At 33.6% G+C, this 288,358-nt stretch overlaps 1 long non-coding RNA gene and 2 pseudogenes across 3 annotated transcripts; 1 reads left to right on the top strand and 2 right to left on the bottom strand.

The window, feature by feature from the left end:
* Positions 1-654: 654 nt before the first annotated feature.
* Positions 655-1,305, bottom strand: LOC105083663 (heterogeneous nuclear ribonucleoprotein H3 pseudogene; annotated as a pseudogene).
* A 54,377-nt stretch (positions 1,306-55,682) lies between these two features.
* LOC105083648 (protein unc-119 homolog A pseudogene) lies at positions 55,683-56,934 on the bottom strand (annotated as a pseudogene).
* Positions 56,935-81,559: 24,625 nt separating this feature from the next.
* On the top strand, positions 81,560-271,274 carry LOC123613867 (uncharacterized). 3 transcript variants are annotated; one of them, XR_006721299.2, is made up of 6 exons: positions 81,560-81,918; positions 142,780-142,838; positions 249,862-249,985; positions 253,670-253,747; positions 257,923-258,103; positions 270,379-271,274. It is a non-coding gene; the product is annotated as an uncharacterized LOC123613867 (long non-coding RNA). The 3 variants fall into 3 exon arrangements; XR_012511729.1 differs by having other exon boundaries at positions 257,923-258,112; XR_012511730.1 differs by lacking the exon at positions 253,670-253,747 and having other exon boundaries at positions 257,923-258,112; positions 270,379-271,273.
* The last annotated feature ends 17,084 nt before the right edge of the window (positions 271,275-288,358 follow it).

The following is a 288,358-nucleotide window of genomic DNA, read 5'->3' as shown; positions in this document are numbered from 1 at the left end:
ATTAATATATTGCAATGTTATAAAGCCATTAGTTTTCACTTGCCCTCAATTTTTTAAATAAAATTGATTCCTGGAGCAAAGATGTTCTACTGAGACTTGTTTGGGAAATGATAAGCACTTATTTCAGCTGAGCATTATTTTCAAGTGTTTTAAAAAGTACAGGAACTAAAACTGGAGAAATAAAGTAAGAAACCATTCTGTAGACCCATGAATGCAAAAGCAAAGTAATATTGTATTTTGAGAGGATCTATTGCTTTCTTTTTCACATTATTAGAGCTATTAATATCTACCTTGCAGAAGAGTAATGACATAAACTAGGTAAGGGCACCTCTCAGAGTATAGACCATTTAATAGGAAATCAATAAATACTAAGATGTATATTCTTCGCTGCTTTTGCAATAGTTCATTTGAAGTGATGGGGGGCATATCACATACTTATTTTTTAATATAAAATTTTACTTTTAAGTCAAAGTATGCAACAAATAAAACCTACAGAAAACATTTCTTATCACAATCTGTTGCTTTACCAAGTAATATTTTGAAAACACTTTTTTTCAGGCATTCAGTTCCTAAAATACAAAAGAAATTAAATCTGTCAGGAAGCCTAGCAGCCTAGACACTGTGGTCGGAACTTTGTGTATTGGTGGTTATGTGTCAATACATTACACACCATCCACCTCCATTCATGCCGTCTTGTCCGTGGTAACCTCCACCGACTCCACCAGCACCTAAGCCATCAGGAATACCACTTTAAATGGTTCCCCATTCCCATTCTTCCAACAGATTCATAATCTCTCTTTTCATCTGTTCCATCTTTTCTGTAACATTCCATTCTAGAACTTCCCGTTCCAGAACCATCTCCAGGACTAGAATTCAAGAGGAGTTCAATGTATTGATGTTGCATATTATTCTTATCTTCAGACGTGGCAAGCTACCGCATCTTCACATGTCATAAACTCTACATCTGCTTCTCTTGTTGCTCTGCCTTCAGCTTCAATATCACTATGAACTAGTATTGGATTTAGTAGTGAGAAGAAATTAGCAATGTCATTTTCACTTGAAAGAAAACATGATCCTCTCATATGTACAAAATGACCACCATGAAAACCTGAACTTGCATCAGCAGCTCCACCATAGCTGTGACCTCTCATACCTCTTAACATCTTTCAATCTGTCATCAAAGCCATCATTTCCATAGCCAGAGTTATTATAGCCACCATAGTCATCAAAACCTCCATAAGCAGGATATTGGGGAAGGAAAAGGCAGGGCAGATGCCATAGATATAACACATGTATTATTTTCATCATCCACTCCTCACCCCCGGTGCAGTACGATAGCTTTGACGAATATTTGATCGGGAATAAATGACCCTTTTCATCTCACTGGTAACTTTACATAGCCAGAAAAAAGCTGTCGAAATTTCAAAGTGGGAAGTATGAAAATATGGCAGATAGTAAGTAGGACAGTGTTACTTACATACAAGACCTTACAAAACTATAACACAAATATAAAATGGTCTTTGATAGTTATGTAAAAACCTAAAATTGCAATTCTTTACTAGGCAAGAATATATTTGGAGTTCTAAAAGTTAGTGCAGCTATCATATTGCACAGGATTTGAACTCCTGTGCATTGCATAACACTACGTTGTAGAAAACTATATTGAGTCTTGTCTTTCATTTTTATTATATTTTATACTGCTGGGAACATCTAGTTTACTCACATCTAGATTCAAACATTATTTCCTCAATATTTCTTCATTACTTTCTGTGTGTGTATATATATATATATATATATATATATATATATATATATATATATATATAATATATAAATTATTATATTATATTATATATCATTACTGGTTTCTCTTTTAACATTTTTAGAATACTGTCATTTTACTCTCTTCAATTGATTTGCTTTATGTGGCTCCAGATTTTATCTTCAATCCCAAATTATCCTTTTAGAAGAGAGGGTTAAGAATTTGAATGGTTTTCCTTTTTGCCAATTTAGATTCCTAAATGAACAATAGTTTAGAAGTATTCAAGTACTGAAACTTAGAATTCATAAATGTCTCAAAAAAGAAATGTTCTTCACATGAGAAAGCTCTTCCTCTTACCTCTAAAAAATTGTTACTCTCCATATTTTGGAGACCAATATAGAGATGAAGGGTACAGAGCATTTTCTAAAACCGGATTTCTGTGACGTAGTGTGTTGTGTGTGGTGTGTGTGCTTTGTGTGCATACACACATGTACTTATCTGTGCTTCTTCGCGGTGGTAAAGTATTTTCTTTCTCCTTTACGAATAAAAATGTCTTATTCTAAAGAAGATACATAAACTATCAAATGCAATGTGATGTTTTTGTTAAATAATAAGCAACAGAAGCATACAGAAATAAATATTTCTCATGGAGGTAAAATATATACAACTATAAAATCATAAATATACTGGAGAATTATAATATGAATTTGTAAATTGTATGCAAATAGCTTGAAACCAGATCTATAAAGACATAAATAAAGCAACAAGACTGAAAGGTTTATATGTAGGATTGTTTATAGAGTAGCACAAACATTTTTCTTTTTTAATTGGCAATTAATTTTCGGCAGCCATCTAGGTACTTTCATGTCAAATTACTTTTCCTACACTAAACAAGATTAGGCATCCAAGCAGCAAAGCACTTACGTGAAAAGTGAGAAACTGACTGTCAAGTAGATATTTTCCACCTCTAACCAATTAAAATGTTTCTTTTTTGAAGAATGGGTGTTGTAATTTCACATTTTGTATATTTACCTAAGTACATACCTGTATAACATCCCAGTTCACAAGGGCTGAAAAAAATGTGTGTTGATATTTCTGTTGTTTCCTTCATGTAATTTACCTTTAGAATGAAACACAAAAGGATTTTTCTCCCCAGGGAGAGGGGTGCATTTTAAAAGATAGAATTTTCTTACACTACTGCACACAAAAATACATCAATGGTACATGAACATATCTGTTTAAGTATATATATGTGTACGTGCGTAAGTATATATACATATGTGTTTTAAGCAATAATAAAACTTAAAAAAATATTTTTATCAAATGGTGTTTAACCTCTCAGTTCCTTGTAGATTATTATTTTACATTAAAATGTAAAGATGCCTGTATTTAAAGATTAGAACATTGACACATAAGGTAAAAAAGTAATGTATTATTGATAATCTTCAAGTGAATGACATAAAAAGGAAAATATTGATTTTTTGGGAAGATGTCTCATTTTTCTTACTTCACAGAAGACTGATGCAAGTTCATGAGCCTATCAATATTATTTGAATTAATGCATATTCCTTACTATTGATTGCTTTAACAATGATTGTCATAACTGATTTATGGGCACTTATGCCTGTTAAATATTTTAAGAGGTAAATATCAGATTTGTATATAGAAGTAGATTGACTTGAATAAACAACAGGGTTGGATGTTAACATTATGCCTTTTGATTTAATCCATATTATCATACATTATGCAAGATGTATTTTTAAGATAGCAGCAAAAATTCAACTAAAAGTTGGTATTAGATCATATTGCTTACTGGAATTAAGTGCAGAATTGTCTCTAAGAAAAACAAAGTATTTTAAAATTTGAGATAGTAAGTTTCATGTCACTTGGAAATGTGTCTTAACACCTATGAGAAAAATTAAACCAAAATATAAAATTTGAGTATTCTTTTAAATACTTAAAGGGGACTTGTTTCTATTACTTAGAATAGATCAGGTATAGATTACAATTTTTAATTTCAGCTTTCTGTGGTGACTGATACTCATTATTTCCCAAATAATTGGGAGAAAGTGTGATGAAATGGGTGACAAAGGGAAAGCATATGTATCTATATCATTCTATGTTTAGTATTAACTTCTTTGACTTGAGATATGTCATATAACTATAGTTATTTATTATGGAACTTACTTTTTAAAAAGCAAGTTTATTGAGATATTATATATATGCTATAAATTCACTTGGTTTAAGAGTACAATTCGATGATTTTTGTTAAATTGACAGAGTTGTGCAAACATTATCACAATCTAATTTTAGAAGATGTCCATTACTCCCAAAAGATAACTGGTACCCAGTGCCCTTATTCCCTGTTCCCAACTTCAGTCCCAGGCAACCACTAATCTACTTACTACCTCTAAATATTTACTTTTTCTGGACATTTCACATAAATAAAATCATACAAAATGTGATCTTTTGCATCTGCTTCTTTTCTCCATTTAATATACTGTTTTAGTGGTTCATCCACATTGTAGCATGTATCAAAGCTTCATTAATTCTTAATTGTCAAGTACTACTCCATTGTAGAGATAGTCATGATTTTTATACATTTACCAGCTGATGGATGTATGCATTGTTACCACTTGTGGGTTATTTACAAATATTGTTACTCTGATCATTTATATAGAACTGTTCATGTAGATAAATGTTATCATTTCTCTTGCATTAATCTAGGTGTGGGATTATTGGATCACATGGTAAATTTATGCTCAACTTTTTAAGAAACTGTCAACTTTTTTCCAAGTGGTTACAGCATTTTACTCACCTACTGACAATGCATGAAGGTTCCAATTTTGCTACATCTTTGACAATATGGTTTATCTATCCTTTTGATTGCATCTATCCTGGTAGGCGTGAAGTGGTAAATCATTGTGATCTCGATTTGTATAATGTTGTTGTGCATCTTTTCATGAGCTTGTTAACCATGCAAGTCTTTGTTGAGAAATGATTATACAAATCCTTTGCCCAGTTTTAAATTGGATTATCTGTCCTTTTATGTGTTTGGTATTATATCTAAGAAATCATTATCTAATCCAAGGTCATAAGAAGTTATTCTTATGTATTCCACTGAAGGTTTTACAATGTTAGCTTTTACATTTAGACCTATGATCTATTTTGAGTGATTTTATTTCTTTTTTTTTTTTTTTTTTTTGGTGATGGGAGATAGTGTAATAGGGAAGAATAAATTTGACTCCATATTAGATCTGTTCCTTTACCTCTAACCCTGTGCTGTTTCTTGTGCTTGGTCATGCTGGTTCTTCACCCTTTGTAAAAGAATGTTGCCTAGAGCCTGAAATATACAGAATAGCCAATTCTCAAAGCTCTGACTTTTAAGGGTATAATACTTTTCCACTCATGTAGAGATAAAAAGTTGCAGAAGAGAAAATGACATTTGTCTTGTTAGAAATTTAAAGGAACATCTTGACCTGACTTACGTGGACAGCAGCAAGAACAAAGGAGTCTAACATAAAGAAGTTTGCAACAACTAATCACATCCTCTCCCCTTTTTGGTATAAAAGGAGCCTGAATTCTGACTTTGGTAAGATGGTTCTCTAGGACATTAGTCCCCCATCTTCTCGGTCTGCTGGCTTTCTGAATTAAGACATTATTCCTTGCCCCAACACCTTGTCTCCCAATTTATTGGCCTGTTATGTGGTGTGCAGAGCAAGTCTGGACTCAGTAATAGTAGGAACCCAAATTCAATCTTTTGCATGGAGGTATTGTCTCAGCACCATTTGTTGAAAAGACTGTGGTTTTCTCCTTGAATTGCCTTTATTTTCATGTGTACATGTCACGTTTTTCTTTTTTTGCATGTTTTGCGTGTTTTCCTAATTTTTTCTTGAAAATTGCCCCTCAGGGTTGATGTTGCCATTTGTTTAGTTATCACTGATTTGTTTAGTGAGCTGGTGAACTGTGTGAAGTCCATTACCATTGCAATGTACAGTCTCTGACGACCTAGCTCAAGTGGATATCATCTTTTTTACTTGACTTTAGAAATTGTCATGGGTCACCATAGGCCACTTACTGGTTAAAAGATGTGCTTAGGTCCCCTTGGCCTGTTAGATATTTGCCTTTTGCAGTTCAATGCATATATGGTTAATGGCTGCTACCACCATTCAGAGTTTACATGTTTGCACTGCACCTTTCCCCATGCAATGCAGAACTATTAGCATGGATTTTCCCTGAATGATCACTTTTCAGAGCTGACTTGGGCATGCACACAGTCTTCCAGACTGCCTAGGATAATGTGATTTTATTTTTAAACCTGGCTTATTAGTAATTGCTTCTTGTCACAGTCGCTTACTGTTCAGCCCGTGTTCTGTCAGAGGTTGTGCTTAAGTTTCTACTTCCAGTGAGGCTTTTGTCCTTTGCTGTGGATCTGCGTGTGGCCTGAGGAATGTCTTCATTTCTATCTTCGCTCCTGTTCTGATTGCTCCTCAACTGGTTCAACCTGGAGCTTGTGCACCACGTTGCTGTACCCCAGGGTTAAATGCGATCCCAGCAGTTCTTCTGGGACAGCCCTTTCCTCTGTCAGACTTGGGAAAACATCTCAGTTGTTCTGCTACTGGTAAAGCTCTGTGCATCCTTCTAGTGGCTCTCTACCAAGGTCACTGTTGTTTGCAACATCTCCCCTTTCTCCCACAGGCATGAGATTCTTCACATTTTTTTCCAAATAAAATCAATTCCCTCAGGCGGAACTGTGAAGCTTTTTGTCCCTAAAGTGTGTCTTGCCCATTGGGTATAACCTCTGCATAGCTGCACAAGATATGGGACCAGGAATAACGCCCTGGAGTTATTTTCTCCAGGAGTTATAATTTCTCCTGGAGTTATTCCTGTGTTCTATGACAAGCCCCTGAGCATTACCTAGTCTTCTTGGCTTGTCCCTTCTTTGGAACGTCCACCCTAGAAGCAAGGTGTTGTGGGGAGTAAACAGAGCTCAGTATTCTGGTTTTGAGGTGTCTGTGATTTTGCTGAGTGAGTAAGACTGGGTGATGGAAGGGAACCTTGACCCTCTTGGCTATGCTTGCCCAAAATACAGCTTTAGCAACGTGAAGTTGGAGGAAATAAGAAATGCCAATGGCTTGGCCACCTTGTGGTAGCACAGTTGCTTAGATTGGGAACCAGAAAGAGAGGGAGCCCTTTAAGATGAAGCTTTTTGAGTGTGAAGAGGCAATGGGATGTGGTTCAAATGCCACAGACTCTCATTATTATTACTAGAATTTAGTAGATTTTATTGAATGAATGTTTTTCCATTTGCTGTATGCTCACAGGATAATTTACAAAGACTTAAATTAGTTGTTTTCTTAAGATAATTGTATGTAACAATTGTTTTGTTGAGGAGAGAGTCTTTGTGCTTCTTTTTCTGTCATTACAGGAGAAGTCAGCATCTCAAGGAACTTACTTTTTCAGATAAATTTTGTTCCTATTTTCAAAAAGCCGAAATTGTCATTTAGGAGTCTAAACATTTTAAGGACTCAGACATAGTACAAACTTCTGTAAATATTACTAAATAAATTCAAATATTTCTGTTAATATTTTCTGTTTCATCAATACTATCTTGATGATTAAAAATACAAAATAGCAGCCCCTTAGAAACCAATATAACACATAAAATGCTATTATGGCAGTTTTTTTCTTCTAAAAAGTCTTCACTTAATTGTTCTTGATAAAATATCATTTGATATCACCAACACCAAAATCATTGTTAGCATAAATTTTAATTGATAATTTGTAGTCTAATTGCTAATCGCATTCTGCACTAATTTATAATTCTACCTATGTCATAAATATGAATGGATAGTTTCCAATCATATACTATCATGCATTTGTTCAAGGACTTCCTTTAATTACTTCCATTATTCCTGATCCTGTGGTGTAGGTGGGAGAAATCTGGGTAACCCTTCGGATGCTACCACTGTTTTATGTGTCAAAATTGGATTAGATACTATGCATAATGCAAATAACCATGTAATTATTTTGAATTTACAATGTATTTACTATGTAATTGCATAGTAAGTACCATATAATTACAAGATGATTACATGATTATTTCTGCCTTTTACACAGCTTTAAAAGCAAAAGATTTTGTTGCAATTATTATTGGCATTTATAGGTAAGTGTTACATAGTAGGGAGCAAAATATTTATTGTAAAATCAACCAAGCAAGCAACTGTTATTGGCTCTTTTTAGTTACAAAATTATACTTAAAAGTTACTGTAGTGAACCTAAAAATTCTCTAAAAAATAAAATTTATTAATCAAAAGAGTTATTGTACTTGAGGAGTTAGACATGAGAGCAGTCAATTTGATACCTCTAAAATAACTGTTCTGCACACCATTTTGCTGAACTATTATGAACGTGCCTTTTTTTTTTTACTTGAAATTTTGAATTTCATGTTGATTTTTTTAAATATTCCTAGAAAATCTAAATTGACCAATATGAGGAGAAACTCAAGAAGTAAAAGTGAAAATAATGCCTGAAAAAGTCCATATTTGTGATAATAAAATATAATATTATTTTTAAAAATCCTTGACTCATACATTTTATAACATTATAAAACATAAGTATTTTATATTACAGCAGTGCTAATGTTTTAGGACGATTGAGAAAAATAGTACAGGGTTTCTACATACCCAACACACCCAGTTTCCACTATTATTAACATCTCATGTTATTTTGGTTCATTTGTTAAAATTAATGAACTAACAGTGATACAGTATTATCAACTAAAGTCCATAATTTATTCTGGTTACTTTAGTTTTTACTTAATGTTCTTTTTTCTGTTCCAGGGTCTCATTCATGACATTACATTACATTCAGTAGCCATGTCTCCTGAGACTCCTCTTGGCTGTGACAGTTTCTCAGAGTTTCCTTGTTTTTGATGACCTTGACAGGTTGGAGGAGTATTGGTAGGTATTTGTAGAATATCCCTCGATTGGGATGTGTTTAATGTTTTTCTCATGATTAGACTATAATTATGTGTTTTGGGGAGATAGACCTAAGGGGCAGAGTGCTAACACAGTCACATCATGTAAAGAGTACACAATGTAAGTGTGACTTATCATTATTGTGTTAACCTTGAGCACCTGGCTGAGGCTGTGTTTGTCAGAGTTCTCAACTATAAAGTTACTCTTTTTTCCCCCTTTTACACGCTATACTCTTGGAAAAAGTTCACTATGCACATCCTGTAATTAAGCATAGGGAAGTTATTCTCTACCTCCTTGAGGGCAGAGTATCTTCATCAATTATTTGGAATTCTTCTGCATGGTAGATATATCTATTCTCCCCCACTTAGTTATTTATTTAATCATTTATTTGTATCGGTATGGACTCATGCATATTTATTTTATACTTTGGGTTATAATCCAATACTGCTTCACTTTGTTACTCAAATTCTTCCAGTGTTGGCCCTTGGAAGGAAGCTTTTTCAGTTGGCTCCTGTGTCCCTTAGACATTCTGGATATTGTGAAAATTTTGAACAATTATGTATAAGGTTGCTATATGCATTTGTATGCAGATTTTTATGTGGACATTAGTTATCAGATCTATTAGGTAAATATTGAGAAGTGTGATTGTTGGAGTGTATACTAAGACTACAGTTAGTTTTATAAGAAGTTGACAACCTGTCTTCAAAAGTGGCTGTGTTTTACATTGGCACCAGCAATGAATGAGAGTTCTTAGACCACATGATTATCATCCATTGGAATTGCAGTTTTTTGGATTTTAGTCATTGTAATAGATTTACAGAGGTATTCCACTGTTGTCTTAATTTGCAATTATTAATGAGAAGGTATATTGAGCATTTTTTCACATACTTACTTGCCACCTGTATGTCTTCTTTGGTAATGTATCTGTTAGATCAGTTGCCCATTTTTAAATTTGGTTGTTTATGTTCTTAATTGCTGTGACTTAAGAGTTCTTTATGTAATTTTTATACATTCCATTATCAAATATGTGATTTTGGAGTATTTTCTCACAGTCTGTGGTTGTATGTTGTTTTTTCCTAGCAGTCTTTTGCCAAATAGAAGTTTTTAATTTAAATAAATATAAGCGATCAATTTTTTTCACAAACTGTGCTTCTCGTGTTGTGTCTGTATGGTTTGCTAAGTCTGCCATAACAATGTACCACAACCTGAGTGGCTTTAACAACAGATATTTATTGTCTCACAGTTCTAGAGTCTGGAAATCCAAGACCAAGGTGTCAGTAGGGCCATGTTCCCTCAGAAAGTGCTGGGGAAGGATCTGTTCCAGTCTTTTCTCCTTCTTTGGCTTATGGCAGCTTACCTTCAATCTTCTCTTGGAATTCTCCCTGTGTCCAGATTTTCTCTTTATATAAGGACAACAATCATATTGAATAAGGGATCAACTGTACTTTAGTGTGACTTCATCTTAACCTAGCCAATTAAATTTTCCACAAACCTATTTCCAAATAAGTTCATATTCTGAGGTACTGGGGATTAGGACTTTAACATATGAATTTGGGGGGACTCAGTTTAACCCATAACAGCTTCTAAAACTCATCACCAGACTCATGGTCACCTAGACGGTCCCCTACATTTTCCTCCAGAAGTTTGGGAGTGTTGCAAGGAGAACGTCAAGGTGACCATGAGTCTGGTGATGAGTTTCCTTTACATGCTCCTCCAGAAACCACAAGAGTTGCTCCCTCACCTAATTCAGGTCTTTGATCAAATATCACCTTTACAATCAGGCCTTTCTTGACTGCCCTATAGTAGTAACTACCTCTCTTTCCACACTTCTTTCTCCCCTCCCCTACTTTATATGTCTCCAGAGGGCGTAACATTATCTGACATGAAATATATTTTCTTGTTTATTGTCTATAGTACCATAATGTAATATAAGCTGTAAGAAAGAACTTTTTGTTCATTACTGTATGCCTAAAACTTAGGAGAGTACTTGACAATACAAAACAAAAATTCAAAGGATTGGGAATTATCAGCAAGAATAAATAATATAAAAGAAAAATCCACAGAGTCTTATAATTGGATAATAAAAATTAATGGAAATGAAAAGAATATAGAGGAAAAGTAACAAACACAGTAAATACTATGCAATAAATAAATGCATAGACTGTAGAAATAAAGAGGAAATTCTGGAAGCTTGTTATCAGGCAAAATAGGTCATTTACCAGAATGAGAACCAGATTGCCATTTCTTTTAAACTAAAATTTAAAATACATAGACCACAATTGAAAACTGGACAGAAGACCTAAATAGACATTTCTCCAAAGAAGACATACAGATGGACAATAGACACATGACAGGATGCTCAGTATTGCTAATTATTAGAAAAGTACAAATCAAAACTACAGTAAGATATCACCTTACACCAGTCAGAATGGCCGTCATCAAAAAGTCTACAAATAAATGTTGGAGAGGGTGTGGGGAAAATGGAACCTTTTATAATCTTGGTGGGAATATAAATTGTTGCTGCCTCTTGAAGAACAGTATGAAGATTTCTTAAAAAACTAAAAATGGTGTTATCATATGATCCAGCAATCCCACTCTGGTGTATATCCAGAAAAGACAAAAATTCAAAAAATATATGCATCCCAGTGTTCACAAAAGCACTAAATTTACAATCGCTGAGACAAGAAAATAGCCTAAATTTCCATTGACAGATGAATGGATAAAGAAGATGTGGTGTATATTTATATATTTATTACTTAGCCATAAAAAATGAAATAATGCCATTTGCAGCAACATAGACAGACCTATAGATTATCATAATAAATGAAGTAAGTCAGACAGAGAAAGATGAATATGATACCACTCATATGTGGACTCTAAAAGAATGATACAAATGAACTTATTTACAAAACAGAAGCAGACTCACAGACATAGAAAACAAACTTCTGGTTACCAAAGGGGAAAGGAGGAGGGGGAGATAAATTAGGAGCTTGGAATTAATAAATACACACTATTACATATAAAATAGATAAACATCAAAGTCCTACTGTATAGCACAGGAAACTGTATTCAATATCTTGTAACAACCTATAATGGAAAAGAATTTGAAAAAATAACTGAATAACTTTGCCATATGCCTGAAACTAACACAACATTGTAAATTAACTGTAATTCAATTTAAAAAAAATATGGACCAATGTTCCAATGTTTATGGACTTATAATAGAAACACTTGTGTTTCTCGAGAACTGCGTGTGTTTTTTGAGGGATATATAAAGCAGCCAAGGGAGTCCCCAACTTGTGGTGGAAACTGCTAACTTCTTCCGTGGCTCTAAGTTTATTTCTGGGTCCATGATTGCTCTGTCACAATGCACTTCCCCACCACTTGGATTAGCTGAAGCTGTGACTAAGTTCTTGACAGTGAGATGGGAAGAGATGTGAAACGTACTGGGTCTGTGGCCTAAAGTCATTTGGGTGTGTTTTGCTCATCACATTCTGTTCTTTCTTCTGTTGCTACTACCTGGAAAACTCACTGCATTTAGAAGGAAACTGGTCATTGATCAAAAGAAGAAACTTTGCCCCAAAGGATAGCTTAAATGGGCAGATCTAGTACCAGGCAAGATTAAGGAATAAAAACACATATAGTTGTATATCTAGGTGTATTTCTGAAATCTAAGGAGAGAGAAATAAAACTTTTCGTTTTTTAGCCACTGAATTTTGAGAGTCTTTCCCATTGTGAAGTATATCCTTCATCCAAAAGAATACATTACCCTTTTGCCTTTTCTATAAGGTTTACCCAAACAAGTATTTCATGGAAAAAAAGAGTATTTCACTTCTCCATACACCTCTTTAATGTTGTAATGATGAATGAGTTATTTTTTACTGTTTTTTTTCCAGTCATAATATTGATTGTAGAAGAAATGGAAAAATCTATAATTCAGCATGGAATGTTTAGTCAAATAATTTAGCTGAATTGGTTATTAAAAAAAGAAAATAACTAAAAAATCAATAATTTTCAGAATGCCTTTTTTTTTTTTTTTTTGCCCTTGGATACTTTACACGGACTGTTTCCTCAATCTGTCAGTTTGAAATGACTTTCCCTTTTTTTATTTTTGTTATACATATATTTTTCTCATGCTATAAAACTCAATTCAAATATCACTTTCTCCCATAAAATTCTGTGCATACTTAATGATAACTTATGAAGCACCTGATTTTATGATAATCTGTCTAAATGCTACCTTCTCCCTCTAGGCTGTCAAAACCTTGAAGACAAGAAATGTGTCCTGTGCTGTTATTTAATGAAGAAAGACTATTTACAATGATATCGACTATGAGACGGACTTGATCATGTGCTTTAAAAATAAGCCCAAATGGATAAGATAAAGAGTAGATAGAAAATGGAACTTCTTATGTTTGGGTTCAAAATGGCAATTTTACAAGGGCAGGGAAAGAGAGTCCTGACTTAACCACAGTTCATATAAAATGGCTTATGAGATTTGGTTAACTACACAGCATGAGTCAACAATGTAACATGGCTGCCAAAATAAGCAATAAGCACAATGAAAGTGTTCCACTTTGCCAGGCTCAATAAACATTATTCTGCTGTACTGATGGTCTCTAATTAGGATAATTAAGAACTGAAGTGTCAACATTGGCCCATCTACTAATTTCCTGATTGTTCATGGCCTTTAGCCACTCCACATTTTGTTGCTCTGCATTCTACCACTCTGGTCTTTTTACGCTACCTAATAAAGATCTATGACTCACTCTTAGCTGCTCTGGTGTATGTACGAGACAGTTTCCATCAATGTCCATATAGACAATGTGATAAGATATGCAGTCATAAGAACGAACAGGAGATACTAGGAATTTTGCCTTCATAGCAGTTGTATTTTCAGTGGCTTAATACTTTGTGATCCACATTAAATTCAATGTAACAAGTAGAACATATTTATAGACAGGCTACAATGTTGTTTAAACAGGGTTTCATGGAAAAGTAGCTAATGAAAAATCTTGGAAAATGTCCTTAAAGTTACATATTGAAAAGCAAATTAGAGAGATGGCCTACCTGTGGCTCTTAGGCACAGGAAATCTACAGACTTACATATTTCTGAAGTGACAGTGTCTCTAATGTCTAATCACTGTTTAGTCAGATTGCATAATGCCATTCAATTTATAAATTATTTTTCTGTTTTAAAAATATTTCATTATTTTGTTGACATAATCCTTTATGATGATAGAGAATAATTCTTCCAACTTTTTCCTCAAATTGCAGTTAAATGTCTTATCTCAAATCAGGGCAGTGTCTCAAACTCCTGACTGCGGTTCAGTTTGTGCATACTTCTTTCCCCTAAGCCCATACAGTACTTGACATTTCTCTTATCATTAAAAACACAAATCCTTTTTTTGCCCTGATCTGTTTCCTCCATCCAGATGTAAATGTCTCAGATCAAGTTCCTGGGAAGCAAAGACCAAGACAGGGGTCTGAATGCACATAATTTTTCATGGGAGAACTTTTCAAGAAATCTTTAAGGAAGGGAGTAGAATAAGATAAGGAAGGGAAAAGTGACAAGTAAGAATGTGGGTTCAGGTCAAGCCTAGTCTTTGCCTGATCCACTTGGTAGGTAGAGGGAGGTTAAGAGAATGAACTGCTCTGCTACGTCGTTCATATTTGAAGTGAGAGGATCAGCATTTAAGATATCATATCAAGAGGTCACTGGCTATGAGATTTCCTCAGGTTTGGGCAGTTCTGTATAACTTCTGGTGTAAGGATGTTCCAATCAGACAAGGACAATTTTCCAAAGAAGAAGCAACATCTACTACTTGTAGCAGCCAATACTCACAGCAGATCAGAAATGAACCATGACCACAGAGCTAGAAAGGGGATCTGGACAGGGCATCATTCAGGCATAGCTTTCCTAGAATCCTACAGTCAGAATTCCTGAGACAAGACACAAGAGGAGAGTTACTGGGAGAACCACAGCCCACGACTTGAATGCTGCAGTTAGTACCAAGGCTGTAACTAGCACCATTACTTCCTTTTTTACTACCCCTTCCAGATTCCTCTGACTCTTGGATAAAATTTCTCCTGAAATAGAGGATGCCAAGGTAGGATGACTCAGACCCCAAACTTGCAGAATCTCGGTGTCTGGACCTCAGGTTACCAGGCACTAATCAGATGTGGTTGCTGTAATTGCTTATTTATGATTAAAATTGGCCATGTGAACACCACTAGTTGCCCCAGTGGTGATCTGGATATCACATATACTTCTTCCTCCCCTAATTATAAAACAGCAGTCCCACTTTTCGATAATAAATCAGGGCCAGTTATCCCTGCAGACTGTACACTGGCATAAAGAGCCCCAAATGAACCTACATCAGTCCTAGATGTGGTCATGAGCACAAGAATCAAGGGCTGCTGACACACATTATCTAAAGCGTTGAGTTTTCAACAAAATATTGTGAGGCATGCAAAGAAACAGGACTATGTGACACATACATAAGAAATCAATATTAACTATCATTTGTACAAGTTCAGACACTGGACTTCACATAGATGTCAAAGAAGCCATTATAAGATGTTCAAGGAACTAAAAGAAACCATGTTTAAAGAATTAAAGGGAAGTACAACAATGATGCAAAAAAGAATGAATACCAATAAAGAGATAAAACTTGTAGAAAAGAAGCCAGTGGGAATTCTAGTATTGAAAAGAACAAAAGCAAGTGAAAAATTCACCGGAAATATCTAACGTATGCATACATTTTAGTGAAGTCAAGTCAGTTTACAATGTTGTGTGAGTTTCTGGTGTACAGCATAATGCTTCTGTCATACGTGAACATTCACGCATTTGTTTTCATATTCTTTTTTTTTTTTACCATAAGTTACTACAAGATTTTGATTGTTTCATTGATTTCTTTTTCTGATAGTTATATTATTATTATATAGAAAAGTAATAGATTTCTGTACATTAATTTTGTATCTTGCAATCTGACTGAATTTACTGAGTTGTAATATTTTTTGGTGGATGTTTTAAGGTGTTCTACGTATTGTTTTATGTCATCTACAAATAGTCACAGTTTTGCTTCTTTACTTCTAATTTGGATGTCAATTATTATTTTTTCCTTATTGGCTTGCTTGTGGCTAGGACTTCCAATACTATGTTAAATAGAAGTGGTGAGAGTGGGCATTCTTGTCTTGTCCCTGAATTTTGTTGGTATAATTTATTTCAGCTTTAATAAGAGTTTTATCATGAATAGATGTTGAATTTTGTTAAATGCTTTTTCTGTGTCTATTAAATTGATTACATGATTTTTATCCTTTCTTTTGTTAAGGAGGTGTGATTTGTGGATATTGGATCTTCCTTCCATCTATGGACTAAATCCCACTTGATCATGATGTATGATCCTTTTAATGTATTGTTGAATTTGGTTTGCTAACATTTTGTCCAGGATCTTTGCACCTATATTCATCAGAGAAATTGGTCTGTATTTTTATTTTTCAGTAATGTCTTTGTCTGATTTCCACATCAGGGTAATGGCCTCATAGAATGAATTGGGGGGTGTCCCCTCTTCAGTTGTTTGGAATCCTTTGAGAACAGTGGGTATCAGCACTTCTTTGTGTGTTCAATAGAATTCCCCAGTAAAAGCATCCAGTTCTGGATTTTTGTTTGCTGGGAGGTTTCTTGTTTGTTTGTCTGTTTGTTTTACTGGAAGATTTTTGATTATACACTGATTATACTTTGGGGTAACAACTCATTTATTCATTGTTCAGTCTCACTTCAGTATCCCCTTCCATGTCTATTATCCACTATGGTCATAACTGAAATGTATGTTGAGAGACATTCTTCTTTGAGAGCTGTGTAGTGTTGCAGTCATTTCTGTAGACAGCTTCTTGCTAGTGCAAGTTTGAAATCAAACAGTCAAAAAGAGTTAGTGTGAGCATATAGTTTTGTTCATAATACACTTTTTTCAAATACTGAGTAGGTTCTGATCTATTTGCTTCCAGCTAGTTTGATGTGCCAGGAAACACATCCAAAGTTATTTTCTAGATACAATTCTCAAACTTGATTATTTCTTTCCTTCCTCAGTCCCCTACCTCTTTCTTAGATTAAGAGTGGCGAGCTTGAGGCTATCTGAAATAACAGGCTTTGTTGGAAAGACTAAATCCTTAATGTGAGCTTTGCTGCCAGAGATTTTTTTCCTCTTAAAAGTCTTTCTTGGCTTGCTATAGACATGTTTGTGTCCTCTAAAATTCATGTGTTGAAATCCTATCCCCCAATGTTACGGTGTTAAAAGGTGAGACCTTTGAGAGATGATTATGTTATGAGGATAGATTCCCTCATGAATTAGATTAGTACCTTTATAAAAGAGACCCCAGATAGCTCCCTCACTGCTTCTACCTTTTGAGGACACAGCAAGAAGACTGCTATCTATGAACCAGGAGGTGGATTCTCACTAGACCCCAAAACTTCTGCACCTTGGTCTTAGGTTTCCCAACCTCCAGAAATATGAGAAATAAATTTCTATTGTTTATAAGCCACCCAGTCTGTGGTGTTCTGTTATAGCAGTCTGAAGAGCTAAGGGTGTGGCCAGGAAACCATTTGTTAAGATTAGTATGGGTGTGAACCATGGACTTAAATAGCCACCTCAACAGAAGCCAGGTTCCATTCTTCCAGACAAGGGGAAAATGACTCAGAAGGTGATTCAGAGATCCTTGGGGCTTCAGCTTTTGGTTTAAAAAGGGAAGACCACTGTCTTGCTTTCAACAGGCTAGATGACTTCTGCCCTGAGTGAGGCTGCTCAGATTCTGGGTACCCAATTCCTGTCTGCAAAGCTGAAGGAGCAGGACACTTAAGCCATGGGGTTCAGAAAGTGAGACCATCAACCAGTGTGTCCAGAAGGCATGATCTTGACCTGGATGGAAGGGCAGAACATCAAATTAAAGAGGACTATTACTTTTTAAATTGAAGTATGATTGATTTACAATGTTGTGTTAATTTCTGGTGCATAGCAAAGTGATTAATTCTTTTAAATTATAGACTATTATAAGGTATTGAATATTGTTCCCTGTGCCATACAGTAGGACCTTGTTGTTTATCTATTTTACATATGGTAGTTAGTATCTGCAAATCCCAAACTCTCGATTTGTCCTTCCCCATCCCCTGCAAAGAGGATTATTCTGGAGTCTTGAGATCTCACATGGAGTTTGCCTTGTAGTTTGTACTTACTAAGGACCTATTACCCCTTATTACTTTCCTATATCTCCCTTCTGAAATGAGAACATCAGTTCTGTGCTTGTCTGACAATTGTATTTTCAAACATATAACATGTTTGGTTTCATAGGTTTACAGCTGAAGAGCAGTTTGCCTCAGGATGAACCCTACCTTGAGTCTCACCCATATCTGATTTGGATAATATTTGGATGAAACTTTGGATTTTAAGCTTTAGAGTTGATGCTAGAATGAGTTAAGATTTTGGGGGCTATTGAGAAATGATAAATGAGTCTTGTATATGAGAAGAAAATTAATTTAAGGAAGGGATTTGGGGCATAATGCTATACATTAAATATTTGTGTCTTCCCCAAATTCATATGTTAAAAATCCTAGTCCTAGTATAATTATATTAGGAGGTTGGGGACTTCAGGTGATTAGATCATGAGGATGGAGCCAACTATGGGTGGGATTAGTGTCCCTATAAAGGAGACCCCAGAGAGCTCCCTCACTCCTGCCACATAAGGCCACAGTGAGAAGACAACCGTCTATAAGCCAGGAAGCAGCCCTGCCCACCCAAGACACTGAATCTGCTGGCACCTTGGTCTTGGACTTTCCAGCCTCCAGAACTGTAAGAAATGAATTTCTGTTGTCTATAAGACTCCCAGTCTGTGGTATTTTATAATGGTAGCCTGAAAAGACAAAGACACAAATTCATCTTTTACCATTTTAGGATCTAGAAACATTCTTCATTCTTTATCCTGTAAAACTGAAAAATCTGATTTCCATCCTTCCTTTACTGCTTTGTTTCCAAACTAAATAATTCTCACAGAAGATTTCCTTTTCCTTCAAACAACCACTGACCAACCAAACCAATGTGTTCAGATTTTCGTTGCACCATCACCCAACTTCAAGGTACCAATATTTATGACTTAATGCAGGTAGTGCTGCCTGAACTAGCACTAGTAACAAATGAATTCTTAAATGTCAGTGGCTTCATGTGATAAAATTTTCATTTTTGCTTACAATAATTTCACTGCTTGCAGTGGAGAAAACTCCATTCATTCACAGGGACACAGGCGGGCAGAGACTGACAGATTCATCATGTTTGGCAGACATCATGTTAGCCTGGCTCTGCCAGTTTTCTTTCTGAAATGCAAACCTAATCATATCATTTTCCTTCTTGAAATTCTTAGTCTGAATCTCTTATTACATTGAAAATGGAATCCAAGCTCCTTTACGTGTCATACAAAGATTTCTTTGTTGTAAACTCTTCAAACTCTCACACAAACTATATACTCAGGAGTACAGAGCTGCTTAAATGGACCTGCATTTTCAATTTCTTTTCCTTATCATATAATATTCCCTATTTTTGGAATTCTCTTTTCACTAGGCACTGTCATATTCCTCCTGTAGAATCCCAATCAAATATCGCCTTCTCTTGATTGCTTTTACAAAATCCACAACTAAAAGTGTCTAATCAATTCTTCTTTGTGTAGTGTCTTGAAGTTACTTGTGATTTTACGTTTAAAATAATGCATTCTATATGTTTTTATATATTTTTCTATTTTGATAAGTTTTCCTCAATGTTTAGCACAGGCACTAGAGTGAAAGAGGCCAAGGAGATGTTTATTGAAATACTTAGCACTTTCTAAGACACATTATAGCAACAGTTGCTTATTTTGTACTAAACGTTTTAGTATTTTTAAGACACGAATTAAATGTGATTCAGAGTATTTAGGTTTATAAATATAAGTAAATGACCATTTATATTTTATCTTACTTTATGGTAATTTTTCTTAGAATTCAACACCCCTTTCTTGGTTTGTTTTTCTGAATAAAGAGGCTTCTCTGTTTTCTTGTTGTAATTTGTTGTTATTTTCTAATATGTCATAAAATTTAAACCTGTACATGTTATAATAGATATTTGCATATGTAGCATATTTTAACATGATTTTGAAGCACTTTTCTTTTTCTGCATGCTTCAGACAAAAAACTTCAAGTTCAGAATAGGGTTGGATCACTGAGATTTGGTTGTGTTTGAATTGAATTGAATTTCAGAAATACATTAATCTGGCTTCTCCTATGTGTAAAGAACTATGTTAGACTTTTAGGGGCAGGGGTGAACTTGAAGAAGGTACACTATCTACCCCCTGCACTCAGCTGCAGTGAAGAGCATGTTGGATTGGAGCACCAGAAGCCTCCGTCTTTGCTGTTTTCAAAGATGACTTTCTGTGGCTCATGCTTTGAATGTTCCACCTCCAAAATGTTAATTACTTGGGTTTTCTTTAATTATTTAGGTGCCACATCCCAAAGATTTTCCTTTAAAAGACATCTTTCTGAGACTGAGCTTCTTGGTTTTTGTCTTCAAATTAGTGCCTGTAATACCAACAAGACAAACACTGAAAGGACAATGCTGTGGTCCTTGTCTCGGCACTGACATCTGTGTCTGGTGGTATGTGTGAGAGGAAGGTACACTTTGAATTCAAGGGGCCTGACTCTCCTTAGCCGACTGTGTGGTATCTGAGGGAGTGAATCTCTGAACCTCTATTGCATATATCTTGAAAATTCAGTGACCAGTGACTGAGTTTCAATAAACGAGACAATATATAAAAATACTATGCATCTATCTCAACAATGTTAGAGATTTTTGAAAGTTGATAAGTCACTTCGATTCTTTTCTGGAATTAGCATGACTTAGGTGCAAATGGGTAAATGAATGAATATTAAATAACAAAATTCTTGGTCACACACTCTGAGTGAGAAACTGCCCATCAGTAAGTGTTCTTTGATGTGCAATGTATTCGGTCTCAATATGCACAAACATAACATACAAATAAATCAGTTTTTTTAATCCCATTCCTTTCTGTAGGCATTATATAGACACAAATCCAGCTTACTGAATAACATCCTTTATTAGGAGTACAATCATTACTGATTGATCACAGTTCATTCTTTTCCAATATATACAATGTTCCCAATGAAATCTTTCGAAATAACCCATACAAACCAGAGGTCCTTAATGACCCTATTTCCTTTGGATCTGTTTTTAAATATGACATTAAACATGCAAAGGGAAACCAGGTGATTATTAAATCAATTAATCAAAAATCAATTATTTAATGACTACTCTTTGTTCAGGAAAACTAAGATTATTTTTCTGTTATGTATAAATCACAGTGGAATTGGCATTGATAGTACTGAACATTTATGTTCTTCTTCACATTTATCAACATATTTCAACCTTTATCATGCTATTTATTCATCACAGCAACAGACAAGAAATATTTTCTCCTTATGGGTGAGGAAACATATATTTAAGGACTCTAAATGATTTTTTTTAATTATAGGGAGAGTAAATTGTAGTATAAGGAATCATCCTCACATCCTCTGATTCCAAGGCTTCAATATTTAAACAAAACAAAACAAACAAAGGACTTCAAAAGCTAACGCCAGGAAGAGACTGGTACTGTCATTCCCTGAGGCTTCCAAGATGAAGACTAAGACCTGCCAATTCTAACTGTCTCATTTATTCAAAGAGATGGAATAGAAAGCTCAGGAATCTTCGGGGACCCACTCCAAAGGCACCAGATTTGGCACGGGAAACATCCCTAAAGCACAGATTGGAGCAGGAGCAAGGGAAAGGAAGCATTTTCAGTGTACCACTTGTATTTTAAAGTCTTTTTTTAATTATGATTTTATTAAAGTGTTTTCAGTGGCTTCAAGAATCAGGACAAACTCAAGCACCGAGGCCTTTGGGATCGGGGTTATGGCAAGTTGAAGTTTGGCCTATGGACACCAAAGCATCTTCCTGTGTTGTAAAAATAATAAAACCAAGTCAGACGAGGCATTTGAGGATAGTAAATCTAAAGTCTGTAACTCTGCCAAAAGATGCGATAGAAACAGCTACAACTCTCCCAACTCTGCTGTTTGCCTTGCTGTTGCCAAATTCACCAGTGTAATGTCCATTAAAATAACATCTTTGGGAAAATAGCACAGTGTCAATGTTGTCTAGGAGAGTGAGGAAAAAAGGAAAAAGAAAATAGCTCTTGTGACAAACTCTCACTGTGTAGCTATGGGGAATCAAAACTTCTAAAAGAATAAGAAACTCATCGTACGAAGATGGGTAAAAGGAAGAAAACTGTCTCAGATCAAAAGGAGTGTAATCACTGACATTAATCACAGTTCAAAGGGAAAGAATGAAATGGATCGCCATTTTATTGATTCATAATTTTCTTCATTCTGCAAAACAATAATACAGAAACTATTATGCCTTCACGTACGATGAGAATTCTGACTTACGACTTGATAGGCTCAGTTCAGTATCCTCTGACTTTTCAAAATTGGTCACGTAATTATCATATCTTGGTGGAGTCCTGTCTTACCCCTTTAAGCCAATTATTTCCCGGGAAGGCAAGATAAGGAGATTTAGGTTGGTAACTCATAACCTCCCTGGTGACAATTTGCTCCTAGGTCTGCCCTTGTTTTCCTCAGAGCCATTGTCCTCTCTGGTTCCCCAATGACTGAACTCCTGAATTTTTACCCTTCAAATGAGCCCTGCTGTGTGCCTCTGACCTCTTCCTTCTCTACAAAAATATACCTTGCACTTGGACACAGTTTAGGTTTTTGAAATTACTTCTACCCAAATTTTGTTTTTCAAACTGCATTCAAAACATCTCCTATTGTTTACACCATCAGCTGCTCTCCTGTGACCTGATAAGGGCACACTCCCAAAGATTCGGTTTTCTTCTCTGCCATGATCTTCCATAGGGTCCCCCCTCTAGATAAGCCTTACTTCTGATCCCTTATTATTCAGGTGATGGATGGATATATTTTCCTTGCCAGGTGAAATACTACATGTGAGGGTTAATTTTATATGGACCCCAAGATGCCTAGATAGTTCTTCAAAAATTATTCTGGGTGTTTCTGTAAAGGTATCTTGGATGAGACTAACATAAAAAATGATAATAAACATATATATATATATATATATATATCTCCAATAAATGGAATTAATAGGTGAAAAGTTATGAGCATCATTAATTACTTTCCTAAAATTATAATATTGTATGCTCATGTGATTAGAGATCATCACTGACTGATAATGGTTTAACAATGTTTCAACTTTACACTGGTGTGAAGGCAATAGGCATCAAATAAAAACCGTACTTCAAATTTTGAATTTTGATGTTTTCCCAGGCTAGTAATATGCAGTACTATGCTCTCTTGTGATGCTGGGCAGCTGCAGTGAGCTGCTCCCAGCTCTCCCAGTCAGCCATGTAATAATGAGGCTAAAGAACCAATATACTTACAACCATTCTGGACCCATACAGCCATTCTCTTTTTCATTTGAAATTCTCATTTTATTTTTGTACTTTCTTCTTAACATTGTTGACTTGTCTATCTGTGTTCTCTAGTAGCTCTCTGAGTTTTCTTAAAACAATTATTTTGACACTTTTTCCAGCAATTCATAGATCTCCATTTCTTTGGGGTTGGACTGGAAAATTATTGTGTTCCTTTGACGGTGTCACACTTCTTGGATTTTTCATGTTTCTTCTTGTAGCTTTGCTTTAATGCCTGTATATTTAATGTAACAGTCACTTCTTCCAAACTTTACAGCATGGTTTCAGTGGGAAGAGATCTTTATTTACAGGTGAGTGTGAGGCACCAGTTGAGTGGGTTGTGACAGTTCTGGCTCCAGCATGGAGTTTTTGTGCAGCTACAACTCTGTGCAGCTGATGAAGCATCAGTGAAGACAGCAAGGGTCTTTGGCTGCCAAGCCTGAGAATGTCTGCAGCAGTGGCAGAAGCTGGTAGGTCTTCAGTGGCAAAGACTGCTGGAGTCCTCCTGGTGTCTTTTTCTCCCAGAGAAGCAGGCATTGCTAGAGGGGCTCCCTCGTGGAGCTGGGTCCAGCTTGCAGGTGCACTTGCAGTGGCAGTGGTACCAGTGTCTGATGCACAGGCACTCATGGAGTGGCCATGAAGCTGACGTCTGGAGTGTGAATGTCCTTGGAGCAGCCACAGAGCTGAGGTCCAGAATGTGGGCACACACAGAGCTGTGGTTGCTCCAGGGTCCACGAGCATTTGCACTGCAACAGTGGCTCTGGCATCTAGGCATGAGTGCTTACAGATTATGGAGTAAGGAGCCCTGAGGCACGTGCAAGGTTGGAGTGGTAGTGGGTCTGGGTCTTCGATGTCACAGCTGCAGCTTTTTTGGGAGTGATGCACCAATGTCTCCCTCTTTCGGGGCGGGTAGTAATGATGACTATTGATGATTTCAGTAGTGAAAGCTGCTGGTGACCTACACAAATGAGCTGATGGAGTTCACACTGATGAATGCTATAGGGTCCTCTGCTGGGAAAGCTGTGGGGAGTCCACGGCTGCCATCTGCCATGAGGGCTGTTGAGGTCCTCAGAGGTAAAAGCTGCCAGGGTCTTCTATACTTGTGGGAATTACATTCAAGGTTTGGTGGGGATGAGGGAATGAAAAATAACAAATATCAAATTTGAAACAAATATTGAATAAATATGTATTTTTATTTAAATTGATGTGGATTATTTCCTATATTCCATTTTACTTGCACTTTATTTTTACCTGTTAAGTCCTCACTAATACATTTTAGCCAGTTTATTAAATCTTTGTTACCACTGGGAGATCGATTTTGTGAAATTCTTTTGCCTCCATGTTTTGACATTAAGGCATATTTTTGTAGCTTCCAGACTACCTCCTCTTTCCTTACTTCTCAATCTTATTTTAAAATCTTTTATCTTTTTAATTTATTGAACCCTTATTACTTGTATAACCTATGATTAGTAGAGATAATTTTATGAGATTTTTTTAATGGATTTTAGAGGGACATTCCAAATTCCAAGATTTTTCCTGAAGCTCTAACTATTTGGATTTTGATTTCTATTTTGTTTTCCACAGGATATCTTTCTATGACTGAAAACAAAAGAGAGACTTCAAAGGTCAGTGCATTAGGTATCAAGACAGGTGAAACAGATCTATTTTAAGCATTCTGATGCTTCTCAAATTGCCCATCAACTCCCTGCTTTCTTATGGACAGCCAGAAAGGACGAAGTGATCTGTCTTTGTTGTGGAAGCAGTTGTTCACTTTGGTGACAACAAGCACATAATTACACAGCAAACCTTTGTCATAATACTGAACTAGGATTGCTGTGATTTTGTGACTCCTCCAAAGTAGTCAAATAACGAAAGTCTCACACACCACAATCTCTTCTCCAGTGTTTTTTCCTTTAGTAAGATTTCCTGAAAAGTGCATTTTGTAGCTATTTGATGAAATATATGACAAGCAAAATTCAAACACTAAAATATAAAGCTTGTCAATTTCTTCTGTTTTAATGGAAATTTCTAAATATGTATCAACCTAAGCAGACACAACACATTGTCCGTGTACTTAGGTGTTTTATGTAATTTTAGATACAGAAGCCCAATGCTAATTGTTACACTTTATAGGAAACTGCTTATTTATAGTCATGATTGAATAAATCACTAGAAATTATTATATTTGCAAAATAAAATTTGCACTGTGTGACAAACAAAAAGAATGGGAATCAAATGGTATATAGATATAGATACATAATCTAGATTAATATTTTTAATGAGTGTTTAAAATATATTTTTGTTTGCTAACTTTCTCTGGGAATTAGATCTCCATGTTTAAATCTGCAACTTAGGAAGCTGAAATTTCTTCCCATTAGAGATACAGTAATAACTTTGTAATTAGTGAAATCATTGTCACACTGCATAATCAGCTCATTGAACACATACATTATAGTAAGAAAAAATAATAAAAAATCCTTGATAGTAACATAACTGTCCCATTAAAGTCTTGATTAACTTTATAACAATAATGTAGTATCATTTTACTTTTATAAATTAGCAGACAAATTGGAAATATATCAAACAATGCTCCTGTATCTTTACAGAAGGGAGGGATGCTTAATTAAAATAATATAATGCTGGCAACATTAATTTCTTATTGTAGGGATTTAGCAACTCATTCAGAATGTGAGGCCAAAATTATATTTCAGCAGTTTTATGTTAAATGTTTCAAGGAAAGCCATACGGCCCCTGGGCACTGCATGACATACAGTAGTATCAGAAACAATTGATGTGTGTAATGACAATTGCCAGCATCCTTTCCAGATGAGCTGACCCACCCTGATTCCACCCTGCTGCTCCTGTTTGGTCAGCAGGTATCTTTCACCATCTGCTTCTCTCCTAGCAGCTGAATCGTTTCTCTTATTGTGCACCTAGATGGTGAGGCACGTTGAATATGAAATATACCTTGTAGGTCATGGGCGATTCTAAGTGTTTCTGTTTAATTTGGTAAGACTAATTTTAGCTTTGATAGTATTTTCCTTTGGTGGTAGGAAAAGAGATTTTATCCTGAGCAGAATCAGACCAAGGCGTGTAAATTTTTTATAGGGACCATGCATATAATTACAGAGATTGCTACAAATTGCTGTTTGTATTATTAACATCTTTATGACGATTTAATAATTATTCCTTCTCACTAAGTGCTTTACATGATTACTACACTGGCCATGAAAACTAGAGAGCCTCAGAGAGAATATGTAGAGTCAGCCATCTGTATCCACGGGTTCTGCATTCACTAATTCAACCACTGATGGAAAATATTTGGGGAAAAAAAATCCTAAAAATCTCACAAAGCAAAACTTGAATTTGCTGTGCCAGCAACTATTTGCATGTGGTTTACATTGTATTTACAACTATTTGCATATCATTTACATTGTGTTAATTATTATAATTAATCTAGAGATGACTTAAAGTATATGCAAGAATGTATATAGGTTATATGCAATACTACACCATTATATATAAGGGATTGAGAATTCTTGGATTCTGGTATCCATAGGGTGCTTGAAACCAAGGCAACTGCATAGTCTGTTAACTTAAATCTGAACATGATTTTTGCGTTGTTTTTTGTCTTTCTCCCCAAAATATCAAAAATTGCATTAAGATTTCTTTTTTAATCTTGTATTTAAATTCATTAGCATTTTAAATAGAGCTTCAAATGTTAATATCATATCCAGGAGATTCATTTATGCCTCCTTGAAGCAATTCTGTTCCTCTTATTTTGGGAGAATAAGAGTTAAGAAATTAAATTATGCCAGGAGCAAAGCCAAACTGGGATTCTTTTAGGGAAAGATTAGTAGTGGCCCAAGAAAGAGATGGGTGAAGAAATGGCTCATTATGAGAAAAGGAAGAGAGCCCCTGAAATCTGAGCCTAGTCATTATAAGCAATATTTTCCCAAACATTCAGGAATCTGACAAACATTTCTAAAATGTTATTTTCATCATGTTATTATTTATTTGATTATTTAAATGTAATGATAACTCAGAAAAAAATCAAGTGTGCTGGTTTTGAGTTATTCCATTAGCTAATTCTATGATCTTGGATAAATAACTCAGAAATCAAAGTTTTACAGTAGACTCCTAGGTCCTGTGTGATCTGGGCTTTCAGTAATTTTATAAACTTTTTTCTTTTACTCTTCTCTTACTCATTCACATGCTCCAATCACAGTAGCTTCCTTACTGTTTCCTGAACATGCCCAATAAATATACTCCAGCCTCAGCTTTTGCAGTTTCTTCTGCCTAAATCATTTTTACTTCAGGTATATTTGCACTAATGTAACCTTATCAATAATGTTTTCCTTGCCCACTTAATGAAAAATTGTCTATCTGCAAGGACTTTCTCTCTCTGTCTTTCTCCCTCATCCTGCTTCAATTTTCTCCCAAGCTCTTCCCAAGCACCTTGATTGAGTTCATATTTATTTATTTGTTTTCTTATCCTCTTTTCTAGAATTTAAACTGTATGAGACACAGGCTTTGCCTGCTTTGTTTATAGTATAATCTCTGGATCCTAGAACACTGCTTTGCACACAGTAGACATTCAATAAATACTTACATGAAGGAATTAATTCAGTAACCACTTAGCCAATAAGCTTTTGGTACAAGCATTATACCAAAGATGAACTATTGATACAGGGCCAACTAAGACAGATTTGGTACTTGTGAAGATATATTCTTAGATACAAAATATTTGTAATGTGACAAATCTGTACATTTAAAAAAAATCTCTTTACTTGCACATTAATGAAGGGTTGAATTCAATAATCTCCAAGGTTTCTTTCAGTTCAAAAATTCTATAATATTAGTGTTCCAAAGACAGTTGGATTCCAGATCCTTCCTAATCTACCTCCATTTCACTGTTCTCACTTATATCTCTCTAAAGCCTGATTTATTTTTATTTATTTGTTTATAATAAAAGACTATTTTTTTAGAGCAGTTTCAGGCTCACAGCAGAATTGAGTAGAAAATACAGAGAGTTCGCACATAGCCCTCCCTGCCTACACATGTATACTCCTGTACCCTCAACATCTCTCATCAGTGTGGCTTATTTGGTACAATTGATGAACAAAAATGGGCACATTATTATCAACCAAAGTCCATAGTTTAAGCCTGTTTTATAAGCAATGATCTCTACTCATGAAATACGCCCTCAAAACAACCAACTCTGAATTTGTGTAAAAATTATTTCATACACTGAGATCATCCTCTTGCCCATCTCTGTCCATTTGCATCCTGTCTACTTTTGAAAGTGGTCCAAATCCATCTAATCTGTGAAACCTGCCTTTACTAAACCAGCTCATAGTGATTACAATGAGAACTTGCAGATGAATTTAATCAACCTCCTTTACAGTGAACATGCAAATAAACAAAGTCCTAGAGACATCGCTTCTTACTCAAAGGCTCTAGCTAGTTGATGACAAATTTTGTTTGCATCGTTAAGCTCCCTACTTAGAGGTCTTCTGCCTGGACCCGAAGATCATATATGCTTTTGTAGTGCTGTCTCTGTCTATTCAGGCTGCTATGACTTATGAACCATAAAAACGTGTTTCTTACTGTTCGCGGGAATGGGAAGTTCAAGATCAAGTCGCTGGTATATTTGGTGTCTAGGGAGGCCCTGCTTCCTGGTTCATAGATGGACATCTCCAGGCTGTGTCCTCACATGGCAGAAGGGGCAAAAGATCTTCCTGTAGTCTCTTTAGTAAGAGTGCAAATCTCATTCATGGGAGTTCAGCCCTCATGATTTAATCAGTCCCCAAATACCCCACCTCCAAATACCATTACATTGGAGATTAAGTTTTAACATATGAATTTTGGAAGGATATAAACATTCAGTCTATAGCAACTGCTAACTATATAATTATAATGTCAAGTAAACACAAATTAGCTGAAACATAAGCTTTATGTCGGAAGAATCAGGGTTTTTTGACTCATAACTCAGTTTTCAGAACTCTTTTTTTTTTCCCAATATACCTGATACTTTTATAATTTTTTTCCCCTGGGGGGGGAGAGCTTTATTTAATGGGATTTCAATTTACATCACAGATTAGAGTATTGAAATTTCTTCTAGAAAAACATATTTACATACTCTGTTATGGAGAGGGTTATGTTTCATCAATGTTTTTTCTAAACACCAAAGTGAGCACAGTAGAGATATTTAGATTTTTGCATTTTTCACTTAATACTTTTTATAGATCTTTCCACAACAGTTCTAGTTCTTTCTAATATTTGCAGAATATCCCATCATATAAAATGCAATAATTTACATAATTAAGCATCTAGGTATCTCTTGATAGACTCTTTAGATATTTTTATTGTTTTGCCATTCCTAGTAACAGTGTAATGAATAAAAAATAAAACATTTATTTATAAATTTTACACATGCCAACTATATAAGTATAAATAATTTTTCATAAATTTATGGGCCACTTATTCTTTTTTTGTGAACTACAAGTTCTTATCCTTGGTTGATTTTTATATTGATTCAATCATCCTTTCCTTTTAAATTTGTATGGGCTATTTGAAAATTGACGGTATTAGCTCTGTGTCAAGCGTTGTAAATACGTTTTGCAAGTTGTTACTGGTATTCACTTCCTTGAGATTTAAGACAACCCATGAAATAAACCTGTGAAAGCTATTCAAAATTAAGTGTATATTTGGGGTAATTATTCAGCAGACTCTGTCCAAGAAAAAAAAAATGCTCAATCTAATATTTCAGAAGGGAGTGTTAATTTGGCTTATTTTTTAGGAAATAAAATTACTGACATAGCAAAATAATCTCTTGTCTGAGTGCAGCAACATAAATAACAAGTAACAGCTTCTGCAACATAGTTCATATATAATGTAGACATTTTGTAGGTGGCACAGGGAAATTTCCTTCTCATTCTTGGTCATCTCTTCAAAGTAGTTGTTTCTGGTCATATGGACACGTGTTGTGTCTCTTCTATGCCACAAGATCGTTAATGTTTAACTTAATTTAAGGTAAAAGAAAATCGTATCTTGAGAATTAAATATTTAGGAAAGAATAATAGTGATAATTTTAATGACAAAGAAAGTCATTTAGGACATAAAAATATGTACCAAATAGAGGCAGAATCCTCCTTTTTCATCCACGGTGAAAAGTCAGCCTAATCTACATGTCTCTCTTCATTGTTTCTACCACCTACCTGAAACATCTCAGGTCTTATTGAGAGAAATTCAGTTGTATGGTCCCCTTTTCTGGTCATTAATGTGGAAATTTTGAACCCCCTTTTTCTTACATAATTGTTTCACTTCTGACAGACATTTACTCAATTGTTATTTCCATTTTCACACTTTCCGGCTTGTCACGTCAGCTTACAGTTAGCAAACATGGTCTCAGGCTTCCATGTGAGCTCGTCTGATGTGTCTTTTCTTTTAAATCATGGTTATTAGTGGCATAGTGGTTTCTATTTTAATTTCTCTCTACTTTTAGTATAAAATAACTTTTCTTTTCATTTATTTGATGCATATGGAAATACTATTTAAAATGTTCTCTGGAAAGCATTATTTATAAACCGATGTTGCTATAGACACACATATAAAATCTTTTATCTAGAATGCAATAGCACAAATAATACTTGGTAGCTTCTACCAAAAAAAATGGTACGTGAAAAGAAGTAAAATCCTTTCCAAATAGAAATGAAATTCTTTCTCTTTTATATTTGTCTGTAAATCTATCTACCTATTATCTATGTATCTACTTATCTGTACATATGGGTAAAAAATGAAACAATGGGCATGAAGAGTACAGGTGTGTGTGTTTATATATATAGATATACTTGTATGTATGTATATATATTATATATATACACCTATCTATCTCCATATGGATATATCTCTCTATATATATGCATACATAAAGAGAGGGAAGGAGAAATAATTCTACCTCTATTTGATTCATTTTCTACCATCTGAAAATGTTCAAAACACACTATTAAAGAAACTGTGATATTTCAAAATATAGAGTATCTGGAACAAATTTCACAGATTTTTCTATGGAGAATCGGTGAAGTAAAAACACAAAGACAAAAAAACTTTGCTTTACCTACCGCCAAGGTTTCAGCACTTCTCCTGGGGAACTAAGCAGTGAGTGAGAAGTCACACGGTGCCGGTGTTAAGGGGGTGGGCTCCGGATGCCTGGTGACAGGGTTCACTAGCTGGGTCTCATTTGCAGTGACACAACTATTCTATGTCTCTTCATATTCATTTATAAATTATGGCTCATAATAATCTCCATCCTATAGGGTGTTGTAAAGATAGAAAGATTTAATGCATGTAAAGTTCACTGAAGAATATTTGCATGCAGTAAGTAAATGCTCAGTGAATATCTGGTTGTATTATTGCTGTTATTATTGTATCTAAAGCCTGCAAAAAAGATACTTTTTCCACACCTTCCTCATATGCAACCATCCCTTTGCTCTATTTGAAGTTCGGGAGTTAGTTGGCTTTTAGAAGAATGCACTCAAGTCAGAGAGTGAGATGGAGCATGCCAATTAGTATGCTGGCAACTGAAAGCTTGGGCATGATGTTCCCATGAGACTAAAGCCTAGGACACACGGGAGAGGTGGCAATAAGGTGAGAAGGGTAGACTGGTATCAAACCATGACCAGTGGAATTGCCATATTGCAAACATTTACACATCACTGAAGCCCAGCCCTAGGGCCAATTTCTACAATGTTCCCTTTGATAATGATTGCCTTTCTTCCTAAACAGACTCCTGATCACATTACAGATCTTTAAAATTTTCTTTCCCAATTTTTAAGTGAAGAATGTGATAGACATGGCAGAATCTTGCGAGAATTAAATGAAACCAAAGAGGAGAGCTTTGTATAGTCCCTGGCTTACAACAATAGTTATTATTACTATCAATATCATTAAAATCATTTATTTACAATTCACCAGAGGAAATATAAAGAGTCAGAAGTACATACATTTATATAGAGAGAAGGCCAAGGAACAAGGCAAATGAGAATTTTTTTGTAAACTACAATAAGACAAATACTAGATTTGTGCCATTGTCTGGTTGGCACACCTTATGCAGACAAAGATAACTTCAGTAATTTGCTACTGAAAGTTATATCCAGCATCAACCTCTTTCCTGATAAATTTTATTCATAAAAGATTATAAATGTGAAAAATATCCATGCGGGGATAACATAAAGTTCAAAGGCACAGCATCCAAGTGAATAAGATATCACATCAGCATCCTAACCATTTCACAGCCTGAAGACAACGGCAGTGTAGCCAACACAGGGGCCAGCAGTTGCCAAGGAACCAGATGCTATTGCTGGAAAGGAAATTTTCTCAGCTCAACATCTGGGTCTTGTAAATGCAGTCCAGAGAGAATGAGGGCAAGCAGAGCTCTGTAGAGGGGAATACAGTGTCCTTACCTAAAGACCAGTTCTATTACAAGAAGTAATACCTGTAATAGTTTTTTGTTTTTTGTTTTTTCGTTTTTTTTAAATTGACAGACATAAAACCAGACTGGTCCTTGAACTCAATATTCCTCCTTGTCAGTGATCATAACCATGAAGATACTTACCTACTATAAGGGTTATAATGACATATATTACACTTGTGTTTTTGGAGGAAAGTAAAGTTATATATGACCATGTGTTCAGACTTCCTGTGGATGAAGACATTGTTAAGTATAAGCCTCTGCTCTTTGCATGCCTGTATTTGCAGTAAGACAAAGGACTTGCAGGCTTTCACATTCTCATATTTGCTTCTAATGTAAAATAGTCTCCATAGGAAAGAACACTTATCCATTGGAAAACACAGAATAAATCGGAGATGAAATGGACAAGGCAGGAGTTAATATTGACACCACACAGAATAATGTGCTTGTTTGTCTGAAATGATCTTATGATCTTTATTTTTTAGAAGACTATTTCTGTTTGTATAAAGATCAAGTGTACATAAAAATAAATAAATATTTGCAAAATATACCCCTGTATATCAGATAATTATATTTTGCCATACAGGATTTAAATCATAATATTCTATTTATGTGTAAATATATTTATTTATTTATGTGTAAATCTATGAATCTGCAATTGATTATTATACCATGTCCTTCAATGAATAATCTTCACCATATTTTTAAAACATAATTCAGTGTTTGGTAATGAAAGCATAAGATTAAATTTCCTAATAAGCTGTACTTGGCATTTGATTATTTGAAGTTCAGGAAGTTGTGCATTAAAAAATACAATTTAATCCAATAAATCCTAGTTGATGGCCTATTATGTTCAAAGTATTAAGACATTGCTGGAGATGATTCAGACATTAAGAATGGGCTTTTTCTATCCAGGAGTTTAGTGTGTTTTGACATAAATACAAATATATACCACTTATATTTTCCTACCTGTTTTATGAAGAGCATCAGCCCAGTACTAAAAGATAAAAGAAAAATCAGGTTTTTAAATACAAACGTAGATCTGTCTCATTTCATATTAGGTACTCTGCTAAGCAAAAAAAAAAAAAAAAGTGTTTATTTACGTCTAACAAAACAATTTTCTTTTAATGTGCCAACATATTGATAATTTAAAAAATAATAATAATATCTTCTAATGGTTAAATAGTAATTTCAAAGTAAAAGAAATAAAATTAATTATGCTGAATATCATATAGGTATGTATTTTCTAGTTATAAAATCAAATATGTGCTAAGTTTTAGTGCTCCTTTTCTTTTAATTTGGTTGTTTTTCAATTTATGTGATTAGAGAAATAGCATCAGAGAGACCAAGTCTAAGGTCTAAATACTCATTCAAAGTACTCAGTTTCTTAGTCAGGAGATGTACCATTAAATCTAGAAGGCAGTTTTGGAAATATGTGACATTGGTGATAAAGTACACCTGAAAATCTAATATGAATACTAAATTGTAAAAACTGAAAACAAATCCCTTCTCTCCTACTCCCCTCAAATAAATAAGTCTGCTCTTAATTCAGGATTAGAGATTATGTGTATGTGTTTTTGTGTTTTTGTGCGTATTTACACAGTAAATGAAAATGAGGCAGAACTTTTAAAGACACCTGAAAAAGAAGGAAAAAAAGCATTATTAAACATATGGAACATTCCCTGAATAGTTTGTTTTCTGTAAAATCAACAGTTCTACTTGCAAACTCTCTAGGGTTTTCAAAGTTGCTGAAGAGAGCCCAAGTTAGATTACTTGAATCCACAGTCTTGCGGCTACTCATATATTCAGCTCCCTGCTCTTTATTGGATAGGAATTGCTCCAAGTTTTCCAGCTGCATAATCTCTGTGCTTTGCACACAAACCAAGTCTATTAGATGTCCGAAAAGGATAGGACCTGTAACCATGTTTTTTTCTTGGTTATGTCCAAAATAGTGCCCAAGGAATCCTGGAATTCTGCATCAAGCATTGTGTATATTGACATGTACAAAGAATGTTTATTGGATAGACTAATAAAAGAATAAATTTAAAAAAGGAAGAAAGAAATAGCATATGAGAAATTTAAATTATATTGAATGGCCTGCAAAGATAAAGAGTCCAATGAGAAACAGGGCAGTAAAGTGAACAACCTCACTTATTGGCAAAGATGCCATAGCACTGGCCAGAGAATTCACAGTGTGCTAACAGTGAAGGTTGAGTTTCTAGCTGCAGCGCTGGAGTTGAGTGTTTGATAAATCATATGGCTTCTCCAAGCCTCAGTTTCCTCATCAGCTTTTGTAGGTCAGGAACTGCAACCAAGAGCTTAGTGACTGCAAGCGTCAGAAGATTCAATAGTGATTCTATTCATGTAGGACTGAAGCATTATGCCTACACTAGAAATTGACACAACATTGTAAACTGACTATACTTTAATAAAAAAAAAAGTATATGTATAAAAAATAGTGATCCAAAGCCCACCTCTTTATGTAGTGAGCAGTCAAACTGTGGATGTTCATTTAGGAATGCTTGTCATGGGCTCATGGGAGTGATGGCATCCCTGAGCTAGAAGTTTTCTGTTTTCTCTCTCGATTCTTTATAACTATTGTTTCTTTGGGCTGAAAATGCTTCTCCTGCCTCATTAACCTCTTGCCAACACCCATTACTTACTAGTGTCACGTAAACGTTTCCAGGACAAATGTTCCAAATTCATCACTGGTTAAATGACTGAATTCCATGTTTGATGTTGTCTTTTCCTTACTGTTTAGTTATCGTAGATGAGAAATTGCCATTCTAAGTCTCAGGTATAAACAATCTCATGTAAAACAACTAAAAAATTTTAGTACTATAAAAATGATGTATCGTCTATTTAATAAGATATGCAAAATTATTTGAGATCGTATAATGCTTCTCCAGTCACATAAAGGTAATTTGTTATTTGATAACATTAAGCAATGAGTAATTCTAATATAATGTGGAGTTTTCGTAGAGGACTAAACAGTTCTATTTAGGTTTTACTATAACTGATTATGTTCCTGGGAAGATTATTTTGAACTGCCATCTATTTATTTCAAGGCACTAGTAATCCATGTATCATGAAATGAAAATGTTATTCACATAAAACTATTCAGTTTAAATTTGTACGTGTTAGTTTGCATACTTAGATGCTTCAAAAGCTGGTATTCCAGTTCCGTCAGTCTTATTACAAAAATTCTCTTCTGAATAACAGACATAGCAATGTCCTGGGTCTAATGCATTTTAATTTATCAGTTTAATCAAGTGTGGTATGCATGTTGCCAATTTTTTTTGCCTTTAGACAAGAATCTATGGCAATTGATCAGAAAGAATATGCTTTCTGTGTGACTTTGAAACTCCACCGTTCCTGCTGCAGTTGTGTTGCTGCAACGGATGACTTTCACAACAGGAAATCAGGCCAATTTAAAGTCCAGGCACTAAGCAATTTGAGAACCACCAGCTTTATGCAGTAATATAATTATTCCCTCTGAGGCTCTTAATTGTATTCATCACACCATGATTTCTGCACAAATTAAGCATGCATTTACTGCTATATATAACTTGCTTTGCAGTTAACATTCTGGAAACAAATTTCAAGGAGATAGAATTTTGGACTTATTCATCCCCTGAAATCACAAATTCCAAATGTTCCGTATACTTTAAGGTCATGTTTTCTACCGTCTAGCCAACTAAATAAGTGAGATCCGGAACTGCTTAAGAGAGAAGAAATATCAGGAACAGGATTTTCTTTTAACTCATTTTTCATTACCCCGAAAATTTGAAGGGCTTCAAATTTTAAATTTTTCTAATTTTTCTTGCATGCATACTGTTGTTCTGGAAGAAATTCTTGGCTAAATCTAAGTTACATAGAAACTCAGAATCAAAAGTTGAATATATGCTCATTACAAAGTGTTAATTACCCATGAAATAGGTTGCACACATTTAGGACAAAAATAAAATAATCAAAAGTGACCCAATGAACATACACAGATAATTTAAAACTAAATTGTATGTTTTACCTGCTCTATTCCGAAAATGAATTGATATTCACGTTTCTAAAATAAACCAGAAAAACTAAGCTTCCTTCTCATTCTTTCATTTAAAATAAAAGTCATATTCATAAAATCAAAGATTAGAATGGTGATTACCAGAGACTAGGGAATAATTAATTAATAGATATAAAATTTTGATTAAGATAAGTAAGTTCTGGAGATCTGTGGTACAGCATTGTATCTATCTATAGTCAATAATAATGTACTGTACACTTAAAATTTTTAAGAGGCTAAATGTCAGGTTAAGTGTTTAACCACAATAAAGAAAGATACAATTCCTATGTTTACTTTTACATTTTTCTAAATTAATAAATAATTGTGAAAAAAAAAGGTTAGGACCTAATACAACACGGAACGTATAATATTGTGAACATAGGTCTGGCACAAGATAAGTACTTAGGAGTTGGTAACAGTTTCTTCAGAAGGATTCTTATCTTCTATATTTTTTGATCCAACACTTAAATATACGAGGTAGATGGTTCAAAAAATCATCTTTTTGAAAGATTGATTGATTTCTTTCCAGCTGCCATCATCCAGTCAGTTATCTTTAAATCATGGGACTCTGTAAATGCAAGGCAATGTCCCAATTTTAATAAGAGTTCTGAGGGCGGCTGTGACAAATAGTCTTTGTCAGAGGAGGGGCATGAGCCAAAAAGACATGAAAGGATCCAATGGGAAGTGGTGGGGGAAGCAAGGCGGGCAAAGTGATGAGTTGAGATTCCTCCTAACAGCATCCAACTCCAAACCTGTAAGACGTGGTTAAGGATTTTGCAACATAGAAAGTATCTCTGGGTATTTTTCTGAGAGGTTAAAGAATTAGTTTAGAGGAAACTTGGTGACCAGAAAAACACATTTTCTTATGAATGCAGGTGTGAAATACTGGTAAACTAAATGAGGTTATTTGGAAAATAAATGTGAAAAAATAGGCCAGAGAAAGACACAAGAGAACTGAGTGAGTGGTACTGTTTGCTCCTGGGTGCATATAAAATAGAAAAAGTAACCAAATATAAAATACAAATGTCTAATAATCATGTAATTTACTAAAGAAGGGGATATAGAAGGAGGAATAAGTAGTCTATGGACACATTTCATACACATACTTTAGGCAGAAAAATAATGGTACATAATTATTGGACAAAACGTTATTTCCTCCTTCCAATTTTCTTGCCTACATTTAACCAAAGTTTTCTTCCTCTTGTAAATTTGGTCTGCTCAGTGATCCACAGACTCAAAACTTAATACTAAAAATTTTTATGTATTTTCTCTATTATTATCCTCATAAAATGAATTTGTAAATTTAATATTTGCATTAATTAATAGAAGATATCTATGCTGGCATGGAGGAATCAGGTGTCCAAATTGTGAAAGTGACATCAAATAGTGGAAGCTAAATCTTCTCATTTATAACATTCCATTTTTACATTAATGTTTGAAAGTTGATGATTAGAATAATTGATTCCTTGTATATGCACTTAATTGCAGTATTTGCTACCATATTATTGAGCTGAACATTAGATTGGCATTTTGCAAAATCTTTCATTTGCAGATTGTAAGCGTTTAAATTCTGTACTCCCATCTGTCAACTTCAACTGCATCCAGTCTAAATTCTTTTTAAGTGGTGTTAACACAACTTCATTACATAGTGATATATACTGTACAAATGTTAATTATGTATTTGACCTTGTTAATGACATGGCAATGTTACAATTTTGATTTGCTTTTAAAAAACTATAGATAAGACAAATTATGTAAAAGGATATAGAAAAAAATCATTAATGCAATTAGATCCAAACTCATTTAAATACATAAGCATAAAATGTCCCTAACATGTTATTCATTTATCCAGTCTATTAGGAGAAAGCAGTAACATTCACGATACTTTGTTTTTTCTTAACTTTCATGTACTATCGTTCTTATGTGCTAATTAAGAAAAAAACTAATATAATAACATGACATTATTTCAAGGTACATCACAAATAATTTTATGTGTTTTACTAAGTAAAATTCAATCTCACATGTTTTCCCTTTATGTGTGAAATGACAGTAAGCACAATACTTTGAAATTATTATCAGAGTTTTATCTGTTCATGTAAAAATATAATAGCCAAAGATTCTGCATATTTCTAGGTTTGCGTTGTCCAGGTGTCCGTATAAAAATTGACATACGATTAAGCAGAAGAAATCAGAGAGAGAGAGGGAAGGAGAAGAAGAGAAAGAAGAGAGAGAACTTGGAAATGCTAGGTAGCAATTTTCCCAGTAAAAAAGGTAGTCAATTATAGTAGATTTATCTGTACCTTGTGCGCCATCTTTTCCCAGTAAGATCATATTTTCAGAAAATCAGATCTACGTAGATATGGTAAAATTCAGAGTTACTGAAGATACTAAACTCTAGCCTTCTTGAAAGACCGAAAAGATAAAGAGCAAAGAGATAAATAGGGTCTAAAGGAATCAGTTGCCTGCCAACAGGAGAAACAGAACCAATACTAAATTAAAAAGCATGCAATGTGACTACTACAAAACAAGAAATTACTGGCAGAACATACACTGCATACAAGGCGCATTTACTGCCATGAATATCCATGCCGCCATATGCAAGGAAACTGGAGCAAGAGCTTCTTGAGGCTTGGGGCATTGTAACACGATGGGTCCTTAGAAGAAAACCTTAAGCAAAGGCTAAATTTGCACTGAAGAAGGAGAAGGGGTAGAGATGCAAGGAGATGTTTTTGCCAGGTGACACATACTTATGTGGTGTCCTCTAATAACAGGAATTGTGATGGGACAATTCATTGCATTTTGGCGTATTCGAGATTCAATGGAGAAGAAGCTCATGCCCAGAGTGACAAGTGCAGCCGGCAATGAGCTGGGCTCAGCTGGGCTCAGCTGAGCTACTCTTACACTCAGGGCCAGAACACAGGCTGGAAACAGATTTGTAGAAAATTTTAAAACAATTAATTCACAGCACCTTCTTTTTGAAGATGACTTGCTGTGAATACTGCTATAGATTTCAATAGGCAGGTAGTAAACATTTAAATAAAGGAAACCCAGATAAAAGGATTCTGAAGAATAGTTCTATAAACAAGCAAGAGTTGAATCTAAATTTTCTATATATTATAAGCTGTTCACTGGACAATTGATTTTTTTCTTTATTATGAAGAAAATATTACACTAGCCTCTTTTATTTTATATAATTTTTATATTTGTGACCTGGAGAGATGCTTTTGTGCTTTAAAAATAATAGTTGCTTTTATTCTAATTTATGTTACTTTGTAAAATTACTAAGTAATATTTGGTTGTTTATGAAAAGAACAGAAGTTTAACTGTGGTTTTGAGAACAGCTGTACAATCGTAACTTTTTTCAAGTCTTCATTATATACCTTTAGAAATAATGTCAATGTATTTTGAAACTTTTATTATCTATATAGATAAGTTTTAATTAATTATAGAATAAAGACATAAATCATGAACTTAAAGAGCATTCATTCAAGAAAGAGAAAATTTTCATATTAGAAATTAGCACTATGTTAGGAGCCGAGAATAGAATCATAAATAAAATGCTGACCCTGCCTTTGGAAATCCCAAATCAGCTTAATAGCTAGACGCAACATATTTCTGCCTTCACTAAAATGGATGAAACATAAGTCTTAAAAAATTGGTGAAAGCTTTATTCATAGCAGGGAGAAGTGTGTTCTGTGTGTACACAACGTGGAAGGGTTAACCCTTTTTAGAGAAAATAGTAACCCCATAAAGATGATGCATTACAAACACACTCTGAAGTGAGATACAGAAACAGCATTAGCGGCATAGCAGTGCAGATGTGAGTTCAAGTACCAAAATACTGTTAATTAAAATGTGAGTGTATGTGTGCACACGTGTGTGTGCACAGTGCATTGTGTGTAGTTTTTATATGTAGTTTTTACTCTGCATTTTAGATTTTGTACTTTAAAAGATTATAATACTAAGGATAACATAAAAGATAAAGGAATACTGTTTTACTCTTCTTCACTTTTTACAGGAGACTTGAATCTCCACATTGGCAAGAATGCCAAGGAGTTGGAAGTTACAGAATACTAGCAAGGGACAATGAATCTGGAAGCATTAACTTACAAATGTGTGTCCTACTCACAATGGACCAAGAGTCTTATCTTATTCAAGTACTCCAAGCTTTTATTTCTATTTGATACTCAAATTATTGACTGGATTATGAACTGGAAAATATTCTGCAGATTAAGTATGATTGTTCTGAGTATTTTAAAATATAATTATTTATCTTGTCCCCAGGACTGTTGGCACAAAGAAGTCACAGACGTGTTTAGTATTGGAATTGGAAAAAGAGGAAGAAAAGAAAAAAGAAAGAATGGAGAGGGGAAAAAAGAAAAAAGGGATAGATGAGAGAATGTTTAACGTGGTGGCTTGGTTTTGAGTAAGCTTCAATTAGGTAGTGATTATGGAAATGTGGAGTTTAAAAGGAAAAGAGATTTATGCCATGCACAGGGGCAGTTGTGGGCACATTGTGTCACTGCAACTTAAACTTGCAACAAATTAAACAATGAAAACTACATACATAAATATATTTCCCATATGTACTTCCCCTATATGCCTCCCAAATATACTTCCCATATATATTCTCTCTAATAAAGATAGTTCCAATTGTACTATTTTTTTCACTATCCAAATAGGTGTAGAATAACAGCAAGAAGACAAATCTTGAAATTGGAAAATTCGGATTCTGGAGCTATGTCTGTCGTGTAGTTGGATACCTAATACTAATAAGGTTACTTAACCTCTCCAGGTCCTTTTCCTCAACAAGACTGCTGTTTTCTCTGAAACTTTTCCTGAAATTTCTTTGTAAATGAGGAATCAAGATGTTCCTAGGCTCATATATAGTGGTCTCTAAACTCAAGCCCTTTACAGCTGCTTGGTATGGTGATGATAATATGCTTTAGAAAACATTGATTTGCATTGGCCTAAATGAGCCTGTCCATATAAAGTAAATTATTAACTAAGTGTAATTTTTAGTTGTTGTGCATTAAATGGGAAGAGCATCAGAAACATCAAGCACTGTACATTTTCTTTCTTCCTTTTGTTCATTTATTCGTTCTTTTTTCTTTCCTTTTATTCTTCTCAACTCTTTTCCACACATGGCAGAAATATATATGGGGGGGGGGGGAATCACCCCTTTGTGATCTCCAGTGCTGCATCTTCTGAAATGACTTATTTTAAAGAGGATTTACAAAATAATACAAAATGAATAGTGAAGAGAGAAACCATTTATTTTTCATCATATAATCACTCATGGAAATTTGTTTAGGTTATAGCCATATAAAATAGCTAACCTTCAATGGTTTTAGAAAAATAAATATTTTTAAAAGTTAAGTTGGTTCATCTCATGAAGTGATAGAAATCACTAGATCCCAAGCTTTTGTTATACCTATAAGAAAAAAGAATGCCCAGGAAAAAGTTCCTGAACAGAAAGTCAGATTTCTCTAAAAGCATAAAATGAAGAAGAACTTAACAGACATTTAAGGAGTTTTCAAAATGTCATTGAGATTTCCCAAAATGCCAATATTAAGGGGAAGCTTCCTGGTTTTTGTTATTTCCGTTTAAAAGAAGTAAGACTTGAGATGGATTTACTACTCAGAGAGATTTGGAAACTTCTTAGCTGGCAAGAAATTTTAAGGAAAGGAACATTTCCTGGGAGAGTGCATTGAAATAAATATTTATCAATAATTCGAAAAAAATCAATCTATTTATCTTAGGTATATTAAGAAAATTATTTAGAGTTACATGGAGCAGAAAACAATTACATGTACTGAGGTTGTATTTAATTATAATAGGGAAATTTGTTTATAGCACGTAAGTCTGTTACCATCTTTTTATCTTTTTTATTTATTTATTTTTATGTAAGTATAGTTGATTTACAATGTTGTATTAGTTTCTGGTGTACAGCATGGTGATTCAGTCATATATATACACATTCTTTTTCATTATAGATTATTACAAGATGTTGAATATAATTCTCTGTGCTATACCATAGGACTTTATTTGTTTTACATATAGCATTTTGTATCTGCTAATACCAAACGCCTAATTTATGCCTCCCTGCCTTTCTTCTTTGTTACCATCTTTTTTTCCAAAGAAATCTTAAGGCTAGGGAAAAATGTTTTCAATTCTATGTAATTAATAGAGGCAAAATATAAACTATTTATAGTATAAAAATATTTCTATATTTAGTGTGAAAGATTAGTAAGATATACACTGATATAATAACAAGGTTCTGTTTAAATGATAGTATTATGTACAATTAATGATTTAAGTTTTCTTATTTATACTTTTCTACATTTTAAAGTTTTCCTGTATTTTACAAATCCAATATTTTTGAGTGCTTATTAAATGCCTAGCAATGTGTTGGCAACTTCAGTTAAAATGGTGAAAGGGAGCTAATTATATTTGGTAAGAAAATATATAATTATTAAATATTAATAATTTTGTTTAGTTGTAACTAAAATCTGGTTGTATCTCAAAGGTGTATGTGTGGCTATTGTGCTTTTTTTTTTTATTTTTGCATTTGTTGATCTGCACTCATTTGTGCCATAATCTAGTGCTTTTTTAAAGAATGATTGATGTAGAGTATGAGAAATGACTTTCCATTTGTGGATTAAATAACAGAATAATTATCAAAATGTATACAAAGTTGGTGTTTCTATACCAAAAGCAGCAGAGGTGAAATTTTGGGTTGTTTTTTTTTTTTTTTTTTTTTAATTTTGTTGTTATTTGTTTACTTCTAAGAACCTACACTAAGACTTTAGGAGAAGCTGGGAGTTAGCCATTTTTAAAACTTCATTTTCATTACTGAGATTGAACCCAGGACCTCAGACATGCTAAGCATGCATGCTGAGGTATACCCTCCCCCCGATAAAGGATGTTGTAAATAAGTGTTAATACTATGTTGAATGTGACTTTGAAGATCTGGTTTAAGGATGAAGGCATCAGGATATTCATAAACTCCGTTCCTGTAAATCTGGTTTTTTTCTTCCCATAACCACCCTCACAAATTTTCTTTAACCTCTTTGTAACATGTCACTCCCACCTATCCTCACCCTACCCCACTCCCATTCTCCAAGCATTACTGACAGGCTTTCTGTCAAAATAGATTAGTTTGCATTTTCTAGAATTTTACATAAATGGAATTATATAGTGTGTACCATTTATTTGTCTGATTTTTTTTCTATAATTATTTTGACATTTATCCATGTATAATGACATATCAATAGTTCATTTAATGGCTAAATAGTATTCCTTTGTAAGATATAATACAGTGTGTTTGCCCATTCAATATTCAGGTTGTTTCCAGTTTTTGCCCCTTGCAAATAAGGCTGCTATAAACATTTGTGTGCCAGTCTTTGTTTAAACATTTGCTTTCTCTCTTTTTCTTTCTTTCTTTTTTTTTTTTTTTTTTGAATAAAAAGAAATGGAATAGAAAGGCTATGAATGCAAAGGTTGGACGATGCACTGATTTTTAAGAAACTATCAAACTGTTTTCACAGTGGTTATATTGTTTTACATTTCTATTAGCCATGAATGAGAATGTTTTGTGTAGAATTGGTAATATTTCTTTCTTAAATATTTGGTAGAATTTGCCAGTGAGGCTTTGTGGTCTTGTGGTCTTGTGGTCTTGGAGTTTCCTCAGTCTTCACATGGGAGGGGTTTTAACTATGTATCAAATCCTTCAATAGTTAGAGGACTTTTCAGGTAATGTATTTCTTCTTGAATGAACTTTAGTAAGTAGTATGTTTCTTTCAAGGATTTGTTCTTTTTGTATAAGTTCATAGAGCTCCTGACAGTACTTTCTTATTACCCTTTTAAATACCTGGGTCAGTTTTCTTATTTCTTATATTGGTAATTTGTGGCTTTTCTCTTCTTTTGAAGATCAATCTGAATAAAGGTTTATCAACTTAATTGATTTTATAAAATAACCAGCTTTGATTTCATTAAGTTTTTTCCAGTTTTTTCTGTCTTTAATTTTATTCATTTTTGTTCTAAGGTTTATTTTTTCTTTTGTCAGCTTATTTTAGATTTATTTATTTATTTTATTCTTGTTTCTTAAGGTGGAATTAGATCACTGAATAGAGATATTTTCTTGTCTAATGTAAGCAGTTAGTACCATTTACTTTCCCCTAAGTACCGCTTTAGCAGTGTCATCTCATCCCACTAATTTTTTATATATGTTTATTCATTTCATTCAGTTCAAAAAACTAATTTCCTTTATGATTTCTTTTTAAAATGCCTTCTTTTTACCACTGTGTTCTTTATAAGCAGCTTTTTGTTTTTAGCTTCCCCATAGTTAGGAATTTTCAGGTTTTCATCTCCACTGCCTTCCGGCTTGCTCCATTCTGTTTTCATTTACATTGTTTACAACAAGATATCTGCAGTCATCCTTATTCTTGTTCTTCTTTATGTAGTAAGTATTTTTGTTCTCTGGTTGCTTTTAATATTTTCTTTTTTCACTGGTTTGGAGTAATTTCATGATGACATACATTTATTTATTTATTTTTTGATGTCTCTTGTGCTTGGGGTTTTTTAAGCTTCCTGGATCTATTTTATTTACTGTTTTTTTTTGTTTTTTTTTTTTTGCAAATTAGAAGATTTCAGACATTATTTTCTCTAATGTTTCTGTGTTCCTTTCCTCCCTTCCTTTTGGCGTTGACAATGATATTTATAGTTCACTGCTTAACATTGTTGCACAGCTCACTGATTCTCTTTTCTTTATGATTCGTTTTTTAATTCTATTTTTTCTCTGTGTTTTAATTTGGATACTTTCTGTTGCTATGTACTCAAGTCCACTACCCTTTATTGTGCTGTGTCTAATCTACCATTAGCCTTGTCAATTGCTTTTTTCAATCCAAACATTGCAGATTTCCTCGCTAGAAATTTGATTTGTGTGCTTTTTTTTCAAACTTTCATCTTAATTTTTGAACATACGGAGTTCATAATGACTGTTTGAATGCCCTTGTCTGTTAAATCTATTATCTGTGTCTGTTCTGAGTTGATTATGACTGATTGATTTGTCTCTTCCTTATGGTTTGTATTTTCCTACTTCTTTGCATCTCTGGTACTATTTGATTGGAAACCACACATTGTAAATTCCAACTTGTTACATGATGAGTCTTTTTGTCTGCTGAATATTTTTTGTGCTCCTGTTAATATCCTTTAGCATTGTTCTGGGTCGGAGTTAAGTTACGTAGAAACAGGTTGTTCATTTGGGGTCTTGCTACTAAGATTTGTTAGGTAGGACAAGAGCAGTGCTTAGTCTAAGGCTAATTGTTTCTTACTTCTGAGACAAAATGATTTGGAATACTCTCAATGCTTTGTGAATCCAGTTTCCCAATCAGATGATGGGAAAGGCTTTATTCCTAGCCTTGTGTTACTGCTGTGAACTGCTTCCTATAATCTTTTCAGAAGATTATTTCCTTGGCCTTAGGCACTTTAGTTACACACATGCACTGATTACTCCTCAGCTGAATACACAAGGGGAAACTCTGCAGTCACATTTCTATCTTCCTGTAGTGCTTTTTTCCTCTGATCCTCTGTTAAGCAAACTCTAGTCACCTTGTTCTCCTCAAATCTTAACTCCGTTTTCTCGTTCATACAGTCCACTGGCTCCACCTGGGCTCCCCTTTTCTGCTCCTTAACATGGAAATTCTCTCAAGGAACTAAGCACTAAGCTGAAGTAATCATAGAGCTCAATAGTTTTTTCTTATCTCTCAGGGATATTGTCTGTTAGTGCGTTCAAAACCATTGTTTCACACATTTTGTCCTTTTTTTTTTTTTTTTTATTTTAGGTGGGAAGTTAAATCCAGTATCTATTAGTCCGTCTTCTAAACCTGGTTTTGAATCTGTTTGTTTGTGCATTTGTTTGCTGCATTTGAAACCAGGACAAGTATGATTGTATTATACTTGTAAGTCATTGGTATATATTATAAATCTTAGTATTTTCTAGAAACATTACTGCCATTAGTTTTTTGTGTGTGTTTTGAAGTATAAGTAGGGCTTATATTTTAATCTTCTAACGGCCAATTTGTATAAGTTGGTGAATAAATGTAAAGTTAGATGTGGATGCTATTAGGAAGCATTGAATTACCCACAGAATGTAAAAAGAGCTGGAACTATTTAAAATTAATTTTAATCAAATGAATCATAAACCAGCCTGAACCTGGAATTTTAAAGTATTAAACATCTAGAGAACATGGAAACTTAAATAAAATTTTGTGATTATTTTAATGACCTAGAAATAAGAGTAAGTGATATAAAAATGTGCAAATAATTTACCACATATTCTATTTCAATCCAGAGATTTAATATTAGCAATTGACAAAATTGAACATAGAAAATATCTGATACCTATTGAACTCCTAATATTAAATATTCTCATTCTTTGGTGCAGAAAAAAAAAAAAAACAATGACAGTCTCTGGAACTTAAGTTTAGAGACAGTGATGGGGAGTCTATAAATAGGGAACACAGCCACAAGGTACAAAATAGACCTTACACCCAATAAGAATTTTTTTCATTAAACATGAATAACAGCTGTAGTTATAATATTTTAAAATATAAAAATATTTATAATATTTAGAAGAAAATATTAGGGAATATATATGACTGTATCTTCAAAGTGTAATGATCTTTTCTCCAAAAAAAGAATCTTTTAACCATTTCATTTACTTTCACTCTATTTTTTGATTCTTAAATCAAGTATTCACCTGTATTTCTTAAACAATATTATTTTAGAAGAGTGCAGATGATGTTTGGCATTCTAAATTTTTCAAGCCAAGTAGTCTACTTAAAACTGGCTTCAGTTTTCTTTTCTGTTGTATACTTTTACCACATTTTCATAGTATGTTCTACTTAAAATACAAACACACAGATGGCAAGATACTGTTACCAGCCATAAGGTTGAAGTATGTTTGTGTGTGTTGGTTGAAAAATATCTATAAAATGAAGTACTTGTAGACACTAAACAAAATCCATTCCCTCTGGATATTTTATAATATAGTTACATATGGAGCATTTTAATGACTACAATATATGCTTCTAAAATTAGGCTTGTTTACTTCAATGAAAAATTATATGATCTTTGGAGACCAAATCCAAGTTGCCTCCTATTTTTCAGCAAGATGAAAGAAAAGATTTTGCTAAGTATAACCTAAGAAAATAAAAAGAAAAAAGGAAAAAGTCTTGGAATTGAAGCCACTTGACATATCTTGACATATATTTAAACTGATATTATTTATGGCCTTACTTTATATTTATTCAAATGCATGTTTTTCCTCTTTCCCCTCAAGTTATTTTTTATGGATTATATTAATCTTTGGAACTTGGAAAACTCATATTAAACCTCCTAATTGCTATTTCCTCTACAGATTCTTTTTTCTCTTAAACTCAGTAGTTGACTTTATGGAAATTGGCTTCTAATTTGAATGATATATTGCTATTGAATTACGATTCAATGATAAATATTATTTGGGAACAAAAATCAGTATCAAAAGTCATCAATTTTTCTTTGCTTAGTTTGGCTTATATATGACCTCTCAGAATCAAAGAAGTAGGCAGGGCATAGTGTCTTTCTACAGCAGTGTTTTTTCCTTTGTCTTACATTATTTCTCAGACTCAAGCAACAATATCAAACTCTGGAAACAAGCAGTTGAAGGGCTCAAAATGTAGTAACAGCCTTCCAAGTAAGTGAAATAAGAAGTCTTAAATATAAAAATGATATTAAGGACACTAAGGAATTTCCCCTGCAGCTCCTGAAATTCTACGATTAGGCATTCATTGCTTTAGGTAAATTGTTGTCCCTCCTCGTCTCCCCTCCACCAGAACTTCTCCAGGACTCCACTCAATGCAACTGATTTCACTTTAGAATGAATTCATTTATCATACCATTTTCTTTGTTACAAAGGAAACCAAGAGAGCATGGCAAGTTCAGATTCATAAGACAGAGATAAAAAAAAGGTGCTGATAGCTAGAAAGAATAGGCCAATTTTGCTTTTTCATAATTTTGTGAAATTACCTTCTTAATACCACTTCAGTTTGGATTAGAGTTTTTTCCCACCTTGATGATATAAACCTGAGATTAACTTGTGAACACCATAGGGATGTAAAGAAAGGCAAATGTCCTGTGCAGGGGTTGGGCAGAGGTGGTGCATTTTCTTCTTTGGAGCTAATAAACAGTCTCCACTTCTTTTCTATAATCCTAACCCCAAAAGGGATAAACAGGCTGTGTAAATTAATATATTTATTTAGCTCATAGCATGTCAAAATAACTTCAAATTAAACATCTTGCTTCATAAATACACGAGTTTTTTCTGTTAAATAATCCTGTGCATCATTATTTCTATCATCATGATCATCTTCATTATTATTAGTGAATTTTGCATCCATATTTGAGACTACTGATGCGTCAGCCTCTGTACTGATCCATGGAGGCAGGTGGCCTCTCTGACAATGACCGTAACCCTCATAATACCCCTAGCCAATTGTGCAGGAAGTCATTCCCTCCCAATTTCAGCAATGAGCAACTTATTCCCTAAAGTGTGAGATTTGATTACCTTTTCTCAGCATGCATTCAGATAAATGTTATTATTGGTCATAAAATTATCCAGCCCAGTGACCTATGGTGACAGTGAATTTCACAAGGTGACTGCCTGCTGAGTGAAACATCTCCTTTTATTTGTTCTAAATATTTTATATCATGGAGCTTGAAAATAAAGGTAAAAACTTTAGATGTTTAAATACAATGACACTGGCATCGTAGGGTGGTACTATATATATATATCATACATACATACATAGTATGATATATATATATCATTTGCCTTTGTTGAGTAACAAATAAAATGCTAAATGTGGCAAATAAAAATACAAAATTTCCAGTTAAATTTGAATTTATAATAAAAATGACTTTATTATAAGTATGTTCCCTGCAATATTTGGGACATATTTCTACTAAAATTTGAAATATGTTGTTTCTTCTGAAATTCAAACTTAACAAGGTGTTCTGCATTTTATTGAGGGTTTCATTTTAACCTTTGTTTCACCAAAATGACTTGTATTTACTATAGGTCGTTTTTTCTAAATTACTGATTCAGTTAACTTTTTGAAATTGTTATATACAAAGAAATGTCACAATTTATGATTTCCCTTTGAATCACTCAGAAATTAGCAAGGGTGGAATATTTGCTAGAAATATGTTAAGGTCAAAACCCAAATCTGCTTGTTCAGAAAAGGAAAGAATGAGCAGGAGTGAGTCACATATGATTTTGGGTTTTTTTTCTTATAATAGATTCTTCTAGGCAGACACTGAAACACTAGCTCTGAATAAAAAGGTCTACTTCTTTTCTTTTCCTCCCCTCTTGGAACTATTCTTATGCACGGGTTTATATGTAAAATTCATAAATGAGTGTGTCACTGACTCTAGATTTGACTGTTGCCTGAGTGGAATTATCACCCCAGGGAAATCTATGTAGCACTGGAAAGGTCATGAGAGCACCTGGCCAGATGTTACCACATTGAGATTCATTCTCTATGCTGCAATCTTGGTTAGTAGAGATTATCTTTGGAGAAAAACACTAATATTTACTCTCAAAGGAAGTTGCTGAGCAAGACAGCTCACTTGGTGAGTACTCTGCTAGCAATGGATAAACCAGTGTGCGAACACTTATCTGCACAGAGAAAGATAGGAATTACATTCTCCTTGAGTAAAATTCTGTAAGTAGACTGACCACTTGGAGTAATAGAATTCCATACATCCCTATGTGGGAGAAAATGTATTTCAATGCTTGACCATAAACCCTTCTGAAACATGGCTAGAGAGCTTTCTAGAGTGACTGCCAAACTGTAGTCATTGTTTATGGTGTTGTCGGTGTAAAGTAAGATGGTCACTTTAGAGCCCCTGTGGAACCAGGCAAAGTGGATACTCTTCAAATTCTCTAGAGAAATCCAGATGCCTCAGTGTAATTTTTGTCTGGTATATTCCGTGCATCAGCTTTAGCTATAACTGAAGAAAGTAATAATTAGTCTTAGCAGAGGATGTCAAGCACTTCATAAACATGCAATGTAGTAATTCCTAGTCCTGACTCAACGTTAGACCCAAGGGAAGACACAGCTGGGTCCCTGATAACACTTTTTGTGGGAAACTGAATAATCCTATTTTTCTTTGAATCTATGGAATTCTATAGAACCAAAAAATTGCTATAAAAATGAACAACGTAGCATGGGTAGTGGTGGATATGATTGGAAAGGGATGACAGACAGACCAACACCATTGCTGTCAGCGTAGCTGATGTTACCAAGAGGACCATGTGCATGTGATGCTGTGCATGGTGTGTGCAAATAATTTTAATCATCCTTTTACCCTGGAGGAGGTCATAATCTAAAACCAGAGAGTGAGGAACTGGACACTCACAAGTAGGCCTTAGAAATAGAAAACTAAATACCACCAAAGTTTCAGAAAAAATGAGGAAGTCAAGAAAAAAAGCTACTTTGGTATATTTTCTCCTTCTTCAGGAAACAGAATCAGTGATGATGGATCTGTCTCTTAAGGGCAAGACATGGGCTTTGGATACGTTATCCCTTTGTCTCTATCATTGTTAGCCATCATGCAGGTAGAGATGAAGTAGTGGGTTGTTATTTCTAATTCACAGATGGGCATCTTGTTTGAGTTCACACATTAAACTACAGGACCAAGAGCAAAAGTCAGACTGGAGTCACAAAAAGGGAATCTGACTAAGTCAAAGACCTGTTCTTTCTACAATGCCTTCTAGCCAGTGGGTCTGGGCAGGGGACAGTTTTGCCCCTGAAAGCAGATTTGGCACTGTCTGGAGATAGTTTTGGGTTGCCACAACTGCTGGGGAGGGGAGAGGAGGCATGTTAGGCAACCAGTGAGTGGAGTCCAGGATCTGGCGTCCTCTCAGTAGGACTTCTCTCCCAGGGTTTCTTTACCAGAATGAGCTGTCATTAAAGAAAGGATTTCAAAAGATCAAGCTACAGTCTGTTTTAAAAACCATAGGTTACAGCAGGGAGGGCATAGCTCAGTGGTAGAGCACAGACTTAGCATTCCTAAGGTCCTGGGTTCAATCCCTGGCACCTCCATTAAGAAATAAAAATAAATAAGTAAATCTAACTTCCTCCCCACCCAAAGAAATAGTACTTTTTTTAAATCAATGAGCAGAATGGTTATCAAAAAAGAAAAATGAAATAGGTGTGACAACTGTGGCCACATAAGCTAGGAAGAGACGCTTGCTTAGAGCCTTTTTCTATTAAAAAAATATTGGAGTGGAGGGCAGGGAGGAGATCTTAAAACACAATACGCTTAATTATTCACACTGGGATTGCATTCGTGATCAGAAGAAGTGTCTAAAATCATTAAGAAGAAGTACAGTAAGTGCTGAGAAGATGAAGGACCAAACAGCAGTGAACCATGACCATCATTTCTCAGGAGCTTCTCTGCCTGGTTTTGTTCTGGAAATTGTTTGTTCTTAAAAAAAAAAATCTTAAAATGCACAGGAAAGTACCCACAACAAAAATAACCTGGCTCAGATGTCGAGGTTGAGCAACACTGATTTGTTTAAATGAAGCCTGCTGCTAAGCTGCATTCATATCTGTGTTAGTTTTATCCTTTAAAAAGGAAAATGATCTGTTATATTCCAGAATTAATTAGGTAATGGATCGCAGAGGCCAAGGCTGCAAAATATTTCTACTATTCTACTGACTAGATGTGTGGATTTGGGTAACTCTGTAGTCCAAGTTTGGTCCTATTATAATTCAGCCAGTTTTATGGTCCAGTTGATTTTGCCAAAGCAGAGTCTACATTTAAATCACCAGTATATTCTTGCCTATATCCAAAAAAGTAAATTGTCTGAGTTATTTTACAGGATGCCTTGCACACAGCATATACTCAGTGGTACTTGATGACTGAGATTGTGTGTGTCTGTGAATGTGTATCTGTGTTTATGTGGGAAAAAATGCAAGAGGCAGGTTGGGGAAGGAGAGGAGAATAGAAGGTGGGAAGGAAGGAGGGAGGAAGAAAGGGAGAGAGAGAGAGAGAGAAAGATCAAGTTTGACATCTGTTTCCCCCTTTCATTCTTGGAAGTTCACTGGGGAATTATACAATATCTGCAGAGGGATTAATCCACATAAAAATGCAGACTTTCAAAGCCATTTTTTGGTAACATTTCATTGAATAGATTGGCAGAATGTCTGACTTATTTGCTGTGCCAAGAAGGGCAAATTCTCTCTCTCTCTCTCTCACACCTGACCTTGTGGAACATTCACTAAGAATTGCTCATGCATTGTATTAGTTTCCAGTGTACAGTATGGACGGACTTGGAGGGCATTACACTAAATGAAATAAGTCAGAGAAAGACAAGTACTGTAAGGTATCATTTACATGTGGAATCTAAAAAAATACAACAAACTAGTGAATATAACAGAAAAGAGACCTGCAGATGTAGAGAAGGAACTAGTGGTTACCCATGGGGAGAGGAAAGGGGGAGGGGCAAGATGGAGGTGGAGGATTAAGAAGTACAAATTATCAGGAATAAAATAAGCTACAAGGATGTATTGTACAATACGGGGGAAAAGCCAATATTTTGTAATAACTGTAAATGGAGTATAACCTTTAAAATTTTTGAATCACTATATTGCATACCTGTAACATATAATATTGCACATAAACTATATTTCAATTTAAAAATATGATATTGTAAAATAAATATATTAAAAAAAAAGAATAGCTCATGCTGACAGGATTCCTGTTTTTCACCACCGCGTCCCTGGGGGAGCTCACAGCCGTCTGCAGGTGCATAGGTGGGATCCTGGTACCCTCACAATTGACTTCCATGTTTTTAAGTTGCATGATTAGGAAAGACCTGACCTTTCCACTGGTGCTGTTAGAGCCCGCGGTTACAAAAGATGTGACATGAAGAAGTCTGTCTTCAGACCTATCCTGTCGTGTCGGTTCAGCAATTGTAGCTGAGGATAGCATCCACTCTTCTCAGTGTGTGACCAGGGTGCTTGGGTTTGCAGCTGAGTAGCATAACGTGGAATCAACAAGTATGTTAATGACCATGGCTGAAGAATGGGCTGGTCCATCATGGCTAAGAAAGTGTGCGTGTTTGTGGGGAAGGTAGAGAGGGGAGAGGATGGTTCTTGGAAAGAAGCAGTGAGGCATTTAATTTGTCATTAGTATTATCTGGATCTAGAAATTCATACTAACAGCATTCTTGTCGGCTTCTTTCTAACTCCTGTTCTCATCTCTGTCTTTGCATGTCCTACATTCTTTACTCTGACTATAATGTTGGCATTTTTAATGTTATTTATACTCCAATGAATTCCACAGTTTTATTTCTAGCCCAGACATCCTCCCTGAATTAAAGACTGATGATGAGCTGATTAATTCATTCCTTTATTCATTTTTTCACTATTTATTGAAATCTACCTTTGTGCCAGGCAGTGTTCTATGTCTTGGGGATACAGCAATTAAATATAGCATTCTTTTGGGTTTCTAATCCATATTTTTATCTTTTTCATCTTTTTATCTCTTTTTTCTTTTCTGTTTGAATTCGGGGTAATTGCTTAAAAGGTATTTTGCATTATTTCTATGAAATCACTTTTGGAACACCTTGTAAGGCATTTTTGTCATGGTGTTGACTTTCACTAGTGCTTTTTTGTTTTTTCAAGTGTCTAATAATTTTGGATTTTGCACTCAGCCACAATGTTGCCTGCATAGAATGATGTCATTTCTGAGCAGTTTTACATTAGCTATGGAACCAATGCATAACAAATGAATCATTTGTTTCTTGGCAACTTAAAAAAAATTAGCGTCTTAAGTTGAAACAGAGAGGCTCTCTGGTTGTGTCCTTATTGTACAAAGAAAATACTAATCTCATTTATTCTTTATTGTTTCTTGAGGGTATAGCCCTTTGAGTGCCAAGATCTTCCCTCCCATATCCTTTTGGTCATTAAAATAAAAGCTCTAGAATATTTCAGCAGAGCCTCCATCCCTCTAGCCAACAGTTTGTGTCAACTTGATGTTTAATAGTGTCTTTTCTTATTTTGTGTATTTTTTATTAAGACTATTGAGTATTTAAGACATATAAAAATTGTAGAAAATAAGGCAGTAAAGGCCACAAATACCACATACAAAGATTAAACATAAAATACTATCAATAGAATCAAAGTTTTCTGTGAAAACTTTCCCAATCCTATTTTCATTCTTTTCTCCTCAATTATCTTGATTATGAAATTGACATTTAAAAATTTCATGGAGATTTTTATACTTTTTCCACATATCCACAAACTCCAAAATATACACATTTTTCTATAATAGTACTATACGGTATATATCTTTCTGCAACTTTAATGTGACAAAAAAAAAAGCTGTGAGATTAAATCATATTGATACATACAGCATTAGTCATTCATTTTCATTTTCCATATTGCATTTCATTGTTTAAATATGTCACAATTTGTTAATCTGCTTATATTCTGTTTGTAGATACTTAGGGTATCACCACACTTTGATACTAAATGCAGTGCTCCCAAGAACATTCTTCTATTTTTTTTGTTGAGGTATAGTCAGTTAACAATATTGTGTCAATTTCTGGTGTTCCGCACAATTCTTCAGTCATATATGAATACACATATATTCATTTTCATATTCTTTTTCACCATAAGCTACTACAAAATATTGAATATATTTCCCTGTGCCCAAGGACATTCTTTTTCTTTTTTTTTCTTTTTTTTTTTTAGAAAAGGGGAAAGAGTTTATTGAAAACTATATACAGCTGGTCCAGCCCCTACCACAGGCTGCAGTTGGGTTGGTTCCTTCCACCCCTCAGGCAGTATCTCAGCCCCTGATGGTAGAGGCCAGGGCTAGGGTCAGGGCCCAGACTCCCTTGGGAAGCTTGACTGCCAGATCCCACGTGAATCTTCGTCTGTGAATTTATGACTCTAAATGGCCTGTTGGTGGTGGGCCGGGGACAGGGAATGGGTCCCTGCCCTGACCTAGTCAAACCTGGATAGGGGAACACTATTCTGAAACTTGGGCCCAAGAGGCCCAGCTAGTTTGTTGAGAACTCCTAGCTACTCCTCTCACAGGAGGCCTTCCTGGACACGGAGGCAAAGAGCCCCCGTACCATCCCACGCCAAGTGCCAGGCCCCATGGGCTGCATGGACTTGGGCTGGAGAAACCAGGCACCCTTCCACCCAACAGTGACTCAGGGTCCAGGGCTTCTGGAGCATTCCTCAGGCAGAAGACTTAGGGTTGAGAGGTGAGTGTTGGGGTGGTCATGGTGGAGGGCCCAGGACCCTCCTGGGGTGGGGGGCAGTTTTGGGGTCAGGGCGTCCCACTGTAGGAATAGTCTGCTTTGTGCATCACCAGCCAGTCATCCATGAAGTAGAAGCTGTCAGACTGTGTTTCATGGGGGTGACGGATCATCTCGTTGATTAGCTCCTCGGAGAAAGAAGGGGGAATTCGTAGATGTGCTCGCAGGTGTTCTTGCTGCTGGGGATGCAGAAGCCGAAGTGGAAGTCAAAGCTTTTGAGCAGCTGGTTGCAGGAGTGCCTCTCAGTCATGTGGAAGTTGTTGACAGGCTTGTCTCCCACTGTGAACCCCACTGTAGCTCCCACCTGCCTCAGGCGGAGGAAGGCAGGCATGAACTGGCAGCGGACAAAGCGCCCAGCACTGGGGTCCAGGTCCCACAGGTTGATGGGCAACCGCTCTGAGGCTGGGGGCTTCTTGATTTCGAAAAGGGCAGTGCCTGAATCCATGTCCCGAATCTTGAACCTGACGAAGTCAGTCTTGTGGATGTTTTCCTCAGGGGAGCACAGGTAGTCACCCGTGATCCGCTGCAGCCCCAGCACGTCCTCTGGCCCAATGGGCAGTTTCCTCTGCAGCGGCCCCAGCCGGGGCCCCAGGCCTGCCTCCACCTCCAACTTGGACCCGGATTTGGATTCTGCCTGCGGCTCTGGCTTGGGGTCCATGCTCGGCCTGAGGCCCCTGGAGCGGGCTGCACCCTCATCCCAGCCCCGCCGCCACCCTTCTTCACCTTCATGGCCTCGCGGGGCCGCGGCTTGCCTGCTGCCACCTCGGCTGCCTGAGCCAGCTGAGCCCAAGGACATTCTTATGTAAGTTTCTTTGTATACAAGTTTCTATAGTATTTTGTCAGCCAAGGGAGGCTGACATGGGGTTCTAGGAGGTGAGCAGCCCAAACGAAAAAATGCATGAGGAGTTGCCATACCACTGGACAGACTTCAGCCAGAGACATCATGGGGTTAACAACACTTTATTGCCACAGAGAGGTGAGCGCCTACGATGCATCTGTCCTGCTTTTATCTGTTTTCTGTCAGCACATGCGCGGTCAGAGTTTCTTTGTTCTTTAGGCTTACAGAATATCTCTAGCACATGCATACTTCTATTTTCTTTGTTCTAAATCTTATATAATTGACTCATGCGTGGAGCAATTATTTACTGCATACTACAAACATGCTCTGTAGTCGTGGCCTTGGGTCCCACGGCCTTAACTTATCTCAAGGCTCTGGCCATGGCCTTGGGTCCCATGGCCTTAACTCATCTCAAGGCCAACTCACATATTTATACCCAGTAATTGCTGAGTCCTAGAGTACGTAAATTTCAAACTTTACTAGCTATTTCTAGATTACTTTCCAAAGTTGTTTTTTAAATCAGTTTACAACTACAAACCAACAGTGCACGAAGTTTCCTATCATTCTACAGATTTATCAACACTGTATTATCATACTTTTAAAAATTTACCAATCTCATGAATCTAAAATAATATTTTATTGTGATTAACTTGTATTTCCACAATTAGTACGAGGCTGGCATTTTGTAATAGATGTATATTTAATTTCATCTTCTTTTCATTGCCAGTTCATATACTTTATTTACGTTTTCTATTAGGTCTATCTTACTTAAATTATTAAAGAAGTTCTTCATAAATTCAGATACTGATCTTTAACTTATTCATAGTGAATATTTGTCTCTGATCTTTTTTATGTTATTTTTCTATGATTTTTATCAGTAAGAAGTTTTTAGTTTCAAAGCAGTCGGGTATATAAAACTTTTAAATGGTTTGTGCTTTTTTTATATCTTGTTTAAGAATTTCTTTCTGTCCTGGGGTTATCAAGATAGTCTTTTTTTGTTCTTTGCACAAAAAGTCTTAAAGCTTAACTTCACATTTAGGTCTTACAATCCACATGGAATTTATTTTTGCCTATGGCTTGAAACAAAGTTCCAAATTTATTTAGTCCACATGGATAATTAACTATAATTGACTAGTGCATTATTTTCCCACTGATCTATAACACTAACTCTTTGACTTGTCAAGTGTTCCCTATGAGCAAAAACAAACGATCATTGTCAAATCAGACTCACATTTATGTCTGACCCAGGATCAAGCTTTATAAATAATTTTAAGGATACTGATAATTAAGAAACCCAAGTTAAACAAGCAACTATAGATGGTTCTTGGAGACCTAACTATTACATGAGATATTTCAAAGAGGTTGGCAGTCACATAACTTACAAAGATGAGCACTGTATATCTGTCAGGAGATGGCTCCACTGTTTACTCAAAAAGTTACATTTCCAAGGGATCCAAGTCCCCCAAATCCATTGACTCCAAATTGGTTGTCCATAAGTCACCTAGACAGACCAGAAAATTAGCATTTCCTCCTCCATGAGCTAATACCTTTAATGTGTTTGCCAGAAAGTCTTCCATATGTTATTTTTTTTTTTTTTTTTGAGAAAATTTGACCAGATCACCTTCTTTCTTTTCTGGGAGCATCACCTTCATGAGTTTGATAATGAACCTCAGCCCTGCGTGAACCATTTTCCTTCTACAGGCCTAAGTGAATGTGGGTTCTGTGGCCCTAGGATCTTCTACCAATCTGTCAATTCCTGTACCAAAATCACATTGAATTAAGAAGGACATAGGAAAGCATAGCACAGTAGCTAAGAATGCGAGCTAGACGGACCATGTTTATTCTGGGTTCTGCTGTTTAATGTGTAATCTTAGGTACCATTCTCTGCCTCTGATTTTGCATCTCTTTGGGTTACTTTCAATACAAATGTATGCAATTTCAGAAAAATGCCTTGCATTTGTAACCCCTCAATAATTTTGTTATTCCTATTATTATGTAGTTTTATCATGGTAAAAACTGTTATAAACTGCTGCAGTCCCCACCCACTACATATACTTTTCACATACTTTCTTATTCTTCTTCAAAATTATATTGGCAATTTTTAACCTTTAAATCTTTACTATATATTATAGAATCAACTTTTCAGTAATTTTGAGTGTAGTAATCAATTGATAATTTATATAAGGTATCTTTGTATTCTTGATCATAGGAATATTTCTCCATTCATTAAAGTCTTTAAGGACTTTTAATTTTTATAATTTTCTCTATAAAAGCCTTGCACATCTTCTTTGGATTATTGTATCAAGTACCATGTGTTAATGGCTGCTATAACTAAATGTATTTATTTTTAGAAAGGCATAGTTTTTAATTTATTCTTGGTGCATAAGAATTAAATTTAGTGTTGTATATTGTTTTTATGTCCACAGATTTGTTGAACTCTGATGAATTTCTTAATTTGTCTATTTTCTTCAATGTTTTTATGAAGACAAACTACTTAAGAACAGTGATATTTTCTTCCATCATTTCCAATTATTTTATGTTTCATATATTTTCTTATATTGCTGAGTTATCTAGGGTTTACAATGTATTGTTGAATAGAAGCTCTTTCTTCTTGATTATAAATTCTTATATTGTTTCACTCTTAGTAATGTAGTTTGCATTTGTTTGTTAATTCCTTTTGTCATATTAAGAAGGGGGTGGGGAAGAATAACTTGGGAATTTGGGATTTGCAGATACTAGTTACTGTATATAAAATAGATAAACAACAGGCCCTACTGTATAGCACAAGGAACTATATGCAATATCTTGTAATAGTCTATAATGAAAAAGAATATGAAAAGGAGTGTATATATGTATATGCTGTACATTAGAAATTAACAACATTGTAAATCAACTATATCTCAATTTTTTAAAAAGTTATTTTTCTCATAGTTTGTAATGAGTTATGAATATATTTTAAATTATTTCAAAATGTTTTTGTATATTATGAGGTAGTTACGTATATTTTTGTTTAATTTGTTAATGTAGTGAATTTCATCAATAGATTTTCAGTTAGATATTCTGTTGTATTTCTGGGCTAAACCAAAATTGGTCATGCTGTATTATTTATTTTTTAGTACATATTAGATTCTGTTTCCTAATATTTACATTGGATTTTTATATTTATGTTTATAAATTTATGCCTTAAAATTTATTATTTACAGTGTCCTCTAATTTTGTATCAAGTGTGTACCAGTTTCATAAAAAATTGGGGAGCTATTCTATCTCTTTGTTATATGAAAGAATATGTTTACATCTGACACGGTTTACAACTTGGAAGTTTGGCAGCACTTGTAAGAAACCTTGACTGTAAAGTGTATATATGAAGATAGTAAATTATTGATTCAACATTTTAAAATTTGGTGAGTAAATTTTTGTAAGGCATAGTATTCTCAAATTTGTTCATTTCACGTAAGCTTAAAAATTTACTGACAGAAAGTTCTTCAGAGTATTTCAGAATGAACCCTTTTCTCGATTAATATTATTTATTTGTGAAATCTCTTTTCTTAATCGATTATAGTATATGTCTTTTTTTTTTTTTTTACAAACATTTCATTTTTGCTTGAATCAAGGTGGGAACCACAATGCCAATGCCACAGGTTGTTATAAAGCTGAAGTAGAATAATGAACATGATCCCACCTAGTTCATAGAGCTAGGTCAGCGTTTAATTAATGATAATTCATTCAGTGACTGTTGGCCTCACTCTTGGTTATTATCATTGAAAGCCAGATACAAAATCTTTGTGCTAGAAAATTATTTGGTTCTCTTATAAATGATTTTTCTAATTATGGTTTACATATTTTTGCCTACATAGACAATATTATAAAACTATCCTGTGGCTTGTTCCTATTTTAATATCTCATATAGTATTTTTTAAAACTTGAATGGTTCTATGAAAGGTAAAACGTTAACACTGGTTTGTGCTTCTTGCATGCCAAGTATGAGCTTAGCATGTTAAAGACTCCTCTTTCCATTCTCACGAGAGCGATGCTATTTTTCTCCCCATTACACAGCTAAGAAAACTGAGATCCTGAAAGTTTAGTAAACTACACAGGAGTATGCGGCTAGTGCATGATAGAATTTGGATTTCCATGCAGACACTCCAACACATAGCTATGCACCCATTTTTTCTTCTGATTTAGAGAGCTTTTAACAGACACTGATTTCATCTAGAAAATGCCTATTTTTATATGCCTTTTTAAAGTCAGTTCTTTCACCGTCTCTGATTTTCCCGTGTAATTCTATATTAACTAACATTTTGAAGTCTTTTGGAAGTAATCTGATTATAGGCTTCAAAATTTCTAAACATATGACATTTATTGGTTGTTCATTTAACACAGTTATTCATTTACCTCAAAGTAATTGATAAGATTTGCAAGGCATGTTTACAGGTTTTAAGGAAATACCCTTCAGATATTTGCAAAAATAAAAATAGATCATAGAGGACAGCACACTGGCTGGTGAATCACTTGTTCAGCTGTTCTCGGTGGTAGTAGTCATTCTGTAACTGTAGCTTTCTGGCCAATCTCCTTAAAAGTAATTTTAGTAAACTTTTCTTTGTTATAAAATCAAAGAGAATTAATTTAGATGTCTCATATTTTAAGATAACACTCTTTTGTATCATTTCTGCTTTCCTTTGGCCTACTCCTCTTGCTATAAATAAATATAAATATATATATGAATATTTATGTATTTCCATAGATATATCTATTCTTAATTCAAAATTTTTAAATTATAATTTGTGTTTAGAGTTGCTTAAATTAGCAAAAATGCATTAATTTTTCATTATTTACTATGTTGGAACCACACAATAATTGACTTATTACCCTGAAGAAATACATGTTTGGTTTACAACATCCTTTAACTATTGACCTTGACTGTGTTCCTCTGGGCTCCACGCATTGTTACCAGGGTAGTTAATCATGAAAATGTGAATAAGAAGAAATTTTATAGAAATCAACATTTTCCTCATGATCAGGAGAATTTGCTGTTATCATTGCTAAATATATATTTAGGGAAACTTTCTGAATCAAAATCAATATTTACTCTAATTTTTAAGGAAGTTGCTTTTCCTTACACTTGGATTAAATTATATTTAATGCATTTTAAACTCTTCAAAGTTATCCATAATAGTCATGTTTTCTTTTTCATCATTTATTATTTTTATTTTCAACTGCTATCTGCAAGCAATTTAATTAATCAGGCCATTTCAAAGTTTTCTATATTCCCATAAAAATTCAACTTTGTTATGTCTGTAACTAACTTTCTTAACAGATCCTATCAATTTTTCTTTCAATACATTGCATTTTCCCTAGAGCGGTAATGGCCTTTTGTGGAGTGGTAGCTAATACTGTACTACGCAGAATGAGAAGAACTGATTAATTGCTTTTAGAATAGTAAATGAAGCCTTTTAATTTAATGAATATTTCAACAGAATCAATTCACTTTGTCTCTCTAAAGGCAAAATCCCATAGGGAGAATTTCTTTGGGGGTGACCTAGAGAGCAAATTGGAACCTCTGTGAGGTTGGCATACAACCATATGTTTTCACAAGCACTTAGATTATCTGTATATTTCTAATATATTACCCCTAACCTAAAATTCATTCGATTGCAAGAGTTTAGATTTACAAATTATCCTTGGATATTGTGACTTGTGAGGCCAGGGCATGAGTTCTCTCTGTCTGAGATCTGTCTATTTTAAGTATATTGCTGAAGTTGGATTGCTTAAAAGGCAGGGGAGTATAATGGATGAGATGGTAGGCTAAGAGCACGTCTACATGTGGTAAAGGGAACACACTGCATCTTAAATCGTGAGAGCTTGACACAAAACGACTCATTTCTATGACATCGCCATTTGAATCTTTGAACTAGCCTGATCTTATAATTGCTGTCTTAGATTTTAAGTGAAAAATCAAGACAACTTTTTACTACTTGCTTAAACATTTACTTATTTCTTTTACTAGTCTGTTGTGCTTCACTCCCTATTTATTTGAAATGCAGTCACCACTTTGGTTATTAAGTAGCTTTCTATGAACATCTGATGTTCTTTCTATGAACACCTTTTTCACTGATGGAAAATTGCATAATGACAATTGTTGATAATTTTATTTAGTTTGAATAAACGATAACCATGTTTTTAGGAATGTATATACATAAATATATACTTGGGAAAATTTTAAGACAGTAAAATAGTATCCTCAAAGGTAAGGTCAGTATTTATTAAATGCAGAGATACAATTGGGCTTTCTGATGCTCTTGACAATTTAGCTTTGCTGATTTTTACAGAAACTTAAGACACATGCCTTATAATTACTTATTACAAATGTACTCAGAGGTAAAGTAGAACAATTTAAAAATTATAAGGTAATGGATGCTAGCATTCCACTACTCAAAAATAAGCCTTTTATAACCACAGCATGTTAAAATAGATTGTAACTTCTTCATTTGCATACATTTATTTTAATATTTGCTTATGATTATACCTCTCCTTTGAGTGGTTTGAAATTAACTGATATGTCTATTCTTCAATCCAATAAAGTGTTCTAAATATATTCATTAAATTCAAATCAGTGGAGATTTATAAAAAGTAGTGAAGCACATAAATTAAGAGGACTAGCCAACAAGACATAAAGTTGAATGACAAACTATAATAGAAAAAGAAATTATAAAAGCCACACAAGTCAAACTACAAAGATATGAAAACTAGAAAAGAAGATACTATTAACATCTAATAAGCTATTGGATTATTTGTACATCAGTACATATGTATCAACAAAATTGGGAAGTAACTAAGATCTTACCCCTAATATTTAGATATTAAAAATTTAGAAGTTTAGGAATATTTGTTTGAGGATAAGTAACAATGTTTTTCAACTTTTTTGACCCAGAACTTACATTTAGAAGTAATTTTATAATGAATTTCAATATAATATATAACTATAATATATATAGTATATAAAAACCCACCTATATTTTAAGCTTAAATGGGATATTAGAGCTTGTTTGCTTGGATTCCCTTTATCTTAACTCTTTCTCCCAAATAATCTTTGGGAGTTTTCCCAGACTGTCAGTTCAGGACACCTGAGAAAATTTTCTGACTAGAGGCAGAAAAAGATTAAAAGATCCAGTTAACATTGTTTCCAAATCAAATTTTCAATGTAACAATGTGATGACATTAGGAAATTTTTATTCTCTACTGAGTTGCTTTACATTTGATTTCATCTCAAAATCTGTCTATATTCTTTCACGACACTTTCAAACACTCATTCTACAAGAGTCATTGTTATCCATGAACTGTTTTGAGTTGGGCAACTCATATTTTTCTCTTTGGAAGGTAATTTGAGCAGCTTGGAACAGAAGATTTATGGAGGACATGAATATACTAAGATACTGAAGAAGACTAATGCACCACATTTATGTAGTCTGAAGTTTATAGCAGCCCTCATTAAACAGCTGGCTGGGGCTAAGCTGAAAGAGTTTTGGGACTGCTGTGAAAATGCTTTAGACCCTCTAGGGTCAATTCCAAAACTGGTTGGGAAGCCTTATTCTATGTCACTGTTTCTCATAGTTAATAATGCACAGAACTCATTTAAAAATGAATAACTTCTGCAGTGTTGTCTGTCTTAGTTTGTTGAGGCTGCTATAATAAAATACCACAAATTGGGTAGTTTATAAATAACATGTCCCTCCTTCTCTCTCTCATTTCTTGGTCAGTATAACCAGAGTTGTATTAATTTTACTGATATTTTCAAATGAATAGCTTTTAGTTTTATTGATTTTCTTTATTGCTTATCCCTGTTCTATTTAATTGATTGCCACTGCTTAATTTTACCTTTCCTTATCCTTACTTTAGTCTTATATTTCTCTTCATTTTCTAGACTCCTGAGATGTAAACATAGATTTTTGATTTTAAACTATCTTCTTTCTAGTAAAAGCATTTAAAATTGTAAATTACCCCCTAAGAACTTCTTCAGCTTTATACCACAAATTTTTATATATTCTGGGGTTTTATATCATTCAAGATTTTGTCATTTTTAAATCGATCCCTGAGTTGTTTAGAAGTGTCTTGATTAACTTCCAAATATTTAGGGCTTTTTTCAAATTGTCGCTAATCCCAAAATTAATTCTGACTTGCTCAGAGAACACACTTCACATTATTTCTTTTTTTTTAAAGTTATTAAAATTTATTTATGGACTAAAATATGATCTATATTGCTTAATATCCCTTATGCACTGAAAAATAATAAATATCATGCCATTTGGTGAAGGTGAATTGTATATTCCTGTAGATATTTTTGGCATAATTTTTCTATCAATTACTGAACCTAGTGTGTTAAAATTTCCAACTCTAATTACGTATGTCTCCTTCCAGTTCTGTCAGTTTTTCAGATATAAAGTGTATCTATATTTATAATTATTATATCTTTGGGATATGTAGAAATTGTATCATGATTAAGTGTGCTGTATCATTGCCTCTAATAATATTCCTTGTATTTAAGTTTCTTTTTCTGATATTTATTTAACCACTCTACATTTTTTAAATTCTTTTTTGCTTGTTGGATATTTTCCCTTGTTAACATTTGACTTACTTAAATATGTACATACTTAAGAAGTATGTATATCCTGTAGACAGCACAGAATGTTTTTGCTTTTTTTTTTTAATCTCACTTAAGTCTTTTGATTGGAATCTCAGTCTTTTGATAAGAATGTCCAGTGCATTTACATTTATTGTAATCAGTGATACATTGTATTTATTTACATATGACATTATGGAATTTGTTTTCAGGTTTTTAATTGCTCCTTGGTTTCTTCTTTCTCAATTTGTTCCCTCTATGTTAATCAGAAAATATAATATTTCTTTTTAATTCTTTATTGGCAGTCTAGCTGAATCTATTTACACTGAAGCAAAAATATGTGCTTCTTTGGGGACCAAAATATGCTTTTTTAGCTTGTTGAAATCTCCTATAGTTAATGTTGAATTACTTATCCTAAAATATTGGAAGTGTGCTTGAAATGATATATTACCATTTATACCTTTATCCTATTGCCAATATTTCATAACCATTATAGGCACAACAATATCGTGCTATAATTTTTGCTTTAAACAATTACACGATTTTAGGGAAAAGACAAAAGTGTGTGTGTTTTCCCATTTCCAGCATTTAAGTCCTTTTTATTCACATTCGTCTTGCCATCTGGGGTCATTTTCTTTAGCTCAAAGAACTTTAACAGTTCCTTCAGTGCAGGCCTGCTGGTGATTAATTCTTTCAGTTTTTTGTTTATGAACATGTCTTTATATTATTCTTTTAAAAATAAATTTGCTGGCTAAAAAAAAAGTTTGGTTGGCTGGTTATGTATTTTTTCTATCAGTATATAGAATACCATGTTATAATTGCTTGTAATGAGAATCAGCCATTATTCACGTTGTTTTTCTCCTGTATGTAAAGTGTTTTCCTCTGTGTGTGAAGTGCTTATCTCTAGCTGGTATCAGGGTGTTCCTATCATTGATTTTCAGCTATACTGAGGAGTGGTTTTCTTCATTTTTATTCTCTTTGAGGTTTATTCATTTAGGAAAAAAATTTGGTCATTATTATTTTCATTTTCTTTTTTTCTCTTTCCTTTTCTACCTTCTCTCATTCTGGGATTCAGATTTCACACTTTTTTTAAATCATTTGATGTTTTCACATGGGTCTCTTAGATTCATTTTAGTTTCCTTAAATCTTTTCTCTCTGTTGTCCAGGTTGAAAAATTTCTTTTGATCTATCTTAAAATAGTAATTCCTTCCACCATTTCCAATCTCTGTTGAAACAATCTAATATGTATTTTATTTCAGTTTTTGTGCTAGTCAGCTTTAATATTTCCATTTTTTAATAGTTTCTTTGCTTAGATTATTTGTCTCTCCCTTCATTATGACTTTTCTTGCCCTTAAATTATTTAAATATTCTTGTAAAAGCTATTTTGAAGTCTTAGTTTGCTGTGTCCAAAACTGTGACAACTAAGAATCAGTTTCTATAGACTTCTTTTTACCATGAGTTTAAGTCTTGCTTCCATTTCTTTGGATCACTATAAAATATCCATGAAAAACTGGACAATAGAGATAATATTTCTGCTATCCTTGTCAAAAGATTCTCAGTTTTTTGTTCTGACAGGCATTTGATTTCCTAGACTCAAACTGTAAACTATTTTTCTTCCATAGTGTGTAGTCGTTGACATCTGCTCAGTTCTTGCCTGCTGCTTATTTTAGCCTATTGCATTTATGTTCTGGAGTTCTAGAATTTTCATCTATAGTTGAAGGGTTTGGTATTTAGCCAAGTATTTGGGTATAGTTTATAGACAGACTTTGGGACTCACCCTCTCTTTGGTCTCTTTGTTTCTATGAATTGCTTCATAAATTTCTAGCTACTTGCCTTTTTGGTCTGTCTTTTCATACCTCAGAGAGTGAGGATTTGGCTTCCTGCTGCCCAAAGTGTGCAGAGATTGGAAAACAAATAACAACGACAAACTAAAAAATCTCACCCACTGAAGTTTTGTCTCACAGGACTGCATTCTTCTTTGGTCCCTGCCTATGGAGGAAGGCTTTCATAGTTCACGGTGAAATATTTCAAGCCTATAGTTAGGTGGCAAGGGGATCTCTCTATTAAATGTAAGATTAGGTAAATACCACTTTCAGACATTCAAGATCTCGAAAAATATACTTTCTGTGTACCTATCTCAGAAAGCTACTGGAAGAAATGCACCCCCCAAATGAGGAAGTACATCAGGAAACACATGAGAGTTTACCCGGTAAAAAGAATATCTATTTCAAGAAAGTGGCAGAATAAGCTCTTCCACATCTGGGGTGATATTGAAGGAAGTATCTGTACTGTATGCTCTGCATCAAAAATGGCAAAGAATGATGGTCAACTTGAGGTATGTGAAGGACCTGAGAAGATTTAGGCTATTAAGGAAAATTTAGCATAAATTAGGTTTAAAATCTACAGAAAATACAAAGTTTCAGAGAAAAGAAAATATTATACAAGAAAGGGTACAATAATCATTGCAAATAAAAAGCTCATCTGTGAATAGTTTACAAGATAATAGTTGTATCCCTAATAAATCATGATCTCACCAAACTTTTATGTAATGAGAGTTGAAAAGGCTGCAGAGGGATAAGGCTGCACAATAACATATAGGATTCCCAGTTAAATTTGATTTTCAAACAAATGACACTTTTTGTGTGGGTAAGTAAATAAGATTCAAGATATTATTATACTAAAAAAACATTCATTTTTATATCTTAAATTCAAATTGCCTGGCTGTCTTATATTTTAATTTGGTATATCTGACAACTTTAAGGATGCGAAGTGCTGAAGTAGGAATACATGAAAGAGAGCTGAATTCTCACCTTACCCTCTAGAAGATAATAGAGAAAAATAAAAGTTATGAAATAAAAATCATACAGTACACTTTTATTTTTAGAGACATGGAGGTAAATGATAAAATAAATAGCTACAATAGTTTAAATTAGCATCCTCTAAGAAATAAAAAAATATGGGAGGTGGCAGGGAATTTTTTTTAAGAAGTATGTTAGAACTATATGCATAAATAAACGTAAGGCAAATAGAAACAAAATAAATAAATAATTTAAATGCAACCAAAGGTACGGAATAATAAAAGTCAGAAAAAAATAAAAGTAACTTAATGAAAAATAAGTGTTTGGGTTTGAAATTACAGCTTCATTCCAGTTACGAATATGGTGTAAATCCTATAAACATCCTCTTTGGAGTGTGGCATGCCGATACTCCTATGACCCATGTGTTAACTCTGAATGAACTATTTTACCACTTCCATTTTAACCATTACAGTACTTTATTGTGATGGATCAAGACATCACTACCTTTTATTTAATAAAAAGTTTCTGTTTATATGTTAAATATTCCTGTCATTTTTCTTATGAACAGACAACATGAAGAGTACTATGATGTGGTGTTTAATGTGCTCCTGGACAGAAAGACATAAGCACTAAAATTATTTACTGTTTACAACAAGTGATTGTCCATCCAAACAATATTTTATGCTAACAGCAATTTTTAGTTTAATATTAGAATGGAAACATGAAAGTAAAATATACATCTGGAAATCTCAAATATTCTCTGAGATGTCATCCATGGACACCTATACTTCATATGTGTCATATATGCCACTGCGGAAAATGGTGACTGCCTTGTTTAATTCCATTTTTCCTCTTTCCCTCCCTTTCCTCCTTCCCTCCCTACCTTCCTCCTTCTTCCATCCATTTCTATTTCTGTCTCTCCTTTCTTTCCTTCCTTTCTAGCCATCCTCCCTTCCTCCCTTTCTTCCTTCCTTTCTCTCTTTTCTTTTCTAGATGAGAATAAAAGGAAATTAAGATACTCAGGTTGTACCTCTGAAGTCTCACTGAATTGTCAACTGAAATGATATAAAGTTTTGCAAGATCTGCAGTTTATACATATGTGTGTGTACATATATGTATATACACACAAACACATATACATATATACATTAATATAAGAAATGTCTTTTTAGATTTATATAATCCTCACACAAATTCTATTAAATAAGTTTCATTTTTCTCCTTTAACAGATGGGAAAACAGAGTCAAAGAATTTAAGCATCTTGTAGTTAGGTAATCTACAGAATCAAACATTTAGCCAGGGACAGATAGCTATACCCTAAAGTGCCTAACTTTATTTTCTTCTCTTAGGCTAGGTTGTTTCCTCTGCTATATTAAGGATGGTTGGGTTGCCCAACCTTAATCACTTTCGAACGAAAAGCCCATCACTGCACATCTTCTTCGGTTCAGTGCCAGTTTTGTTCATTTCAGTGTATTCAGCACTACTTTCAATGAAAGTTTTATCCTATTAAAAATTTCCAACAAGAATAAAATAGTATTTAATGGAAAAATATATATATACTGAAATGCACATTTAATAGTCAATGTCTGGTAAGATCATTACAATCAATTCAACTACCCTAAGGAAATACAGAGTTTGGGGCCAATCTGTTTTGAATCTAACATGATTCTAAAAGCGGTTTTTTAAAGATGGTTTTTTTCTTATCTCCATTGAAATTCCTAAAGCTTTTAGCTTGCATAGGAGATAATATAAGAAGGCTAACTGCATAAACATTTATCATTTTTAAAACAAAATCACGTACAGTAAAAGACATATGGTGAAGTACCAACTTCTACATACCATAAGATTATCCACTTCCAGGATGATAACCAAAAATGAATCAGGGTTGCATGTTTGGTTTATATCTGCCTTTTAAGTATTAAGAAATACTTACTTCTCTCAACCACTCCTATTTACTTCATTTTTCAGAAGGGAAAACACTTTTCTCTGAATTGATGACTACTTATTTTTCAGCTAAAGTAAATACAGGTCTATATCTCTTTTCATTTGCGTGAGAAGCTGACACATTCTGTCACAACATCGCTTGAGTAAATGGGAAAGTGACAGCTTCCTGGCAAAATTTTAAAGAGATAAACATCTATTTTTGTTTAAACAGCCACTAAAAATCAGATAGAAGCTTTCCAGGTTGAAAGGATAAAGAATGCACAAGTGCTGCAAATTGGCAAATGAATGCATGCTAGAAAATTTCTGATGTTTGTCTCTGTGTTTTTAACCACAGCTCAGTGTTTTTTGGGATTAAAGAATACATCTTTAAAGAATAAATTTTATCAGGATGATAGAATTATAAACAAAGCTGATTAAGAGAATTTTTAAAAATCAAACAACAATATTCATGGAAACAATTTCTTCTAAATTAAAATATTAAATACTTGCTTTTTCCTGCATTTGAAGTGTGTTCCAGTTTTAATCAAATACTTTAATTCTAATAATCATATTATTTGGTTTAAAAATAATTCTGCTAAAATCATTGCTGCTTAGTCTTTACATATCACATAACACATTTTAGAGATGTTTTTCCTTTACCACTATTCTTATAATTATCATATAAATATTGCTACTTTCATCTGGCTTATTTCCCTTAAAATCTGTACACATAGTATGTCAAATTATTGCTCAAATGACAATAGTACTTGTAAAATTTGTATTTGTTCTCCTGCTTGCAATTAAGCCTTTAAACATAGAATCTTATCATTCATTATTAACATATGTAAAATAGAGAAAGCAGATAGCTTATACAAATTTAATTTAAAGAACTTAATATATAAGAAAGTTGGTGTTAATTATTGAGACGTAAGACCCCATGACTGTCCAAGGTAGGTATTATACGTATCATTTTTAGGTTTTATGGCTCTCAGATTGATAATTCCTGTTGATATTAACCTTCTTTATATCACTGTGTGATCTTCAAACTTTCCTGGAGCAAATAAACCGCTATTTAATCTTGTGTATTCTATGTTGTTACAGTAACACGGAGTGAGCCTCGCTCTGAAACAACAATAATGTATTTATTCTGCATTTCTGTCTCATCTGTTTCCACATCTCCCCAGCCAAACAACTTCATGTGTTTGGGAGGAAGAGAATGACAGGGGATTTTACTTTTCTTTTCAGTTGCAAGTCAGAGGTTGAGAGTACTAAATGTTACTTGTAGATGGTGCTAGTGACGAAGTAAATCATATACTGATAACCATCAAGTTCTGTGGTGAATACAATGATTAGCAAATAAGCCAAACAATGATAGGGTTCAAACTATTCCTACTGTTCAGCTAAAAATGGATTTTTGGTAGAAGATAATTGAAGAAGAGTCACAGATTATGAAATGCAGTTACCTTATCTTAAATTATTTTATTGAACTATCAGGTAAATTTGAAATGCTTTATTCCTGTCTTCCCCCCACCCCCCAAAAATATTCTAAAACATTCACAAACTTCCTTTGAATCTCCCTGTTCAGAACATTGGGAAGACATATTGTTAAGGTTTATATGTGAGAAAAAAATTTAATAGTTTATGTATATGTAAGCATCCAAACTTGAACTTCATCTTGGACTTTGTCACTTGCCTCTGCTCTGACAGTCTTTCTGATTTACATACACAGGCAGACCTTGAGCACACAGTGAAGATGTTCAGGAAAAAGCAGAAAGGGAACAGCTAAAATACTATTAACTCTCTCTGATGACCAGAAACTCCAGTATCTGGATCTCACTACTGAACTGCTCTGAAGCAAGAAGTGAGAGAGGTGGGCTGGGATTTAAATAAACAGCGTATTCATTTTACATTGATGTCTCTTGATTAACAGTGGAAGACATCGCTCCTGAAAGCATCTGCAGTGTCAGTAATTCCATTAACAAAGAAGCCACTTTATTATCAACATACTGTAGATTCATTTTAATGTGTCATTTGCACTTCAAAGTCACATAACTTTTATTATGGTAAATCAATTAAAACTATTTCTCATGATAATTTATCTTCTGCGGAGTTTATCATCTCAGAGAATGCAATATTTCCCAATTTAACTTCCAAGACAAAAGTGATGTAATTTGAATGCCTTTTACTGAGCTTATTAAGCATAAAGATCACAGAAATTTCAAACCCTGAACGATAACTGTTTCATCTATGTGATAAAATGGAAGCCACATTTTTTCTTTTTTTTGTAGTGTATTATAGGTAGTGGAGACAGTATGCTAATTAGCAATATAACCTCATTTACTGATTTTCTATGTCTCCCTTTTAAAAATATAATCCAGTAAAGGCAGATAGTTTCTCTGATATTAGTTTTAAGGAGAACATGAAGATTTATATAAAAACATTTTATTAAAGATTTGCAAATGAGCTGAATTTCAGGATGATGCAGTCACCTGGTTTTGTTTTGTTTTTTAGTTTTAATGACTTTGTAAGAGCATACTTCAGAGATTTACATCCATTTCTTATCTTTGAAAACTGCCAGTATTTTTCGACCTTTGTTGAATATTTCTAAAATAAGCAGTTTTAATATTCATTTGCGACGTGAAAATGCATGGAAATGAGAAATTTTATGGGTTTCTAAATTGAGTATTTAAACTTACAGAGTATTTTCAAGCATTTGCCATATTTTGTTTTTTGGTTTATGATCCAACTGAATTTAACTCAAAAGCTCTATCTATGGAAGTAGAAGAGAGGAGAAATTATTTGTAATTACTTTTTGAGTGCAGTCAGAATACATAATGTAAGTACTATATGAAGAAGTACAGGGTAGTTTACTTAATAATGCTATTTTGGTAATTTTTTTATGATAAAATGAAGCACTTTCAATAGAATTTTTCTTTTCTGAGATTATATTTCTTGGGAAACCTCATTAGAAATGTATGCAAAATGCATTTTCTTATCAACATCTCTAGATTCTCAGTTTGTAAATATTGAGAAATTTGTGCCTAACACTTTTTTATCCATTCATTATTTAATTTTTGCAAGAGAATTGTTTCTACTGTTTATAGGAGGAGTAGAAGTTAGACAGAATTAAGTTACTATGCACCATCAGGAACAGTACCCTTGATTTCAGCATCTGTAATGTGGAAATTTTATAATCTAATATCAAAGAGAATTATGCTTGTAAAAATGACCAGAGAGCAAAGTCAAATTAATTGTAATAAACTTACTACTGCTCACCATCATAGCAGTGCCTAAAGGATTTCCTGAGGACATTTAGGTCTTGGCAGTATAGTTAAAGCGCTGCTGGTGTTGAAAATCAGGATTGAAGCTGAGAGACCTAGTCTAAAACCTTATGTATATCATGTATTTGTATTACTCAAGAAATTTATAATATCTCATATCTGTTTTGTTGTCGGTGTTGGTGGTGGTCATGATGTTGACAGTGAATTGATATTAGTATCAATTATTTTAAGGTTAGTGTATGTAAAGCATTTAGAATCTAGTCACATGCAAATCAAAGAAAATTCTGCAAGCTGTGACTCTGATCTCTGTATCCAGTCCATACCACTAATTCAGAGGCTTTTAGCATCCCTGAACCTCATGGCTTATGTATTCCATATTATAATTACGTGTGTAAGTGATCTTGAATTTGATCCATCCACCCTTCTTTTCCTCTCATTGCCATACAGTGTGACTGTAAAGATGGATCTATACAGTTCAGAGGAAAATTTGCAAATGACCTAAATTTCAAGATAATGCAGTCACCACTTCTGATAGTTTTAGTGGCTTCATAATAAGTTACTTCAAGGACTTAGATCCATGTCTAATCTTTGGAAACTGCCAGTACTTTTTTTTTTCAACTTCTTTATTGTATCCTCCTGAAATAAGCAGTTTTAGTATCCATTTGCAGCCTGAAAACGTTTGTGTGGAACTGAGAAATTTTATGCTTTTCTAAATTGAGTTTAAATAGTCTAAACTGGCATCCACATTCTTAGATTACACACCTCCAATACATTATGTGTATATTTATTGATGCATAGATCATACAAACGAACTTTTGTACTAATAAAGTACATTTCTAGGAAAGCACTCACATATGCATGGTAAGATATCTTCCTAATAATTATGGCTTAATACTATCAATAACTAATATCTCAAGGGAGTGTATACACTTAGGGTAAGGCTATTAATGTTATGGGTATAGATCTACTTTTCAGTGGATATTCTGAATTATGCTGAACAACTTGTTGGATATGACTATGCCACAAATGCTTTTTTTCAGAGTGAGACAGATGAAGAGATCTTTGAGCAGAAAACTGTCAGCTCTTTTATAACCCCATTGCCCTTCTGTGCTTAAATCACTGGGACTATCATCAACCCCTATTTTTTGTAGAGATCTTGTTTAACCTATTTGTCTATTACATGTGGGTTCATTCAGTTAAAACTGGATGATTAAGTAGCAAACCCATTTAATTATGGAAATATCCATGAAATACATTACAGTTCACCAAAACCCATGAGGATAGTTCCTTTAGCCCTTCTGCCTTGTGGAAATCCTGCTCTTTTTCTCAAAATTCCCATTATAAATGCAACAACTGACATGAAATAAGACTGGAGAATGGTTGCCATGTCAATTAGTACATTAAAAAATTAACAGCCTAATGGGTTAATCATTTTTTAAAATCAAAATAAAAAATAAATAGAGATTTTAGCATGTTCTTTATCTATCTATTGCCTGGTACAATTCCTGGAGTGTTTTAATTCTGCTTTGAAACTAAAGCATCAGATGCCGCTCTTCAACTGCAGCGTTTCAGTTTTCTCGCTCCAGGTGACAGAGCACATTACAGGAATTCTTCCCTCTGGAGGAATGATCTTACTCCCTCAATATTAAACTTGGTCAAGTTTTTGGATTTCAGTTCTCTGTGTTCAGCTCTATCCATTCCCACTGTAACAATCTTCCAGAGAGTTTCCTAAACAGAGGATTTCTAAGTTAGAATTAGCTACTATTTAAAACCTTAAAGACCTCCCTTTCTCCCTTTGAGATCCACGCCAACACTTCGACAAGTTTTACCTTAAAACTAGGGGAAAAACAAAGGGTCTTTTCTCTTCACTTCCACACCAATCCAGGACCATGTGAAGATTCATTAAACGACCAAAATCACGCAAACCGTGCTCCCAGTGGGTTCTCAACTTCCCTCCTCAAGAGACTCGATTCTACAAATGAAGTAGTTGCTTTTGGTGGTTGTTAGTCTTCTAAGGAAGATCTTGTAAATGATTTTGAGATGCCAAATCCATTCTATCTGAAAGTGACGTGAAGGATCACTGGTCATTCTAAGGCATTCTTTACGCACCCTCCCTGAGGAAGGGTGCCTTCAGTGAGTACAAAATTATTTTTAACATATGCTTAACAATCAAGCATCAGTGCAATTTCTGGAGGGCGTAGGATTCTAAACCAAAGTAAACAACAAAAACATCTCCAACATGTCTAATCGTTTTGCTATTATCTGTTTCTCTCCCCTCTGTTGTGAAAATTCTTGAAAATAACTGCCATCTTTCTTACAGACATATTCCTAAATTCTTGTACAAAAATGATCCTTTGGAATGTCCCCACTGGCTTCTCTTCCTTGGAAAATGAAACTAGCCACACATCTTAGTAACATGAAGGACCAAGAGAATGTCTTTATTTACATGATATTAATATTCAACTGTCTTCATTAGTGTAATTATTGATAAGGTAGTGATATGATTATTACAGGAAACATGATTGAAGATATAAAGTTGCAGATAAGTTGATTGTTTATTTCAGAAACTTCCTGAAATTCTGTTTATCTAATAATAGAACTAGTCCCCATCAAGGATTCTTGCCAGGGCAATAGATTGTTCAAAGGGGTTCAAAAGACTGTACGGCTCTTCAATAATTCTTCAAAACAATACACCAAATTCCCTTACTTTATTCTGCACACTAATTCTACCATTATCTTAAAAAAAAAAAAATCCTAAGTTTGATCAAACCCCTGTATGGTAAGACCTCATACCTTATATCAGACTCTAAAACATCCTGCTCTTATCCATCCACTTCCAAAAAGGCACTAAAACTTTAAGTTAGTATCTTCCTCTACTCCAAGAAGCAATAAACTGTTTTGCTTTATTGACAAGTTATTTGATGTTATGTTTATTTGTTTGTTTGCTTTAGGGATTTAGATATTTCAACTGTTCATCTGTTTACTTAATTTGCTGTGATTTTCAAAAACAAGAATATACACAATGTGTGTGTACATTCTAAAGAATAGTATTAATAATCCAATGTGCTTCCCTTCCTGATTACTTGTGGTAGGATGTGGCAGCCTTTTGTTCTTGATAAAAACAATTAGAAAAATTGCTATTAATTTAAAAAATTTAAAAAAGCATCACAGTGATATGAGGCAGGAGGATTAGATGGACTAACATTCCAGAAAGGAGAAATTCACTCCAAAGTGAGGTCACGGTTGCCTCTCCTGAGATTAAAATTAAGCCTGGGCTGGCTGAGGCAGACTCACCATGGGGAAAGCAAAGCCAACAAATTTTTTAGTGGTCATGTGGGGCTAAAGTGACAAACTGGAGAACTGAGTGTACTCAAATGTATGGTTCTTTGCTCTACAAGACATTTTCTGTATGATAAGGCCATGCAAAAGGTTAAAATGCTAGGTAGAAAGAAAGCTTCTGAAGAACAGAGCAAAATCTTATAAAGCTCATTGATATTTGAAAAACAAAAATCCATGATGTGGATTAGGGTTGGGATGGGCCGACACCTTCATCAAAGAAGAGATTAAAGCCCTACAAGGGGGGTTGAATGGACTCTGAGGTTTTTCATTAATATAATGAAACAAAAAATTTTTTAACTGAACTAAACATACACTTCTTTTTTTTTTTTGTAGTTAGATGTAGCAAGTTAATTTTTGCAGTTCCCTTTCTCCCTTTACATGACAAGTAAAGCTCACTGGCCTCTATCTGACATTGCCAACCTTTAGCCAGTGAAGAGGATTCACAGACAATAATGCAACCATCAATCAGGAAAAGGAGGAGGGACAAAGGATAATCATTAAGCTGCGGCCTCAATTGTGTGTTCGTGCATTTCCATGCAAGGTACCCTTGCCACATTTCCTCGGGGGGACCTTCCTGATTCTGGGTGTAGATGGAGACTAAGAATCTAGCCTGGGTATTTAACACAAGGCTGTTGTTGAGGAACAAGGAAATTGGCAGAGATTTTGCACTCTCTCTGGCTTGCAGTGACAGAATTGGTAACTGGATGGGCCAAAAATATGTAGTATTATCTGTATATCAAGATGCTTGAGTTTTGAAGGTTGAGTTTTGAAGATTTGTGGTGCTGAATAATGAAGAGCTAAACTAAAAACTTCTGAAAGACAAAACCAAGTCTCTTACTGCCTTTCTGAGCTGAGGAAACAAAGACTGTTCATGTCCTACAAAGAAGGATAAACTAACAATAAACTACCAACCTGCAATTCAGTCCCAATTCAACAAAGTTCTTGATTAGACTGAGGATATCAATTAAGATTTTTTAAAAAGTCTTAACTCATATGGATAATAATGGACTGAACACTTCTTTGCTGTTTCTTTTTGTTTACTGCCTGAGTTAGATGGGAGGTTGAATCAGAAACCCTTTACAATGGCTCAATAGCTGAAATAGAAAAGAAAAAAAATCACCTGCTTGGATAATCATAGGAGATATTTGTAAGTCTCACCCTTGGGTATAGTTGGACATTCTTTAGAAAAATTCTATAATTATTAGATAATTTAAAACGTAGTTAAATAGCATCACTGAATGTATCCATTTATCACCTTCTTTTAAAAACCACTTTTTGTTTATACATGTGAAATTACTTTTGGCTCAAATGTTTCCTTTAGAATTTCCTTATTCCTTTAATTCTTTTTTTTCCCCTGGAGGATATTTTTACTTAATCTTCATTCTTAAACAATATTTTTACTGAGTATAAAATTCCAAGTTGATAATTATCTCTAAGTTCTTTACAGTATTAATTCTCTTTTCTGTTTCATTATTGCTGATAAGATTTCAGCAGTGACTATAATCACCATCCCTTTCATGTAGTTTGCCTTTTATTCTATTTTTAAGATTTTCATTTTTCTCATGCTTTACGTAAAGATGGGTTTCTTTTTATATTTCCCGCTTTAGAATAGTTAGGCTGTACTGGATTGACATCTTTTAACAGTAATGGAAAGTTAGCCATTATCTGTGGATTCAGCTTTTTTCCTTCTTCTTTGTGTTAGATGTTTTGGAATTTTGTATGGACCTAAATATGTGCTAGTAAATGTTTAACAATTGGTTTTTCAAAATTAAAAAAAGCCCCCTGTTTGTAGCATTTGCAAATTTCCATTGTGTAAATGTCCTCGTCATGAAGAGCTATCAATGTGATGTTCCTGAATCCAGAGTTGGGAAAAGATGTGCATGATCAGATTTTGCAAGCTAATCAGAGCCGGTTCTAGCACACCACTTTGTAGACTTTATTATTGTCTCTTACTCTGTCTTCCATGTTACATATTTTACATTTATTCCTCCAGATTTCTAACATTCTCCTTAGGTATGGTTAATGTGCTTGCTGATACAAACTTTGAGTTCTAAATTTCTATTACTTTTCCTTTTTTTTTCATTTTTGGCTTATGTTGAATAGCCTTTAAATGTGCTAGTTTTTTACTCTTATTTTCAAGCCCTTCTTATTTCAACAAATACATATATGTTACATATAATCAATATATACATTTATAAACTTTTATTTTTTCTGTAATAAAATATGTAGTAATGTAGGTCTGTTTATGCCAATTTTGACTCTGAGAGCCTTGTTTTCTCTATGTTTTGTGATTTTTGACTGTGAACTGATCATTTCCCTAGAAACATGATCTTTGGAAACTTGAGTTGAAGTTATATTTCCCCCAAAGGATATATATTTGCTTATACCAGTCACATTTCTAAATTTTCTTTCAAGGTTTTAGACCCATATAAGTATAATTTCATAAAACAAATCTCTGAAAGCCAGCTCATGATTACAGATTTTCCAGAAATGTGGCCCTTTCCACCTAGTTCCAGAATTGAAAATGGTAAGTTTTCTTGCTGTTTTTTTCAGTAAAAAAAAGTTTTTCTCTGTCATTAATCATTATTTAGAGGATACAGCCCTTTGATGTTCTGATTTTACACCGATGTCTCCTCTTTCCATGCTATGTGGGCCCAGGAATTTATTTCCTGTTCCCTGCAGCCTTTAAAACAGTCTTCAAAACAGAAGCTTAAGGTCTCCAGCCTTCAGCATATACCATCAGGTTGACTCTTGAAGATAAAAGGTGGATTTGGTTCTTTTTTGACTTGCAAAGTTCCAGGTTCTACATTTAAGGGCTTACTATTGTGTGTGTATGTGTGTATGTGTGTGTGTGTCGAGTTAGCAATGAATTTTATTTACATTTAACTATTTCTTACTACTCTTCCAGGATTTTATTTGTTTAAATGTGGAAAGCCATGTGAGATTGCTAATCTCTCAAACTAGATTTCAAAACCTAAAGCCAGGATTTGTATCTAATGAAAATCAGAACAAAATACCGAAGACTACAACACAGAGGAAAAAACGTGAAAAAAAAAAAAAAAGAGGGTTTTCAAGTATGCAGGGTAACAAGCCAGTCAAATTCCTGTTCACCACAGATAACTGGATTTAACTGAAAATAACTGAAAATAACATGAAAATAACTTCTGAAACTGAATTTTGCTTTTCAGTTGAAGCATTTAAGAAGCATCTGTTTGGGGGTTCTTTCTAAATTTTACTTCTCTGTTCTCCATGATTTGTGGTTTTTTTTCTACTTACTGAAAAGTAATTGTCTTCATTTATCAATAGATTTGGACTATAAGGCATTTAAAAGTGAACAACTACATTTTAATATTATACTTTGTGCTACCAAAATCATTTACCGACACACAGGTAATCAGGAGACAAATGCTAGTCATTAACAACATACACTAAGGTGGGAGGGTAGAGCTCAGTACATGCTTAGGATGCATAAGGTCTTGGGTTCAATCCCCAGTACTTCCCTTAAAAAATAAGTAAATCTAATTACATACTCCCCCAAAATTATTAAAACAAATATATACATCAGGCATCGTCCATTCTCTGTCCTCTGGTCACCTGGTTAGGACTGCACTTCCTTGTCCCCTTCTGTGGATGGAGACTTCTGGATAGTTTTGGTGAATGAATTTTGAATAGACATAATATGTGTCACTTCTGGGAGAGAATTTCCATTTCCTGGCTTGAGAAACCCTCTCAACCCCCAAGTACTTCTTTATTCTCCCCATGGCAACAAGCAAAGAATAAAATGAGAGCTGCACTGTCAGACTGACTCACAGAATGATGTGGCATTAAGATGAAATGAGCCTTTATTTTTGGTGTCCTTTGGGACGGCAGCGCATCGTGGCTGATGCAGTGGCCAACACAACTTTAGAGATCAAATTTCAAGTCAGATCAATGGTTTGAGGGTTTTTGTTTGTGATAGGCAGAATAAGGGGTCCCCCCTCCCCAAATGTTTGCCTCCAATTCCCTGCAACCTCTGACCCTGACTAAAACTATTTAAGTTACACGGCAAAAGAGAATTAAGGTAGCCGATGCAATTAATTTTGTCAATCATCTGACCTTAAAAAATAGAGAACCCTGGATGACTAGACTGGGCCCATTGTATTCAGGAGAATTCATAAAAGTGGAAGAGGAAAGTAGAAGAAGAAAATCAGAGGGAGTGGCGAACCCAGTGTTAGGCAGACAGAAATGAGCACCAGGCAAGGGGAGAGGGGAGGGGACATTCCAGGAGATAAGAGTTTCCAGGAGATAACAGTACACCTGCGCTCAGGATAACAGGCTTCAAAGGCTTTTACTTTCTCTAAACGAGCGCCAACAAAGAAGCCGGTTAGAATCGGAAGCTGCGGCTGGGCTGCCTAGTATAGAGAAGGACCTGATGCTCATTATAATGTAATTAGCATTGCTGTCTGGGCCCCTCCTATAGGCTTTTCTATGTGCTTCCTGCTTTTCTATATGCTTCCTGCTTTTCTATGTGCATGCGCAAAGGAGGTGGGCGGGACTAAGCGCTCAAAAGACAGGAGCCTGTCAATCAATCCTGAGAATGCTTGTCCCCAAGCCAGGATTCAAGACGGGAGAAGTGAAAGTTCACCACCATTTTCCTCTCTTGGGTTGGCCTGCCCTCAGTTCTCGAAGGTGTACTCTGCTTTACTAACTTTTGCTTTACTAGTAAAACTTTCCGCTCATACCATGGTTTCAGTCTCCCGTTTAAAATCTTTTTCTCCGGCGAGAAAGAACCGAGGCGTTTTTCCCCTCCTCGCAGTAATGCCAGGAGACTGTTCGGGGAAATGCAATGTTGGCTTAAAGATGGAGACCACCATCCAAGGAGTGGATGCCGGGAGCTCGAAAAGGCGGGAAACACAGTCTTCCCTAGAGCCTTCGGAAAGGTAAGATAACACATTTAAATTGGTGTTGTTTTAAACCTCTTAGTTTGTGGTGATTTGCGTCTTTTTTTTTTTTTTTTTAATTTCCAGCTTTATTGATACAGAATTGACTTATTGTGTAAATTTAAGGGGTATAATGAGATGATTTGATATTGCAAAGTGGTTAAAGCTCATAGTAATTTGTTATAGAGAAAACGAATGCAGTAATATTTGTCAGTGTGCTATGTGAAATTTATACTTCCAATATTTAACATATTTTATCTGCATGATCTAGAAATGTATTGGTAAACAGAGAAACTCTGATACTAGATTTAAAACACTGCTAAAAGTTCAAGGTACAATAGTGAATAAAACAGAAATATTACTTATGTTTACAAAATCCATAATACAGAATTTCCAGAATATTAACTTTATTATTAACCATAAAAGCAAGTTCATTGGATCTAATATGCTGTGTGAAAGGGTGAAAGTACTCTCCTCAAATTATCATTTAATTTTGAAAACTTTGTTGATATACAAGCAGATTTACTGAAGCAAATCTGAGGATATTGGGCAGAAAAATCTTCCAATCACACTAAATTTCATTTGAAAAATGGACCCAATTGTGTATCTTTCACCTCAGTACATTTTAGTCTATGGTCAAGCCAGGTTCTCCAAATAAATGATGGTCCTTTGTGCCTCTGGTTATACTGTTCCTTTTGTGAGATGTGCTGTTCCCTATGCTTTTCCCTTGGTAACCTCTTATGCATTCTTTTCCATTTCCCCTCAGATTTTACTACAGCAAAGAAGCTTCCCAGAACTTACTAGCCTAAGTTACCTAGCTGTGTTTATGCTCCCACTGTTTCCAGTGTTCATCACTAACACATTTTACATGAATATTAAAATGAAAAAAATTTATGAGACCATAATAGAAGAACAGGTGCAAAGCTAAATGTGAGGCAGATATTTAGAACATCAAAAGGAATCTCTGAGACCTAGTTCATAACTAAGCCAGATACAAATAACATATAACTTTTCAAAAGTATCATAACACAGTATAAAATATATCTGTATGACAAAAGGGGGATAATTAGATAGCAGAATTGCCTTGAGAGTACTGTTGCCATTCTCAGATGCTGAGAGCATCTCCCACACCCAGGGAGAAGGATGGAAGCTAGTATCTTCCTATGATAAAAATAGTGAGAAGTTGTGTGCCTGTGTTGTGGCTGAATGAGCAGGTAGATGCAAAGTTTGGCTCTAGTACATTTTTACCCAGTGATGAGGCAGGGATGTAAATATTTCCCATGCGTCAGGAGAGCTGCCCTGGAGCCATTGCAGGATCTTCCCTTAGTGACAAAAATACTTATCTTTTGTCTTTCTGTCACTCTCATTGGACTATAGGATCCTCTAGATAGTAAATATTTATACCTCTCAAACATGGCTGGCACATTGTGAATATACAGTAAATTGAACATCAAATGCTAAGTGAATGTATGAGAAGTTCAGAAATAGATTTAGATTCAGAAAAATACCCATCTAAAATAAACTAACCCAAAAAAGATGTTTTAAGAAAAAGGCAAAGATATTTGCAAAGCAGTAATAGATAAGATTTTTTTTCTCTAATTTTCTTGATATTTACCTTATATAGATAAGATATATTAATAGCTCTATCTTTCAGACTAGGTATGTAGCCAGTAAGAACAGGGTTTGTTTTTCTAATTCTTTGCCTTGCCATCTCTTAATACACTATGTTGATTTAAAATGTCAGTGGAGGTGGAGAGGGTATAGCTCAGTGGTAGAGCACATGCTTAGCATGCACAAGGTCCTGGGTTCAATCCCCAGTACCACCATTAAAAAAATACATATATACATAAGTAAATAAGCATAATTACCCTCCTGCCAAAAGAAAAAAAAGTCAATGGAGTTAAAATAATAAGAGTTGCCATTCTGTGTACATAGAAACACTAGATGAATTTTTTTGAAAATTGGCATTTTTCTTTAATTATTATTATAATCAACCAATATGTTACCATCTATTGGTTGAAAGTTGAAACCAATGAGTCAAAAACTAACAACTTAATTTAGCAGTCATCACAAAAATACACATGTATGATAAAATATTCCATTTCATGTATTGTTTCACATTTTTTTCATTAGCAACATTGCTAATTTAATAGTCACACCTTGACCATGCAGCTTTTTATAGAATCCACTTTCATTACTAGTCACAGTTTTGCCAAGTAAGCTTCAGGGGGAAGTAATTAAATTTAATAGAAGCCACCTTCATTTTGAATCTGCCGTCAATTTAAAGCCATGGGGAAAGGTAATTACATTTAATAGACACCATAGTTCCTAGACGAAGATGTACGGTATGTGACGTTAATCATTAGTCCAACAGTCTGAAAAGTAAAATCTTACTTAGAACAAACTCCTTACAAGTAAACTAGACTGTCCTTTTTCTTTTCAACTTAAGAGAAGTAAAAAATGATGCTTATTTGGCTCTTAAATATGTTATTGAAATTTTACTCTGAAGATTCAGTTCATTGATTTCAAACAATGATGGAAAGTAGATAGCATTTATAAACCCCACTGCAGTATGATTAATTCTTAAGGACATGTATATGGATAATATTCTTTATTAAATATTTCTTAGGCTCAATAACATCTTTCTCTTTCCTAATTGCTGAGGCTGATGCAATAAACTACTGCTTTTTGAATTTATTCTGATAGTAGGTTTTGTGTGCTGTGGTTTATGTAAATTAAAGATGTTTGCTTCAGTATCTAAGAGTTTTAAGCCGGTGAAAGATCATAATAAATATGAAAGTAGAACATTCCTGTTTGGTAAACACATCTACAAGCCTGACTGCATTTCACTGAGCATTTTATAGGTTCATTACGCCATTTGGCTCACATTGGAGTCACCTTAGATTTTATTTTTATTTTTTTCTTCATGGTGTATGAATAATTTTTGGCTTCTGTTTAGGCATTGGATTTTAGAAATCGTTTTTGAATCAGATTTTGATAATAAGCTCATATACACTTCCCATTAAATTGAAAGGAATCTCCCAAGGGTTCATGAAATTAAAAGTGCATATAGAATGGGTAAAATTTACAAAACTATTTTAAGAATTTAAGATAATTACTCTTCAGTGATATTTCTAAACAAAATATTTTACTTGTGCATATTCTAGCTGGCATAGTCATATACAGAGAGAGTGAATGAGGAGAGACAGGGAAAGAAGGAAAATATGGGTGAGAATGTCTTCGAGGATTGAAGACAAAGATCTCAATCAAAAATAAAATTGATCCAAGTAGCATTTTTGCCATTTTATCTAAAAATAGTAATAGTGATAAATACATATCAGTGACTTAAGTAAGACACAAAAAGATTCTTTTGTGAAGTTAAAACACTATAGAAAGCATTTTGTAAAGAAATTTTAAGAAATTATGCATTTACCCTGTGTGACAAGCAATGAAACCACAATAGTCTTTTTTGTTTGTTTGTTTACATCAATACTTTCCAGTGATACTTTTAGCTAGCAATATTTTAAGAAATACCAACGTTGAGTTTGTTCATTTTTCAAGTACGTATTCAGGCTCTGTTGGTTCATTATCTTTAATAAAGCCATTCATTGTTCTCAAGGGATATGTTTATCTTTCTTCTCTAAGACTGTAAGAAATACTAAGTTAGTGGGGGCAGATTTCACTGGATTTTTAAAAAGATTTACCATCATGTTCAGTGAAGTAAAAAGTCAAACCAGTTAAAATTAATCACATCAGGTACATTGATAGGGTGTCTACTGGCATCCTTCACATTTTTTAAGACATATAATTTGTTTAACATTTTCCAGATTTTTAAATTTGCAGCAATTATTTCTAGTTTATCTGAAAACAATAAAACCTAAGCAGTTGAAAGCAAACTCTATGGCTTTCTTTTTGAATTTAAATGTTGCTTACCTTAAATGTTTACAACAGCCCAAGGAATAGTTAGAAATTCACACAATATTAGTAAAAATTTTCTATTCAGCAATCTTTCTAAAAGTCATATTATGTAGTCTATTTATTTAATAAAGAAGAATTTTACATCACTAAAGTTTTTGTAGTCTTTGCAACTCTTCAGTGTTGAAAGAAAAGCTTTTTGTAAAACAAGAAATTTGGAGGGTATTAAAAATACAATTGCATATTTTTTATCAAGCAAATCCATATCAACTGCAAAGGGAACAATGTAAATGCAGCTATTTACACAGACTGTTCCAGTGCTCAAGTAACAGAAAGTAATACTCTTTGGTCAAATAATAGATATTCCAGGACTACTGTTAAAAACTTTGTCTTAACCTTTTTCTTTTCTTTTCTTTTTTGGTTTTGTTTTTCTCAAATACTGTATGTAAATAAATACTATAAAAGCTACTAAAAAAAGTAACCCCAAAAAGCAATTTGTAAATCCCATGCATTTTTTAAATCCCTTTGATTTAAAATAAAGATGACAAAACAAGATAGCCCTACTAAAATTACAGTACGGTGATTTAGGAGTACTACAGTAATATTTTCAGAATAGGATTGTTGATAATTATTTGAGAGTATTGATGGGTGTTACTTAGAAACCAACGTTCAAATAAGGCACCTACTATTATTGCATAATAAAGATACATGTTACTTCTAGTACATCGTGTAGATCCATGCTACACCTAAAGACAGTGCATCCAAGAACATATTGTCTTATTTCTAAGTTACCTTATAGAGTATATTGGGGTGGGATAATAAAAAAAAATATAAATTTACTAATGTGTGTGTCACATCTGGCCACATTGTTCCTTATTGCTAAACTTTTCCTGCTCTTGCTTCACTATTTTGCCATGGAAACTTTTGTGTGAAATATTTTCTGCTTCTCTAAGAAGGCTGCTTACTGTGGCTTGAAACTTTAACAAGTTACATCAGTTACTATGTATCTTCAACTGATACAACAAAGAGCACCAAGAATAAAACGTCAAACAAGACTAGTTTATTTTTCTGTTAAGTGATAGCAGAGAGAGGAAGATGGGACATTCCTGGCAAATAGGAGATTTTGCTTCACAAGATTGTCCAGAGACCTGAGTTCTACTTATACTGTAACCACACGATTCTCTGGAGCATCAGTGCCCCTTTAGAAATTTAATGCAAGCCATAAACAAAAACCAAATAAATTTTAAAATTTCTAGTAGCCATATTTTTAAAAAGTAAAGAAAGAGACAGAATTGATTTAATAGTGTACTTTATTTATCTCAATATATTTAAGGTATTATAATTTCAACATGTAATAAATATAAACCAATTATTAATGAAATATTTAACTTTTTTCTCATACTATGTCTTCAAAACTGGGTATAAATTTTATACTTATAGCTCATGTCAGTTTGGGCTGATGCCTGCTGTATTGGACTGTGCAGTTAGAGAGTATTGTACTTATCTGAGTGGTGACAGTTGGGTCATTACCACTGTATTTAGGGTCATCATGAGACCTGGGTAAAGAGGCACTGCTTCCTTGGGTTCTGTGCTTCAGAGGTTCCTGCTCTGGACCTCATCATTCTATGCTTCTCAGCATACGGAGGGAAGCCCAAGAATAAGAGTAACTGCCTGCCTGAAAGCTGTGCTCCGATCGTCAGAGTACCAGGGACCTCAGAATTCTCTGTCCCCAAATCCTTTGCCTCCAGGGTCAAGACCGTGCCTTTGAAGGTTGACATGACATCAGTGCCGGTATCCATGAACCCAAACGATGACCATTTGCTTGAAATATAGAAGGCGCCTGGACCTGTGAGCTGGGGTAACCATGCTTGTCTGCAGCCAACCTCATTATGCAAAAGAGAACATGAGTAGTCAGTCATGGGCCTGGGCTAGGTGCCAAGTCTTCTAATATCCCCCATGTTTCACACGGATCTTGGATGGGCCTGAAAGTTCTAGGTTTAAACCTGGCCTTCCAGGTTGTTAGGAAGGTGAAGTTGTCAAATTAGAATGGACAGAGCACAGTTTATGTAACTGGTATCTTGATATGTATCTTTTAACTATTTATACATGTGGTATGTCGTTCTCCATTGGCATTCTTACCTCAGTCCTTGGAAACGTTGTTTGACTGCATCTGCATTCAGCACATAGGAGAGGGACAGAAAAAGAAGGAACTGTATCCCCAACCGTGTTAAGTGTAATACTCAGAAATTTCAGTCATGATATCTACTCACAACGCATGATGAGAGCTCAACTACATGGATGTACTTAACTGTGAAAGAAACTAGAAAGTACAGCGTTGAACTGAGAAGCCATGTGCCCAATTAAAATATTTGTCAATGTATTACTAAGTGTAAAAAGGAAAGTGAACACAGGGGGACAATTAGAGATACCAGCCAGAGCCCACCAAGGACTTAGCATTGGGTTACTGGGATGGGAAAGGTAGCGTTCATGGCCTCAAAGTTTTGAGTCCAGTGTGGAACAGGACAACTAAATAAGCCATTATATTACAGTGTGATGAATTTTGTATTAGGGTTAACATCATTCAAGCTGCTTCAAAGGGCCAGTAAGAGCTGGAGCCAGTGTGTTTTTTGGCAGAGGGAAAAACTTGCCTAACCATGTAATAACACACAAACGTACTCAGTGAGTACTTGATGGATGAGTTAGCTCTGATTAGATCCATTAACAAGCACGCCATACCTCTGTGTTTTTATATTGAGTCATTTAATCCTAGAGGCTGGGAACATGTAGAAAATTTAAGATACATTCATTCATTTTCTTCACCAGAAGGTAGTCCTTCTTTATGATGTTTTGTATGTCTGCTAAATTCCTCAACTTCTTTTCAAAAATACATTCTTTGTATTGATTTTTCTAAGCCCTTAGGACATTTTATATATTCTCCTAATAGAGACACATGATATTGTGATGTAATTAATTCTCTGTACATCTGTTTCCCTTGCGAGAGTGCGGACAATTTGTAGACAGAGCTATGTCATATTCATCTTTATTTTTCTTAGCATATATCTCAATAGATAACATACAGTAAATATTTACTGACCAAAATGTTTAAACAACTTCCAAAGGATTGATTTTTCACATCTGCAAGTGTGAAGGATCTGACATATTATCCTGCTTTCAAGATAACAAAGTATCTTAGAAGAGCACCAGATTTTAATAAATGAGAACAAAACTCACAAACCAATCTCAGCAGCAGCAGTTCCTCTAATTCTCTGTGGAGCAACATGGTGAGGGGGGCTTGATATCACTTGCATTGCAGGGGTTGAAACAGGAGAGAAACTCCAAAGTTATGAAACAGAGCTTACATAGGGTGGCTGGCATATCAGTTCCTCTGACCCTCACATGAGTGAAAGAGAGACCTTTGCTCTGGAATGTAAAGAAATTGTCTTTAGAGAGGGGAAGAGAACGTATTTCTAGCTTTCCTTCACCATCTTGGAATGTAAAAAATGGGCCCGGGGGCAAGGACACTTTAAATCCCCCCAGAGCAATACACACTCTCTGACTTCTAAGGAGTGTTTGCCATTCAATCATCCTTTAACCCAGGTGCCAATGCTCTTTGCTCAGAAAGTCTTGACTGTGCAGAAATGTGAAAAATATTTGTTTCCCCACCTTGTCTTTAAAGGTTCTAAATTTCATTTTTTGAACTTCATTAAGTGCTTTGTGTTAGTTTTTTGAAGCTGCAGAAGTTGTATCTAATTAATCACATGTATCTGGGCTCTTAATTTATTCAAAACTTTGTTCATGTTTCCTCATTTCAGCTTAAAGATCCCCAGCTCCTTTCTCTCCTTTCCACTTGATGTGGTATCCAGGGTACCCCCTATTTTTGTAGTACTCCTTCTTATCATTGAGTTGTCAATATAGATTTTTTTAAAGTAATTAGCCCACATCTAAATACATTTAACTTTCACTTGCTGTAGAAAAATGAATTTATTATATCCCATAATATAGACAAGAGCCAGTATTAAAACCAATTCAGACTTTTGTAGCCACTGGTTTATCTGCATCATAGATATCTAGTTAGATTCCTTTCAAGATGTGTACATATATTCTTTTTTTTTTTTTAGAGAAAGAGCAATTACACACTTATTCCTTTTTATTTAATTTTAAAATTTATTTCTATCATTGCAACTATGTTGAGTTCATTATCATCTTTGTTTGTAAAAACTCTTATCTTAAACACTATTCCTCCCTGTCTTAGGTCTTGGATCTAAGTAGTTTACAATTTAGCAGAGATGGAGGTTGCAGACAAATTAGTGGTATACAATAATGTGATAAATGCTGTTAAACATAGAAAAGGGACTTCCCCATCAGGCTGCAAGGTCATGGGTGGCTTCCTAGAAAGAGTGATGCTTGAGTAGACATTAGAAGGAGGATTAGGGTTTAGCATTTGAACAGTCCAGCTAAATTCTGTGCCCTGTATCACAAGGATTGCCTTTCCTCCAGTCTCCAGTAGCATGTTCCTCATTTCCACCTGAGCATGTATCAGAATGGTTTTTACAACCACATTCTACCAACATTCCATTTGTTATTACTTAGGTATCTTCTAAGAAGACCTAGGCTTTCTCTACAGTTCTCCTTTTTTTCTTAGCCCTCATCAGAGTCACCCATAGTGGTTCATTCAAGGCAATGTAGGCTTTTTCTAACCTGCATCTCAAAACTCTCAGTCTCTACTCAGTTCCAAAATTGCTTCCACATTTTTAGGTATTTGATTTAGCAACACCCCCACTTCTCAGTCCCAGTTTCTGTCTTACTCCATTCAAGCTGTTATAACAGAATACCATGACTGACTGGCTTAAAAACAAAAACATTATTTCTCATATTTCTTAGAGATTGGGAAGTCCATGACTAAGGTGCTAGCAGATTCAGTGTCTGGTGAGAGCCTGCTTCTTGATTCATACGTGTCTGTTTTCTCACAGAGTCCTCACATGGCAGAAGAGGTGAGAGACCTTCCTGGAGTCACTTTTCCAAGGCACAAATTCCATTCATGGGGGTTCTGCCCTTATAACCGACCTAGTCATTTCCCAAAGGCCCTAGCTCAAAATACCATCACAGTGGGGATTACATTTCAACATATGAATTTCGGGAGAATACAAGCATTGGCATAACAAAGTAGTTTTTTTTCCCATCCATTTTTACTTTTTTCTCCATGAAAAACTTCCTAATGCTAGCATAGTACAGTAGGTACATTACCATTATGTTGTATAGTTGTTGCTATGTATGAAATTAGTAAGTAATATATTTTTTTAAATGACTGTATCATTGCATTGTGGTGGTATAAATCCTACATCTACAGTTTTATGTTTAGACCAAGACATCATTCCAGAAATCATGGTTTAAAAATAGAACTATTCAAAACTGACTCTAGAATCTATCATGGAAAATATATTTATTACCAGACACTGATATTGTAAAACCCCTCATCTCAGTAGCATTTCCAATATATTAATAGTTCTTCCCTTAGCAATGTTCTTCAGTGGATTGAACACTCTGTACAGTCATATCAGTTCTTACATTTCCATATGCCAGTCTTTAAATAATTAATTGAACTTAAGTATTCAGAGATATTTCGATACATTACATTTCTGATTTAAAATAAATATGGTGATAATAACCTGATTTTTAGGCTTCTTGCCATTTTATTAGTTTAACAATACTAAGTGATACATTGTTTCCTCGGTTTTTAATAAGTAATATTTGGGAATCTAGTTATTAATGCATCTTCTGAATGTTTTGGAATAAATTATGAGGGACACTTTCATCAATGTAAAATATGACTTTATGTGAGAACAGATCTTTAATTTTTCTTTTAATTTAAACTGAAAATATTTATATTTAAAAATATCAGTGAAGATTTAGAGTCGATAAACAAACCTTCAGGTAGCTACAAAGTTAATGTTTAATAAGCAAGAACCATAAATCTATCAGAGCTATAAATCTCTTTTTGGAAAGCTTAGAAAGTATAGAATATGTTTTCTTTCACTTGTTCACCAATAATAAAATAGAAAATTTGGTTGAACAAAAAGCTGCTAATTCTATTATTGAAATATCAAGATTAGTAGGTGTAACTTTGTCCCCTTTTGACTGAGATGACATTGACTATATTTTCTTAGAAACCTGTTAACTCAAAAATATGTATTTCACTTTGAGGAAAAAATTAACTTGACCTACATTTTAAAATCTTTTTCGGTAGGGAAGAAAAAGGGACTAGAATTCTATATGATATTAAGACTATTTTTTAAGTTTCTAAATCATTCAATTTACAGAAGAATAAACAAGCACATAGTCTTTATATGTATGTTTATAATCCAAGTGTCATCAGTTTATCACATGTATAAGATCTCATAAAACAGGTTTTCCTAGGTTAAGGATGTCTTTACAAATGTTACATATGTTATTAGAAAGTTTATTAAGAAATCAATTTCTTAATAAAATACTAGTTTTTTAATTTCTTAATAAAATTAATAAATTTCTTAATAAAATACTAGTTTTTATAAAAAGAGAAGTATGTGCTTTGGAATTCAAAATGGTTTAAATAGGATTATTGTGAATCTTGCAAAATTTTTTCAAACAAATGAGTTCTGGGCAACTCTGTTTACATTTGAAGGCCACTAAAATTTTATTTAATGATTTAAAATTCTAGTGATCAATAAATACTCAATAATTTTTGCTACTAATTCTGAAACACAGAATACAGAGATTAAAACTCAACTACTTTCAGGGATCCTGGTCACTTTGTTGTGTAGCATTGATTCCAAAAGTAAAACGTTTACAAACTGTTTTGTCTTGAGGGCTCTCTCTACTGTGTGTGTGTCTATGGGTCTGTGTAAGTGTGCATACATATACATATTTACAAAAATATGTATAAATGTAAATAAAACAAACATGTATATTTATATTTGTATTCTTATATGTGTTAGTATAGCATGGGAGAGAAATCTAGGTAAAGAGAACACTGTAGGGAAGAAAAGTTATCTGAGTGGGAATGAGCCCCGTATACACCTAAAACGGCTGTAATCAATCTCTCTCGAAGGGAAGCAGAATGTTAGAAGGTAAAGGGAGATGTTAAAGCACTAAAGAGTTGGGAAATGAATTTTGAAGTCAGATATTTTGAAATCAGACCCATCTTGATTTTTAGCTCTTTTTCATTGACTAGCTAATGCGCCCATGGACAATTGGCTTCATCCATTTAAAACTGTCTGTGTATGTACAATGGGGCTTATAATGATACCTGCAACCTACTGATGTGGGGAGAATTAAATGACATTAATTAGCAAAGTGTTGGTTCAACTTCTGTGTAGTACTATGAAGTAATTTTTCCCTTCTCATAGATGAGAACAGCCTCAGAAAATAAATAATAAGATTTACCCCCTATACCATTTTGTCTCACAGGGAATGCAGGCAAGTGATTTAAACAAAGTATTTGAAAAGATTGTAAATGTGTTGCTTCATTGAAGATATTCTTGACCCTTATATGAGTAAGTGGAAGGTCTAGAAAAAGACTAAGGTTGCAAAGGCCAGATAGCAAACAGCATAGGATATTTCAATCAAAACAGGAGACTATGACAACTAGCAAGAGAGGCATTTTGTGGCTCATAGAGATTTCCAAAGTTCAGGGAAAAAAGATATTTCCAATATATGAATCATTTTCACATTAAAGATAAAATGAGCAGACCTTCAAATTATTTTAAAGTAGAATACTTTCCCAGTGACTTACTGACATGCTCCTGCCAAATTAGCTCTTTTTAAGTTTTAGTATCATATCTCTTATTTCTTTTTCAGTTCTATGTGTGTGATTTCCTCGATAAACTTGAGCCCAGGTTTTAAACATGATGGAATTTGCCTGCATTTTCTCAGCTGTAGCTCATATAGTATACTGACAAAATTATTTTGTTTAGTCTGAGATGTATGTTTTCTCCTTTCTTCTTGAAAACTAAAACATTTAATTTTTATTCACTTTCTCTATTGACAAAATATCCTAAATCAGTAGCACATAGCCATGCACAAATTGTATTACATTTTCTTTTTTTCTTTTTTCTTTTTTTTTTTTTTAGTTTTTATCAGCAGAACACATTTCATTCTTGCAGAATTGAAGGATATGTTAACTTCCAAACAAGATTCCTGACATTAGCAGGAATGTACTGAGCAGGTCCTGTCCCTCTCCACATTCTATTCTGTCAGAATATAATTAAGCAATTAGACATGACAGTGTGTATTGTAATGGAGGAATAACACAGATCCTCGGATGTGTTATGCATTACAAGAATGAATTCCATTAGGAATCTTCCCCAAAACAACTCATTTACAAGAATAAAACACATCCTTAACTGGGAAATTCAACAAAACAAGTCCATGGCAGGACACTCTTGGTCAATGATGATAAAGTTGCAAAATAGCCTAGGCTACATGTTGGGGTTTTTGTTACTGTTTTTATTATTATTATATTTTTTACCAAAGCATGAAAAATGTTCATTTGCCTCCAGCTATTATGAAAATCAATTGGCACACTGGAGATGCTGTTTTTATTTGTTGCATATTAAAGTATATATTTTCTACAGTTTCACAGATTTCCAGTTGTATCTTTTAAGCATGATAATGTAAATTGCAGTTCTTAGATCTTAAATCATTAAGCCCTTTTTTTTGAATGCTTAATTCTTGCTCAGCATAAAAGTTATTAAAATACATATCATTGAATTGATGTATTTCAAATATGAATCATAATTAAAAGTAGTTCTTGATAATATTCTTTATCATACAGACATGTTGATAATTTAAATTTATAAAATCAACATACACATTTTATAACTTCGGTAAAATTAGGTATATTTTCTAAATGTATGAATGTATACCTATCTAAATTTTACCATACCCTGAAATTAACAGTTTGAAGGCTATGTAATATTAAATAGTCAGGAAGAAAAATGACAGAAGCTTAAAGTTTTAAATATTTAGAACTTTAAATTTAATCATTATGTTATTTAGTAGCAATAGAAATGTATTACATAAAGTATTGATAAAACTTAAAAATAAAATGGTTTTGAAGGGAAATAGATTCTTCTGAAACTTCTAAAGAATATTCCTAATCAATGTATTTACAAGAATGAAATTTGCAAATAGATTCTGAAGCCACACAACAGATTCATTACAGGATAATTTTCTGGGGCGTGTTGTGTGTATATATAAATATATATACATATTTGTCTATTTACAGATTTTATATACCAAATTTATACACAAATAAAGAGAAGATAGTGTGTTTGTGTGTATATATACACGTATTCACATATACGTGTGTGGGCACGTGTAATATACTACAGATGGAAAACAAATATATGTATGCGTGTGTATGACTGGGACATTGTGCTGTACACCAGAGACTGACACATTTAAATGGACTGTACTTCAATAAAAAAAAAGAAAAACATTAAAAAAAAAAGAAAAAGTAGTTAAAGATATTTAAGCCAAATCTAATGTAGTAATTCATGTACATAGACATTGTTCATACTTAAATGGAAATAATCCTCTGAGAATGTGAGTAACTAGTTGTGAGACTTTGGGCCAATTACAAAACCTCTCTGTGTCATAACATTTTCCTTGCTTCTATGGGGATGATGGTGTCTGTCTCCCTAGAATTGTGGCTGAGCATAATAAAAACCAAGGCCACTTCATGGGCATGAAACCAGTACAGTCAGTCAAAAGGGCTTCATGCTTAGGGTTTAATGTTCTGAATTTATGTCTTGAAATACTTAGTAATTTTATCTTTGAAATGATGTTTTTAAGTGAAGTGGGACAACGGTTGCACGGGGAAAGGTGGGGGAGCGAGCCGGGGGTGGGGAGCATCTCTTTCTCCTTCCAGACCTCTGGAGTCTGGCCTGTATTTGTCCCTTTTGCCCAGCTTGAGGCACTCCCTAAGCATGAGACCGGATGTAAGAATTGGGTCATTACAGTAACTCCACAGATGAGTGAGATATCCTGATATTTCCATTTAAAACTATCATTGATCAGTATAAAGATGAAAGGTAAAATTCATGTTAATAATTTACATTTTTAACTGTTCTTTTCTTAGAATGATATTAAGTAGCAAAAGAAAAAAAAAATAAAACACGATGACAAGCTGAGGGAGGCAAGGGGAGTGGGAGGGAAAGGAGAAATGGAGACAACACGGACAAAAGGAAACAAGTTTCATAGGTACCTTTTGTGGTACCTTTTCCCTGTTTTTTGAACAAACAGCCAAATATATTCACTTTTGCACAGGGGCCCACTTTTTGTGTACCTGGCTCTGATACAAAACCAAAAATACTATGTCTGTAATATTATAAAGATTCTTCTTTAAGGTATATTATATGCCAAGTTTGTAAAATTCACAAGTTTGTAATATTCACAGTAAAGTCAAATACATGTTTTTATCATTTTGATTATTTTTCCAGATTAAGAAATCTTCCTTAGTTTTGTTTTTTATTTTGCATAAATTAATAAATGCATTTATTATAGACCTAAATGTGTAGTTGAAGTAATAGGATTTTCGTTTATTTGTCTGATGAACACTGAAAGTTGGTGATGAGAAAATAGAAGATAAATATGGAATAAAGCCATAAGTATGCTATGCAAATTATGAATAGTAAATTGGACACATTGATTAGATTCTTAGAAGATGTAATAGATTGAAAAAAAGAAGTCTGTCAACTAAGTTTTTGACAGGTGTCAAGTACACAGAACTATTTTTCAAAATGAGATTAAGTAATTGACAGAGTATGTTATGTGCACTTTTTATATTTAGTAGAATACAGTTTACTTTTACTGATGTGAAGACTGTTTCAGGAATTGAAAGCTTCCGAAAAAAATAAGTGACCTTAAGAACACATTTTCCTAGTCGTGGTCCAAATTGAGTACCACATTCAAGCTTTATTATAATGTCATCTATATTTTATAAGATCATAGTACCACTGCATTCTTTATAAAATAGGACTAACACATTTCTTGTATGTTGAGCATACAGTGCCATACTTCTTTATCTCAGGATGGCCATTCGAATACATCAACTGCTTTGCTGTTTTGAACTTTGCTATTACTATAATAGAAGGATTTCTAGATATGGGCTCAAAAGAATCATGAGTTCAAGTCACAACCCAAAGTCTTACTATCTGGGTGACTTTGGGCAAGAAACTAGCATTTATGAACCTCAGTTTCATGATCTGTGAAATGGGATAATAGCATGCATAGGATGTAGGGATCTATAGAAACAATGGTAAATACACTCTACACGTTGATGGGCTACACAAATTAACATTAATGGAATTACTTCCACTATGGGCTCAATTTGTACGTATCCAGAGAATAACATTAGTAAACCATTATGTTTATGTAACAATGCAGCATATGCAAGTCATTTTACTTTAATTTGTTGTTCTTTTTGCCAAAGATATGTGAGTTTCAGAACAGTTATATATGTCAGATCTAAGAGCAAACTGAGACAGAGAGTTTAAATAATTGCCTAAGATCATAGAATCATCAAATGTGATAACTAAAAAAAAAAAAATTAGAGATTATTTACTCTACCTTCCTCATTTTCCATGTGAGAAAACTGAGGCTCAGAGAAGATTGGTAAGTTTTCCATGGTCTGTGGAAAAGGACAATTACGTTACTTCACATGTTTCTCCTGATAGTTCCTTTTTCATTCTTATTCAACCTGTGCTACCCCATAATGACAATAATTTCTTTTCTAGTTGAAACAAATATTATCAGTCAACATACATAAAATACATTTTTATAAAGCACAATGTTAACATCCATAGATTTAAATATTGCCCTCATTCATTTATTCATTCAAAGATACATGTGAAGTTCATCTAGCAGGGCAGGCATTATCGATTTCTCACGAGAGAACTATTTCCCATTCTTTTCCTCAACCCTAGTGTTTAAAGAGTAAGACACCACCTGTCCCCCGACAAAAAAGTAATGAACAAATATAAGATGAATTGTTAGTTATAAGAAGTTCCAGAAAGAAAACAAATCAGTTGGTGAGACATAGAATAAATAGAGAGAAGAGGACAGAGCTGCTAAAAAAAAAATGAGTGGTCAGATAATGCTGCTTCAGTGAGGGGACATTTGAGTTGAGTTGAGAGCTAACCATGGCAAGTTAACTTGAGACAGAGAGACAGCATAAAAAAGGTAAGGGACTTTAATTGTATATGAAATGCAATGGAAAGCTATTTGAAGGGTTTGAAATAGGAAAATATCACAGTGTGTTGCATGATTTTAAAGGCTCACTTTAGCTTCAGTGTAGACAGTGATCGGAGGAGGTAATAATGGAAGCAGATGAAGGCAGAAGCTACTGCAGTCATGCAGATGAGAGAGGATGGTGACCTGGATGCAGGGCTGCTGTGTGCAGTGGTGCTGTTCTCGTACTGCACCCCTGTAGCTGCGCCATTCTCACAGACTGCGATGTGAATGGTTGTCTGTAGAGCTGTCCAACGAAAAGCTGTCCAACTGTAGACAGTGATCCTTCTTGGGGTAGGAGAGTAGAAGTGGTGATGGAGAGAATTGGCAGAATCAATACGTAGTGAGAGGAGAATAAATTAAGATTTTTATCTGTGTGGACACTGGTGGAGAGAAATGGGAGAACTCATATGTCTTTTAGAACTGGTTGGTGCTGTACTTCTATACTTTCCTTTTTCACATTCGTTATTATCATGAACAATTGAATAATTTCTTAAATCCATCTATTAAAATGACTTTAAAGTATTTTGGATCCCCTGGACTAATATTTGCCATATGGATTTGATGTGGGTTTGGTTTGTCAACATGAAAAAAATTCTATAAAAGATTAGTTTAACAAATTGGAAGCAATGCAATCTTTCAAAAACTCAAGTCGCACCACAGTAAGTGGTCAATAGCTATTTATTGATGGCGATGATGTCTGCCCTTTGAAGAGCTGTTAACAATACAATGCAAACCATATTGGAGTCACTTGAATGGGATATTTAATACTATGATTAGACTAATTTGCTGCAAGGTTGAAATTTCTATCTGGCGTTCGTGTGGACTATAGCATAGTACTTGAAAAGAGTCACAATTACAACAGTACCTTTTTTAAAAAAAAAGTATGCTTTCATGCATTCAAATATTTTGGCATTAAAATATTGACTTACCCTATTATTCAATCCAAATGCTGAGATTTCAGGCCTTCTCTACTTTTCCTTCTGCCCAAAAAGGTACAACATGTTGGTACTTTCTAAGATTTAACATATAAACTTGTTCTTAGAGGACTGGTAGTTCAAAAGCAAAACAAACAAGCTTTCATTTTAAGGAGAAATTTCAAGGCTCTCTTCGAGGGGCCTGGCCATTCATTCATTATTTCAGAGCTGTCACTCTGTAATCTGTTGATTGGTGTTCATAATTCTTCACAGAGATATTGTAAAGATTAATGAAACAGAGTTTATAAAGTATTTTGTCTCTTCAAATGCAAGTTCTGCGAGCTGAGCGCTTAGAAGCCTCATTATACAGGCTATAGTGGGCCAGAACTCTTAAACTGTTAGTGAAATCTCCTAAGTGTTGCACTTTATCATTGCTGTCTTGGTAATGCAGGACTGTGCCGATCATATCTGTTTTACTCTTTACAGGACTGTTTAAGCATATACTATAGAGTTGATATTTATCAGTGTTACAGTGATCCTTTTAAATGTGGGGAGTATAAAATTTTTGCTCGATTTATCTTATACTGTTATCTAATTTCAGGCTCTGTATAAGCACAACCCATAATTACACACAAAGCGATGCTGTTTATAGCGTCACCTGTGTATAATGAACCTCCCAAAGCTGTGCTCTATGGTTTAATGTGTTCTTCTCCCAAAAGGGCTTCAAAGTCCAGGAAACTTGATTAAGATACCTGAAAGGTAGTGCCTCATAGCATTACAACTTCCTGCATGTTTACCACAAAATAACATCAGTTCCAGAATGTAATTTCTTCTAGAAAAGACTAAATTCTGGAAGAAAGCAAAGATCAACTTCTTTTGAGTTTGATGTTGCCTCGCTCTACCTTGAGGAAGAGAGAGGTAATGAGACATAAGAGATGTAAGGGAATTCTAGGGGCGCCAAGTCCACTTCTGTGGAGTGGAAGGAAAGTGGCTGGGTTCTCATTCACGATCCTGCAGAGTTCTGGGAACAGTCATGCTCAGGAAGGGAATATTGCTGAGAACATATCAGAAGGAAAAATTGTTTCCAGTCACTTATGAGATAATTTTTCTTCTGAGGAGAAAACTTAAGCTAATCTGTTAGAAGCCTTTAATTTAGTTGTAAAATGTGTTTCTTTTTGCTATAGTTAGAAGAATAGTGTCACACTGTATATTCTAGGGAAACTAAAATTTTACATTTTGTTATACAACTCACAGAAATCTACTTTAGCTTAATGATGTAAAAAAAAAAGTTCAGACTACTTAGAATAAAAGATCTGTGCAAAATTTTTCCTTAATTTTCCAACTGATTATATGCTTATCAAACTATCTTGTAAGGTAAGAATTTCTAATCTAAGTATATCAAAACAAGCACAGCACTGAACTGTAGAAAGAAAGTGGAGGTGAATGAAATAAGAACAGAGACACTAAAATTAGGAATAAAATGTGAAGAAGATTTAGTCATCATAATTTTAGTATGCATTGAGAATATCTAGAGCCTTTACTTCACTCAAATATTTGCTTTTAATCAAGATGTAATTTTTAAAAGTGTGAATGTTGTCATTTTAATCAGAAAGTGATCACATTGCTCATATCTTAAACTACTTGTCACTAGGTGATCATCTTTTAAACAATAAAAATGAGACTATATTTTTACAGAACATTATTTGGATGTTATAAGCTAGTTACTATATATTTATACATGCCTATAGGGTTTCTTGAAAGTAAAACAATTCAAGGACATGATTTTTAGTGTGCATTTAAATATTTCCCCAAATAAATATTTGTATAAATTCCCCCTATTTCAAAATTTAGAAACTATGAACTACCATTGACAAAGATCTACCATTTAGATGGCCTGTAATCCTTAGTTTTAGTTAACTGAGACTCAGTATAAATGTAATTCTTATAATATATCTAGATATATAGATGTGTCTTTGCAGTGTATCTTTTGCTGAAATATTTTACTTAGGTTTATCATTTTTGCTATATATTCAAGATGCATTTTATGATAATACAAAGGCATGTTTCATTTCTGACAAATGTCCTATATATCATAAATAAAGTACATTTATCATAGCAGTGATATTTTAAGAGACCCTATATATCAGATATTCCATAATGTTACTTTCCAGAAGTTTTCTATTTGGACAAGTAAGAAATAGTTCAAAGATTATAGAAACTGAGTTATATTTTGTGAATCCCTGAATAGCAAAAATATCAGAGAGCTCTTTCTTTAAATAAGATCATTGGTGACAAAATTTAATGATGCATCAAAAGATAGTTTTGAAAAGCCTGAAATAATGTAAATCCTTGTAAACTTACAAAAATTAAAAATTAAACTTTCAACAAGTTGAAGTATTTGGTATTTTTTAGGTAGTATTGAAAATTCCCAACACAATAAAAAGTTGTGTTCTAGCTGGATTCTGTGATCAAGCCCATCAGAAAGGGGAAAAGCGCCACCTATTGATCAGAATATGCAAATTCTTTGTCGGTCTTTGAACTTTCAGCTTTGTAAACTGCGTCGGAGTAAAAGGGTTTACTAGGTTGAAGACTTGGGCTCCTCAATATGAAATTACTTAAGACCCTTTTATTCTGAAGAATATGATCTTTCCATTTACGTATATATTCAGTACATCTCAAAAGCTCCTTTCAGCTGGCCTTTTCATCATATTGTATGTATGAGCTGCAAATCACAGCCATCTCTGCAGTATGTTTGGTGGACTGTCTTCGGAAATAATGGAACATAAACATGTTTCTTTTCTATTCAACAGTGAATTTTATAAGAATAAAATAAGCCATCATCATCCTGGGAAATTAGTGTTTAAAATTTTTTATTTAAAGAGTCAGATGTGGTCAAATAGCTGTTGCTTGACATGACATCATACATGTAGCTTAATACGTGTGCTTAATATATGTAATTATGGTCATTCATTACATATTTAGCTTTAAAATCTGAGAACTTGATAATGAATAGTTAATTCACTGAGTGACATTTCAACAAATTGTGTTAAGATTCATGGACCACGTAGGCTGAGTGAAGAGGTAAATGTTACTATTTGAAAATAAGATTTTATGTCTTCACAGAGTTGGGAAAGATTGACTTTCACATGAGGTATCTCCATACTTCGATTACATCCCTGATATCAATGGAAAACTGTTTTTAATCTATACAAGAGTGTCTTTTATCCTTTTCAAGCATGGGAGATCATCAGGCTTAAACCCTGAACATATCTATAGGCAGGAACTGCTCTCAATCCCTGAAGTTATAGGGAAGCAATTTTGAGTAACATTTTAGAATACTCTTGCTCAGCAAAACATTAGCCATGTAAAGTAACTTAGCCTTCAAAAAAGAAACAATACTGTTAACCACTTGAAAGAAGTATATAACAGTAAATACAGCTAATGAGGTTAAAATGTGCTAGAATTTCCCCTACACATGATTTTGCACATGCAGTAGTTATTTAGAAAGAAGAAAGCTAATGTCCAAATGACCTTATTTTCTGAAGACCACATATAACATTTATAATTTGCATGTCTGTTTTACTAAATGTAACTGTAGTCCCTCCATTTTACTCGCCTCCCTGTGAAACTTTACAGGTTACCTTTGTTCTTTTCCAGATCAATAAAGGAACAGCAGATAACTATGAATATATTTCTTTGCATCTGCACAGTGAAAACTTTAAATATTAAAACGAAATATTGCAGCCCATAGATCATCTACTCGTACAAGACAGGAATGACAGTATTAAGATGCACATTCAGGATAGCACTCTTTCTACTTTGAACGCTGTCAAGAACAAAGTGCTTTACAGACTTAAAATAAATCTAGGTACTAATCCATTGAATTTCTGACAACAGGAGCCCAAGGTTTCCAGGCACTTAGCTGAGTACGGCATAAGAGCTTGTGCATTATTTATGTCCACTAATGGTGTTGCAATGCGCTCTGTGTGAAGCAGTGACAGTGCAATCTGCTAAGATAGCTGCGGCGGTGGACAAAGCCATACATTTTCTTGAGCTTGAATTTTTGACAGAATACTCTATTAATGCCAATTCTGCTTAAGTAAATGCTGAGCAGGGGTCAGTTGTTCCTTTTTTTCCCCCTTCTCTTATTATTTAAGAAAACAGTGCCATAAAATTGAAAATGATGTTCTGAGGTTTGCTGGATTTTTCAGTACAATAGTAGCCGATAAAGGTCACTCTACTTTTTAGTCTACTTTTATGATTTCGTGTGATGGTCCACAGACTCAATAGGAAAGCTCTTAGCGCTAGGAAAGGGAGGTGCTATTAATTCCAGCTTCAGTGCCATTATACTCTTCAGTGGATCAATAGAATTAAATGAGCTGAGATATTAGGAAAATATTGAAAAAGCAGGGGGGTTGTATTGTTTGACCAGGGTTGGGATGAGTTGAAAATAAAGAACCATCTACAGCAGCTGTCAATAAATCATGAAAACTATACTCTGAACCAAATGGAATACAGCGTAAAGCCTCAAATCTTAAATGCCCATAATATCTGTTGTGGGTTTTTTAAATTAAACATTTTATTTGAAATATCCACTGCAGTTATCTTTTATCAATCAAGTAAATTTTTAAAAGAGCATCTTGGTCACAAAGGAAATATTTCTGAAATGATATCTAGATGAGGGCAGTTCTGTTCACAAATTTCAAAAATATATTTTGATATACCTCAAACAAGCCCCTCAAAACAAGAAGTGGGAAGATAGTTCAAATATTAAAACTGAAAATCAAGATTCTATTCATTTTTGAATTATCTGTATTTATCTGGATGTACAACTTTTTGGATTATAGTTACACGGTTGATTTTTCCTTTAGTGTGGTGATGTTTTGCCATTTAATTAAGCTGTAAGAAGTCAATATATTTTAGTCTTCTTCACAGCAAAAATAACTTAAAAGTGTTTCATCTTAGGAAATAAGAGGTGTATATTAGATTGAACATTAATAATATAATTAATAATTTACTTTTTGAACAAATAAAGGCAGAAAAGGCTCCCCAGTCCCTAAAAGGATGAAATTCTTAGCACCATTTAAGTGGTCACAAACATGTGTTTAATTCTCTCATTATTAAGCCTTACTTGAAATTGTGTCATTTAAAAGTTATGGTGATAAATTTAAGATATCTTTCTTTTCAAAACTAATAACAACTAGAAATTTGTACTTGAGAAAAATATTTTTAATGTGTGTTTATGGCAGATACTGCAAGCTGCTCATCTCGAGATGTTTTCTTCTTGGGCATCCTGCAAGGCTACATGTTCCTGCCTCCTTTGTGGTTGGGAGTGGCAATTTCTAGATAAAGGAATGTGAAAGTGCCTGGTGTGTAGCATTTCTGTGCCAAGACATTTAAGAAGTGGTGCCTTTTTTTTCCCTTCCTCTGAATGGATGCAGATGATAATAGGAGCAGTTAAGCTACAGAACAGAAGAAGTAAGGACACTGGGATCCCTGTGAGGGATCACCATAAATTGGAAATGTGTACTTGTACTATTATGAAAGCAAGAATGATCATCAGTTATGTTTGAGTTATTTTATCTATAGAGTTTGTTGTTACTACTGCTTAAACTTCATAAAAATAATAGAGACAGCATTAAGTAAATGGTCAGAAATTGTTGACACATAATGGTTGTGAAAGATAACATGTTACAAAATAATTGTTTTTTGCTTATCTTAGAATTTTTTTTCAGATTGACATATGCAGCAATCCACTCTATGACTGGTTTTGCACCCAGGAGATGATGTCACAAAATGGCAAAATCTATTTAAGATAGCCCAAATAATGAGTTTAAGTCCACAATATCCTCATTCAGGCCATGTGTATACACTTAGCTAGTAGCATGAAATACAACTGGAAGAGTTTTTCATGTGACTCTCCTGAAAAAAAAAAAAAAAGGCAATATTCTTAATTTAATCAACTTGTTTTTCTGAATCAGAAATTACGGTTCTGGTCCTTGAAGACAAGAGAAGTTTTGATTTCTCTGAGAACAACCTTTGCATATTGAGCGCAAGATTGTATATTGACAGATCGAATAAAGGTTTGGGGTTTCATTTGATCTGCCTGAATTCATGTAGATGCATTCTAATCTCTATTGGTTTTTGATAAAGATTCTTAAAGTTGATAAAGAGAAATTGGCTGAGGTAAATGATCTCAGAATTTGGCAATAACTCTCATAGATCTATCTTATATTTAAGAGCAAATTTTAAGAGGACAGACTGAACTTGTAAAAGAGAATAATCAGGTAGAAAACTTAAAGGGGAATTGTTGTTTAAAACAACTTTTTCCCTTCAGTTTTAGGTTATAATTGTATAGAAGTAAAAATATATCAGATCTTTTCTCTCTAGCCTCTTCTCTCAAGCTCTAGGATTTGGAGTTTATAGTAAGTTTTATTTTTATGTGCATCAGTGATATCAGTCCGTATATACTTTTAAACAAATGGTAGAAGTAATCTTTAATATATCTCTGTATAATTTATCAGATGTTGTATGTTTATAAGTCCTTCAATGTTCTAGTGATAAGAATACAATACACATTTGTAAAATGAATAAATGAGTTAATATGTAAAATAATGTTGGTGTCAACAAGTGTAAATGGGTCCAAAGAGATTTTCCTTCCCCATGAGTTATTTTTAAACCTTAACCTTCCATATCTCAAAGCACAGAAGCAGCTTAACAACTTATGAAACCTAATTGGTATCAAATGAAATACATTTCCAACAGCACATTTTTCAGTCTGAAACTACAGCTGAGTGAAAGGCTGATACAAGCATTCCTGTGCCTCGGAAGTCAATACGGTAGAGCAAGTATCCACCCTGAGAATGAGAGGTTATTACTACCTTCCTCCCAGTTTGTAAGTATCTTTAGTTGATTCGAAAGAAAGAGGAGATTGAGGAAAATTAATAAGAATCCTGAGGGGAATTAAGATTAGTTAAGATGATCTGATTTGTGGGTGGAGAAAGCAGACTCTACTTGTCATACATGAAAAGTGAAACTTGGTGGAAGGACACTAGAATAATTTACAGATGCAGGAAGAGTTGAGCAACAGAGGGTTAAGAAGTGTAGGAGACAGGGATGCGCAGGGTTTCAGAAACAAACATGTGCAGAGCTTTCCCTAAAGCAGTGCTGTTAGTCATGTTGACTAGTGGTTCTTGAATTCCGCTTAGCGGGCCATTTTTAGTAGTTAAAATGATAGAATACAATAGAAGATAGGAAAACATATAATACCTAGGATGATTACTGTTTTGCAAAACATGTTTTTCTTAATTTATATCTGTGTGCACTAGGTCTGTTGTGTTACATAATTTGTTGTTTTTATTGTGGTCCCAGTCAAAAAAGTGAAAAGACTGATGCTTCAAGGCACTGTGTTTGGCTTAACTGTGTTTGAAATTCCAAGTTGCAAAGAAAAATAACTGAGTAGTTTATCCCAGGCCATCTGTCCGTTCAAGTGTATTCATTAACCTGTGATCACAAATGCAAAATCCGATGATACGGATGTGGGGATGGCCCCTGGTTTCCACCTAGGATACGTTGATTTTCTATGAGATCCAATATAGTACATTCATTACATTTGTGGACTCAGTTTTTTGAAACATAGTGATGATTTTTATTATTAAAATCTGCAGTCTCTCTGGAGTACCAAATCTGTGAAACATGCTCTCTTCAAATATGTATTTAACAGTTGGAAAAATAGAACCACAGGTATACAGCAATGGTTAGAGTGACTTACTCTAAAGTTGCTGAAATCACACCCTTCTTGTATTAGGTAGGATTGATGAAAATATGTAATTGCGTACTCTATTCCTTGTTCTTAAAATGTTTTATTGTTAGAAGAAGCTGCCAAAATATCCTTCCACAAACTATTTAAATGTAATGTCAAAACCTCAGTGTTTCTTCTTCTATAAATCTGTATGTGGGAAATAAATTGCTATTGTTTTTGTATGATTTGTTTCTCTCTACTACTTGATTTATTTTTTATTTTTTAAAACATTTTTTAATTGAGTTATAGTCAGTTTACAATGTTGTGTCAATTTCCAGTGTAGAGCACAATTTTTCAGTTATACATGAACATGCATATATTCATTGTCACATTCTTTTTCGCTGTGAGCTACCACAAGATCTTGTATTTATTTCCCTGTGCTATACAGTATAATCTTGTTTATCTAGTCTACATATGCCTGTCAGTATCTACAAATCTTGAACTCCCAGTCTATCCCTTTAAAATTGTAAATGTGCATTTTCAAATTGGCAATTTTAAATAATTTTGCATGTAGCTACTAATGTTATTTATTTATTACATATTCAATATACTAACATTGTATATTTTTTCTAAAATCTAATCCTAAAAATTCAGGTAAGAGGAAATAGTTCCACCTTCTTCCATTGGCAGTTTCTTAAGTAGAATTCCATGTTTTTGTCTTTGGCTACAAGTTATTTAATGTGGTTATAATCCAGAAATAATCTCCTACTAGTAGGAGATTTCCTACTAATTGGAGAATTTTCCATTAATTTCTCTCCAAGACATCTTCTGAAAGTATATAGAAGATAATCCTCTGGTACTTTTATGAATTATTTTGAATTAATTCTAGTTCTAGCTCCTACTGTTAACACACTCATAAAGTCATCATATGCAATTCATTTTGTAAAGTCTGGTTTCTAAATTTATCTTTTCATCCTAAGGATCATATATTTCCTTTTTGACCAAAATCGGACAATAAAGTTTTACTCATTTTTTATATATACACAGAATCTGTAGATACACCTAAATGCTTTATCATACACAAATCCTCCTTTCCTCGTTCCTCCCCATCTACCACCTGCTCCTTCCTCCTTCCACCATGCCCCTCTACCTCCACCTTGTTCCAGTTGAAATAAAAGCACTAGGATATTTTACAGTCAAGACCAGGAATACACCAGAGGGTCAATAAAATGTGAAACCAGGCTCTTGGGTGTTATCAAAAAAGTCTCTTTCCATTCCCTTCATCTCTCTTTTTCTCTCTGCAAACTGGTCCCCTGCACAAATAAGAGTACATGAATGTGACATGAACGGGAGCATTGTGTCTCTCAGCTTCAGAGACTTCTCAGCTTCTTTTCTGTTTTACTCACACAATCCTTTCTTAATCCAGAACCCAATCTATACAAGAGGGGGCTTACTGTCCCACACTGGGTCATTGGGTCAGATACTCAAGCATGGAACAAGTAACTGTTGCTAATGTCAAGGTCAGGAAACTATTGCAATTATTATCATGACTGTTTTGGTATTATGTGGCAGAAAATTACTTGATCTTGTATAAGTACTAAAATACATAAGTTGAGAAGGCATAAGGGTTTAGAATGTGCCTGAGTTCAGGAACATCTGGAAACATGGTTGAAGAGACAGGTTAAATCAAACTAAGCAGGGTGATGGAAAAGTGATTCTTAACTACCTGAATTTAATCAATAGGGAATTCATTAAATCAGAGTGGTATCGGTATTGTTTATATGATGAAATAAATTGATATTATCAAAAATTATGCTCTGGAAGAATGCATAAAAATACAGATAGCCTAACCGACTCAGAAGTTTAAACAAAGAAGTCAATGTGGTAGAATATGATACAATGTTTTATTGAAGTATAATTTACATATAACCTTATATTAGTTTCAGGTGTGCAACATAATGATTTGATATCTGTGTACATTTCAGAATGATCACCACTATAATTCTAGTTAACATCCATCATCATACACAGTTACATTATTTTTCTTGTGATGAAGACTTTTAAGATTTATTTTCCTAGCAACTTTCAAATATGCAATACTGTGCTATACATTATATCCCCATGATTTATTTACTTTATAACTGAAAATATGTATCTTTGGCTCCCTTCACCCATTTCACTCACCCTCCACTTCCTTGCCTCTGTTTAACCACCAATCTGTTCCCTGTATTTATGAACTTTTTTTGGTGGTTGTTTTTTAAATTCCACATATGGGTGAAGATCATGTGGTATTTGTCTTTCTCTGACTTATTTCACTTGACATAATACCCTCAAAGTCCACCCATGTTGATGCAAATAGCAAGATTTCATTCTTTTTTGTATCTGAATAGTATTCCATTGTGTGTGTGTATACACACACCACATCTTTTTTATTCATTTATTCATTGATGAACACTTAGGTTATTTTCATATCTTGGCTATTGTAAATAATGTTGCAGTGAACATATATCTTTTTGAATTAGTGTCATTGTTTCCTTTGGATAAATAAACAGAAATGGAATTGCTGGATCTTATGGTAGTTCTATTTTTAATTTTTTGAGGAAACTCCATAATGTTTTCCATAGTGGCTGCACCAGTTTACATTCCAACCAACAGTGCACAGGTCTCCTTTTCTCCACATCCTTGCCAACACTTGTCCTATCTTGTCTTTTTGTTAATAGACATTCTAACAGATGTGAAGGAATATCTCACCTTTATTGTGGTATTTGATTGGCATTTTCATCATGATTAATGATGTCGAGTCCTTTTTCAACTTCCTAATGGCCATATGAACATCTTCTTTGGAAAAATGTCTTTTCATATCCTCTACCCATTTTTCAATTTGATTGGCTGGGGTTTATTTTTTGTTGTTGTTATTGAATTGTATGAGTTCTTTATATATTTTGGATATTAACTCCTTATCAGATATATGATTTGCAAATACTTTCTCCCATGCAGTAGTTGCCTTTTCATTTTGTTGATTGTTTCCTTTGCTGTGCTGAACCATTTTAGTTTGATGTAGCCCCGTCTATTTTTGCTTTTGTTGTCTTTGCTTTTGGAGTCAGACCCAGAAAATTATCACTAAGACCTATGTCAAGTAGTGGTATAAGATAGTAGTCTAGTTTCATTATTTGTTCTGGTACCATGCTGTTCTGATTAGTATAGCTTTGTAATATAGTTTAAAACCAAGGAGCAGGGTGCCTCCCGTTTTGTTCTCCTTTCTCAAGATTGCTTTGGCTATTCAGGGTCTTTTTGGTTCCATACAAATTTTAGGATTGTTTGCTCTATTTCTGTGAAAAATACCATTGGTATTTTGATATGTATTGCACTGAATTGGCATACTGCTTTAGGTAGTATGGATATTTTAATAATGTTAATTCTTCCAGTCCATGAACATGGAATATCTTCCCATTTCCTTGTGTCTCCTTCAATTTTTTTCAACAATGTCTAATAGTTTTCAGTGTACATGTCTTTTACCTACTTAGTTAAATTTACTCTTAGCTGTTTTATTCTTTTTGATGCAGTTTTAAAATGAGATTGTTCTCTTAATTTCTATTTCTGTTAGTTCATTGTAAGTATATAAAGATGCAACAGAGTTTTGTGTATTGATTTTGTATTGTGCAACTTTACTAAATTTATTTGTTCTAGCAGTTATTTGGTGGACTTTTTAGGGCTTTCTATACATAATATTATATCAACTGCAAAGATTACATGTTTACTTCCTACTTTCCAACTTGATTGCCTCTTATTTCTTTTACTTACCTAATCACTCTGGCTAAGACTTCTAATATTATATTGATTAAAGTGGTAAAAGTGGGCATTCTTGTCTTTTTCCTGATCTCAGGGGAAAGCTTTCAGCTTATCACTGCTGAGTATGACATTAGCTGTGGGCTTAAAATATATATGGCCTTTTTTATGTTGAAGTATGTTTCCTCTTATCCTATTTTATTTAGAATTTTTATCATAAATCGATGTTGAATTTTATCAAATACTTTTTCTGCATTCATTGAGATGATCACGTGGGTTTTATCTTGTATGACTTTAATGTACGGTATCACAGTGATTGATTTATGGATGTTGAATTATCCTGCATTCCCAGAATAAATTTCACGTAACCATGACATATGGTTCTTTTAATGTATTGTTGAATTTGATTTGCTAATATTTTGTTGAGGATTTTTCCATCTATATTTATCGGGGATATTGACCTATAATTTTCTGTTCTTATAGTGTCCTCGTCTGTTTTTGGTGTCAAGGTAACACTGGCCTTGTAAAATGAGTTTGGAAGTGTTTCCCTCCTATTCTATTTTTGGAAGAATATAGGAAGAATTAGTAATTCTTTGAATGTTTGGTAGAATTCATCAGTGAAGCTGGCTCTGGACTTTTGTTTTGTGGAAGATTTTTCTGATTCAATCTTCTTACTAGTTATATAATGAAACAAAATTTTACAGATATATGTATGTGTGTTGAGCAGAAATATAATATATATGTACAGTCATTATTTCAAAGTGTTATGTTTAAAACTTATTTTGCCTATGTCTATATTAACCCAACTTTCTGCAATAAACACATTTTATAGTAAGAATGATAATTTTAATTACAATTAAAATATAATTTATACATAGAATTATATGTATGTTATGAGTATATATGTATGTGTTTGTGTGTGGGTATGTGTATATACATGGCTGGAGAAATCAACTAATTCAAAGCTCTAAATGGAGAAATTAAATGATTTTCACAAAGTCAAGCAGCCCAAAGGTGACAGACCCCATTATGAAAATCTTTACATTTTTATTTAAAATCTAGCCCCTTTTCAATTTAACCACATGAATAAGGAACATTTTCATTAACTTTGGCATTTTATATATATATATATTTTTTTTTCCCTACAGAATGTGGTTGTTGGATACCTCAGGGTGAGAACTGATTTTTTTTTTAATGAACAAATAATAAAATAAGGTTTTACTTTTACAAATTTAGGTCTCATTGCTAGTTGTGCTCAAGTTTTGCTGTGCATCCAGTGGCCACAAGTCAGTTTGTCCACATAGCACCCCTCCTTAGAATTTGTGAAAATCAATTAGAAGTGCTGTCAGCCAGAGTGATCAGTGAGTAGACTCAAACCCAAAATAACAACAACGTGGCAATATTATTTCAAAACTGTATTATAATGTGTTCTGTTCTAAATATTCAACTTAAGAATCTTAGAATGAAGTTACAGTTGAATCAAATTCTTAATAAAATATTTAGTGCCATTCATAGGAATGTATTTATTGCCATAACTCAGACATTATAACTTCAGTGTAATATGCATAGGTCTAAGAAAGAAAAAAAATGTAGATTTGGAATTATAACTTAATAAAATGTGGTCATATAAACTTGTATCTCTAGTAAATACATAACAGATGTGCTAATGTGTCCTAGGGTAAATGCATAATGGACAAAGATAATATTTTCTCCACAATAACATTTTATTTGTTTCACCTGTTCATCTTTTATGCACCTGTGTCTTGTTGGCAGTTTGCTCAGTTTGAATTTGGGAAACATAAGTATCAACAAAGTATAATTACTATTTTCTCTTGTGTGTTTTAAATTGTTCATAAAAGGTTTGCATAGATTGTATATGCCCTTATAATTATACTGAGAGTAAAGCTTCTAGTTATTTATAGTTTTTCTTGGCTTTCTCAATTTTTCATGAAAATGAGGGAAGAAAATTGTAGGAATGCTCTAAAATGAGCTAGTGTATTTTTAATATTTTTCAAATACTTTGTTTTTGGTGACTTTGCTTTAAGATGTGTTCCATTTCTTACCTTGCTTGATGTCTGTAGCTATGATTTCAGGGTACCTCTTTTGTTCATAGGAAGGGCAAGAATCAATGTATTGCTCTTGATTTGAAATCTTATTATTCACTATCACAATTGTGCTTATGTAGGAGTAATGGTTTCTGTCCAGCAGCCTGAGTTCAAGTTATTAAACTCTTAAAGAGAGGAAAAGGTTAGAAAAAAAAAATATATATATATCTATATATATATAAATTATGTCCACTTATGGCTAAATTAAATGTTGCCATTGGGTCTTACCTCTTCTTTAGTTACTATTGTTACTCAAAATGTTAGTACTCAAATATGAACCACAAATGACAATAAGATTTTGCACAGAGAAACTATGTTAACCATATCTCTTCATATAGATGTCATATATAATTTGAATCCTACAAAGTAAATAAAACACAGCTACCAAATTAAACTGCCAAAAAGCAAGGCATCAAGTAGGCTTTTAAATAAAGCAATATAACTTGTATTGTTTATCATGGAAAAAAGATGGCAGAAGGTAAATATATTATTTTCTATTATATAATAATATATTATATGATACATCCATGAGCCATTTTCACATAGATTATGGAAAGAATGGAGTTACATGATACTACACATGAGAAGATTTATTTTAGCTAATAATAACACATTAAGTGAAGTATATAGAGAAGAAAACTTTTCTCTTTTTATAAAAAAACTTGGACAACCTAAATGTAGTGTGGTCAAACAATAGAGATAATATGTATATAATTTGTCAAGCATCTTTTAATCCCTTTTAAAGTTAACTATTCTTCAAGCCCAAATGTGTCATCACAAACTATCTATATGAACGTATGTACCCACTATGTTCTTACGAATATTGTCTTTACTTTTTCCTAAATCCTAATTATGAAATACACACTTTACATTTTAAATTGGGGCCAATTTTAAAAAGTACTTTAAATGCACTATATGTCATTTACATGGAGTGCTTCAGGTTTTATTAAATTTGAGCATTTTAGCAGGAGAAAAACGACAGTTTCAAAAATGACAATCTTTATTTTGTTAATGAAAAATTGATACTTTTTTACTCAATAATGCCTTATCATCTTGAAATGTCAAGAGTATTTTACTACAATACATCAAATGTGGTTGTTTTACTCAATTTTCTATTTTTTAAGGATGCAGAGGCAATAGAATAGTCTCACCACTCCAATGATTATTTTACTTATTGGAACAGGTCTATACCCTGATTTTTACTGCTCTAGATTAGTGCTGTCCAGTATAAAACATGTGGCAATTTGCATTCAAATTAATTACAATTTAATATAATTTAAAAGTAAATTCCTCAGTCTAACTTGAAACATTTCAAGTTCTCAGTAGCCACCTGTATCTACTGGCTACCATATCAGACAGTGGCAAAATTTTCCATCATTTATAAAGTTTTTTATTGGACAGCACCTCTCTAGATTATTTACATCCATCTCCTAAATGTGTATTATATACCTCAGGACAATTTCTACACTCACCATTTCATGCGTCATGTTGAAATGAAGCAAGTATAAATTGTGTAGGGTATTAAAATTTAATGTGGATTAGAGTTTGATCTGCTTTTTATAATATGCATAACTTTGATAATTTGCTCTGCATAACTCACTTTCAATTTCCTACAACATGAGACTGATAAAATTAATATGTATTCTTTGGATTATTATTAAGATTATATAATATAATCGCTATAAAGTGTACAACCCAAGATCAGGCACATAGTAGTATTCAGTCAGTTTTAGTTATCAAAGTGTCTATCGTATTAACCAGTAGTTCTGTCAGGTGATGGAATCTTAAATGGTTTATATAGATTCATTGTAATATTATTATATCTTCTGCTTTATTCTATTTTTCCCACTTCTTTGGGAGCACATCAACAAGTGTTGTGAGGGGAAAAAAATCTTTCCATTTCAGCCCTTTTAGGAATCTGAACAACATCATTCATATGTAAACCCATGGAGGGCTTTTAAGCTAGAATAAACCAGTCAGAAAATTGAAACTAGTATTATTGTATCACAGAATTATTAGTTGGTCTCTAGATTATTCAACAGAAGTTGTAGAAAGTAGATGAGGGATTTCTAAATAAACAACCTCAGAGTGAATGTGAAGTCATCTTAATCATATACCCTCTCAGCTTTTTACACCAGTGGCCTTTGATACACAGCACTCACCATGAATGTACAATATATTTTCCTTGTATAATCATTTCTTGCATCCTCACTTAGGCATTCGAGTTTAGCACCAGATGTGTTGCTCTTTTCATGTTGTCTCTTTTGCTGCTTTTACAAAAGCAGCAGTGGATTGGTTGTCTATGAATGGATTGAGTGCAATTTTCTGCTTTGTTCAAAGGCAAACCACTCTAACCATAGAAATTAAAATGAAGCACTTGCTTTTATTTCATTAAAGCTGTTAAATTCTACTGAATTATTTAGCAAGTTAGGATATACTTAGTCTCTATGGAAAGGGTAAGTCTAGAAAAATAATCTTGTTCAGTTAGAGTAAGTATTACATACTGGAGTTTGAATCATTTTACCATATTTAACTCACAGCCTTAAAGAGCCAGATATGAAATGACAGTATGTCATATATGAAGACCTGGTTTAGGAGACTCTCTGCTATGCATTCTTCAACTCAATTAATGAAAACAATCCAATTTAAAGAACAGTTGTTAAAACAAGAGGACATTTTTCAAAAAGCATGTTTAATCTTCTGTTGTATGACATTATGTCCTATATCTTTATCTATCATCATATCTTCTCACTTCAGTTCTATAACTCTAAATTCTGTTATCTTTATCCAATTAAATTATGTGTTTGTTCTCTATTTCTTTTTTTTTAACATTTTTTATTGATTTATAATCATTTTACAATGTTGTGTCAAATTCCAGTGTTCAGCACAATTTTTCAGTCATTCATGGACATATACACACTCATTGTCACATTTTTTTCTCTGTGAGTTATCATAACATTTTGTGTATATTTCCCTGTGCTATAAGTGTAATCTTGTTTATCTATTCTACAATTTTGAAATTCCAGTCTATCCCTTCCCACCCTCCACCCCCCTGGTAACCACAAGTCTGTATTCTCTGTCTGTGAGTCTATTTCTGTCCTGTATTTACGCTTTGTTTTTGTTTGTTTGTTTGTTTTTGTTTTTGTTTTTTAGATTCCACATATGAGCGATCTCATATGGTATTTTTCTTTCTCTTTCTGGCTTACTTCACTTAGAATGACATTCTCCAGGAGCATCCATGTTGCTGCAAATGGCATTATGTTGTCGGTTTTTATGGCTGAGTAGTATTCCATTGTATAAATATACCACCTCTTCTTTATCCAGTCACCTGTTGATGGACATTTAGGCTGTTTCCATGTTTTGGCTATTGTAAATAGTGCTGCTAGGAACATTGGGGTGCAGGTGTCATCCTGAAGTAGATTTCCTTCTGGATACAAGCCCAGGAGTGGGATTCCTGGGTCATATGGTAAGTCTATTCCTAGTCTTTTGAGGAATCTCCACACTGTTTTCCATAGTGGCTGCCCCAAACTGCATTCCCACCAGCAGTGTAGGAGGGTTCCCCTTTCTCCATAGCCTCTCCAGCATTTGTCATTTGTGGATTTTTGAATGACGGCCATTCTGACTGGTGTGAGCTGATACCTTATTGTAGTTTTGATTTGCATTTCTCTGATAATTAGTGATATTGAGCATTTTTTCATGTGCTTTTGATCATTTGTATGTCTTCCTTGGAGAATTGCTTGTTTAGGTCTTCTGCCCATTTTTGGATTGGGTTGTTTATTTTTTTCTTATTGAGTCATATGAGCTGCTTACATATTCTGGAGATCAAGCCTTTGTCGGTTTCACTTGCAAAAATCTTCTCCCATTCCGTAGGTTTTCTTCTTGTTTTACTTCTGGTTTCCTTTGCTGTGCAGAAGCTTGTAAGTTTCATTAGGTCCCATTTGTTTATTCTTGCTTTTATTTCTTCTAGGAGAAAATTTTTGAAATGTATGTCAGATAATGTTTTGCCTATGTTTTCCTCTAGGAGGTTTATTGTATCTTGTCTTATGTTTAAGTCTTTAATCCATTTTGAGTTGATTTTTGTATATGGTGTAAGGGAGTGTTGTAGCTTCATTGTTTTACATGCTGCTGTCCAGTTTTCCCAACACCATTTGCTGAAGAGACTGTCTTTATTCCAATGTATATTCTTGCCTCCTTTGTCAAAGATGAGTTGACCAAAAGTTTGTGGGTTCATTTCTGGGCTCTCTATTCTGTTCCATTGGTCTATATGTCTGTTTTGGTACCAATACCATGCTGTCTTGATGACTGTAGCTCTATAGTATTGTCTGAAGTCTGGGAGAGTTATTCCTCCAGCCTCTTTCTTTCTCTTCAGTAATGCTTTGGCAATTCTAGGTCTTTAATGGTTCCATATGAATTTTATTATGACTTTTTCTAGTTCTGTGAAATATGGGGACACAAGGCTGGTTCAACATACGCAAATCAATCAGTGTAATACATCACATCAACAAGAGAAAGGACAAAAACCACATGATCATCTCAATTGATGCAGAAAAAGCATTTGATAAAATTCAACACCCATTTATGATAAAAACTCTCACCAAAGTGGATATAGAGGGAACATATCTCAACATAATAAAAGCTGTATATGACAAACCTACAGCCAGCATAGTACTCAACGGTGAAAAACTCAAAAGCTTCCCACTAAAATCTGGGACAAGACAAGGATGCCCACTATCACCACTCCTATTCAACATAGTCCTGGAAGTCCTAGCCACAGCAGTCAGGCAAGAGAAAGAAATAAAAGGGATCCAAATTGGAAAAGAAGAGGTAAAAGTGTCATTATATGCTGATGACATGTTACTATATATAGAAAACCCTGAAAGGTCCACACAAAAGCTACTAGAGCTGATTGAAGAATTCAGCAAGGTAGCAGGTTACAAAATTAACGTTCAAAAATCAGTTGCATTTCTTTACACTAACGATAAATCAACAGAAGAAGAAAGTAAAGAAACAATCCCCTTTAAAATAGCACCCCAAGTAATAAAATATCTGGGAATAAATCTAACCAAGGAGGTGAAAGAATTATACACAGAAAACTATAAACCATTGATGAAGGAAATTAAAGAAGACTAAAAAATGGAAAGATATTCCATGCTCTTGGATTGGAAGAATCAATATTGTTAAAATGGTCACACTGCCCAAGGCAATCTACAGATTTAATATTCTCTATTTCTGTTGTATATTTTCCTTTTCATTTGCTGGATAGTATCTCAGAATTACTTCTGGCTTTCTCAGAGTTAAACTGAAGATGTTGCTTTCTTGATAGAAACTTGGCCTGAAAATAAAGAAAGATGGGTTTTAGTCCCAGATCTCATTCTCTAGGCCATTCATGGTTTCAGTTTCCTCATCCAAGATTCTTTCCAGAAATACCAATATATAAACTTGTGATCATCCTTTCAACTTGCTCGCTATCTTGATGTCAGTGTCATGTTAGTTTGTCACAATTAAACAGTTTCGTCATTGGAGATATTTGGAAATGGGATTTCTGGAGCCTGTTTTTCATAGGGAATAGCAGAAAAATATAGACTGAGTTCCAATGTATTAGTGGAATCCTGACTTATGTTTTTGTTTTCAAATAATTTGTACCAAAATTAACCAATATACATGTATAAGAATGTCAAACTTGGGACTGATCAGCCTTTTTGCCTTTGTAATTTAGAGATTTTTATATTTATTTAAGAGGCAATATTTGTTTTCTCTCTGGACATAACTTTTTGATAAGATATGGCAATATTGAAATTAAGTTAGTGTAGTTCATGTCTGTCCTGAATGATTTTTAGCTCAGTTCTTTCAATAGTAAATTTGCTAATTTCACACAAAATGGATGCAATGTTAATCCAGAGTTAGATTTTAAAATCAATAGGATTTTGTCCAGGACTGTGATGATCATATAATGTATTGCTCATGATATCTTTTCTAATAAATGACAAATAATGAATCCAGATTTTTTTTCCATGGGAGGAAAAAAAATGTAATAACTAGCATGGATCAAAATGTACTACTTCTCAAAGTAATGTCCTTTTTTTTTTTTTTTTTTTTTTTTGGTTATTTGTATGCATTCACTGTATGTCACTTGTTAGTTCTAGATTTCATAGTTAAAATTGTTTTCTAGTTAAATAAATAAAAATAGCAAGTTACTTGGAGATGATACTTGAAATCACTAACTAGAAAACCATCGATGTCTTCCACTCGAATGATTAGTGTGAGCTCTTGCTTTTTCTGCTTCTGCTGTGTCTGTCTGGAATTTTTTACTTTTAGTACTTCTCCTCCCTTTGGTTTTTGTGTTCTTGTGTAACCTGACTAGGAGATTTCTACTTTGCTTGTTAGTCTGAAATTCCAGTATTTATATATTATGAATTTGTCCTGTCTTTAGCCAGTTTGTTGAGAGCATGAGTGGCATATTGGTATAAAGACTATAATATGTTTCCACCAGAGCTTGTGCCTAGTATTTTTAGAATCTACTACTTAGTATGTTTTCTTGTGGTTGGAGAATCTGCGACTCTGGCTTACATTCTGGTCTCTTTGCACGCATGGATTTGAATAACACTTTCTGCCTTCTAACACTAGATCACAAACTCAGTGAAGGTGTGCATCTTTTGTTTCTATCCATCTGCCTCACACTAATCAAGCACCTATAAGAGTAAAATGTGCTAATATATTGAGAGACTTTAATCAATATATATGTTGCCACCTTAATTTTCCTAAAATGTCATAATCTCTATGAAATCAAATATTAATTATTTACTCAATACCATTCAACTAATAAGTGCCACGGCCAGGAAAACACTCCAGTGACTGATGCTCTCACATCACTTTGGTCAGTCAGGAAGAAGTAAGAAATTCTTACACATATCTGAAACATAGGCAACTGCTCACATCAACGAAATGGTATTTAATTTTCATTAGAAACATGCCCAAGTAGCTCTTAAAATATTTAAGGGCTTGAACTTTGAGATTCAATGAATCTGAGTTCAAATCCTGCCTCTTCCTCCTTTTAATGTATATTACCTTAAACCTAGTAATTTAACCTCTTTCTGCCTCAGCATTCTTATTTGTAAAATTACTATTAACTGAGAAAATGAAGGTAAAACACACAATGTTTGACAGATGTTAAATGTGTAAGAACTTCCTCTTAACATTATAATTTTTACTTATTTAAGATTTAGATTTCTCTGATAGTAAAAGTAAGAAACTGATCAATAAGCAAATGTACTTGTTCTTCTCTCATTCCATTACATGCTTCTACCAGGAAAAAAAAAAAAGGAGGGGATGCCAAATCATTATAGTCATCTACTTGGTCTTCCAATAAAAAGGATTTATTTCTTCTGAAGTGTAGACAATTCTTTCTATATCTAAGGCATTATAAATACTATAAAATGGATTACTATGTCTACATTTGTTACGTTTCTGGAAAAGCAAATTTGGAGACTTATGTGACCCATGTATACATATTCAGTCCATTCTCTGTTAATGACAATTAGTTTGACCCGATTAATTAGAGATGGTCAAATACTGTAAGAGGAAAAGCAAAAAATAAATCTCGCTTAGTACTTGGACCTTTTATTCAGATTTACTTCTGGAAACACTCTAGTTTCAATAAAGTAAATACTAGCAGAAATCTAATTGTTCCCATAAGTGTAGTATTTAATCCCAACACAACACACTGTCTATAACATTTCATACCATACCTTGATAGAGTAAATTTGGCAAACACTTGATAGAGTAAATTTGGCAAACAACTCTGTTAGAAGTGGTTTTGTGTTCATCATGTTCATTGTTTTGTGAGGTTTCCAAGAAGAAAGGGGTTACAAGCTTGACTAACTTACAACCAGCAGAAATTTTATTGCCATTCTTTTTTAGTAGTTTTAAGTGGTACTTATTCCAGAGGGATGTATACTAAAAGACAGATGTTGCTTGTTCTTTTTTTCTCTTTACTTTTCTTTTCCTTAGGCTAGAAGAATTTACTATGAATCAAGAGTAACATATATGCTAAATAATTACTACCTGGAGATTCTTAAACTGTATACCTTTTTGACTTTGTCTTTTTGAATTCCATCATGTTTGAAAACAAGGAACAAAAGATATGGCTCTTATTGCTTTTTTAGCCTAAATCTTTTGTCCTTTGAGCTAGGTAGCTGACAAAACAAATTTTTTCTCTTCAAATGTTTTGGTTTGTACTTTTAGCATGAATGTCATCTAGTTTATTTACTCAAAATTCCCATTTGCTATTTTCATTTCTCTTTTATATACGAGAGAATTTTTGTGTAATTTAATTCAGAATATATAGAAATGCGAATAAAATGGTAATGTAATAACCAAAAAAAGTAGATATCCCTTTCTAATATTTTCAGGTGAGCCAGAGTATTCATCCCTTGGTAACAAACACAGTGCTTTTCATTTCTCAACCAAAAAATATTTCTTCATCAACATAGGCAACTTACACTTTGTAGAATGAAACGTTCACATTATGGAACATTAAACTCTGTATTAATAGAAAAGGATATTCTAAATTATGCAGCTTAAACATTTTGGAATGATGTTAAATTCAGGAGTGTCTTAATGATTTTAAAGCTGCTTTAATTTACTCAAATAAAAATAACATTATTATTGACGAAAAAGCCTAAACAACAAAACAAAATAAACTTGTACCTCATATTAGAAGAATCTCACGAAATATGTATAAAAGTATGATAATAACTAGGATAACTGGAATATTCTTTTTGTTTGGGTAAATACTTGCTTTTAAAGTAGGGTTACTTTAGGAAGATTTTCCTGATTCTCCTCTTCATGAAATAAAGCAAGCAAAAACCTGTCAGGATTGGATCTATTTTATATACAGTTGTGTGTGTGTGCATATACAAATAGACACACACACACATATATATAAAATGTAGTATATATATAGTGTATTATAGATACTATTGTATATATGTTATATATTATATATAGGATTTATTTTATATATATATCTGTATAATGCACCTGGTTTTGCTAATAAGTGTGTTTGTATTAAAATTTTTACAACAGATTATATTAACTTCTGGGAAGGATTATTGATCAAATATTGTCCAGTATTACTCTCTAGAATATAAATCCTAAAATATTTTCAGTGTTTAAACTGCCAAAGAACAATGTATACAGTAGATATATACTTATAAAGGGACATAATTTTTAGAAATATAAAGTGGTTCATAACACTGGAAATTATGCAATTATGTTCCATGTTTGAAATTAAACTCCTGAGGATTAATTAAAAATATGTTTGTGAAAAAAATGACAATATATAAAAATGTTTTCACTGTGTACTTAATATTGTGAATGAAGGAAACAGAATTATACAGCAGTGCATATTATAATAAATAGAATTTCATGAGATATAAATAATGTGGGAAGTTCAATTAAATCTAGAAGGCCTCCATCTGAATTCATTTACTTTAAGTTCTCTATGCTGTCAAAAAGCAAAGCTCTCACACCTTTGAGTTCAGATTATTTAAAAAAATTTACAATCATTTATGGAGAACATGCCATGGACATTTTTTGTTTGTTTTAGTTTTTGTTCTGGTTTTAATTTGTTTTTTAAACCTGTACCATTTCCTGACAGGCATCAAAAATATTATATTCTATTCATTTTTAGGGTTAAACTTTGTTTCCTAAAGCTTTGAATGGAAGGATTAGAGATATTTCTAATTGAAGAAAAGTATATTTCTAGAAGTTTCTAAAAGTTGTGTTTTTCTAATTCTCCCAAGAGAGGCACACACAGAATTCTGACACATACGTTGAATCCATTCTTGTTTTGATAACAAATCCAACTTCTGTAGCATTAAAAAAAAAAAAAGAATTAAACCTCAACTACCTCAATGACTCCTTCCCTAAGAACAGAAATATGAGAAGAAAAAACCAAAGAGTTCTCAAGAAATTTCTCTGTGGGAAGCCGTGTCTTGCTGAATAGCCAACAAATCAAACACACATACAAAGACTAGTCAAAAATCAATCACTGAGGTAGTCATGCAGATCCTTACAGTCATGAGGAAAAACATACAAATGAGTAATATGCAAAGTTTCGGTTTGCTATTTTCTGTGATCATTGGAGAAGTGAATGTTTCCCAACCATTTAAGGAAAAGTCAGTGGTCTTCTGAGGGAAACAACTGCTGGGAAAAACCCCACAAAATATGTAATAGGAGACAGAATACCAGCAAAGGCTTTGTGCTGTCCCCGAACAGCAACCAGGTTAATATCTCAAGCAGCTGTCCTGATCTCTGTGGTCTAAGCTTTTAACTAACTTTAATTAAATGGAACCTTTGGTGTGCAAGGGTACATATGCCTGGGATATGAATAAAAGAAGCAAACAGAAGAACCTGGCATATGGTTGCATATACATGCATCATTTGGTTTTTGATTTTTTGCAAGGATATTTTAACATTCATGAGGTAAAAAAGATGAGAGCAGAAATAGAATTGTCTCTCTGGACTTCAACTTTTTGCCTACTATTCATTCCTACAATCACAGCTAGTATTAAAAAACACTGTAAGTCTTAACTGTCACATGCACAATCTGAAATGTTTAAATGGACCCTGTGGATTTTGATCCAAAATCAAACCAATTGGTTGCAAGTTATTTTTCTCTTTCGTTAGATGTTCTACTGCAATATTTGCATAAATGTAACCGTGCTGTCCGTCTTTTAACTTTCACTCAATTAATTATGCTTCCAGCCCCCTGCTGATGGACAAAAATGAGACTTCATCTGCAAATAGCTTCAGCAGTTTACAGCTTATTAAATGCCAAAATCTAGTTAAGACAGTTTGAGAATTCTCATGTCAGGGATTTCAACATGCCATTTTTAACACACAATTCTTACTAAAAAAAATGAACCCACTACTCCAAGTCAGGAGGAAAAAAAAAATCACTGGTATAAAGGTAATGAACAGATTAGAATTTTATACAAATTGTATACTTAGCATATGTGGCTTACTCTGAGCACACTTAATTGGTTTGCCTAATAATGAAACAGCTATGAGAAAGACTACCAAGTTGACAAGAAAATGGTATCTACAAATTACAAACGGCTTTCATCTATGGAACCGCTTTTTATAATTTATATAAAAGTCTGTGTATAGTCTGAAAAAAAGCAGATAAATAGGAGATCTATACTCAAATGCTCTTTCAAAAATAACTTTTCTCCTACTTCATGTAACAGGTTTTACATATTGCATCAAATCGTTCCCTCACGATCTAGCATTCTTTAGACCATTTGGGGTTAGCTCTTCATTTAAGCCAGAAAGAGAAAGCAAACATTATATATTCAGTAAAGCTAAATAAATGGATAAGACAGACAACACTTTGCCTTCCACTATGACAGGGATTGAGATAATTCTTTCCATAATTCTGTGTGATAATTTAACTTCCCTCCATCCCCAGGAACACACCTATAAATTTAGATAAAATTAAAACTTCCTTGAGAAACATAATTTTTCATCAGGTATCTGGCATAAAACATTTTGTTTCCATACATAGTTTATTCTTGACATCTACTTTTTAATGATTTTTTATTAATAAGATATATGTGTTATATTCCCTTAGTTTAGGAAGAAGGGAAAAGCATTCTATTCATGCCAACTGAAGGAATTAAAATACTTACTAAAGCATGTTTGCATTTAATTAAGCATTAAGAATATTTTAGTTCTTGTCACAGAAAAGTCAGGTTAGGTTCTTATGGCAATTGGCCATCAGTCTGCAATCTAAGTTGTTGATTTCCTTCTTCAATCTTATGGCAAATCATATGATACTCCACTGTATTGGATTTTATTGACAAATTGTGTCATGTTTATGTTCTTTTCTTATAAACTACTATGATAGAGCTGCATGTGACATGATGACTTATGACAGAAGTGCCAGAGATTATTTTAAAAGCAATTTCTGTCTGATCATATACCAATTAACAGCTTTCATAACAAATTCCCAAATATGCAGTTGGCATTTGATCAAAAGGAACATATTTCATTGCTGATATTTGAATATTTGGTACATATTAAGGAAATTTCTGTTTCCACTCAATGGATATGATTGTGGAAACATGCAGTGGCTACCAGTATTGCTCTGGCACAAAATGATACTATACATTACTTTAATTACATGCTACATCTCCCCGCCACCCTTTCTAGAGCTTCTGATAAAAGAGGGGAAAATTACCAAAGAAGTAAGTCAGGTATACTCTCTTAAGTTTTAATGACTCCTACATGATTTCTTATGTATGTTATTAGCAACCAAAAAGGTAGACTTCTACAATTAGAAGGAACTGAAATACTTTTTCCAACCCAGAGGAAACAAAAATTTAAAGCAAGCAGAGCCTTATGTTACATACAAACTTTGTGGAGATATATCAGTTGTGTTGTAGATATGGTTAAGCAGCTCTAGAAGTCATGGGTTTTTTTTCCTATGGAATTTGTAGGGTAACTGGTAGCCAGCAAGTGGGAAATGGAACAGACTTCACTTCACTTTGTTGTCTTTTGGTCAAAAATGTAAGAATTTTTCATTTTCTCCATTATCAGAAAGATTTGAAGACTTTATGAGATTTAGCCGTGTGTGTGGTAGTAATGTGTGTTCTAGAGATATTTTATGGGTGTCTATCTATTGGAATATAATAGAATGTTATTCCTAATTATCATTAATAGAGGATTTTTCAACTGATTCATAAAACAGATGATTTGACGATTTTATCTGCTCCAGTTAAATTCCGAAATAGTGTCATGCAAGAGGGTCACAGATACACAATTCTAGTACTACAGATCTAACAGAGAATTTATTAGGGTGACCCATGAGGTTCCATTATTCCACAGCATCAGCCAGGCATTGATCTTCATGTATCATGGCCAAGGTTCCAGCAGAGGACTGCCCTAGTCTGCAGGCTGGAGATGGAAGGCGATGGTGGGATGGGCACCTGAAGAAGGAACCAGCCTCTCTCCACCCCTATCCCATTGTATTACATATTTATAGCTTAGCCTAAGAGGTTAAGGGACATTTGAATAAAATAAATGTATCATCAAAGAGTCTCCATACCCAGAAACGACACTAAAAATTATGTACATTCAGGGTGCTTATCTTGCCTGCCAGGAATGATATCAGTCCAAGGCCCTGTCTCTCTGCAGACTGGCTTAGCTCAACCCAGCCAGCTCTCTGCTAAGAAACCAAAGCAGGGTAGGAAATGGGCTCCTAGGGCCATCTACAATTGTCTCTAGTCAACTAGAAACTTCATATCAATCTCTTAATAAACTTTAAAAATTATTTTAGCTCCTCCTGCCTATTCAGGAACTTCACAAAATCAATTATGCTTATAGTTAAAAAATGTCTGTCTTGTGTTCTTATACTCTTCCAGCTCCCTGTTCCACACCACCCCCCTCCACCCCCTTCTAGCCAAACTACTCTAAAAAGTTGGCTTTTCTTACTGGCTCTTTCACACACCAGCTCTAAACAAAACTGACTTCTACTATTACTCTGTTGAATCAGTTCTCACAAAGGCCACCAATTACTTCCGTAATTCTAAATCCAGTGTATGCTACTCAGGCTTCAACTATTTCTTTGTAAAATGTTCTCTTCTCTTGGTTACTTTGACACCACACTCCAGCTTTTCCTAATTCTTCATGGACATTTCTTTGCAAATTCATACTCTGTTCCCTGACCAGTATATCGTGGAGATCTGTAAGGCTTGTTTCCATTTCATGTTTTCCTCTTTTCAAGATACCCTCTAGGAAATTTCATCTGTGTTCATGGTTTCAGCTACTATCTATGGGTCCATGGATTCTAAAGTCACAGCCCCATTGCACAGATCTCCTCTGAGCCAGCAGTGGATTTCATCCTACTAACAGATATTTAACTTGACTTTCTCAAAAACACTTCAGACCTAACACATCTAAGGCAAAAACCATGATTTTCATCCCAACACTGATCTTCTGGTGCTCTCTCAAAAGAGTCAGTGAAAACACAAAATATTCATTTGGAATTAACTCCTACCATATACCTTTTCCATTAAAATATCCAGTTTCTCAGCAAATCCTCACAATTTTACCATTTAACTATCTCCTAAATTTATGCATGTCTCTTCATCACCTCATCCGTTACCCTAGTCTTACCTTACAATGGCATTTCCTTAGATTGTCCCCATAGCTTGGCATTTCCTTTCTTCATGTAAGCACCTATGCTGCAGCTGGACTTACATGTTCAAAATCAAATCTTACCATTAAGCCCCACCACTCACTAAAGCCCTTCAATGACTTTCCATTTTTCGTAGAGTAAATCCTTAACCCAGGTGAGGATGACTTTTGTGATCATAACCATATTTATCACATCTTCCTCTTGTGCCATATCACTTGTTGCTCTTAGCATCTGTGGTCTCTAGGAATTCATTCTGATTTCTAGAGATATATAGCATGGCTGCTTCCCACACCTCCTGCCAACACCAAGGTCTTCTCATATTGTAGGTTCACTCTGTTAAGTAGAAGTCAAGTGCTTGTGACTGGTTTTGAGGCCATTTCTTTAGCTTCGTGGAAGCCTGAGAATGTGACCCTTGAGCTCATCCTCATTGCCATATGAAATCAAGGCTTCTATAGACAACATATGGGATCCAAGATATGTGAGAATCTGATTGAGAATACTGTGTACATAAGTAAGCACCTGTACCACACTGTCAAGGTAATTTATTGAGTAATGAATAACTGGTGTTAATGAGATGCAGCTGCATTGTAAAATGGATTCTATTCACATATCTCTGAGGAATACAGCACCAGTAAAATATACAATCCAGTAGGACTCACAGCTTACTGATTTCCTATCATGAGGTGGTTTGTAGCCCACCTATTCTGATGCTTCAGCACTGTAGGATCCCCAGGGTAGAGTTCGTGAGGGTTATGAGGCCTCTCCTATAGCTTTGTTATAAACTTTGTGATTTTGCCCACCTTGTTACCTCTCTTAAAGCAAAATAAATTGATGTTCAGTGAAATCTATTATAGCTCATGTATTTTAGTACCAATCACAACTCAAGAACACAGGTGCTCCACAAGCAAAAATAGATATGTCACAAAAAGTAATAAGCCTGGGGCTTATTACTGGAGGAAGTAACATTAAGTTACAACCTAAAGTTAGAGTCATGATTAGGGAAATTGAGAATATTGCATTCCATGCAATAACATATCTATTAATGCTGTGATATATGGGGTAAGGGGGCGGGGCATGTCACATTCAAGTGGTTGAAAAATAACCCAGGGTGGTCAGGTTATAACTAGTAAAAGTGTGAGGTAGGTGGAGACTGTAGACTTAAGCAGGATTCAAATCAGGAAAGCTTTTACAGACATGTTAAAGGTTTTGTTATACAATGTCGTTAATGGAACTCACTGAAGAAATGTAAAAAGGAGACAATGAGATTGTTTCTCTTCTGTCCAACTGGGACCCTAATTCTTAGCCTTGTTCCTAAACCATTTCACTGGTAATATCCTTTGCAATTTCTTAGAGTCTTGTTTCCATGTCTGTTATTGATACATATTTTACTTTAGGTAAGCTAGCATTTTATAAATCACAAAATCTGAGTGGCTTAATACAACAGGACTTAATCTTTCAGTTATTTAGTTAAAATTGGTATAGCTCATGGGTGAGAAGCTTTCCTCCATATAATTTTTAAGAGAACTTAGTACCATTTTATCTTGTGATGCTTCCAAAGCTTTGGCCAAAATAGGCACAAATGTCTTTCATTTATATTTCACTGGCAACATCATGGCCATATTTAATACAGAGGGACTGGGAAGTGTAATCTAGCTGTGTACCCAGGGAGAAGGGAGGAATGTTGATATTGGTAGGGTTTAGCAATCTCTGCGACAGTTACTTACAAATATCTTGCAGGCTGTACTTTCCATAGACAGAAAATATGCATCCTCTCTCCAAAGAACACAATCAAAAATTTCAGATTCTATGAATGCAGTTCAGTGTCAAACATCACAGTTACCTCCATCAACTTGCAATATGGGTCATCTTAGGTTGATTTAAAGGTTTTTTATCTACTCCCATCCCTATATTCCCCACCCAGCCCCACTACTCTCAGATACTCAATGTACAGTTGTCGACCAGATACAACAAAATACAATTAAAATTCTGTTGGCTTCTGGGTAGGCATTGTAAGGCATCTTCCCTGACAGGGGGAAATTCCTGGATTACCTCCCTGTACCTATATTTATTTCCTGAGGGTGCTGGAGCCAAAGGTCCATGAATTACACTTGTAGGAAGTCTGCTTGCTTGTCCTAAACACACCCTTTCAATTGTTGTATGAGAAAGAAATAAACTACTGGATTTGAGATGTACATTTTGGGGGTCTATTTGTTATAGGAACTGGCATTTCTCAAGCTAACCATATGCATTGCAAAAGCAATGCCAGTTTGTGACTAAGGCCATCCATGTTGTAGGAAGGTTGAAGTATTTCTTATATGGAGGCACTGCAGCACATTAAGAAGAAACAGTGACATTAAGACAGTGACTAATTCTGTTGGCCAGTTTACAACAGATAATGTGGAAACTGATAAAGATTGTAATTTAATTTATTCAAGGATTGCTGTGTGGTTTTAAAGAGAAAAACAATCACTACTCACAACTAAAAGCTTTCTCTCCCTTAAAGAGACACTGAAATGAGTTAATAAAAGTGATAAGCATGCATTGATTAATCACTAATCCATTGGGGGAAATGATGAATAAAGGCCCTGAAACTCATAATATTCTCAGTATGAAGTTCAAATTTACTATTTGCACATTTATTGAATTAAGAAATAGGACATTAAACTTGTGTAAGAACATTTGAAGAAAAATTAAATACTTGTATAAAACAAAATTGGAAAATTACAGGTCATTAGAAAGAAAATATTGCAAAGTACTTTTGCCTAAATTAGTGCAAATTATCTCTTTGCTTGTTCATGCCACTATAGATGACTTTTTTCACAATAGCTCTGGGAAAATGAATGTATAAAATATATATTTTGAGGACTAGTTACAATTAGGCTCAAACCCAATAATAAAAAGGGCAATCATTTATCTGTGTCTTATTCCATTCTTTGTCCTCAATTTCTAGATACTCAGAGCTCAGTGCTCCCTGCTAAGGCACACCTCAGTCCGAATGGCCTTCTTTGGAATATAGTTCATTTGATAGAACATTCTTAATGTCTTCCTTTCTCTTCCTGCAATCAGGCTATCTGCTGTGTGTCTCGTCTCATTCCTTGGGAACGCTGCATTTTCCTGTTTGAGAGTTAATTTGATAAACATGCAATGTTAATTTTGAATGACATTTCATATATTAAAATGTCTTCTATATTTTTATAGGCAGTATCTGTCAATCATAGTGTTTTCCTGAAGACATGGCCTTAATTCTCAAGAATAAGATTAAGTATAGAGAGAAAGGCTATCTTCAGGGACTTCATATCTGCCTTCTTCTCTAGTCCACATACTCATTTCTTGAGCACTGTGTCATCTGTACAGGGGTATTAATGAATTTAATATTATCTGTCTACACCCTCCTCTCTAGCCAATGTATGCTTTTGCAATTTCCAGAGTATGCCATGATCTCTTATCTCTGATCTTTGGACATATGTTGCTTCCCCTAAGCAGAGTTTCTCTACAATAAATTTTGTGCTTAATCTTCAACAAGTTTCAGTACAACTCAAGAGCACTTCTTCATGATGGCATCTTCCATTCCTGCCTGCTACCCATCAGACTATCCATGAGCCCCAACATCTAATATATCAATTACCACGTTTTATTGTAACTGTTTTCTAATTCATCCTTCTTAGCACTAAACTTTGTAAGTTTATTGGGGGCAGGAATTTGTCGTTGGGGAATCAGAACTTTCCTTATCTTGGTAATTAGTACAGCGAGAAGTTTGTGGAATGAGTAAATGAATGAAAGCAAAATTAAATCTGTAGTGGGAACATTGTGGTGGGTAAGCTCTTTATAATAAAATAGAGCTAATATATGAATTAGTTAAAGTGACATGTGCAAATTATAATGTTTGATCAGTTGAAGGTAACTGAATTGTGAGAGACTGCCTTTTCTTTCATGATTATAGAGTGAAATATTCCAAAGAACACATTAGTTGACATCCATAAATCGTTCTGAAATTTACTGTGCAGCATTAACATTATTGCCCTTTGATAGATAGAATCTTTCTGAGCCATCATAATAACCCTACTTTTTCTTGTTTGTTTTATTTCGCCAGTGGCATGAGGGGTACAAATTGACTTTAGACCAGTTTTAGGAAATCCCAAATTCAGTGGAATCATTATTGGGTCCACCAAATTCTTCCTCTCTTGGGCACTCAAATGAGTCTCAAAGCTTGTCACAAGATATAATCATGAGAGACTTCCCCGACACTCTCACCCCTTGTGACCTGTATCTGGAACACATGCACATCGTACATAACACTCTGTCACAAAGCATATAACACGTGTCCCAAGAACACTCTAGCTTCACAAGATATTTTCTTCCTTAGCAGTACTGCATTTAATAGGCCTTTCCACTATTCTGCAAGGCCATTGGTTCTTAAATAACCAAGATAACCATTAAATAACCAAGTGCATGCTAAGACCAGTGAATTCCAAAGGAATTATCCCATTACTTCACACTAGGAAGTAATTTGGATACTATGGTTTGCAGGATATCATTTAATGAGTGTTTCTAGCAAGAGTAAGAAAGAAAAAAAAATCCAAATCAGGAATGAGTGCCTATAATAGTAAGAAGACATTCCTGTGTCCTTCTGCTGATGGAAGGGTCTAGAATAATCAGTTTGCTAAAGACTGGCAGTATGGAACTATATCAAGAATACTGGGGAGCTCAGTGTTTGAGAACTCATCAGTGAGTCTAGTGAGCTCACACTTGGTCAGGAAGTGTTTGTGTTTTTCACACTGTGAATATCCTTAACCACTAGAACACAATTCTCATGAGAACAAACTTTTTTGTTGTTTTGTGCTTTTTAGTATTTCCATTGCTGTGTCATCAAGGCCTGGAGCAAAGTCTGGAACATGGTAGAAGCTCAATAAATATTTGCTGAATTAATAATATTAATCCTTGTGTTCATGGGTGCTTTGTTTTTGAACCCATCTTTTTGGTACCACTGGGCTGGCAGAAAAGGCAAATAACTTAGTATCGGTTATTTTGGTAATTCTATTAATTTAAAAAATTATATATCATCCTTGGGGCATTTCTTTAGGTGAGAATTTACAACAGAAATGAATATTCTCAGACTCTGGGCCATTCCGTTGTATCCATCTATGGATTCCTTCCTCATCTTCCTTATCACTAATCATTGTACAACGTTAGTTACTGCCCAAGAATCTATGTGTAGCTCTACCCCATCCTGTCTTTTCAAATGGTTTAAAAACTAAATACACTACTTGTTTTTATACTTCTTTAGGCAATTTCTTCCTCCACCAGTCTGTACAGGATCTGGAATGCGGCCTTTAATACTGGCTTATGGTTTAGAGGCTTGATTCATTTATTTATTTATTTTTTCATTATCAGGTTTTCGGTTAGAAGGAAATTCCTCATGAAAACTTCTAGAATGGGTTCTTGCTATTCTTGCATGCTGGAGGAAACTCACATGATAAACTGGAACCTACAGTTTTGTTTGACATGGTTTCTTTGACTTAATGGAAGAACCTGGTCATCAGGAGACTAAGTGGCTTAGAGGCAGCAGGGCAGATCATAACAATCTCATCTCTTGGAATGAATTGGCACTGAGATCCTTGCTTAAGGACAATGAATTATGGGGTTCCCAGGAATGAATCTGACAGGCAAAGTACTAAGGCCTCATCTGATTTATACATAGCCACCAAAATAAAGGGGAAATTAAAAAAAAAAAAACCTTCTAGTTTTGGCAAACAGGAGACTTGACACCATATTAGAGATCCATGGCCCTTTTTCCAATTTTACATACTTGCATCACTTCACAACCCAGAGCCCTTGAATAAAGAGCAGGCAGCTTCGTTGAGGAAGGACTCTGGATTCATCTTTTAGACAAATAAAAACAACAGGTGCTCCTCATTTTTGTCTCTTGCACAATTTATAGCCTCTCCAGTAGCTCAGAGAAAATTTCAGTTCATTATTTCTATATGATAAATAACCACAATTTCATTTAATTCATCTCATATTGAAATTGTTTTTCATCCATTTTAGGATTTATATCACCCTCCTGACACACACACACACACACACAATTATGAAGTTTTAGAAAGCTATGATCAAGTTTTATTCACTTTTTTCCACTTTTTACCTTTCCGTATGTTTGCTGCCTTGTATTAAATTGAAAATATAATTTCCCTGCTTAAAAACAATGAACCACAATAAAGCCTATTTTAGAAATGTGTTTTCTCTCAACTTCATTATGCTTTTGCACTTAACATGTTCCTAAATAATGATATAACTAAGGACGAATATGTGGACAGTCCCACATCTTTGGATATGGTGAAATGGCATGTTATTTAAAAATGAAAACTAATACCCTGCAAAATATAGATATAAGCTTCATATCTTCTTTCTACATTGACACTGTTAAACCATGGACAAGTATATTGGCCAACTAACTACTGAGACCAACCATGATGTAGTGTAGCAGAGAGGGCAAGCAGAAAAGAAGAAGCATTTGTATCACATTCAAGATTGGTAGAAAAAAGAAGGAAGTGCATCATGACAAAAGAAGGGAATTTGAAAGCATTTTTCTCAGTTTTGATACCCCCAAAATACATCAATATGTTTTTCATAATTTGGAAAATGCAATTATCTTTTATTAAAATTAGTTACTGCCTTTCTCATAAAACCCAAATTCCTTAGTTTGAAATAGGAGGCATATCATTATTTAGTCTGTACCCAAATTCTCTAGCTACATATATTACCATAAGCCACCTTCTCAGTACCTGTTATATTGAATTATTTGAATTTGAATCATTTTCTAATAATTCTATACCTTTTGAAAAGGCATATGTCTTTTGTACTTCATCCTTTCAACGTCTATGCTTCTCATTCTGTGTCTTAGTTTGAGTTTTCTAGAAGCAGATCCAAGATGAGGTTTAGGAAAACTGGTAGAGAAGTGGGAAAGATGGACAGGGAGGAGATAAGAACAAACAAACAAAGTGTATGCTGTCAAGCAAATTGATACTGAAGGCAATTGGAGTTGTATCCTGTGAGAACTCTGGTAACACGTAAGAAAGGAGCCTGGAGCCATCCCACAAGAGGAGTGATGGCACTAAAGTATTAATTCACTTACTTCTGGCAGACGTTACTCATTTATTTTTTAAGTTTGTTTACCTGAATTATCTCTATTACACCAAAATATTTATTGTCAGATTCTTATTTGACTTTTTTGTCACTTTGTGGACAAAAGCTCAGATTTCTGAACATAATTATACTATGAAAAAATAGAACTCTACAATGTAGATCTGAAAATGTGAATAAACACTTTAAATTTTTATGTTTTATGAAAAAAGGCATTGGAAGAATATTCATAAGATGCAAAATGAAAGTCTGTATATTCAACCTTATCTTTCTTAGTCATTTTCAAAGCTATTCTGGAAAATTAATTTGAGAACAAAGTAAGTGATTTTAGCAAAGGTGTTATGCAATTTATGTTCCATTTTGTTTGAGTTCTCAATGAGAGTGGAGAGAATTCTTCATTATTTTATTTTTCATTTGCTTTTGTACTGTTATAATGCCAAATCACATATAGTATATCACAGTAAAAGCAAACATGTTAACCTTATGGTGCTTTTTTTTAGTGTTAATGATGTTTTTTTTCATTATTTGTTTTTTGTAACAAAGCATTATGGCAGCAATGGAAAAAATAAACCTTGTAAAACATCTTACCACCTATTCATCTTAAACAAAAGTTTCATATATTTTGATATGGTGTAATACTGCAGTATAGAAATATGCAAAATAAATGGCGTTTCCACCTGCAGAAAAACTGATTGTTATTACAGAGGTTGAGGAATGAAAGCAGAAGTTGTATTGTGTTGTATTACAGCAAAATTTTACAACACTCACAACCTAGTGATGTCAATAACTCAGTTATGATCAAATACATATTTTCATTATGTGTAAATTTGATGGCCCATGCTGACCACAGGTGAGATACCATCAATCATAAAGGGTGAAAATAAACAAAGCCAAAAGCAAGTGATACAGAAAAAATACAATAGAATATTATTCTATCCTAGAAACATTTAAAATCATTTTGAAAGATACAAACAAGTGTTAATCTTAGAAAAATCTATATAAAGTAAAAGATCCAAATACCAAATCTAAGAGATGCTGAATAATATGTTGCTCATTTGGACAAAGATCATCATATTTAAAACTTTAGATTCCAACCTTCAGTGTGTATAATCTTGTCACTTCCTACTGCATAAACATATGAAATGAAAGATAAAAGCTCTCTCAAAGGGTTATTGAGGCTCTTCCTAGCATCACTTCTCAAGGTGTGCAGTGTGGGTCACCTGACTCAGAATCACTCAAGTGCACACTGGCTGATCAGGACAGAGCCCATGTGAGACCCACTGAATGAGAATCACAAAAAGGGAGGTGGAAATTCATGTTTTAACAGGCTCTGCTGCTGATTCTTAAGATCTCATGACTATAGTAGGGAAGATTTAGATAGTACTTTAATTATTATGAATTTATTATATTCTGACATACTTTCTCAAGTATATGAACAGTGAAATTATAAAAGATGTTCAAAGATCTTTTTCTAATCCAAATAAAAGTCTTTATAAAATAATATTAATCATAAACACATTTTCTATAAGACCAGCAAAAGAGTGTTTCAAACTATTATGAAAGAAAATGGAATTTCAAAGCATTTTAAGTAGTCTTTAAGGAATGCTCATTGTTTTCCATCTCTAATTATATATATACATGTATTTTTTAATGAAATATGGTTGATTTACAATATTGTATTAGTTTCAGGTGTACAGAATAGTGATTCAATATTTTTATAGATTATACTTCATTAAGAACTATTATAAAATATGACTAATTCTCTGTGCTGTACAATTTATCCTTATTGCTTACCTATTTTATATGTAGTAATTTGTATCTCTTAATTCCATATCCCTGTCTTGCCCCTCTCTTCACATCTCTCCTCACTGGTAACCACGAGTTTGTTTTCTCACCTATGAGTCTGTTTCTGTTTTGCTATATACATTCATATATTTATTTTTTTAGATTATGCAAATAAGTGATATCACACAGTATTTATCTTCCCTGACTTATTTCATTAAGCATAATATTCTCTAGGTCCATCCACATAACTGTATATGGCAGAAATTTACTCTTTTTATAGCTGTGTAATATTCCATTGTACGTGCATACCACATCTTCTCTATCATTTGTCTACTGATGGACACTAGGGTTGTGTATATACCTTGGCTATTGTAAGTAATATTTTTATGAGCATTGGGGTGAATGTATCTTTTCAAATTCGTGTTTTCATTTTTACAGATATATATTCAGGATTGGAATTGCTGGATCATATGATAGTTCTTTTTTTAGTTTTATGAAGAGCCTCTATGCTGTTTTCCATAATGGCTGCACAAATATACATTCCCACAAACGGTATACAAAGGTTCTCTTTCCTGCATATCCTCCCCAACATTTGTTATTTGTACACTTTTTTTGGATGATAGCCTATCTGACAAGTGTGAAGTAGTATCTCATCATTTTGACATACATGTCTTTAATAATTAGTGGTGTTGAGCATCTTTTCACGTGTCTGTTAGCTATTTGGGTATCTTCTTTAGACACATTTCTATTCAAGTGTTCTGCCAATTTTTTTTTTTATTGAGTTGTTTGATTTTTTTGATGTTGAGTTATATGAACTGTTTTTTATATTTTAGATATTAATCCTTTATCAGTTTTCAGATATTTTCTTCTATTTAGTAGAATGTCATTTTGTTTTGTAAGTGGTTTTATTTGAAGCACAAAAGCTTTAAAGTTTAGTTAGGTCTCATTACTTTATTTTTGTTCTTATTTATTTTACCTTAGGAGACAGGTAAAAAATATTGCTATGACTTATGTGAAAGAACATGCAGCTTAAATTCACTTGTAGGAATTTTATGATTTGGAGTCTTACATTTAGGTTTTTAATCCATCTTAAATTTATTTTTATTTATAATGTGAGGAAATGTTGAAATCACATTCTTTTACATGTGGATGTCCATTTTCCTAAGTAACACCTATTGAATAACACCTATTGAAGAATCTCCATTGTATATTCTTGCATTTTTTGTTGTAGGTTAATTGACCTTATGTATGTGGGTTTATTTATGGGTTCTCTGTTCTGTTGTTCTATGTGTCTGTATTTGTGCCAATACCATGCTGTTTTGATAGGAACTTTGTACTATGATCTGAATTCAAGAAGGAATATACCTCCAGCTTTATTCTTTTTCACTCAAGATTGCTTTGGCAATTTGCAGTCTTTTGACATTTAAGGATTATTTATTCTAGCTCTGGGAAAATGTCATGAATATTTTGATAGAGATTACACTAAATTTGTAGATTTCTTTGAGTAGTATGGCCATTTTAACAATATTAATTCTTCTAATTCAAGAGCACAAAATATCTTTCAATTTCCTTGTATCATATTCAACTTCCTCCTTCAAAGTTTTATAGTTTTCAGACTATATGTTGCTCATCTCCTTAGTTTAGTTTATTCCTGGGTATTTTATTCTTTTTATGAGATTTTTAATTGAATTTTTTCTGCTTTTTTTCTGATAGTTCATAATTAGTGTATAGAAAAGAAACAGATTTCTATGTACTAATCTTGGTTCCTGCAACTTTGCTAAATTTATTTATCAGTTCTAATCTTTTTCTGGTGGTAAATTTAGGATTTTCTATATATAGTATCATAATATCTGCAAATAGTGACAGTTATATTTCTTTCCTGTCAATGTGGATGCCTTTTATTATTATTTTTCCTCATCTGATTGCTGTGGCTAGGACTTCCAATACTATGTTAAATAGAATTGGAAAGAGAAGGCACCCTTGTCTTGTTCCTGAATTTAGAGGAAAGGTTTTCAGCTTTTCACTATTGGGTATGATATTAGCTGTGGGTTTGCCATAAATGATTTTTGTTATACTGAGATATGTTCCCTCTGTATCCTCTTTGATATGAGTTTTTAAAATCATGAATGGATATTGAATTTTTCAAATTCTTTTCTGCATCTATTGAAATGATTACGTGATTTTTATCCCTCCTTTTCTTAATGCGGTGTATCACACTGATCAGTTTGTAAATTTTGAACCATCCTTGCATCCCTGGAGTAAATGCCACTTGATATTGTTGGATTGGTTTGCTAATATTTTGTTGAGGATTTTTGCATCTGTATCTATCAGAGTTATTGGCCTGTATTTTTCATTTTTTGGTAATGCCTGTGGTTTTGGTTTCAGGGTCATGGTGCTCTCATAGAATGTATTTGGGAGTGTTGTGTCCTCTTCAGTTTTTTGGAATAGTTTAAGAAAGATAGATATTATTTCTTCTCTATATGTTTGATAGAATTCCCCTCTGAAGCCATTGGGTCTTGGACTTCTGTTTGCTGGGAGTTATTTTTATTACAGATTGAATTTCACCACTATGACTGGTCTGTTGGAATCATCTCTTTCTTCGTAAATCAATCTTAATAGATTCTGTGTTAAGACATTTGTCCATTTCTTCTAGATTGTCCAATTTTTTGGCATAGAAGTGTTCATAATATTATCTTATGATTTTTTTGTATGTCTGTGATATTGATAACTATTCTCTTTCATTTCTTACTTTGTTTTCTTGGGTCCTCTCTCTTTTTTTCTTGGTAAGCCAGGCTGAAGTTTTATCAATTTTGCTTATCTTTTCAAAAACAAAAAAATCAGCTCTTGGTTTCATTGATCTTTTCAAGTTTTATTTTCGCTCTCTATTTTATATTATCTCTGGTATTTAGTATTTCCTTCCTTCTGCTGATCTTTTGCTTTGTTTATTCTTCTTTTCCTAATTCCTTTAGATGGTAGGCTAAGTTATTTGAAATTTTTAATTTTTTCTTTTCTTTCTCTTTTTTTTTTTTAAGAAATGCCTCTATTTCTATAAACCTCCCTCGTAGAACTGCTTTTGCTACATCTCATAGATTCTGAAGTTGTATTTCCATTTTAATTTGTCTTCAGGTATTTTTTTTTTTTTGATTTCTTCATTCACCCACTTTTTTAGTAGCAGGATATTTAGTCTCCACATGTTTGTTCTTTTCTAATTTTCCTTTCTTTAATTGATCTTTAGTTTCATACAGTCCTAGTTTAAAAAAAATGCTTGATATAATTTCTGTCCTTTTAAATTTATTGAGACTTGTTTTGTGACTTGCATGTGATCTATCATGGAGACTATTCCATGTGCACTTGAAAATAATGTGTAATTTACTTTTTGGGGATGGAATTTTAAGTCCACTGGTCCATTGTACCCTTGAAGACCACTGTTGCCTTATTGATTTTCTGTCTGAATGGTCTGCCAATTGATAAATTGTGTGTTAAAGTCCCTTACTATTATTGTATTATTGTCAAATTTTCCATTTATGTCTGTTAACATTTACTTTATATATTTAGTTGCTCCTGTATTGGGTGCATATGTGTTAATGAGTATAATATCCTCTCCTTTATTGATCCTTTTATTATTATATAATGCTCTTCTTTGCCTCTTATTATAGCCTTTATTTTAAAGTCTATTTTAAAACAAATATGTGAGTATTGCTAACCCACTTTGTTGTCATCTCTGTTGGAATACAATATGTTTTTTTCATCACTTCACTTTCAGTCTGCTTCTGTCCTTAGCTCTGAAGAGAATCTCTTACAGGCAGCATATAGATTGATGGGTGTTGTTTGTGTGTGTGTGTTGTTGTTGTTTTGTTTTGTTTTTTTAATCCAATCTACCACCCTATGTCTTTGATTGGGGAATTTAGTCGATTAATTTTTGAAGTAATTATTGGTAGGTATGTACTTACTACCATTTTATTCCTTGCTTTCCAGTTGTTTTTGTAATTCTTCTCTGTTCATTTCTTCTTTTTGTTTCTTCCCTTGTCATTTGATGATTTTCTTTAGTAGTATACTTGTGTTCCTTTCTTTTAAGTTTTTGTGTCTATTGTAGGTTTTTGATCTGTGGTTACTATGTGATTCATGTATGTTGACCTATAACCATATCTATCTGTTTTAAACTGGTAGTCTTTTAAGTTCAGACACATTCTAAAGGATCTACATTTTTACTCTCCTCCCTCACATTTTGTGTTTTAGATGTCATATTTTAGATCTTCATGTCTATCCCTTAATTGTTTTTAGTTATAGTTACTTTTTATTTTATTTTATTTTTTTGCCTTTTAATCTTTGTACTAGCTTATTTAAGTACTCAATCCTCAGCTTTTATTATGTATTTGCTTTTCCTAGTGGGATTTTCCCCTTCCTATACATTCTTATTTCTTTTTCACTTAGAGAAGACTCGCTAACATTTCTTTTAGAATAGGTTTATTATTGATGAACTCTTGAATTCTTTGCTTGTCTGAGGAATTCTTTACCTCCTCTTTGATTCTAACTGCTAATCTTGCTAAATAGAGTATCCTAGTTTGCATGTTTTTCTCTTTCACTACTTTGACTGTATCATGCCACTTCCTTCTGGCTTGCAAAGTTTTTGCAGAAAATCAGCTGATAACTTTATGAGGATTCCCTTATATATGACTGTATTTTTCCTTTGCTTGTAATAGTAACTATTAAAGTACTACTTATTCCCTGTCTCATTACAAAATACACTTAAAACATTACACATACCTTACATAGAATATATAGTTTTAAAATTAGTACAAAGGGTAAATTAGGAGAAAAATAAAATGTATTATACAGAAATGCATTCTGCCAGTTATGGTGTGGACCCACGTTTAACTTCTACCCAATTCAGGTAATGATAATGATAATGATAATGATAATAATATAAAAAATAAGTGAAGAGGGCATGATAGATATGTATACAGCATAGATTCTAGTGATAATTTCATGGGTATTTACTCATCTCCAAACTTGTATACATTAAATTTGTAAACAGTTTTTGTATGTCAATCATATGTTAATAAAATACTATTTTTAAAAGGCAGTGAACAAATAAATGAATAACAAACCAGAAAAAAAAGCTAAGGTAACAAAACTTTTTTTTTTTCACTAACTCTCCCTGTTCCAAATTTGGATCTTGTGACCCAGTTCATATACCTTAACATACAAAGATAACAGCATAGAGTTCACATCAAAGAAAGGTAAGCCAGCTTTCATGATCTCTGTCATCCTCTGGGACTTTCACTGGTAGTTTGGGTCCCAGACCTACAGGCTCTCATAATAATCTGTGAATACCTCTGTTGTAACACACACTTTAATGCTCTGTCAATTGTCTGTCATCACCACTGGAAAACAAGAAATTATGCTCTTTATCTTGGCATATCCAGCATCATTACTATATCAGAATACTCAACAAGTGCTTGTTGACTCTTATGAACAGAGCAGCAACCCCTATACAAAATTGGGGGCTACCTTCACTTCACCTCTTGTTTGAGAGAAATAAAATCAGTGTCCTAGGTCTCACTCATTAGTGACAGATTCCTCCTTTTTTGCCAAGAAATTCACTTTATCCTTCAGCAGATTGAACCTCTGGCAGATTATCCTGGTAAGAACTCACAATTTAGGTATGTATATAATCTCCCCTCAGAGACCTTCTTTAAATTCACACCATGTAATAGATACAGAAATTTCTATCATTTAACTCCCCTAAAAGTTATACTGTGGAGAAAATAAAGCTCAGTTTGTCTTGCTGAGTTGCAAAGTTAAACCATTGCACAAGTTTTTTAAAAATTTTATAGCTTAGATTAATATGTAATAAAGTCATTATATAAATCTGACCTATTTTGGCCAAGAGCATTTTAGTTAGATTACATAAATTTTATAGTAGTACTAAAAATCTAAATACAATACCACATGAACTATTAAAAATTAAGATTTGCCAGAAAAATAGAACTGGTAAGCTTGGTTGCAAAGAGAACAGAAAAAAAAAAGCCAAAAGCAAAAACAAAACAAAACAAAAACTCATGTAACAGTGAGGTTATGTCGCTATATTCTATGAAGTTTAGAATATCTGGAGACATTTAGATAAAAAACTCTTGGATCATTAAAGTTATTTTTTGTTATTTATTTTTTTAGAGTTGACTTTTCATAGAAATATAAAGTTGGCTTGTATTTACATTATTTTATGTATCTTTTATTAGGTCTTTTGAAGATTTTTTTCTCTGTTCTTAGAATCTTACACTGTCTTAGCAGTTTGTAGATACAAATCAATTTCATTGATTTTGCCAAAATTAAAGAGACCCAGTTTCCTGAATACTTGGGACTCTATTCAGCTAAGGAATATTTGTTGTGTTACACATTTGCTCTTTTTCTGTTTATTCTTATTTTTTCACTAGAAATATCATTTTCCCCAGGTAGGATTTCACTTTCTGTTATGCAGGTCTATTTTTTTTCTCAGAAATTTTGTATCATCTTTTTTCTTGGGTTATTTGAATTCTGTTATTGTTTCTCACATGTGAACTATACATCTATGGGTTTCTACATTATTTAGTTTGCATTATAAATATGTATCTTTTATAAAGTATTTAATCCTTTTTAAATTTTTTTTTAATCTAAACTGTTGTTTTCCTCTGAGGCTTTTTGTTGTTGTTTTGTTTTGTTTTTTGATTTGGTCTGGTTTGTTTTTTTCCATCTTACTACTTCCTCTAATTTTATCATTCCTTTTCTTCAAGGGGTATTATGAGTTCCGATCTATTGTGAGTAGTGGATAATTTTTTAAGGAATATATTTGCTCTAATTTTTTTCCAGCAATATTACTTTGTTAGGTTATGCAAACTTTGTAGAAGACTTTGATTTTTCCCACTGCTTCTACTTGATGTGGTAATACATTTTCTTTCCGACTATACAGGAAGAGAAGGTTTGTATGTTACCAGTACCTGATTCCCTGTTCTGCCATCCCTGCAGGTATTCTCTCAGATTTAAAGAAGTTGGGAGCCTATGAAAAGCCTCAAGAGAGACCCCTGGTGAGTGAATCAGGAAGTCTTCCAACTTCACTGCACATTCTCTGACTGTAAGAAAGGTACTGACTATTCTTAAGAACCAGAGGAGGTATGTAACTTTAATAATTCTATTAATTACACCAACCTGCACAGTTTATAGACACCTTTTGTATGCCAGGTGAGTACTCATATTGACTCTAATCCACTTAATGGCCTGAAAATTAGGTGATATTAATATTAATATTTGTATTACTTAATATTATAGATGGGAGGAATATAAATGGACTTAAGTTGAACTTTTCATATATTGAATTTTGATGGGGGAAAAGCAATGGATAATCAAGCAACGATGAGAAAAACAAAGACATTTAAATGAACAAACATGGGGTCAAATTCTACAGCTATATGGCTTTCAGTATTAATTCCAAAATATTCATATGAGAGAAAATGTAAATTAAAATGCATTAATAGAACTAAATATCTACAAATTTGGTGATGTGTCTGTAAAATTTAATCTGAAGTAGTATTTACATAAATGAACCTTCAAAACTTGATCAGCTTACATAGTTTCATTTCTCTAACATTTTCTGAGCTAAGTCAACATGTATATAGTAAAATTACTTTTAAACTATTGCTGTTAGAAAAAAGGGTAAAATTTTTTTGGCATTTTACCTGATAAATTTTAATTCCAACCTCACATACACAAATGTCTTTGGAATTTCAGTTTATCTTGCATACCATGTGGAAATGCGCTATATATTTCTTTTTAATAGTGTTTGCTCTCTCTATTTAAGCTTCTTTAAAGTAGGTTAAGGACAGTTAAATGGACCAGGATTATGCTGTAATTAGTAGAATCTAATATTTCTTTGCCTGAATCACAGTATGTGTTTCCTCAACTTACTTTCATCAAAGTAAGTCATTATTCAAGAAGATATAATTAGCTTGTTTTAATCTTATCATTCTCAGATACCTGCTAAAGTAATTAGCTTTCTCCTCTCTTCTTTTTAGTTAGAAGATTGCTAAAGGATCAATGCACAATACATCATTTTCTATTCTGCAACACCAATTACTTTGACCCTTAGTGTAAATTTATTGATTTTTCTTAGTAGTGCATTATCACCAGTTATTCACAGCATGGTGTTTATTAATTAGTAAGAGAAATATAGATTCATTTGTGAATAGTTATCCTTTCAAGTTTCTTGTCTAGAACATGTATGGTAATGTGTTACCTGCTAATGGCACATAGAATTTCAGAATAGAGTTTTTCCCTCATTCCTACAGTTTCCAAATTGTTCCTATTGAGATGCATCATAAACTCAGTTAGAAAAGAAGAAAGAAAGAAAGAAAGAAAGAAAGAAAGAAAGAAAGAAAGAAAGAAAGAAAGAAGGAAAGAAAGAAAGAGAGAGAAAAGCCTTAAGTAAATTACAAAGTTAGAAAAAGTTCAGTTTTTCTGACATTTATTCTCAAATAAAATGATTTATTTCTTTTTCTTATGACCAAGGACTACAAAACAGATACTTTGAACACCTCTTTATAATATTGGTCATTGCAATATTATATTACATAGAAATTAAAGTTGAAGTAAATATAACTGATATAGTGGAGAAATATAATTTTTGGTCATTTGTGTATTTGTCTTATTAACCTACTAGATTGAACCTTTCTAGACAGCAAAAAATGAAAATAAAAGCTAAAAAATTATTAAATTGTACAAATTGTACATGTGATTCTTGTTAGATATTCTCCTTTGTCATTATTTTTTAGTCCTTTTTTTTCATTCTATAAATCTTCAAAGTGCCTACCGCTGTGTATCAGGAATTGTAGGATCCTGGGATACAGTGGAGACCAATGTAATATACATGCTTTAGTGAAAGCAAAGTGTATTTATTCTGTTATGTAATTCTTTCATTTTTATCTAAATGTGAATTTTAATATCATCAGACTTCTACTGTGCAACATAATCACACACACATATCATAAATTCAAATTTATATTTCTCCAATAAGCTGCAAAGAGAGTAATTCAATATTAAGAGTGGTTTATGGCTTCAGCAGATTGCCTTGATGGAATTAAGTTTTCCTATCAGAAATGTTAACATTATGGTGACCAATGTCTGTATATTTTCTACATTATTTTTTTACTGAGTTTACTAGGAAGAATAAGTTCCTTGTAAATAGCTTTGAGGGCCAATGTGTTCCATATTCTCCTGCATACATCATTACTTTAATGATCTTGAAATAGGATTTTTATTTCCCCTGCCATTTAAAACACAACTGGAAGTCCCATTGAGTGAGTAAATACAGATGTACTCAGATGAAACTGAGCATAGAATGAATTTTTTTGTCTGTTTTACATTTTTTTAATCAAAGTATAGTTGGCTTACAATATTATATAAATTTCAGGTGTACAGAATAGTGATTCAGTATTTTCTTATCTTAGACTGATGTTTTCTCTGTTTTCCTAATTAAAATGTTTTAAAACGTTGATCACTTTAGAGCTCTCCATTTCTCTTGTTTTCCTGTCTGCATAATTATTCTGCTACTAGAAATGTTTACCATTCTTGCATTTCTCACAATCCATTACAGTCAAAACCCCAGATCTATACTTACTTAATGTCATTTAATTGATACTAGAAATGCCACCTACAGCTCATCTAGGCTACTACTGAAAATTCACTTCCCTAAGGAAAATCTTGAGTCAAGCCTGTCCCTTCTAATAAAGCTTGAATGGCTTCACACTCTCAAACTTTTAACCTGGCATTCATGCCCCTCTATGACATGACCTAATCTACCTTTATTTCAGTCTCTCTGAGTAGCTAAATCACATTCCCAGGGTTCATGTGCATAGTCAACTCTTCACTCATCATGGTTTACTTATTTTCCCTAAATGTTTCACACCATCTCAATATCATGCTTTTGCTGATGCTTTAAATGGTGTGCAAAATGCCTTTCCACTACATTTCAAGTTTTCTGACCCTTGTAGGAGACCTGTGTTATTTGCCTGACTACTCAATATCTTCATTTCATTATAGCATTTAGACATGCCATGGGAAACATCCAGTTCCCCAGTCCCTGGCCATGAAAGTTGAGTGGAGCTCATTCTACACCTGGTTTCAGGAGTTGGTACAAACCTTAGGCATGGCTAATTCATCAATTACGTTCATTCTGCCAGAGTGATTGGTTTATGTTTGGAGATGTGATCCAATCAGAGCTAAGCCTGTAAATTTTCTGAAGGAAAAAAGAAACAGCTCTTAATTTTCTGAGCCTCTCTCAGAGTTAAGCCAGCATGGAGAAAGGAGAACTCAGCTATGGAGAGTGAGGAGCAGTGGGGAGAAGGGGAGGGAGGAGGAGAAAGAGAATATATAACATCTGGTGAGTCTCTGAATCCAGTATTTCCATAGATTTTCATTTATTAAAGAACATAAACCCCCCTCTTCACTTGAGGTGGTGTGAGTTGGTTGAAATTTGTTAAACTTTAAGTAAAAATGAAATAAAGGAGAAAATTCTATCACTGAACATCAACATAATGAATATTAAAATTCCTAATAGTTGGTGTTACCGGCTCTCAATTTTTGAATTGAAAAAAGCTGTGTACATTTTTAAATAATTAAAAATTCAGATTAGAGTTAGAATTTGAGGATTATATTTTCCTAAGACTATGTATGGGCATTTGTATAAAATAAATGCTTTTACAATATCATATTTATCACAACTTTGACATTTTTGTGTGTATTATCCATGAAATGTTTTTATAAGTACATATTGTGTATAATTTATGTGAATATAATATATCTGAGGATATGGTTATTTAAACTCAGTACAGGTCACTTCTTTTTTAAACAAAAAATCTTAAGTTTGTAGAAATAATGAGGCTAAAAATTAAATTTAACATCTAGGGCAAGAAAAGAAGGCACTCTATTAAAAGGGCTTGTGCTTAGTCTCTGATGATCAGCTCCTCCAAATAATATGTTTTTGTATTTCTAGTTCTTATGTGGTTCATTCTATTTATGATAAGACTGTAAATTTTTTTCGATGTGACTTTCTTACTTTGTTGGGAACTTTTGTTCTACCCTTCCCCTTCCACAAATCTTTTTTGTGCTGGACAATAAAGTCCATTTTCTAATAAAGCTAATAGGAGCCTGGCCTGTAAGATTGGTTCTTTGTCTTTGGCTGTGTCAATTCAACCAATTAAGATGAAAAGCACATTTACATGCAAGGAGAAAATTGAGATTACAGAAAGCAGTGTTAGCTTTTATTATCTTAGTAATATTCTAAATTTCATTTGCTCTAGTTGTCAAGAGTAGACTGAGTTCCAGGGATCTTTTTTTCACCTGAAAGTGAAGTCGATTTATTTAAGAGACAGGAAAATCATTATTGACGGGGCCTGTGGCCCTGCTATTTTGTATTCTTGCATGATTTTTGTGGGGTTTCTTCCATTTGAATGGCTATTGTTTTAGTGTGTTTGAGATGGTAAGGATTAGAGAAAACAGCAGGGGAGGTGAGAGAGAATGAGAAAATTATTGAAAAAAATACATGATCCCAATGGAATTATTACTCCTGGATTGTTTCCAAACAAGTTTCTGTCTGTCTGATTTGTTGTACAAGGTCTGTGTGTTCAATATGAAGTGATTCTGCACTGGGGTATCCTAAGCATGTAAACCAGTTATTTTCAGAGGCTATCTTCTGTGGTACATATGTGCATATATGTGTATATACATATTATATACACAAACACACACAAACTTCTCATTTCTATGTGTGTGCGTGTGTGTGTATACACACACACACATACATGTACATATATATATAGAATATACATATATCTTATATATATATATATGTATCTCTGCCTATGGAAATCAAAACAGTATGCATTAATACATTTCATCAAGAAAAAATAGCACTATATAATCATTTTCCTTTGTGTCATAAAAATTGATATAGCAAAGACCAGGAATGTCAAATCAGTTTCAAATCATGCTTCCACTCTAAATGATTATTAGGAGTTTTTATGAAGCCTTGGATTGAGAGATTGTGAGTCCTTATTCGAGTAGAGTGGGACAGAGCTGTGATTAATGCTCTGTATCTGAGAGATATATAGCACTGATCTGTGTGCTTTCCATCACCTCTCTAGAGAAATAGACGTTAAGGAATTGTTCACTTTTTTCATATTTTTTGAGCTATTTTAATTTTACTTAGCACATAGCATAAGTTACATGCATATCCAATTCTTTCCAGAATATTTATGATTTATAAGTGTTTCTCACAGGTATTTAGTGTTTATGACCTTCAAAACTGGAATCATCATACTCATAGCCTTCCATTCTCTACATGTTTCCATTCAAATGGTAGATCGCCATGTATCTAGGTCATCAGTCTTGGCTCCTCCCACTCCATGGCTGCTCCATTATATTAAAACTGAGGCATGTTGATGTAAATCAAGATACATAGTTGTAGAGATGCCACCTAACCAAAGATTCCGGTCAATAATCAGTCAACATTGTAGTTCTATCAATTATAGTTTGCATTTTAATTAAAATTTGTTATTTGGATTCCAAATATCTATCCTCTATATCCACTCATTTCTAACTCAGCTCCTACTGTGCTCATTCAGGCCATCTGTGCCAGGATTATGGTTTATCTTCCTTATTGATATCCTGGACTCCAGTCCCATTGTCCATCTATGTTAATCTCTAGAAAGCTACCAGATTGATCTATACAATATAAGCAAACCCTAAAATGATATTCCCTTTCTGAGAGAACTTCATTGTCTCCATTACCTCAAAACACAGAGAAACTCCTTAATCCTCTCACAAAAACCCGTCTTGGTCAGACCCTTATCTACCTCTTCTTTCTCATCTCAATCTCACCCTTACTCCTTCACACACGTGCTTCATGGTGTTTGTCATCAGAGTTTTGGTTCTGTTACCTGCTTTTCTAAAATTAGTGATTCATTCATTCAGAAAGATATATTGAAGACCATCTATGTATTGGGTACAATATAAGGTACTAGGAATGCCTACTCTTTTTCTACCCTCTAAAATTTTGTTTAGCAGATTCTCATTTTTCCAGCATCATCACTTCACCAAGGGAGGCTTCCCTAATTATTTGCCTTCCTGTTGCCAGGCTGGGTAATATAATCATTTCTTGTGCTCATTTTGTACCATAAGTATCTTTCTCTTTGAGTAACTGGCGTTTTGTTATATAATACTAATATTTTACCAACAGGAGATGTATTAAATACAGAATATGTTTAAAATTTTCTTTCTGAAATACTCAATTTCTAATATTATGTATAAAAGAATAATTTACAAATGTTACTTACTAAAGCAGTATAATGTTTTCAGTAGTAAGTGGATGCAAACCTTAGTTTTACTTATTATCTCTGCAACACTGAACAAGGTCTTTGAACTCTTAGTACATCAATTTTTTTCATTCTTAAAAATCAATGAAAGATATTGTGAAAACATAATAGACAATAGTGACGTAGGATTGAGTCCTATTTCAATTTAATGTCATGTAAACTCAAGTAGGTGAATTCATCTCTGATTTATAGCATATTCATATATCAAATATGGTAATAGTATGTACTATGCATATATTATCAGTATCTAATCACATAATGAATGTAAAAATATTTTGCACATTATAAAGCATTATAGGAATGTAATATTTCCAGATATTTTGGTTTAATATTTCAGTGGTAGTTGTAGTGGCTATGTTGGTGTCCTATTTAGATCCATCCCTAGGCCATCATCTGGCCAGGGTGCCCTGCCCCATCTGCTGTGTGTGTCGGCTGCTAATGGCAGCCTCGACTTGGTCCTGTCTACAAATTTACCCTCAGGCTGAACAAGAACAGCTCCTCTTGGGAGCTTAGACATCACCTTCCCCAACCCCCTTGCAATAAGTGATGGAAAAGGGGGAGCAAAATACAGGATCTCCTTGCTTCAAGGTGAGACAACTGTGGGATACAACTCACATGCGGAGTTTCTACCCTTGCTCAGATCCTTCACACACTCTATACTGCTTTCTTCATTCCTTTTCTCCTAAGAGTAGGCCCTGAATCATTCACATGCTTTTTAACCCTTAGCAGGGTCTACTTGTGTGGAACCCAATCTAAGACAGTGCTTTGTGTGAATTAGCACCCCAGCCCCATCCTTCTCTATTTTCTCCTAAGCCTCTTAACCTACTTGGTAAATAAATATTGAAACAACATTGGAGAGAACAGAACTTTTTGGATCATATAAAAATCAATTTGGGAAAAAAATATCAGTGTCTCACTTAGAATGTTCAACACTTCAAAGTCCTTTCAAAAATGGTGGGGAAAAAAAATTGTATCTGGATCAGGGGTGATAATACAGAAAACTGGTATGTTTGTTTTAGGGGGAGATCATCTTTAACAGATCTTTTAAGTTGTATGTGAAAAAGAAAGAGACTTTCTCACGAAGAAGACCATTTCCCAGAGTCTGTTTCTCAATCTACTTGTATTGCTTTCCCCGACATTTTGGTGATTCTTATTTAAGCATTAAAATACATAACTTTTGCCTACTTAAAGGATTTTTCTCATCTTAAATGATTCAAAGCATCTAAAGAGCTCTACAGACACCCAGGGAAAAAAAATGGCCAAAAACATCATGAAAAAGAAATAGACAAGGAAACTATAAATACACACAAAAAAATTCTGTCTGTAAGTTAATTCCACAATATTTAAATGTGCCTTTCAACATTAGCAAATGACTAATCCCATTATCATAATTTATTAACCAGATCTTTTGTTCTATGTAGTAATACACTGTGTTTCCATGCTGTGTGTTTTTTATCCAGTGACCTAATTTGCTTAAAAGGAAACTCTTAAAACTCCCTTGTTGTAATGAATAAAATGTTAATGAAGAACTACAGAGAAATCCCCTTTGCATTAGTTCCATATTCCCAGGAACATCATCATAAATTTGTTTGCCTGGTTCTGACAATGGTAGTGATGTTCCAGCTGCGCAGAAGCATAGTAATGCTAAATGGTTCTGATGGAAAAGTTAAAGATGTTCAAGGCACTGTCATCTGGGATGGACGATGGGAAGTTATCTTTTGGAGGGAGTGTTTGATGGATTTGGCTTTCATCCAGTTTTTTTTTACATTTATTATTTGCATTGATAACTACATTACTGGAAGCTTTTTCAGAGAATTGCAAAAGGAAACTATTCAAACAGATATGTTTCCAGCAGAAAATGCAAGATTTTATGTTGGTCCTTTTATTCCCCTCCAGTATTTCTCAGTAACGTTGGGATAATTTTTTTTTTTAAATAATGAATCTAAACCATTAAAATATTTTAAAATTCTTCTTTTTTTGGTTTTCATTTTATCTTTATATATATATATATACATATATATATATACACACACAGAAGTATAGTATATGTATATGTATATACATAGTATATGTGTGTGTGTTCATATATTATATATATATATATATATATATATATATATATATATATATATATATATAAATAAGTATATTCAGTTTACAATGTTGTGTCAATTTCTGGTGTACAGCACAATGCTTCAGTCATACATGAACATATGTATACTTATTTTGATGTTCTTTTTCACCGTAAGTTAAAATTATTCTTGATTATACTAATGTCCACATTTTTGTGTCCAGACCTCTGTCCTGCATGATGAATGCACAATTAATAATCTAAATAAATTGATAGCTAAAATAATTTGAAAAATATGCATAGCAGTTTAAGTGGTGGTGAGTTCAAGTGAATATAACTGATAAAAATTTCAAATACAGATGGAAAAATTGATACTCAATTTTAAACTTGAGTGCCTAAATTGTTACATACTCTACTGTATGAAAATCTAAAAATTAATTTATTTCCCATCATGTTACAAGAATATTTGATTTGAAATACTAAGTTCATAATGTGTTAATTTCAATTTTAACTCTTCTAGACAATATAGGTTAAATGACAAGCAAGTGGCTACATTTTTACTTGCAAAAAAAAATTCAACATGTATCTATACACTTGAAAATAAAAGAAAAACTCAACATCAAGTTGAAATAGCAATTAAGGAAATAGAAGCTGTAAATCAGAACAAAAACTACATAGAGTGAGGTTACGTCCTGCATTATATCTGTAGGGGTATTAATATGTGTAAAGGGAAGTATTTTTAATACTTTTGCTTTAGGGTATAAAACTCTAACATCCTGTCAGTTTGGGTTGTCTAAATTTCTATCAACTTTTCCCTTATGACAATCAAAAGCCTCTTTGTCTCCTTGTTCTATACTCAGAGGATCTGTATGGTCACTGAGTTTCTACTAACTTAAAAGGAAGTGCCTTGTTTATATTCACTTTGAAATAGATGGAAGATAAGTTGCAGACAGGCCTAGGTGTATGCAAGTCATTTGATTTTGTGAAATATTAAGAAAAGCGAAGAACACAAAAATATACAAAAATCAATCATGTTAATTATTTATTCATCACTGTATAACTTCACTTGAGTTAACAACTCAGGGGAAAAAGAAAATTAGAATGACTCTAATATGGAAAAACAATGTTCCATAGTGTGAAAGTCTCCACATTCTATAGACATTTTGTTAGAGATAATTTATCCTTTTATTTATAATGGAGAAATCTGTTGAATTGACAAGTTGAAGGTGCAAAAAATAATATAAATTTTACAACTACAATGAGTTATGAGATTTAGATATATTATTTTAATTACCTTTCAAAAATACCTAACAGATAGGTATTACTGCACCCATTTTATGAAGGTAAGAAACAAGATTTGAGAGTTTCAACTCCATATAGCTTGCAACTGTGAAGATTGCAATTTATACTCAATATATAGGCCTTTAAATCCCATGTATTTTCCAATGCATCACAATGCCATAATATTAATAAAAGCAGAAAGCTTTAACACATCACAAGGCTGATTTGCTACAAAGTTAAGAAGCTTAGTCTTCAGCAGCCTTCAGTTATCTGGGCCCTGAACAATGCTATGGGTCCTATGTTTATAATCATTTATTTTTTTCAAAGTTCTAAAATTAAAATATGTTTATGTAATTAGTCTGCATTTCAATGTTTTGGATAATAAGCACCCAAAACAGAAAGTATCCCAAACCTTACAGGACAAAAACATAACAATGCTATAAAGAGTGAGTGCCTCTGTGTGACATTGCTTGCTTTCTTCATACACAATGAGACACTTAGGATTTGTCAACAATGACTATAAAATTTTTATTAGCAATTAAAAATTTTCAACTCAGATGTCATGTTTTCACATATTATATTAAAGATATCTTTTAAAATTTTTTTTGAAGTGTAGTTGATGTACAATGTTAGTTTCAGGTGTACAGCAAAGCGATTCAGTTACACATACACATACATATATATATTCAGATTATTTCCCATGATCTGTTATTACAAAAAATTGAATTCAGTTCCCTGTGCTATATAGTAGGTCCTGTTGTCTATCTATTTTATTAATAGTAATTTGTATCTTTAGAAGGAGAAATAGTATATAAGGAAGCCTATAAGGTATTAAAAGATTCATCTTTTTGTTGTACACACACACACACACACACACACACACACAGAGGCAGAACAAAGAGAGCACAACTCTTACTGACAAGACTATGGAGTGTTTACAATGAGATTAGAATCAAATGGAGAAACAAAATCCAGGTAAAACAGACCAAATATAATGGAAGGGAGCAGTTATTATTATTAAATGATGTAATAAAAAATGAAAAAGGGTGCATGAAAATGCTCATGGTTTATCATGGCCAGAATCCAGGGCAAGAACATGGACATTAACCCCAGTAAATTAGCTATATTAAGCTATTCCTATGACTGGAAATTGATGGCATGATGCTCAATGATAAAATACGGCAATGGAAGATGTTTTGCTCAAGACATATTTAACATTTATCACTGATATATATCATCACGTATGACTAGAGCATATTCATGAGTGTTAATTCATGGAAAATACTTGGATAGGGTGAAATAGCTGTGAACTCTGTGATCATATGTAATAATAATGACAGGCTTCAACTACATAGGTATCTATAAGAAATCATCATTTATCAAAATACACAATTTGTAAATATTGAAATATCCCAGTTAGTTTCCTCTAAAACATCCACTTTATGTGTCTATCAAGAAAAGAAGTTCTGAAATGTACTGTTTACCAAGTTTTTAGAGGACAAGTTATTGAAATGTAGAGAAATAGCTCAGATCTTAGAGTCAAAGGCTCTTGGTTCAAATCTGGCTCAGCCACTTCTGGATGTGTAAATTCCATAAACCAAAATTTCCTCATCTGAAAAGTAGAGATATTAATACACAACTTGCTTAATTTTAAGGTTTGTTTTTTGTTTTGTTTTGTTTTGTTTTGTTTTTTTTAATAAATGACTTAAAGGATGTGTGTGTGAAAACAGCCTAGCAAGTTGAAGGACAATAATAAATGAAAGCTATTATTATTCCTCTTCTGTATTCACTTAAATTTCAAATCTATGTTCTTTATTCATCTAATTGATTCAGTTTTCTTGAATTCATTTATTTCTCCATTCATTGAAATTATTTTTGGATAGATATGTGTACATTCATAGAGGTTCATGAGTCAGAGTCCTTCCTCTCAATAAGTCCATACACTAGTTGCAGTTGTGCAGTTGTTTGGCTAATGCAAATCTGGCCATGTGACTAAGATTCTTTTCCCCCTTCTGCATTTCAACTTATAAAATAGAAGGAAGGACAATGATGCAATAGCTTTCCCTTATAGGTGCCTTTGACCCAAGGAATTCAACTATCTCCATTTAGCAAAAGTCATATAAACCAAGCAAAACAGAACACCGAAGATAAAACAATTTTCATGAGCAAATGTCTTATAAAGAAAATAAGATAGGAGAGCTTCTTTCTTCTCTTTCTCAAAGTGTTTCAGGTTCTACACGTTTCCCTTGCTGAAGGAAGTTATACTGAAGATCACTATTGTTTTGGGTTTGCGTTTGTTTGGTATTATTATTATTATTTTTGGCTGGTTGTGCTATTGACTTGTTTGTTTAGATATAACATGGCTTCTAATATAAATCCACTACCTCGAATAGTACTCAGCTGAGGAAGTGTTACTTCTTTGAAGGCTAATGCTAAGAAATAAATGAAATTTCTAAAGCCAAAGAGCTAGCACATAATGAAGGCTTGTTAAATTTGAGTGTTCTCCCATATAATAAAATTAGATTTTTGAAAAGATGTATTCTAAATATGGAAGGGAGAACATAGAATTTACATGAATTTAAAAGAATATCATAAACTTCATAAAATAGTCTCAGGCTAGTAGAAACAGAAATATTATGAATGCTAAGGTCAACAGTAATTATATCCTTAAATACATCAAGGTTAACAATAGGAAGGAAATAGGACTCTTGCTTAGGATATTTAGTGTAATGATGCTGAAAGGGTCTAAAAATGTATAATGTGCAGAGTTGTTACCAAGTTCAAACTCACTCTGCTCGCCCCATAATAAGCCAGTAAGTTGGAAGATAAGGTGTATGGGTAAGGAATAATGACTTTATTTGAAAAGCCAGCAGACTTAGAAGATGGGGAACTAATGTCCTGGAGAACCATCTTACCCAAGTCAGAATTCAGGCTCCTTTCATACTAAAAAGTGGAGGGGGAGCGGTTGGTTGTTGTAAATCTTTTGGTGTTGGGATTCTTTGTTCTTGCAGCTGTCCATGTAGGTCGGCTCATGATGTTCCTGTAAACGTTCAACAGGAGAAGTGTTATTCTCTGTTTTGCAACTTTTTATCTCTATATGAATGGGAAAGTGTTACATCTTTAAAGGGTAGAGCCTTAAGAATGGGCTAGCCTCTATATTTCAGGCTATAGGCAACATTTTTTCACAAAAGGTGTAGAACGAGTTGATTAAGGATGGGAAACAAAGCATAGGATTAGAGCCAAAGGAATAGATCTAGTATGAGTCAAATTTGTTCTTCCCTATTACAGAGTGATTGAAAACGCTGAGGTTTTGAGGAGACGGGTTTACAATACTGACTGTGATTAAGTATGGAAGTGCTGTCATGAAGAGCAATTAAAATTCTTAGTTTGCTTCAGATAGCAGAAAAGAAAATTATGGATGAAATTATTTGCAATATCATTAAGTTCAATTATTTTCTAAATATTAAAAATTAGAATTATACATGGTTTTCCAAAGAATGAGTGTTTTGGACTAAAAATGTTCAGAGAAAGAACATCAGTGTGTAGTACTTTTAATAGATTGAATAACTAATATAGTTTGGAGGCTAGGCTAGATAAACATTCATATTTCATTTGCCTTTACAACTTCATGTCTCTAAAACTATCCATTCTGAAATTTAAATTATTTTGAGGTTGTTCTTCCATGTCTATGATCATTTACATAATCTGTGATTTGCTCTAGTGTCCAAATTATTGGAGAGCATGGAAGCATGAGTAGGGAGTATCTCTGTCCATAGTTATCAGGCAAAAAGACTCATAAGAACCAAATTAAAAGGAAATCCTTGTCCATATTCTTATCTTTTTTCCATCTAAACTGTTTAATTTTTCTTGATCGCTATAAAAATTGGGCATCAAGCACTCCTCCAGTCAGCAAATTAAAGAATATTTATACTGAACACATACGCTTTACCATCTCTTGTTCTAGGCTAATCACATATAAATAGTCCCTATGTCTCACAGAACTTATATTAAGTGAGCTATTCAAAGTGCTCTGATGAACGAAGTACAATGTTTTGGGAATCTCCAGAAAGAACACTGAATTCCAATTTTGCAACTGAAGATCTTTGCAGATTTCTAAGACATGTGAACTTTCTTCAGGAAATTTCAAAAGCCTGAAAAAATGAAGCTGAGGCCGCTAGGTTGGACACTAAGTCTCCTATATATAGAGGCAACCAATAAAATATTATTTACTGCCTTATCTTTACAATGCATTACTATTTCAGGTGATTTTTGATAGGCAACTTTTTAAAAATGTTAAAGCTGTAGTTCCTACTTTTAGCTTAAGATCTAATTGGTTAGAAATATCTAAGCATGTAAAATGTGTGAGATGATGAGGATGGTGACAAAGAGAGGAGTGTGATAATGATGTCTTGTAAAAATGATACTATTGACATACATGATTACAAAATACTTTCACATAACGTTTAAAATATTTTTATTAGGGTAATACGAACTTGCATTTTACCTTTAATTTTAAAGTACTTTTAAATTAAAATTTGCATGTATATAAACTTATTTGGGTTCTTCCAAAAATCATGCAAGGAAAATATTTGGATTCAAATTTGATAATTGATAGATTGCATGACTAGGTCAATATCATATGACTAGTAGGTTGATTCTTCAACATGTAAACTCAGATCTTCTGACATAAAGGCTATTTTCATTCTCATAAAATGAAAATATAGTGGTAAAACTCAGAGAGTACACAAATAACTAGAAAGTTCATATGGAATAAGATCTAGAAGGTTCTATGGAATAAGTAAACATTAACACTGGTCTTAGAGAAAAGGGAGATACTATCAAGTTAGGGAGGGAAATGCTTGATCTATTTTGTATCTATTTACGGGGATGCTTATAAGTAATACCTTGTTATGCAAAGGAGCTGTTAGCTCATAAAATATTAATTAGCAAAAGTCCTTATACATCTTCAAGTGCAGCTGTACCCAATTCAGGAATTATTTGCAACTGCCTACTTGTTCCTAATTTTTTAAAATGATGAGTCCTAAAAAGTAATGTGCTCTCTTTGAGCTTAAAATGTGTAATTCTATATAATAAAGATTTTATTCCATTATTAAAAATATTAGTTTGATCAATTTTGCTTAAGTTGACATTTTCTTTCTTTTAATCTCCTTATTAAAAGAGCTGACTTTCAATACAGCAGTAAATGAAAAGGGCTTTTCACCAAGAAGCACTGTCTAAAAAAAGCCTAAAACAGTTTTGTGGAATTAAGCATATCCATTTAAAGAAAAAAATGAAATAAAAGTATAACCTTGGTTCCAATCATAGCCAAAGGCTAAGAAAAGAAAAGTTCAGTGAATGACTCTTATTAATCTAGCTTTAAAATGGATGAATAATATGTTACAACCTTTCTGACATATGGTGAGGTTTGCAGCAAGTTTGGCATAATGGTTTCACTTAATAAACACCTGATTAGCATTGTTTAACAGGTTTGGAGCGCATGAAAACAGTCAAATAGCAGCATTCTGTCTAGTTAATTCCTCATTAGCAGACTCACAGTCACTGAGTTTGACAGATTGTATACCAGTCTTGACACAAGGTGACCTCTTGCTTGGACCTGTTCATCACCTTCAGTCTGTCATAAATGAAGTCAGTATAAATGTCAGAGTGAATGTGACATCACCAGAGACTTCATCTGATGCCTTGAAGGTTATTCTTTTCCCAGTATTATTATTATAGACAGAGTGAAACTCTATGTAGCTATATAAACAAAATGAGAGTGATGAACCAGAAGAAATTTTATGTATATGAAAGCTTTTGATTAATACATTATTGTGATAAGACATATGACCCATAAATAAAATTCAGCAATGTTACTATTTCAATTTCCTAACATCAAGTATTCTTTTTCTGAAGAACGTGTAAGCTATAACCAAAACAAGCAATGTGTATAGGTATTGAAATATTAATAGTGAAGTTTAACTAATTGATTAACAATGTTCTTTCTATTTAATATATCCATATCTATGTCCTTCCTTCATAGTTCATTTTTTAACGGATGAAAGAAAACCAAAATTTAAGATAAGGTTGAAGAATTAGGTTGGATTTAAAATTGTAAATATAAGGAAAGCTTTGAGGGGCATATTTTGTGAGAAAAGTCTTTGATGATTATAACTTTGCACATTTGTAAATCCAATATTTCAATGACAAAAATCTCCAAATTCCAAGGAAATATTAATTTACCACTTACGTAAGCCTTTATAAATTATCTCTCCCAAAGAGCCCTTTTGAATCACAAAATCAATTATATAATTGTACAACATTTATATTCTTCTCTATGACAAGAGGAAATTGAACCAGTTTCAATTTATTTGAACAAAGCCTTGATTAATGCTATATGTTATTATAAACAAAGCAAACTAGATATCATGTATTCTTGCTTTTTTCCATTCCTCTGTAAATTTTTCACAAAGACCTTTTTAAATATTATTCCTAAAACTTATGGCCTAAAACAAGTTTGAAATCAGCAGGTATATATTAAAAAAGGAAAAATAATAAGCATTTGAAAAAGGCCAGTTTCAAGCATAGAAAGGATTAAAAGAAGACTGTTATCCATTGAATTGGAAGACTTTCTTAATATCAAGGAAAATAAGTAAAAATGAATCTTAATTTTATTATAATATATAACCTTTAAGGTATGGGCATAAATAACACAAAAATATTTTGAAGAGGTTATTTTTAACTACATTTTACAAAAAATATCTTCTTTAGCCTTTCTTATTTAAGTTTTACAATTATAAATAATATTTTGAACGAGTCTAATATTTATAACTGATTAGTGATAATAATTAAGATAGATAGTTATTGGACTATCTCTTTTACCCCCTTTGGATATATATGCATGGTTTAATTTAAGATATGTTGTCAGAAGCACAGATTTTGAGGAACTCAGAATTCAGAGATCATTATAACAAGAAATAAACAATTCCAAGAATGTAGATTAAAGTAGAATTTAGTCTAACTCTCTGTAGGTTAGAATTGATTCCATGTATTAGTTTCCCTTTGATAACACATTAATGAGCTAGACCTTGTTAACACCTTAACTACTTCAGTACTGGATGCAGATCTTGGTGTTTTTAACAGGGGAGGAAACTCAAATGCAAGACATCAAGCAGCTTGCCCAAAGTCCTTTTTTCCTTCAATAGTAATCTTTCTATTATTGCTTTCTTGTTAGGTTTATACATCTGTGATAAATGTAGAGTTATTTTCTTAGTTTTATATGTTTTTATCTCATTTATAATTTATAAACATCTTCCACTGAATCAACATCTTTCATTGTCATCATTAATTAGGTGTAGTCCATTTTCCTTTTGCCCCCAAACTAATTGTGAGTGATTCAATATACTGGTGCACAATTTTCTTAATAATCTATGATGTATCACATCAGGGGCAGCTGATCTATAAATGCTCATTTTTTCAAGTACAATATTCCCTTATCTGCCTTTGTCAAATGTCATTCTTGAATGTTTTTCATTATTTTCTAATTGTCCAAATGTATTTTATTCATTTTTATTGTCAAATGTTTACCTGAGGCAAGGAGTTATAAGGCTGTGAGGCAATTTAGATTCATTAATAATTTTATGCACCAGCTTCATTAATTATTTTTGTTGTCATTTTAGTAATCATTTCCTAAAAAGGAAGAGAAATTTCCTAAGAATGAAAGAAAGAAAAATCTCTTAAACTAATCTTTTAAATATTTCTCCAAATCCTTGTGAAATTTAATAAAAATAATCAATTCCCCCTTATCTATTCCTCCTCAGAAATAAACATTTAAAAACAGGACTTGAAGAATCCCACCCCATTGCCCTGATGACAGCCAGAAGCTTAAAAGAAAAGGCAGCAAGCAAATCGTTTTATCTATAGCAAGCAAATTTTCTTAGACATAATCTGATGTATTTGTTTCTTATTTTTCAACATTATAGTCAATGCCATTTGGCTTCATTTACTTTGGAACTTTGGGTGAGAATTTTTAAGGAATAAACTCAAACATTTGTGGTAAAATTGCTTCTTGCTTTCCCTTATTCTGTAGGACGAATTTGGGAGACTACAGCCTGACACAGAGAAGACAGTCAGTCCTCTTCTCTACCTTTATATATGCTCAGGGGTGATTATTTTTATCTCACAATTTTACAGTTATTCACTCCCTGCTCCAGTATAATATAGAATCTCAATCTTGCTTTAGGCTTTAGGTCTTTGTTCCTTATTTATTCCACTCATCATTTGACAGTGGTGTGCTTGGTGTGTGTACCTGATCAGTGTCTCTCGTGCTGATTACATCTGAGTGGGATTAAATCAGACATCTCAGTTTATTCTTAGTCTCCCTCTCCACCTCTCTCCATCTTCTCTCCCTTCCTTTCTCTTTCCTCACTCCTTCTTCTCCCACTCCTCTCTCTTCTCTTCCTTCTTTCCTTATGTTTGTTTTCTCTTTCTTGCTAAGTTAGAGACCACACTGTGTAATTATTTGATTCTGCTCTTGGCTCAGTGTTAGGGTCTTAGTATAAACTAAAACATGTATGGTTGCTTTTTCACTAAATGAAATTCTACTTAAAATGCACACTTTGCCATATTAGCAGATTTTAGTGGTATTATTTAATTCAAATAGAGCTGTAACACATTTAAATGTGGTCTTTATCTCCTAAATGTATGGACTAAACACCTATCGTTGGATTTCTGTTTGATAAGAACTTCTGCTGGATTTCAGTTGTTGCTTCAGGAAAGTTTTACAAAACATTTGTGAAATCTGGATGACTCAAGTGTTTTAAAAATGCTAAGTTGTTCAAAATTTTCTGGCAGAGAAAGATCTTTGAAAAGAGTTGAACCGTTTCTGAATCTTATAATTGTCAGTACAGACAGAGCCATTTATGGCTGGATGTGTATAATACATTGTGAGTATAATGAAATATTACTCATTTCTAATTCATTACAAAAATACTTTCGTAGGTGTGCATATGTGATGGATGGCAAGAAACCAGGTATTCACATCTAATTATAGGGGTTTTCTTTGGGCTAAAATGGACTCTATTTATCTATCAGTGCAATCAATTCGTGCATTTTTCTTCGTGTCTGTCACTGTACTACCTAAGCACTTAGCAAAGATATTAAATTAGCCAAAAAGTGTGGAGTGGGATGTTTTCCTTGTCTTTACTACATTTATCTAAGCCAACCTAAAGCTAAGCAGACTGTGACTAATATTGGAAGGCTTATTCTTATCGCAGACGGAGTTGTTTTCATTCTTGTTATTATTAATTGGTTGAATGCCAACAGTCTATTCAGCCCAGGACATAATTGCGCAATATGTTCTTTCTCCTGCAACCGAGAAAAGGAACAACCATTTTCATCTACTAACATTGGTGCCAGAGTGATGAATGCCTCTTCGTAACCTCCAGTTTCCTCTCCTGCCTCCCTTCCTCTATCTACTTCCCTCACCAGTTTTGTTTTTAAAAAGACCCATTAATCGTTATTTTTTAAATTTAGAAAAGGATTTTAGAAAGAAAAGCATAGCTATTGCCTTTATAATTTTCAAATGTTGAGCTACAAAAAGGCAAATATATTTATATTTATTTCTCTGAGGATTATAATGAAAATATGCTTATAGTTTCTATTGATAGATATGAAAACATTAATATATAGACATATATATTTAACTCATAAAGTATATCTATAATATATAATACAAAATTACATATTTTACGTATGATAGACATAAATTATGTTTGTGATACCACATATGTACCATGAGGTCGTCAGAGACAAATTTTCATACATAACCAAAGTTTCATATGTAACAAACAGTTAATTTCCTTTTGTATATCCCACTTTATCTGACTCTAAGTGTATCCTCTTAGGAAAAACAAGGTCTGCTTCTATTTATTTTGTTTACTTTCACAGTCCTTTTCCAAGGAGACTCATTGAGTTTTTGTTTGTTTCTTGTCTTTTTTAAAGCTATTAACTCCTTGAGCACTGTACTCACTGCATCTAAAATCAATGTAATATCAGATTTGTTAAAAGTAGGAAAAAACAACTGTATTAAATTATTTTTGCTAATATTTTACCTACACAAATATTATTTTAAACAGTTTTGTGTTGGTTAAAAATAGTCATTATGCTTAGTAAATTGAAGTATGCGTCCATTTTGCATATTACATTTAACCAAGTGAGAATTCAGACTGGACAGACCACACGGAGTCAGTGGTTGCCAAACCTAAGAAACGGGGACCATGAGTAGTAACAGAAATGGAAACTACATCAGACAGAAAACTCAGGACTCGGTAAGCCATGTTGACAGCTGTGGTGCAGCCAATCATTATACAGAATTTATCTTTTGTGATTTGTTCTGCCATCATATTCTCAACGATTTAGCTCTAATTATGTTCTGGTACAGTGTAGGACCCAAAAGACCTGGTAAAGGAATAAATATAGTATTTTATTGAGCAAAGCAAAAATTATAATTTTAGTATGTTATAGAGGCTTGGAGATAAAGGATGAACAAAGGTGAAAATATTGAAAGAGCTTTCTATAATATTAATTAATAAAGAAAACTATAAAGATAGCAATGATATATAGCAGAAAGTACAAAAGTGATATAAAATTACAAATTGCCATGCGAGTTCAGGAGGGCATAACTTAGCTGGTGTAATCATGAAAATAGTTTATTCAAACTGGACTGATACGAAGAAACGCTTGTTAGCAAGCAATAATATTTGTAACTTCTTATGAATGCAATAAAACTGATTCTTATATGGAGTTTCCATAAAATTTCAAAAGATATTACATAACGGCTTAAATTAGGAATGACAAACTAATAGAAATATTTTTAATTTCATATTTGGGGAAGAAAATCTACTCAATGTGTTATAAAGCTTAAAGAAGAGATTCAAATCTAAAGGAAGTCAAAATGTACATCTATCATACATCATATTTCCTATTTCTTACAGAATGTCCCCTCAGTTTTGAATTATAGGCACATCTAAATGTAAAAATGTTTGGCATTTTTAAGCTGTTTCAGTACTTCTATCAGTTTTCCTTTATAATGTCTTTCTTAACTGAAGCAGAACTTTAATCACCAGATAGAGGCTTTTTATTTTGAGTCTTATTATTATTCAAATTTTTTTTCTATCCTTATAGTTTATAGTGTTTTTTAACAGAGGAAAAACAAGGAACACGTTTTCCTTATTCAGATTATTAGATTGTTTTGTTTATATACCTTGTTTAGGTATTAGATTAATATTAGGTACTTAAAAATTCTGGTCCATGAATCTTTAATACTTATAAGCATGAAGTTCCTCTTGCTCATATAATATCCTGGGCAGATATAGAGATAGAAGAGAGGCTCTTTCCCACAAAACTGTGCAGAAATCCAGGATGAGAAATGTTCTGTTATCTCTAACTATGACTTCTAAAACCTAATGTTCATCAAAGGTGAGGCTACTGGACAGAGAAAAAGACTATAGGAGAATATGTTAGGGAGGTTTTATGAGCCAGGCCCCAGAGTGGTGTACTTCTGTGCATATCCTTTAAGGTAGAAGTCAGTCATATGTCCCTCCCTGACACAAGTGTGGCTGATGGATATGTGAGCTAGGTGCCCAAGCTGAAGAGAAGAATACAGGTTTTGGTGTCAACTATTCTCTGCTCAGGCCATTCTTATGGTTGCTGACTAAGAATGTGTGCTCAATCTCCCAAAGAAAGGCAACCACCTATTCTCCAGGGGAATGAATTCAGAGTAACTTACCAAATAATTGCAAACAGCTCAAAGCCCAAGATATCTGTAATTCCTCATTGTTTGAACATGTATAAAGCAGAAGACAAGTTATCCTCTAACTTTCTCCCAAAATACAAGAAAGGAACAGATATGGGGAAGCACACACATACTAAATTACACATGTTCAATTTAGGGAAAAAAAATAAAGAGAGAGAGAAAGAGAGACATAAGCCATTACCAGTCCATAACCCTAATAAAATTCTGTTGGGCAGGCATTATTAATGAACACTCTCTTCCCCTTTCTGGAGAAAATTCCTTTACTATACTCAGATTCTGCTTCTAGAATAAGCTCTTTCCAGTGTTTCTCTGTGGCTCCCTAATTTCACCCTCTGGGAGGTCGTATCTCATCCGTTATCTTTGATGGCCACATCTGAGGTGTGCTTGAGGCCTGCACAGTTTACAGGGTCTGCTTTCTTTTGAGGAGAGCTTGGGAATCCAAGATTTGTTACATAGGCTTTCTCAAGACAGAGTCAAGGAAATCACATTTCCTATAGTATTTCAACTACTTTGGACCAATTTCCTTTAAGGCAGTTCTAGGACCAGTAAAGAGATTCAAAATTTTCACTTGGTCTGCTTCTCCAGTCTCTTTTTTCTTTGTCCAGTATTTCTTATTTCTTTCTTCTCTGTCTCATCTCATCCTCTTGAAGCTTGGGTAACTATAGGCTTTAGAGGGAAGGTACCAATTTTCCCCTGAGCACCTGATATTTGCTCCCGGGCTGAATCTTACTTTAATTTTTTTTATGCTGAGATGTCTTTATGGGATTTGTTGATCTAAAACGTTTTTAGACTTATATGCTACTGTTTAGGATCTGGCAGCTGCTAGCTTTCTAACCCTGGGAGTTTTCATTTTTTGAATGTTCTCTATTCCCTTTCAATTTTGTTTGTGACCCAGACAGTTCCTTTTTTGAGTCATCTCTTTCTTATATTATGTTAAAAAATAAAGAAAAAAAAAGTAAAAACAATATATTGTACCATTCTGGGTCTTTCCAACATATTCCTTTAGGGACACAGGCCTGGCAAACATTTGTCTTTCTTTCAAATTGTTGCTAGGTTCAGTTTGACCAAGTGTTCTGTAAGAGTATAGCAAACTGCTCAAGCTTTCCAATCTATATGTTTCCTTGGTGTCTGCTGCCTGCCTTTCAAAACATAACACAAGTCAACATCCATAATTTAGATTATTTTTAGAGCAATATCCTCTTTAAGGTAGAAAATTCAGTGTTAGTAAATATAGTGCTAGCTATTCTTACAAATAATTGGCCAAATATAAACAGCTCAAACATAGCGAGTTTATTTCTTACTGATATAATAATTCTGAGTGAGCCAAAAAGACAGTAGGGCAGGGAAGTTCTTATTCACATCATCAATCAGGAATTCTGGAAGGTAAATGTTAGGCCATCTTCAACATTTGTCTTCACTTTACCTTGGCCATCTCCATTGCAGCCAGCTGAAAAGGGAACAGAGCATGGGTGAGTACATAGGGAAATCTTTGGTGGCCCAGTCCTGGAATTGGCATGTATCACTTCTCACATCCTATTGGCTAGATCTCGGCCACATGGTCATACTTTACCAAGAGTGAACCTGGACAGTGTAATGTAGCTGTGTCCCCTGGCAGAATTCGAGATCAGTTTCAGAGATAGCTACATATCTGGTGAACTAAGTGAAACTAGGTTGCTAACCTGTCTACCAACAACTTATTTTATAATAAACCTGTGAATGATAAAGCATCAAAGCAAAACATTCACCTTCTAGTGACCATAGTGAACACTGTTAACTCAAAAAATGGTAGCAAGCTCTGTCACATCCATCAGCATACTATAAAACATTAATAAACAGTGATTCAATGGGAGAGTGCAGTAACTCCTCCTCAACCTGTAGCTTAGGTTTTATTACTCACTGAAATAATTACAACTTACTGAAATAATGTGTATTGGCTTTTTGTTCAAGTATCATCATCAACTTTTGAATGTATCCATATTTGCTTAGGAAGAAATCTCTTCCCTCTCAAACTCCTTAGGCGGTGTAAGCTAAAGAAATTATTCTTTAGTATGAAGTCCTTTTATTGCAATGAGAACATTGCCTGCAATTTTAACTCAGTTGAATAGATTGCAATTTCAATTTAGATGTTAGAGGAAAACCTTCATTAAAGCAATGGACTCCCACTCTGTTGGTGTAAAGGATGTTCCTGACAAATTACACTTTTTGCTCCAATAAAAATAATTCTGAAAAATTCTGGACTGGTAGAAAGTACCGTTCAGTTGCAGTTGATATAAAATGGGCTTTTTAAAGTGCCATTTTTCTGCTTAACAAAATCAATAGTCTTTATTATATACAATCAGCATAACCTGCGGCCATTTCCTAGATCAATAAAATCTCCTCTTCCTTTTTGATATTCAAGTGCCTTGGAGACAACGTAGCCATTTGAATATTAATTCTGCTGGTGGATCCTATGTCTTTATTAATTCTTAAATCAGCCACATATGTCTTAATTTTATACCATTTACTTTTCTTAAAAATTATTTGGATAAAGGGTTATCTTATAAAAGATTTACCATGTTCACTCTGTTCAAACTGGGAAAGATTTTTTTTTCCTCTAAGGTCATTACAGAGGTTCCACTTGTTGGTAATCAGAAGTGGTACACCTCTTTGCCTGCTTTTGACATAATAATCGACTGCCTGCTCATTTCGATTGACTAAACAAAATGCATTCTGGATACAATACATTTTCCTCTTAAAGATCATTTCTTAACTACAACTGATAGGTCACTGTCACAGAGTAGGGTGCACTGTGGACAGGAATAGAAAAATTCAAGACATCAATTAAACTCAAGTCAGTAAGAAATTCCATCATTTTTTTAATTTACATAGCTCACTAGTTTATTTATATTATCTGGATTTTAAAAAGTAGTATTATCTTAAAGGAACTAGATATTATATATTCTGTTAAAATATTATATAAGATTCATCACCTGTATGCGGTTTTAATTATAGAAAAATTGTTACAGCACTTATGTATATTCTTGCATTCTTATATGCTGGAATGCTTCTTTATTAGTTGTATAGTGAGATTCCATATTATTTATTCACCTATTTTGATAGGTATAAAATAGGTAGATACATAGCATTTAAAATTAATTGTATTGTTTGAGAGGTCTATTAAATTATATAATATGAATCTAGTGAATTTAATGTATAGATAAATAAAGTGAGGTGTAGGGAGATTAGGTGAAATATTTAATATCACACAGTTCCTTGAGAAGAGAAGGGACTAGAAACCATTTCTTCTACATCTCAAATAGATACTCTTTTGTATGCCATCAGGTCTACTTTTAATGCAAATACACTAATCCTGTAGGAAATAACTCTGCTCTAGAAATGTACTGTTGAGACTTCCTGCCCAAGTTCAGAACCAGCTGACAGATAACACAGAATAATAAAGGTATCTCTATCAATCTATCTATTATCTATTCTATTATCATGAATAAATCTAAGTTGGATGGCACATTTTTTTTAATGTGGATTAGAAAGACTTCTTAATAATCTCTGCTGGCCCAAAATCAGATTTTCTTATCAAAACTTGGCAATAGTGTCTACATTTTAATGTAAATTTAATCTTATAAAGAACTAAAGCACGGTACGAAGATTTCCAGCTGAGGACTCTGAAAATGTGGAGAGGAAACATTTGATGTTGTCACACTTACTCAGGATGTTACTGTTATTTAATGTCTGAGGTTCAGGAATGATGACGGTCCTTCCATGTATGGTCAGTCCCAAATCTAAATAAAACACCAGTGAAGAAGCAGTCTATGCAGAAAAGCAGTGTTATTTTTTGAAGCACTCAGTGTTTCAGGCCAGAGAGAGGAAGCCTCATTAGGTCTCCCAACTCGGGGGCAGAGTACAAAGGAGGATGCTGCCAGTCCTTTGGCAAGTAGATCTTAAAAAAATGGAACAGCAAAAGTGGAACTGACTATATCTTCCTGTGCCCCAAAATTCCCCAGTCAGGTAATTCATGCATATATGACTGCAAGCTGTGGCCTTTTTTCTCTGCAGAACTGAGAGTTGTTTCTCTGTATCTGATTTTCTCTCTTTTTTTCACTCTTCATTCATTCTTTCCTCCTTTACTCTTAATCCTGCTTTCTTTTCCCTTTATTCTTGCCCCATGTCAGTGATGAAAAGCGAGGTGTTCTTATGAAGGCTTGCAAAATAAGTAAGTAATCCTAGATTTCTAAGTGTTAATTTCAACTATGATTGACATTGATTACTTTAGCAAGGACTGCAGTCTAGCTAATCTGTTATTTATCAGTGGCCTGAGCTGATCAGTATTTTGGATGCCATAGCATTGGAGAATCAAGATGTAAACTATATCATTAACAAACATAAGGAGAAACTGACCATACCAGAAGGGAAAGAGAAAACTTATTGAATGGCTTTAAATGCCTTAACATTAATTTTGTCATGTGAAAATAAGACTCATTTTAAAGTTTTTATTACATTTAGGTGGGCCACAAAAATGTCTTAAAGACAAATGTGAGTATCAAACAAATGTTAATTGAATGAAGGGTATCACAACCATGCAATAAGCATGTGAAAATAAGGGAAAGTATATACTTAGCATTAAAATTTGGAAAATCTAAATTGTACTAGATTTTGTGTTATTGTAGTAGGTTGGTTTGTGAACAATTAACATCTCTGGTAAAAATAAATATTCTACATTTGGTATTATAATTCTATTTATTTACCATTAAAAATAAAAAACAAAACTCACCAGAGCTTAGGATCAGAAAGTTCCCTTCAATGTTACTCCCTGGTCAGAAGCCACCAGGATTTAATCTAAACATATTATCACCCTCTTAATCATGTTAAGAAGATTAAGAAAAATCATCACTGAACTTCCCCATAGCTATTCCATTACCCTCCAGTTAATGGAAATCTAAAAAATAAAGTGGCTTTTAAAAAATAAACTTAATAAATCCTGCTCTAGAGAATCAGTAGAAGAAAAAATACTAGAATTAATTTTTAAAGCATTGCAAACATTAGATTCTTCTTAATATATGGTTATGCTTTATAAATATATTCATATTAAGTGATGTATATATGTGGTCTCATTTAATCCACAATATATTTGGAGGCAGACATTATCGTCTCCATTTACAGAGAAGAATCTGAGACCCAAAGAGTTCAAATTGGTTTCCCAATGTCATGAAACTAATCAATGTTGGAACCAGAAATAAAATCTAGGTTTATCAGATTCCAAAGCTGGAATTCTTAGCTGTTCCTGCTGAAGAATCTTCCATAACTTAAAACCTAAGTGGCTTTGGTTAATGTTTATTAGGGAGATATGCATATGGGAGTTAAAGCAAATTTTTGTAACTATGTTTATGATCTGATGGGAAACATGACAAGGAACACCAGCAGGTCACAACTTGAAAAAAATTACTCGTATAGATCTGATATGCAGGTCCCCTTCCTACTCCCACCCTACCCTCCTGCAAGTAAAACAACATTTATTTTAATTTATAATCTACAGATTTTTATTAGAAACTGTAGTGAAGACAACATATGTGTTTTCACTTTATTAATGTCAGTGTCTATTATTCATTAGTAAAGTTTAATATCATTGGTGTTAATTTATAATACTAATCAGCCCTACTAATTCATCTGCAGTGGAATTAATATGATTGATATTTTTGTTTTTATATTTTATAACTGCTTTGGTTTGATAATTTAAAATTCTTCCCATTTTATTCCCTCCACCACTCTGTTTTGGCAATCAGAAAACTTAAAGTTTGCAACATTATTTTGTTAAGCTAACAAGTGTTGAGGTGATGGTGAAAAGATATGAAAGAAGCACATTGTAAGTTTAATAAAAAACAGGTATGTTTAACAATGTGTATATTGACTTGCCAGCAATATATATACTATACTGTTAAAAATAACATAGCAGTTTGTTAATGTGTGATCTTGAAAAGTGGGAACTTGTAAAAGGAACCAACATGTGTTCCTCCTCTGATCTAGAAACTATATGTAGGCTATTTTGTTTAACTCTTACAATGAAATAATTATTTACTTTCTTCAGATGTGGAAATTGATTTAATAGTTCAATTACCTAAATGGCAAAGGCAGAAAGTATTGGTCTAGAATTTGAGTGGAATACGTCTAAGACACTCAGGCTTTTTCACTACACAACATTAAGTCTATCCTTGCTCACCAACACCCTCTCCCCTCAAATCCATATATCATATTGGTAAAAGCGTGACCTTTGGAATCAGACAGACCTGGGGGTAAATTTCACGTACATCACTATCAAAAATCATAAATCACTTAGCAGAGTTTTCTCTATATGGTTTGTTTTTAACACATTTTGTTGAATACAAACTTTATTTTTTTCCTCCAAACTGACTGTTTTTAGATTTTTTTAAACTTTTATTTGTTTGATTTTTTGGCTAGGGAGTACTTAGGCATGTATGAATGTGTATGTATGTATGTATGTATGTATGTATGTATGTATGTATGTATTTATATGGAGGTACTGGGGATGGAACCCAGAACCTCTTGCATGCTTAACACACAGTCAACCACTGAGCTATAACCCCCACCCCTCAAACTGGCTGTCTTTTCACTTGAGTCTCATTTTCCTCATCTATGTCATATACTCTAGGTCGCTGCTTCAGCGCCCACCAACAGTGATGTTACAATGCTGCTAATCCCATCCTTGACACAATTGCCTTTTGCACGTTGAGTCTGTTACTCATAGTTGGAACTGTCTGACGCTCCTCACCAACCCCTCCATGGTCTCATTTTCTAGAAGAAATAGCTATTTACCAGAAGATGGCCTCAGCCTTATTACTGTTTTCAAATCTAGCTCCAGTACACTTGTTTGGAGAAACTGAAACACAGTAGAAGACAAAGTTTAGTGAAGTAGCAATGACCAAAAGAAGAGGTGGCAGGAAGGAGGAAACTGTGATTTTTAAGTTATGTTTGTGGTTTTATCCAACCCAATCTTAAAAGAGAGCCATTGGCTGTAGCCTCTCACTTTTTAATTGTCACTTCCCCAACTCCTATTGTATTCCATTGACTACAATGGAAATCTACAAGATACAAATGTATTGGATTTAAATTTCCTAACACATCATCAAGAGCCAGATTTTCAATGGCTCCACACCTCTGCATACTATTTTCAGTAATTCATATGTTGTCATATATTGCCAAGCCACACATCAGATTTGAATGAACCATGACTATTTCAAAAAAAAATTGTACTTGTTATTCACTTATCTGTTTCTTTCCTAGATCAGTCAGAAGTAATTACTTTCTGTCTTACTTTATATGATTCCTTTTTTACTCTTAAGGCAGGCTTTTGGTAGGGACAGTTCTTTATTCTGCATCACACAGTTTAAGCCCCAGTCCCTCTTTTGATAGTAGCTCTGATGACATGCATTCCACCAGATGTGATTATATTATTAAGTCAGGAATGTTGGAAACTTACAGCAACACCAGCTGTGCTGTATTTGCAGTTTAGTTGAAGATGATATGACTACATAGTCATGCTTGACTTTTTCCATTTTTGTTCTTTTTCATGTTACTGATACAGTCAGAAACACATTCTGTCTAGATTTTGATTTCTGAAACCTAAAAGATATAATCAATGGAGATATTTTTCTTCTAACAAAATCCATTTTAGAGATACCAATATAAAGCCAAAGCTTTGAGAAAAATAATCCTGGAGGAATTTTAAGACAATTTGACAAATTTTGACAATTAGTCTTTTGAATTATCTGATTTTGTTGTTGTTGTTGTTAATTGTGTATGTTTACTCTTTCTGGAACCCTAGCACACAGGATTCTTTTAAATATCTTTACAACCACTTGACATAAGTCAATTACATGTAATGATTTAGTTTTACTAAAGAGAGACCTAAGCCTTAGATACCTTAATAATAATGTGACAAAGATGCTCAACATTGCCGACCTCCCTTGTTTCCCCAGCATGTGGATTTCCCATGACTTGTTCATTCTCCTCTTTCCACATCTCAAACACCTCATTCCCTCATTCAGTAGGGTCTTTGAATCTGCAAATCGTGTTTACATAAAGACAGATACAAGTAAGTGAGCATTAGCTCACCTTTACATGATCATATTCATCAAATTCATGATATTATTTATTCATCTTTGCCTCCTCTTCTATTTATTTTATATATATATATATATGTATATATATATATATATATATATACTATATATTTTTAGTGAAATGTAGTAGATTTACAATGTTAGTTTCAGGTATACAGCAAAATGATTCAGTTATACGTATACATACATACATATGTATTTTTTCAGTTTCTTTTCCATTAAGGATCATTACAAGAAATGGAATATAGCTCCCTGTTCTATACAGTAGGTCCTTGTTACCTTCCCTTCTATTTAGACTAAAGATATATAGTGACACTAAATTGTACTCTCAATTTTACCCAAGGACTTGTGATGGTAATTTCTTCCTTCCTCTTCCTCTGGTATTTCTCCTTCACCTTCTCCTTCTTTGTCATCATCACCCTTATTACCATCACCATCTTAATGGCTACTATCTGACTACTTTCTACAAGTCTGGTAATATTCACACACAAATGCACAAATTTTATTCAGTTCTCACAACAAATCATGATTTTTATTTTCCCCATTTTAATGATGAAGGAACTTATTCATTACTCTTTCATTATTCATTATTCATTTCCTTCACCAGTTTTTTTTTTCACCCATCTTCATGCAAATAAACCTTGAAATAAATCTTAAAAAAAAAAAGAAAAACCCCCCTGAAACCATGTTTTCCTCTATGTCCTCTGCTTTATAGCACAATTTCTTTCTTACGAGATAACTTTAAAGGAGATCCCTTAAAGACATGGCTTTTTCCCATCTCAATTTGAATAAAAACTAAAAATCTCTCCTTAGGTATAAAATAAGCCCAGCAGAATCTGCAGGTTAAACACTAAAACTGTGGTGGGCACATGTGAAAAGTTCCCTGCTGGGCAGGAGAGCTGTCATTGTTATCATCTCTGCTGTTTGAGCCCTGCTTGCCTATTACCTCATCTTTTCATGATCTCTTCTGACCACACGGGCCTTTCCTCTGTTCCTCTTCCAACCCACCTCCTTGCTCTCAGAACCTTTAAATCCCAGTGCCCTGTGCCTGGGATGTCATTCAGCAATTTTTACATGGCTTCATCCTTGACCGCTTTCAGCCTTGGCTTCAGGGCACCTCCACATAAGCCTTCTCTCTCTCCTCTTGACATCCATCCTCTGCCATCTTAAAATGTCGTATTTTCACAATAGCAGATCCCACTACTGAAGGTATCTTACTTATTGATTATTTATGTGTCAGTTGCCTCTCCCCCTGATTATGATGCAATTTCCATGCGAGCAGAGACTACACAATGGGTGCAGGGTTGACCAAGACTGAGACGGTCCCTGCTCTCATAATAATCATGATGAATTAAAAAGTTTTACTTAATACAATTTTTGTCATTTTTTTCACTTCGTTGTTTTAAGATTTCCCTCTGCCTGGTATCTTCATGGTCTCTCTTTGAATGTATCTAATAACTGTTTCTAATATTGAGATAATACTGATTTCTCTTGATGATGAGGTTGTGCTAGTTGATGGGATGTTCTCATTTATATTGAAAGGAAAGTACTCAAATTTCTTCTAAACTCTAGAACTCAAAATTTTGATTAAGAAGTCTAATGGCATATTTGACCCTAAAGTGCATAATAATCTACAATATAGGAGTCTTCCTTTTAATTTTGTGATACAATTCAGAAGAAAGTGTTATGTTTGAAAGAATATCACATAAATACTTGCAATTTTTATATTATTTGTTATACTCATATATATTTATTCAAATGCAAAATACCATGACAGCAAGATGTTTTATCTTCAAATTTTACCTTTAATTCTCTATTGCAGCATTCACTACAGGCCATTATATTCTTTGTTTTCCAAAATATGACGTTCATATTCTACTATAGATTTTACCTGGATGAGTTTTATATACTGAGCCAATGCATGTGACTATCTAAACTGATTACAATATACAATTAGTAAATGATAAGGCAAATAAACCAAAAGAGCTATAAACAAGTTTAATATTTAAATCATAGAATTACTGCAATTGCACTCTCTGGAAATTGTAATATAATATTATTAATATATATTTATTATGTGAAATATATTAATATTATTACTTTGAAATGTAAATTATAGCACAATGTTCATTTTTTTATTAATTTCAAGTAGAAACTTAAAATGCATCTGGAGTGTAATAAAATTTAATAGATTTCTTGTTAGAGCAGGAGCTTAAGGTTCTTTTCTATTTCACCTGAAATTTTAAGAAGCAATCACTGTCAATATTGTAATTCTAATCCCATCAAAATGTCTGTTGAGAAATCATTGTTCTTACCCTCATTGTTCTATTCACTTTTTGGCTATTCCCATAGGAAAAACAAAGTATTTTATTTTTTATTTCCTTTGAATCCTCCATTGAACCTTTCAAAGTATTGTGTTGTAATATGCTAAAATTCTTATAAATGTTTATTGGTATTATAGAGCTGAATGTTTCATAAACATACAGTATGTGGCACGATTTCCTAACTACTAACATGAGTGGTGAATAGCAAACCAAATTTTGCAGGCACCATTTTTATTGCCAACATGGGAATAAAGGTTTTCCTATTATTCTGCTCTACAGTCTCACCTTGAGAATATTAGTAAACATAAAAACCTTCAAGACATCAACGAGGCCTTACAAAAAGGGGTAATGCTTTCCCCTTCAAGCAAACCAGCATAGCTATTTTGAAGTGTTTGCCAAGGTATAAATGTTCTACAGCAGATGTAAGGTTCTTAGTTGTAATCACAAGAACTAAAATGTTCTCATAAACAGCCAGACTCCTCAGAGACTGACCTTGTAAGCACAAAGCTTTGCAGATAGCCCCTTAATCAATGGATATAACTTCTTTTAGAAGGCAATCGTAATCATGTATTGGGGGTTCCCTTGGAAACCATTCAGTGTATGAACCTCATATCACCAGTCTAACCAAATTGCATTTTTCATGGGCTTCATAATCTCTACATTGATATCTATATTATAAGGTCACTGTAATTGTCCAACTGTTGGGACATTCATTTATAAAATTCCTTAGGCTAATTGATGTTAAACAAACAACCATAAAATAAGTGATTGAATTTCTATAATATCACAGGCAGTAGTATTAATTTAAATATAGGTCATAAAAGTATCTGAATGATTCAAGAAAAAAAAGTACTATATAATGTTTCTAGCCCTGGATTATCTAGATAATTACTAGTATATGAACTTGCCCTTAAAGGAGGGGGGAAAGGACAAAAAAGTTGTTTTTTTCGCCTCAAATGGAAATAAATCAATGCTATTTTAGTAAACGTTATTTTAATTTTCAGCCTCAATATGAATGGTTTTGGCATTATATTAAAATTAAATTTAAGTTTTGAGCTAGAAACTTTTTCTGGAAGTCTCTGGTCATCCATCTTGAACTCCAAGCATGTAGGAAGACATAGGTAGAAGTGTATTAAATCTGACAAATGACCTCCCATGTGCAAAGGAGGAAATAAAGATTCATTCTCCGTGTTTGTGAGATCATTTTGATGAAGGAAAGGCTAATTGAGGATGACATACATTCTAAATCTAATTCAAATCAGCATTTTTACATGAAGACTCATCACATTTCCAATGGTACATGCTACCATAAAACAGCTTAGTAAAGACATTTTGAATTTGATTCTTAGAATTTTTTAAATGCTTCATCAGAACTGACATTTTTAGGGGTAATGAGTTTCCAGTCTTAATATTTCTTCAAACTGGATACTTGTGGTATTTTACACCTTTTATTTAAAAAGCAGCATTTTTCTTTAGCATAATTAAGTCTTATGTTGCAGAGAAAATTGCAACTAATATGTGATTATGCCTAGGAAACATGTGGGGAAAGTGCCAACACAGGGTTTCTCGTAGTAAAAGCAAATCACCTTGAAATGATTAAAATGTTAAATTATGAAGGACTCATCCTCTGGAGTTCAAAAAATAATCATATTCCAAGACCAAGTAGCACTACTGTTGTTTTTAAAATGAAAAGGTGATTGCTAACTCTTTCCTCTTGAAATGCTTCGAAATTAGCATTAATATTCTCTTAATAACACACAGTTAACAGCTCAACTCTGTAAAAAGACCACCTCATCTTTTATCTAATAGGTAGTTTTGTTAATTCTGCGAATTTTGCATTATGGATGTCATTTGTTAAAAGTCAGGGTCATTTATATTTTATACTTAGATAAAATTGTATCTTGACTGTATTTACACAATGATAATTCAAAACATGGAGGGCAGCTTTACTAAGAGGTTAAACAGAAACAATATTCGGGAGCTGCTACCTTTAAGACTATATATTACATGCCAGTCATTCTAATTAAATTTGGAAACAAACATTAGTATGCAAGTCAGTGGTTGTAAACATGTCACCTACAAAGATTATCAGCATGGACTGTTTATGGTACTATATTCCCACCTATAGCATGGCTCTTTGGCTTTCTTCCAAAAATAAAACAAAACAGAATATCTACACATCTGCAAGACCAGTGCTCTAACCCCTGAGCTATGGAGCCCTCGCTTTACACATCTAAATTTGGATTCAAGAATATAGAATTTCTTCATAGGATAAATTATTTGTAATAAATAATATGTCAACTACATTTTCAAGACTAAGACTTTGGAAAGACTTACCTGAGATTTGAACAGCAGGCCTCTTCCTGTGCTGCATGTATGTAAAATATCTCAGGTGTCTCAATGGTCAAGTATAATGTGGAGTCAAGCATCTGCCTCATATTTGTTTCTAAAGTTATCTTTACTTTTCAAAGCAACTGAGTATATTACTAATTGCTTGTTTCCTAAAGGAATCCCTGGGCAATTGTGCTATGTATTTCTAAAGATTCATCTGGAGAATATTATGATCATCACCTATGATCATTTACATTAATGGAATGAGGTATACTTAAGCCATTTGCTCATTTAAAGGCTCCAAAATTCAAGAACCAAGACTATGAATCTAGAGTATTTTTTCTATAAGCTCATTGTACCTCATATGTAAGTATAACAATCTGCCTATAAAAGTACTGGAAATGCTCAGGATACATTTTAATTAAATGTATCAAAAACATACTCGTTGGATTATTTTTCTGACATGTCACTTGAAGACACTGAGAAACATTATGAAACATGGACTCATTTTCATGTGAGAGAATTCTTAGACTGGAATTCTGTAGTGCTTGATATATTTTCAAAATGTTTTTGTTCATTATAGAGTTTTGAAAGATACCACACAGATACGGGCAATGGCTCTATGTAGACGTATGAGCCCTTTGTTCTGCAGATAAGCATCTATCAAGTCATCTATCAAGTAACTAGATCTACTTAATTTTGAATTTGAGTGAAAGGTAAGACTTTGAGGACAGCATCACTTTCAGCATCCTCCTTGTTAGCAACAGTGTTGAAGATAGTAATAACAATAATAATAAATATGGAATGTGCTAGACCCTTTCCAAAAATATTACATAAAATTTATACCACACATCCATGAACTTATTATTCACAGTCTATATGTAAGGAGACAGGGGCATAGAAATGCTATGTGACTTGACAAGTGTCACACATATATTCAGTGGCAGAGCTGGGGTTTCCTTCCAGTTTTTCTGACTCCAGGGCCAATGCTCTCAACTGGTGAAATTAATTAAGGAAACTAAGAAACGCTCTAGCCTCATGAGAAGATACAATCACAGGAATGATATTATAGAGGTTTTTTTTTTTTTTTTAAGAAAAAATGAAGACATTGATTTATTCATTAATTAACTCATAAGAAATACTTTTTTTCTTTTTTTAATAACTAGTGTATTCCTAGACAAGAAAACTAACTCCAAATCAAAGCATTAAGGACAACATATGCAAGTGAATGGAAACAAACAAACAAACAAAAACTTCTAAGCAAACTTTGGCAGTTCAGAACCATGTAATTTTTAAGGAAACACATTGGTTTGGATCTTAACCAAAATGAGAGTGAATCAGGGAAGGTGACATTTGATTTGAGTTATAAATGGGTGGGAGTAGAGTGTGAGGGGGTAAATATTCTAGGCAGAAAAATAGAGTCTACAAGGTGATCTGGAAAGTGCATGTATTTCAGAATGGCTAGTGATAACATTAAGGTTTAGAGGAATGGAGTTTTTATGTTAGACAAAAATTAAGATTTCAGAGGACCTGATTTAGAATGTTAAGAAGCAGCACTGCTCTGCTCTTCAGCAAAGTAAAGTGTAGAAAATCTAGTGTTTTAGAAATATGATTCGGACAGCATCGAGTAAAATAGAATGTAGAAGAATATTGCTGGAAGTAGCAAGCCAGCCAGGAGCCTGATTAGGATAGCCTAATTTATGAGGGGTTAGAAGGTGCAATGAGCAACAGGCAATGAAACTGGATTGGAGGTACATATTATCATTGGCTTCATAAGACAAGATGACTGATCAGGCTTGAGTTTAATCAATTAAATAAATTTAAGATATGTTTCAGGATTCCGGTTTAGGCAACTTGAAGGGAAATGGGAAATGAGATGAGGGTACAATTAGATGAGACCTAGATCCAGAAAGGGGAGTTAGTTTGAGGAAAGCAATGAGTTATGATTTGTCTATCTACCCAGAGGAAGATGTCAAAAATGCAACTGGACATGCAGATCTGGAATCTGGAAGGGTTCTGGGTTAAGAGTGAGCTCGCTTTAGTAATAAGACAAATCATTCCCTGAATGCCTAGTAGGTGCCATTTTACATTCTCAGAAAATCTATACAAGATTGTGTAAGTCATATAACACATGGTATATATTTTATTAATGAGAAAATAATGCTCAGAGACATTATTAAAAAAAATACTTTTCTGCAGTCACTTAGGAAGCAGTAGGTGCTGGAATTTATACTATAAAATACACCAAACTCAGTCTTTCATAATAAGACTGTCTCCTTATTTACATGTTGTCATTTGTATACAGGTAGCATTGGAAGCTATTGGTATGGATGGGGTTGCCAAAGGAGAGCATTAAGGGCGAGAGGACCACAGACAAATCACTGAAAATTTCTAAATTTTAGGAATCCAGAGGAAGAGAATCCAGGAAAGGAGGGCTTAAGAAACAAAAAGGAGAAAATTGTGTTACCAAAGGACAAGCAGAACAGACTTTTTCAAAGAGGGAAACAGCAACAGCAGCAAGTAACGAAAAGAAGTTAGAAAAACATGTCTTATTCCAGTTAGGAAGCATTTATCTGCTACCTTAGACTGATATTTCCTGAGCATTGAAATCCACACTTTAACATCCTTTGTGACTATAAATTCTGAGAAGATAAATGAAAACTATAAGCAGTGTGGACAGGTGGTTCCCTTAATACGGTTGTGAGAAAAGGGGTGTGCCTTGTGTGAGATAGAGGTCTTCAGCTTGGATTCCTTTTGTGACGGTGAGGTGTGAGGAGGGGATGATGATGAAATTTCGAATCTAGGGTGAGAGTTTTCTGGAAGATAGATGCAGATTTTTTATAGAGGGTGCATAGAGACTTTTGGAATAGTTGGATGTAGGACACAGGGACTTCAAGATGTCAGCAGTCTAGGTCTCTGGCTTGATATAAGTTACAGTCATCAATTATTAAATTTTCAAACAAACATTTACTCAAGGCTGACCTTTGAATTTTTAAGAAGCTAATTCTACTTTCCTATCTCCTGCTTCCTAAGATATTGGGTACTTTCAGCATGTCATGTGGATGACGTCTATCTAAAGGTCCTCAAAGGCTTGCAGACAGTTCTTCTCTTTCACTGTAATCTCTGCTTAGGAAGGTGCATCTATGTGCATACCTTTATTTATGGTCTGTCCTCCAAAAACTCCAAATTATATTCCTGCTCGGAAGTCTCCTCTGAGCACCACGATTTATCTATCTGATTGCAAGATTGCCATTTAATATTTTTTGTATGAGTGCCTCAAAGGAATCTTGCTTTCTGTGCAACCAAAGGTCAGCATGGTCCTTCCATCAAATTTTGATCAGTCTGTATCCTCTGAGTGAGTTGGATTATTACTCAATTGCACAAGTCAGGATGCTGGAAGCTGTCTCTGGTACATCTCTCTGTTTCACCCTCCCTATGTCTAATCGATCACCAGGCCCTTCTTTCCTTCTGAATATATATTAAATATGTTTGCTTTTCTCTGTCCCCACTCTCTATACCTCCCTTGTCTAACCTCCGTCATCTTTGGCCTGAATTACTGCAGCATCTCTTAGCTGCTTTCATACAATCGCTTTTGTACGTACACTGCCTCCTTACCACCTACCAGTTGTTTCTCTGCATTAGAATCAATTGGTTATTTAAAAAATTCTAATGGAAATAAAACTCTAAATGCTATATTTATAATACTTTAAACTCTTTCCATTTCTCCTAAAAAAAAAAAAAAGGAAAAAAATAATCTCAAGGTAGCTACTAAGCCCCACATATGTGACCCCAGCCTAGCCCTCTCTTAGGCCATACCCCCTATCCATTTCCTTCCAATAGCCAGGCAGACTCTCTCTTTGTTCATTTTCATGTTTCCTCCTGCTTCCTGGTCAATGAATGGATTCTGGCTGCTCCCTAAAATGATGCTCACCGTTTTGTCTAAGTTAATTCCTCCTTGTTTTTCCATCTCAATTTTAAAGTATTTTCCTAGGGGAGGTCCTGGCAAGCTCCTCTCCAAAATAGTTCAAGCTGACCCCTCCCCTTACTGTGTAACACTCAGACCACCTTCTATTTTATTCTATGGCACTTAACTCAGTTTAAATGTATATATTTTTACACTTATGTATTTCTCAATATTTATTTTATATCATAGAAACTTCATGAGGTCAGGGTTCCCAGTAGTTTTTTTTTTAATTGAGTAAGTAAGGTAATTAATTGGTGAGAGATAATTCAGAGATTCTTTTGAAAAAAATTTATATATATATATATGTATATATATATAAAAATTTTATGGCATAGAAATGCCTTGTATTGGAGATCCCAAAATTTTTAAGTTTGATCTCTTTTTTGTTTTAATGTAAATAAAGTTGTAAAATGCCATCTAGTGTGATGAATTTTGATGATCTCTGAATCTCACCTGTGCAGGTAAAGTACTATCCGTTACTGGATTAGGTAACTGTCTCAAGTGTATATATACATGTACCTTATGATTTTTCCACTCAATACATTTAAATCTTAGAGTACAATATGTAGGTATACTTTGTGAACCAGGAATTCTAAGGTAAAGCTCAATAATTAGAAGAAACCACTTCTTTAATCAGTGCAAAATAGGCATTATCTGGTATTAAAAGTACTGAGGTTGACTCCACAGTCTATTCCACCTCCTGCACCTTCAACACGTTTTCACTTGGGCTGAACAAATTACCTACAAACAAACCCCGCTTTTACTAGGTTTTTATTGCACAACAAGAGTGTATTTAAAATTACCCACGAATAGCTCAGGCACTCAGATATCTGTTTTTGGTGCTGGAAGATGCATGCTTTAAGAATTTTTAGTCATTAATATCCAGTCAGAAAACACTAAGAGTTAAAGGCCCAGAGTAATATATATCTTAAGATGCTCCACTTGTAATGATTGCATTGTTCTTTTAAGGCTTCATTTATTCTTGACAGAAACAATTATGTGAAGTAATTATATCTAAAGTCAGGCAGTGTGCAGTGTTCAATTTGGAAGGTAAAGAGCATTGTTTGACTGTTGTTACCAGGCACATTCCTGATAGAGAACAAATGCTTACATCAATAGGAAGCATGCACTTCATAATTTATTCTTTTATTCGCATATGCTGTTATCATAATAAGTGCCAGGTTAACCATCTTAAACGCAGAGACAAAATTACTCGAATAACATCAGTGGGAGAAAGCGATATAGAAGCAGCTCCTCAGTACTTGCTTTGCATGGCCTGCTATTTCATAGGGCTCTTTCTCCTTGCATGACCAAATGTTGTGTAATTGACTGAACAGGATTATTCCACAAGACATCCAAACAAGATTGAAAGCCCAACATCTTTGGTGAGTAAATTGGATAATACTTAGCATTTAAAACAGATAATTTGACCAGATCCTGCCAGTTAAATGCGGTACTCCTTAGATATGAATATTTCCTCAGAAACAAATTATCCCATGTTAAAAAATACATAACTGGACATAAATTGTTCTCTACATTGATACACACTTCCCATGTAGTTTGAAAGAGTTCACAAGTTTTTCCAAGTTGTCTAAACTGCAACAATCCAAACTGACATATTGACCCTTGATTACATTAGGATAACTGCATGCAATGCAAGTTTATTACACTTTATGGGAGGTAGAAAATACGAATATTGAAGTGTCATCCCTGAATCTATCACTTGTGTTTATTTTCCTTCTGTTTTACTTGAACTATTAATCTATTAATCTATTAAGTAATCTATCTTTAGTTCAAGAGGAAAACTCATTTTACTTTAAAATACTAAAAGGTATGCATATATTTCAAGGTGTTCAATATTTTTAAAGCATTATTCTGTTATAAAACTAAGTATCTATCTCATTAAATGCCAGACCCTAGAAAATATTTCTTTCTGTTATCATATACCAGAGGGTTTTTTATTTTTCTCTTAATCTAATTATAGAAAAATAGACTGTCAGTGACTTTCAAATTGACAAATACCTATTTCAGGATCTGAGGACAAAAGATCAAATATCATAACAAAATATGCTCCCACAGCTCAACTCTTATCACTTAGGAAATTAGAAGCTCTGTGCCAAGAATGGGCTGAAGACCAAATATATATTTCTTAGTATAAATCACAGTATCACACGTGAAAACTGGCAAAGATCCAACAAAAACAGAAAAGCCCCCAAAATGAAAGTTCTTAAGTAAAATAATAAAAAATAAAATTTAGCAATACTTCAAAAAATATGGCACAACTTTATAATAGTAGATTCCAGAAGTGTATGAATGACACAAAGTTGCCAAATAAGTAGCTATTGTTAAAAATTATAATAACCACTAAATTTGACAAATTTCAAAATATATGCCTAATTTTAAAACACTCAGAAAAATAGGAATAATTGGGATTTTTCTTGACATAATATAAATATGTCATTAACATTTACCATGCAAAAGCTCAGAACATGTGAATTGCAAATTGTTATCAGATTTATGAGTTGCAGATGTTTCTAGAGTTTTATTTTAAAAAGAGGTTATGCAGCATACAATTTTTTTCAGTCAGCACAACTATTTTGAAATTATTCCATTTTGTAGCATGTATCACTAGTTCATTCCATTTTTTTGGCAAGTAATATTTAACTGTGTGGGTAGATCACAGTTTATTCATTTTTCACCAGTTAATGGACTTTTGGGTTGTTTTCAGGTTTTGTCTCTGTTTAGTTTGTTAATGTGAAATTAACATGTTTGGTAAATTACATGAATGGGTTTCTACACAAAATTTTTTAAAAGTTCAGACAAAATGAGTGCACTGTATAACCCCATTTTTATGAAACTCTGGAAAATGCAAGTGAATTGACAGTACCAGAAAGTAGTTCAGTGGTTATAAAGTACTGTGGGTGGGCAGGCGGAAGAGGAGGAAGAAAGGATTATAAAGCGACACAAAGAAACTTCTGGAAACCATGGGTATGTTCATTATCTTTATGGTGGCATGGGTACATTTGTCAAAACATAAAGTTGTACACTTTCAATACATGCAGTTTATTGTACATGCTTTTATCTCAGTGCAATTTCAAAATAAAAGGTAAAACCTATTCAACCTAGGATTGAGGGTGTCATCTGAAATTCTTCTAAAAGGCATTTGCATTGATGAGGATGCCTAGGATCATCCTCATTTTATGCCTTCCCCATCAATAAGTACACCCAAGTCCTTGGTGACATCTGCCAAAGTCTCTGAGTTCTGTAATCTGTCAGGGCTAATGCCTGGGTCTTCTGAATCCTGAAGGTATTACTTAAATAAATTATAGTCCGTGGTTTGGCAATAAATTGATTTTAGCTTAATTCATTTTAAGAGGAAGGCAATTTTATCTCATTGATTTTCAAATCTTTTTGCACTCACCTGTTTATTAAAGATCACTTTATCTCCCTTTGGTTCATTTTTTTTCTGCAAGAAATATTAATGGTTGTTAATGAAGATTTAATGTATATTATCTTTTCTATTCAGGAGGATAGGTTTTTTTTAATGCAGATTTGCATTTAATAAATATTATCTCTGATGTGTAAACATTAAGTGGTCATTTTGTAGATGAAGAAAAGTAGCTACTAAGTGGTTTTTTTTTAAATCATATTTACCGTAAATCCAGGATTCATAATATATTGTAAGGATTGTACAACATGAGTCTTCTATCACACTGCCTTTTGTGTGTATGTAACTTCACTAGTGCCAAAGGGCTATGTTTATATACTTTATATATTGTTTATATATATATAAATTGTTTTATATAAAGTATATATATATGTGTGTGTGTGTGTATATATATATATATATATATATATATATATATATATATGTTGCACTAAACCAATGATCATTCCTCAGGTTTATAATAGTTGTCTAAAAATTTACACCATTTTAAAGAATTTCTGTGCTTTGAATGTGTTTTCAGTCAATTCAGTGAAAAAGTAGAAGACTTTCCTTGTTGAAAAAGTTTCAATATAGGTAGTTAAGTGAAATAAATTAGGTATAAAGAGATTATCAAGATAGAACAGAGGGGAAATGATTGATATAGTAAGGAGAGAGAGTGAGGTCACAGGCATAGCTAACATCTAGAAAGCCCTGGCATCTGAGATTCTGCACGGGTCCTGCTGTCACCCAGAGTGAAGTCAAGGCCTATGGATGGATAAACAGTCTCCACCTGGTCTTACATTTCTTTGACTTTATTATCTGCAATATCTGATATTGATAAGAAATATCTGAAAATATTTCCTTTTCACTCATGCCTACGTGGGACTCTAACCATTTCCTCTTATCCTTCTCGTTTTTTCATGTAACTTACTCTTTGACCTCAGCAAGATCTCCAGTCCCTCTTCAGTTTATATTCACACCTTCTTTAAATGTGGTCAACAATTTGTTCCACTGCTTTTTCAATCTGACTTTTTCACAACTCCTCAACTTTGAAAAAATGCAAAAGTCTGCCTTGTTTTCGCCTGTCGTCAGAGAGTGAAGATTCGCTAGAGACAATTTCACATCCTCAACATCACCATCTTCTCCAAGGCAGGCTTGACAATCCAACAGGTTCAGCTATTGGTCTTTAGTTTTCTCTTTCTCCCATACGCTACAGATGTTTCAGAAATTTCCTCCATCTCTTAAATGCCTCTCTGCCTTCTCCGCACCTTACTCTTGCTTTCAGTGGGTGGTTTGAATACTCACAGCGCTGCAAAAGTAATGCCACTCTGAGAAGCATGCCTTAAAAGTCCCGCAACTAAATCCGCAGATTCAGAGTCACCTGCATTTGCGTTCTTCCTTCCCTCTTTTTTTTTCCCCAGTGAAGAACAATATGTGCCCTCCTCCCAGCCTGATCTCGTTGTCTTTACCCACCAGCTGTCTCCTTCCACCTTCTCACATCAGAACATGGCTCTGTTCTCTCTCTCTCTTCCCCATGCCTTCAGCCTCTCCTCTTCTGTTAAAGTTTATTACTCATATCACTTAAGACACTTGTCTGCACTACAAACTGGTCCCTTCCTTTTCTGTCCTCATTCTGCATATACTTGTCTTCATTTTTTTCATGTCAGTCTACTCCAATATCTCTTCTCTTCCCATTAATCCACAGAAACGTTTTCATCTTGATTCTGACGACCATGTGTTAAACAAACGTTAACATTTCAGCCCTGATCAGATGTGAGCTCTAACAACACTAAACATTGTTCACTTGTTTCTCTTTTTGAAATTCTCTCTTTCATATCCTAGACATTGGACTGGCCTAATTTTTTTCCTGCTACTCGAGCTGCTCCTCCTTGGTCACCCTTTTGCAGAGTTCTCTTCCTCCTCCACGCAGCATTTGTTGAGGTCCCTCTGGATTATATATTCTCCTTCTCACTCTGCAAATTCCCCCAGTTGGAGGTCATCCAAGTCCTGGTTATCTATTACCATCTATATGCTGATGACTAACCTCTAACTCAGAGGACTTACTTCTCTCCTGAATCACATATATAGCTATTGAACTTCTCCGTAATCACAAAACTAAAATTATTATCTAAATTAGCCATTCACCATTCCTCCCACTGTCATGTTCAACAATAATAATAATTTAAAAAAAAGGATAACATCACAATATATCCTGTTACCCTATTCTGAGACCAATTTGGTTATGAATTTTCCCTTTCCTTCATCCTCGTAGTCACTTTTCAAGTCTCATCAATTGTATGTTCTAATTTCCTCTTAAATCCATCCATCTCTCCAAGGTCACTCTTTGGATTCATATTCTCAATGCTTCCTAGTCTGCCCCAGTCCTAACTATCATACAGAATCAGCATCTCATCTTGCCTGTCTCATTCTTTCTCAGGTTCAGCTTGTGAGTGGTGTTAGAATTGGAGAAACAGGATCAGAGACAGCTCAACGACAGAGTCAGATTTATTGTGAGAAACTTGCAGAGGGAGTCTCCAGTTAGACTGGAGCCTGTGCTCTGCATACAGGCTTGGTTGCTTACACCTAGGGGTAGGAGCTGATTGGTGGGTTATTATGCAAATGAGGGATGCTGAAAATGAGAGGGGCCCGTTGGATGGATTCTCCAACCAGTAGTTCTCACTCAGGTCTGGGGAGGGTTTTACAGGCAGAAGGGGATTTTTACTAAAGGTGGAATTTGTGAAATGGCAGCTGATTGAAATGGAGTTGGTTTTGCCTATCATGTGGTAAGAGCACTAAATCTGGAATCAGACCAGTCTTGGAATGGAACCCTCCTACTGCAAAACTGTAGAAATAGGCTTAATCACTTGGTTTTGATGTTTCACCTGTAAATCTATACAGTGATATCCACTTTATTGTAGAGCTGTTGGAAGGTTATAAGAGATTTATGAAAATAGCCAAATCCTGAATCTTGAAATATAATTGATAAATATTATCTCTTACAAGCATTATTGTTGTATTAAAACAGAAATGTCTTCATGCATTTCCCTGCTTACATTCGGTCCCTGGTTTCCATTATCCTTAGGTAAAAATCCCAACTCCTTAACATACCTAATACTACCCTGAATTCTGCTAGGCTCTCTTAGCTCTCCCATCTCACACCTGAGCCCTGGCCCATTCATGCCATTTGTGTATGTGCCACAGTACACTTCTCTCCATCTGAAATGGAACAGAAGAGGCTGCTTTAGGCAACCATAATGACCAAAGCCCATCAGGTAAGAAAAAAAGCTGGCAAGGTAAAGCACCTGAAAGGCAGCTGGCGTGGCTGCAGTGGACTGAACGAGTGAAAAGCACAGTCAAGATTCTGTTGTGTCAGTAAGAAGGCTTTAGATCACTGAAGGCTTTTGAGGCCGGAAGTTCTCAACCTGAGCTCTTTAGGCATGTTGGACCAGATAATGATTCGTTGTGAATCATTATCATTACAATGATAATCATTACAACCCTGTGTATTTTAGGATGTTTAGAAGCATCCCTGGCTTCTATCCGTTGAATGTCAGCAGTACTTTTCCAGTTGTGAGGGTTGAAAATGTCTCCAGGTATTGCTCAGTAGTCCCTGGGAGCAAAATTACACTTGATTGAGAAGGACTGTTACAGACTCCAGAATATGCATTTTTTAACCTAGGAGTGAAAAATAAGGCCGTGAAAGAGTCTAAGGAGCAGTGTGATGTGTTCTGATTTCTGTTTGATAAAGATCACTTCGACAATGAGGTTGGAGAAGCTGTTCACAGAAACCTTGGACCCCTCCCTGCCAGATTGGTAATAAAATTTTATGATTTATTGTGAAACATGTACCATATCCTCAATTAATAAGGAAGATGTCAAGGAAGTTGCCCTGAAGTTAACAGACAGCAGAATGAAGATAAAGGTAAGAGCCCTGTGGTAGGATCCAGGGGGCTCACAGGAAAAGAGAAGAGGTTTTTTTTTTTTAGCAGAGAGAAGAGGAGAAATCATTTGGAAACAGGAGTGGGGAGGTTGGAGAATATTGTTCCCTGCTCCCTACAGAGATGCTGAGGGAGGGAACAGCTTGTACTAGAGATGGCTAGCAAGGAAACCTGGTCTAAGGGAAGGACTGATGTCTAAACCCAAGGTTGTGATGGGAAGGTTGCTGTGGGCATTTGTTTACCAAAAAATGGAATTGCTGTGAGTACAGAGGAAAACAGGGAGTTCAAAAGTGGGAGGAATAACAGTCGTTTAGAGCAGTACAAACACAAATCTGGTCATACTGTTCTTTTGAAGGAACCCTTCTTTGGCTTCTGTTATCTTTTCTCCTTCCTTCGTTTCTTTCATGTTCACTTTGTTTCCAGTGTCCATCTTCTACTTTCTACTGAATATTTAGCAGAGAAAGGGTAAACATCAGAGAAAGAAAGTGAACAGGAAATAAAGAGGAAAGAAAATGGATAAAAAGGAGGAAAATATATGCAAGTTATAAAATCTTGTTTTTAAATTTATTTTATTCTTAGTTCTGTTATTTTTGGTTTTGGTTTACATTCATATCTCTAGTCTTTTTTAAAATTTTTTATATCTTTTTACTGAAGTAAACCAAATATATGTATGCATGTGTATGACTGAACTATTATGCTGTACACTAGAAATTGACATATCTCTAGTCTTAATTCATTGATTATGAAATATTTATTAAACACTTAGTAGGCACTAGTGTGCTTTTAGTGTGCTTCAGTACTCAGCATAGAACAGCAAAATAAAAAGAGAGAGAGAAAATCCTTGTGGAGTTTTCGTTTTAGTTGGGTGGGGATATTAAGTTAAAGAGTAAATTATGTTAAATGATAAAGAAAAAAGGCAAAAAGGAAGGACACTGTGTTGGTGAATACTACGTTTCTCAAGTGTCAAAAATTTCAATGTCAAGTGACACTTAAGCACAGGGACATGGGCCGTCTATCCCTCAAGGCACCAATGCCCCAGCCTTGTGGGAAAAGAGATTGTGTGGGAGATTGAAAGAGTGGCTATCATAAAACTGGATCCTCCTCTAAAGGTCAAAGATCCAGAACCTGTAAGAAAGCAAGTGGTAGGGGAAAACAAAAAGAGCATAAGTTTAAAGACAAAACTCATACAAAGATTTTCCAGTCAACAGAATCTCACTTTATTTATTTATCTATCTATCATCTGTTTATTTATCTAGTTAGTTAGTTAGTTAGTTAGTTAGTTAGTTAGTTAGTTGAATCATTGTTCTCCTTGCTGTTGTAATTTGAAGTTTGACTCCCCTACTAGGCCAAATTCCTAGAGGTTAAAACTCGATCTCCTTACCTAACTATTGCATTCCCAGTGCCCAGCAGAGTACCTGGGATTAGATTATTCACTAAAATTCATTACTGAATAACAGTTCCTAAGGTGTTGGGGATGTCTACAATTAAATTAAATGATTTATTTAAAAAAATACTACCAATAGTATAGTATCTATTATAATTTAGACGTTTTACATAAGATACAGAAACAGAGGAAAATGTATTTTACAACCCCTTTTATATGGGTGACACAGTGAAGTTACAAAAATTAAGCCAATTGCTTGTGGTCATGTATCTAGAGTATTAGAAGGACCCAAATTAGCCAACATCTCTTAGCTCCAGTATCTACAGCCAGACCTTTATGTCCCAATGCTCTTCAATTGACATGGGAGATTGTGAAATTTAATAGTGTACTACACATACCCTTTTCATATATTTTCTCTTAAGAGCTCTCTAGTTTGCTTAGAATTTTTAAAGTTCAATGGAACATATAAGAATTAAAGCTAGAAGTATAAATGAAAAGTACTGGTAGTGTAAGAAGAGGTGTATTTGAATATGACTTTGAGAATACTTAATAAAAATATAAGTCTTTTTTTCTGTTTTTTCTTCTACTTTCTATTTTTTCCCAATTCTATTGGGAATTAATATTGATAACCTGTCATAATTTTCACCTGAAAAATCACCTTTTTTATTGGTCTTGATTTTATTGCCTCTGGACTTTACATTTCCTCTCTGAATATCTGGTCCATTATTTTATTAAGTATTGATGTCATTCTTTCAAGTTATTTGATATCACTCTTTTTAACTTATAAAAACAATCAATACAGCATTTGTTTCCCTCCCATCTTCCTTGTCTCCCCAGATTCCAAGATTTAAAAAAAAAATATTTTAAGTGGTTTGGTAAGAGGTTAGATAATACTTTTAAAAACCTAGTACATCATCCATCCATCACTTATATTTGCTTTGCATGACACCCTTCATGCAAACATCTCAGAATGCTTTGCTGTTATTACTATATTACAGAATATACAATTAAATGGCAAGTTGCAATCAATAAGTCTAGACTTGATTTAAACTTAGCCAACTTTTTGGAAAGATAACAAAAAGTAAAAGCAAAGGTAAGCACATGATTATCATCCAAAACCATAGAAGCCCAAGATTTGGATCCAGGTTTGCTTTGTGTGTCTTTATTTTTCCTTCAGTCAGAGTCGGAAAAAGCATGTGAGAGCAGTAATTATTTTTTATGTTATCCAAAGACTTAATGGTCTTGCCTCTTTAGGATAGAGAAAGATAATTTCTGTCTCTAGACATTCCTTTAGGGATGGATTGGAAGTTTTCAGTGATCATGTGTATATTCATATAATTATATTATTCTCAAAGATACTCTAGATGAAAGCTTTCAGAGAAGGATGAAATCATGGCAAAGACAGTCACCAACTTGATGCTAGTGAACTTTTACTCAAATGGTTTATAAGGTAGAAAAGGAGGAACACCAGAATAAGCAGACTTTCCCCCTTCTTTTTTCTCCCTTCAAACTGATTAATCCTTCTTTCTTAGCTGTCAGTAGTGAACAGGTCCAACATAAAGCATTACTTGCTGAAAGAACCATAAAACATTTAACTGTTCATATGTTTTTCTTTCTTGAAAACTTATAATGCTGACTTATTTTGATCCCTTAAAATGCACTTTCAAAATAGGATTCATTATTTGTAGTAGCGCAGCCATCAACAAGGACAAAAATTTTAAAGCAATTTGTTTTTGACCATAAATGTAAGTGGACTTAGGGGACTGAGAAACTGGACTTTGACATGGTATCCAGCTTAGGGCTGCACATATACTGAATATCTTAATATTTAATTTAGCAATATTCAATAATACATGATAATATACATTGACATGAAAGTATAGCATAAATTCTTTGCTCTTTGTTCTAAAGTCCTCTCTTCTGAAGTCTCCCTGTTCTCTTAATCCCTCATATATATATATTTCTTTATAAATCCTTACTGTGAATTCATGTATATCCCTACTGATGTTGGTCCCATTGAAATACTGGTTTGCAGTTCCCAAATTTGGCCAGTTTTTCCTCTAATATGACCTCATGACATTCTCCATTCACCAGAATACTTACCACAGGTGTGCAGTCAATCAGCATAGGCTTTTATGTGAAATTACATCTCCAGCATAGGGAAGAGAGAGACCACATCTGTTTTGTTCACCTCTGTGAATGTAGGGCCTAGAACAATGACTTATATACAGTAGTTCCTCAATAAATATTTGTGGAATGGATATCATTCAGTTTAGTCATCTGGATTACTCTCCAGATTCTTCTCATGAATGAATAGACCACAGAAAATAGAATTTACTGTTTTTTTTTTCAATGTTGTTGTCCAGTTATTTCTTCTGTTGAAATAAGGCCCTGATCATCTTGTTTTGTTTTGTTAAATCAGATGCTTTTCCAGCTCTTTCTTTATGTAATATATGTATATATATATATATATATATATGGCTAAGAATTTGAAGTTGTAGGGAAAGTTAGACAAAAAGAGGATGCTTCTTCCATCTTTGTCCAGAATAGAACACATCCTGTCTTCAATTCTTGCAGAGAAGTTGTATACAGCATTACAGTAGGAGAGAACATGGACGAAAAGGAGTTTTGGACTAATATTCCAACCAGCTGGGCATTATACCAGAATTTAAGAGTAGTTATATGTACCACATATCTAACTCACAAAGATGTTGTTTTCCTCTGAAAGCACATTGAGACCTGAAAGCATTTAGTTTTGTACATATTTTATTTTAAAAAAATCATGGTTTCAACTGAAAATACAATCATCCATTTCTCCTTTTTACACACTCTTTATGTCCTGCTTCATTCTTCTACCCTTTCATATTAATTTTCTATCATTTTACCACTAACAAATTTTAGTCTTACTTCTAATTACTTTCCCTTCTCTTTCCTTCAGATTTTATCTGTGCTTGTGCAACTTTCATATAAAGATATCCTAAGTGAAGTGAGTCAGACAGAGAAATGTTATACGGTATCACTTATATGTGGTATTTGAAAAAAGATGATACAAATGAACTTATTTATAAAACAGAGATAGACTCACAGAGATAGAAAACAAATTTATGGTTACCAAAGGAGAAAGGAGGGGAATAAATTAGAAGTTTGAGATTAACAGATATACACTACTATATAGAAAATAGATAAACAACAAGGACCTACTGTATAGCACAGGGAACTATATTCAGTATCTTATAGTAACCAATAATAGAAAATAATCTGAAAAAGAATATACACTATATATATATGTATAACCAAATACATATATATGTATAACCAAATCAATTTGCTGTACACCTGAAACATTGTAAATCAACTACACTTCAATTAAATTTTTTTATGAGCTTATTCTCAATAATATTCATAGGGTAAAAACACAAAACAGGATACTAGCTTCTAAATTTACAGATGAAAATTTATTGTTCATATTATAGTCATTAATTATAGGAAAAGGAATTAATTATAGGAAAGGGAAATAACTGACAGGAATTGAATAAATTGCAAGTGAATGTATGCATTTTTATTAGATTAAAGACTTTGAGAAATCAAAAATAAGTGATCTTTCTCTTGAATGACATTAGCTTAGTAATTTGATGATATGACAAAGAACATGGTTTCTTAGATCTAGTACCTATGGCATTATAACGTATATAATTTAGTTTCTTTTCCTGGGGTATATTTTCCCCATTTTAAAATGAAACAATTGGCTGAGATTATTTCTAAGGTCACATCCATAAGTAAAGTTCAATGAGCCCTTTATTTTTTTCTCCACTTTTACACATAACATAATCTGTTTTTATCATTATTTCTTTCAGGTCATTTATATAATATTTTGTCTGCATAACTTCAAAGATATATAACTTACATTTAAGAAATAAAAATATGGCTTACACATATAATTTGGTAATGCAGTTAATTATTGTGAATTTCATCTTACTGCCATTTTATTTCCAGAACTCCGTTAGCTGGTGTCAGATTTTGCTTTATTGCTTGATTATATGCTTTCTATATGCTGGAATAATTATTTTTGAAATAGTACTATTGAAGGGATAAAACTATAATCAAAACCTATTCTCTTTTTTTTCTCAAAAATGGTGTATTGCTCATTATTCAGAAAAGAATTATATGAAGTTGAATATTGTTTTTTCTATCAGTAATCCCCTTATGTCCATTTTCCTGTGTCTCTGAAATTCATGACAATGGCAATGAGGAATCAGTGAAGTTGAAAGCTAACTAAAGGGTAAGAGTATATCTAACATTATGTTTTGAATTATTTTTATATAACAAGGCTTTGTGACATTTGTATAAAAGTTCAAAGAGAAATGTAGGCTATGACTTCACTGAGAATTTATTTTAAGACTCTTAGATAGTTCAGCAGAGAATTCAGATCTAGAATTGAAAGGGCAGAACAAGACCCATTAAGTAATTCAGTCCATTCTGTAAAGTTGAAGAGAAAGGATATGAAGATGTAATCACTCATTTTCTGAAAGCTGATATGTAAGAATCAGCCTAAGGAAGGCTAGGGTATTAGTAGCAGATAGATTCAACAGCTGCGTTAAGTTGACAGCAATTGTCTGGCTTCTGCTATGACCGACGTTACTAAACAAAGATATGCTTACTCAGAGAATCATAACCAACATCACTGAAACTGAAAACTACAATGCAATTTAATGTTTGCATTAAGGTAATACCACACGAAGAACTCTGATACATTCTTTTTCTGTCATTAACCTCCATCTGTAAGTTGATTGAGGCTGATGATGAACTCCATTATATCATCATTTTTTCAACATTAAAAAAGGGACAAGACAAAGAGAAGATGAAACTTACTTAAGTTAATGGCTATGCAAGACTTGGTTTTATTTCAGTGTATGAAGGCATACAGTCCTGCAAGCATGGCTTCATTTTAAAAGTAGTTAATTGTCCAAGAAATAAAATTCTGTGGATAGGAGACAAAAATGGGAAAATATCCTAGACATCATTTTCTAAAATGCAGAAATTAACTACATAATTTGGGAAATCCTTCTGAAAGAGAAATTTTGAAAAAAGAAAAGAAAAAGATTTTATTCCAATTGCTTAGTGCCAATAGGTATACTATACTTTGAGGAGTGTGATCTTGTCTTCTATATAAATTTATTAGATGTTCTTTGATTATTATCAAATTATAGAAATATGATGAGCTATTAAAGAAGATTCTAATAGTCTTAAAATTATTATTGGTTAATATTTATTTTTATATCCCATTATATGCTCTGTGTGTGTGTATAAGTCAAAAAGTATTTATAAAATAAATGAAATAATGAAAAAATACATGGGCTAAAACCTTGATAATGTGCTAAATTACAGTACAGAAGATTAGTAAATAACTTCAATAGTCAGTCTAAATTTACACTTCTACTGATAACTTTTAAATGGCATGCATTTAATATTCCTTTAGATTTGGTATACATTAATACATTTTACTGTACATTAATTTCACAAACCTGTTTTACCCTTTTTCTTGAATATAAGATAATATGATTTCAAACAGATTATAATATTGTTGAGGGCAGGAATTAATAATATACTCCTTTGGTCTGTAAATGTAACTAATCTTGCTAGGCTGAATTAAAAACCTTACCTCAAAATGAATTTTGTCTATTTTGCAGCAAGACTTGTGTTCTGATTCTCTTTCAGTAACCCCAAACAAATCAATTTTTATCATGCTTGTCCTACTTGAGCTTATTTTAACTCAGTTTACTTAACCATATTCAGACATGAAGGAACACTCACAAAATTCACCTGCACCCAAAATAAAAAATTGAGACTCACAAAAAAAATTTTCAGTAAGTTTTGTACACATCAGTTTGGGTCAGGTGAAGCTAGTAAAAAATATTTCTAATATCCTATTGTCTAAATTATTCATAAATATATTCTGAAGCTTTTTGAAAAATATAAATTAACTTTGATTCCTGCCAAGCACCATGAGAAAATAAATTTCAGATATATTAAAGTTTATAATTTAAAATAGAAGAGAAATTATTCAGAATATTATTATAATCTTGGATCATTAAAGGCTTTTTAAGCATAATACTATGTAGAAAAAATTTGCCTCAGGTAAAACACTGCCATACATACTTTATGCATACTTCAGGTCCATAAGGTACATAACTTTGTAAAACCTTTTCAAAATTTTGAATGTCTATAACTCTTACCCATGAATTCTTCTAATCAGTTTTCATCCAGAGAAATAATCAATCACACAACTTGACAAAGACATTTCTGTAAGAATATTAAATGCAGCATTATTTGTAATAAAATCCTTAAAATGACGTAAGTTGCCATTAGAGATTCTATCACAAAAAATTATGATCTATCTACATAATGATTTACAATAGTGATTTTATATTTAAAGATATGTTATTGAGTAAATAAAATGTGTAGATCAGGACGTATAATAATATCCCATTTTGTGTTAGTAAAAACACTTGTGAATACATAAAAAACAGTCTGGAAATATAGACTACCAAAAAAAAGGAAAACTATGTATTTTGGGTGAAACAACAGCAGATTTTTCCATTTTTGTATATTATGATTTGTTCATGAAAGTATGTCTGCTTTGAAAGACCTTAGTAGCAAGTTGGCTGTGCAGGATTAGGGAAAACAATATGATTGAACATTTAAATACTCAATTAGTTTTTCTATAAACATCAAACATAATTCAATTCTAAAATTGCCAACATTATTTTCACTTCATTAGCTTACTGACAGTATATCCTAGCCATTAAGGTAAAAATATGATGTCATGATTATATTTAAAATATATATATAGAAAACAGTATAGTTGTTCCTCAAAAAGTTAAATATAGGATTCTCACATAATTCAGCAGTTCTATTTTTAAATGTGTATCCAAAATAATTGCAACCTGGTAATTGAACAGATACTTGTGCAGCAGTGTTTATAGCAGCCTCGTCACGATAATCAGCAGGTGCAAACAACCTAAATCAGCAAGCTAGTAGATAAATAAAATGCTATTTATACATATAATGCAGTGTTATTCAGCCTTTAAAAAGAAGTGAAGTTCTAATACATGTGGCAACATGTATGACCTTCGAAACCATTATGCTAAATGAAATAGACCAGACACAAAAGCACAGAATTGTTCGACTCTACTTGATGACACACATAGAACAGGCAAATTCATGGAGACAGAAAGTAGAACGATAGTTACCAGGGGCTGTTGGGCAGAATTAACAAGCAGTTATTGTCCAGTGGGCACAGAGTTTCAGGTTGGGGTGATGAAAAAGTTCTGGAGTTGGATGACATTGATGGCTGCACAACATTGTGAAAGTACTTCATCCATCTGAATCGTACACTTAAAAATAGTTAAGATGGTAAATTTCATGTTATGTGTATTTTACCACAATACAAATTGTAAAATATATGTTATTTTACTTTTAATTTTTTTAAACAAACATAATTGTGAAAATTACAAGCAATATGAAGTCCAAAACACATTATTGTATTTTTTAGTTAAAATTATTTAACTCGGATTCACTTATAGAATCATGGCAAATTTATATATGTGTGTGTGTGTGTGTAAGTTTACATATGCTGGCTAGATTTATTGTCAGCTGGATGAATGATTCTGGCAGTGTTTTACCTGAGGCAATTGTATGGACTATGCACCTTTAACATTTGTTTAGCCTATAATAAATGTTGTGCAAATCAATCTTCTTGATATGGCATTATGAACAGTAATGCTCTTATTTTTAATGAATTTTCTTGCCAATTTGGCCAGAATCCAAGGGAATATTAGTTCTAAGTTACCGATTTGGAAAAAAAATCAAACAGCAAAAACTGTAGTCTAAAATAATCTGAATTCATGTGGGGATAGAATTTTCATTACTCTAGCTTTATTAATTCTTTACTAAATATTAACTCTCAAGGTTTCAAATGATGTATTGGTTTCAATGTAAAAGGCTTTCCTCTTCCATTCAGTTTCACATTTATGAATGCATAGTATGTTGGAAATTAACCCTAAGGAATTATGTGCTACCTTTGTTTTTTATACTTAAGTGTTTACTAACCATCTTTAAAGTTTGGCTATTTGTTAAAAATATATGGGTGTGTGTATTTGTATTAAAATATCTTATATCTTAAAATGAACATACTTTATAGTTCTCTTTTGAGATATTTACTCTCTTAATATTTAAAGCACCATGCCTAGTGATTGCTGTTTACAACAATGAATAAATTATCTTATAATTTACTAACAAAAGAGGAGAAGGGAAGACATTATTATAGTCTACTTGGGTGGATGTGCTGTTGGATGAACTGAAGTCAAAGGCATATACACTAATGTATGTGCACTGTAGTTAACCCCGAGCATGATTTCTGAGAATGTCCTGCTAACAACCCCTTAAAAATCATTCTTCATATTATCACAGACCTGGATGAAGACACAGAATGCATATTTACCTGTCTAGCCTGATGAAGGTGGCAGACTAAGTCTTAGAAATATATATCCTCATAGGCGTAAAACAAAAAGCAAAACAAAAAACATGTAATTGACACATTACAAGTTACAAAATTTATAAAATTGTGTTTATATTGCCATAGAATAATATCCATGTTCTTCTACTCACAAAACTAGGAAATAAAAAACTACCTCTGACAATTGCAAAGTATCATAGTTGGCAAATTGTGGGAGAGTAGAACAGATCATGGGTCACCACAGAGAAGCCATAGGGAGATCAGGCCTGAGACATTGAGAGCTACTGGTATTCCCAACCAGGAAGAGAGAGACCAAACTTAAGTAAAAACGGCTGGACTCAGTATGCAAATGAAGTAAGGCAGCAACGTTGGACCTGAAGTATAGGGATATTCAGACATTGTAGGAGTGTCCACTGAATTCAGACCTTAGAACCTTATTTTCCCAATCGTAAATAATTAGAAGTAAATTACATAGGCGAGAGCTCTTGAAGAGTTAAATTGGGAAGATTACAGCGGCCCAACCCAAAATTTAGGTAGAAACTTTCATCAAAAAGTACAGGAAAATCTGTCTGATTTCAAGACAGGCAAGTGAAAAACTGTAATGAAACTTTATGCGAAGATATTTTAAGGAAGTGCATGTAAATGAACTGAATCCTAGGCAAACATATGAGAGAAAATATGAATATAAAGCAGATGAATTCAAAATAAGCTAAAAGAAATTTAAATTGTTGAAGCTTCAAGAGAATTTTGATCGATCAGAGAGACTAAAGCACAAAAAAAATAAGGTGAATAAACAAATATAGGATCTGTAAAGGACAGATTAACAACAAAATGAAAGTAAAAATATTTCATAAAGATGAAAATAGATGGAATACAAAACGGAATAGACATCATGGCAAATACAGTAAAGGAAACAGAACATAGAGACCAAGAATGACAATATCAACAGATTAATAAATGTATAAAGTAAGAAAAGCAATTCGAAAGATAAAGTATAGTATTTGTGTAAAGAAGGAAAAAAGCAAAGCAATTAAAAAGAAAAAATAAGTATGTGTATGTGTGTGTATTTTAACACATTCTTCTGGAGGGAAACGAGAAGACAGAGGAGAAGGAGGGTAAGGACTAGACTGTTATACTGACAGGGCATACCGTGTACAGGAAAATGGTCCTAGAACAGAACTTAAACTGCTGAGATTTTATATATCAACCAAGGCAAACATCTAAGCTTCTCAAAAAGAAAAGAAAATCCCTATAACGATACTTCATCCCAAAATGTAATGGAGTAACGGACTTAAAGTCGTCAAGGAATGGAACTATGAGCAGAGTTTTTTATTTCATCCAAACTAACTTTAAGTATAAAGGCCAGAGACCAATAGTTACTATGTTATTAACATGTCACAACTAAAGAATTGTTCTCTTGAGTGCTGCTTGAACAATCCCCTAGGAATGAACTTCAGACAAATGAGGAAAAACCTAGAACAGACTTCAGCAGAAAGGAGAGATCGTTGAACTGTATGTAAACTAAATTACAGATACAGAAATGGCATAATTTTATGTTCTAACAATTTACATATAACACATTTAAAAAAATTTAAGTACAAATTGTGTTTATCAATTATACTTCAATAAAGCTTTAAAAAAAAAGATCACTGATTGCCTCAGGTATTAGCTTAAGAGTAAAATAGTGCTTTAAAGTAAATGAGGAAAGAGAAAGTGAATGAGGAATAAATTACTAACAAATTTAACTATTGAACATAGTGCAGATATAGGAAATTTTAAAAGCAGTATCTATAATGCTAATTAGTATAATTATAATGTTTAAAAAACCTGTAAATATAAATAAACATTATAACAAATAAAGGGACAGCTAATTCAAGCCAATGAATTGGTCTTATTAATGAATATTAATATCCTTATCTTACTAATTAAAAGAAAAAATATTTATAGGTTGCTAACAAAGCAAAATCCAACTCCATTTTATACTGTATATTACATAATAAAACATACATAAAATGAAAAAAAAATCCATGATTAAAAAAATAAAAGGATGTGCCATGACATATCAAGAAGTGAAAATTAAAATAAAACAGGGTAATGATCTTAACAGAGGATAAGATACAACTCCCTCAAAAAAAAAATTAATAAGACAAAGACACTTGGTAGTGCTAAACGCCACAATCCACAATGAAAATATATCAATACATTTCATATAACAGAAACTACCAAGTAGGCTAGGAGAAATACATAAAACACAAGTATTAAATTGCCTCTCTCAGAACAAAATGAATTGAGTTGGCAACACATTTTAAAAAAAATGCTGGTAAACAACTCTTGGTACAAAAATGAAACTTGAAAATATCTAGAAAAAATAATAAAAATGCTATGTATAGGAGAATCTGTGGGGCATTGCTAAATCAATGCCTAGAAATAATTTACAGCCCTCAATACTTCCACAATTAAAAAGGGGAAAAATGATTAAACAAAAAGCTTAATTTATAAAAGAGCAATAAGTGGAACATAAGAGAAATAAGAAACTATAAATTAATAAAAAATCAAAACTAATAATTTGAAAAAACAGGGCTAATTAAACAATTACAAAACTTTTTTGAGAAAATAGCGAATAAACAGTCAAAACTCTAGCCAACTTAATTAAAAACTTAAAGGGAGAATGTAAAGACAGCAAAACAAAATATTTAAATAAAAATGAAAAATAGCCATCAAGCAAACATTTAAAAATGACAATATTAAGCAAGTCTATACATATTAAATTTGAAAGCCTTAACATTTCCAAGAAAATATATTTTATCAAAATATTACCTTAGTAATGTTAGAATGTCTCAACAGAACAATTTCCAGAGATGAACTGGAAATATAAAAGATAACCAGGCGAAAACAAAAACCAAAAAACCACAAGACAGGAGGTTTCCCAGGGTATTTTAATGATCTATAACAGATCAGATAATTCCATTGCTTCTTAAACTATTCCAGAGTGTAGAAAAAATAAGGAAAACTTCCATATTTTATGAAACAATAGCTTTGATAACAAATCCTGAAAATCATGGCACAGTAAAAGAAAACTTGAGGTGTAAAATCTAAAGAAAAAACAGGTCTAGTGAGAAGACGGATACTGGTTTACTTTTTGTTTCCCTTCTTCTCTCCCTCCCTTATTCCCCTCTTCCGTTTGTTCTTTCTTTGTTTTTTTCTTTCTTTTATTCTGGCCTTGCAGCATGTTCCTGTGTTAACAGTGAAATCTAGCCACCAGAGAACACTTCGAGACTTGGAGGTCTCCTATGTATAAATCCATAGATCTGTAGTAATGTATTGAAACTGGTCATTTGTACAAACTGCACATAAGGGAGAGAAGAAAAGCCATTCAACTTTGTGATGGGATGGAGGCTTTACCTTACATAATGTCACAGAACAAGAGGTAACATGAAACAAAAATGTATTTCCCTCTTTCACCTCAAGGAATGATACCCACTGGAGAATAGATGGAAAATGAATTTATATAGTAGCATAAACACATCAAAAACATGCATTCTAACTACACATATATTCCAACCATATACATATATCTAAGTATATGCAGCACATATATGCCAGTATATTCCAATGTAACACTGGAAAAATCTAGAATTCATTATATACATAGTTATTTATTTACTTATTTGTTTGATTCTTGGTTGTGATTGTCCATGAGCATATAAATTATTATAGCTGTGGCTTTGTTTCAAGAAAGGAGGAGCTACGCCTGATCTACAAAAATCAAAGGGATATATTTCAAGGTATTCCTTTAAAAATTAATTAACATTGAGAAAAAATCAAGCATGATGCACAATTTCCCCTTGGCACCTTATTTATGACATTTCCTCCACTGGGAATCCCCTGTCTATCTCAAAACATGTATTTGATGAGCACTGAATTGCTATAGCAGTCAAATACAATTCTGTTTATGGATAATTGTTTTCATTTTTTTAGCCTTATTTTATTATAATTTTAACGTAGACTAAAATTTCCTTTTTGTTATTCTCTATATTTTACATCTATTGGGGAGAAATGATATATTAAAAGCTGTTGCCATACGAACTTGTAGGCCTGAAAAGGAAAGCTGGATTTCCTTTTGAAACAAAACTATTTTGTCAGAGGGGGAAAAATTATGATAGATAGCAAAGTTATAAAAGATAAGTAACATAAATCAGAGATACTTTAAGGATAGATTTAAATTACTACATAATAAAGTGGTAAGTATGTGGCATTAGCAGGGATATTGTTCTGTTTTGTAGGGTCTGTTTTCTTGTTTTATTTCAGGTTTTACTTTGTTTTGTGAGATCTGTCTTTTTTTTATGGATTCCGTAAGAAGCATAACTGTAGGTAGGGGGCGTAGAACTACAAGTAGAAATTGTGAGGGATTCCATGTGGAGGCTTGTCTGTTTCTGGGGACAATGATGTGTGCGATTAGATTCAAAATGGTTTCTTACTTGACTATTAAACCCTCTCTTTCTCACATGTAAAAAGGTTGGTAAAAGTCTACTATGCATTAACTTTACCTAGTCCTTCAATAAGTGTTAAGGAGGAAGTATAGAGATACCGTGTGTTTCTGGCAGTGGCCAGGGAGGAAGGGGGCAAAGGCCTGAGGCAGAGCTGGGCCTGATTCTGCGTTCACACTGATCAGTGAGCTGCAGAGAGAAGTGAGTCTGAAGTAAGCATCAAACCAACTGTATCCTGATTTCACAGAGGCAACTGACACAGTAGTGGAGGGATAGATGAGGAAAGATCATAACCATCTCATGTATGGAACGAGTACGTGAACAGATTAATGTGGCTGGTAAAGGGAAGGATGATGCCCGAAAGCGGGAGAAAACTTTGTGATATTCAGGTAACATACTCTGATTACGTCTGCATAAATTGTATAAAACATTTTGACACATTCTACTGATTTGGGCTAGTAAGAGTTGTAAGTCTTTGTCAACAAACAAGAAAACTCATATTGTTCATTATTGTCTCTTAGAGAATGAATTATCTTTGGGATGAATGAAATAAAACAGGTTCTTCTTCTCCTGGGGGTGTTGAGTGGGGTGAGGTGAGTAGATATCCATAGACACTAACACACATAAACATATATTCTAAGATAATAGGTTTTTGTTTTTTTTTTTTACTACTGGTCATGTTAGTGTTCAATAGACTCATTTATGCAAAGTATTTATGTTTTCCTTTTTTGTCTCTGACCACCTTTACTGATACCTGTTATCTGCTGTGGATCAGTCTGTGCCCTGCAGCTGCAACAGTTTGCAAGTATCAAAGGAAATCTGCCACTGCTTGTTATGTTCTAAATCATGTGCAACACAACTATTTTACTGTTCTCCCAAATCTGAAATTGATCTCTAACTAGGAAATGTTCCCTGTCGTTTGGCTTCTCTTTCCCATTCCTGTTCACTGCCACCATGATGTCTGTCACTGAGAGATGGCAGATGCACCCCTGAAGCAAATACTATAATCAGTCTCTCACTTGGTAATATCTTCTTCAGCTTCCTTAGCTAATTAACTCTTTTATTTACTATTTGTTTTCTCTTACAAAATATGCATGACTTGTAAATTTGAGACAATCTTATTTTGTGGAAGAATTTAGAGTTGGCCGTGTATCATAAATTATTCTCAACACTGGAGAAATTCTAAACAACACCTGCTTTGCTTAATTCACCTCCTTGGTCAAGGTATTCTGTTATTCACTGATCACTTTTGCCTCCAATCTATATTTTCTTTTTAATAGAAGAGTCTTTTTTTTTTTTTTCAAATGAATGGCTAAAATCTCTTACTGATATGATTTTCTCCTGGACTATTTGGATTATCTGAGTCAATTCTGGACTCTTTGTGTTATATGAGTCAATTAAATTTATGTGAACTGCATCTGTAAGACTGGAATTTTCTCGTTTGATTCAATTTCCCTGTAGAGGATTAGTATCTGACTTTTTTTTTTTTTTTTTTTTTTGTAATTAAGATTTAAGTTCCAAGTCCGACAACTCTTGGCATATAGAAAAATGTTATTTAACTGATCACTGTCTGGTTTTCTTACTCTGACTTTGCATTCTTAACAAAAGAACTTTGGTTGGGCCCAGAGTTATTACAACTCTGGTTCTGAGTTTTAGTGTCAAAGTGAATAACATGTAGTAACAGGTATAACAAAAAACAATTGGACATGATTGAACTGACAGTGCTGCGACGTGACACTGTTTACTTTGTGTTTATAAAGAATAATCTAAATTTAAAAACTTTCTAATTTCTAATATTCTATAGATTTTTTCTTTGATATTATTGGCATAATTTCCTTAACTTTCCATTTCAATTATATTCATAATTTTATTGATTAATAAAATATCATTGTATGCTTACTCTGTACAAAGCACTTTAAAAAGCATATTTACTAAAGCGGGGGTAATACATGAATACATTATGACTGAGTATATCACAGAAAGAGAAACACTATTAGGCAAAGAAGTATAATTATTTAACTATAAGTAAATTTATTGCTATTAAGGGTCTAAGAATGCTGAAAATGCTTGGTTGAACTGGGAGGAAGGGAATTTTGCTGCCAGACAGTATTGATCAGATTAATTATTTTACTTTCATCTTAGCAGAAATTTTATCTAAATAATCATTAAAAATTCAAATGTTTATTTGAAAACATGAGGTTAACATTTTAATTGTTTTATTTGTTTGAAGATAATCTTGTAGATGGTATCTACAGTGTGGAAAACTATGCAGTGAAGCTTCTATAGTAATAGACGAATATCACTGTATGCCATAAACCAATAAAAGAGAAAATACGAGAACAGTACTGTAAATCAGTGAAACCAAATTAGTTGATTGAAACAACCAACAAAATTGATAAATTTTAATTAGACTGATGAAGAAAAAAATAGAAGACACAAATTATCACTAAATGGTGTTAAAGAAAATACATCACTGCCAACCTTATGGAAATTAAAAAAAATTAAAAGATAAATATGAACCACTGTATGCCAGCAAATTATTTAAGTGGCAGAATTGCTAAAGAGAGACAAATGACCAAAACTAACTCAAGAAGTAAAAAATGGGAATAAACCTATAAGCGATAAAGATATTGAATAATAACTCTGGGTTTAGATGACTTTGCTGGTAAATTCTATCAAATATTTAATAAAGAAATAATACCAATGCTTTAAAAATATTTTGGAATATATATTAATAGAGACTGTTTATTTACCAATTTATTTTATGAGATCAATATTACCCTGATGACAAAGCCAGGCAAAGATACCACAATAGAAACTACGTTAAAATCACAGAGCGATATCCCTCACAAACACAGACACAAAAATACCTAACAAAATGTTAGCAGATTTTAATACAAATTAGCAAATATCATAGGAATTCAAATTTGTTTTAACATTCAAAAATTGATTAATGTAGTAAACCACACTGATAGATCATAGGGAAAAAAAACCACCCGAGCATCTCAATAGACTCACAAAAAGGTTTGGTGAAATTAAATACTCCATTTATGATAAAAACTCTCAGTAAACTAGGAATAGAAAGGACTTAGTTATTCTGACAGATGATACCTCTGAAAAATTTACACCTGAATCATACCTAATTGTGGAAATGAATGATTTACTCCTAAGGTCAGGAACAAGGCAATGATGTCTGCCTTCTTCAAAAGTGTCAAGATAGAAGATTAATACACAAAAATCTATTTATCTAACTATCTATGAAAATGAAAAGACAAAGAAAGCTATAGACTGGAAGTAAATAATTTCAAATCATGTATCTGACAGAGGATTTGCATCCAGATTATAGTTGTATCATTATGCTAACACAGTAATGTCTTGAATGCTGTAAGGTTTATAGTAAATTTGAACTTCTAATCTTATTTATTCTGTAAAATCTGGTATTGGCTATTCATGGTCCTTTACACTTCCATACCAATTTTAGGATCATCTTGTCAAGTTCTATGTAAGTCCTGCTAAAAATTTCATAGGTATTACATTGATTCTATTAATCTATTTGAGAGACATTTATCATGTCAACAATACAGAGTTTTCCAACCCATGAACATGGTATGTCTCTCCATTTCTTTAGATTTTCTTAATCTTCTCTTAACAATATTTTACGCTTTTCAAGTTACATATCTTGTACTTCTTTTGTTAAATTTATTCCCAATTATTTTATATTGAATTCTATTGTAAAATGATTGTTTTCTTGATTTTATGTTTAAATTATTAGTTGCTAATATATAGATATTTTGTCTACAGATAAGCGAGTAGCTAATAAGTCCATGGGAAAGGTTCAGCTTCATTAGTCATTAGGGAAATGCAAATTATAACCACAGTAAGATGCTCTTGCACATCTAATATAAATGGCTATAATCCAGAGTGGCTGGTACCAGGTGCTGGTGAAGATGTGGAGAAACAGGCAAGGACATAAAATAGTGCGACTACCCTGGAAATTGTTTAGCTTTTACTGAAAAAATGAAACATATTGTTTAGCAACATACAGTCCAAGAAATTCCCTGTTAGGTATCTCTTCAAGAGAGAATATTTAGTCACAAATTCTTGAACGTAAATGCTTATTGCAGCATTAATTTTAAGCGTTAAAACTAGGAAACAATCTAATTTTTCATTAATTGGTAAATGGATAAACAACACGTGGTATATAATCAGAAATGCTAAAACATGGGTAAACCTCGAAGATATTTTAAATAAAATGGCCAGACAGAAAAACTACATGATGAATAATTCCAGTTATATGAAAGTTTTAGAGAAGGTAAATTTCCAGAAAATGAAATCAGATTATTTGTCTAGGACAGGAAACGGGCAGAGTGACTGCAAACAACAAAGTGAACTTTTTATTGTGATGGAAATGATCTATAATTAGATTGTGGTGAAGATTGTGTAATTGTAATTTTACTAGACATCATTGAAATAGCCACTTAAATGAGACAATTTTATGATTTGTAAAAATTGTTAAAACATTTCTTTTCACAATTTAAACAGAGCTTATGATATTTCTTTGAAGATAGTTATAGTAATGCTTTGAAGTCTGTGCTAACTTCCATCACTCTACAGGCTAAGCTGACCCAGAAGGTAGGGGAACACAGCCAAAGAGCAGCAAAATCACAAAGTCTCTCTGGGGCAGTGAGATTTTCTAGACACAGACTGCTCTCTCCTGATTGCGTTTTCCTGGGGATTCCCAAACCTGCGTAGTCTTGGGGGCAGTTAGCGAACTGGGCAGAGTTTGTACTCAGGGTTTTGATTCATTCCCAGGATTTTTCTAGCAGCTCTGCCGATTCTGAATCCTAAGCTCTGCCACCTAGATGTAGCAAGATTGTAGTTTTCACAGCAACATATGATAGAGGTGAGAGCACCTTCCAGTACAAAAAGCCAGAAACTCACACTTTTTATGTGTCATAGTCTCATGCAGTTAGGAGGAAATGTCCCACCACCTGCTTAAACACTTTCTGGTACTTTCAAGTAGTTTTATTTTTTGCTTTTTTAACATTTTATATTCCTGGGGGATTGCTCTATATTTTCTTCTAAATTGATCAAGTTTGTTCAAGACCTACTACTTTGAAACAGTTAAATTGTTTTCCATTTTATACCACTGGAAACTCAAAGTACCTCCAGGTTTATGACTGCAGACTGAGTGGAAATGTTTTGCTCATAATTGCTTGATAAGAACATAGAAATATAATATTTCTAGTACAAGTACTAGTAAGAAATGGAGAGGGAGAAATTTTGAAATCTTCACTCACTGGTAATAAGTAAGTCGGAATATTTTAATTTCTTATCTATTTTATGTTCTCATTAGAAAAAAATGGAAATTTAGCCTATAAATGTTTGTGTTTTAATTACAACTTTAAGAAAAGTTGAGATAATTTAAGCAAAATAGAATTTATTGGAAAGAAATTAGGAACACATGGAACAGATGGGAAGTCTAGCTAAGGCAGGCCTGAATATAAGAAGGGTCCAGAAAGCTCTGCAGAGAAAGTAAGAAACAGTTCAGTCAAGGTGCAGGCACTGGACGAATGGACCACAACTGCCTTGTCTTTTTTCCCTTTGTCATTCACCCAAGGTTTGTATGTTGAGGACTCAACTAGCCAAGCCCCGGTCACGTGCCCACCTTGACTTCACTGGAAATTTATAGGGCAAGTTGTAGCTAGATTGTTTTCAGTACTCACAGAAGAATATTTGTGTTTAATTTTTTTCCAGTCAACACAGAAGGTAAAGGAGGCACTCAAAAGAAAGTTGTGATTCTATATGGCAACAGATAACACAGTTCATAAATTTAGTGTTTAATTATAATGAAATTTTAAGCTCTATCTTGTTCAACTTCCAGTTCCTGATATATAGAGCAGAGTCTGACACATAAGTGAGTAAATATTTGTTAACTGATGGCTTGCCATCCTATTAAACAGAAGTTCCTAAAATTGAATGAGAAAAGTTTTATTCATAAATCTTAAAACTGATAGAAAAATTTATTATATCCTTGCTTACAATTTTATTTTAATATGATGGAACAATCTAAATAATGAATAATTCTGTCATGATAGAGTTTCTTCATTTAATTTTTAATGTTCAAATAATTGAGAAGAAAAATAACATAAATTGACTGCAAAAGCAGAAAGGGAACTCAGGCATGTCTGTAACAGATGGTAAAAACAAACTCATCATTGTTATCATTTTATCGTTTCTCATCAAATTCATTATTGATTCTAACACTTGTATTTGCACCATGTTTCCAAAGATGGAAGAAAAAAATGTTTTGTGTATTACTCAAGGGGAGAGAGAAACACCTTTGATGATCTTACACATAAAAAATGGAATTTGATTACTTATAGTTACAGACACTTGCTATTCATGTAATATATCTGGAGACAAACAGTGAATCAAATCTGGAAACAGGCTCTAGGAAAGACAGGGGAGGCACAGTGAAGGCAATATGTAGAACTAGACAAAGCCATCTCTCTCCTGAAAACAAGTAGGAAGTATCTAGAAAAAGGCAAGGTCGTGCTAATGTTATTTTACTTGGCTCAGAGAACCAATAGAGAGTTTGCATCTTGCTTTATTAAAATCTTCCCTTGCTAATAGAAAATAAGAACCACTGAAACATTCTAAAAGCAAGAGGGTTTATAATATATTAATCTCTTAAGGAAGCCAGAAACCTATTAATTTTTGAAGACCTGTGCCAAGAATTACCATATCCATATCAATGGCATTTAAAATTAGTCAATTTCCTCTCTGAGTTTTGTTATAACCTAATTTATTTTGTGCTTACATATCCTCCAGGTTATTCTTTGCCAGCATGAATAAGAAATTCACACATTAAGTCATGTGAGCTGTAACTCACCTAAAATGAGTTTCCCCATTCTAGACTGCCAGTATGAAATCCTCAGTAACAACCATCCAAACCCATGTGAATCATGTAAATGACACACTGACACACCATTATGGAACAGACTTTGTGACGGCTCTTGGATCCTTTGCAAACAGGTAGTTTCTCTTATGAATTCAAATGTGCCCCAATTTCTGACGATGTTATTATTCATTAAAGCAGAAGTGGAGAACGAAAATAAAAGAACAAATGTCAAAAAACACTTTTGGACCTTTTGAGACACTGAATCAAATAGATTTGGGGAAGGTCAGGGGATAAAGAAGAAAAAACTGATGGGAGGATATTAGATATAAAAGGATTTAAGGAGAATTTCTTCCTTTTATTTTGAATTTTTCTTAACTTTTAAACAATTTTATAGAAATACTAGAACTAACAGATTTTATTTTCTGCTCATCCTGGTTTCATCTCACAAAGTTTGTTCCTTTTAGAAAGGCAAACCTGATGGGAAATTTTATAACTATACAGACAGGAAACATGCTTCAGTACCCAATCAGAGCAAGGTGAAAGGAGCTGATTGGTGAGAGATATAAAATTGTACCTTAAACTGACTATACTTCAATAAAAAATAAAATAAAGTAAATAAAATAAAATCAAATTGTATCTCAGAAATACTTTAAAAAATAGTTTTACAAAAATACCCACAATTCACAAATAGTAAGCATCCTGAGTATATAAATAAATAATATCACTTTCCATTGGTAAAGACTGTTAAATCACTTTCTTTTATTAAAGCTCACTGTCTCATATTGCTATCTTCCAACAATATAAGTTAAGCAGAGCAACATTAACTCCAGTTGCAGAAAGGAAGCAGAGATTCCAGAAACAAAATTAACTTGATTTACATATAACATAGTTACATAGGGACAGAATCAGATATAGATCCCCTGCTTCCTGATTCCTGGTCCAGGGCATTTTATTCAGTATAGTATTGCTATGGAGGTTATTTAAGAGGAGCAGGAAGGCTAACCTCATTTATATTTTATTTTCTTGCCATATGGAAAGCACGCACAGATAAAAATAGAGATCCACATCTGGTGGCCTGCAGTATCCCTGAACTTGGGGATTAACTGGAAATGCACCACAAAATATGGCAGAATCTTATCTTATGGTAGAAAATATTACTTTCTATGGTTGGGATAAGTAATGAACACTAAAGAAATCTGAGAGTTAATGGTAATAATTAAGTAATTATAGAAATTGAAACAGAATCATTTAGGCCCTAGTTGGGTTCTATATGTTTTGCCAGATTTTAAATTTGTAATGGAAAATAATTGTTGAGCTCTATTTAAGAGCCTCGCAGTTTACCAGGTGTTGAAGTAGGTAAAAAAATAAATGATACCTGCTTTGCAGGGTATTTTATTCTTGTTTAATTCCTCAAGATCCATGTACAAAATTACAAATTATCTATTAATCTTTTATGCTATTATTATTTTAATATAAGGTAAATCTTGAGGCTTAGTATTTTATTCATTGCATAAATTATGGATAAATAATAAACCAGTTTTTCCTATAGGGCACTCATTAGAATTTTTTATCCTGTGCAGTGAACAATCTGATAGATGTTATAAAAAGAAAAAAAAAACAAATTCATTGTCAAATAATTTTGTATAAAACTCAAATGAAATACAACAAATATATTAACAAAAAGTTAAAGTAAGATGGGTATTAAAACTATATAACTTATCCAAGCTTTGTCAGTCTAATCTTTATGAATCTCCAAGTGGGGAAATACACAATGTAATATTTCTCTATTTGCAAGCAATTGTTGCTGTCTAGGAAATTTGCTGTGGCCAAACCGTTGTAATCTTAGACACGTTACTTAAAACTTTGTAACTTTAAACTTAAAGTTATGTAACTTTTCTGAGTTTTCATTAGTAACAGTAGGTAAATTATACAATTTTGAGGCAGCCGTATAATTTATTACCCTAAAAATACATAGGTCCATGGAACCTCTATGTCATAAAGTATATCACTGGATTATCATTTCATGAAATATACATTTAAAATATTGAAATATTTAATATTTAGCCATATAGCAATCAGAGTAATTAGATACACGTGATGTATCAGTTGAATAGTTTTATTTCATTTACACACACACACAATTATGAGCAAAAGGTAATTCTGCCCAATGTTTACCTGATAATACAAAAACATTGTTACTTATTTCATATTTCCTGGCTAGGAAAAAGAAGACCTAGAATTTGAACTTATGTCTGACTGACTTGAAAATTAAGGCACTTTCCATTAAACCACATAAAGTTTCTAAAATGATCTGTGAAGTCCCAATCATCAGAGTGCATGCAGAAAGGAGTTCTATTTACACTAAGGCTGTCTGTTCTCCCTTGGGCTGGCCTTATGACATTGAATGAGTCACTAGGTTCTATTCATACTGAGTCATCATGTCTTATTATGGGGCCTGGTGAGCTCCCTATAAGAATTTCTTCAATGAATGAATGAATAGCTCACTCCAAATGGAAAGATGCAGAAGAAATGAAGGAGGTCACATGAGACCTAAGAGAAGTGGGGAAAATGAAGTAGTAGAAATTCTTAAAATTGAGGTGGTAAAGTGTATTCTAACTATGGAATTGACTAATGTTTAATTTTCAAATGGTTATTTTACTTTCCTCAGATTTAAGCAAGTCCTTTCTCTATTCTATAATTTTTTAAAAAAAAAAATTCTACTGCACTCAAATTATTTGCATGGCATTCATTGTGACAAGGATTTAAAGAAGGGACTATTTCCATGTATCTTCATGGTACAGAATGGAATCAGAAATGATTGAGATGATACACCTTTGTGAAAACTTGCAGAAATGTTTGGAACGGCTTTGAATCTTTTAAGGATTCTCTTTATTCCTTTGGCTGTCATCTGCGTTATTGGATAACTACAGGATTCTTTGAGATTTTGTATGATAATTGAAGGTAACAAATTAAGTACATATGAAATTAGATACATATGAAAATATATACAAATTTTACTTTGTCACAAAATGGATTTATTTTATAGCAGAATTTACTTTTTAATATGAAACTCTGAAGTTAAAGGATATACCATGATCTTTTTTTTTTTTTTTATGAAGAGCTTACACATTTTTCATTAGAGAAATTGATCTCTTGGCAAGTTATGTACTGCCTTAGTGACTCTATAGTGGTGACAGAATATTTCCTCTTCCCCACTGCTGCAGGCATACAGCCAGTGCTTCTAAATCCAAATATAATTTCACGTGAAGCTTCAAAAAGGCGTGTTATAATATGAGGTGATGCAATTTTACTTACTGAAGTGAGTTTATTTTCATAAAGTCAGAATTTTAAAGTGACAAATGTCTAAAGCTAAAAATCCAAATTTCCATCCAAAATATTATTTAATATAATTGTACAACAAAAATATAATAATATAATAAACATAATACTACATAAAATATATATCATAATATTGTAATAAATATAATAGATGGAATGACATCATGAGACGATAATGTATGAAAAGTTTCAGATGAAAATCCTTGCCCCTTTCCATCTCTTAGTTACATTCCAGCCAAAGATTTTCTTTTAAGTAAGTTGTGCTCAGATTGATTCTCTTCCCTTTTCAATATGCTTCACTGATCTTATCAAAATCAAAATATTTTACTTCTTTTACAAGGTTTTATATGATCTGGTTTCTGTCTATTTGTGTCATAATACTTGCTAATATGTCTTCTTCCCTCTTGGCTAACCACTCACATTGACCTTATTTTAGCCATTCCTATGTTCTATTTTAAGAATTGCAAAGAGTTGTTTATCTCTCCTTACTTTGCCAGATTGCCTCTTACTTGCCCAACACATTTTATCTGAGATATCATTTCCTTAGGGAAACTTTTCTAATTTCCAGGCTTAGTCATATGTCCCCTGATCTATGCTCTCATGATTTTCTTTCAAGTTCTTATCAAAGTTACTTAAATAATTATCCAATCAATACATGCTTCCAGCTGTAATTTCCATGAAGGCAGATGTCAAGACCCATTTTCTCTTCACTTTACGTCTGACATCTCTACCAGGGCTGTTCCTGATATTTTTGTTTTTGAATTGTAGAATCCTCAGTAAATATGTGATATATCTGAATTAAACTAAAGCATTCTATACTTACAATTTTACAGAAATATTATCAATAATATGATGGGATAATGGAAGGGAAAGAATTACAAAAACACGGTTAGCAAATCATAACTAAATGTCTATTTTAATGTTTAATATTACATCTTGAACCCAGTAGAATGAACATCCTCATTACAAAGATGAGTATCGTAAGTTCAAGAGAGAGTAAATAACTCATTATTAAATATACAAACATGAATATTTAAATTTTCTTTTAACTCTATCTTGGTGTCTTTTACTCAACTTTGTATGTCTGATAAAGTTTGGTTTAAATAGCAACTCTTTCTCTTATTAAAAAGTAATAGAAACTCTGCTGCATGAACTCCAAATCTGGGATAGAAAAGGCAAAACATCTTTAGAGATCCAAGAAGCTCAATAAACCTGAAGCAGAGGGATCATATAATCAAAAACATACCAAAGCGCATGGCAAATTGCTGACAACACATTGATGAAGAGACAATTTTTTTTTTAAAAAAAGACAGAACAAAAGGAACCACCACACACAGAGAATTAAGAAAAAAATTACAGCAAATATGTTATCAGAAATTATACATATATGTCCAAGGACAGTCTTTGCAGTACTGAAAATGTTATCAGAGAGTAGATTCTTATCTCATTGCAGAAAGAATTCAGAGACAAGGAGCAGAGGTCAAGAAAGCAAAGCAGGGATTTATTACATGAAAGTATGCTCTTAAGGAGAGAGTGGGCAGATGCATGTTAGTAGCTGCCCTGAGTTTCTTTGGGAAGCTGGTTATACGGGGTGTAAAATGAATGAGTGGAACATTATTTGAGGAGGGAGGGATTTGGGGTTGTATTCCCTGATTTTTATCCCAGCCTCACCTTTCGGTGGGGGGGAGTTGTCCTTGGTCAGTCTTGATCAGAAGTGTCATGGCATCAGTGCATGATGGATACTTCTTATCTGCAAGGCTAATTTTACAGAAATGAGGGCATAATGAGCAGAAGGTTACTTTCAGATGCTAGAGATTCCTGCCTTTTCCCACATTTTTTGTCTGCCTCCAGGACACTAGTCACCTCAAAGTGTATGGTTCCTGTCAGTCTGGAGGTTCCTGCTTTTCTTTGTCTGCCCAAGGACCCCTGTTGTTTACATGATGTATAGTTTCCTGCCATTTGGCCCATGCACCCCTTTCTCCATTCATACCTAGCTATCTGCCTGCTCTAACAAAAACAAAACAAAAGGAAACAAAACTTTGTTAATGTAAAATTAAATACCTTGGAGATACTGTGGGTTCAATTCTAGACCACCGCAATAAAGCAAATATCACAATAAAGTAAGTTACACATTTTTTTTATTTTTCAGTTATGTTTACACTATGATGTTGTCTATTAAATGTGCATTATGTCTAAAAAAATGAATATACTTAATTAAAAAATACTTTATTGCTAAAGAATGTTAACCATTATCTGAGCCTTCAGTGAATCTTAGTAGTAACATCAGTGATCACTGAACGTAGTTCACCAATACAAATATAATAATAATGAATTTGGTAAAGTTGCAGGATACAAAATTAATATGCAGAAATATGTTGCATTTCTAAACAGTGTTCTATTTCTATATAACAATGAAGTATCAGAAAGAGAAATTAAGAAAACAACCCCATTTGCCACTGAATGAAAAAAAAATTACCTAGGAATAATCTTACTTAAGGAGGCAAAAGACCTGTACTCTGAAGACTGTAAGATGCTGATGAAAGAAATTAAAAACAACACAAAAAGTTGGAAAGATATAATGTGTTCTAGGATTGAAAAAGTCAATATTGTTAGAATGAACATATTACCCAGAGCAGTCTACAGATTCAGTGCAATCCCTATCAAATTATTAATGGCATTTTTCATAGAACTATAACCAAAAAAAGTTTAAATTTGTATGGAAACACAAAAGACCCCAAACGTCCAAAACAATCTTGAGAAAGAAGAATGGAGCTGGAGAAATCAGACTATACTACAAAGCTGCAGTAATCAAAACAGTAAAGTACTGGCACAAAAACAGACACATGAATTAAAGGAACAGGATAGAAAGTCCAGAAATAAACCCATGCACTTATGGTCAATTAATCTATGACAAAGGAGGCAAAAATATGCAATAGAGAAAAGACAGTCTCGTCAGTAAGTGGTGCTGGGAAAACTGGACAGCTACATGTAAATGAATGAAATTAGAACATTCTCTAATACTATATACAAAAATAAACTCAAAATGGATTAAAGACCTAAATCTAAGACCAGATACTCTAAAACTAAGGGAAACATAAGCAGAACACTCTTTGACATAAATCTGAGCAAAACATTTGGATCCATCCCTTAAAACAAAGGAAATAAACGCAAAAGTTAAAAAAAAATGGGACTTAATAACACTTAAAAGCTTTTGCATAGCAAAAGAAAGCATAAACAAAATGAAAATACAACCTACACTATGGGAGAACATTTTTGCAAGTGATGCTACCAACAGGGATTCCCAAAATATACAAACAGCTTATACAGCTCAATATTTAAAAACAAAACAAAATGAAGGTACAACCAAAAAATGAGCAAAATACCTAAATAAAATTTCTCCAAAAGAGACATATAGATGTCAATAGGCACATGAAAAAATACCCAACATCGCTAATTATTAGAGAAGTACAGATCAAAACTACAATGAGGTGTCACCTCACACAGATCAGAATGGCCACCATCAAAAAAATCTACAAATAATAAACACTGGAGAGGGTATGGAGAAAAGGAAACCTTCCTACATTGTTGGTGAGAATGTAAATTGGTGCATCCATCATGGAGAACAGTATGGAGTTCCCTAAAAAATGAAAAATAGAGTTACCATATGATCCAACATTCCCACTCCAGGTCATACATCTGGAAAAGATAAAAAACTTTAATTCATAAAGATACATGCACCCCCCCAATGTTCATAGAAGCACTATTTACAATAACCAAGACATAGAAACAATCTAAATGTCCATCGACAGATGAATGAATAAAGAAGATGTGGTGTGTATGTACACACACACATATACACACACACAAAATGGAATATTACTCAATCATAAAAAGAATGAAGCAATGCCATTTGCAGCAACATGGACGGACCTAGAGATGATCATACCAAATGAAGTAAGTCAAACAGAAAAAGGCAGATACCATATGATGTCACTTAATATGTGGAATTAAAAAGAAATGATACCAGTGAACTTATTTACAAAACAGAAACAAACTCACAGATGTAGAAAATAAACTTATGGTTACCAAAGAAGAAAAGGGGGAGAGGGATAAATTAGGAGTTTGAAATTAATAGATACACACTACTATATATAAAACAGATAAACAACAAGGACCTATGGTATAGCATAGGAAACTATATTCAATATCTTGTAATAACCTATAACAACAAAGAATCTGAAAAAGAATATATATATGTGTATAACTGAATCTTTTTGCTGTATACCTGAAGCATTGTAAATCAATGAGGCTTCAAAAAAATTAATCTTTATTGAAAATAATAATAGAAAATGGAAGTACTGTGAGAAAACCGAAAATGTGATATAGAGACAGGAAGTGAGCAAACTGTTGGAAAAACGGCACTGATAGACTTGTTTGATGCAGGGTTGGTACAAACATCCAATTTGTGAAAAGTGCAGTACCTGTGAAGTTCAGTATAGGGAAGGGTAATAAAATGAGTTGTGTCTGTATTCACTGGAGATACTTTACACAAATGAAGATGACATAAAAACCTTTCCAGACGAGCAAGAGCTGAGAGAATTAATCACTAGCAGACCTGCATTATAAGAAATTCAAAGTAATTCTTCAGACAGAAGGAACATGATGGTAAATAGAAATTTTGAATATATACAAAAGAATAAACAGTGTCAAAATGATAAATATGTGAGAAATATCAAATACGTTTTCCTTATGTTTAAATCCCTTTTAGAGATAATTGGCTGCTTAAAATATAACAATGTACTTTGGTGTTCATCATGCATGTGGAAAGGACATATGTGACAGTGAAAGCACAAGGATAGTGAGAAGTGAAAAATGCAAGTGCACTTTTTAATATTCTTAAATAATGGTGATTTATTATTTGAAGGTAGATTGTAACAAAGCAAAGATGTATTTCACAGACCATATTCTAACTGCTTAAAATAAAGTTTATAGGTAAAAAGGCAATTTTGAAAATAACATCAAATCACAAAAAAAAATCATCAATTAATCACTGAGAATGAAGAAAAAGAAAACAAAGGAAATAAAAATAGGACAATCAGAACACAAAGGGCAAGGTGGTTTACTGAAAGTCAACTGTATCAGCAATTCCAGAAAATGTAAATGGTATAAATACTGGAATTATAAGGCAATGAATATTTGATTGGATTGATACCTAAGAACTGTATGCTGTTTATGAGAAACTCACTTTAAATATAAAGATACACATTAAAAGTAAAAAGGATGAAAAATGAACTACCATGAAAATAATAACTCAAACACGTTTTGAGTGGTGATATTAATATCACCCAAAGTAGACTTCAGTTAAATATTATCTGGGATAAAGTGGGTTATTTCATAATGATAAAAGCACCAATTCATCAAGAGACATAACAGTCCTAAATATGTATTCAACTAATAACACTAGTTCAGTAAAAAGTGATAGAACTGAAGAAAAATGTATAAATATTAAGAGTTTATATTATAAGTATTAAATTTAATGATCATAACATCCACTTTAAGGAACTAAAACAAAAAGAAAATTACATTAAACCCAATATAAACAGAATGAAGTAAAGATATGAATAGATACCAGTAAAACAAAATAAACAATAGAGAAAAATCTATGAGATCAGAGGTAATTCTTTTTAAAAAATCAGTAAAACTCATAAACCTATAGCCATATGAATGGATATACACAAAAAGTCAGACAGAGGAGTAGAGGGGGATACCAGTACACATCTTACTGATATTGAAAGCAATAATAAAGGAATGTTAAGATATTATACGAAGACATTTGACATGTTTAAATACCTTGAAAGACATAAACTATCAAAGCTTACTTATGAAGAAGCAGATAATCTAAATAGCTCTACATTTAGATGATAAAACTGCCTTCAAATTTTGCCACAATATATGCTTCTAATGGTATACCCCTCTGCACTCACAGTTAATTGGAAATAATGGAACCTCTTTGTAGAAGAAAGTTTTCCACATAAATCCCTACTCCCAGATACATCTGTCTATTTAGTTTGAATTAAAATTCATACATGGAAATAAAGCTGCATTTAATAACTCTTTTTACATATAGATTTCTTCCTTATCCTGACACTTTCTACAGTGCAGATTTAAATGGCATTATTAATGTGATAAAATATTTCTCAAATTTGAAAAAGCAATGTGATCTCAAATTTTCAAACCATAAATTTATTTTTCAAATAATGTTCTTAAGTTGTATATTTTAAATGGTACAGCTCTAATTAGTATATAAGGCAGATGGTCATTTGGCAGTATACCAAAGTTATAATTTAAATAAAAACTCTGTTTGAAAATCCTAGTTTGATCTCTTTATGTTTTTGTGGCATATGCTTCTTCTGATGGAAGATCAGAACATGTGATGAAATGAATGGTAAATCAGGACATATGGTATATATCTGTCCATTTTTAATGAAGCCCAAGAGTTTAATAATTGTGTTTAAATGTTCCAATTAATCCCAAACTTAGTGTGTTTTAGTATTCTTTTTTTTTTTGAATTTTCACAATTATGAAGTTATTTAGCAACTGGTCTTTTCAATTAATTTTTATTAAAACTGGTTAATATCCACAAACTATAAATACTGGAGAGGGTATGGAGAAAGGGGAACCCTCCTAAACTGTTGGTGGGAATGTAGTTTGATGCAGCTGATATGGAAAACAGTATGAAGATTCCTCAAAAGACTAAAAATAGACTTACCATATGATCCAGCAATCCCACTCCTGGGCATACACCCAGAGGAAACATTTATTCAAAAAATACATGCACCCCAATGTTCATAGCAGCACTATTTACAATAGCCAAGACATGGAAACAACCAAAATGTCCTTCATCAGATGACTGGATAAAGAAGTTGTGATATATTTACACAATGGAATACTACTCAGCCATAAAAAATAATGAAATAATGCCATTTGCAGCAACATGGATGGACTTGGAGATTGTCATTCTAAGTGAAGTAAGACAGAAAGAAAAATATCATATGATATCACTTATATGTAGAATTGAAAAAAAAGACAAACGTACAAAATAGAAACAGACTCACAGACATAGAAAACAAACTTATGGTTATCAAGGAGAGAAGCAGGTTGGAAGGTATAAATTGGGAGTTCGAGATACGCAGATACTGACTAATGTATATAAAATAGATAAACAAGTTCAAATGGTATATCAAAGGGAACTATATTCAATATCTTATAGCAGCTCACAGTGAAAAAGAATATGCAGAAGGAATATATGTAGGTTCATGTGTGACTGAAGCATTATGCTGTACACCAGAAACTGACACATTGTAAACTGACTATACTTCTGTATATATATATATATCACACACACAAAATAATCACTCTATACATTCCAGGAGATGATGAAATAATATTGTTTAATCTCAAAGACAATAAAGTCAGGTAACTTGGGTTCACAGACTGCCAGGGAATTGCTAGCTGTTTGACTGGATTATCTTTTAAAATGCCATTTAATAATAACTTCTGGGATTATGTTGGTGATTAAATAAAATAATGCATATTATGAATTTAGCAGAATGCATTTTGAAAATATTACATATTCTACTATCTTTTTACTGTTTCTGTCATTATTCTGTTGACCATCATTATTCCATCAACATAATGATTTTAGTTGTTTTTCAGGTAATTGTTGTAAGTATATGCTGTGCTATTTATACAGACATGTTTCCATTTTGCTCAATATACTACAGAATTTTCATCTTGTTACACAGCTGTCCTAAGTTGGGGTGAAATCTTTGACTTGTCAAAAGATAAGTAGTCCCTATGCATCAGTGACCTGCAGCTGCTAAGTGGCTTTGCCAATCTTCCATATATTCAGCCTGTAAGGGTGCAGCTTGACCAAATGGTTTTGGGTATTTTATTACTTACACAGACAGCATAAGCAAAATCAGCACAAGGTCCATCACCTATGTCACCAAGGATGATACTGAACCAGAGGGAACAGGTGGTTGGTGTTACGAGCCAGTGGTTTACTCTGTCACCAAGAAGCCAGTTCTAGACTATGGTGAAGTGGTTTTATAAGGGAGGTGTAAATCCCTATGCCTCACTAGTGCTAAAGAAGTGGACGAGAAATTGCTTCATGGTAGTCTCTTGTAGGAGAGGGAGCCTCCCACAAGATACAGAGGTAGATGTGAAGTGGCCCTGGGATAGCCTCTCAGACGATAGCCTATCTTGACATGTTCCTGTGAGAGTCAGGGGGCATCCAGCAAGTCTGGAGTGAGATTGCAGTTGAGCTTTGCTTATATGGCCCATATGGAGACATCCAAGGTCACCACCATGCCATGGCAAACCACTCATCTACAAATCCATGAAAAATATTTTTTCTTTTTGTATAAAATTGAGAGTTTATTTAGAATATTCTTTCTGGTTGAAATCTTGTCTGTGTTCCAGGTTATGTTGATCTCTGCTGCCATCACCACCACCACCCTTGTCATCATCACCATCATTATCATCATCATAAAAAAGTTCATAGTATCTGCTACCTGCCAGGCACACACATCAGCACTATTTAATCATCACAACAGCCCTATGGATGAGTGATGTTAAGTTATGAAGTCTGAATGCCAATATGTGATGTTTCTTTTCAGAAGGAAAAAATACTTTTTATCAGACTCCTCTACGTTTATGAAGTATTAGCCCTGTCTCCAGATGAGCTGACTTTAAAGCATATAGCTCTGTTATTAACCAGCCACCTGCACTAGCTGTTGAGGGCATAGATCACTTTTATTTATCTCTGTGGTTTAGGGAAATACAGTAGACAGAGGTCAGCCTGATCGGCATTCAGTGAATGCTTTAAATCTGTGTGTGCCTTGCAGTTATTTTTCTCCACCTTGTTAAAGAGCAGCAGAAACCTTACAAGGTAACCTTCATTATTTTACTTCTCTTAATATTGCTTTTGATGAATTGCACTCAGCCTTTTTATTATTGACCTATGTTGAAAGCTCTTATTAAAAGAACTCTGTGAAACTCCTTGCTATAATTACAAATGCTGTGATAATTTCTTTCTAACCTCCCTTATAAAACCACTTCAACTGTAGTCTAGAATTACCTTCTCGAGACTATTCTTAAATACAGCTCTTCCTTAAGATAGGGTTACATCCCAATAAACCCATCATAAATTGAAAATATTGTGAGTTGAAAATGAATTTAATACAGCTAACCTACCAAATACCATAGCTTAGCCTAGCCCACCTTGAACACACTCAGAATACTTACGTTAGCCTACATCTGGGAAAACGCATTAAACACAAAGCATATTTTATAATCGAGTGTTGACTCTCTCATGTAATGTATTGACTATTATACTGAAAGTGAAAAACAGAAAGTTTGTAAGAGTACAGAACGGTTGTAAGTGCACTGGTTGTTTACCCTTGAGATCGCGTGGCTGTGACTCGCAGCCGCTGCCAGGCATCAGGAGAGAGTGTCATATGGCAAGTAGCCTGGGAAAAGACCAAAACTCAGAATCCAGAGCATGGTTTCTACTGAATGCGTAGAATAGCCTTCCCACCACTGTAAAGTAAAAAACTCATAAGTTGAACCATTATAAGTCAGGGGCTGTCTGTATGTTATTTGATCATCTTTAATATAAACTTACAAAAAAAATTTCTTCTTTTCCTTGCATTTTGTCCTTTTTTGAATAACCAGTTTGTTTCTCCTTCTGGTAATTGTGAATAATTTAATTCAGGCTTTCCAAACACGTTTTGTGGAAAGTCTTTTCTGGGTATTGTTAATAGGTGTTTTAGGGTAAAAAAGAAAAAAAATTCCTTTCACTAAGAAATATGTTGGCTTAACCAAGAAGTAAAGTTAATATAGGTTACTTTTTGTCCAGGTTTTTCAAACCTTTATTATGTGAGATTTGAACCTCCTAAAGAAGAGTATAATGTTTATTGAAAATAAAAGTTGACCTGATTAAGGAATTATCTCTTTTTCTCAGTGTATCAATTAATATTAGTGAAACTCATTTCACTGATTATATTTTTCTTTACCCTAACTGCTCAAAAGTAGATAGTCTAAGTTATGGCCCCATATTAAGAACTTTACAGGATTACATAGTAACACTGGTTTTGTATTTTTGTTGTTCCTTTGCTTTGAATTTCTCAAAAAATGGTTTTCAACTGCATTTTCTTTTATTTTATATTAGGTACTTGAATATTTTCCATACATTTTTCAAATAAAAATTAAAAATTGGTAATACAATAAGTGTATCATTCTAACCATGTTCTAATTATAGAACTATTTGTTGTCACCTCTATTTATTGACACCTCTAGTACCCTAGAACTCATAGTCACACAGTAATGGTACATATAGCTTTTTTTTTTTAATTTTAAGTGCACTTTTATTGTCTGGAATATTTGTAGAATTTGGTTCAATTTTTAGACTTTGCATAAACTGTGCTATTGACCCTAGCAGAGAAGAGAATATATCTCTCTAAATTATTTTTATATTATGATAAGATTCTGAAACAAGCATGCTTTATTAGGCCAATTGAATTCTCTTAAACATTTTCAACTCATACCACAAGTTCACAAAATCAGCCTCAGGCACTAAAAAACTTAAAAGCCAGTCTGATAGTGTTTCTTACAAATATTCTTTGAATTTTATGACTTGTCTCCCACATGAGGCGTAATAGTTTCAATGTTCTAATTAGTACTTGTGTATATTGCTATTACTTTGTCTCTTTAATCACATTATTAAGACTGTTATGGAGATTCCTTATAGAATCACACTTTATAATAGTGTTTCTAATTTGAATATGTCCTTTTTTATGTTGTCTGATTCTGAAACATCATAAACTCTTTTTATGGGTCCTTTGATAGTAGTCACTTTCCTGCTTTATGCTTGATTAGAACATACAGTACCAAGTAATAAAGAAATTTCCTGAAGCTTTAGGGTTTTAGCATCAGGCAAAAAAAAAAAAAAAAGAACTTCTTTCCCCTTGTGTTTTTATGCTGGGACAAGAAAAGGTATTTTTAAACCAGTGTCATTCTTTGAATGCTTTATTGGGATGTATACAAGGAATTCTGCTGAACTGATATTTACCTATGTTGTTTTTAAAATTTTAACCTAATTTCTATTTAAACCTAAATTTCTGGGCTTTGATAGCCTTAAGATCTCCTCTGTAAATATTAACCTTTTGTGAGCCAACACATACTGTTTTAAAATGAAATCTAACTATGTATTGATAAGCAAACAACAGAATAGGGAGAATGAAGGCATGGTACCTTTCTAATGGCACCTGAAATGGGATTTGAGGATTGTTGACTGGAGTTGTCTCTGCCTTGATTTCTATCACTTTCCTTGAAAAGGGGAATAGGTTGGAGAATTGAAAATGGAAAAAAAAATTGCAAAAGCTTTCTTAGATGTCTTGATCCATATGAATTCAGGAATAGTTTCACAACACTCTTTGAAGTATAGAGTTTTAGTCTCAGTTTTAAACTTTCAAATATATGGCCAATCACTTGGAACAGGCCTCATACATGATGACATAGACTTATTCTAATAGATGCAGGAAAACCTTTAAAGGCCAAGATGTATTTTGTCTTAGTTTAATTTTGACTCTACAGAAATAATTATAAAAATGTGTTCTTTACGTTTGCTTAATTCCTTTCTCTATTTTAACCTTCCAAATCCCTTATATTACAATAATTTTAGCCACAGCAGTGTGCTTCCCATTAACACAGAGATACATCTGAAAATCCCCTCATCTATCACCATTGCAATCAAAATAGACATGCAGATTGATTTTTCTGATCATAGACTCTTCTAAAATAAATTTTTTTTCTGTTTTCTCTCTGCTTCCTTATATTGCTTTGTAATAGAGCTTGGCATAGATTGCCAGATTTAACCAATAAAAATATAGGACACTCAGTTAAAATTGTATTTCAGATAAACAACAAATAATATTTTAGTTATGTCACAGGATGTATTTGGGACACACTTATATTAAAAGTATATTTGTTGGATATCTGAAATGCAAATTTAACTGGACATCTGGTAAACCCTAGCTTGGCACAAAGACAGCACAAAATAGCTTAGCAACTTCCATTCTCCAGGTGGAAACGTATGAAAAACGCATGTAAGTAGAGATAAGCCTGCCGTATTAAGTTTTCTAGTTTGCCAAGATAGTTGGATTATCCTTGCCAATTTCTTAGTTTCTGTAATTTAGAATATGGTCCAAAGTTGCTTTAGTTTTTAAACTTGAATCTTAATATAGGACTTCTGAAATCAATGTCTTTCAGTACATCTACTTAAACTACAGATTAGAGAATGATAGCAATGAGAGCCCTGGGCAGTGTCAAAAATACTTCAGAATGTCAACCAGAGACATGCTGAGCTTCAGCTGAGTCCGTGGACTGTGGAGTTATACAAGTGGTTGCAGAATGAGAGAGGCAAGGACCACCAGACACACACATGGCTGAAGAGGAGATCAGACACAGATCATCCCCAAGGAGCAACTTGGAAAGACAAGCCAACCAATTAGTATCAGTGAGCACACAGAAAAGCATCTAGATCTCTGGTTTCTAAGTGTGGTTTTATGTCCATTTACAGAAGTGAGAAAATCTTATGAGAAAAAAGCCGATTGGTAGTACAGTGCAGGAGCTAAGGTGACAAATCACACATGGCTGGCCCAACCCTAGGAGATTTAATTTTATTGTGTCTGGTAGGACAGCTATAATTTTTAAAGGCACCAAAAGGAATTTGGTTGTATAATTGTTGAAATATTTGGAAAGATCTGCTTCTGTTTAGTGTATTTTAGTAGTGATATAATTTTTTCCCAGTGTGATATTTTTATCTTAAGAATTTTTATTTAATGATTACATTGTACCTTCCATAGACATGTAGAATTTTAATTTATAGGCATGTATGTGCACTATAAATTTATGTATGATAAAGTTTTATTATTTGAAACTTTATTTTCCTCAGTTTGTAGTTTCAGAAAAAATTTATTTGTGACAGTATCTTTTTTCCAATCATTCTCTTTAGATAAGAGGTACAAAAGAAATATGCTCTTGCATATAGCCCAATAGGCTTCTATCACAATGACAGGTAAATATTATCTTGACTGGTTATACAGTTTTAGATTTCTGATCCTTTCTCTCATTAGTTGGTAGATGTCACTCTCTTCTCATTTAGCTCCTAGAGTTAGAGAAAAAACATACAAGTTTAATGCAAATTCCTTTGTTAGTAAGTTTTTCTTTCTGCCTAAGAGGCTGTGGGAAAATCCTTTTATACTTAGATTTGAGAACTGTAAAAGGTTACATTCTAACAAGTTTTAAAATGTTCTTTGCTGATTTGAGAGTACATATTACTGTAAGAATGGTCTATTAGGTAATATTTATATACCCAAACCAGCAAAGAAAATTCTGTTTGATCTATAATATACCGTAGAGTTTAGAATAAATGTTCAATGAGAAGACTGACTTTCTTCTTAGAAGGCCAGCTGGCCGTTGAGAATAGTCCAACGTGGTTGCACCTAATTGGAAAATTCACCATTGTCCACAGTTTGAATCTTGAGGCTGATAAAATTATAATTGTTATTAACTCAAAGTTGACCATGCCCCAGATAATGCTTCAGTTTGGATAGTTCACAATACATGAAGTATATAAAACAGAATATAAGTTTATTGACTTATAATGAGCGGTAGAATATATGGGAACACAAAATGTTGGAATTAGTTTAGCCATCATATATTCTGCTCCCTCTACCCAGACCACACTTAAAGCTATGCTATCTAGCAGTGATATAGTGAACACTCATTTATTTAAGAACTAAAAACATTACTTATTGTATGTCTACTGTGTGCTATATACTGTACCAGGTGTTGGAGATACAGCATTAAATGAGATAGGCATGTTTCCTGACATCAGAAAGCTAACATTCTAGTGGAAAAAACAAATAAATAGATAAATGTCTGGGGCAAAGAAGCTTACAGTTTTCAGAGAGCATAGAATGTGGGAACATAATGTAGCTTGGAGTCCAAAGGAAGTGATGCAGGAAAAACAAATGTGAGGCATGAGGGAGGTTGTGTCCCACATCTCAGGTGAGTCCCTGGGACACGCCCCTCCAAGTGTGGGTCCTTGGCTTCACTCGGGAAAGAATTCAAGAGCGAGCCACAGCTGAGTAAAGGTGGATTTATTTAGAGAGATACATACTGCATAGAGTGTAGGCTGTTTCAAAAGATGAGAGAAAGGCCATGAGATGTGGGGATTGGGTACTCAGGTTAAAGTAGAAGTAGGTACACACTCCACAGACAGAGTGTGGGCTGTCTCCAAAGATGAGGGAGTGAGAGAGGTGGCCATGAGGCGTGATGGTGCCAGTTTTTATGGGCTCTGTAGCTTCACATGTCTACAGGTGGGAGAACTATTCCAACTACCCTGGGGAAGGGGCTGGGATTCCCAGGAATTGGGCCATTGCTCACTCTTTGATCATTTATGGTTAGCCTTGGAACTGTCATGGTGCCTGTCGGCATGTTATTTATCATGCTAATATATTATAATGAGTGTATAATGAAGCTCAAGTTCTACTAGAAGTCAAATCTCCCACCATCTTGATCCTCAAGGCCTACTAGGAGTTGAATATTCTGCCACTTTGGTGTTAATTGCTGTATCATTCCTCAAATGGCTGTGTCCTCCCCACTTCCCTCCTGTCTCAGAAGTATGTTCTGAGAAGATGATATATAAGCTAAGATCTCAACGTGGTTAATTAGGTAAAGATGTTAGAAGAAGCACATTCAAGATAGAAGACTGTGTGCTGACGTCAGTGTAGGGGAGAACTTGACTTTTTTTTTTCTTTTTAACATTTTTTATTGAGTTATAGTCATTCAACAATGCTGTGTCAAATTCCAGTGTAGAGCACAATTTTTCAGTTATACATAAACATACATATATTTGTTGTCACATTATTTTTTCCCTGTGAGCTACCACAAGATCTTGTATATATTTCTCTATGCTATATACTATAATCTTGTTTATCTATTCTGCATATGCCAGTCCGTATCTACAAATTTTGAAATCCCAGTCTGTCCCTTTCCACCCCTCGCCCCCTTGGCAACCACAAGTTTGTATTCTGTATCTATCAGTCTGTTTCTGTTTTGTATTTATGTTCATTTTTAACTTTTTTTTAGATTCCACATATGAGTGATCTCATATGGTATTTTTCTTTCTCTTTCTGGCTTACTTCACTTAGAATGACATTCTCCAGGGGCATCCATGTTGCTGCAAATGGCTTTATGTTGTCATTTTTATGGCTGAATAGTATTCCATTGTATAAATATACCACTACTTCTTTATCCAGTTATCTGTTGATGGACATTTAGGCTGTTTCCATGTCTTGGCTATTGTAAATAGTGCTGCTATGAACATTGGGGTGCAGGTGTCTTTTTGAAGTAGAGTCCCTTCTGGATATATGCCCAGCAGCAGGATTACTGGGTCCTATGGTAAGTCTATTCCTAGTCTTTTGAGGAATCTCCATACTGTTTTCCACAGTGACTGCACCAAACTGCATTCCCACCAGCAGTGTGGGAGGGTTCCCTTTTCTCCACAGCTTCTCCAGCATTTGTCATTTGTGGACTTTTGAATGATGGCCATTCTGACTGGTGTGAGGTGATACCTCATTGTAGTTTTGATTTGCATTTCTCTGATAATTAGTGATATTGAGCATTTTTTCATATGCCTATTTATCATTTGTATTTCTTCCCTGGAGAATTGCTCGTTTAGGTCTTCTGCCCATTTTTGGGTTAAGGTCTTCTGCCCATTTTTGGATTGGGTTGGTTATTTTTTTCTTATTGAGTCGTATGAGCTACTTATATATTCTGGAGATCAAGCCTTTCGGTTTCACTTGCAAAAATTTTCTCCCATTCCGTAGGTTTTCTTCTTGTTTTACTTCTGGTTTCCTTTGCTGTGCAGAAGCTTGTAAGTTTCATTAGGTCCCATTTGTTTATTCTTGCTTTTATTTCAACTAGGAGAAAATTTTTGAAATGTATGTCAGATAATGTTTTGCCTATGTTTTCCTCTAGGAGGTTTATTGTATTTTGTCTTATGTTTAAGTCTTTGATCCATCTTGAGTTGATTTTTGTGTATGGTGTAAGGGAGTGTTCTAGCTTCATTGCTTTACATGCTGCTGTCCAGTTTTCCCAACACCATTTGCTGAAGAGACTGTCTTTATTCCATTGTATATTCTTGCCTCCTTTGTCAAAGATGAGTTGACCAAAAGTTTGTGGGTTCATTTCTGGGCTCTGTATTCTGTTCCATTGGTCCATATGTCTGGTTTTTTTAACCAATATCATGCTGTCTTAATTACTGTAGCTCGAATTTGACTTTCAAATCACTGTATGAAGGCATCTATGCCTAGAAGGTAGAAAACAAGGGAGATAATGGTGACAGATAAGATAGAAACAAAGAAAGAGGTGTGGATTCTGAAGTTTCTTACAGACAATATAGATTTTATTCTCAGGGCAACAAAGTTGTTGAGCTGATTTTAGCTAATGAATAATAAAATCTGACTTATATTTTAAAACAACCACCACAACAACAACAAATACTCAGAATGCTGGATGGAGAGTGAACAGAGCAGGGGCAAAAGTGCAGTAGAAGAGAAAGGAGCCTATGTAAGTTAGATTAGAGTTATATCTGGAAAGATGAAGAGAAATAAAAAAAAAACTTTAGATATTTTGGGAGGTAGAAATTACAGAATTTGGTAATAAGCTGGTTATGAGAACTAAATAAAGAATAAAGAAAATAAAGAAGTTACTAATTAGTTTGGACACGTGGATGGATGAAACAGTCACTTAAAAATAGAGAATGCAGAAGGTGGGGCAGATGAGAAGGGCAGTTCTTATCAAGATTCTACTTTTGGAGAAGCTAAGATACAAATGTGGGTAAGAGATATAAACGTGGAACTTTTGAATAAGCATTTGAACGTAGATCTGACCTGGCAATACAGTTTCAGAGCCACTAGCATAAATTTGAATTTATACCCGTAAGGATGGACAAAATTTCCACCTGAGACCATGGAAAGTGGGAAATAAAGAGATTTCAGGGCTGAACTTAAGGTAACTCCAATATTTAAAAGGTGTTAAAGAAGCAGTTAAAGGAGACTAGGGAGGAACAACCAGAGACATAAGAAAGAAATAATACAAATGTTGGTAAAGTGTGCTTACACGAAATTAACAAGAGAACTGACAGTTACTTGGGCTTAACTAAATAATCCGTAATGACTCTAATTATTGCTAAAGCCAGTATAACTTGGGTTGATATATGCATTAAGGAATAGATAATGAAATGAAGATTATGAACTTGGACAGTTAAAAAAAAATGTTAAAATCAAAGCTAGAGTAAAAACAAAGCAAATGGAATGAAGTTGGAGGGCAAGAGTGTGCTCTTCCAGAGGGAAGGTGATTACAGCCAGTTTTAATATTAGTTAAAACTTTCCAGGAGAGAAAGACAGCTTTCGAAATTCAGAAAAGTTTAAAGACAAGCACTCTGAGAATGGATAAGATTCCAATGTAGGCCGAGGTGTTGACACTGAAAGGAGTTGACTCCTCGTTCCCTGCAGCTGGAGTGAAGAATACAATAGTAAAAGATACCACGATTTTTTGTCTCTTTGTTAAAGGAAAGATGAGAAGTTTGAATCCTATAGGTATTTTTTTTTCTCACCAGAATGTGAAGGTAGCTGAGTTGGGAGTGATGAGTGCAGAATGAGTACTTGGTTCAGAAGTTAAAAAGCTGAGAATGAAATATTTGGTGTAGTGAGTGAAGGAGAAATCTTACAAGAGAATTTCATTACATTTCAGGGAAATATTGAACATCCATTTAAGGATGATAATCAAGAACACAATAAATCCAAAATTTCCTGTTTTCTGACTTTCTTCATCAGGCAAAAAGGAGGACCTTTTGGCTTAATTTGAGATGAGTATTACAGGCAGATATGTGTTAAGTAGAGAGGAACAAGAGATGTAAAGCTACATGTAAGGAGAAGAATGGTTAAAGATCTGCATTAGTTATATTGCCATTTTAGCTGCTGTAAATAATGGACAAAATGTCCATGGCTTAATTAAGATAGAATATTTCACAAAACAGTCTAACACAATCCATCAAAAGTTGATATAGCTATTCTATAGTGGTTGGGACCAAAAATTTTCTGTTTCTTTATTATGCCAACCTCAGTATCAATTTCTTTGTCCTGTTCTGAGAAGTATGCACCAGCTTCTGCCATCACATCTACCTTCTAGCCAGAAATAAAGGGAGAAAAATAAAGAGAAACCTGTCACTTTCAGTCAGAACTTGAGCTCAGCACTTCTGTCCATATTACATTGCACAAAACGCATTTATATGGCCACATCTAGGCAAGACAGCATAGAATCTATAATCTTTTTCTGATTCTTCATATGCCTAAGTACTATGAAGTGTATGTGCAGAAAACAGAAGAAGGGAGAGGAAGCTAGTTATATATTCATTTAGCTTTTTGTTAAGGAAAAGTATTCAGCAAAACAACATGAATTTCAAGTGTAAGAGTTGTATAGTAAAGGGTTAGCTCAGCAAGCTTGGGATACTCCACCCTGCATGGTCCAAAGAAAGCAGTTACTATTTAGAAACAGTGTTTATTTTGAAACCAAAGGGAATTTGGCAAATTGAGAATAAATATCAAAATTGATATATTGTGATGAGATTTTTAAACCATGGAAACAAAGCTTTGCTTTGTTTTTTTTCCTGGAATATGTGTTTATGTACTTTGACCCTATTATTGTTTACACTGTATTTAACAATAAAACCATGGATTGGTCTCTAACAGGACTAAATTGTTATATGATCTAGACTCAAAGGTTAATGAAAATATAATTAGTATTGCTTGTGTTATGTGCAGCTGAAAAGAATCATAAATCCTATTAATCCTTCTTTGTTTACAAATTATTGACCAGATAGGCAAAAATCTCTTAGTTTTATTTTGTCAATTTAGCTAAAGTGTTTGACACTATTTTAGGCTAAAAACCCTTCCCCATTATTAGAGTGATTTAAAGAAACAAAATAAATTTTAATAAAAACAGATACTATAGAGAAAACTTTATAAAATTATATATATAAATCTATATATAGATATCTACCTATGTACACAAAAGAAGCAAAAATATATATGACATAAGAAACAAAATATTTGGATCTAAAACTCAGAAGTTGTATCAAAAATACTTATGAATTTCTGAACATAGTAGTAAATCAAAATACCTTAGACATTCATGCATACAATAATTAAGGGTTTTATTTACTTATACTGTAAGAATCTGTAATAAGACTATTAGCTTTGAAGCATCCTTCAGCCTACACCAGTCAAGGAAACAGGAAATAATATGGAGGTGAATGCGGTAGTGAAATTAGTACAAATTTGAGGTAAAGGTCTCGGGTTTATGTTCTAGGGCTTTTCACTACCAGCTGTATAACTTTGGCTGTGTTTTAAAACCTCAATAATTTTTTAAAATTTCATTTGTTAAATTTGGTTGATAACAAGCACTATATATTCTTGTTGTATGACTGATGTATCATTGAATCAGACCTTTAGTGAATACTAGTTGAATCTGAATCCTATATTTCCTGAATACCCACTTAAAATCTTTAGAGTAAAGCTCTTGTCTTACTACTCCTGTTGCTTTTCACCATGCATCATATGTTTTTTAATACATGAACTTGTTGGATTCTGTGCTTTAAATGTCATTCAGCTATTCATAACAATATATAATATAAAATAATTAGCTCTCTCCAGATTGATTTCTATTGCATAGCCCTGTAAGTAACATTTACTTAACTTCATTTGTCGTTAGAAATTTTGTTCTGTCATTTGATTAAGAGACATAGCATAACATTTACTGGTTGACTTTGTTAGTAGTAATGAACTCACATCTGATACTTTTAAAGACATTGAGCCATGCTGTAGACTTTGACAATACTTATTTAACTCATGATGAAAGACAAAATTTAAAAAGATATGTGAATGCTAATATAGTCTATAATATTATTATACCATATCTTAGACTTTTATTAGCTCTAATTGAGGGAGGAATTAATCAAAAATCTTTCAGCTGCAAATAATAAAAATCCAACTTAGTCTTGCTTAAGTCAAAGAAGAAAATGTTACAGTCATTAACTGGCAACCTCACAAAAATACCATTAATGATAAGTGGCAATTATTAGACAGAATTCTGATTGGTCAAATCACCAAGTCTAACAAAAAATGGGTTGTTCGATTGGCCAGCCTAGACCATGTGCTCTTCCTTTTGTGGCTGTATTTACTGAACAGTATATATAATGAATGGGAGAAAAAGCGCATTCCCAATTGAATGCAGAGTGCAAAATAAATGTTTTCTCTTCATGGGAAAATAACTTGTCCTGCAATATTTCATTCATATTGAATAAATAAAAAGTGGCATCAAATTGGAAATATCGTTTAGAAATAGAGTATTAAGTTCCCACATTATTACTGTATTAGTTTTTTATTAATGCCACAGCAAATTACCACAAACTTAGTGCTTTAAACAACACAAAGATATCTTCTGACAGTTTTTTGGGACAGAAGTCTGATGGTATGGGTGGTTTCTCAGCTCAGGTCTTCATTGGACTAAAATTAAGGTTTTGGCAAGAGTTGTGTTTTCCCCCCAAGACCCAAGGCATTCTTCCAAGCTCACAGTTTGATGCCAAGTGTATTTATTTCTTTCTTTCTCACACTTTCAGTGTGTTTCTTTACATTACACCCTCCTGTCTCCCTACCCTTACACTGTGTTCTAATGCAAATATATTTATATAATTTCTATGCTTTGAAGTAACCATTTGATCCCAATGGCTGTTAAGATAAATTTTACCCTCTCTTGCTTAGGATGCAAAATCATTGATAACCTAGCTTCTGGTTATTTCCCCAGCATTGCATCCTGGTAATCTCTCCAATGGTACCCTTCGTTCAGGTGTCTGCTTGTGTCACTGCTTGCGTCACTGTTTGCTTGTGCTAAATGGCTCCCTTACTCTTCACTGTTGCACATGGACTCAGAGATGGGATACACTTTCTTCCCTTTATATGGATGATTTCCACAGGTCAAAACATAATTTTGCCAGGACACTTTCTGGATTCCCCAGTTGAATTTATAGATCTGTCATCTATGTTCCTATAAAAGAGAGTTAATTATTATCAGAGACTTGTCTACTCTACTTACCATTATAGCTACATCTATCTGTCTCTTTTGTTTTCCCCTAGGTTGCCATTTCATATGGTACTTATTTTCTATAGTGCTTAGCCCAAAGTAGGTACTTAATACATGTTGGTTGAATTAATGAAAAAAACTGAGTTTATGCATCAGCATGCCTATTCCCTAAAGACAAACTTGCAGAGCCAAATTAAATGCTTTTTGATAAGAAAGGTGTGATAAGATGAATGCCTCCAACACCCCCCAGCCCCCACCAAAATATGGCTACATTCTAATAACCAGAATCTTACATGGCAAAAAGAACTTTGCAGATGTGATTAAGTTACTGATCTTAGATAGAGAGATTCTCCTGGATTATCCATTTTGGTCTAATATAATCAGAATTTTGCTGAAACTCAGCCTCTGTGCCCCAATTACCCAACTGAGACTCAAAGACAAAGTTTTAAGTGAAGCAGAAAAGGCAGCTTTATTTCTTTGCCAGGCAAAAGAGGTCACAGTAGACTTAATGGCTCCATGACTGTGAGCCTCCTGGGAAGAGAAGGACAGGTTTTATAACAAAAGTTCAAGAGTTCAAGGGGCAGAGCAGTTTCATAGAGATCACATACAGGGTAAGAATTTGTTGCAGAGTTGTTCTTGTTTTTGCAGATGCAGTGGTCCTTTTCCTTCAGCTGGGCATGTTGTTTATCTCCAGCCTTGAGAATCAATAACCCATATCTCTTAATATTCTTGTGCCTAGAACAAAGTGTGTTTAGGAAGAGAGTCTGTGTAAAAGTGCTCTAAAGAAAAACTCGTGCAGTTTAAAGTCAGGTTGATATATGCTTTTGATGCAGCACTTATACAGGCTGGGACCTGCACCTTGAGCAACAAAATACAAAGAAACTATAAGGGACTAAAAATAACTGTATGCATGTGCAGTTAGGGTGAGATATGAACAAGAAACAAAAAGACAGAAAACCAACTGCCATTTCTGAGGTACTGGGAGCAAAAGAAGGGCACTGCACATGATCTCCACACACAGCACTACCAGGGTGTTTGGCAGACCACCCAAGCCCCATCCCCCTGCCTGTAGCCCAATCCTGGTCAGCTGGTCAGCAACAGCATGAGAAAAGCCATCTAAACTATTATATAATTAAGCAGTTACAAATACTATATGGTCACCAATGACAGTAGGGTCCTGCTCAGTTACAAGAAGAGTCCTTATGAAGGAGAGGCAGGAAGATCAAAGAAGAAATGATGTGGACATAGAACTAGAGATTGGAGTAATGCACTTTGAAGAAGACAAAGAACCATGAGACAAGGAATGGATTTCTGCTTCTAGAAGATGGAAAAGGCATGGTTTTCCCCTAGAAATTCTAGGTTCATTTCTCAGGAAAATATTAGTTCATTGAACCCTGAACACTTAGCTAAAAATCAGTTACATGCAACCAATTTAGTTTCATTTTGAACCAAATCTAATTGTTAGAGCCTAAGAATGTAACACCACAAACACACATCAAGAATATACTCAGTTCTGTACATGATTATTAAGTCTTTATCTTTAATATCTGAATTTCTATTGTCCTTAATGGTGAAGCAACACTCTACCTGCCCTCCTTTCTCCTGGCCCCTCATGTGCCACATTGAGGCTGCTTCCTTTGTTCCAGCCATTTTCCTGGGTGACATTCTTATCACTTAAATGTCACAAAACTCCAACCAGATGCATAGCATTTCACACTTTTCCAGTTGAGAAAACCAAGCTTTAGTAGGGTAAAGTAACTTGCAGTTAGTACCTGATGAAGGTAGGATTCTTATTCCTGTCTATTTCATTCTAGAATCATGATCTGGACTATACAATATTGTGGCTAAGAGCTCTCAAAGTTCTCCCAGTGCTCTGAGCACTCTGTTGAGAATGGCAGTCTCATGTACATAGTCTTTTGATCTCCACTCAGCCACAAAAGAATGGGCCTTGGCCTGAAACACTTCCTTACCAAGAGGTAAAGAAGCCACATAGCCAGTGCCAGGCTGATCACCTTGTGTGGAGGTAACTTTCCTTGGTTAGGCTCAGTGAGCCTCTTTTGTCTTTGCTTAAAGCATGTGCACCATATCACACCTGGCCAACTGCACTGTTATACCTGTTCTGTGCAGAGAGGGGACATGGTCCTTCCACTGCAACACAAGAGAGATACACGTAGACCAACTGCCCTGTCTTAGCTGCAAAGAGAGAACCACTGGTCATAGGTTGCTAACTATGGGAGCTGCTTTTTTGCTGTCTCTTCCCTGCATGAACAAAGTGTTTTTCCACTCAGTGATTGACTGCATTGTTTTCTCTGGCAACTCTGATACCAAGATGCAGTGGGCATAAAGGTTTGGAGTCTTGCCCCAGGATCAATGGTCAGTGCACAGTTCTCTGCTTGGCACACTCTTCTTAGTTTGAGACAGAGGACTTCTGAGAAAGCTTAATAGTGTTTTGGGAATTTACCATTGCTACCTTATTTCAACTACCTTTTTCAGCACGCAATTCTAAGGCTTCCTTGATTGATTAAGCTCCTGCTCTTTTCCCTGGAACTGTAATCTCATTCAGAGTAATCCACCTGCAACAGAAATCCTCTAGGACCAGCCCTTCTCAACTTTGGACTCTTTCTTTTCTCTTTCATCACTGTTGTCTTGGTTTCTGAGCACCAAACATCATGTACTGACTATCTGAAATTCAGAGTCTTTTCTGACAGAAAAGTACAAATCATTTTTCTCATCTCTTCTCATTATTTGGTGGGACACTCTGTTGCCTCACAATATCTATTGGCTCTTGGCTTAAATCACCTGCCTCTTTGTTCTTTGGATGCAATTTTCTGCCATAAGAATGAGATTTCTTGTAGCTTTTAGTTGGCAAGACCTTCTAGAGGATCCTGAAAAATCTTTACATCCATTTACTTTACTAGCAAAGTTGCAAAATCCAGTGTATCTGTTACCACGTCCAAACTTGTTCTGCTCACTGCACAACAGGCCAATAAATCAGGAGACAAGGTGTTGAAGAAAGGAATAATGATTTTATTCAGAAAGCCAGCAGACCAAGAAGATGGTAGTCTAATGTCCTAGAGAACCATCTTACCCAAGTCAGAATTCAGGCTCCTTTTATACCAGAAAAGGGATGGGGTATGGTTGGTTGTGAATTTCTTGGTGTCAGAATCTTTTGTTCTTACAGCTGTCCACATAGGTCAATTCATGATGTTCTTGTAATCCTCCACCAAGACAAATGTTATTCTCTATTCTGCAACTTTTATCTCTATATGGATGGAAAAGTGTTGTACCCTTAAAGGTCAGAGTCCTGAGAATGGGCTCTCCTGTAAATTTCAGGCTGTAGGCAACATTCTTTTACAAAAGGTGCAGAACCAGCCTAAGCACAGGGCACAGAGTACAGGATTAGAGCTAAAGGAGCAGACCTACTATGGAGTCAAATTTGTTCTTCCTTATTACATGTCCAATAAGACTGGTCATTTGAAAGATATGCCATACCTGTGAAAAGGTGCATCACAGTTTCTGAAATGAAAAGTAGCGTTCATTTATAGAACAGGTCAGGAAAAAAAGTTTTATTTGTTTGTTTGTTTCTCTTAGCAGTAAGTATAAAATTTCTTCAGGAGAGGCCTGTCTTAGCTGAAAACTTTCTATGCAAAGATTAACTAGAGTAGAATTCCAGCTCTTCACAGGGCCTGGAGCTGCTGTGTGTGAATCAAGAGAGGATTTATTTTGCTGCATCAGAGAAAAGGGAGGGGGACGGAAAAATAGGACTTAGAGATAGAAGATAGTGGAATGCTGCAAATGGCATAAGCACCTTCCTCATAACAAATAAATCTTCAATAAATTCCAAAGCTCATTAGATGCTTAAAGTGAGTGAATATTTTTGAGACATGATTGAATTTAGGTTAATGTGGAAAAGAACTGATCTTGGAAAAGAGAATGCAGAACAAGAAGCTAGTAGGTTGTGAAGAAACAGCTGTTGTGAAATAGCAGTATCAGGACTCTCAAACTGTGAATTTGGAGATAGTCAGGTTTTTCCCAATCTCCACCTGCCCAGAGCCCCAGCTAACTCTGAACTGCATGTAGAGGAATAGATCATTTTCAGTATCAGCCAAATTTAGAAAGGACTACAATACCTCTGAAAAACAGTGTCTATAACACGTGTTGTTCAATTACTTACAAGTGTACAGATAATAAAGTAGGTCCTATAGTGCTAGGAATATAGTGCTAGGAATTTATGCACACATACCACTGCAGAAGAACAAGTAAAACGTCTCTCTATTTACTTAGGAAGCACGTATTTATGTGATCAGGCATGATTTCCAAAAGGATAGGGAAAATTTCAGAAAAAAAAAAATTGCATGACCACATAAACAGAACACATGAAACTCTTTGCTAACCTTTGTGTAATGTTTACTGTGTGTCAACCACTTTTTGAACCACTTTAAAAATATTAACTCATTGAATCTTAGCAATCATTTGAACCAAGAATTACTTTACATGAGGAAACTAAGTCACAGAAAGGTGAAAAATGTGTTTGAGTCTTACAACTAGGACAAAGACAGGATTTAAACCCAGGTCATCTGATGCCAGAGTCCTTGATTTTAAAGGCTGTGTATAAGGCTTTGGAGAAGTAAATGAAGAGTTGTCAGTCATGTATACAGATGGCAGTTTTGAGCGGATCTGGCAATTTAACAAGTATGTATATGAGTTATCGCTGATGTAGAGAGTGGACTTGCCACTGGAAGATAAAAGCAAAAATGATGACAGGACCATAACAATTTTACTCTTCTGCTTCTCTCTTTGTTTTTATGTTTGTTGAATCTCTGGCTCTACACAGAGAGATCACCTAAGAGACAAGAAAATAAATACATTGTTTTCATTTCAATTGGCATTGCTAGAAATAACCCCAAATGACACTATACTACTAAGAAAAAAAAAGATAAGAAATGAAAACCTAGGGTCTGAGAACAAACTAGTTGTACAGAAGCACTCAGGAGAGGGAGTTATTGATGGCAATTTTACTGACAAAATAGGATCACAATATAATTAGCTTATTTTTAAATAGTACATGCTGTTTCCTTAAGTGTTCTGAATTTACGTACTACATTAAAACATTTTACCATAATCTGCAATTCTGTTCTCCCTCTGATTCACTTGGGCAGTAAACGTCTTCTCCTTTGTTTACAACATCTTTAAGTTACTCTCTGATAACCTTTCCTAATTGGAGAAGTTATTTTAACAGTTGTTAGTAAAATAAACTCAACTATTCATGTATAGTAACCAGTGAAACTAATTGACAATCTTTCTTTCACAGTTGATTTCAAACATCTCTGTAATGAATCCTTTGGATAATTAAATGAATAAATCCTTCGTGAAATAAAATTGCATTTATAAGACAAATATTAGGTAATTCAGCACAGATATAGCCAGGAAGAGGCAGTAGGAGAATTACTGAATAAACTGTTAAAAATAACAAGCCTAGAAAAGTAATTAAGAACAAAAAATATATATAAATAGAAATAAATATTAGTAAATAAATATTAGTATTTCAATTTATTCCTTCTTGTCATATACTTAAAATTCTAAATTAATATTTAGCTATAAAGTGAAAATATATCATGCAAATGAATGAAATTCATGAAAATGAAAGATGGAAATATGAAAGAGGAAATGTTTAATGAATATGAAATGAGGAAATATTTTAAATTTAAATACAGGGGCCAGATTTTACACATTCACACACATAAATATTTTTTACTTGTATGTGAGATAAACTAAGTATTTTTTCTTTCATTGTTTTAATAACATTTAATAATAATAATTCACATACAGGGGTCCCTCAGTATCTGAGGGGGACTGGTTCTAGGACCCACCATGGATATCAACATTCATGGATGCCCAAGTCTCATATAAAATGGCATTGTACAGTCAGCCCTCAGTGTCCATAGGTTCCAAATCAACAGATTCAAATCCACAGATGCAGAACCCCTGGCTACAAGGGGCCATCCATACTTGTTACTGATTAGAAAGGATTAAAGAAAACAGTGAGCAACTGAACATCATAACTGCTACCTTGATCAGGCCAGACTATCACAGTTCCACACTATAGAAACACTAACAGCAACTTGGAGAACACAGTACTGGTAATAACCTTTCACAGGAAGAACCAACTAGGCAAGTAGGCCACATGGGCAGTTAAAGAAAACAGTTGTCCGTCTGTATCCTTTTTTCTAATTACTTAGACACTATTCTATTTATCACCAAGATGACTCTATTAGAAATATATCAAGGTCCTAACTTGATGATTCTAATATTCTGTGGTGTGTAAAAATTAGACTTCTTTCACACAATTGACAGAATTGATGATAATATGTTGAAATGAACTTTCCTTCATTTACCTGTGCCACTTTTCTCATTTTAATGACAAATTTGATGTTTTTTATGTGAATTGTTAAATTGCCTCTTTTGTTTGCACTACTTTTGATTTTAATTTTTATCATTTGCTACAAAGGTACTCCTGACTACTCTGTAGATCTTTCTTTTCCTTCTAGACTTTGAGTTATCACAGACCCTGCTCAATCTTAACTTCAACATACTGACAACTTAGACTCATTCAAAAGCTTTCAGGTTATCCATTGTATTATGGTCTCTATTTGTGTATCTTCTTTGCTTCTTATGCAGACCATCAACTGTGACTTCCTTTAAATTTCAATTCCTTGGCAGAGAGAGTATTATTTATCCAATTTAAATATCATTTTGTTTGACCAAATCCCTAATGATAATCTGACTCAAGGATAAATGGTATATATGCTAACCTTAGGACTGATTAGTTCTATAACAAGGCTTCCTGAAAGTTGTGTGGTTTATAAGACAGCTAAAAACACAGCAGCTCCCCAAAGAAGGGGTGGATTCCATTATTGGCTTGTCAAGCGTAAGCCATTTATAGGAATTATGCTTGAGGTTCTGACTTTCAACTCACTCTTGAATCTACTGCAATCTGACCTTCACTCCCAGGCCTCAACTTCTCTTTTAAGGATCTCACCAAACATTGCCTACTGACAGATGTTTCTCATTCTTGCTCACCTTCCCCTTGTCTTATCTTTATATAGCATTAGTGTCATGGTTGAGAATTTCCTTCAAAGATTTTTCTCAGTATTTCTTGGTAAATATTAAAGAACAGGGAATTAGTATAAGATAACAAGATCTGTGTTCTAAGATAACTTAGACAGAAAACAGTCACAGGTGAACAAGGAGCCAGGGCAGCTTCCATGCCAGGGGCAGGTGTATAGTCTAGATATGAACTGGAAAAAAAAATGTCACCCTGTCCTGTGGAAACGTTCTAGGAAGGAGAAGAATCTCGTCAAGTCTTAATGATACTTTAGGTTGACAGGATGAATGTAATAGGGAAATGCCCAATGCAAGATAAATTTTTGCCTCACAATTGTCCTCTTCATGTCATGCCCTTGATTTTGTCAAGAAAGCAGATAACAAGGAAAGAGGAATCACATAGTCACACATATTCTGATAGTGTTTAGCATATGGGTCCCTGATGAAACTGCACATAGATGGGAACCTGTAAATTAAAAACATCTGAATTGAAAGCCCAGGTCAAATACTGACATAATCAAAAAGGTAGCAGCACCAGCAATTCAACAGATTGAGGTTGGAGTAGTCATTGTTGTACTCAATCCAATGGAAACCATAGCTTAACTCTAGCTCAACTTGAACTTGAGAACTTAAGAATCTGAATGGTCAGTTTCCCACCCTAATCCCAGAAAGAGGAAATTCCTCAATGTAGGAAAAACAGAACCAGACAAACTTTCTCCATTGTGTTCTAAATATGCTAATACATTTTGAGATATGAAATCAGAGGAAAATTGTTACTGATTAAAAATAAAAATCACCCAACAAAAGCAGACACACAGATAAATTAGTTATGGAGACTGACTGCAGATGTGTTAGTCTGCTCAGGCTGCTGCAACAAAATACCATAGACTGGGTGGCTTAAACAATAGAGATTTATTTTCTCACAGTTCTGGAGGCTGGTAAACCAAGATGATGTTCCTAGCTAATTCGATTTCTGGTGAAGTCTCTCTTCCTGGCATGCACACAGCCATCTTCTTGCTATGATCCTCACACGGTCTTTCCTCAACACATCCATGTGCAGAGAGAGAGAGAGCTCTCTGGTATCCCTTTTTATAAGGACACTAATCCTATTGGACCAAGCCCTCTCCTTTAGGTCTCAGTTAACTTTAATTATTTTCTTAAAGGTCTCATCTCCAAGTACAGCCACCCTGGGGATTAGGGCTTCAACATATGAATTTTGGGAAGCTGACAGCAAGCAAGCAAAGATTTCAAAACAACTATAATTATGTTAAATAATTATATGCTTAAAAGGTGAAAAAGAGATGGAAAGTGTAAGAGGAAAAAAGTTGAATAAAGTACAATTTCTGAAAACATGAATTCATTGATGGGAATTAATAGCATATTGGGCCTGCAAAGAAAAGTGTCATAGAATTTGAAGGAAGCTCAATAGAATTTATTTTAACCAAAGCAAAGAGATGCATCAATGAGCTGTGAAAGAGTATCAGCACTAACTGAAATCCCAGAAAGAGGAGAGAAATGGAGGAATAGGAAAAATATCTGAGGAAAAGCCAGCCAAAGCTTTTCCAGGTTTGATTTGAAACAGCATCCAACAGTTTCAAGAAGTTAACAACAACTACAACCAGTCCAGCTTCAGCACAAAAGAAAAACCAGGAGAGGTGAATAGAGAAAACACATCCAGCTATATTTCAGTCAGCTTTCTGAAAACTAAAATTAATGAGAAATTCTAAAAGAAAAGAGAAATAGCAGGGAGCAAAATAATATTGATGACTGACTTCTCATCAGAAACAAGTCAGAAGACAATTGGAATGATATCTATTAGAATCAATAAAATGATAAAGCAGAATAAATGTGAATAAAACCAAACCTAAGTAGATCAGAGTTAAATGACTGAAAAATCAAAAGTAGAGAAGACATTTTTGAAAGCAGAAAGAAAAGTAACACATCATTCATAGATAGAGAGATGGAGAGAATTCAAGTATGATGGACATCTCATGTAAATCTACATGGATGCTAGAAGAAATGGAGAAGAAAGGGAAATCTAAAAATTGCTTAAAGAAAATATAATATTCCTGTGAAAAATTCTATATCCAGTTTAAAATATATTCAGATAAAAGAAAGCAAATGTAACTTATCATGAGCAGATTGGTGCTATAAGAAAAGTTAAAACATATTATTTATCCTGAAGAGAAGTGACAGCAAATGGAAACCTGGATTTTTAGGAGAAAAAGAACATCAGGAATGGTAAATATGTACGTGACTATAAATAGCTATTTTATGCTTTATTTCTTTAAGATATATATGAGAGTTTCAAGAAAAGATATAACTTTTACTTGTGTTGTGTATAATTTAAATAGATATGATAGTTACAATATAGAAGATGACCAGGGGAGTATATACACATATATGATTACAAAGGTTCTGCATTTATATGAATTATTACAGTATAAAATCCAAGGAACTAAAGCATTAAGGGGTAATATATATTTTAATCTTTAAAACAAACACTAAACCAAATAATACAGAACACATAATTTAAAACAATATGAAAATTAAAATAATACAAAATATATTTAATAAACTAAAATATATTAGAAAAGAGCAGACAAAAAATAAAGGGAACACAAAGAAAATGTATTAAATAAAAACAACAATAATAAAAATAAATTTATATTAAAAGATGTATTATGTTTACAGTAGGCATAAGAAGACTGGAGTCGTTATGTTAAAGGGGGCAACACATATGGAAAGATAAAGGTTATTAACATCAAAAAAGGACACTTCGTGATGATAAATAAGTCAATGCACATCAGGAAGACACGGCAATCATATATGTGCCTATGACTAATTATAGAACTTCAATATGTCTGCAAAAATGGACAGAATTAAAGGAAATAATAAATAATGCCATGATTGTTAGATATTATAAACCCATCTGTCAGTAATTGATAGAACACATTGAAAATGTCACTAAACATGTAGATTATTGAAACCACTGTCAACTACATTGACAAACAGTACAATCAATCATTTCAAAATATTCCTGATTTTTAAATGCACATGATTGACTAAATGCTGGGACATAAAACAAACCTGGATATTTAAAGGATATATATCTTCCGAAGTATGATAAAAGAAGGATACTAAATTAGAAATAACTATCAAAAAGATGTGTGGAAATATTCCAAAAAGCATTTTAAATACAAAGAGCCAGCTTAAAACTAAAAGATTGGGACCAAGATATACCATGTAAAAATCTAATTATGAGAAGGCTAATGTGAGGAAAGAATATTACTAGAAATAGAAGGACATTTTATAAAAATGAAATTGTTAATTCACCAAGGAGGTAAAATAATTCAAATTGTGTATGCAACTATCATCACATGTTTAAAATACATGAAGCATGAATTGATAGGACTTAGGCAAAAGATGAAACCACAGTTCAACTGAGGAGTGTAATATTCTACTTTTGATGCTGAATACGATTAATCAAAAAATCGGAAAGAATATAGAAGATTTGAAGAATACTATCAACAAACTAAAATTAATTAACATTACAGATCAATATACTCAACAATGACTAAATAAATATGTTTTCAAACTTATTGGAAAATAGACCAAATGCTGTACCATAAATAGGTCTTAAAAATTTCTGAGCAATCACACAGATAAGGTTTCTTGTTTATAACAGAATTGAATTATAAATCTATAATACCAATATGTATGGAACATCCCCACAGTCTTAGAAATTAACTAATATACTTCTAAATAACCCCTGAATCAAGGGAAAAAATCATAGACAAAAAGGAAATATTCCAACTGGATAACAGTGAAAATACCATGTAACAAAATTTGTGGAAGCAGCAATAGCAGTTACTAAATCTATATCCTTATAGTGTGAGAGTAAAGATTTAAAATCACTGATCTGAGGACATATCTTAGAAACTAAGGAGAATAAATAGAACACAATGTAAGTAGAATGAAGGAAATAGTATGGAAGGAAATAAGACTGAAAATCAATAACAGAAAATAGACAAAATTTTAAAAACCAACAGTCATAATTTGATACTTGAAATCATTAATAGAATTGATAAACTTCAGAAAGGCTAATTAAAGAATAGTGATTCAAATGACAAATATTAAGAATAAGTGAGGGTACATCATTGCAGACCATATAAACATTAAAACTGTAATCAGAGAATTCTATAACAACTTGCATTAATAAATTAACAGTGTAGATGGAAAAAATCAATTACATTAAGAAATATTTTGAGATAAATAGTACTTGTTTATGGTCAGTTCACACGGCCTTCTGGCGCTGGAAAATAAATAAATCAGATGAAGAAATCAGGTCAAAAATTATAGATTTAATGCCATCACAGGAGTTGTCCTTTTCATCTTCTTCTTCTTTGCACTATAGATATTTGTTTGGCTCACAAACAATAACTGTTTGCATTTAGAGAAGTTTTGTTCAGAAAAGCCCTGATAGTCTATTGGATACTTAGCTGGTTTCTTGTATTATCCTAATACTTGTAGTATTCCTACTGTGATATTTTACTTATCTTTTCATTAAAAAAATTAACTAATTGTTTAAATTACTTACTGAAATTGTCAAAAGTAGCCTTTGGTAACATATAAGGCAATAAGGAAGTATAATCCTACTGAACATTATTGTCTTATTCAGTGAGTTCTAAATCGTGGACCTCTCTTCAATCTCATTGCTGGTGATAGCAATCCATACATTTTTTTGAAAAATTTTAGTACCTGAGAGAAGATTTACACCCTCCAGTACTTTCTTTTCTTGAATCAAAAAATGAAAATGAGATGTAGAAATATAGTTCTTCCCTCATCTGAACATCCCATTAGGCATATACAAGACCAACATGGTGAATTACCACTATGGATTTATACAAAGATGTTTCAGAATAGTCAAGAAAACAGAAAGGTTTTATGGTATATAAAGGGGTACACTACAGGAGACACAAGATTGAAATTCTAATTACCTTAGATATTCTCTGGTATCAATAAAAAGAAAGCACATTCTCCATGGCCATGACCTCCATGCCAGATCTAATGTCTCCTCTACAACTTTGAGACATCTGTCATATACAAATTACCTTCCTAAGCCTTTTCTTTTGGAAGTCATGACCCATCCTCCTTCCTCAAGAAATAAACTAGATTTTAACAAGGTGCTCAATATCACAATCTTTAGAAGACTGGGTTACTTACATTTGAACAAATATTGAAGGAGTCTTCCAAGTCAATGTCAGTCTCCACACACAAAGTAGTCAATTTCCTTTGCATTATGAATAACACTGAAGTCTCTCAGTTGCAACAAAAAGAAATCAGCTCAGAAAAACTTCTGCTCCCCAAAAAAGAAAAACTAAGGGGAGTGCTAGATAATGCTATAGCTCACTCTATCTAGGCATGTCTAAAAAAAGCAGTGCTGGGAAAGATAGGAATAATAGGAATTCCTGGGATTTGAAAACTTTAACTTGAGAGTGTTCTGTCTATATCTCACTCAACAGATGTGTCAAGTCCAACCACAATTCACCCCTGTGAGACTCACTCAGGAGTTACATTCCCAAGAGAGGATTGGTTCAATGGGTCATATCTTACATGTTGGTGGGACGGGACACTTTACCAGAAAGAAATGAGTAGAAAAGACAGCCCTTAAAATGGAGTCACCACATCTTGCATCTACTATTACGAGAGAACAAAACTCAATCCAATCTCATCCTATCAAACAGTACTTATTCCATTGGCACAATTTTGATGTTTCCCTTTAGGAAAACAGACTACCTCCCCATCTTGATGCAAATGGGACGGAGAAGCACTTGGTATTTCTTTCACGTATTCATTTATCCTTTCTCTCATACACACATACCCACACATACACAACACACAAAATACAAAGCACAAACTATTTTTATCTTAAAAGAAAACCAGCTGATTATAGTTGTTTTCTTTTATGCTATGCATGCGGATAGGGATATAGCACGTAGTCCCCGTCCCTTTTATTTGTTGTCTACCTCTACTGTTGTGACAGTGATGACAGTGCAGATCTCCTGGTGCAGGGAGTAGAGATGAAAGATGGCCACTGTTGTGTCACGTCGGCCTCCCCCATGACATTGCTTGAGAAGCCACACGTTAACCATGAAGATGGTGCAGCAAAGAGATAGAAGTCTGACTTCCTTATCTCACCCTTGCACAGATGTTCAGAGCTGCCTAATTCCAGACTTCTTGTTACATGGGGGAAAAAAGGCAGATTAGAAAAGATTTTTTTAGATTTTTACTCAACACCAGTTCTAATACATATGAGTGAATGGACCAACTTCTCATTAAATTCTTTTAATCCATATTTTCCTGTAAGATGAGAAGAAGTAACTGGCTTATCATATAATTTAGATTTCAAGAAGCAAATAAAATATAAAATCAACCAACTTTACCAGAAGTGGGGAAGAAATAAACCAAACACTAAATTCAAAAGCTAAGGCAACAGACTCTCTATTCACCTCAAAAATAAAAGTGACCTTTCAAAAAGAGTTGTCAGATTGTGTTGCCTCTCATCTTAAAACCTGCTAATGGCTTCACATTTCACTGTCAGAAAAAGCCAAAATCCTTCTTGCACCTTAAAGGGCAAACATAATGTGTTCATTCCAATACCCCTCTGACTCCATAACTCATTTGTGAACCAGGACTTTCCCTTTCACTTGTGGGACCCATAGCAAGAGTAAACATGGAGACCAAGGTACAAATAAGACTGAATGTTAATAGGTGTAAGTCAAGCTATCTGAGAATATGTTTTAGCTTCCTGACTTATATAATATAACTTCATTAGGAGTCTTCATATGCATATACGTGTAAGGCTGTTTTATACATATATGTGTGTGTGTGTGTAAGTGAAAGTTGGCAAAATAGAAAAATTGTTTAATTATTATTATCCATGTGTGAATGTTTACTTATGGGCTGTTTACTTAAGATGAGTAATCAAATAAAGAGGCATATAATTCTTACATTATTATATGTTTAGTCCATAATTTTTACTTGATTTCATTTCAGCAAAATCACTGATTATGCTATTTTAATCAAGGTGTTCACATGATTTTTGTGTGCTATTAACAGAAATGCCAAATTTGATAGACTGATTAGTCCATTTTGAGGGGTTTTTCACTACTGAAGCAGTAGTGACAACAACTGTCAAAAACATTTCTTAAAGCAATATTTACATTGAGGAATAAACCATGAGTTTCACATAGTACGTTCAAACATTGTAATTAGATTATAACTGTTAATTGTTATAATTATTACTGATTACAGTTTTTAAAATATTTTAATAGTATTATATAACTGTGATATCCTTTCATCATATCTTTAAAAACTAATTTAAAGCAAAATGTAGATCCATATAAAAATCTTAAATGTATACTTATTTCAAATTTTTCAAAGCTGGGAAATTATAGACACAACTAATAATGATAATATATTGCAAAATTTGTTCAAATCTCCCACCAATGGAGATGATACCTTGATCTACAATGGCCAGTGTTTGAATCTACAGAAATTACTTTCAGTAATATTACTACATGTCACCTTTATATTCATTCAAATATTTTTGCTTCTTTATTCTTACTTTCTTAATTATTTTTTATTGAAATGACATTTTGGTTACATATTTCATATGCTATTTCTTTGATTAGAAAAATAAATTCTCTCAAAAAAAGTTAATTATTTCAAAAGTTCAGTAATACGTCTAGATCTGTTAAGTATGCTGGTAAATCTTGTCACATCTTCAATAGCAAACAACTATTTATAACCACATAAGTATAGAAAATGCAGAATTAATTTCAATTTTATTTATGTCAAAAACCACAATTTGCTGTCCATTTCAATATCTTTTCTTGTCTTGCTTACAACTCCTATTGCATTATACATCTTATGTAAATATAAACCAAACCTAATTGTCTTAACAGTGTTCAGTTAACATTCTTATTGTATATCTGGAAACGGTTGTCAGGTCAAACTTTAGGTATGCTACAGGTCTTACATTGCATATGTCTTTCATTTTTTTCCCTCTTTAATTTAAAAGTGTAAAATGAGGACTCTTAAGAGCTTGAAACACCCATTGGGAACTAGGAATTCTGTCTACAAAGATTATTCATGCAATCTTTGCATGTATATCTATGCAAAGGTCTTTTTATATTTTTAACCATGTAAATTATTCTTTTCTATTCATTTTCTGTTGTTTGAAATGTGTTAAATGTGTTGGCAAGGCATGTCACTGCATGCATGACTTTTTCTAATGCCAAATTCTCTTTTTTCCCCTCTTCTTTTCTTTCTCCCTTTATCCTTCCCCCCTCCCTGCTCCCCTCCCCCTTTTTCTTACTTTCCTTCCTTTCTTCAGTCCTCACTCCTTCCCTCTTTCCCTTTCTTCCTTCCTTCCTGATTCATTCCCATGTGTACTACATCAATAGCAGTTCAAATCAGCACCCTCAAATGATTTGTCATCCTGGAGTAGTATTTTCTAGGTAAGTCTGGTTTTTACTTAATACTACCAATATTAATCCCTTTAATCCCTTTGTTTTGCTCTATAGATGTGAGAGAGAAAGCACATATCAGTTAAAATTATTATTTAATTCTCCATTTCTTCCAATAGAAATGATCTATTTCCATATATCTTACGTATATTCACAATGATTGGTATTGTGACAGGAGACCATTGTTCAGTAAATTCTAGATTCCATCTGATTTGTGTACATAAATACCTCACAGATCAGACTACAGATTTTTACAGAAATATGGATTATAACATGAGAATCAAGTCAAAGTTAGAGTAAACTACTCATATTGAGAAATTCATAGTAGTTTATTCTCCAAATTAACTAAGCAGAATTCGTAAGTCTGCAGTAGTCTAATTCCTCTTTTCCCATGAAAATAGCTCCAGATTTTCTTCCCAGCATTGGTCATTAGTGAGCACCTGATCAGAGAGGTGTGTCAAAGAATAGTAAGTAGTCTCTTGGCTCTGAGGTACTCTCAGGGGAAGACTAAATTTATGTTTGACTTTTTTCCAGAAAAGAGAGGTGTTCAGACTGAGGCTCTTTTTTGTTTTTTAACTTAAATTAATTTATAAATTAGTTGAAGTATGTTTTACAGTTTAACAACCAAAATGTGTATTGGGATGAAATCTCTCTATTCTCATACTATACTGCAGTAACCCTAGTGACCAATCACAAGGAGAAATAGAAATGGCAGAAACTCACAAAATACATGTACATATGCAATACTCCGGTTGCTAATGAATTTATTCTTTAGCTGCTTTCACTATCTATGAACGCATCTTATGTAAGTTGTCAGGTCAATCTCAATTATCAATAAAAATAATCATGCCTAATGGCTAATTACATGAAACATTAGAAATAGACACACAATTTTAATTGCTGAACATACTTTATATTATTAAGACAATTTAAATGTATATATGCAGCAAATTTTAACTTTTAATTAATGAAGCAACCGAATCTAAATAAAACACGTAAGACATGTTCACATCTGTATTTAATTCCATTGGTGATCCTTTTTCAAAAGATCAAAGTTCTATCAAAAAACAGTTAACAGCTCCAGTTTTTAAACTGAAAGTTGTATTGTGATAATTATAGAATCACATGCAGTTGTAACAAATAACACAGAGAGATCCTTGCGCATTTTGTCCATTTTTTTTCACAGTGGTAGTGTCTCGTAAACCTCTGGTATAATACCACAACAAGGATATTGACAGTGATACCATACACCTGTCTTTTTGGATTTCCCCAGTTTTACTCATACTCATTTATATTTGTGTTTTATCAAGCTCTATACAATTGTATAACCTGTGTACGTCCCTGTCTCTACCTTGATAGTCAAAGTAAATAGTACACATTTCCCTTCTAACCACCTCAATTATGCACCCCAGACTCTCCCTTTTTAACTTCTGAGAGCACCTACTTATTCCTGATAAAAATTCTCGACAAATTAAGAATAAAAGGGAATTATTTCAACTTAAAAAAGTACATCTGAAAAAAAAACATATAGCTAATATCATACTTTATGATGAAAGGCTGAAATCATTCCTGCTTAAGATTATAGGAAAGCCAGGATGTCTGCTGTCACTACTCTTATTCAATTACTGTAGAAGTTCCAATCACTGTAATAAGTGAAAGAAAGAAAGAAGAAGGAAGGAAGGAAGGAAAGAAAGAGAGAGAGAGGGAAAGAAAGAAAGAAAGAAAGAAAGAAAGAAAGAAAGAAAGAAAGAAAGAAAGAAAGAAAGAAAGAAAGAAAGAAAGAAAGAAAGAAAGAAAGAAAGAAAGAAAGGAAGGAAGGAAGGAAGGAAGGAAGGAAGGAAGGAAGGGAGAAAGAAAGAAAGAGAAAGAAAGAAAATTCCTTCAGATTAAAAAAGGAAGGAATAAATAAAACTGTCCTTATTTCATTACGTACGTAGAAATTCCCAAGGAATTTTCAAAAATATCCTATAAACAACTTAGCAACACTGCAGGATACAAGATCATCACACCCCCCACCCACAGAATTTCTATATAATAACAATGCAGCAAACAAAATTAATAGCACAATAATGTTTAGATTCACTATAAAGAAAATTAAGTACTTACATATACATTTAAAAATATGTACAAGATCTGTATGTTGAAAATTACAAAATGCTCATAATAGACACTAAAGATCACTTAATAGAGAGAGATACTGTGTTCATGGGTTGGAAGTCTCACATGGAAAATATGTTAATTTTCCCCAAATTGATCTATAGGTTTAAAGCAATTCCTATCAAAATGCCAGCAAGATTTTATGTATGCATAGACAAAGCTTATTCTAATATTTTAATTTTAATGATTGAAGACTCTTATAAAGTATCGTGACTAATCTAAGAACTAGCTAAGTTATTAAAACCTCAAATGAGGTCTGCAAATACTAAGTTCTTCACATCCTCTACTAATACAACATAAGCACTATTTCGTCTGCTAATAGTAAACAAACTCTCCTGTTTATAGTATAAAACGGGCACATTTTACCTGGTACAGTGATCACATTTTACTGTTTACAGCACAGTATGGGGATAATTTTATCTGGTATAGTTATCTCAGTAAGTAATCAACGAAAATCACTTGTGTAAGAATTTTATGGATATTCAGTTTTATACTACAAATTTGAGTAGCATGTGAAAAATTTAACTACAATTACAGACATGTGAGTGGATCAGTTGAGACAATTATGTTATCTATTCACATTATGTTAAAATTTTAAGAAATTAATGTATTCTAAAGAGAAGTACATTTTTAAAAAAACATAAAATGGTTGTATATTTTAAAAACTGTGTTTTGCATATGCTTTTGATGAAAAGAAACATGGAATGTATGAAAACATTTTAAATGAACTGTAAAGGAGTCCATATTTCATGCATGTCATAAAATACAAATAATAAAAATCACCAGCATTTGGAACATGACACAGGAGTAGTACAATGATTACATTAGTTAATATTTATCAACTATTTAGAATAGTGCTTTGCACATATAATGACTAATTATGTTGATAAAATAAATGCAGTAAAATCAGTAAGCTATAAATTCAGTAGAAGTAGGTTCAAATGGTGACTGCAACCCTTACTTGTGTACCCTTGGAAAAGTTACTTGGACTCTTTGACCCTCATATTATCATCTATAAAATGAGAATGACAATATCTAACCAATTCAGTAGGGGGTACATATATATTCTTTTAAATACTTAGTACAGTGCCAGGTGCATAATAAATGCTTGATAACCTTTAGATGTTAGGATACTATCATTGTGGGATGCCCACAATGTATATGTATGTATGTACATTATTATATATTTATCCATGTCTTCATTTAGCGTTAGGGTATTCAGTCATACCCCTAGATCAAGTGAATGTGTCCATCGGTTGGATCAGCATCAGCTAAGCAATGGCCTTGTATAATTTAGGGAGGTCTTGGAGCCACGTGACTACAAAATGGGAGGTGGTAGCTACAAAGCTTTTCCAGGAATGATTTCAGTGGGAAGAGTGTTAGACTAAGACTCATGAAACATGAGTTCTTAATCTCAGCTTAACTGTGTGTCTCCTCCTTAAGTCACTTCCTCACTGGATCTCAGTTTCAACATCTGCAAAACGTGTGGAGTTTGACACCAGTTTTGCCTCCTCACAGGGTTGTGGAGATGATCAAGCGAGATAATTAATGCATGCCTGCGAATTTCAAATGTCATGAAGCACAGTACTATGAAGGGTGAGTCATGCTGAGTAGTTATATGAACAAACCTAATAGCCAACATATCAAATGGCTCAACAACCTCTTTGCTAGGAAGTGCAGCTTAGGTGTGCATCTGGTGACCAGATGAAGTATAAACGGCATTAAAGGGTATTGAGCACAAGCATTCAAACATCTTTTCTTTTTTTCTTTTTTTTTTGGTTTTAAAAATCAGAAAGATCAGAAACTGTATATCCAGTAAAGCCTGCTGGTAAAACTGTGTTATGGACCAAACATAGTAATTTATACAAGAAAAAAAAAAAAAAAAAGTCACTAAACTGAACAGTTGAGGTCCCTCTGGTGGTGGTATGTAAAAGGTCATCCAGCTTAACCAGTGTAGACATTTGCAGTCCAGATGAAATAGAACAATCCATGTGTTGCTTTTGATGAGAGAAAGAGGAAGAATAGATACTGACATGTATATGTTTGTGCCCATATTTTTTTTTCTCTTCATGCAAGTGATTACATACACATTTTTTTCTGTAAAGTGAAGGACTCTGATCAATACTTCAATTGATTACAAAGTAGGTTTTGAGAGAGTGATGGAAAATAATTATGTATTTGGCATCTTAACTGTAATATAACTTCCTAAACCTTAATCCTGTTTATATTCAGAAGGCAACTTCTAAAAGGGTCAAGGGGTGTGATAAAATTCCCACTGAATAATCCAATATTAACATTCAGTTGTGTACATTTCTGTGGTACAGGCTGAATGAAGGTCATTCTGCTGCCTATCACAATGTATTTTTTCTTTGTTTAATTTAAAAATACTGATAAATTTTCACTTTTAGGTGAAAATGCTGCTTAAACTTTTATTTAATATGCTTAGTTTCAAGAATACAGACATTTCTGAAATACAGAAATATCTTAACTATAGCCATCTACATTTTACTGAAAATAATAAAATCTACACTATTCAATTCCATTGTAAATAAAGTCTTTGAATTTTCTAACCGGAACTTATTTTAATCTGAAAATGGACTGTAAAGGGGAAAGCCATCATTACATTAAACTGGAATTTACAATAAAATAGACTTCTCACATTTCAAAGATGTGCCTTAAAAATCTATCATCTGTAGTAAAAAAAGAATACTGAGAAAATTCTATGGTTATATGGATTCAGATGAGTTATAAATTCTTTTCCTGTTAAAAGATTGCTTCAAATTGCCCAACCATGAGTAATATAAATTCTAAGTTAAAAACTTAACTGAGCTACCACACAAAACATTAAAATCTCATTAAATGTTTAAATGAGATTTTAAAATGTATTTTTAAATCATTGCTACATATTTGAACTATATAAAATCCATAACTTCTGCTATTAACATACAAATAACAATCATAAAAATGGAAAATAAAGCAAAATCAAAAGAAGAGAGGAAAAAAGGCACTCGTACTCCCATTTTCAAATCGTTAACACTCTTAACGACTTTGAGAAATGGTTACTTCCATCCACTGATAATAGGAGGGTGAATTCTAGCCTTTGGAAACTCAGTGTGTATAAAGATCCAACTCTGGTATTTTTTGAAGATAGCATACAATAATTTATGTACATATTACCTAAAATTTTACAATCATCATATCAGATCCCGAGGGTTAACGTTACCATTTAGCTTTGAGACAAATGATTTGCTTCTATGGAATACTTTGAAAGAATTCAACTAACATCTACACAATATTTAAATGTTTGTTTGTTTATGGGAGGAGTACAACTCAGTATAAATCAAAATGGACTTATTTCTGACATTATTTCTTAGACTTGGGTGACATCATATCCTGCATAAATTAATGACTACTGAGATGTCCTTTTAATTGTCACAAAAGTTACTGGCAACCAAAACTATGACCAACCCACAATGAGCACGCAAAATCAGAACGTCCAAATTTACAAGCTCAGCCATCTGCCTAGTTCTCTAAAACTTTGCTGCAGAGAAAATTGCCAGAAGTCACTTTAAAAGAGTTTGTGTATGTCAATTACAGCTGTTAAGAATCAAAAGCATGGAAGAGGGGCTTAAAGTTTATAGGCTATGCTGATTCCCAGTGAAATTTGCATTAGGTTAGGGAGAGGTAGTTTGAGCTGAGTTCCCGTTTTCATGTTATTCTGCAAGGACTTCTGAAGCTATCATCTTTCTTATCTTTTTGTTTTGTTTGCTCAATGTGTACTTTTGATATAAGGGGGAAGATGGATTGAACCACTAGTCCATATTTATTTTATTAGCCAAGAGACCCAGGGCAACCTGAAGATTTATTTATCAGTAACTCTTTATCCTTAAATTCATTCATTCATACGTGCATACATAGTCAGTTTTGAAAGCCTACTGTGCACTATGCCCACGTTGTAAATAGCCTAGTTGTTTTGACTTATATTATTGATTTATTTCCAATTAGGGAAAACCTGCCATTTCTTAAAGTTTCAAAAAATTACCCCTTTGGATGGTATGAGGCAGCGTGGAACTATTTTTTTTCTCCCGAATTTACTCTGTTTTGCTTAAATCATCAGAGACAACTTTAACTTGGCATTTTTATGAGGCCTTTTCTAAATGTATTAACATTGTTGTCCTTCATCCTTTTTATTAAACTTATGTTTTGGAAAACCTTAAATTTTAACAACATCTACCAGAGATTTCACCCAGTACTTTTGAGCACAGATAAATGAGCATTCTAGAGGCAAAATTTCTGTTTAAGGGTAGCTTTTTCTAGAATAAGAATTTCACAGCATGAATGGATTAATTCTAATTTAATCAAATAGTTGAAACTAAGTGTTCTTAACTGTGTTTCCCTTATGTATTGAAGTAAAATGTAAAATAAAAGTAAAGCAAAATTTAACCAACATATTTCATATTGAAAATGTCTAATAAAACATGTTGTGTATATATATATAAATATGTATATAAAATATATATGTATTAAATCTATATAAAATATATATAAAAATAAAACAAGCTCCATTAGGATCATGTCTTATCAAAGATAGTTTCTCGAACTTCCAGAAACCAGCAAAGTCAATTTCTAAAAGATTGAATGTGAGAGCTTAATAACTGACCTCTGTCCATTAGTAGAAGACCCACTAATGGGAAAATAGAGATGATTGGGTGATATTCTGTCATAAATAGGAAATCAATTCATGCTATAAGAATAAATGATACGAAGAGAAAGACAAATATCATATGTTCTCATTTATATGTAAAATCTACAAAAATGACACAAATGAACTTAATTATAAAACAGAAACAGATTCACAGACACAGAAAATAAACTTATGGTTACCAAAGGGGGAAGGGGAGGAGGGACAAATAAGGAGTTCAGAATATGCAGTTACGCAAACTACTATATATAAAATAGACAAACAACAAGCTTTTGCTGTATAGCAGAGGGAACTGTATTCAATACCTTGTAATGGCCTATAATGAAAAATAATATGAAAAAGAATATATATATATATGCATATAACTGAATCACTATGCTGTACACCAGAAACTAACACAACATTGTAAATTAACTATACTTCAATAAAAAAGAATAAATGATAAATTAATTACTTGTTTATGTGTAAAAAATACACTTTGATCTAATTTATCTTTTTTTTTCAGATGTTTGGCCTAAAATATGATTTTTTTGATAGATGTAAGATTCCCTTGCCCATGTTGATAGCTGCTCTGGGGTTCTTAAACTTCAGATAAAGATGCCCCTCAAGGTCAGGGAGCAAGGAGAGCTGGTTGGCTAGATGTTTCCTTTGCCACATTCTCCATGTCTATATTGAACCTAAAAGAACCCAAGTTTTAGTCATGCCCTCTTAAGTGGGGGCGATAATATTTTAAGTGGGCATTATAAGACTTTCTTTCACCAGTTATAATTCACTTACTCAGTGAATATTTAACTGTGTTGTTGCTTCATTTCTCCATGAGTCTCATGTACTTCTGTTCATCTTATGGCACGAAATATTGACTGCTCTTCATTACAGGCTATCTTTAAAAAAAAGTGTTTAGTAAACATCTTTGGATGATAGAGATACTCTCTCCCTCCAGTGCAAAAGCCAGACATGCTTACAGTCCAGTGTAATAAACATAATGCCTTCCTCTAGGCCAAAGGGAGCACATGCTTATGGATCAGTCTAAAGATTTCAGTTTCCTAAACTCAAATTTTCTGTCCTGCAGTACAACCCACTGTGTGTGCAGACATCCATTTGGTCCATACATGTGGCTGCTGTGGAACCTGGGAGCCAGTGTAACTGACACCAACAAGCTGATCTCATGCTACTTCCTATGAGCCATGAGTCTCCTCTTCCGGAGATTTGTGCCTTATGCCAGTCTCCACGAAACTCTGTTGGACTAACTTGTGAGTAAGGTAATATAAGTAGGTGGCTTGTAACTAGGGTAACATATCAAATCCCAAATCCTTCATAGTTCTTGATGCATATGGCCTGGAAACCCAGGTAAGACTCCAAAGTGAAAAGATAAGATGACATAACTGCCTTTGAGAAGTTTGACCTATAAATTAATAGTCCAAGTTATACTGCAGGTGGGTTGTGGATGAAGTTATGAGGTCACAAAAGAGGTTTTATTTCTGCTGGCTTCCAGAAAGGATAATATGTAGTGGGTAGGCTCCACGTCTCATGTATGCTATTCATTCTTGTACTAAGGTGCATTGACTTTCGCCTTTAAAAAAGTATTCTTCTATTGTGGACTTATTTATCAATAATGGATTTAAAATTTTTCCAAATGCCTGGTCATGTTTTATGAAAATAAACTGTTTGTTCTAAGATAATTATGATGATAGTTCTAGATCTGATATTATATATGAAGATAGTTATATAATCATATATAATACACAATAATGTGATAAGATTTATCCTGATACTGACACATCCTTATTTTTATAAAATAAACACTATTTGCTCATGTTTTACTATACTTTTAATTTGTGTGTTCTCTTTGTGACTATTTTACCAAGAATTTCTACATAAATATTTACATTGGGAATTAGACATTGTAGCTTTTTTTTTTCGTTTAAACTTTCAAGGTTTTAGCATTGATTATTTTTGCTTAACAAGGATCTGGAATGTTATTATTTTTTTTATATGATTTATAGGTAGATAAACGTCATTGAATTGATCTGACTTTTTAATTTTTGATAGAATTCCCCATGGAAAACATCTGTGCTTAATGCTTCTGAGGGGGTTGGTGAGGAAATGGGAAAAGGTTAATATTCAAGCTTTTCTCTAATTCTTTTTGGAAAATTTGTTTGATTAAGTTTGCTAACTGTTCTCGAGTCACTTGACACATTATATTTTTCTAGAAAACTACGTTTCATACAGATTTTTTATGTTTATTTAAAAGCTTAGCAAAAAAAGTATCTTATTAGTCTTATAATTTTTTTATATCTATGGATAGCTTCCCTTAAGGATTTTTGTTTGTGTCTTTTCAAAACTTTTCTTTCTTTAATTACTTTAGCTATTGGCTTACCTGTTTTATTACTCTTTTTTAAAAACAGGGTCTTTAGAACTTATTTATAAATTCTGGTATCTTCTAAAATATATATTTTTTCCTTTGTAAACTTTGTTCCCTTTGATTTGTATTTTTCTAACTAGTTGACTTGGATTATTATTCTATTTATTTTAATTAACATTTAGTATTAATGTAAGCATAAAAGCTCTACACATTTTTCTGAGTTTTGAAAACAGTCAGGAATACTACAGGATACAGTTATCACTCTCAAAATGTTACCTACATAATTTAATAAAAATACTGTATTTAAGAGAGTGGGATTAGAGAAAAGACCTTTGTAATTTTGTACTGTCAAGATACATAAAACTCAGGTTATTTTTGGTAAAATTTTAATTACTTACTAGGTTTAGTTTTAGTTGAGCCATTAAACATATTCATTCTTACTGTCCATCCTTCTGTTATAGTTTTTACAATCATATTTCCATTTTTGAAGTTTGTTCTCCAGTAGATTTCTCAATAATGTCTCATAGTGATAATATTCTCTATATTCTTGTTTGTTTAAAACTGTTATTGCTATTAAATTTGAGTAAGAGGAACAAAATTAATGTTACATTTTCTTTCCATGAGAATTCTATATATTTTAGTCTGAGCTATACAATAAAAATTTTCCCATAGACGTGATAATATTTTTGTCTTCACAATTTAATTCCAGAAATATTACTAGGTCTAAATCAATATCTGTCATCTGATTTACTCTAGCATACAATGTGACATCCATATTTTATATGTTTTTTGTTTAAAATTTTTAGCAAATATTTTGAATTATACCCTTGAGTTTTATTTTTGTTTGTTTGTTTTAAATTTTCCTTTATTTCAATTGTCTTTTCTGCAGTTTCTCAAAGTCGTGGTTTATCTCCTTGTGCTACCATTTTCAGTCTCATTTTTTTTGTTATTTTTATTTGAATATTTTTCTTTTATAACCTCTAGATCTCTCACCAAGTTTATCACAATCTGTATATTTATATTTTCATTTATTTATTTGATGGATGCTACTCATGCTTTAATATGCATTTCCATGTTTCATTTTCTTCCACTAAATTACTATTAATTCTTTGAGTTCTTCTATTTCTGCTTTGTGAACTTGGTAGGAATGATTGCTTTTTGAGGGATTTTCTTTGTTTTATTTTGGTAATCCGTGGTTTAAATTTGGTCATAAATTTCATTCACACCCTATAATTTTTCTTGCTGATGAAGGTTCTTTATAATTATTTTTTATCTTAGTTTCTTCCTTCCAACCCCACTCCTCTCCAAATTTTCTATGTAGTATCTTGATATAGATACTATATTGGCTTCTTTTTTGTTATTCACCATTGAAAGATATAGATTTCTTCAGCTATTCGCAGTAATGTGTATTTGGTTTAGTTTGTTGCTGGTAGTACTGTTCTTCTATAAATTAGGCTCTCCTCTAAATTAGCTAAGACTTTTCTTACAAAATAATAGTTTATATGTGTTCCTATAGTGTTTGTTATTCCCTAGCCATTGAAGACAGAGAATATGTTTTCTTCTTCTTTAGACATTACCATTTACACCATTGCAATAAGCAGAATGCTTCCTGCAAATATGGCCTGATGGTAATATTCTTTGTCCAGCCTGTTGTGGTAGATTTTACTCTGGAATCCCCAAGAACCATCCATCCCATTATTTTTGCTTTTCTGTACTCCCTTCGTCTTGAATCTGTGCTTACTTTGCTTTAACCAGTGAAATGAAGCAAAAGTTACAGTGTGACAATTCCAGGCTAAAGCATTAAGAAGGCCTGCCAGCTTTCACATTTGAGTTCTTGCAGTCTAACCCTCATGTCAGAGATATTGCTACCCTGAATCCATTGTTCTATGAGGAAGCCCAAAGAACCCTGTTAAGAGGCCCTGTTAAAAAAAAAAAAAAAAAAAGGCCATGGCAGCACCAATGGCAAGCCAGGAGAATGAGACCATTTTGGACTCTCCAACTATTAAGCATCTGACACCACCTAATAGAGAAGCCAATTCACCCCACATAATCATGAGAAATAATTAAGTATCATTTATGTGAGCTGTCATATTGTAGATTGGCTTATTTAGAGCCATACTGTAACAGAGAACCAAATCAGTTGCAGGGCACCTCTCCAGTCACTTCTCCTGCTATTAGAAACAATAAATATAGCTTTTGGACCTCAGTTCTGAGAGTTACTTTTGACAAGAATAATTTTTGTGTTCCACAGCTGCAACTGTTAGCTCCTTTCATTACGTGTTTGTCTTTTGGTGATATTTCCGCGCCGTTTCCCCCTGTGTAGCATCTTCCTATTCTGATTGCATCTCTGCTGATTTTAGCAGCTGTTACACCTACTTTAGAGCCCAGGGTTTTTTAAGAAAATTAAGTTGTGCTTTCTCATGCTGTTGTTGTTGTTGTTGTTGTTGTTGTTGTTGTTGTTGTTGTTGTTACTTTTAGATTTTTTAAGAGATGGATAAAATTTTGCCTTTATGATTCCATGTTCAAACTGGAAATGAAAGACTGTCAACAGACAGGCTCTTAGAATGAATGAAGTTTCATTAAGCATTCTAGATTTTGTTTTAGTGGACATTTGTTGTTTATGTAATCATTGTTTGCTTCGTTTTTTTTTTTCCGTGCTCACCTTTTATTTCCTTATTTTTAAAGCGTACAGAAATGTATTCCGACCTCATTAGCTCAAATGCAAAACCAATTTAAGATTTTGAATATAGTGACAATTTGCAATTTTGTCTCATTGAGATATTAGAAACATTCAAAAGCTAGTGGGTAGCTTTGTTCAAATCATTTCCTCGATGATATAACTTTCTCCATCATTATCCATAAAATGTTATTTTACTTTGTGCAGTAATCTAAGGATAGAGGAGGGTCATGACCAAATTTGCATTTTAGGCAAGAAATCATTCTGGTATGTTTTTTCCCTGAGACTTGCCTGCTCCAAGTTAAGGTTGAATCTCAGAGGTATTCTTTTACCTATTTCTACCTCAGTCAAAAAAGAATTTCAGGGAGTCTTGAGAACATTCCAATGCCATCATAGAAATTTCTAAATGAAATCATGAAAGGATAATAACCAGCTTTTGGTAACAATGAAAGAAGACAGACAGAGACACAGATAGAGCCCAGCACTGAGGGAGAAATTAGAGGAAAATGCTAAGATACCACTTCATCTCTACCAATTATCAAAACAGGGGATAAAATACTTATTGAAATTGCAATTCCATTATTACTGAAACAGGCTAATGAATTATAGCAGATGTATTAGCCTGACATATGGACCCTTTAGAAAACTGCTTAGTTCCTTTGTCTTGTTATCAATTTTGTTAATAATGATGAAGAGTATAACCATGATAAACAACATTTTAAAAGTTTATTTAACACTAAATATTTGGTAGATAGTTTGGAGAATCTTGAGAGTGAAAAGATAATTATATTGATACATTCATCAACGTGCTTTCTTTGATAATCACAAAAACTCCATTGAGTGGGCAGGACAGCCCCAGCATCTGAAACTGAGGTACCAGAGACCCAGAGAATTAGGCAGAGGAGACCACATGTTTAATAACTTGAGGAGCATCCTCATCCCTAAACTGTCTTATGCATAATCCAGCTTTAGCATGTATTCATAAAATGTGTAAGAGAATGATATACAAATATTCACAGTCCATCATTTTTTGACACAGGGCCCTAGAGGCAGATACATTTAGAGGCAGCAACTATACCCAGAAAATAGAGTGAATCACAAAGGTAAAAGATGAATATACATATATGCAATCATTTGTCCCAGTAACATCTGTGTTTCTACTGTGTTATTTCAGTTCACATTTACAAGCTGTACAGTTTTATTGAAACACGTGGTAAGGTGTTCTATAAGTGGAAATCTATGATAGAGATCTAACTATACATCATTTTAATTACACAGTCTGCTCCTAATATAGGAAACCTCAGTGTACCCCAATTATATCTTGTCGCATGCCTGACTGAGCTCAGATCTCACAGAATTTACCAAAACAATTGCTTGACCTGTTTAGTACCATTCAGTGGACCACAAAGGATGAAATGCTTTCCTGTCTAAAGCCATGGGTAAAGACTAAGGAAACTCTGAAAGAATACAGTCACATTATATAATATTTCTGATTTCCTTCTTCCAAGGACAATCAGTCTAGGCTGAGAAAAATACAAACTTACAGCAATAATAGGTAATTACATAGATAATGATGATATAGTTTAAAATCTAGCAAAAGCATATTAAATACTATTCATAAATACTAATTCCAACAGAACTGAAGGAGAGATCAGAGAAAGGGAGGTATTTCTGCCAAGCCTGAGAGCATGTTACATATAGACAAGGAATGGGATACACACTTCTCTTGCTTTCCATTTTTAGAGAGTATTTTTAAACAGTAAATCAAATTACATAGTCATTTTAAAATCAGAGATATATCCAAATTCCCAAGGATGCTAAGAGATGTAATGCAAGTGATGTGGAGAGGACATGAAATAGACACTCAGAAGTCAATTCATTTGGGTTTGGAACATTTTAAGACAAACACAATTTTAATTTTATTAGTGTAAATATAACAGATTTCTTCATTTCTCTAGAGACATTTATGCTTGATAAAAAAAAAAAAAAAGAGCCTTTTTAACAAATCCCCGAACCCTTTACCTCACCCCAGCTGTTAGGTGACTAGGGAACCAGCAATGCAGATTTTTGTTTGTATACACTAGTATAATTGTGTGGTAGCTTTATTTGTGTGCATTCCTGTAATAGTACAGTCTTAATGTATTTTACTTGATAAATTTTTATGCAGATCTTACTGCACATTTTTCGACCACATGTTGGAACATTTGTGCACAAAAATATTCCCATCTTTATGTTTGAAATTTATGGGAACACAATTAACATGAGAGGGGTCCAAAGGTATCAAGATAATTACATTTTTCTAATCTTACTAAACAAGATAAATTACCTGCAGGCCCTCTTATAAAAGATGAAATCTTCATAATAAGTGAATTAATCAAGCAGCAGCTTGCTACTGCACTTGCATTTATAACAGAAATGATTCAAAGACTTATTTTATGGGGAAATTAATGGAAACAGGCTTTTCATTCTTCTGCACCAATTGAAAACCTCAGCAACCAGCTGCCCACTTGTCAAGAAAACAGAAAGAAGCTGGAAACAAAGATAAATAAAAACACCTTTTTCCTGGCACTTTTGAAGAGAAAAAGGAGCTCTCATTTACAGCAGCCATCTGTTTGTTATTTAATATGGGTGAATTACATGCTGTAATGAGTTTGTTTCTGCATCACTCAGTGCAGTGGAACACAAGTTCACTCTCATAATGTGCAGCAGTTTTTAAAAGCTAATCATTTAATTGGACACAATCGTCAATGACAAATGGAGATGTAAAAACTCAGCCAGCTGTAGACTGAATATGTAATCATTGTGAAATCATATTATTTTACACGCTTGAAGACTTCTTAATAGTATCGGATGCTGGTCATCACTGCAGCCTGAAGAACTGAAGAAACATGGTGAAAAACAGCCTTTCAAAATGGCTTTAGATAATTGGTCCATATTAATGCCGGTGTGAGAACCACCATTGGACTTAGGGTATCTAAAATCTCTCTAAAGTGTTTATTATTCTCCGAATTTTTTTAAAATTTTTGTATATTTTTCAAATATCCCATGCTTTAGTAGGCAAAAGATCCTGTTCTGAGTTTTTTTTTTTTAAATCTGCTTTAGTAGAGACATCCACTGATTTGTTGTTTTTACACATGACGTCACATACAGATGAACGTGGACACCTGGGAGATGGTGTGCCAGTGGATTTTTTTTTTAAATCACATTCATACAAAAGCACAACTTCAGGAAACCAAACCTGAGTGTCTACACCTGCATGCATTACAGTCAGCATTTATACAATGCTGCCATAGTCTTTAACCCAGGAACAAAAATCTCTATGACAAAGAATTTTCCCTTTGGATTTTCAACAGAGGCACTGTGCTTATTAAAAAAATTCCACAGTAAGAGTCATCCTCCCATTTCTAGGCATCACAGAGAAATAAAAACAAAAATCAAGTTATTGATAGGTTATTTTTGTACTTAATGATATGCTTTGTGCAGGTTTTATAGGTTGTGTTATTGTTAAGGACATTAAAACAATATATATTTTCATCTCTAGTGTCCTTCTGAGAATGTTCAACTCAGTGGAAAGTTGGGCATATCAGTATTTAGTCATTTTGGATTAAAAGTCTCCTGGGCTATCTCTCTATTCCATTTAATCATAGACTTTTAAAACATATTTCAGAAAGAGAGGTCAGAGATAACCTCTGTTTCAGAAATCCCCTGCTATCTTATCTGCTCTAGAAAAATATTTCAATTATTATTATTCAATTTCAACAAAAACAAAAGAGTTCATGTCTTATATAACAATTCTTATCTCAAAATGTTACTTTTCATTTATTGTGTGATGGTCTTTGCTCTAAATATGCTTATGATTGCATGGGTCCCCTTTTCTGTATTGAAAATCAAGATTTGTTCTCTGCCTATGCAAGACCCAAAAGAACAAATGCAATAATTTTGTTTGGTTTCTCCTTATGGCTCTTGGCAGCCTTTTAACATAATGACCCCTTAATAAAGAGTGTTTAAACAAACTTGTAGTCTGTTAAAGAGAGAGAAAGCAAGCTTTGAACTCTCTTAAAGAATAAACACATGGAAAAGGGGTGCATTGTAATGTTTTTCTTAAGTGTCACATTGCTGTTTAAACATAGGAAATTCTTGACATCAAAAATGAAATGCAATACTAAAAATGTAATTCTACAATTGAAAAAAAATTCCCCATTAACAACCAAAAAAAAAGAAACACAGGTGTTTAAAGACAGAGCAGAAAAGCAAGTTGAACATACTAATCACGCCAGAAAATAAGGTAAAGATAAATGCCTTGTAAATTAAGCAAACAGCCCAAATATGCAGTTCAAGTATGAGTTGAAAGGAACCAAGTGTCACATTGTTTCTAATGAGTCATTACCAGGCAGGAAAGCTGAATAAATCAAGGTGAGAAATATAGGATCTGTGAAGAAATCAGAAGTCAGTCATAAATATAAATTCACACATATACAATTAGCTGGATAACTATTCTTGGGTGAGCCTGTCTAGTCACAATGTTTAAGTTGTATTCACTTGGACAAACCTATTCTGATATGAAGAAATAATGACACACTAGAGAGTCCTCAAACCAGAGACCCATGTACTTGGACATTACTTGGTATGATGATGTGTTAAATGTAAATTATCCATAGGAGATACTGCCTCATTTTTTATTTTGCCTTGATTTACCCTCAGAACCACTACTAGCAATAAGGAGCAAAGAAGAATCCCAAGGGAAATTACTTTAAAAGGAGAAATGCCAGTTGATTCCCAAGTGCCCCTATGAGGAAGGAAAGGAGGATGATTGTTCTAGAACTTATGCTCTATAAGGTATATGTGATCACTAGCTACCCACAGCTGAAACCTTTCCATAGCTCCCCATGGCCATGCGAGTTTCTCCCATTTACAAAGACGTCTTACAATAAAACCCTTTGATACACTGCAAATTACATGTTGACTGCTCTTTACAGAAATATTTTACTTCAGCTCAATGGACTAGGAAGACATTGTAAAATTGTGATTCTGCGGTGCTATAAAAAAGGCTTCCTTTTTCAAATTCTGGATTCTACCTCTCCAGAGCCACATTCATGTATCATCTCTTCTGTTGAGATCTTTTCCAGTGTCTCAGCTTATGGTAATTTTGCCCTACCCTAAATTTCTAGAGAACTTACTGTCTGCACTGTTTATGTGGAGTTACTAACTTATCTATGGACACAGTCTATATTGTCTGTGCTTTTTACATGGAAAGTGTTTAGTAAATGTTTGATTAAGATGGTCATTGAAAGTTTTTGGAGGATGAAGTTAAACACTACTTATAGGATATCTTAACTATATCTACCCATTGATTATAGAGTGTCAATTAGGGTACAATGGTCATCTCAAATGTCATTTTTTCAAAAACTTCATGGACTTCTTCACAGTTCATTACTTTCCCCACTGTGCTTCTATAGTGTGTTGTAAGCACACACTACTTATCCTATTATAATGTAGTTCTTTATCTAACTGTTAGAGTTTAACAGTTTGTCCTATTTACTTTTGAATTTTTAGTATTTTGCCCAGTGCATAGCACGCAGTAGTGATTAAGTGATTATTCATTGAATTGAATCCCCTAAAGGCAGAAAAATTGGTTATTATGTTTTGATTTCTAGTGTGTTGTACAGAGTCTAGTATATGGCAGATACTCAATAATATTTGCTGATTAAATGTTGAATGACTAGTTGGATGGATGATAAATGAAATGCGGCTGTTACAAAGATGTGGAAGAAACACCAAATACATATTAAATGTCATCATTTTTAATTTTTAGTATAATTTCAAATCTTGTCAACTAAAGGAAATCTACTTACAATGGCTAACTTTACACCTGAGGAAATTGAGGCCAACTTGGCAAGATTGCTTGTTCAAAGTCACCCAGCTAGATCATTCTGATTTCCAGGCAATGTGCAGTCTACATCACATGACCTTGAGTCCTTAATCCATGAGTCTTATCAAATGGTATGCTTTGAACTGAGTTGAGGAAATTAAAGGAAATAGGAAAAAGAGGTTCACCAAAAGCCCCTCTAAAATAGAAGAGGCAATGCAGACAACAGTTCTTAAGTCCCAAGCACCTCTATAAAAATAGCAATAACATAAATATATCAGCTTCTTTATAATAACCAATATTCTCAAAGTTAAAATACACAGATTAAAATTATGCCAAAATCTATAAAATAATCATAATGAGAATTAAGTACAGTATTATAACCAGTTTGTGACATTTCTTTCATATTGAACAGTTGAATCGATAATTGAATTGAATCATGATAATAATGCAAAATTAAATTCATATTTTGAAAAAATCTTCTATATAAAGTAAGTAAAATTTAAGGCAACTTACTTTTCAAACATTTACCAAATGGTTACACTTTATTTTCTGCACCCTGGAAATAACTGAGTCCAATTTAACAGTTCATCAATTGATAGTGTAAGTAAAATGGGCAAAAAGTAAAGATAAAAAGAAAATAATTAAATTAAAAGTAACACTATCAACAACAATTAAAAAATCACACACATAAAACCAAAACATACAGCACCCAATCCATGCACAAAAAGTCCTTAATTTTATTTTATATACCTTTCTAAATAGGCTCAATTAGCTGATTTCTTAACCCATAATAAATTACTAGTTAAAACATAAAGCAACTATTATGTTAAAGTCATAATCATAAAATAACAGTAACTGGAATAAAAAAGGTGTATATGAAACACATTTTGTGTAAAATCAGTCATATCAAAGGAGGAATTGAACACCTTACCACCAAAAAATGATCATGCCATTAGAATCACTGCACTATGGTACAAGTAATAATTTAAAAATATGTACTCTTCAGTTGCGAATTTCATTTCTCTGATGCTTTTCATGTGGCATGATTTTTCTGGTGGTTTTCAGTTTTTCCCAACCTTTTTAATATCATGGCTCTCAAGAAAGGTATCATTTTTTACAGAACATTGAAGGAGGTGGATAAGAACACTGAGGTCAGTGGCACTCCAGTAGTTCAAGGGTTTGAATATTTCAGTACCACTGTGACCCATTTGAAGCATTAATGTATCCTGAATCAGATAGTTCTGAAGTTATTTAGAAGAAAGTATTGCTATTTACTAATATCTTTAATGAAGACAAAATTAGCATGAGTTTCTTCTGCTATTTTGTACAACTCTGAAAAAAATAGTGCCACCAGTCATATATTTTGCATCTCGTTGCATAAAGAAATAAAATCATTTATACAGAGATTATTATAAATTTGAAAGCAAGACTGTGACTAATATTTTTGAATGAATATTGAAATTTTTGAATGAATGAATTCTCTTGTAGATATCAGAGATGATTTTCATTCTAATGTAGTAGTATTGAAGAATGCTACTGATTTTGAGTCTGGGATATTTAAAATGACACATCGGAAGTTAAAGGATTAAAAATTTTCAAAACCGAATTCTATACCAGGCTACGATCAGAGGAGAGTTCTCTACAGATGGACGTCTTTCACCTTTATTTGCCCCTTTATGAATGTACCTTCTGAAGCAACATAAGAACACTGGCATCCCTAAGGATGTGGGACTCATTATCATTGTGAATATGATAAACTTTAAAAATAGCAAAAATATTCCAAGGATCTCAAAACGTATAAAGGTAGCTTTAGGGAAGAAACAATGAGGTGGTTAGATAAAGAATATTCTATTCACAGTTACTCCTCAGGCCCCTCTGCAAAACAAAGGATAACATCTGTGTAAAAGCCCTGCTTCAACTTATTTATATTTTATTCCACACCTGAGTATAGTAATGTGTAATATTATTACTATATTTTTCTTGAAAAAATAGAAACAGAATGTATTCCTCCCTTGCCAGCTTAGTCTTATTCAATCTATATTTTATATAGCTCTAACAAGCACAAATAATATTTCTGCTAGATGTACAGTTTCTTTCCACTTGCCCAATCATTGCATTATAAATGAACTTCCAACAATTGCGTACCATTTTCCAGTCTCTTATTGTTTCACGTTTATAAAGACATTTACATCTGTCAATCAGTAGACTCGAGATCCATGGAAAGTAAGGTAATTGACCATAGTTCCCACCTAAATTCAAGCAACCCTAGGGTAATAAGGATATTGTTCAGAGGGTAAGTTATTTCCTTTAACTGAGGAATTATAAAAGCATTTATCATAATGTCCAGATATTTTTCTTACTGATATTGTAACTCATCCATTTAACTGTCATGGAAGCCCCTGCATCTATGTTCCTAATGTAAGTGAATAGAAAATAACTGGGTGGCTACAATATCTGAGTTTAAACAAAAGAATAAGCAAGACTAGGCATCATATATTTGCTGCAGACAACAAATGTCAAATAATTTTAGAATATACTGTTTAACTGACATAATGCATGTTTCTCTAAATGTCATTTTTCCTTTTTCTTTTCTTTTTCTACATTGTTCTGGACACAGGAAAGGTTTGTATATTCAAGCTGAAGAGCATAAAGAAGGACTGTTTAAGTGTGGAGATTCCTCAAAAGACTAGGAATAGACTTACCATATGACCCAGGAATCCCACTCCTGGGCTTGAATCCAGAAGGAAATCTACTTCAGGATGACACCTGCACCCCAACGTTCATAGCAGCACTATTTACAATAGCCAAAACATCGAAACAGCCTAAATGTCCATCAACAGGTGACTGGATAAAGAAGAGGTGGTATATTTATACAATGGAATACTACTCAGCCATAAAAACCGACAACATAATGCCATTTGCAGCAACATGGATGCTTCTGGAGAATGTCATTCTAAGTGAAGTAAGCCAGAAAGAGAAAGAAAAATACCATATGAGATCGCTCATATGTGGAATCTAAAAAACAAAAACAAACAAACAAACAAAAACAAAGCGTAAATACAGGACAGAAATAGACTCACAGACAGAGAATACAGATTTGTGGCTACCAGGGGGGTGGAGGGTGGGAAGGGATAGACTGGCATTTCAAAATTGTAGAATAGATAAACAAGATTACACTGTATAGCACAGGGAAATATACACAAAATGTTATGATAACTCACAGAGAAAAAAATGTGACAATGAGTGTGTATATGTCCATGAATGACTGAAAAATTGTGCTGAACACTGGAATTTGACACAACATTGTAAAATGATTATAAATCAATAAAAAATGTTAAAAAAAGAAGGACTTTAACAAAATTACTCTTTTCTTTGAAAATTATGGAACACATGAGTAAATTATGATATATAAGTTTTCCTTTTTTGTCTCATTTCTTTAGTCCTTTCTAATTTAGGATTTCTAAGATTCAGGATTGATGCTGAAAATTACCTTATGTTTTCCAAAGTTCTATGTAGAATACAATAAACAAAAAGAAAAATATATCTATTTCTGTTTTATAAGTTTAATTTTCCTTTTCTACTCCCAACAAATAATTTATTGTTTTATTTCAAATTATCTCTTGAAAGAGTAACTCATATATTTAGAAAGAGAGAATTCTTTCAGTTGCCCTGACAGAAATTTAAATTCTCCAAAACTGGAAATTATAAATAAGAAATATTGCATATAGACAGATTATTATAAATAAAATAGGTAAAATGTCTACAAATAAAAGCAGCAAATCCATGGGAGGGTGTGAGATCCAAAGTCCAGCATTTGAAATGCATGACATTGGGCAAGTCATTTCCATCTGTAACATCGTGGTAATACTATACTTCAGGATGTTAGTGTTAGGGGTAAACAGCATGATATACACAATCATTTAAGCGTTTAATAATTTGTAACCTAAAACTTTGGATTGAGTACAGTTAGGTGGCTAAGAGCATAAGCTCACACTTGGGGTCACATCTTGGAAATATACCCTAAGGACTTTTGTGAGTACCAAATACACTAGCTTCTGTACAGTACAGTGGTATATTAAGTATTCAGTCTCCTCCCTGTATCAAAAAGTGAAGATAAACACTTGTGTTTTAAAATTTGACATTAAGAGATGTAAGGTTTTGGGCTTTTTATTTTTGGAAGTGACACTTTTCTAACCTGCCTTTTAACATTTTCTCTTTTGCTTAGATTTTAAATCACATAAAGCAAAATCTAGACTGTGAGTTACTTCACTAGGTGGTAAACTTACAGACAGAAACTGACTCTTATTGCAATAATTTCCCTAGAAACTGCTGGGATGTTTTCTGGAACATGGTAGGTACCCAAACTATGATTTTGAGATGAATGAATGAATAAATCTCTTTAATTCTGTAACATTTCTATTTATACTTCATTTATCTGTCTACTTAATCATTAATGAATTGCTATTAATTGAGCATCTATTATGTGCTTTGCTTTGTGTTGGAAGATGGAGATACATTGGTGGATGGCTTAGTCCCTTTCCTTAAGAAACATACTATCCAGGATGAGACAGTCAGAGCCAGACACACACACACACACAGAAGATGTGGAAAGTTGTTTCAGCAGAGGTACAATTTAAAGATCTAGATGGGGAAGAATATGGGGAATTGGTTGTGGAAACTGTTCCGGGGAGCTGACATTTGATTTCATATTGAAAAGAAGAAAATTAGTTCTCTGGGTAAGGAAGAGTTGCAGGGAGGACAGACTTCCAGGCACAGGGAGTTGCCTGTTCACAGGCAATGATTTTTGAGAGAGCATGGCTTAAAGTAGCACAGTGTGGCTAATTTATCAACAGTTGAACAAGTTTTTAAGTCCCTTGTAAGCCATGTGTAAGCCACTGTTTAGTCTCCATAATTCAAGTGAATGAGGAATGCCTTAGTTCCTGCCAACTACTCTAATACCAGAGATCAGACGGCTTCTAACAACAGTTCCCAATGTTCTGGAGACTAGGAAGTCTGAGATCTTGGACCCAGTAGATTCAGTGTCTGGTGAGGGCCGGCTTCCTTGTAGATGGTTCCTTCTGGCTGTGCCCTCCCTTGGTGGAAGGGACAGGGATCTCCTCAGGGCTTCTTTTATAGGAGTATTAATCCCACTTATGAGGTCTCTGCTCTCATGACCTGCTGACCCCCAAGTCCCCACCTCCTAATAGTATCACCTTGGGGTTTAAGATTTCAGTGTATGAATTTGGGAAAGACAAAAACATCCAGTCCATAACAGGGATCTAGTACAAGTTTTTACATAGAGGAGTGATTTTTTTAATTACATTATGCATATAGGGTGGGGCCTTCGTAAGTACTCTTGGTAATAATAAAAGCCTTGAAGAATTTAATCAAAAAATGTATAACAAAAAGCAAGAAACTAGACATGACATTCTTCTGTTTATTATTAAAATAAACAGAGCCCCTCAACCACCATCTTTTTCAGTGGTCTGTTATCAAAATAAAACAGCCAATGAAAAACAGACATTATTTTAAATGTTTTAGGCACCATGAAGATTATCTTATTATGTTCTATGTGATCGAAATTTTCCTTCCTTTTATGTATGATTTATTGTGTGTCAATATCCTATATTACTATAGTATATTATGTTGCACCGCAGAGAGGAAGGTCACAAAAGGTTGAGTCCCATCCCTTGCAAATAGGCAGGGTAGATATTGTTATGAGAGCTTACTTTATTTAGCTGCTGTTTTCATTAAATACCAAAATTTCAATTAGATCCACTTCTTCATTATCTTTGTAGCAATACATAAACCTTTCTAAGAACAGTGACTAGATGAGTACAAATGATAAGATTAGGCTGCATGTCACCCTGAGAACTGCAATGCAGTTCCACTATTTGATTAAGAATTGTAATGACGTCTCTTATTTTTCGCCCTTCCGTTTCTAAATGTTTGTGACACTGTCTTGATCCTGGCAAAAACTAATGAAACATGATACAAATAACATTTTGTGCTGGATTATTTGAGTGAAAGTGAGGAAATATTAATTTCTAGCCAAAGCACATAAGTAGACCAAAAGTATGAATTGAAGGTAACTGGAGATCTTCAACATCTGTTAGTTTAGCGTCTTTTAGGATCTACCAGTTAGTAAGATCACATAGTTTTCCATCCAAATTAGGACACTTTTGAAGTGAAAGGGGTGCAGTTAATAATTATGTCAAGGCAATAGGTTTAAACTGAGACTGCCCCAGGCAAACTGGAGTGTATGGTCATCCTGCCAAATGCATTTGTTTCTATACTATTATTCTCCTTTAATATCTAGAGTGACATACATAAGAATCTTGCTGAACTGGAATATGTCTGTGGCATTTTAAACAATCATTGAGACATATAAAACTATCTGAACATCACCAAGGATAAACATTTATGAGTGGTTAATGGCTAACAAACTCTCATCTTTGCAGTTTTGTCCATGTCAACATTGATAAAAGTCGATCTCTACCTTAGCAATGATTTTTCCTTAGCAGGCCTTTGTTAAGTATCAAAGAGTGTAGTCTTCTTTGGAAAGATCCCAGCCCTTGTGCTCTGGGAGCTGAAGCTCTTCATACTACCTTTCCTGGTTAAATAAATCCATCAGGAACAAATGCTGGTGTTCTTCCCCACTTGGAGTACATTCTTTTCTTCAGGAGTTACAAGTTCATCTTACTCTCATCAGAGTCCTTGCTAAACTACCAATCAAAGCAACTTGGAAGGAAATCTAAGGCCTGTCCTCTTAGAGTGGAGAACCCAGTCCCTGAAAGCTGCCATAGTTACCAGCCATCCTAATGTCCAATCTCACCTCCTAACCCATGAACCCTTTCCCTTGTGTCTAATCCTAGTCCACTAAGAACAGAGTGTAGATGAGTGTGTTTATGTAGTTTAGTTTTGTTCTCTGAGGTAAGGGAGTCTCTTCTGCAGATTTTATGCTTATTTCCTGTGGTCATGGCTGAGGATACTGACCCTCCATTTTCTTATCATTTTCTGTTAGAACATGGAAACCCTGTTCTCACCAAGAGAGTCACAACAGAAAGATTCCACAGTTCTTTCAATTGTACAGTGCAACTACTATCAAATGAGTTAAATGGTTTTTATAAGCATGTCAAAAAAGTAATCATTTTTTAAAGGAGTTTCCAGGAAAAAAAAAAGTTTTCAATTTCAAACATCAAGAAGACCACTCCATTTTAAGTTTAAGGCTATATTTTCTAATGCTATTTCAACATCTGGAAGGAATCCATTCTTTTTGCTCCAAATTCATTGAGATGATTTCCTTGTCATATTAAATGTTTATGTCTAACAGAAACAGACTCAGAGACATAGAAAACAAACTTACAGTTACCAGGGGTGAAAGGGGGTGGAAAGGGATAAATTAGGAGTTCAAGATTTGCAGATACTAACTATTGTATATAAAATAGATACACAACAAATTTCTTCTGTATAGCACAGGGAACTATATTCAATATCTTGTAGCAACATATAATGAAAAGGAATATAAAGACAAACATAGGTATGTATATGTATGACTGAAACATTATGCTGTACACCAGAAATTGACACATTGTAAATTGACTATAATTCAATAAAGAAAGTCCCCAAAATGTTAATGCCTACAACATACTCAAATGAAGCACTTTTTCAGATGAACATCTGAGTTCACTGAAGCCTTAATTATACCCAAGTAGTATTAGGGGTAGATATAGTTTCTCTTTATGAAATAATGAAAAAATATATAGTATCTTCAACTTTACTCTTTCCTCATGGCTGTGCTTCCATAGATGTATATTTAACACAGGTATCTATTATAATCTACTTTAGCATTTTGGTCCCCAGACCCTCGTCTTATTTTTAAACACAGTATATTGGACTTCCTGGTCCATGAGTTGGGCTCACAGTCTTTAAGTCCTGACAAGCTTCTGACTCTAAGCAACCACTGATTAACTCCTACCCCTACCATATACACACACACACAACCAGTTATCCAGTGATAACATCTCTGCCCATCTTTCTCATGATCTTGGTTCTCCACTAAATCTGTAAACTTCTGCTACGCATATTTTGATGTTGTTGAGTCCTGTGCAAAGAAGACTTGTGAGAAAGGCAAATACCTCTATTTAGCTTGACTTTAGGGATGAAACTGAACGATAAAATGTGTAAGCTTGAATAATTTGCACTGTCTCTTTGAGTTACACACTTTTGATCTTTTTCTTATGTGAAAATTCAAATTTCCTCTATGCTATGTTTATGATTCTTACATTAAGATATCTTTTATTAGATTAATAAATTATTTTACAACAGAATTTGCTCATCTGAATTCTGTTAGAAGTATCCCCTATGTTGCCTTCTGCCCATGTATGCAAATTCACATTAAATTCTATAAATAGAGATTTTTAAGGACAGTCTACAATCATTCTGATTATTTTAAGTCCTGGGTCTATGCAAGTGTGCATATTTCAGAAATGAGCAATACAGGATGTTTTCGTAAATGATTGGTTTCTATTATTGTATTTCTTAAGTTTCTTGTTAATCAAAAAAACCCATTCAGCCTTTATGCCTTTATTAAAATACACTGCATCATTTTCTCATACTTCTCCTTTTTTGTCACCGTACGTTATGATATGAGTATGGATTTTGAATTTGTCTCCCCAGTTCTGCCTTTGGAGTCAAGTCATACATTTTATTTGTTAGAAGAAGAAAGTGCCTAAGATTTTTGACTGACTAATATAATTACTCTTAAGAGCAGAGCAAAGCAGAAACCTAGTTTATTTTGATGTTTGCCAGCATGTCCAAAATGCCAACATGGAAGAAACTCAGAAGAAAAATGCTGGAATCTTTCAGATGTTAAAGGGAAATAGGATAACAAAAAGCACAAAAAAGACAGCAAAATCAATAGATGTGCTGATCTATTCACTTTTATTACTGAACTTCGGGGTTTTGAGCTGAATTTCAGCCATTTCATATGTCCCTAGATATAATGAAGGGATGATATAGACTCCAGTAAGTTATGGGGTTTATCTCATACATGTGAGCGCCTCATAACTTATTAGTGCCCGAAGCTATAATGAGTTATGTTACAGTTCTCATCCAGAGCCTCCAAAACTTGTAACTCACCAAAACCTTGGGCAATTTCATTTATTTAATGCCTTTTTAGTATTGGTTCTCTAATCCAGAATTTGTTAATTTTTTTTTTCATAGTTCCTGGGTAGTGTCCCCGGTGGTATGTTAAATTCAAAAGGTCATAAGTCCCTATATATTTTGCTGAAGTGAACATTCTCTGCCACAACATCTAAAGAATAATATTTGGGGGTGGCACACTAATACATCATGTCAAGCTGACATTTATATCATGAAGTTTACTGTTTTCTGGTGATATTGTTCATAATATAAGCCTTTGACTTGTTTGCAATCACAAGTTGGTAGGATATAGTGTTCTGTTAAGCATCTCTGGTGGTGGTTTGCAATGAATATGTGACTGCTCTACAAATTTTCTGAGATGTTTTGCCCTTTCATTTTGGTAGGAGTATAGAGAAGATGATAAAAAGCTCTATTCATCAAATGTTGTTTCTGTGGGAGTATCTTCGAATTTTCCTGGATTCTCTTTTCAGGTGGCCAGATGTGTATATATGTGGTTCATCTTTCTGAACAATAGCCCTGTAGAAAATTGCATTTGTTGGAACTGATTCCAAAACCCAAGTTGTATTAAAAGTGGGTTTTTTTTTTTTTCTTTGGACATAGTAAAACAAGATTGCTTTTGGTTGAATTTGCCTCTCTGCTGTATTATGGCTTTTAGCAAGCTTTGCCGTAGAGTGAAACAGACAGAAAAGAATGGAGAAATTCATTAAATGCTAAAATGTATCCCTCTTGAAAAAGAAGTGTAAATTATTTTTATGAGAAACAAATTATTTAGCTTAATGAATAAAAGTGTTCTTGAAAGAATTCAACATTTTATCACTTACAGTCCTATAATGAAACCAGCATTTTTAAGACCTAAAAACAGTAACTCCTTGATTAAATATATCTGTTTTGTTATTCCTATTTATGATTACCTGTCTGGTGGAAGCTACACATGAGATTCCAGCTATAATATACATTCACCACATGTAGAAATGGCTCCTGCCCACACTAGCTCCAATGTATATTCAACAATTAAAAAACAATTTTACATGAAGCTGGAAAAAAAGTATAATTCAAATGGCTTTCCTGCCTCGGAACAATATAACATAGTCTATTTCAAAGTCAAAAGTAACTATTGTTGGATTTTCTCCTTTACTGGAATTTCTATACAATTTCTCTCTTTCCTCTGAGTAATTGATAGATGATGGAATTTATATGTTAACATTTTTAAAGCACTTACATTGCTAATTCCAAAAGCAAAAGTCCATTAAAAAAAAAAAAAGACCTAATTAAAATAAAGTAGTTGAAATCCCTGGAGAAAACTAGTTTTCCTCTTAAGAGCTCAGCTGCAATCAAGAAAAACAGATAAACATCCATGTCATAGAAATTGACAGATCTAAAATTGATTTCTTTAAAAGTTAAAGAAGTTTTATAATGGGGAGTATATTTGTAAATCAGCAGGAAAAATAAAACATTAGAGGTGCTTTCCCTCTCATCACAATTTCGTTATTTTCAGTTTTTATCTTTGTTTCTGAATTTTGATAAATTCACATTAAGGAGTAATTCATTATATTATAAGTGCAATATAAAACTAAACAATTTAATGAGATGCTGGCGAACCCGAAAGAGAGATAAGGGAAGCATTATAAAGGCAAATGAACAAGGACACTCTCCAGTAAATGCTAAGAACCCAACTACAAGAGAAATAAGTTGTTTTCACAATAAGGCGGCAAGCGGTTTGATTCTTTTTCTTACCTCCTTTGTCCTCTTATCATTTAAAACAAGTAAACAAACAAACATATAGAAGCCAGCTGAATACTGGCTTGAACAAATATTTTTTCTAATGATTTTAAAAGCAAAATAAAATGAAGGAAAGGTTTTTTATTATTTTTAAGAAATGAAGTTAAAGTGGAATACGCCTTCACCTGGAAGTACATCTGAGAACAAATTCAGTCACTTAAATCATCTTCAAAGTCCAGTCAGTCCTGGATCTAGAGAGAGACATTTTATTTAATTTTTATTGAAGTATGGTTGATTTACAATATTATATTACTCTCAGGTGTACAGAATAGTGATTCAGTACTGTTATAGATCATACTCCATTAAAAGTTATACCAAGATAATGACTATAAGGAAAATAGTTTATATGTGGATAAACTAAGAGTATTAGGCACACTTAATCTTTAGGGGGCAAAGCAGGGAAGGTAACAATAATCAGTTATAAAATATCTTCAAGGTCTTAGATTATGTGGGCAATTCAGTCTTGTTTTCAGAGAGTATCTCACTCTAATCTGGAATAATGACTAATAGACATCACACAAAAAGTACATAGAGCAGGCTATAAATAGGAACAATTTATAAAGAAATATTTTTTAAAGAGTGTAAAGCGAAGTTATGAATAATTTTAGAATTGAGAGTGGTTAAACCTAGAATATTAAAACTAGAAGAGACCCAAAGAGGTTAATGTAACTTGGCAGAGGTTACAGATACTCTTCATAGCAGCAATGAGATTAGACTTCCTGTTACATTCCTATGATCTGTTTTGTCTTATACTTAGTATGAAAAAGACCCTATTTCTTCAACTGTTGCTCAACCAAAATTTTTCACGTTTTGTATTTATAGCTTACAGGTCACTAATTGAAAATTTATTCTGTATAGCACAGGGAACTATATTAAATATCTTGTAATAACCTTTAATGTAAAAAATAAGAAAACAAATATATATATGTATGTGCACGAGTGGGACATTGTGTTGTACATGAGAAGTGGACACACTATAACTGACTATACTTCAATTTTAAAAGAAAGAAAATTTAGTATCTAAGCCATGTGTATGTGTGTGCATGTATATTTGTGCATAAAAATCATCAAGGAATGTCTTGAATCTTATATCCAAATTTGCCTCATTTCTTCAGTCTAAAAGTAAGACTGATCATTGTGCCAACATAAGCCTATTACTTATTATTAGTAGTAGTAGTAGTAGTGCTGGTAGTGCTGGTAGTAGTACACAAAGCTAAGCTTTTTTTACTGGGAGACTTGTTTTAAGCTGCTATAGGATATTACCTAGGGTACAGACTAACTCTTTTATTCTTGGTGAACATACATGCCATTTCTTTCAATTACCTTGTATTTCTATATACTTTATACTAGTCTTACTTAGAAACTTTGATACTTGTAATAGGGAAACAAAAAGTAGTTGGGAAAATACATCCATTCCAATATATAGATCCTTCTTGTCATGTCTCCACAACCAAACTGAAGAAGCAGTGATATATCTTAAACATACTATTTTGCCAAGAAGCTGTCCCAGCTGTTGCAAATATCTTAGATTTGAAGAGAGGATAACTGTACAGATGGGTCTACAAGAGTGCTGGAACTTTTATGCCATTCCTATCATAGGCTAATGCCTTAGTCCCTTCGGCTATAGTAACATAAATACCATAAACTGGTTGGCTTATAAACACAGAGATGTATTTCTCTCAATTCTGGAGGCTGGAAATCTGAGATTAGGGTGACAACACGGTTGGGTAAGGGCCCTTTTCCAGGCTGGAGACTTCTTGTTTTCACATGGTGGAGGGGGCAACTTAGCTCTCTGAGATCTCTTCTATAAGAACACTAATCCCTTTCATGAGGATTGAAGCCTTATGACCTTGGTACCTCCCAAAGTCCCCACCTCCTAATACCATCACCTTGACCATTAGGTTTCAACATATGAATGTGGGGGTGAGGCAGTGGGGTGGAGTGGGGAGCACAAACATTAGTCCATGTTTAAAGAATGGAGATCTTCAAATAACTGAATTCTTTATGGTATCTTCATTACACGCACACACACATGCATGCACGCGCACGCACACACATGTATTTAGAGGTAGATATTTTGTCTTGGTCTTTTCATAGACTTTATTGCTTAAGGAAGTTTAGGTTCACAGCAAAATTGAGAGGAAGGTAGAGAGATTATTCATGTTCCTTCTGTCCCTACACATACATAGCCTTCCTTATTATGAACATCCCTCACCACTGTGTAATAGGGAAGAACAAATCTGACTCCATATTCGAGCTGTTCCTTTAGATCTAACCCTGTGCTCTATTTCCTGTGCTTAGTCATGCTGGTTCTGCATCTTTTGTAAAAGAATGTTGCCTAGAAAGAAAGAAAGCCTGAAATATACAGGAGAGCCCATTCTCAAGTCTCTGCCCTTTTAGGGTGTAAAACTTTTCCATTCATAGAGAGATAAAAAGTTGCAGAACAGAGAATAACATTTGTCTTGTTGGAGGTTTACAGGAATATCATGACCTGATCTACATGGACAGCTGTGAGGACAAAATATTCTGACACCAAGAAGTTTGCAACAACCAACCATTCCCTTCTACCCTTTTTAATATAAAACGAAACTGAATTCTGACTTGGGTAAGATGGTTCTCCAGGACATTCGTCTGCCATCTTGTCAATGTGTTGGCTTTCTGAATAAAGTCATTATTCCTTGCACCAACACCTGGTCTCCCAATTTATTGGTCTCTTGTGCAGCGAGAAGAATGAGTTTGAACTTGGTAATGAGAGTGGTGCACTTGCTACAACTGAGGAAACTATGTTGATGTGTCATAATCACCTAAAGTTCATAGTTTACAATAGGGTTCACATTTGGTGTTATGTATTCTATGGCTTTGAACAAATGTGTAATGACAGGTATCCACCATTACAGTATCACACAGACTAGTTTCATTGCCCTAAAAATCCTCCGTCTCTACCTCTTCATCTCCCTCCCTGCTAATCCATGGCAACCACTAATCTTTTCAGTCACCATAGTTTTGACTTCTCCAGAATGTAATATAGTTGAAACCATACAGTTTAAAGCCTTTTCATACTGGCCTCTCACTTGATAATATTTATTTTCCATCATGTCTTTGTGTGGCTTGATAGCTCATTTGTTTTTAATGCTAAAAATATTCCATTGTCTGGATGCACCACAGTTTATTTGCCCATTCTCCTATAACTTGGTTGCCTCCAATTTTGGCAATCATGAATAAAACTGCTATAAACATCCATGTGCAGGTTTCTGAATGGACATGCTTTCAACTTCTGTGCATAAATACTAGGAAACACAATTGCTGGATCACGTGATAAAACTATGTTTAGTTTTGAAAGAAACTGTCAAATGCCTTCCAAAGTGACTGTACCATATTGTAGTCCCACCAACAATGAAGAAGGTTCCTGATACTTCACATCCTTGCCAACATTTACTATGGCTGTCGTTCCAGATTTTGGCCATTCTCATAAGTGTATAGTGATATCTTATTATTTTAATTTGCATTTCCAAGTGACATATGATGCAGAGCATCTTTCCATCTGTATATCTTTTTTAGTGAGGTGTCCTATTAAGGTATTTTGCCCATTTTTCAATCAGATTGTTTTTTCTTATTGTTGAGTTTCAGGGTTCTTTGTATATTTTGTAGAACAGTCCTTTTTTTCAGATGTGTATTTTGCAAATGTTTTCCCCAAAATTGTGGCACATTTTTATTCTCTTGACATGTGTCTCTCACAGAACAGAACTTTTTAATTTTAATGAAGTTCAGCATATTTCTTTCTTTCATGGATCATGCCTTTGGTGTTGTACCTTACAAAGTCATCACCAAACTCAAGGTCATCTAGATTTTTTTAGACATTATCTTCCAGGAGTTTCATACTTTTATGTTTTATATTTAGATTTGTGAGCTGTTTAGAGTTAACTTTTGAAGAGTCTGTGTCTAGATTAATTCTATATACATGTGTTTGTAGATCTGCCTTTTTGGGGGATGTACAATTGTTACAGCTCCATCTGAAAAGTTTACCTTATCTCTATCATATTCCCTTTGCTTCTTTGTCAAAAGTCAGTTGACTATATTTATGTGAGTCTAATTCTGGGCTCTACTCTGTTCCATTGATCTATTGACAAATACCACACTGTGTTGATTATTGTCACTTTATAGGAAGTGTTCAAGTTCAATAATATTAGTCATCCAACTTTGTTTTTCTTCTTAGATATTGTGTTGGATCTTCTGGGTCTTTTGACTCTCTGTATAAATTTTAGAATTAGTTCACTGATATGCACAAAATAATTTGCTTACATGATGGATCAAGCTGGAAAGAATAAACATCTTGACAATATTGAGTCTTCCTATTCACGAACATGTAATATTCTCTCCATTTATTTCATTATTCTTTGGTTTCCTTCATCAGAGTATTGTAGTTTTCTTCATATAGATCTAGTATATATTTTGTTAGATTTATATCTGATTATTTTATTTTTAAAGATGTTAATGTTTTTAATTTCAAATTCTACTTGTTCATTGTTGGTATATAGGAATGCAATTAGCTTTTTTTATATTAACCTTGTAGTTTGCAGTCTTGCTGTAATTGTTAATTTGTCCCAGGAGTATTTTTGTTGTTGTTGATTCTTTCAGATTTTCCATATAAGTGATCATGTCATCTGTGAGCAAAGACACTTGTATGTCTTCCTTCCCATTCTGTATATCTTTTCTTCTTCTTCTTCTTTTTCTTTTATTGTATTAGCTAGAACTTTAAGTATGTTATTGGAAAGTGTTGGTGAGAGGGGACATCCTTGCCTTGCTCCTGACCTTAGTGGGAAAGCTCTAAGATTCTCATTAAGTATAATACTATCTATAAAATCTTTAGATTGCTGAGAGTTTCTAACCATGAATAGGTGTTGATTTTTATTAAATGCTTCTCCTGCATCTATTGATATAATCACATTTTCTTATTCAGCCTATTGATGAGATGGACTATACTACTGATTTTTTGAATAGTGAACTAGCCTTGCATGCCTTAGATAAATCTCACTTGGTTGTGGTGTCAGTAGGTGTTTTCAAAAGCAGATAATAGTTCATGAACATATAGTCCCATTCGTGTGACAAGTAGAGGAAAAAGCTGTTGCTAAATGAGTATCAATAAGTTACGTGTACGCATGAGTGTGTGCATGCAGAGAGAGAGAGAGAAAGACACAGAGAGGGAGAGAGAAAGCTTGGAAATAGGATTCAAAAATCCTCTTATGAAATAACCCATATTGACCATAAACATATTCTTGAGAAGACTGTATGTCCAATGGTCAAGAATAAGGTCTCAAAAGCCAAGTCACCTGGTTTCAAATCCTATTTCAAACAATCACAAGCAATCTGACCTTGTTCAAGATTCTTAGCCTCTTTGTGTTTTTGTTTTCTCAGCCATCAATAGGAATGATGATGAAAATAATATTTCCTTTTTCCTAAATTTACTGAAATAAAAGGGTTAATACAGATAAAGGATGTGAGAAAGCATCTGACACTTAGTCACCCATGTTTAGTATCCAAACATATGGATAAAGCAGTCAGTAAAAAGGCATTCAGTTCCCTCAAGATATTTATGAATTACAGATGGAATATGTACAAGAAGTGACAGGTTAAGAAGTAACAAACCTCTGTTCTTAGGTCTGAATTTTCTCATTCTTTGTAACTTATTGTAACAATCTTGAGTTCTCCAAGACGATAGGCTTCACAAATATCTTCCAATCTGTCCTGTTAGTCTTACTCATATTTCTTTGACTTTTCTAAGGTATTTCCCATCATTTCTCATTCATCTCAAAGATTCTCACTTTTAGATGGATCCTGTCAAAAACAAGCATACTTCCTTGGAAAATAAATTATGTCTCAAATATTATGAATAATAACCAATGTGCACACAGATGCACATACTGGTATTTGAAAACAGATTAAGCACAAATATTTGGAAGAAAATCTTTTTTCACCTATTAACTAGAAGTAATAAAAGTGTTTCTTTAATATATCCAGCCTAGCAATGAAAATGTTTTGCAGATGCTTTATTGTACAATTGGCATGATTTTTAGGTTACTAATGAAATGGTGCCCTGGTGCAGCAGATTCTAAGTAAAATAAATTGATCCATACACCTCACAATGTCACTAGAGATTCTAGGTTCTTGTCTCGCACGGGAAAGAATCCAAGTGCGAAGTGTAGTAAAGTGAAAGCAAGTTTATTTAGAGAGATACACACTCCATAGACAGCGTGTGGGCTGTCTCACTTAGAAGGGAGAGTGGCTTAGGAGATACACATTCCATAGGTAGAATGAGGGCCATCTCAAAAGGCAAGAGGGAGAGAAGCCATGAGGTGTGAGGCTGTTTAGTTTAAGCTAAAAGCAGACACACCCTCCCTAGACAGAGCATGGGCTGTCTCAGGAGGCAAGAGAGAGAGAGCAGCCATGAGGTGAGGAGCTGTTAGTTTTTATGGGTTCAGTAATTTCACATGCTAATGAGTAGGAAGATTATTCCAACTATTTTGGGGGAGGAATGGGGATCTCCAGGAAATGGGCCTCTGCCCACATTTTGACCTTTTATGGTCAGCCTAGGAATTTTCATGGCACCTGTGGGTGTGCTGTGAAGCTCAAGGTCCACTGGAAGTCAAATCTTCCGTGATCTTGGTTCCAATCAGTTTGTCCTCAATTGGTGTGTCATTCTTTCAGTGGTTGTGCCCTGCCCCTTCCCTTCTGTCTCAACAGTAGTCCTCATATGGTGAGTGGGAGGGTTACCAGTGACTTTCTGTGGGAGATGAGCCCTGCCTGAATGACTTCTCATCCTTTCTATAGAACTATAGGTAAAGTAATTTTTAATAAAAGGATTTTTGGTTAGTCTTTTGTTTGAGAAAACAAAAACTTTTCTTTCTCTTGTTTCTTTCTGCACAGTATTTTGTTTCTTTCTGCACAAGATGTCTTTTTACTTACCTGTTTTTATGGTAGTTGTAAATTATGCATAGTGCAACATATAAGAGCTTATAAATGAGTTTATGCGTATGTATCTCACAAAGTAATATTCTTCCTTCATTAATGTCGAAGAGTTTTAGATAATTTAAAAAATACTTTTGATGTGAGATTATTATTTTAGTCTTCACTTTTCCCTCATACATAAGATGAAAAAACTGCCCCAAACCCACCAATCGGTATATCAGACCTATTGAGACAATTTTAACATACTTAATGATAGCTTTTGTTCCCCTATTTGATACAAATGGGGTGCGCTATTGCCTGCTTTAAAAGGACACTTCACGTGATACTATTTCCCTATAATCATAGCTTAATGCATCAGCAAGGACTTAGATCTTCATGTTTCTGCTGTTTAAACTCAGCTACACTTTGGGGGGTCATTTATTTTTCTAGGAAAAATATTTTTGGAGTCCTAATTTAATCATAAGGTATGAGGAGAGCAAAAATTTGGACACCTTTCTCTGCTAAAGTTTATGTCATTTTTGTGACTGGTGTAGAGTGGTCCTTTGTTTTTTGAAGGTCAGGTGACAATTACACTAACTATAAACATTCATTCTATTTCACTGCTAAGTGATTTCTACTTTAAATTGCTTCTAAATCTTTTCTCACCCACCTTAAATCCAATATTTATTTTAACCTTGAGCTGCCTAAGACCTTTAATAGGAAGCTTCAAAGCATTTTTAAAAATCGTATCCTTTTTAAATCTTTCTCATTTGAATGCAAGTGCCTTGAAAGCTCAAACAGTGTTGGTTGTTCTTATTGAAGTTTATAATGCTTTAGATATTCAAATCAGCTCTATGTCTTCCATTTGTTATGCAAATCTTTAAACTTTATATACTGCATGGTTTATCTACATTAATACAGCTTTCACTAACAGGTCTTACCAGAGCAGACATATACTCTAAAGGTGCACATTTTTAGTGTCTCAAATTACCATAAAATCATAAAAATAGTGTGTATTGCTTTACTCTAATCTGACTCAGTTTTATGTGGTTGTTGAAAGCCCTTTTACATTCCATTCTATGTCTGGAGGTCTGTGTATAAAACTGATTCAGAAAAAGCAAAGTGAAGACACCTGCTGGCTTATAGCACAAATACTAAAATATCTCAGAGCCTGCTGAAAGGAGAATTGGAACAATATGTCATTACTGAAGGCTCACTTGCAAGTTCTAATGTATTATAATGAAAACAGTATGACAAACCTAATGAGACAGTGAAGATTTGGGTAATTGTTCCTACAATGTATGGTAACTTTTCCAGCCGTTATTGGCAAACATAAAACCTAATGAGATTTTATTAATTTAAATGCAGTACATCTGCAAAACATTTCCTTCCTTGCATTCTCCTCTGATAGTCTCTCCTTTCCTCATGGACTCCATCTTTTTAAGTTAATTGTTCTGGATAGTACACTCTCCAAACAAAACACTTGACATAAATTACAATCAAACTTTTTTAAAATTTATTTTTGTATACCTTGAACTGAAGCAGAATATCACGTGCACACTTGGGACAATAATTCGTACAACATTTAATACAGAGCATGGCATTTGCAATTATAATAAAAAACTGTTTTTGCCAGAGTCTTTTAAGTGTCCTTTTAAAGCTCTAGAAATGTCATTATTTTCTTAGTTCATGAAGGGAAGAAATTAATTTCCTGTTATTTTCCGCCATATGTTTTAAATTGTCAAAAGATGATGAAAAGTAAACAAACGGGAGTGTTCTGCCCATTCACTGTCTCTTAACCAACCATCAGTGTTAAGTTTTAAAGTATTAAATATGATTGCCTACTTCCATGAAGACTAAATTTAAATTTCCTACATATCTTTACATATGCAGCACTCTTTGTTTCTATTTAAAAATGAAAATGTTTTCATCAGAGAGGGTTTTAAAAATAGCACTGTTGTAGACATTAAAAAAAAGAGAATGAAGAGAATGCTAATTTGCTACCTTTAATTCTTGCCCATTTTCAGCTTAATTCATTTTGCTCGGTGTCTTTTTCAAGCTACACTGTCACAAACAGACGATGGGTGATATCTTGACTTTGTAGTGTTAGGTGAAAAAACATTTCTTGATGAAAGCACCGGTAACACATTGCCAGCTCATGGTAGAGAAAGCAATAGAGCTGTCAAGAAGTTCAAAAATTATATTGTCTCTGCTAGAATAACTGGAAAGAGATCATATTCACTTTCCCCCTGAGTTTTGCAGGTCATTTTGGATTTACAGTACAGCATTTTATTACAGTCTGAGAACTTTATAAAAAACTTAGTTGTCAAGTTCATTGTGGGCAAATGTGTTTCCATGCCAGCAGATATGGTTGGATCAAACTGTATTTAACTATTCCTCTGTGATTTTTCTAAGTTCTGGTTATGACAAAAAATTTAGTTAAGCACAGGGCTATTTGTCCTCTTTTAGATTTTAAACGAGTACATTTTTCATATTATAATTGGAATAGAGTTGAAGTGGTCAATAACTTTCTGATGACCTTTTGAAGGTTTGAGTCAAGACTTTTTTAAAAAGATGAGATTTACACAAAATAACAAATATTTGGATAATGTGATTAGAGTAGCATGTTCTTAAATTTACCATGTGTTCTAAAAATATTGCTTGTTCTTGTTTTCTGTCTCTTCCAAATATGAATATGGCTTGGGAGAAGC

The sequence above is a fragment of the Camelus bactrianus genome, chromosome 14, assembly GCF_048773025.1.
Source record: "Camelus bactrianus isolate YW-2024 breed Bactrian camel chromosome 14, ASM4877302v1, whole genome shotgun sequence".
In the NCBI taxonomy this organism is placed as follows: domain Eukaryota; kingdom Metazoa; phylum Chordata; class Mammalia; order Artiodactyla; family Camelidae; genus Camelus; species Camelus bactrianus.
Note: the sequence above shows the minus strand (reverse complement) of the source record. Positions and strands in the feature narration are given on the sequence as shown.